The 215,109-nt window shown below is 40.8% G+C and overlaps 3 protein-coding genes and 1 long non-coding RNA gene across 21 annotated transcripts; all 4 read right to left on the bottom strand.

Annotated features, from left to right (window-relative positions):
* Window positions 1–39,666: 39,666 nt before the first annotated feature.
* LOC132221025 (uncharacterized) lies at window positions 39,667–46,279 on the bottom strand. 3 transcript variants are annotated; one of them, XR_009449906.1, is made up of 3 exons: window positions 43,923–46,279; window positions 41,319–41,424; window positions 39,667–40,443 (listed from the first exon to the last, which is right to left on the bottom strand). It is a non-coding gene; the product is annotated as an uncharacterized LOC132221025 (long non-coding RNA). The 3 variants fall into 3 exon arrangements; XR_009449907.1 differs by lacking the exon at window positions 43,923–46,279 and adding an exon at window positions 42,036–43,913; XR_009449905.1 differs by lacking the exon at window positions 43,923–46,279 and having other exon boundaries at window positions 41,319–42,029.
* Window positions 46,280–49,601: 3,322 nt separating this feature from the next.
* CD55 (CD55 molecule (Cromer blood group)) lies at window positions 49,602–145,217 on the bottom strand. 7 transcript variants are annotated; one of them, XM_059674940.1, is made up of 9 exons: window positions 145,085–145,217; window positions 69,772–69,981; window positions 68,637–68,825; window positions 66,827–67,018; window positions 64,487–64,586; window positions 63,097–63,182; window positions 54,113–54,514; window positions 53,555–53,620; window positions 49,602–50,775 (listed from the first exon to the last, which is right to left on the bottom strand). In XM_059674940.1, exons 1-9 carry the CDS (start codon window positions 145,167–145,169, stop codon window positions 50,420–50,422), a joined length of 1,686 nt encoding a protein of 561 aa, XP_059530923.1. In that variant the 5' UTR covers window positions 145,170–145,217; the 3' UTR covers window positions 49,602–50,419. The 7 variants fall into 7 exon arrangements, with proteins under 7 accessions (XP_059530923.1, XP_059530924.1, XP_059530917.1 ...); XM_059674941.1 differs by having other exon boundaries at window positions 54,368–54,514; XM_059674934.1 differs by having other exon boundaries at window positions 53,555–54,514.
* A 4,994-nt stretch (window positions 145,218–150,211) lies between these two features.
* On the bottom strand, window positions 150,212–189,192 carry C4BPA (complement component 4 binding protein alpha). 8 transcript variants are annotated; one of them, XM_059674817.1, is made up of 12 exons: window positions 188,990–189,192; window positions 182,049–182,218; window positions 180,912–181,098; window positions 180,424–180,519; window positions 177,078–177,163; window positions 176,707–176,901; window positions 174,651–174,833; window positions 170,356–170,556; window positions 169,343–169,537; window positions 166,968–167,135; window positions 165,799–165,974; window positions 164,864–165,287 (listed from the first exon to the last, which is right to left on the bottom strand). In XM_059674817.1, exons 2-12 carry the CDS (start codon window positions 182,209–182,211, stop codon window positions 165,114–165,116), a joined length of 1,824 nt encoding a protein of 607 aa, XP_059530800.1. In that variant the 5' UTR covers window positions 182,212–182,218; window positions 188,990–189,192; the 3' UTR covers window positions 164,864–165,113. The 8 variants fall into 8 exon arrangements, with proteins under 8 accessions (XP_059530795.1, XP_059530796.1, XP_059530797.1 ...); XM_059674815.1 differs by having other exon boundaries at window positions 182,049–182,215; XM_059674816.1 differs by lacking the exon at window positions 188,990–189,192 and adding an exon at window positions 186,308–186,452 and having other exon boundaries at window positions 182,049–182,215.
* Window positions 189,193–194,259: 5,067 nt separating this feature from the next.
* On the bottom strand, window positions 194,260–201,084 carry C4BPB (complement component 4 binding protein beta). 3 transcript variants are annotated; one of them, XM_059673308.1, is made up of 7 exons: window positions 200,786–201,084; window positions 200,127–200,328; window positions 199,417–199,587; window positions 197,821–197,997; window positions 196,681–196,774; window positions 195,138–195,264; window positions 194,260–194,470 (listed from the first exon to the last, which is right to left on the bottom strand). In XM_059673308.1, the coding sequence occupies exons 2-7, from the start codon at window positions 200,182–200,184 to the stop codon at window positions 194,327–194,329; spliced, it is 771 nt and encodes a 256-aa protein (XP_059529291.1). In that variant the 5' UTR covers window positions 200,185–200,328; window positions 200,786–201,084; the 3' UTR covers window positions 194,260–194,326. The 3 variants fall into 3 exon arrangements, with proteins under 3 accessions (XP_059529291.1, XP_059529289.1, XP_059529290.1); XM_059673306.1 differs by having other exon boundaries at window positions 199,417–199,590; window positions 200,786–201,083; XM_059673307.1 differs by lacking the exon at window positions 200,786–201,084 and adding an exon at window positions 200,510–200,693 and having other exon boundaries at window positions 199,417–199,590.
* Window positions 201,085–215,109: the final 14,025 nt, after the last annotated feature.

Genomic DNA, 215,109 nt, shown 5'->3' with positions numbered 1-215,109 from the left:
GATCAAGCCCACAACCCAGGCATGTGCCTTGACAGGGAATTGAACCGTGACCTCCTGGTTTATAGGTTGACACTCAACCACTGAGCCATGTCAGCCAAGCTATGGTATTGTTTCCTTAATTTGTCTTCATGGTAATTTGTTAGTTTATAGAAATGCAACAGATTTTTGTGTATGACCTTGTATCTTGAAACTTTACTGAATTTATTCTAATAATTTTTTGTTAGAGTTTTTAGGGTTTCTATATATAATACCATGTTGTCTGCAAATAGACACAGTTTTACTTCTTTCTTCTTGGTTTGTATGCCTTTTATATATTTTCCTTGACTGACTTGGATGTGTCTTCTCTCTCTTTCTCTCCCTCTTCATCTTTGACTAATTAATTAATCTGGCAGAACTTCCAGTACTAACTTGAATAAAGTGGCAAGAGTGGGCATTCTTTTCTTGTTCCTGATCTTAAAGGTAAAGACCAGGAACACCTGTGGACTTGTCACATATGGCCTTGTTATGTTGAGCTACATTCCCTCTCTACCCAGTTTGTTAAGTTTTATTATGAATGGATGTTGGATTTTGTCAGATGCTGTTTTTACATCTATTCAGATGATCATATAGTTTTTATCCTTCATTTTATTAATGTGGTATTTCGCATTGATTTGTGAATGTTAAACTATCCTTACATCCCTGCAATAAATATCACTTAGTCATGATATATATTATCTTTTTAATGTATTGTTGAATTTCATTTGCTAATGTTTTATTAAAAATTTTTAAATATAATGGGAGATATTGGCCTGCAATGTACTTCTCTTATAGCATCCTCCTCCGGTTCTCATCTGAGGGTAATACTGGCCTTTTAAAATGAGTTTGGAAGTATTGCCTCCTCTTCTGTTCTGGAAGAATTTGAAAAGACTTGGTATTAATTTTTCTTTAAATATTTCACAGAATTCACCAGTGAAGCCATGTGATCCTAGACTTTTCTAGATTGGGAGGGTTTTGATTATTGATTCAATATCCTTACCAGTAATTGGTCTATTAAGACTTAATTTTTCTTCATAATTCAATCTTGATAGGTTGTATGTTTCTAGGAATTTATTTCTTGTAGGTTGCCCAATTTGTTGGTATATAATTATTCATAGTAGTCTCTCATGGTCCTTTGCATTTATTTGGTATAAGTTGTAATGTCTCCTTTACAACTTACCTATAATTTTATTTATTTGAGTCCTTTATTTCTTGGTATATCTAGCTAAGGTTTGTAATTTTTTTATCTTTTGAAAAAACAGGTCTTAGTTTCACTGATCTTTTCTATTGTCTTTTTAGCCTATATTTCTGTTCTAATTTCTGTTATTTCCTTCATTATTCTAACTTTGGGCTTTGTTCTTTTTCTAGTTCCTTGAGGTATAAAGTTTGACAGATTTTTTTTCTTGATGTGGGTATTTATTGCTATGCACTTGCCTCTCAGAATTGCTTTAGCTGCATTCTATAAGTTTTGGTGTGTGGTATTTCCATTTTCACTTGTCTCAAGATTTATTTTTATTTTGATATGTTTGATCCACTGATGGTTCAGTGGCATGTTGTTTAATCTCTACATAGCTAAGAAATTTTCAGTTTTTGTTCTTGTAATTATTTTCTAGTTCATATCATTGTGGTCAGAAAAGATGTTTGAAATGGTTTCAATTTTAATAAATTTGTTAATACTTGTTTTGTGGCCTAACATATACTAGAGGATGTATTGTGTGCACTTGAAAAAAAATATGTATTTTGCTGCTGCTCTATGGAATTTTCTTTAAATGTGATTTACCCACCACCATTACACCATTAGAGTATTCTGAATTTAACTATATGTTTATTTTTACCAGTGAGATTATACTTTCATATGTTCTCCTGTTACTAATTTGCACCCTTTTACTTGAACTTAAAGAAGTTCCTTTAACATTTTTTTTGTAAGACTGGTCTTATGGTGATGAATTACTTCAGCTTTTGCTTGTCCAGAAATCTCTATCTCTCTTTCAATTATCAAGGACAACTTTGTGAGGTTTGATCCTGCAACTGAGGTACGTGCCCTTGACTGGAATCGAACCTGGGACCCTTCAGTCGTGGGCTGACACTCTAACTACTGAGCAAAACTGGCTAGTGCTCCCATTTATTCATTCATTTATCTATATCAACATGGACTCAATTTATCAATATAGTCTTTATTCAATGGCTCATTATTTATTTATTTATTTATTTATTTATTTTAAATATATTTTATTGATTTTTTACAGAGAGGAAGGGAGAGAGATAGAGAGTTAGAAACATCGATGAGAGAGAAACATCGATCAGCTGCCTCCTGCACATCTCCCACTGGGGATGTGCCTGCAACCCAGGTACATGCCCTTGACCGGAATCGAACCTGGGACCTTTCAGTCCGCAAGCCGACGCTCTATCCACTGAGCCAAACCGGTTTCAGCGACTCATAATTTATTACTATCATTATTTATTTTGGTGCTCAGCTTGCCCCCACTTTTGCCAGTGGGATCCCTCAAATTAGCTCCTGTGTCATATTGACCAGTACCCCCTCATTCTTTGAGCTTTTCTTTCTGGCAACACAACTTGTCCCATACTCACCTTGCATTTTTCCATATATGGAATGGAACTTGCCATTTCTCCAAAGAGGGCTGGTTTCTTTTAGCAAAGAATAGTATTTGAAAACCAAGATCTTGATGCTAAGTGTGCTTATTGCTATTGGAGTATCATTGCTTCTACCCCCTCTGAGAAAGCAGTTCTGGTAAATAGGTATGTATACCTATTCTATATCTATTTAAACCTTTTTATATCTATAGTAGAGGCCCGATGCATGAAATTCATGCAAGGGGTTTGGCCCTCGCAGCCACAGAGGTTTGCCTCGGCCCTTGCAGCCCTGGCTTTGTCTGGAAGGTCATCTGGAAGGTCATTCTGCATATTATACTTTTATTATTATAGATTTATATCTAAGTCGTGGATTTCATATCAATTCTTCACATTCCAGTCCATTACCATAGATAACATAAACTTCCCTCCTTCCATCTTTGCAACTCCCTTCTCCCACAGTGAGATGCCTAGTTCCCATTATCTACAATGTATGAACTTGTTTGCACAATCCCAGAATACACAGAAAGTTTTGGAATCGCTAATCCGCACTATGGTGGAAAGCAGCCCTAGGTCATGGATGGGATCCTTGTGCTAGCACACTGTACAGCGATTGCCATCGTACAAACGGGGCTAACACATATGCTAACACATGGTTTTGGGTGGTCACAGGGTATGGGACCTGAACTTCCTGGCATGTTGCCGAGAACACACATGTACAGGGAGTGTCTGGGCATGGTAGAGACCCCCCAGATAGCTACCAGAGAAGAAAATCATTTTCCATGAGACTTCATTTTTCCCAACTCAAATAGTGTTTTAGGAAATCTGTCATGACACTAATCCTGTCATGACATGGATATGGAGTTGAAAAAGCTTCAATGTTTATACTATCTAATTAAATTAACTGGAACGTGGGTCTCTTGAATACAATAAAATATCTGTGTGTTTTTGTGTTTTTTTTTAAAAAAAGGAAAATCAATTCCTAGAGATTTACTGGGGAAAATCTGGTTCATTTAAAAAGCAGAAGAGGAAGTGCTCTCTCTGGGGGATTTCCATATTGGCTTTGGGGAGTGGAATGTGCGTCCTCAACAGTGAAAGAAGCTTATTCAGAGGTCACATAAGAAGCAATGTTGTTCTCCTCTTGGAAAGCAGAATTAATGTAATATCAGATCTAGCGGAATCTGTGTCCAGGTCATGTCTAGGACAATTTTCCCCCACTCTTACACCAATTGATTATTTCAGTGAGTGACCAGTTTAGAACCAGCACCCTGTATTGCAAATTACCTCGGTATAGTTCTATCACATAATGTCAATGAATGAATTGTCCAGGAAAATGGTCAAATATCGGGTTGCAATGCTGAACCTTGAGACCAGGTGGTGGTGCTAGTGGTGACAATGGTGTGTGATGATCAGGAGGCTAGGGGAGGGGGACATTTACAGGGGCTTTCCAGGCTACCTAGCTTTTCACAGACATTTCATCAGCATTTATATTTTCTTCCTTTGAAGTCAGGGCAAAAGAGGTTTTGCTGCCATTTGGACCTACCTTCCTACAAAACTCATGGATTTGCATGTCAGATTTTACTGCATTGAACCTATTTCAGATTCTGTGTTTGAAAACGTACAGTTTCCAGAGATGCAGAATACTCAGAATGCCCCCCTGACCACCACTGGGAATGAGACTGACTGCTGTCATCTGTGGCATTGCGTCTTTGCCTCCTGCGGTGGCCTGTTTAAGAAGAGCAGTGAGGAGCCAGTAAGTAGTGGAAGAGGGTATCTCTTCACTCTCCTTCCAGACTTCTCCACCCTTTCTTAGTGGCTCCTTTATTTCTTCCTTGGGTTTACCCAAATTTTAAACAAAGATCTTTGGTTTCAAGAAGATAAGGATTAGTCATGACTCTGTCTTTATTCCTATTCCTCCTTGACACGTGGAGAAGTCCTGTAGCTCATCTTCCTTGCTGACAGTTCACTGTTAAAAGAATGTTAACAAACTAATTCACTAATGACATTAAATTAAATTCCAAACACTTGAGACATAATTTCATTAAAAAGAAAGCACGTTCCCTAATTTAATCATCAATCAAGTAATTTTTTTAAAGTTTTTCACTGAAAATTTGAAGATTGAGGAAAGACAGTGCCAAATTATACAGATTATAATTAAAATATAGATATGTGATTTTATGTATGTGTGTGTGTGTGAGTGTGTATCCAAAGAAGAATAAAGTGAGATTTTTTTAAATATACATATTTAAATATATATATATATTGATTTCAGAGAGGAAGCGAGAGAGATAGAAACATTAATGATGAGAGAGAATTAGGCTGTTTCCTACAGGACCCCCACTGGGGATTGAACTCAAAACCAGGCAGAATCAAACTGGTGACCACTTGGTTCCTGGGTCAATACTCAACCGCTGAGCCACATTCAGATTGGCAAAAGTGGGATTTTTAAAAAGACATTTTTAAAGACCAAGAGCATGTTATTTCTTTTTGTTACTCTATTTCATACAATTTTACTTATTTTTTCTTTTTAAAATTTTTGTTGAATTTATTGGTGTGACCTTGATTAATAAAATTATACAGGTTTCAAGTGTGCAACTCTATATAACACATCATCGGTATATTGCATCATGCATTCATCACCCGAAATCAAGTCCTTCTTCCATCATTATTTATCTCCAAGAGTAAATTTTCATAAGTTGAAATTCAGTTTTTGTATTAAGAGGAATTTGAAAGAATTATTCTCAACATTAGAAACAAAACGAAGAATAATCAAGTGAAGTAGTTTTGAATTTCATTAAAATCTACAAGCTGTAAAATATGTAATTCATATGACAAATAGTACACCTAATCCAGTGAAAAAGTCAACTTGCTCATGATAATACTAATGATATGCATAAAAAATTAATAAGCTTATTAAAACAATTTTAACAGCTCTATGAAAGCTCTAAATCACTGTGCTCACTATGAAGACATAGGATTTAAAGCTTAAAATAAAAGCAATTTCTTTAAAATCAAAAGCAATAAAAAACCCACCGGCAATACATATAATAAAAATTTTATTTTATAAGCATTTCCAAAGATCCCTCTTTAAACTTTCTAGATCATTGGGCAACACCACACAATTTGAGATTGGGCTATTTTTTATATATATTTGGTAGAAGTAGATCAATGATAGTTAATATTTGCAAATATCACAAGTAAATGAAAAAGGCAAAGTTCATTAAGGATCTACAACTTTCATGTGCATATACAATCTCACTATTGATTTCAATTAACAGGGAGCAAAGATATACAAAATCAACAGTGACAGCAGATAAGAAACTTAGACAATCTATTATCTCCCAAACTGTAAAGCTCCAAGAAAGTCTGTAACTCTTGCCAGCGAACATATGATTTTAAGTGATAATTAATAACTATTTCATGTTCCATTGTAATATATAGCAAATAAAAGTTTCCTTCCTTCGGAAGTTTAAGAAAGCAGTTCATGCATCAAAGTTCAATAATGCATGAAACTATGAATGAACCACTGTATCTAAACATATCCTCTGTTCCTGTTAATAACCATTTATCTTTTAATACCATGAATTACAGATAAGAATTCCCCAGTATTTGTAAGTCATACATCTAAAAATTTACTTCTCTGAAACAGCTTGTATAAGAAGTGCAATAAGTAATATGTGAACTTGGTCAGAGTGAGTAGACATGCAGTTTTTCTTCCAGGGATTTTTTTGTTTTACAAGCTATTACCGCTTCTTTGGCTGGTGATTTTGCAAGCTTAACAGCAGTAATGAAGATTTCTTGACATACTTTGTACCCCTAGCCATAGCCTCTAGAACAGGATCCCCTTCAGGCAGAAGGAACCCTGTGCTGGGGAGCTGGACTTGAACTGGACTCTAGTGTAGCTACTTCAGCTCTGGGCAGAGCAAACTGCAAAATCACCCTCAGAGGCTCTTGTGAAGGCCTCAGTAAAAGGTTTTGTTGTTTATTTATCCTTTCGATTGCTTTAATTCTGAATTACTCCCCATGGCATCACTTCCTCCTTGTGCCTTTAACATTAATTTCTTCAACTGTTAACAATTCAATCGTCAGTAAAGTTTGTCACGCTTCTCCCATTGTTCTTCACTTAAATCTGTTTGGAAAATGAAGACGTTTCTACTGCGTCAGAAGTCAGTTTCCCAGTTTCAACATGTAATAATAATACATCACACAGTTTCTTCTTTACGTAACATCTTTTTTTTTTTCATGGCAAACCTGTTTGCAGTTCTTTTCCTCGTTTTAATATTCTATGTCTTTATTTACTACGTTATAAACGATTTTTGCCAGTATTAACATTTACAGAGAAGTCTCCCCTACTGACCACGAGCACTCAAATTTGTTTCTGGGGCAACCCAAATCAAGATAGGACTCAATGGCCCAGCCAGTATGTCTCAGTGGTTGATTGTCAACCCACAAACCAGGAGGTCAGGGTTCGATTCCAGGTCAGGGCATGTGACCAGGTTGCAGGCTCGAACCCCAGTAGGGGGTGTGCAGGAAGCAGCCTATTGATGATTTTCTCTCATCATTAATGTTTCTATCTCTTCCTTGTCCTTCCTCTCTCTGAAATCAATAAAAACATTTTTTTTATTTTTAAAATATATTTTATTGATTTTTTACAGAGAGGAAAGGAGAGTGATAGAGAGTTAGAAACATCGATGAGAGAGAAACATCGATGAGAGAGAAACATCGATCAGCTGCCTCCTGCACACCCCTACTGGAGATGTGCCCGCAACCAAGGTACATGCTCTTGACCAGAATCGAACCTGGGACCCTTCAGTCCGCAGGCCAACGCTCTATCCAGTGAGCCAAACCGGCTAGGGCTAAAAACATTTTTTTTAAAAAAAGGAGCCAATGAAAGAAGCAGGTGAAGGGTAATTTAAAAACCTGAAACATTAAGACTTAGAGAAGCATTTTTAAAAATATATATTTTATTGATTTTTTTACAGAGAGGAAGGGAGAGGGATAGAGAGTCAGAAACATCGATGAGCGAGAAACATTGACCAGCTGCCTCCTGCACACTCACTACTGGGGATGTGCCCACAGCCAAGGCACATGCCCTTGACCAGAATCAAACCTGGGACCCTTGAGTCTGCAGGCCAATGCTCTATCCACTGAGCCAAACCGGTTAGGGCGAGAATCATTTTTAAAAAGAAGCTATCCTTAGTCATGTCCAAGTTGCAAAGGATTTTCATGATGGAATCAAATACCCCAAAACTTCTGCTCAAGGTCTAACTATGGTAGGATTCTGGGAAGAAAAAGAGGGAAGACTTCTCTTGGCAAAATTGAAAATGCACACAAACCTCTTATGATGCTAACACTCTCTGTTTTTTGGAAGTTGCCATTTATCCAGCACAAAACCCAAGTTCCAGATCTTGCCATTTTTTGAAGCATTCTATTTATATAACATTCTATCCTATATAATAAAAGGGTAATATGCAAGTTGTCCCTAACAGCCAAATGACCTGGAATGACTGGTGGCTACGATGCACACTGACCACCAGGGGGGCAGACGCTCAATACAGGAGCTGCCTCCTGGTGGTCAGTGCACTCCCACGGTGGGAGCTCTGCTCAGCCACAAGCCGGGCTGAAGGCTGCAAGCACAGAGGTAATGGTGGGAGCCTCTCCCACCTCCTCAGCAGCACTAAGGATATCTGACTGCCAGCTTAGGCCCGATCCCCCGGGAAGTGGGACTAAGTCAGCAGGTGGACATCCCCTGAGAGGACCTGGACTACGAGCGGGTGCAGGCCGGGCTGAGGGACCTCCTGAGTGCACGAATTTTCATGCACTGGGTCTCTAGTTTAGTATATAAATGATATCGTGTAGGTCCTAATCTAGAGACCCTAGGTTAAATTTCCATCCCAATTTGGAATTGGGGAGTCAACTTTTTTGTCCCAGGAAGTGTCATCTGGTTCATTTTCTAATTCTATAGTGTAAAATAATTTCACTAAAAATTTTAATTTTGATAAGATCATTATAATTGCAGTACATGTTTTCCTTTAGTATTTCCTTTCATGGATCTCCATTCTTCCTCAAGATTTTATGGTGTGGTAACTATATTTTATTCCTTCTATAGGCCCCTGAAATTTACATTTTATATGGTTCTCAATTTGGGCAAAAGAGTCAATTAACTGTTTAAAACAAATGTGTATTATTTGAAAGTTTTATTTAAAAATTAAGCCCTTAAGCCACTCTTCTTAAGACAACAGCTACATATATTCTGTGATCTTTTAAAATCTTTATGCAAATGCAAAATAATTTTTCTATAGTTACATAGTAATAGTTTATATTTTAAAGCTACTTTATTGTTTAAAATTACATTCATATCAATTATTTAGTTTAGTTTTACAACCCTGTGATATACTACTTTTTCACTTATCCTAGGCCTTAAGTTTTTTTCATGTATTTCTAAAATCTCCATATGTATCACTTTAATATCCATATTAATATGCTACTAAACATATTCCAAAATTTACTTGACCATTTACCCAACTTAACTATTACTCCAGACTCCTATCCAAAAAGATTGAATGACAGGTAGTTTATAGCATTTCTATAAAGTCTTACTTTACAATACCTGGTTGTGAAACAGCACACAAATCCCACAGACCAGCTTAAAACTGGTTCTTCTCCCTAAAGCGGAGAGGTGATTAATACAACCTTTGACTTATTTTACAGGGACGGTCCTGCGCAGGTGCGACCCCTGTCCTCCAGCTGCACCGGAACCAAAGTCTCGCTCCTCCCCCACGGAACCCAAAAGATGGGGCCTGCCCGGAGCATGAACACCAGAACCCTTGCAGGAGCAAAAGCTCTGTTTCCAGGGAGACCCAGTGCTGAAGCCTCTGACCATAAAGGTCAAGTTCCAAACTCTCCCGTCAAACTTGTCTCGCCTGGGCTTCTGTGTGCTTTTTGCTCCTAACTCCTTAAAACCTTCTGATTGTTCGCCATCGGGGAATTCAGGCTGTAAGCGATACAGATTCTCGTTCTCCTTGCTTAGCTCTGCAAATGAAGCCACTCTACTCTCTTCACTGCAAAACTCGGTGTTCAGTGTTCGGCTCTGCAGGTTCCAGGCGATGAACTCTTTTGTTCAGTAACAGTTGTTCTCCAATTTGATAGGTGGACCAAAATCCTAATTTTCTTCTAGAATATTCCCTAACATTCCCTTGTAGACCCTAATTTATTTGAGAATTTCTCTACCATTTAACTCATTTTGATTTTTTTTAAAAAAAATTTCTTTATTGATTTCAGAGAGGAAGGGAGAGGGAGAGCGATAGAAACATCAATGATGAGAGAGAATCATTGATCGGCTGCCTCCTGCACGCCCCATACGAGGAATCAAGCCCACAACCCGGGCATGTGTGCTTGGCCGGAATCGAACCTGGGACCCATCAGTCCGCAAGCCAACGCTCTATCCACTGAGCCAAACCAGCTAGGGCTCATTTTGAATTTTAAAATTGTTCTAGGACTTTACTTCAGGGCCAAGGTTATTAAGTCCATTATTTCTATCTAGGCGTCTTCTCCTCATCTCCGGCCCCTCAAGGAATCCACTTTGTGTTGAATGCATTGGAATCTCTTGCTTTGCAGGATTGTCCTCTTTCTGCACTGTTTCTGGTTCTCTTTCTACGTCTTCTATCTATTTCTTATATAAATCGTATCTCATAAATCCTAATCCAGAGACCCTAGGTAAATTTCCATCCCAATAACCTAAATTTAGTCTCCAGTTCTTTTCCTTTGTTCTTGAATCACCGCTGTTATTGATTCTCCTACCATAGTCATGCTACACATACACCTTCTACATGCAGAGCAAATCACCACCCGGTTATCACTGTCAGCAGGGAGTGCAGTGAGTGTTAATTACATCTCCCTTCACAATTGCCTGCCTCCATTCATATGGGGGCTAATTTTACTAATAGTGGTATCTGGGGTAGAGGCTCTTGGACTTTCTTTGCCTACATGCCCGAGACTGGAGTTTCAGATTCCAGTCTCTCAGTTCCATCAGTGTCTACTTTGGTCAAGTCGCATTACTTCTCCAGGCCTTTGAAATTTATGCTCTTGAGAGCCGTGTTAGCTCTCATGTTTTATGATTTTTAAGTCACTTCACTAGCACGTTTAAGGCTGATCTTAAAACAGGCCTACGGCCTCATCTGTAGAAACTCTGCCATTATCACAGCTTTATCAGTTCAGCTGTCCTTGCTCTATGGAAACAAATGATTGTCGGGGGGCCCAGTGATGCCTGTTCGAGTACAGCGAAGTGGAAACAGAATCCAGGAGTAGATAACAGATGTTGCAGAAACAACTCCTGAGAGTTACTGGCTTCTGTTCATGCTGACTAAAGGACATCTGTGCTTTGTGAAACCTTCCATCATAGCAATTTTCTTTCTAATACGTATTTTTTTTAATGAGACAGTACAATTGGCTATTTGGACAAAAGGTCCTTTGCTCCCTTTGGAAAATCCCTGTACTAGACAGAGAAAGACCGGTGCTTTCTGCAGGATAGCAAAGGAGTATTATATTTGACCCCAGAGCATCCATAAAATCTAACAAACATCAGTGTTCTTAATTTGTCTCGTAGAATAATTAGACAATAAATGACCGAGCGTTGTTTTTTTTGTTTCTTCATTCTTCTAAATTCTCTTTCAGGTCATATATTTAGGATATTCTTATACTAAATAACAAATCAATAAATATAAATTATCTTAACCTCATTGACTACTTCATGAGACCATTTGGCCAACAGCATCATCTTTTGTATGCATTTGGGATTTTGACATTTAGAGTTGGAATAGGCTTTTAGAAATAATACGATTCAGTGCTTTCCCAACATGGCCGGTCATCTCAATGACCAAAGAGCATGTTGAAGATATAGATTCCTGTGCTACATCCTAAATTAAGTCCAAATAACTTAGAAGCCCCAGGTGAAGGATCTAGAATTTTTGTTTTTAATGATCTCCCAGGTTATTATTTTGATGTTGTTAGCTTGGCACCAATACTTATACCATTATCTTCACTGTTGCTAACAGCCCAGTTTGCTTATGCTCACTAAAGTATGGTGGGGAAAACTGACCTCAACATCATGCAGAGTTCAGTGAAGATAAGAATGAGATTATCATTTTCCTTTTCCTGAACACTATACTTATGTTCATGTTTTCCAAAACAACAGCAGTGATTTAGAATGTTCTATCACCTTATTGGCTAATATTGAGATAATTTAATACTGAATGATTTCCACACATGCTGCTCTTAAGCCATGTTAGTTCCCGTGCTGAACTTAAGCATTTGAACATTTGAAGATTGTTTAAATAATTAAGTACCAGCATTTATAGTTACATTTTTAATATTTCTTTATGTTAGATTTGACCTAAAGTTTTCCTATGTCGGTATTATTTTGGATCCTTCTCTTTTCAATAAGCTCTGGCTATTCATTTATATTCATATCAACCACAAATTCCATACACCCGCCATCAATAATTGTTCCAAGTCACTGAGAGGACCAAAGTCAGGCTTCTATTTAAGGTGAATTATCAATTGCAAAGAATAATTATTTTGTGAGGATTTAAGTAAAATTAACTGAAGCACTAACTCATAGGTCTTGCACGTGCTTCACAGTAGTGTTTTACAGTCACTGAACTATGTTTCTAAACATATGGACTTCAAAAGGGTTTCATTGCCTCTACCTGGAGTTGGTGAGTCTTACTACTGTTTCTTCCTCTAGCTATTTTGTGGTGATTTGACTTACATAACTAACCTCACTTCCTCCCTTCCCCCAGTAGGTTTTAATCTTAAACTGTCGTCAGAGTTCCCATGGGAAATAGGAAACAAGGTACATTGCACTTCTTTTCGATTCTTCTTTTTCTGGTCCTTCTTAGGTGAGAGAGTGTTTGTTGTGACAACAGCAACTTTGAAAGTTGGTTTTAAGTCTCTGATTGTTTTTGTTGTTGTTGTTGTTGTTAAAGAATAAGCTAATATTAGGAATGGTCATATAATTTGAAGTAATCATATGATTTGAAGCCACTTTTTAAAATTTTTTTGAAACTTTCTTTTTTGTGTCACTTAAAGATATAGCTTATACAAAGTTAGTTTTAGAGCTCTTGTAGAAATCTGAAGATATCATCCCCAATCTGAAGTTGTCTCTATCCTATCATAAATCACTCTCTTTTTTTCTCTTCTTTGTATTCCTTTGGCTATTTTAGTAGTTTTCTGCATCATCTTTAATAAGTCTTCTACAACTTTCCAGTTATCTCTTTTTTCAGCCTTCAAAAATCATATATGGAGGAGGATATTTAAAAAGAACAGTTTGAAATTAATATCACAAATAATTATACTATTTCATAGTAAAGTCAATCTATCATAGTTATTATATAATGTTACAATAAAGTTATAATTTTATTGTACTCTTATGATAGAGAAATTGTGATATAGCCCTTGCTCCTTTTTTTTTTTAAAAAAAAAGACAATCAGAAGTTAAATAATGGAATATCTTAATATTTTAAAATTACTTAAAATCCATAAATTTGGCTCCATGAAATGTACATTTTGACTTCATTTGTTTATAGTTTGTGGTCCCTTTTTCAAGCATTCCCACTATTCCCACTGCTTCCTTTTAGATGACTAGTTCCAAGGTTTGTATTGAGGAGTTGAAAAATCAGAGGCAGAATTCTTCCCCATCTCTCAGGCCAGTGGTTCAATGTTGTCATCCCTGGTGAATAGTCAGAATTACTTGGGAAGCCTGTATATATTCCCATCCTCCACCTGAGAACTACTTAATCTACTGGTTAACTGTGGGCAGCCTGGGAATTCATAAATTTAAAAAGCTCCACAGGTGATTCTGGTGATCAGCCAAGGTTGTAGAACTGGTAGGTGGTTAAAAGAAATTTGAATGCCATTGAAAGGAAGTATGCAATCTAAATATAAAATTGTACAGTTGCTAGTTTAAAATATGTAAATAGAGTCTATGAGAATGGATTCAGAGACTGCACATGAACATTTATCCCTAGTGAATTTATTTTTTTAAAATAATATAAACTGCCCTAACCGGTTTGGCCCAGTGGATAGAGCATCGACCTGAAGACTGAAAAGGTCCCAGGTTTGATTCCGGTCAAGAGCATATACCTTGGTTGCGGGCACAGCCCCAGTAGGAGGTGTGTAGGAGGCAGCTGATCGATGTTCCTAACTCTCTATCCCTCTCCCATCCTCTCTTTAAAAAAAAAAAAAATCAATAAAATATGTTGTTATTTAAAATAATATAAACTGATAAAATGATAATTGTCTATATATTGACTTTAAGAGCAAGGTTAAAATTTAGCATAGTTTCAAGTAGGTATTTTAAACAAACCACTTCCTTGGTAACACTCTAGGCCAGTGATGGGGAACCTATGACATGCGTGTCAGAGGGGACACGCGAATTCATTCTTTTGGTTGATTTTTCTTTGTTAAATGGCATTTAAATATATAAAATAAATATCAAAAATATAAATCTTTGTTTTACTGTGGTTGCAAATATCAAAAAATTTCTATATGTGACACGGCACCAGAGTTAAGTTAGGGTTTTTCAAAATGCTGACACGCCGAGCTCAAAAGGTTCGCCATCACTGCTCTAGGCCTTGTTATGTCATAATATTGCACAACTTCCAAAATCACTAATTCAGCATCCTGCTCTCTGTTTATTATCTCCTTTATTTTCAACTTACTTATTCAACTACTCACTCTTGACCTTTGTTTGACTCTATTAGGAACTTCTACTTAATCTTTAACAAAATTATACAATTTTATTAAAGGTGTACAATTCTACAACACATTACCTGTACACTGTATTATATGTTCACCACCCCAAGTCAAGTCTCCTATCACCACCCCAATATATTCAATATAAAGGAAAACAATAAAAAAATTTTTAAAGAAAATAAACTTCTACCATTCTTGACTTTTGTTTGACCAAATTAGGACCTTGTGTAGCCCCTCCACTTCACTCTTTCTTCAGTTCCTTAATCTAGACACTATAATCTACAAATTCAATAGCACTTCTACCAATAACATGAGCCTCCTTTGCCTCTCTATTTCCTTATAGAGGCCTGGTGCATGAATTTGTGCACCAGTGGGTCCCGGGGCCTGGCCTGTGGGATCGGGCTGAAAATGGCTCTCCGATATCCCCTGAGGGGCCCAGATTGCGAGAGGGTGCAGACCAGGCCGAAGGACCCCTCTGGTGCACAATCGGGGCTGGGGAGGGATGCGGGAGGTTGGCCAGGTGGGAAGGGACCGTGGGAGGGCTCTGGGGTGTGTCCAGCCCATCTCGCTCAGTCCTGATCAGCCGGACCCCAGCAGCAAGCTAACCTACTGGTCAGACTGTCTGCTCCCTGGTGGTCAGTGCACATCATAGCAACTGGTCGACCAGTCAACTCTCTGCCCCCTGGTGGTCAGAGCAAGTCATAGCAAGCAGTTGAGTGGCCTTAGCATATCATTAGCATATTACACTTTGATTGGTTGAACGGCCAACCGGATGACCGGACACTTAGCATATTAGGCTTTTATTATATAGGATTAGAGACCCAGTGCATGAAATTTGTGCATAGGGGAGAAGTGGCCTGGGCCTCCCTCTGCAGGGCGATGGCGGGGCCCCTCAACCAATGGCATTGCACCTGACTTGGCTGGCCTGGCACCAGTGCGTGTTATAGTGTGGTCATCTGGAAGGTTGTCCGGACGGTTGTTCTGCTGTTCAGTTGTTTGGCTGATTTGCATATTACGCTTTTATATTATACTAGAGGCCTAGTGCACAAAATTTGTGCACTTGGGGGGTCTCTCAGCCCAGCCTGTGCCCTCTCGCAGTCCAGGAGTTCTCGGGGAATATCCGACTGGTGGCAGTTGGACATCCTTAGCGCTGCCGCAGAGGCGGGAGAGGCTCCCGCCACCGCTGTTGCACTCGTCAGCCATCAGCCTGGCTTCTGGCTGAGTGTTGCTCCCCCTGTGGGAGTGCACTGAGCACCAAGGGGCAGCTCCTGCATTGAGCATCTGTCCCCTGGTGGTCAGTGTGCATCATAGCGACTGATCATTCCATCGTCTGGCCGAAACCGGCTCTTTGTCATTACCTGAGGGGTCCGGGATTGCAAGAGGGCACAGGCCAGGCCGAGGGACCCCTCTGGTGCACGATTGGGACCGGGGAGGGATGTGGGAGGTTGGCCAGCCAGGGAGGGATCTCAGGAGGGCTCCAGAGCATGTCCGGCCCTGTTGCTGAGTCCCAATCGGCTGGACCCCAGCAGCAAACTAACCTACTGGTTGAAGCGCCTGCCCCCTGGTGGTCAGTGCATGTCATAGAGACTGGTTGACTGACTGCCCCCTGGTGGTCAGTGCATGTCATAGCAACTAGTCAATCAATCAACTGTCTGCCCTCTGGTGGTCAGTGCACGTCATAGCAAGCAGTTGAGAGGCCTTAGCATATCATTAGCATATTACGCTTTGATTCAGGGGTCCTCAAACTATGGCCCGCGGGCCACATGCAAATACAAATACTGTATTTGTTCCCGTTTTGTTTTTTTTACTTCAAAATAAGATATGTGCAGTGCGCATAGGCATTTGTTCATAGTTTTTTTTTTTAAACTATAGTCCGGCCCTCCAATGGTCTGAGGGACAATGAACTGGCCCCCCTGTTTAAAAAGTTTGAGGACCCCTGCTTTGATTGGTTGAACAGCTGACTGAACGACTGGACACTTAGCATATTAGGCTTGTATTATATAGGATAGGATTACAAGTGTTTAGAAAACTCCAAATCTGATCAACTCTATTTTTCTGCTCCCCCTGCACCTTCTTATTCTTCAATTGCAGGTTGCACTGGTAGATAAATTCAGTAACCAATATCAAATGTCTATTCCACCTCGCAAAGCAACTTTACAGTTTTTTTCTTCTTAATTCACTTTCTCAGTAATAACTTTGAACCTTCTTTATACTCCATATTCTTCCAAGCATATTGCCCTCATTCCTGCCTCCTTACCTTATTCTTTTTTAAAAATTGAATTTATTGGTTAACATTGATTCGCCATCAGAGATACATTTGAATTTCCTTCTATCAATTCTATGAACCTCCTCTATCTTCTGCTTCTTCCCTCCTGTCTCTAATCCTATTTAAAGTTAATCTTTTCACCTGAGTCTTGGATTCTACTCTTCTCTAATATTTCAAAAATATTACATTATCAAAGAGTTCTTCTCTTTTCTGCATATCTAAATGCTACCTAACATTGGATCATTCAAAAATATGCTAAAAAATATTTTGAAGCCAAGATATAGAAGCAATATAGGCATCCATTGATAGATGACTGGGTAAATATAAACAATGAAATATTATTCAGCTATTAATAAAATGAAACCTTGCCAATTGCAATAACATGGTGGACCTAAAGGGTTTTATGCTAATTGAAATAAATAATATAGAAAAAGACAAATACCATATAATGTCACTTCCATGTGATATCCAAAAACAAAATAAATATGCAAAACAGAAACAATCTCACAGATACAGAGAATAAACTAATGGTTGCCAAATGGGAGGAGGTTGAATGGATGGACAAAAAAAGTGAAAGGGATTAAGAAGTGCAATTGTCAGTTATAAAAATAGTCACAGATATATAAAGAATTACATGGGGAATTTAGTCAATAATATTATAATAAATATGTATGATGCCAGATGATACTAGACTTAACAGGGTGATTGCTTTGTAAAGTATATAAAAATCTATTCACCATGTTGCACAGCTGAAATTAGTATAAAATTGTATGTTGAGTATAATTAAAAATATTTAAATGACCTAAAAATTAAACATTATTTTTAAAAATTTAAATGGTAAATAAAATTTTAAAACAATTTTCCAACCTCTGATATTTAGACCCTTTCTAGCTAACACCCCACTTTCCATCTTTCTCCTTACTTTCAGAGCTAAACATTTAAAAATTTTAAAAGAATGATAGGTTCCCTATTCTGTTTAACAGCTTTTGCTAATGTTCAATTTACTTTAATTCGGCCTCTGCTCCTCTCACTTGGATTAACACCTTTATATTGCCATACCCAATGGACATTTTTCAGTTCTTGGTAGAATTTGACATTGTTACCCACACATTCCTTCTTGAAATAGTTTGTTTTGCTGGCTTCCATGAATATTATTATGTACTGGTTTTCTATCTAACTCCCTGGCTGCTCTTCCTTTCTGTCATTAAAATTTTTGTTGTTGTTGTTGCAGATTCATCCTCCTCCACTTATTAATTAAATGATGGAGTTTCTCAAGACTCAAGCCTGGCCTGTCTCTCTTCACATTCTATTATATCTCCTCAGGCAAATACATTTATTACAAATATACATACATGACTTTTAAAAATTGTAAATCTATCTCACACCTCTTTTCTAAGCCTAGACCTTATATATCTTATTTCACATCTCTGAGAGGATGCTTCAGTTTCAACATGTCAGATCCCAAACTCCCTCCAAAGTTAGTTCTCTCCAATGCTTCTAATCTCATTGACTCCCATGGACCAGAAACAAACCTGTGTCCAGTGCCATAATTTACAATTTTCAGACACCACACTCTTCACACTCCAATATTCAATCCATCTTTAAAATCTATTCTGTATTCTAAACATCTCTTCTACCCATACACACATTCCATATCTTCTGCTACCATATTTTGTTACCACCATCTCTAACCTGAAATAATGTACTAGTCTTTACATTAATTTCCCTTCAATTCTTGTGCCTTACCCATTCTAGTCCATGTTGACAACATACTAAGTAACTTCTTTAAAATGTTTTCACCAAATTGATAAAATTTGGGGTCATTCTTTCTTCAAACTTTGTTTTTCTTTTCATCTCGAAGAAATCGAATTATTACACGTATATTCGTTGACTTAAAGTTATCTCACAGCCCAAAGACGCTCTGCCCTTCCCTTTCTCTGTGTGTCTTATTTGGATAGTTTTCATTGCTATGTCTTCAAGTTTACTAATCGTTTCTTCTGCAACATCTAATATACTGTTAATCTTATCCACTATGTTTTTCATTTTACATATTTTAGTTTTAACTTCCAGCAGTTCAGATTATGTCTGTTTATACCTGTCATGCTTTTCATCATTTTTTAGAACATATGAAATGGGGTCATAACAACTGTTTTACTGTACTTTTCTGCTCATTCTATCACAGAACGTAGGGTCTCAGCTCAAGCCAAGGACCCCTTATCCAGAGTAACAGAGCAGAAAAGGGGAGCCCACGTAGCATGGGGTGGTGGGAATCAGTGGGGATTTGGTCCACCTGGGAGACTCCCACCGCATCATCCCAGGCAAAGAGCGATTTTTTTGTTACAACACCAGCCTAGGAAGTTGACTCTGGTCTGGGCCTGCAGGAAGGGCCACGCGCCAGTACTTGGGGCTGTGGAGGGGTCTGCTCGGTATGCCCAGCAGTGACTTTGAGGGGCCCTCTATTCTCTGTCAGGGCCTTGGGTAAAGCACGGGTCAGAGGCTTAGAACGTGTGGCTTGGGAAAGAGGATCGATCTTGCACACCTCTAGCCCACCTCCCACCCAGCGACTAAACTGCTGGGTTTGCCCCATCCTGCTGGGATCCGAGGCAAAGAGAAATGGCGCTGGGCTGGAAATTTGCACTCCTACTGTTCAGTTTGATGGTGTGGGGGAGGGGGAACAGAAGGGCGGATGTTTGGCCTGGTAGGAGCCTGGTCAGAGGCCCACCCAGCTGAGGCCAGCCACAAGGAGAGATTAGAGTGCCAAGCAGGGTTCATTTTTGCTGTTGATCCCCACCCACTTCCTTTGGGGCCAGGGTTAGGCACATGCTGGGCCCAGGGCCTGCATCACGGGGAAGCAGATCTGATCTCTCCAGTGAGCTCAGCCCGTGCAGCCCTGGGAAGAAGAGGAAGTGTGTCCACCCCACTCCTACAAATTAGGGGCATCACCCCCAATGGGAGTCTCTTTAAATCACCCCAGCCAGGTCCTGGATACTCCTGCTGAGTGCAGTTTTGTGGGGAAAGGGGAGAGCAGCTCACAGAGGGGACACTCCACTTTTTTTTTTTATGTTTTCTATTTCCATTTTTATTTTCTCTTTTTCCTTTCATAGTTCTCTTTTCTTATTCTGTTTTTCCTTTTTTATTCTTTATTCCTATTTTTTCCTATTCTACTTTTATTATTTACTATTGTTACTCTTTAAAATTATTTTAATTTAAATTTTTATTATTTTTCTTTTCTATCTTTCCTTGTATATTCTTTCTTTCCATGTGTTTTTTCTTCTCTAATCCTTTTTGCATCTTTTATTAATTTTTGTGTGTCTCTTTTTTCTCCTTATGCATTGTTGTTGTTGTTTCTGTTTTTGTTGGTTGTGGTGGTTTTTATATTTCCTTTTGTTTTTGGTGTGATCCTGTTTTGTCTAGTTTTGTCCTGTCAGTACCTGTACAACAGTTTGCACAATGTGGCCAGGGTTGAGCCACACTGTCAGTCAACTCAAGAACTGGGCCCACCCATGATCGGGACAACAGCAACCAAAACTCCACTATACCAGGAGGGCCCACATAACCCACATAAGGGACATTCCTACAGCACCCAGCTCAGGAGATCAAAGAGATAAACTGATGAACAAAATAGGACCAGAGGCATGGATACATGGAACAGATTGACAGATCTAAGAGAGGAGGGGAGTGGGAAGAGACTGGAAGAGATTAACTAAAGAACAGATAGTCATATATTCATAGCCCATGGACACAGATAATAATGTAAGAAAGGCCTAGTGGGGCTGGGGGTTGGGGGGTGGTTGGGGGGGAGAAACAGGTGGGAGAGTGGTGGGCATATGTAATAGTATCAACAATAAAAAAAAAGAGAAGAACAAACTAATAGTCTAAAACAATATAAGAAAATTCTTTAGTCACAGCAAAGATTTGTCTTTGAGTTTTCTGGAAACAGAACCATTAAGTTTCGCCTAGAACCCTTGACAAGAACATTTGGAAACCCTGTAACTGAATGCAACCTTGATATGAAAAATGCATTATTTGGACACTACAATATGCTGTGTGGCTGTCCTAAAATTCACTGCCACATGAACAATATTTTTTCTCATGCTCCTGCTTCTGTAGGTTGATGGCAGTTTGGCTGATTTAGGATGGACTCAACTGGGTGACTCTGCTTTAGAAGGAGGAAGCTGGGCTAGGTTATAGGTGAACTCAAGGTTATAGGTGAACTCAAGGTTATAGGTGAACTCAAGCCTATTCCCTATTTTTTCCCCAGGGCCTAGTCTAAAGGTCAGTGGCTGTCTTCATGCCTGTTTATCAAAGGGCAGTAGGGCAAATGCAGACGCATATTTAAGTTTTTTGATTGTGTCAAATGTGTTAAAGTTTCAGTGGCCAAAGCAAGTCATTTGGCCAAGGCCAACATCAATGGTGGGAGAGGAAGGGTAAGGGGATGTAAACTTATCTCCTGTGGGACGGCAGTGAATATTTACTACATTATTACAGGTCAAATAATTTCACTTTTAGGAATCTATCCTAGAGAAATAATCAGAAGTGCATGCAAAGTTACTAATCTCTGCATTTGTAGTCAGATGAAAACAAACCAAACATGCAAACATCTAAAAGCATGGATAGTTAAGTAGAGTAGGATATATGAAGGAACTATTATACAGAAATGTACGAAACATAATAAGGAAAACATGGGGAAATTTAAAAAGCAGCATGAAAGAGGAAGACAAATTATCAGTTATAAAATGAAATTTCCCAGTGACTGCTTCAGCATTTTAGAAGAATGACAACATTCTTCACAGGGAAAAGCTACTCTTTTGTTTGTGAAAGATGAAGGGGCGTCTCTGGCTCTGAAAAAAGGCCATAGGCCAGTCTAGATAAGGAGGGGTTTAGAAAAATCAGGAGGCAAATTTCTCATCATATCACAAGTTCTCAGTGTTTGCATTGGTAGCCTGAAAGATAGAATGCTCGAGACCCTGAGCAAGAAAGAGAAAAGAAGCAAAAAGAAGGTCAACCATAGGGCAGTAGGCCAGGCACTAGGGAAACCTTGCTTTTGAAATGAAAAATAAACATCTAGTTACATAAGAATACTTGATATTCATTTTTAACTTTTCACCATATATTATTACGTGGTGCTTTTAATTAGAAGAAGAGGAGCATGACAAATACTCAAAATCTGTTAACACTTGAATAAAAAGGCAATTATTCCTCGACCCATCAGTTGCAGAACTGAGGCCCAATCAGTTTACTTGTTGGTTGGATTTATACATTGTACCTGCAGGTTAGTGAATCTGAGCAACAGTGACACTAGCTATTTCTTTTTCAGTTATTTTCCTGCTATTGCTAAACCTTTATAGCAAATACCTTTATTTTAAAATCCAGCAGCAACGTGGGTTTGGTGTTTTGGAGAATATAGGAGTGGGAGCTAGGCAATAAGAGGAACTGATAAGCAGGTGAGGGGGCGGGCGCGGGCGGGGGCGGGGGGGGGGGGAGGGGAGGAGTCAGATGACCAAAGGTGAACCAGAGCAATGACATCCAATAGTACATTCTGCAATAAGGTAGCCATATGTGCTTTTGAATATTTTCAGTGTGGCTAGTTTGACTGGGGACTTGAATTTCAATTTTACTTAAATATTATTAATTTAAACCTAAATAGCCACATATGGCTATTATGTTGGACAGCACCGAGCATCTAGATAAAACCAGAAACAGTGGGTGAAAAGTGATCAAAAGAATAGGTAAGTAGGTTGTCTGTTATTCAGAATTTTCAGAACTAGCAGAAAAGGCACTTGATATCTGGAAGTCACATAAAATAGAAGCTTAAAATAGTTTATTTAGTTATTTCAGAAAGGGAAACTCTAAAATATTGAAAGGTAACATGTATAAACTTAAAGTTTAAAGTACATTTCTGTGTTCAGAGAAAAGGCTGGAAGGATATATTCAAAATGTTAAGTTTAGGTGGTGTGATTATAAATATTTTTCTTTCTTTTTTTTTTTTTTTTAAATATATTTTATTGATTTTTTACAGAGTGGAAGGGAGAGAGATAGAGAGTTAGAAACATCGATGGGAGAGAAACATCGATCAGCTGCCTCCTGCACACCTCCTACTGGGGATGTGCCCGCAACCAAGGTACATGCCCTTGACCGGAATCGAACCTGGGACCTTTCAGTCCGCAGGCCGACGCTCTATCCACTGAGCCAAACCGGTTTCGGCTAAATATTTTTCCTTATCTTTACTGCACTTCTCAAATTTTCTCCATGAGCATGCATACGTTTTTATTTTACATCTAATTGTTTACTTGTCTTGATGATATTTTAAAGTATTAATTCTGCCCTCCTCCTAAAATTTCTCCATTTCCTTCCCCTGTTCAATGGACCAGGTAACTTACTGTGACCCTGGGCTTCCTGGTTTCTGGGAAAGTATGTGGTTGGCAGAAAAGCAGAAGTTATCTGCAAGATTTCCGGTCTTTTGTTTGAGGATGTAAAGATGTGCAAAATTATTAAGAGAAATTGGGGGGTTTCAACAAACAGAAAGGGGAATAAAACTTACTCCCAGAGAGCAAAATGATTTTAGGGATTGAGAGAGGGGTCTGTGCGTTTCAGACTACAGGCCACCAGGATGGGCTTTCTGGTAGACCTGGGGTCTTACATAACCTCAGAGGGAAATGTGTAGGGAGTAGAACTACAAACCGTGGGATTCTCTGCCTTACAAGAATGTCCCTTGTCTCAAGGGGGTGAGAGAAAGATGCTAACCATGAAGGTGTCAGACAGCAGCAAAGAACATTTCAGTGAAAATCTGTGTGGACCAAAGGGCCCAACACCACTTCTTGCATTTCATTACAGTCCTGGTGTAGGTGTGAAAGGCACAGGAAGGAATGAAAAGAAATTTCCTGCCAGCTGGTCAGGAAGGATTTGAAAATTATATTGACTTAAGTAGTTTAAAAAAAGAACATAGCCCAGCCAGTGTGGCTTAGTGGTTGAGCATTGACCCATGACACATGCCCAGGTTGTGGGCTCAAGCCCCAGTAGAGGGGGTGTAGTAGGCAGCCAATGGATGATTCTCTCTCATCATTGATGTTTCTATCTCTCTCTCCCTCCCTCTCCTTCTAATATCAGTAAAAATATATTTTTTAAAAGAAGAAGAATGTGAAGAAAATGGAACCCTGTCCACTATACCAAAAGGTGGCTGGGTTCAATTCCCTGTCATGCCACATACCCAGGTTGTGGATTTGATTCCCAGTTGGGGTGTGTGTGAGAGGCAACTGATCAATGTTTCTCTCTCACATTGATTTTATTCTCTCTCTCTTCTTCTCCCTTCCTTTCTCTAAAATCAACTTAAAATATTTCAAAAAAAGAGAGAAAAGAATGAAAATAGAACCCTTATGCATTGCTGATTGGAAGGTAAAATGGTGCAGCCACAGTGGAAAGTTTAGTGGTTCCTCATAAAGTTAAACAAGGAATTATACAATCCAGCAATTCTACTTCTAGGTATAGACCCAAAAGAATTAAAAGCACAAACTCCAATAGATACTTGTGTGGACAAAAAAAGGGCCACATGGTAACCTGAAGGTCTGTGTGGATGGAGGCCTTGCAGTCAAGAGACCTAAAATAACCACAAAGGATGGTCTGAAATTAAAAACCTCTCATTAAAAAGCAGTTTGTAGTGGGTAGTCATGTGCTAGGCCAGTATCTTCCTTGACAAAGATCAACTTTGATCTTTATTGAGTCTATTGTCTTTTTGCATCTAAGATAACATACCTGTGAAAAGTCAGGGTAACTTGTAACTTCCCTTTTTCTGACCCCTGGGAGCACAACCAAATGGGCCTGGGCCCCAGGATGGAGACCACAAACTCCTTAATTGTTATTGTTATCATGTTAATTGTTGACTGTTAACTATCCTATAGCCTCTTAAGTAGAAGAAGTATTTGTCTATCATTTTACTTTTTATCCAATCCCAGAGGTTTCCCTACTTTGCATTCTCCCACCTCCCTAATCTATCACCAATGGAGTTCATGTAACCCACTTACATCTCCTCCTTTGATTGTAATGTACAAAACAAGGTGAAGAACTGCCATTCTGGAGCATTATCCCAATATGTGGAGATTCTGCTTCCTGGCAATTGTCCATAGTTTGGCTCAAATAAAGTCACAAAAATTCTTTACAGGTTTGAATGTTTTTTATATTAACACTTGTGCACTAATACTCACTGAAGCACTATTTACAATAGCCAAAATGGGGAAACAATAGCCAAATGTCCATCAACGAGGTAGTGGTAGAACGGTCCCAGGTGTTATTGGTAATTGGACCTCGGTTCGGCAACCTCACTACTTCAGTTTGGCAAAGAAAGGATTCAGAGCCAAGGAAATCAAATCGAAGGAGAAAGTTTCTTTAGGAAGCCACAGAAATAGAAAGTGAGTCAGCTAGGTTGTGTCAGTTCAGGAAACAAGTTACAGCAAGCATGTCAACCCCAAAGGCTAACACGAACCAAATAAACAAGGTTTAAGTTTATGTGGGCTGCAAAAAAAATCAAAAAGCTTCAATTTTCATAGAAATGGAGATTTATTTCAATAGAGACCATGCTAAATACAAAGGGCTGAAATAAATGACTAATCGTTAACATAAAATAATAGAGCATTTTAATAATTAATATTTTTTCTTGAACATTAATTTACCAGACACTGAATAACTGCACAAATTAATAAGCGTAATGCAAATAAACCTATTTTTCTTGTTCTCTGAAAGCGAAATATTTCCTGTTGCCCACACCAAACAAGTCAGTCCAAGACTAATGACGGGGCAATTGGCTGCTAAAATATTCGCTGCTGGTATTAGTGGAGAGAAATGGTGCGCCTGTGCACAAGGCGCGTAAGGGACATGAATGCAACATGATTATAGTCATCAGTGAACGCTGTAATTCATTACTAGTAATTATGTATAACAAGATATTGTAAAAATTAAGTTATAAAAATTTTATTAAAACGTTTCTTACGTACCGTTATATTGGCTGGGCCGCAAAAATATTCGTTGTGGGCTGCGAGTTTGACATGCTTGAATTACAGAGGCAAAAGAAGGTCCCATGGAGCTTAGGAGAAAGAAAGGCAAAGTTATACACCGAGAGAAAGGAGAGGAAGAAAGGCATGAGGGAGAAAGAGAGAGTGAAAGAGAGAGAGAGAGAGAGAGAGAGAGAGAGAGAGATAGAGAGATCTTGAAATCGATCCTGTGTGCACCTGGAGAGAAGAGAGTGGGGAAGGGAGGTGGGAAGGGCAGGTGTGCTAAAGAGACAGAGAGAATGCTTGCTGGGTCTTCATCTTAAAGCAGTGGTTCTCAACCTTCTGGCCCTTTAAATACAGTTTCTCATGTTGTGACCCAACCATAAAATTATTTTCGTGGCTACTTCATAACTGTAATGTTGCTACTGTTATGAATCGTAATGTAAATATCTGATATGCAGGATGGTCTTTAGGGCCTAAGACTTAGGCGACCCCTGTGAAAGGGTCGTTTGACTGCTAAAGGGGTCCCAACCCACAGGTTGAGAACCGCTGTCTTAAAAGCTTTTATCTGGAGGTCTCTGGGGGAGGATCTCAATAGAATGTTCATCAGCTTTCCAGCTGTATCTTTTCAGGGTCGAGGTCTCTACTGGTTGGTTGGTGCCAGGACAGGGGGGTCATTAGTCATTGCAGCTGGTCCTGATGTCAGCCATGGGGTCACTGCTGCTGACCTTGCTGCTTTTTCTGGACCTGGAGCTGAAACTCAATTGAATCTCTAGGCCTTAATGCTTAAGGCAGTGGTAGTGCAAGGGCTTATATGGGAGTAGAATGAGGCTATTCTCTAGCCCCTTGCTCCTCCTCTAAGGGGGTCAACTACACGACCAGCAAAATGCCAGGGGAGGAAAGGTCAGGGGAGGGTCAGAACCACATGACCAATGATATGAAAGCTCAGGGAGGTCTAAACCATGTGACCAGTAATATGCTAGAGGAGGAAAAATTCACCCTGGGGGTGAGGTTCCACCCTACAATTGTTCCACCCTACAGCTTCTGCCACTTCAGACTTCCTGAACTCTGATCTTCATCGCTCAGCATTTTTGAGAGGGCGTTCCTCTCTCTGTTATGATCCAAAACATGTCTCCACCAGAAGCCAGAGCAAGTGTAGGAGCCATCTAATTCGTTTTCCTCTCTCGGGAATCATGGTCCTACTTCAGCTGTTATTTAATGTCTGAAAACAACTGCTCTCTGTATGTAATCCAATTTACTTGTGTTTTATGGTAGCAGGACAAGCCTGGTACTAGTTGTGCTGTCTGGCCAGATACGGAAGTGTAAATTACTAAATATTTTTTTTAATTTTTAGAATTTGCTTTGTTCTTTTTTAATCAGCTCTAGTCCTTTTAGTTATGTGTTGTTCTTGTCTTATGACTTCTACTCCTCACTTCTCTTTGAACACTGTAAATATTCCTAATTGATGGCATGTTCATATTTTTCTATTATCTGTTTTCTTTAGATGTGATTTCTCTAGTTCATTGTACCTTATTTCTCTGTCTCTTCCCTAGTTCTCTGTCTCCTCTTGGGGGTTATACATTTTTACTAGGAACTCTTCTTCAGTGGGAGTTGTTTCCACAGGAATTAAGTCAGTGGTTCTCAACCTTGGCTGCACATTAGAATCACCTGGGAATCTTTTTAAAATCCTGATTTCTGGGCCTCATCCTCCGGAAATTCTGTTTCTTTGTTATGGGGTGGGGCCACATTAGTAACAAAGAAATAGAATTTCCGGAGGATGAGGCCCGGAAATCAGGATTTTAAAAAGATTCCCGGGTGATTCTAATGTGCAGCCAAGGTTGAGAACCACTGAATTAAGTGGCCTGGTCTGGAAGGTCCCCCTGTCGTGGGCCATGAGTTTGGCTATTGTATTGGACAGCACCGGGCATCCAGATAAAACCAGAAACAGTGGGTGAAAAATGATCAAAAGAAGGTACCAAGGCCACAAGAGTTTCAGTTTGATTAGTTCTGGTTTTTTGCATGTCTTCATGCAAATTCATACAACACATTGAGCAAGGTTTGAGGTGGGTTTCCTATGTCAGATTTCTTGCCTTTTTGCTGCCTCCCTGGCTTAGAGGGCAGGGTATTCTAGTTTCCACTGTACGGACTGGCTCTCACATTTATGAAAGGGCCCATTTCTAGGGGCTGATGTTGCCTGGGACTCTGAGCTCAAGTCCCAACCCTGGTTCCCATAGGAAGCTCCTCTGTAGGTCACTGGGTTTAGCTCTTGCTCACTACATTGATTTTGAATATTGTACTCATTTCTCCTACCTGGGGATTTCCATTCTTAATGTCAAGCTCAGTTGTGTATTTTTAAAAATTAATTTGGATTTATCGTATTATTTTGTGTTGGGAAGGGGAACTTCCAAAGTCAGTATAGTCTACTGTGTTGACTTGACGTATGTGTAGTAACAAGAGGTGCATCACATTGCTTCTCAAGGCACACATTTTTTTTCTGAATCACAGATTGTCTTTAACTTTTAATGAATGTATTATTTATCCCATGCTTTGTTCCACAAAAGAATTTTAGGTGCTAGTGTATGAATTTATGATCTCCTTATTTGATTATAAGGTACGTCAATAAGGCATGGAGCATGTTATTTTAATTTGTGTACTCCAGGACTTCTGAAGCAACACCAGCTTAATATGGTATTAAATAAGGGTCTGTTGAAAAGAACACAAGGGAGCTTTCTAAAATTTTCCTAAGAACTGGTATTTACTAAGTTCAAATTCTTTAAAATACAACTTAAGACAACATTTCCCTGTTTTTATTTGATTTCAAGACAACTGTTAAATATTGAAGTATGCAAAGAATCTCTCAACTAGTAGCTACTTTAAATCCCCCCACCCCGCTATTAATCTGATAGGAAAATACAGCATTAGGAAAATCTCAATAAGCAATACTTTCTGTAAGAAGCCGTGTTCCAATGAGCTAAAGTGGAAAATGACAAGTTAGAGCCAATCCTTTGAAATTGTTTCATTGATCATAATTCAGATAAACAAAAATGTATAGGGAAATATATAATGAGCTTTAGCAAACAGCATAAGAAACAAAGCCCTGTGAATAGGAGTAGGGGGATCAGGAAGGAGTGAGTGGTGGCATTCTTGGGAGCCTGTTATTGGGCTACCCAGGGGCAGGCTCAGGATCTGGAGCCAGAGCAGAGTGGGATGCAGGGGGCAGGGGCCCCTTCTGTAAGGAGGAGGTGACAGCTGTAGGAGCTCTGAGCACTCTCCACACTTGTTGATTGTCGCTCCACCAAGGGCAGTGGACTGAAAGGGCCTCTGGTTGACCTCCCAGCTGGAGACTTCAGGAGGGCTGGAAGCACCCCATTTCTCCTCACTTTAAGAAAATCCCTAGAGACGCTTAGCTGGAAATTTATGCAACTGGATGGCCTCAGCCTTCCCGAAAGGAGGAGGAACTTCTTGCTTTCTGCCAAGGAATGGATCATTTGGAACACTTGAGGCTCTGAATAGTCAGAGGATTGTCCTAAGGAGGGGACACAGAGAATGAGGGACGTATGACACTCATTTGAAAAACTTGGGGGGCACAGCAGGGGAATAATTTATTTGGGGACCTGATTTCTACATCAGGATCTCAGGAAACCTCTGTGCAGAAAGTTCCAGGGTCGCTGGAGGGGCAAGTAGTAAGGGGTGAGGGCAGGTTTGGGAGTGAGGTGGTCTCAGCACTGAGCAGAACAGACTTGGTGGGTCTTGCTGCCAAGTTGAGGACAGAGGCAACGTTCCATCCGATGGGCAAGTCCTCCTTCAGAGAGGGAGTGTCAAAGGGCCCGTAAGGATAAAACTCAATGCTTTTTAAGAAGCTAAATGCACCCAAAATAGCTGTAATTTCCATGGAATTTTAAAATCTCAGTAGGGTTTACTAAGAAAGGAAAAGCAGCAATAATGACTGCTCTCCAGAGAGAGATAAAGCTGAGTCAATCCTTTCGGCACTTGTAAAACAGATTAGCTATGCTGGCAAACAAAATGTTAACCCAAAAGAAAGAAGGGATTCTCTCTTGGAAAAACATATGCCAAGTTTGCTTCAGTTACTTTTTCAGCAGGGATTGCTCATAGAATCAACTCATTCTAGCACCAGGGACTTTGGAAGTGAAGGTCAGCAATTCATTTCTAGCTTTTGATTAAATTGTAGTAGAATCAGCACTAATGCTGGAAGAAACCTTTGAGATTCTTCACTTGAACTCATTCAGTTCTCAGGAGAGGATATGAAGGTCCTGAGGGTATTAAGGTATTATACCTGAGGGTATAAAAGTCAGGGACAGCTACGGCTGGAATCTGATTTCCTGACACCCATGGGGCCTGATGTCCGTTCAAGATACAACTCAAAAGTCCCGGGCAGGAGAACATGCTCAGAGTTGGCCTGTCTGTGAAAAGCAATTAAGATAATATTGACCTGGGTTGGGAAGTCACTTGTCCAGACATAAGGGAACCTTTCCAGGGGCAGGAGAAACGACTGTCGGGCTGTACTTTATATTTATAAGCTGTGATAGGGAGGAAGAAGGTCTGGGTACTCTTTAGGCCTTATGTCTGTACTAAAATAAAAATCTGTGATTAGTTTTGAGTGTGCCTGATTACCAGCACAAGTGATTTCAATCCCCTCATTCTTAGTCATACTGATACCATTGTAATGAGCTGGTTAGTAATACTAGGAAAGGAGCAAAAGGAAGGCCAGGCATTGTAGGCCTGTCATTTGGGCAGCTTTACCAGGAATCTGCTGTAACTTTACCCTCCCCAGGGAACCACAGGTCCATTCCCTGCTGAGCTGGTGGAAGGGACTAGACCAGCGGTTCTCACCTGTGGGTTGTGACCCCTTTCACAGGGGTCGCCTAAGACCATCCTGCATATCAGATATTTACATGACGATTCATAACAGTAGAAACATTACAGTGATGAAGTAGCAACGAAAATAATTTTATGGTTGGGTCACAACATGAGGAACTGTATTTAAAGGGCCAGAAGGTTGAGAACCACTGGACTAGACAAAGGGGAGATGGGCACATGTGCAGTGAAGTTGGGGTGATACAGGAAAGGTGCCTGTCAGTCAAACCTGGGAACAGAGATTATTGGCCAGAATAAATGGGCCCCACTGCAAGTCAATGGAAATGTGGGGATACATAATCACCCAGACAAAGGAGTTTGTTCTCTTGGCTCTTGTGTGGCTCTCTTGCATTCACCCATGTTTCCTCCATAGCCATGTGGTCCTAGAGGCCACATGGGACCCCACATGCAATGGATTGATACACTGCCACTGGGAACACAAACTAAGCCAGCCTGATGCTGGATTGGACTGTGCCCCAGCATGGAACAGAAACTGGGCAACGGCTTTTTTTGTTTTTTTTAAATATATTTTTATTGATATCAGAGAGGAAGTGAGAGGGAGAGAGAGATAGAAACATCAATGATGAGATAGAATCATTGATTGGCTGCCTCCTGCACGTCTCCTACTAGGGATGGAGCCCACAACCCCAGCACGTGCCCTTGACTGGGATTGAACCCAGAATCCTTTAGTTCCCAGGCCAACGCTCTATCCACTGAGCCAAACTGGCTAGGGCTGGGCAATGGCTTTAATCCTACCTCTGCTGAAGTCACAGCTACACTTTCCCTGGAACAGAGGGAAATGGACTCTTAGGAACTCAGGGATTTAACTCCACCCAAATAAATGCACTCATTCTCCCTTGCAAGTCTCAGAACATTATTTTTCTCATGACATTGCAAGAATCCCACTTCCCCACCTCCCACCCCATCCCCAACCCTCGGGCAACTGGTGGGGAAAGGGAGAACTCCCCCCCAGTAATAATACCAGCTGACCAGGAAGACTGGCCTTGAGATGACAGCTTTGGGGTTCACATCCCATTGGGTTTTGAGTGCGCCTGGTTACCGGCACAAGTGATTTCAATCCCCTCGTTTTTAGTCCTACTGATGCCATTGTAATGAGCTAGGTTAAGTGGTGTACATGGGATGATGGTGATGGAGGGCAGGAAGCAGAAATTAAGAGAAACTGAGGTGCCCATTCAGTAGCTCTTTCACATGGAGTATATGGTCAGGATCTGCTATTCCACAAATATGTGCAGAAGATTTCTGAGGCACCCAAGAATTAGTGGGCTTCCAAGTGGGTTTGGAATCTACTTGTTCAGACGTTACAGAACCTTGTCAGGAACGGAAACATGTAAGTGCCGGGAGCCGGTCCATCCTTGCTGTTTCAAGGGACCTGGCATATATGGCATACGGTTCTTAATATGTTTGCTCACCTTCTTGGCGCTGTGTTTTAACCAAGGTCACCTCTCCGAGAAAGGTTGAATCCCCAGGTAGGGATTTTCCCCTGAAGTTAGGGAGGGAATAAAACCCCTCAACTAATGCCAGGCGGGTAATTAATCCCTTTAACTACGAACAATCATGCTTAAACTACATAATCTTTTCTCCCTGGAATGGAGATAAGAAACGCCCTAACCTTTGTAATAGAGATTGATAGGATTGAATCAACTGGTATAAATACAGATGTAACAAGACAGAAAGACTCAGAACTTAGAACAGAATCAAGAAGACAGAACCTACACGGAGCCTGGAGACAGAAGAACTTCGCTGGAGAGAGCATGCCGGAGGATCCTGGAGAGGGACTGGCCTCAGAGCCTAGAGACAGAGCCTAGCGGGAGAACATGGCAAGGGATCCTGGACTGAACCTGACTACAGAGATTGGCAGGAGAACCTGACTGGAACCTGGACACAACCTGACTGGAGAGCCTGGACAGAACCTGGCTGGAGAACCTATCGAGGGAACATGGCTACAGAACCTCGCTGGAAATCCGAAGCGGAACCTCTCTGGAGATCCAGACCAGAACTTGGCTGGAGATCCGGGCTAGAGATCCTGGCTAGGCTGCTGATCAACTGAACACTATCTCCATGTCATTCCTTCTTCGCCGACTCCGTCCACACCTTTGGGGACCTCTGGACCTGCTGGGGTTGGACCCCGGCATGTAAGACCTTTTATCTCTGAACTCCATTCCTGTTGTCTCATGGTTTTACATAAGTCACAGCTCCTTTGATGGAACTAGAGTGAATAGAAAAGTGAAGTGTAGGAAGAGAAAAAAAACAGAAAAAGAAAAAGAACCTGATACCACTCTACTTTATTGTTGGTCTCTGCCTCTCCCAGGCACACTTCTTGCAGAGTGCCTTATGTATGCAATCAACAAATACAGACACTTAGCTTGTTTTCTTTTTTCCTTTATTATAGACAAATGTTTGTTGAACTATATAGTATCTTCTCCTGGACATTCTCCTAATTTATGGCAGAAGGCTTACCTTAGCAATAATTCACCCACTAGTGTTTTAAGAAGATGGCTGTAGAAAAAGACTGGGGAGGTAGAAAAATATATATTTGCATAAATTGTATGTCTTTGAAGTTTCCCAAATTTATGGATACTTTTTTTTAATTTTGATGGTCAGTTTAATTCAGCCTAAAGTATATGCTTTTATGAAGTAGTTTTTGATCTTACTACCCCACATACTTCTCACATTCAGGGAACTTATTGCTATCTTTATTATGTAATTTTATAATAACTTAAGTTTCTATTGGATGTGAGTATTTATACAAATAGTAGTTCACTTATCATAATTGCATATGGGGAAGGTCTTATAAAAAGCACTGGATTTGGAATCAGGGCATCTAAGATAAATGTTCATCTCTGCCATGTACCTGCTTATTGGGGTTGGGTGAATTGTAAGATCTCTTTGCACCACATTTCTTCATCATAAGACAGATATATAAGACATGTATCCTCTGGCAAAGTTGTGGGAAGGGGTAAGAAGGCCATGTGTATAAAGGAAGTTCAGGTCTAGACAGAGCTGATAAAATGTCCAAATAGTCAATTGACTTCATCACATAAATAAGAACTGGAAGCACCTTTAAGATGTTTTTAAATTAGAATTTTAAATTTTACATTGAAAGATCTTGTTAATATTTCAAAACCTTGACACTACTAATTTAAATGGAGACAAGCAAAATTTAAATACAGTTACCATGTATCAGCAAATATTATTTCCTCCCTGTGCGACAGCAAGATAAATTGTGGAGACCCTGATGACATGTACCAGTAACAACCACAGTAATTCCTGTTTATACAGTGCTTCAGATGTTTCAGTGTGACGGTGACTTTACTTACTGTACAAATACTTGAAATATATTTCCACCACTAGATGGAGACACAATCATAACTGGTCAAAGTTCACTTGCCTGTTTAAAAGAAGGGGAAAACAAGCAACTCACCCTCCAGTAATTGCATATGGGACAATATGTGTACATTAGCAATACGTTCTGATAAATCTGCCAATCTGATGGATCAAAATTAACTTATAATTTATATTTGAATAAATTTGAATACCTTTGATTTTGAACCTCTTCATATTTTTATTGACTACATGCAATATTCCCTCTGTAATTGCCTATTTGTATTGTTTATCCAATTTCCTATTTATCTGTTTGTTTTCAATGTGTAGAAAGAAATCATTTTATAATAGGTATTAACGTGTGTCTACTATATTGGTTGTAAATATTTTTTCTCTGATTTACATTTATAGTGACTTGCCATTTATAATTTGTTATTGATTTTTAGAGAAAGAGCAGGAAGGGGAGAGAGAGAGAACATCAATTTGTTGCTCCACCAATTTATGCATTCACTGGCTGTTTCTTGTATGTGCCCTGACCAGGATCCAACCTACAACCTTGGACTAGGGGAAAAATGCTCTAGCCAACTGAACTCCAGGACATGCTATCTATAGTTTTTAATATGATCAAATATTTTATAGTTTGGGGGATTCTTGTATTGTTTATTTAATTGTTATTATCAACTCTTATTATATAAATACTCATGTCAAAATAAAATAATACATGTATAGTTAAAGTTTAGATATTTAATCCACCTGGGTTTTAGTTATGTAAATGGTATGATGGGGCAATATTTTTTCTCCCAGAACAATATGCATTTATGCTGGTCTCATTTTTAAAACTCTGCATTCTACAGAATTGACATGTCACATTCATTCAGAATTAAGTTTGCAGTCCAGCCAGCATGGCTCAGTGGTTGAGCATTGACCTATGAGCCAGGAAGTCATGGTTCGATTCCCGGTCAGGGCACTTGCCTGGGTTGTGGGCTCAGTCCCCAGTGCAGGGGAGTGCAGGAGGCAGTCTACCAATGATTCTTTTTCATCATTGATGTTTCTATCTCTCTCTCTTCTTCTCCCTCTATGAAATCAATAAAAAAATATTTTTTTAAAAAATTAAGTTTGCATATAGTATTGGGCTATATCTGTATTTGTACATTTCACTCTATTGATTTACCTATTATGAAATGTATATTAGTACCTTTTATGATAACTTAATTTTATCATTTGACAAACCTTATCCTATATAATGAAAGGGTAATATGAAAATTGTCCCCTGGACCAGGAGTTCAGCCAGAGTTCGCCCAGGGGTGGGGCCGGCCGGCCAACCTCCCATGTCCCCTCCCCCCAGCCAGCCTGGCCCAAGTGGGGCAGGCCGGCTGGACCCCCCCCGTGCTCAAATTCGTGCACCAGGCCTCTAGTTTTAAATAATCAGATAAAGATATGAAACAATGGCTACTGTGAAAGTTACAGTAACTGTCAAATAGAGCCTAGCTCCTTCAATCCCAGTGGTGAAGATAAACCATTTCACTTGTTCCCCTTTTGGAAGCATCATAAATCATAAATCTAGATAATTTCTAATTTTCCTGAAACTTAAGGACAACACAGTGCTTTTTGTTTCAACAACTTTTCCACAATGAATACTTCTACTGTCTTGATTTGAGCTTATTTTTTCCTACAGTAAGTAATTCTATTTTCTTAGCCAGTAGTGTGGCATACTGTCCATTACAAGCCACCTAACTTAGTGAAAGCCCATTGTCTCCGAGTGGGACTTTCAGGAGGGGAAAGCCTGCGTTAACTGCTTAACTACAGGCCAGCCTGGGTACCATGTATTTCCTGCCACCTCTCCTACAGAGCCCCTCAGAACCGTATGACATAAAAGTCACCCTCCGGCCCTGGCCGATTTGGCTCGGTGGATAGAGCATCGGCCTGCGGACTAAAGGGTCCCAGGTTCGATTCCGGTCAAGGGCATGTACCTTGGTTGTGGGCATATCCCCAGTAGGGGGTGTGCAGGAGGCAGCTGATCAATGTTTCTCTCTCATCGATGTTTCTAACTCTCTATCCTTCTTCCTTCCTCTCTGTAAAAAATCAATAATATACATTTTTTTTAAAAGTCACCCTCCGGACTTAGCCCCTGAAAGTATGAGTTTCTGGTTGGTTGCTGTAATAATGTGAGTCCCTGTTATGATATTTAAATTCATATTTAAATTCATGATATTTAAATATATATGTCTTATCAAAGATTTAAAAAAATACTTGTTTTATTTTTAAGGAAGAGCTTTGAAATTTTCTTTTTCCCTCCCGCAATTATTCAAAAGGTGAAGTAAAACCCATAGCTTTGTTGGACTTTTTATTCAAGCAAGAGAATTCCGAGTCCTTGACTCTTAAATGAACGCCTGCTTGGAGATTGAATGATTGAGCTGAGGTGGGGGTGTTAGGCTGACAAGCAGGAAGGTTACCGTCCATCCGTCCATCCCTGGCTCAGAGGGAGGGCTGCTGCCATCTGCTGTCGCTGAGGTCCCACTCAGAGGATCCAGATTCTTTTTCTTTCATGACATGAGGGAGTCTGCAAGCCTTCCAACTTCAGGAAGGATCCCTAACCTAGCGCTTCTGCTTTGATCGCTCACCCTGCGGGATCTGACCAAAGGCAGGCAGGAGGTTCTTTTGTGGTGGGTGAAATGAGGGCCCAGCAGAGGGAGGCTTGGTTTTGCAATGTGAGAGGAGCAACTTCACAGAACCTCTGCGAGCCCCATTCTTTCCTCAGGAACAGCACTGCCCCCTGGAGGGCACATACGCAGTGTGACCTCCCCAAGCTCACTCAGGGCCGTGATGGGCACTTCCCTGCACAACAGTCTCTGCAAGGCAGCCCCCCACGGCTTGGATCAGAGTGGCCTGTCTCTTTCCGTTCTCTACTTCGGACAAAAAGGACAGCCATAACCTCCCCTCTGCCCACGCATGTGATGAGATTCTGCCACTGAAGGTGATCAGTTGTTCTCTCTCCCTGAATGAAAGCCCATGAATTAAAAGGTAGGAAATGGAAAGTCCAAGTAAAAGCCAAGAGCCCTAAATAGGGGCTCTCGCCTTCCAGAAGCATTTTGGGTTCAGGACCTGCATACTTCCCTCAAAGTGAAATGGGCACTGAAGATAACCCCAATATATTCTGAATATAACTCGGTTTCTATGGACGGCAATTTGATCAAGACAAGTTTATGCACCTACTTCTTTGCTAGAAAGATAATAATGTCTTTAGTGTGCAATGGAATTCCCACTGTATTAATATAAAAAGACCACCAACTGCTACATACATCTGGGAGGAGTCTCTAATATACTCCATAAACAGGTTAAAATATCAAGATAGCATCCCTAACATTTGAAAGGTGCTATCTCTGAGATAAAAACAATAAAGCAGCACTAATAACACCTCCCTAGATTCAGAGGAAATGGAAGTGCAGCCCTGGCTGGTGTGGCTCAGTTGGTTGAGCATCGTCCCATAGTAGCTGGCACATGGTCAGGGCACATGCCTAGGTTGCAGGTTCCATCCTGGTTGGGGTGTGTAACAGGAGGCAACGGATGGATGGTTCTCTGTCACATCGATGTTTCTCTCTCTCTCTTTCTCTCTCTCTCTCTCTCCCCTGTCCCTTCCTCTCTCTCTAAAATAAATAAAAACATATTTAAAAAGAAAGGAAATAGATGAACATGTCTTACGGTAATTATGTTTACAAAGACAACTGTTATTCATACAGGATAAAGACATGAATGGTCAGAGGACCAAGTCTGAACATGTTTCTCTGTCTGAAAGTGTTGCTTTCCAAATAAACGTACTGATTTATTAAATTGTGTTATAACATCATTGGCTAAAACTAATAGTGCACTCTAATAAGAGGAGAAATAAAATACATACACATGCCTGGGAAGACAAATCTAAATTGTGAATGAAAATGTTTTTCTGCTCTAGTCTAAACACTTTCTATCCTTTAAGACGTTTTGGATGAGGAAAAGCGAAATCTGTGGTTTGAAGTCCTCAGCATCCTTGTTGAACTACAACATAGAGGAACAGAATATGTTAAATAGCAACAGCCCAATAATTAATAGTCATGAAAAGGCCCAAGGAATAAAACAAACACAGGAGGCATGGAGCCTGAACTGTTTTCTGTAGTAACAAGAACACATGAAAACATATAAACGCTTACAGAAAAACTTGTACATGAATGTCTGTAGCAGCATTATTCATAACAGCCAAAATGTGGAAACAACCCAAATGTCCCTCAACATCAAGACGGTGAATGGATAAACAAAGTGTGGTATATACATACAGGAGATTATTACTCAGCCATAAAAATGAATACAGTACTAATACAGGCCCCAAATTAGATGAACCTCAAAAACATTATGCTAAGCACAAGAAGCCAATAAAACTTCCATATGTTAAAACAAAAACATATAAATGCAGATAAAGAACTTTAGAACTATGCCTTATTTTGTTTACTTATATTTAACTTAAGGATCACATAGTGTATTATGGACGACAACTTAGTGTAAGCACGCTACAAATATTGACATTCTACTGTAATTTTTGTAGACTAAGAAACAGAGAGGTTAAATATCTTGCACAAAATGACAGTGCTAAAGATCTCAGTATGCTCGCAGTTTAAAAAATTAATATATAAAGCGTACCTTTAAAGTGTAAAGTGAACTTACCAATTGTTCTATAAACTAACAATACGGTGAATACTATATTTGGCCATAGTATTAACTCAAAAATGCCGTAGCAAAATATCATAGACTGCGTGGCTTAAACAACGGAAATCAGAAGCCCCCAATCAGAGTGTCAGCATGGTCAGCTTCTTGTGAGAGCTCTCTGGCTTGTAGGTGGCTGCCTTCTCACTGTGTCCTCACATGGTAGAGAGGGAGAGACGGAAGGGAGAAGGAAAGAGAGGGAAATAGAAGGGGGGTTGAGAGAGAGTAGGCAGAGCAGGCCCTCCTAGTTAACAAATGAATTAGGTGGATATGTACCTATTCATGGTACTTTTAGGAGAGTTAAAAAATGAATTACCTAATATTAGAAACTATTAGCAAATTATTGTTAAGTCTTGTTACTTGTACTGATTGTGGTTAGGTAAAAAAAGAAATCTGTATTGTTAGAAACACATACTGAAGTATTTACAGTGAAATGCCATGGTGCATATGGAAGTTAGTTTAAAATACTTCAACAACAAAGCAGATGATGTAATGTGACAAATAATTATTGTTAAATTTAGTTATGTGCATATTCTAGTCTATTCCATAACTTAAAATGTAAGATGACAAGAATATATTAAGAATCTAGAAAATTAATTCGATTGCCTTTAGGTAAATCAGTAACAAGTAGTATAATACTCTGAGAGGATTATGACATGCTTAAGAAACTACAATATAGTATAATTTAAAAGCAACCAAAAACGTTTCACCAAGCATTTAGGATAAGCAAAAGGATATCATTGTAAACTACTTATGGGAGGCAGAAAGGGAATATCTTATTTAGAGATAAATTATTTATATTTAAGAAAGTAAATTTCAAATACTACATGAGACCAAAAAAAATATGATCAATTATTTATTTCATTTAGGGAAAATAAATTTTTCTTTACATATCCTTTTGAACGTCTTTTGTTATACATGTAAATCCAGTGTGTTCACTAATATAAATAAATAATCTTAATATCACAAAAATACGATGTATAATTTAGAATCATTTCAGAAATATAGAACCTTTTTTATGTTAATCTTATAATATTTCTGGATACTTTTAAAGACATTAAGTTAATAAAAAGACACCTTTCATCCTTTCACCCTTTCCCAGGATCCTTTTACAAAAAAAAAAAAAAAGACTGTCCGAAGAATAAAATTAAAATTGTCACTAATCCATCTTAAAAGTAAGGAGCTAAATTCTTGTTAATTATGTGTACTTATGTGGCAAAGAAATAATTATTTCTTCCTTCTATGCTTCTTCTTTGCCACCAACTAAATCCAAGAAACTTGACACTGAGTCATTAACATGTTTTTCATTTAAAACATTTGCCAACCCATTCAAACTCATTTTAGTGGAATAAGGAAAGATAAAAACGCCTTAGAGTCAAGAAGGGTCACTTTATAATGTGGTTCATCTCTCTTTGGCAATTTTCCTCAAGAGACTGGGCAATATTTTTTTCATTTGTTTTCAATATCCAATTAATGTATTTAATTTTGTACATATTTTTTGTAAGTAAAAATAACATTACAAATCTAATGGGAAAAATAACATTTCCTTTTCTTCATGCTCACAAATCTCTACACTTTTAGAAACGTAATCACTCTCAGTCTTGTGAGTTGTCCTATTTTCAAGAGGCTTAGAAATGTTGAGAATGCGATTCCAGGACAGAGTCTTTTCTTCTAGCTTTATTGACATTCTTATGCACATGAGAGACACTGATAATGTGCAAGATGAAGAACACTACTGCATATATTGTGTCCATGCTTCCAGAAACGTATAAAAACTAGAATATTCTGTGTACTTGTATGCACTTTCTTCTTATCTCTTCTTTGGCTAAGTCAGGTAGCCAATGGCTACCAGCATCATAAGCAAAACTGTCAATGTCATAAATGTGTGTCCTGAAAGTTAAAAATAAAAAGTTAAAATCAAAGTAATTTGACTTATTGGTGATAAACATGCAATGTTAAGTTATGATATGATAAAGCATGAAGAAGAATTAATTGGCTAATTTGGGGTGTCAAACAATGCAAAATTATACAGTGTAGACAACCTCAGCCACTGTGGAGCTAGAGTATAGTAACTATGGCAACATCAACTAAAATAGTTTCTGAGATTAGCTGGTCAATTGAGATACTTTCAGATTAAAAGTCAATGAGAACCCCTTGACTACTACATGTGAAATAGAGGAAAGTTTCATCCAAGAAAAAGACACCTAGAAAGTTTCACAGATATGTTAACATGAAGTTATTTTTGTGTAACCATTTCCTGTGACAACATAAAAGAGATATCTTATAAGATCCATAAATAGGACTTATAAAATATACCGTACATCAAATTTTAATATTTCCTAAACACTGGAGACTCTGAAAGCCACCAAGCAAAAAAAGAGAAACAAATACAATATAAGCCAATCATCTCATGATACAAATAGTTAGAATAAAGGCATTCTTATTTGTAGACCTAATGTATCAACCTTTTGTTTTTCCCCCCCAAAATATTTATGTCATTGCTAGCATCAAATCATTACAATACACTGAGTGCAAAACACAGAATGAGATGATGAGCATATTGCAGAAGTGTCAAGAACTGATGACATGTCATACTAATGAGAGATTCAATGTTAGTAATGTTAGTCAATCCTTCACAAAAAGAGAAAGTTCCGACAATAATAGAGGTGAAAGCCTCTATTATCTTTGAACAGCATCAGACACACCCTGAGACAACAGTGTTGATGGACATTTTGCAAGAAATGTGATTTTATAGAACTAGGTACCTTTTATAATTTACCAGAAGGCCATACTTCTGAGTCATCACCAGTCTCTGTTAAATTATGAAACATAACATTGAGTGCTTTGTTGTTCTCCTGGATGTAATAAGAGCTGAATAGTAGAGAGGGAAAACACTAATTGAATTATATAATTCTAACCTGAATCAAAAAGTAGTACCAGCAGTTGCTTACAGCCACATCCTTTTGAGCTCGAATTTATCATACAAACCCAACACTTCTAAAAGTGTTGGGTCGAACTACCTTTTCACAGGGGTCGCCTAAGACCATCGGAAAATCTTTCATAGGCAAACACAGAGATCATCAGGTAAAGGTCCACTAGCACCTTCAGACTCATGAACTCTTTGCCCTGTCCTCATGAAGATCCAATTTTTAATTAAATAGGTATGAAAGTTTTAAAAGTGATATGAATTAGGAGAATAACCAGGAATGAATAAAGTTAGCTCTTACTCTCAACAGCTTTTACTTCTCCAATAAGGCAAGTAGAGTGTTATTATAGGGCACATTAAAAAAAAAAAAGGCAAATTCTTTCTTAGGGGTTTTTGCCTGAATTTCCTCTTATTTGGAAATAGAGAAATTAGGGAAACAAATATTCCCTCCTTCTGTGGTTCAACACTTTTCATCCAATCAAAAATATCATGGCCGATTACTTTGCCAAAGTAAAGAAACTGATGACAGCTAAGAGCTAGCAACTTGTAAACTCACCACTTTCCACCTATCTCGTCTGCAGAGCCCCAAAGCACTGGCTCTGGAAGGTAAACTGGGAATGCTCTCCAGCGGTTCTCAACCTGTGGGTCGCAACCCCTCTGGGGGTCGAACGACCCTTTCACGGGGGTCGCCTAAGACCATCAGAAAACACATATATAATTACATATTGTTTTTGTGATCAATCACTATGCTTTAATTATGTTCCATTTGTAACAATGAAAATACACCCTGCATAGCAGATATTTACATTACGATTCATACCAGTAGCAAAATGACAGTTATGAAGTAGCAACGAAAATAATTTTATGGTTGGGGGTCACCACAACATGAGGAACTGTATTAAAGGGTCGCAGCAATAGGAAGGTTGAGAACCACTGCAACCCAACAGAAGAGATGGAACAAATGTAAGGAAGAGCATAAGGTGGGTGGTTTACTTTTTTTCCAGAGTAGTTTTGCTGGGGCATCTGCATGATCAACTATTTTAACGACTTAGACTTGTTTTGGGCTGGGCTTTAAAGCCCATTCTTAAAAAGTTCCTGCAAAATTTGAAGAGAACGCTGTATTTTACGACATGTAGTATTATAGCCTCAAGACCACTTTATTAACAGGAAAATCTATTTTAAAAATCCAGGACCTAATGGTCTAGTATTTGGCTAAAATACTGAACAATTTAGTGATTTAAAGAATGTTCATACTTATAATAGGCTTATAATAGGCTTAACTATACTACTTAACAATATTTGTTAATTTCAGGAGAAAGGAAAGTGTTAAGTGGGGCAAAAAGTAGATAGCTCACATCCGTCAAAGAATTAAGATGGGCAATTTAGTAACAGCGTAAATATAGTTGTTCTTAATTAATTAATGAAAATGGAGCCATTAGGGAAGTATAGAAATGACTCAAGAGTTTATATGAACTCCATAATTAGTTTTCTGAACAATAAAATCTACAAGATAACAGAAGAGGGTCAATTTATTTATTTATTTATTTATTTTTATGTTTTTAAGGTGTCATGCGTGTTTATAAGGATGAATGCGATAAAAGCCTTCTGTTTCTCAGACATGCCTTTGTGCATGATGTTTCCTCTGCCCAGAGGGCCAGAAGAGGGTCAATTTAAGTAATCTTCTGTTTGTCCGCAGAAAATGCCAGAGCCAACCATGGCAATAGACTTAATATATGAATGTTCAAGGCAGATCAGATGTTTCAAATCAGACTGTTTTTTCCCCTATGTGTTACTATTTTACCATCTGAAGGCCTCCTATATGCCAAGTGATGGTCTAACTTCTTTACAGGTGGAAACTCATTTGATCCTTACTACAATCCCATAAGGTATGTTTTCTATTTCTTCCATTTTACAGATGAGAAAACTGAGGCACGGAGAGGTTAAGTTGCTTACAGTGACACGGCGCATGAACAGTAGACACACAGGATGGAACCACGCAGTCAGATGCCAGAGCCTGTCCTCTTTGGCTAGACTGGCATGCATCAATAAATGCAACTCAAAGACAGGCCTAATTACAGGCGATTTAACAATATGTTAGAGGTTGGCTTTTTTGCCCCTAGATTTCTTTGGTTTTGTGCAACACACATATGCTACCATAAATTATACTAAGGGTAAATTGATTAATAGACTGCAAAGTGAGACTTTGGCTTTCAAACCATTTTCCTTTGAAATGTTGTTAATGTTTTTCAATATATTGAGACATTTTTTAAAAAGACACGAAGTCTGCTTATGCAAGGTAGGGATTCTAGACAAAAGGGATAAAGAGATAGCATGTCTAAAAAGACAATTAAGTGAGGAAAATTATCTATTCATGATAAAATATCAAGTTTTACCGGAAAGAAGCAAAGAGCAAATGTTTTAAGCCATCAGAATTTCTGCTCACCCTGATCTTCTATAGTCCCCGAAAATTTTGGTTAGACTTATGATAGCAATTATTACTGCACCAACAGTAAGTCCTTGAGAGGGGAAAAATATGGTAACACAGTTAATAGACACATAAGCAATTATATATACAGTGTAATTTCATAAGGATAATATGAGGCAAATTAAAGAAAATATAGAAGACAGAAATTATGGTTTTGCATATGGCTTCTGTATGTCACAAATTTGAGAGTAAAAATTGCATATTATTTACCCTTTGTTCTGTTTTCTTTCAAAGAAAAAAGAAATAAAATATTAAAAATAAAGTATTATAATGATGAAATAAAATTAGTTTGATAGGTTTGAGAAGATTAAGTATTTTAACCCTATCATGCTTAACTTAAATGATTTGACCATTGATCTTTCATATATGCATTTCCTCCCCACTCCACCCTCCAATGTCCTTGAACTCTACTCTTCTGATCTGTACTACAAAGGAAACTAGAGATGATACTAGAAAAGCAAACTGAAGCTAATGTATCTAATGAGTGTATCTGGTTCCACATCAGCTATATATAGATATCACACAATTGCACTGCCATGTGGACAAATTATTTAAAAAACAAACAAAACAAAAGAAACAACAGCTATTTCCAGCACAGGTAAGTTTGTATAGTACTTTACTCAGTCAATTGCTTTAACTTATGCCCTAGCACTATATCATTTTCATAAAATAAATCATGGCTCCTCAACATTTTTTGAGGGTTTTTTCCCCCCCTTCACCGCATTTCATTAACCCCATTATTTTCAAATGTAACAAAAACCTCCATTTTCAATTTGAATGATAAATGAATATAGAAATTTAAGAGTGATCCAAAATAGCTAGATGATGGAAGTAAAAGCCTATTTCTAGAACTCGAATTAGTACATATATGTAATTCTTGAAGAAATTATGTGAAGGTTGATGGCTTAACAAAAAACTAGAGCAAAATACAGAAGTTTGAGAAACAAATATACATAAATGATTGCTTCATAAATTGACAATGGAGTATTATCTCACAAATTAGAAAGAAGAAAAAAAATTTAAGTATAATGTCAATAATTTATGATGTTAAAATCTACTTGGTACTTACAGAAAACTATCCCAAAGGTGAATCCGAATCAATTTAATATTTATGCAACTTGGGATAAATGAAACTATGGATTATTAATAAAATTATGATTGTGATTCCAGTGTTCCTAGTCATTAATTGAAGAGCTCTGAGGTAGAAAAATTACCTAACTTTAAAAATGACTTTCTCCCAGAAAAGGTAGTGTTTCAGTAATGTCCCTGGAAGTAGAAATATTTTTACACTGTTTAAAATGTTGCAAAGCAGTTTGCCACCTGTTATCTCATTTGATCAGCTCCAATAACTAGCACAGCGCTTGGAAAAGAGTAGAAAGTGCTTATAAATATTTATTAAATTGTATAAAATGACATTATTTTTTGCAGATGAACAAATGGAAGCAATATACAGAGTATCATCTTTAGTTTTGAAAAATCCAAATCAGAATTCTACCTACAAGATCTTGTATTAATGAAATGATACTAGTCTCCTTTTCTGAAGAAATATGGGTTCACCCAGTCACTTCAAAAGGTCCAACTTACATCTAATAAAGTAGAAATGTATTCCTTATGCTCTAAAATATAAGAAAGTTGTAGATAGATTCAGTTCTTGCTTTTAATCTCATTTTATGTAACAGAATAAAGGGACTGAAATTGTGGAAAAGTGAAGTCACACTGGAAAGAGACTTTTGCAGAAGAGAAAAGAATATGCTTCAGTAAACCTTAAATTTTCAGATTTATAAGTCAGGTTTCAACACACCTTACTCAGCAACATCTTGCTATTATCACTGGATTTTCTGTGCGTCTGTATTTCTTCAAAAATGTTAAGAAAAATCCATACACTTTCCTTTCCAGACCAAAAAGATCACTGAAAAGTTATATGATTATCTGACTTCTTAAGTTTGAATAACAAGTAGATAATTGAAGTCACTTTATAATGGGATTTAAGTTTGTCATGCGTAAAAAGGTGTAAAGACACAATAAAAAGGGAACCCTAGTACACTGCTGGTGGGAATGCAGACTGGTGCAGCCACTGTGGAAAACAGTATGGAGTTTTCTCCAAAAATTAACAATGGAACTCTACTTTGACCCAGTGATCCCACTCCTAGGAATATAGCCTATGAAACCAGAAACACCAATCAGAAAGAATATATATACACCTATGTTCATAGCAGCACTACTTACAATAGCTAATATCAGGAAATAGCTCAAGTGCCCATAAGTAGATGAGTGGATAAACAAGCTGTGGTACATCTACACAATGGAATACTATCTACACTAATAAAAGAGAAAAATGGTAATTGGCGTACGGCGCTACCCTTTTCATCGGCTAATCAGGGCTATATGCAAATTAACTGCCAACTAAGATGGCAGTTAAAAGATGGCGGCTAATTTGCATATGTAGGCACAATGCAGGGAAGCGAAAGGGAAAGCAGGAAGAAGCCCCCTGCCACTGACAGTGATCGGAAACCCAGGGGGGAGCTAAGAGCTGAGGGGCAGGGCAAAGGCAGCCCTAGGGCCATGATCGGAGAATCAGGCGCCTTTGCCGCCTTGGCCAGTGATAGCAGGAAGTAGGGGTGGAGCCAGCAATGGGAGCTGGGTACAGTCGAAGCTGGCAGTCCCGGGAGCTAGGGTTCCCTTGCCTGGGCCTAAAGCGGAGCCCACTATCGCGGGGCCGCTGCAGCTGCGGGTCCCCACTGCCCGTGCCGGACGCCTAGGCCAGAGGCGTTAGACCTGGGAAGGGGCAGAGCCTGCAACCACGGGGAGCTGGGGGTCCCCTGCCCAGGCCTAATGCCTCGGCAAGAGGCATTAGGCCTGGGCAGGGGCAGAGCGGGAGATCGCGGGGAGCTGGGAGTCCCCTGCCCAGGCCTAATGCCTTGGCCAGAGGCGTTAGGCCTGGGCAGGGGCAGAGCCTGCAACCGCGGGGAGCTGGGGGTCCCCTGCCCAGGCCTAATGCCTCGGCCAGAGGTGTTAGGCCTGGGCAGGGGCAGAGCGGGAGATCGCGGGAGCTGGGAGTCCCCTGCCCAGGCCTAATGCCTCGGCCAGAGGCGTTAGGCCTGGGCAGGGGCAGAGCCTGCAACCGCGGGGAGCTGGGGATCCCCTGCCCAGGCCTGACACCTCTGCCGGAGGCCTCAGGCCTGGTCAAGGGGCCGATCCGGTGATTGGTGATAGGAGGGTGATGAGGGTCAACTCCTCTGGCTGAGGCATCAGGCCTGGGTGGGGGGCGGAGCCGGGGATTGGTGGGATATGATGGTCCCCTTGCCCAGGCCTGAAGCCTGGGTCAGAGGTGTCAGGCTTGGGCGGGGGGTGGAGCAAGCAATTAGAGGGAGATGGGGGTCTCCTGCCCAGGCATGATTCCTGGGCCAGAGGCCTCAGGCCTGGGCGGGGGTCAGAGCCAGTGATCGGGGGAAATGGGGGTCCCCTGTCCAAGCCTGACACCTCTGGCGGAGGCGTCAGGCCTGGGCAAGGGGCCGATCAGGCGATCGGAGGGTGATGGGGGTCTACGCCTCTGGCCGAGGCATCAGGCCTGGGCAAGGGGCAGAGCCAGCAATCGGAGCGGTCTGGGGGTCCCCTGCCCAGGCCTGACGCCTGGGCCAGAGGCATCAGGCCTGGGCTGGGGGCAGAACCAGTGATGGGGGGAAATGAGGGTCCCCTGCCCAGGCCTCTATCAGAGGCGTCAGGCCTGGGCAAGGGGCCGATCCTGCGAATGGAGGGTGATGGGGGTCAACGCTTGAGAGCTCCCAGTATGTGAGAGGGGGCAGGCTGGGCTGAGGGACACTCCCCCCCCACACACACACACACACACCCAGTGCACGAATTTCGTGCACCAGGCCCCTAGTCCTATATAATAAAACCCTAATATGCAATCGATTGAACGGCAGAACAACCAGTCACTATGATGTGCACTGACCACCAGGGGGCGGATGCTTAATGCAGGAGCTGTCCCTTGGTGGTCAGTGCACTCCCACAGGGGGAGCTCCGCTCAGCCAGAAGCCAGGCTCACGGCTGGTGAGCACAGTGGTAATGGTGGAAGCCTCTCCCACCTCCGCGGCAGTGCTAAGGACTCCTTGGGGGAGTGGGTCTCAGCCAGCAGGTGGACATCCCCCAAGGGTTCCTGAGAGAACACAGGCTGGGTTGAGGGGACACCCCCTGCAACACACACACACCAGTGCACAAATCTCGTGCACTGAGCCTCTAGTACAGCTATAAAATGCAAAAGGTTAGGAACAAAGAGAGAATCTTAAAAGCAGCAAGAGAAAAGCAGTTAGTTATCTACAAGGTCACTCCTATGATACTGTCAGCTGATTACTCAACAGAAACTTTAAGGCCAAAAGATATTGGCAAGAAATATTCTAAGTGATGAAAAGCAAGGACCTACTGATAAGATTACGCTACCCAGTAAAGTAACCATTTAGAATTGAAGGATATATAATGAGTTTCCCAAACAAGAAAAAGCTAAAGGAGTTCCCCACCACCAAACCCATATTACAAGAAATCTTAAAGGGTTTTCTTTAAGAAGAAAAAAGATAAAAATATAAAGACTAAAATGGCAATAAATACATATCTATCAACAATTACTTTAAATGCAAATGGTTTAAATGCTCCAATAAAAGACATATGAATGCTGAATGAATAACAAAACAAGATCCTTATGATGCAGACAGACTGAAAGTAAAGGGATAGAAAAAATATTTTATAAAAATGGAAACAAACAAAAAATCTGGGGTAGCAATAATTATATTAGGCAAAATAGATTTTAAAACATAGGCTATATAACAAAAAAAAAACAAAGAAAGACCCAGTAATTCCATGTCTGGATATTTATCCAAAGAAACCCAAAATACTAAATGAAGAAGACATATACATCCCTGTGTTCATTACAGCATTATTTACAATAACCAAGATGTGTAAGCAAACTAAGTGTCCATCAATAGATGAATAACTAAAGAAGTGGGATATGACTTAGCCATATAAAAGAATGAAATCTTGCCATTGTGCTGAGTGAAATAAATCAAATGAAGATGAATGCCATATGATTTCACTTATATATAGAATCTAAAAAAAGACCCAACTAAACAAATGAACAAGCAGAAGAGAAACAGACTCATAGATACAGAGAACATTTTGATAGTTGCCAGATGGGAGGGGGAGGGTTTGGAGAAATGGATAAAAAGGTGAAGTGACTGAATAGTATAAATTGGTAGTTACAGAATAGTCAGTAAAGTCAATAATATTGTAATAACTATGCATGTTGTCAGATGAGTACTAGATTTATCAAGGTGATAACTTAGTAAGTTATATAATATCTAATTACTGGTTGTATACCTGAAACTAATATAATATTATATGTCAACTGCAATTGAAAAATAAGAAAACAGTGATTTAAAAAAAAATGCCACTCTAATAAAAAAGAATTTTCAGGTCTATATTTTACAAGTATAGAATCACAAATAAAAATATTACTATATGTCTGATTTAAAAGAGAAGAAATTCCTCTTTATTTTTGAGGATAATTTAGAATTACAACTAACTCTAAAAAAAGCTTTCTGGAAAATCACATAATATATATTTTAAGAATTTCAAGAGAAAATAATAAGCATTTCAAATCTTTATTGAACAATAGTGAGCAGGTGAAAAATACCTCATCTATTAAACACATCACTGTTGTCAACATGAAATCATAAAATATTCATTTATAATACATTTTATTTCTATTTAAAATATAAAATGAACAAATTGAATTCTGACAGAATCTTTTAAAACAAATCTTTTAGTTTTAAACTTTAGGAGACATTTATTCAAAATATAAAAGAACTGTCATAAATAATTTTTTTAAAAACAATTTCACAATACCTGTTTTCAGCTTTATAGTCCCTTGGCTAATTCATACATACATAAGACAGAAGACTCCAGATTATTAGGACATAATTTTAAAATATACACTTTTTTATAAGAGTGTATTTTCTATTGAATGTTACTTATCAATATGCAAATTTAACTATTGCTTCTTAAACATTTCTCTTAGTATCTTTGGAAGTTTATTAATCTTATTGTTAATATATAACATTAAATAATATATTTATGGATAAAATAAAGGACTGGACCAAATGCAAAAATAAATTGCAACACAGTTGTTTTTGGCCTCATGACTAAAGCAACAGAATATTTTTAAAAAAATAATTTTGCTTTCAATCACTCATAGAGAAGGGAAAAGAAAGAACATATAATCAAAGGTAGCACTCTTTGTTTTATTTAAGGGTAAGACAGAAATCTAGAAATGGTCAAGAAGTAATTTCTTGAAGGAGTCAGTGGAGGGGAAAGGGGACATACGTAATACTTTCAACAATAAAGATTAAAAAAAAACAAGAAGTCATCTCTGATTAATTGTAAAATACTTGAGGATAGAACCTGTATTAATAACTATATTTTCTTGTCATTCTTCGGCCCCTAGAATTAAAACAATAGGCATATAATAATCCTTGATTGCGCGGCCCAATGATTTGACGTTTTCCTAATATTACTTTGGAACAAGAACATGGTTGGGAAGAGTACTTAGAAACATACCAAACACTTAATGGTGTCCACGAAACATAATCACGAAATACATTTACCTGTTTTCTCTTTGGCATCCATGAACACAGCCTTTTAACAGTATACCTACGACAGTTATAACACAATATTCTCTTCCAGAAACATCGGTACCTACAGTGATGACAATTTCTTTGAACTGTCAAGGAGTCAGACTTACCAGTTGCAATGATGGTATTCCCTAAAGAAGAAGAAAATTTAAAAAAATTACTAAATTCATTTATTTGCTACAAATTTCATATATATATAAACTATACTTGAAAGTTCAAAAGTAACTCAGATTTCCACAACTAAAAGAAATAATTATAAATAAATTTACGAAAACAATTACACATTATGAACAATCAAATAAAATACACACCAGTGCCTATATCTATTCATCAAGTTAACATTATAAACAGTAAACATGATAAAGAGTTACTGAATACCGAAACAAACACCGTGTAAATTTGGTCATATGATTTGATGACAAGAAACAAGTTCAAAAGCTTAAATAGTAACTACTGATCTGATCCTATGATCAAGAAACTACCAGAAACTGAAGTTTTTTTTCAGCAGATGTTATCAAAACTTAAATGACTATATCACTTTATTATTTAAACCTTTCAATGAATATGAGTGAGTCATTGCAAAAATTACTTTCAAATAAATACATTTGTAATAATTAATACATTGCTCTCTTCAATCAATGGTCTGGGAGAACTGGACGTCACATGCAAAAGAATGAAACTGGATTATAGTTTGTCCCCATGTTCAAAAATTAATTTAAAATGGATCACATACCTAAATATAAGATCTGAACCAATAAATTACATAGAAGAAAACATAGGTACCAAACTTATGGACCGTGGTCATAGAGAACATTTTATGAACTTGACCCCAAAGGCTATGGAAGTAAATGTAAAAATAAATGAATGGGACTACGTTAAACTAAAAAGCTTCTGCACAGGGAAAAAAAAAAAAAAGACAACAAAACAAAGAGGTAGCCAACCAAATGGGAGATATTTGCAAACACTAACTCCAACAAAGTTTTAATATCTAAGATATATTAAAAAAAAAACACTCATAAAACTCAACACCAAACAAAAAAACAACCCAATTAATAAATGGGCAGGGGATCTGAATGGACACCTCTTCCAAGAAAACATACAAACAGCCAACGATATATGAAAATATGTTCAACTTCACTAGCAATTAGAGAAATGAAAATCAAAATTACAATGAGATGCCACCTCACACCTTTTAGAATGGCTATTACCAACAAGATAAGTAATAACAAGTGCTGGAGAGGTTGTGGAGAAAGGGAACCCTCATTCACTGCTGGTGGGAATGTATACTGGTACAGACACTATGGAAAACAGTATGGAAGTTCCTCAAAAAATTAAGACCAGAGCTGCCATATGACCCAGCAATCCTTCTCCTAGGTATATACCCAAAAAACTCGAAAACATGTATGCATCCCTATATTATTGCAATGTTATTCACCGTAGGCAAATCATAGAGATAGCCAATGTGTCCTGTGATAGAGGATTGAATAAAGAACATCTGGTACATATACACAATGGAACACTACTCAGCCATAAAAAAATGAAATACTGCCATTTGTGATGACATGCATGAATCTTGAGAATATTGTGCTAAGTGAAATAAGTCAGGCAGAAGAACTAAGAACCATATGATTTCACTCATATGTGGGATATAAATCTGAAACTCATGAACACAAACAGCAGTGTAGTGGTTGCCAGATCAAAGGGTGTGGGGTGGGGTGAAGGGAGCCTAATGTATGATGATGGTGCATGATTTGACTTTGGGTAGTGGGTACACAGTGCAATATACAGATCGTGTAACAGAAATCCACACCTGAAACCTATATGATCCTATTAAGCAATGTCACCTCAATAAATTCAATTTTTTTAAAAAAGTTATTAAGCCACACATGTATGTTTTCTGCATGGGTGTTGACTTCAATAAAAATGTTAAAATAATGTTTTTGAAAATTATCTCTTGGCTCAGTTATATTGAGATTTTCCAAGGAACAACATAAAATAAAACAAAATAGGTATCCCTATTGGAGAAGAATGCATATAAAAAATGGCTGTACAGCCCTAACCAGTTTGGCTCAGGGGATAGAGCATTGGCCTGTGGACTGAAAGGTTCCAGGTTCGATTCCGGTCAAGGGCATGTACCTTGGTTGCGGGCACATGCCCAGAGTGGATGTGCAGGAGGCAGCTGATGGATGTTTCTAACTCTCTATCCCTATCCCTTTCTCTCTGTAAAAATCAATAAAATATATATTTTTAAAAAATGGCTGTACATTAGGCAAGACGTGGGACAAGAAGACATCCTAGTGATCTGAAGCAGCATTAATCAGTAAAATGGGTTTCATGTATTCACTCAACAGGTAGTTCTAAAGTCTATAGCACATTCTACTTCAAGTGCCTTTATTTAAAGAGCCCTGCATTATTATGAACTAATTCAAAGAACTGTGTTTTCAATTACTTAGAAGACACTGTTGAGCTGCTTTACCAAATTAGCAACTCTAGGGAATCTGGAGAGAGCTTTTAGCATGCTTGAGGGACGGGTCTCTGTCAATGAACCAGACCCAGAAATCAACTTTAAGGATGGCATCTATTTGGTTCGAGGAAGAGTCTTGAAAAATTCAACGACTTCCTAACGCTAATCTAGAAAACAGAATTTCTTCACCAACCTTAACTTAGCATCGTTTTTATGGGGGCACACCTTTTTTTCTATATCATTGCAAAATGTTTCCTTTTTTAAAGATTTGCCCTAACCACAATCCAACTCTGCCTCGGAAGAAAGTCCAAAACATGAGTATGAAAACAACTCTGACTACAACAGATCCCAGATTATTTAATTACGTAATCCTGGTCAAGTTGACATTTGCCACCATAGCACTTTAGATCCATATATATTCTGGAACCAGAGCAGTGTCAGCTCACCTGTTGTAAGGAGTCCACTTCCTTTCGAGGTGCTTGGTGTCGTGAAATCAGCTTGATTCGGTGTGGCTGCAATATGAGCAGATGTCAATCTTTGTGTGGTATGGAGACCCTTAGTCATTGGGGCATGTACCGTAGTGAATTTTTGTGTTACTGGGAGACTCTGTGTATAGGAAGCTTTTGCTGTGGTGAAGCTCTGGGGTTTTGGTGTGGCTCGTGTAGCAGAAGAATTTGTCATGAGAGTCTGGACTGTTAGTTGGGTCTCTGTAGATAGAACATTTGAGACAGGAGATAGTTTGGCTATTGTGGCTGAATCATTGGCTGTGAGAGGTTTCTGAGAAGTTGGTGGGGCATCCATAGCTAGAACAGTCAAGTTGGGTTTCTGAGGAATTAGTAGGGCTTTTGTAGTTGAAGAATTTCTTGTAGTGAGATTCTGAAGAGTTGGTGGGGACTTTGTAGCTGGAACATTTACTGTGGTGGGTTTCTGAGGAATTGATGGGGCTTCTGTAGCTGGAACATTTATGATGGTGTGTTTTTGAGGAGTTGATGGGGACTCTGTACCTGGAACATTTACTGTGGTGGGTTTTTGAAGAGCTGGTGGGGGCTTTGTAGCTGGAACATTTACTGTGGTGGGTTTTTGAAGAGCTGGTGGGGGCTTTGTAGCTGGAACATTTACTGTGGTGGGTTTTTGAAGAGCTGGTGGGGGCTTTGTAGCTGGAACATTTACTGTGGTGGGTTTTTGAAGAGCTGATGGGGGCTTGGTAGCTGGAACCTTTACTGTGGTGGGTTTCGGAGGAGTTGACGGGGACTCTGTACCTGGAACATTTACTGTGGTGGATTTTTGAAGAGCTGGTAGGGGCTCGGTAGCTGGAACCTTTACTGTGGTGGGTTTCTGATGTGATGATGGGGCTTTGGTGCCTTGAGCATCCGTCGTGGCGGGTTTCTGAGGAGTTGTAGGAATTTCTGTGGAGGAAAAATGTTTTTAACACATTAGCAAAATAATGCTCTGAAGATTTAGGAACCCATTGCTAACTCAATGACTCTTCTCTTTCTCGCCCCACAAACACCTAACCATGACATTTAGTCATCCAAGTCTCGTGTATTTCCCAAGGATGTAAAATGCTACACTGTTTTTGCTTCCACATAAATTATACCGATAGGCAATAAATACACCAAAGTAGTACTGCGATACCGAAACTGTTCTCTGTGTGAAGAAAGGAAACAGAAGTCCGAGTCAGCAGTGATCTCATTCTGTGACACACCCCAAATAAAGATATTTTCTCTCTTGCATCGTCTTCCTTTGCTCATGCCAAGACCAAAGAATAGCAGGGTGCAAACATTGGACCAATAGAGATGATCACAACAGAGATAATTGCAGAGTTCTGTTTTCTGCAGCTTGCAGGATATGGTAGTGACCTTGGAAACGTCTCTCGTTTCACTTCTTTTTTAAAGACATAAAGTCAGAATAAAATAACTCCCCCTTTTTTCTCTTCTTGTACTGGCTACCAACTTTACACACATCAGATTAGCTCCTCTTTGGCTTTTAGGTGAGCTAACATGTCTAAAGCACAACTTCAGTTAAGATCTTATTCTGAGAATCACAAATAACAACGTAGTAAAATTTTAGGTCTTCAGGACCATTTAACTGTGTTTTCTTTTAAATATAATTTTTGATAGTATTACAGATATCGCCTATTTTCTCACCCTGTTTCCCCCTCCTCCCTACCCTTCCCTCCCCCCAGGTCTTTACCACTCTATGCCTGTGTCCATGGGCTATGCATATACCTACATAAGTTTTTGGTTTATCTCTTCTTGTCCCGCTAACCCCACATGGAGGTATGTTAATCTGTCCCAAGCTTCCCTGCTCCCAGTCTTATTTTGTTGGCCAATTCCTTTTGTTCATTAGATTCCACAAATAAGTGAGCTCATGTGATATGTGTTTTTCTCCATTTGGCTTATTTCACTTAGCATAATATTTTCCAGATTGTGTATGCAAAAGCCCTCTTAAGGCGGAACTGAATTGTGCTTAGGCCTGTTTTCACTGCATCCTAGAGACCAAGTTTTCTAATCCCTCTGAACTTCGGTTTCCTCGCATATAAAATGAGAGTAAAAACAGAGCAGACTGTGTCACCTTACTGTAAGGGATAAGGGAAATAATTTGGGTGAGTTATTTCACACAGTCTGTCCCTGAAGCCACGTGTTACATCATCCAGCACTACTACTGCCAACAGCATCGGCACACATCCTGCTCTAGGCGCTCAGATGTTGTGTCATGTATTTCTACATCCTTTACCGACCGCATAGGATGCTATTTCAGGGGTGGGGAACCTCGTGCCTGCAGGCCGTATAAGGCTCAGGAAATTATTTGGTCTGGTCCTGCCAAAGCCTTAGGGGTGAGTTAATTAAGTGTTTGACCAAATATAGCAGGCTAATTTTAAAGTTGATAATTTTGTGTGGCCCATGAATGATGTTATCAATATCCAAATGGCCCTTGGCAGTCAAAGTTCCCCCAGGGATAACAAGTAAAATACATTAGCAGGTAACACGGCTCTTGGCAGGCACTCAGAAAATGATAGGTTTTATTATTAGGGTAAGTAAAGTTTTCATATGGACTTTTCGTCTAAAGGCCAACATCTATACAATTTATTTTGTTCTTCCAAGATCTCATTTTGGATCCAAAGGACTTTGTAGTATTGCAGTTTAAATTTCCTGGAAGTTACTTTTCTAGTTATCTTTTTATTTGATTGTCTAATTTAATTCCACTGGAGTCAGAAAGCATGCTCTGAGTAATTTCAATCTTCTTAAATGCATGGTGTTTTAGAGCCCAGCGTATTGTCAATGTTCCATGTATATTTAAAAACAACACTTAGGGGGTTCAATACGCTTATCTGTTATTTTTAAAGTTTAATTGTTGGTCGTGTCTTCTATATTCTGATTTTTGGTTACCTACTGAGAGAAAGATGTGGAATTCTCAAACTATAATTGTGTGGATTTGTCTCTTTTTCTTTCTGCCCATCTCTGCTATATAGAGATTGAAGCTATTTTTCCAAGGGCACATAGATTTCAGATTGTGATCTATTCCTGTTGAACTGATCTCTTTATGGTGATTAACTGTTTTATTATAAAGTATACTTGGATACTAATAGAGTTATACAGCTTTTTATTTTCTGGTAATTGTTTGCATAGCATATTTTTTCCATCCTTTCAACTATTCAGTATTCTTATCATTAAATTGTGGCTCTTATAAATAGCAAATAGTTCAATTTTACTTTATTAATCTAGTCTGACAATATTAGTCAAATCACAATGTAATTAACTGATACAATTAGGTTTAGATCAAACATATTACTATCAATATTCTATTCCATCCATTTATTTTATGTTTCCCTTTTTAAATTGATTTTTTAGAAAGAAAGAGAAGGAGAGAGAGAGAAACATAGATTTGTTGTTGCACTTATTAATGCATTCATTGGTTGATTTGTGTATGTACCCTGACTGGGGATCAAACCTGCAACCTTGGTGTATCTGGATGATGCTCTAATCAACTGAGCTACGTGGCCAGGACTTATTTTATGTTTCCTTTTGTCACTCCTTTGTTCTTATTGCTTTTTGGATTAAGTATTCCTTATAATTCCTCTGTTAGTTTGTAATTTTTATATTCTTTTATTATTATTTTCAAGACAACCCTAGAGATTACAGTATTATACTATAAGTCAATTATGCAGATGAACTCTTTTACCACTTTTCAGGACTGCTTAAACCTGGGAACCTTTAAATTGAAGTTACCCCTTCTTGTCTTTTGGTTTATTGCTACCGCATGTCTGTATTCTACATACAATTCAAACCCCACAAGATGCTGCATTTATCCTTTCAGTATTCATTTACCCTTGTCATTGTTCTTCATATTCTCTAGTATTTTCATGTTTTACATTTTTTTGTGACTCCGTGCTTTTATTATTTGTTTGAGTTTCCAACTACTCTTGAAATTTATATGGAATCACAAAAGACCCCAAATAACCAAAGAAATTTTGAGAAAGAACAAGGTGGGAGGTATCACACTCTCTGATATAAAACTATACTATAAATCTATAATAACCATACAATATCTTCTGGCCTATAAAGTGATGGAATAAAATGGAGAGCCCAGAAGTAAATCCTCATTAATACGGTGAATTAATTTACAAAAAGGAGGCAAGGATATACAATTGGTTAAAGACAGTCTGTTCATTTTGTATAGGTCCAGAGACATAGACGCGTGGAACAGAGTGTTAAATCTCAGAGGGAAGGCAGGGGAGGGTGGGTGGATGGGCAAAGATCAACCAAAGAACTTGTATGCATATATGCATAGCCCATGGACAGACAATAGGATGGTGAGGGCCTGGGGAGAGGGACAGGGTGGGCTAGAAGAGGTCAATAGGGGAAAAAAGGGGGGCATCTGTCATACTTTCAATAAAGATTAAAACTAAATAAAAGTAAAGGCAGTCTGTTCAATAGTGCTATAGGGAAACCTGAACAGATACATGCAAAAAATAATAATAAAACTGCACCACTTTCTTACACCATATACAAAAATAAACTCAAGATGGATTAAAGATTTATGTGTAAGACTTGAAACTGCAAGACTTATAGAACAAAACGTAAGCAGTGAACTTTTTGACACCGTTCTTAACAATATTTTTTTGGATATGTCTCCTTAGGCAAGGGAAATAAAACAAAACAATAAAGCAAATATGACTACATCAAACTAAAATGTTGCACACACAGCAAAGGAAACCATCGACAAAATCAACAGACAACCCATTGAATGGGAGAAGATACCAGCAATTGATACATCCAATAAGGGTTTAATATTCAAAATTCATTATAAACTCATACAACCTAACACCAAAAAACCAAACAATCCAATTACATAATAGGAAAAGGACCTAGATAGAAACTTCTCCAAAGAGAACATACAGATCGCCAACATACATGTAAAATGATGCTCAACATCACTGTTCATCAGAAAAATACAAATTAAAACCACAATGAGATGTTGTCTCACAATGGTCAGAATGGCTATCATCACTAAATCAACAAATAACAAGTGCTGGGGGGAAAAAAGTGCTGGAGAAGAGTGGAAAAAAGGGAACCCTTGTGCACTGTTGGTAGGATTGTAAATAAATTAGTGCAGCAACTTTGGAAAACAGTATGGAGATTCATCAAACCATTAAAAATAGATCTGTCGTATGATCCAGCAATTCCATTTTTGAATATTTATCTGAAGAAAAATAAAACATTAATTTGAAAAGGTATATGCAACTCTATGTTTATTGCATCATAACTAGTAATGGCCAAGATATAGAAGCAACCTAGGTGTCCATTAATAGGTGAATGGATGAAGAAGATGTGATGTGTGTGTGTGTGTGTGTGTGTGTGTGTGTGTGTGAATATTATTTAGCCATAAAAAAACGAAATCTTGCCATTTGCAACAGCATGGATGGACCTACATTATGCTAAGTAAATAAAAGACAAATGCCCTATGATTTCACTTATATGTGGAATCTGAAAAATAAAACAAGACAAATGAATAAACAAAACAGAAACAAACCAATAGATATAGAGAACAAAATGATGGTTGCCAAAAAAGGGGGGGAGGTAGGGATGGGGATAATTTTAAAATTAAAAAAAAATAGCAATAGCAAATTTAAGCTAATTTGCTAAAAACATGGGGCATATATGTATGTATATAAATGTATATGTGTATATATTTTCATATATGTAAGTATATAAAATTTCCTTTTTAAAACCCTCTGAAAATCTGATGAAAAATTGTGCTCCCCAGAAAAATGCAAATATGCTTATGTACAACAATTCTTTCTCAGGGAGTGCATAGAATCTCTGAACCCATACGTGGACCAGACAGTAAAAATATAGCAGAGTAAACTGATTAGCTTTGCATTCAGGCCACTCCATTTTCCTTGGCCAATTCTTACTTTACAATAAAATAAATGAGTTGTCTCCAATTAGGAAGAAGCCTTTGTAGTGCCTAATCTGCTATGGAAAGTCTATATTGATAAGAGTTCTGTTGCCTTTGAATTATTCCATTGCTAATTTCTGGTGGCTCTGGAAAAAAAAAATTATTCGGAAAAACTTTCATGTATTTTAACTAATAAAACATAGCTGTATTTTTATGATACGTAAGACAAAAATATGTTAAGTATTTTATTTAAAAAGATGAAAACCTACCATTTTTCTAAATTTAGCATTATCAGTGAGGGATGCTTACACATACCTGTTAAGTAATAGGTAGTATATTTAGAGTTTGGGATACAAATGCTATAAAACGTGAATGCTAAGTTATAGTCATGTGTAGGTTAACAATGGAGATAAGATCTGAGAAAGGCGTTGTTGTGCAGTTTCGTCATGGTGGGAGCATCAGAGTGCACTTACACAAACCTAGATGGGCTAGCCTACTGCACACCCAGGCTCCATTATAATCCTACTAAAGGCCTGGTGCACAAAATTCATGCACTTGGGGGTCCCTCAGCCCGGCCTGCACCCTCTCACAATCCGGGACCCCTCAGATAGGCCTGGCCTGAGATCAGGGCCTATCAGGGCTTTCTTGACCCCCACCCCCACTCCAAACACCCCACTGCAGGCAGCTGGCCCCACCCCCGCTGCTGCCACTGCTTGCCATCTGTGCAGCGCTGCTCGCCCTCCCCTGCCACCGGTGGCCTCCCTCTGCAGGCGACAGGCTGGGGTGCGATGGCTTGGCTGGCCTGGGTCTCCCTCTTTCTTTGCTGGGGGAGCGAGGCCAGCCCTGCAAGGGGCCGTCTGCCTACCTGATTGCCCCTAACCGCTCACCTGCCTACCTAATCATCCCTAACCACTTGCCTGCCTACCTGATCACTCCTAACTGCTTGCTGGGGAGTGGGGCCAGCCCTGCAAGGGGCTGTCTGCCTACCTGATTGTGCCTAACCACTGGCCTGCCTACCTGATCTCCCCTAGCTGCTGGCCTGCCTACCTGATCTCCTCTAACCACTCTGTCTTCCTGTCTGATCACTCCTAACCACCTGCTTGGGGGTGGGGCCAGCCCAGTGAGGGGCCATCTGACTACCTGATCACCCCTAACCACCTGCCTGCCTACCTGATTGTCCCTAACCACTGGTCTGCCTACTTGATCACTCCTAACCTAACCACTCTGCCTGCCTGCCTGATTGCCCCTAACCACTTGCTTGGGGGTGGGGCCAGCCCTGCAAGGAGCTGTGGTGGTCTGGTCTCTGGTCTTCTGGTCGTGACACCTCTGGCCTTTTATTATATAGGATGAAACCACCATTGTAAATGCAATCCATCATTGCCTGGAATGTCATTATGCAGCACAGGACTGTAATAAGATTTAGAACACATGTGTAAAACAAAAATTACAATTAAGTTTGCACACGTTATCCATCAAATAGGTTCTGGAAAAAGCATAGGAGTTCAGGGGCCATAAAAACAGGACAGAGACCTTAGGAAGTAAATGGAACTTGAGTTTAAACCTAGGATGCACCCTTATTCTAAAACAGAACTGAGAAAAGGACATTGCTGTCATTCCCTGGGGAAATGATATCAACTGAAAGACACTGGGTATTCAACTAGCATACTTGGGAAATAGGAATAGGTCATTGGGATAGACGAAAAGATCATAAATGTGCCACTTTGATTTTGACATTTAGGATACAAATCTTTAAGCATGTACTGACTGATAGCCTTTTATTTAAAGCAAACCTTATCAAGCAGCTGAGTGCGTAAAACATTTACAAGCAGAATTACTCTAGTTACATAATAAACAGAGGCCTACCCCTGGAAGATGCCCCCAAAAAGGTTCAGTGATTCCACATTCTGTAGAGCCATGATGTTGTTCCTCTCTTTTATTTAAGCAGGAAAGTAATGTGATCCCATGTATACATCAAATTATTACACCAAATGTCCATATGTACCCAGAGAATGCTAACAGCTTTCTAAATTACTTTTAGGCCATTAATCAAAGCAAGGAGCAAATCGGAGTAATCTTGATTTACACTAGGCTAGGGTATGTGATGATTACCATATCACCATCAGTTCAGTTCACACATTTTTTTTGAGCACCTAATACACACCAGGCATTGTCCTGCATCTAGAGGTACAAAACAGAATAGGATATTGTTCCTATGTCTTCAAATATAGCAGGGAAAGAGATTTAAAGACGTCATTTCAATACAAAATGGTGAGGGTTAACACAAAAGCATGCACAGTGGTGTGGAAAGAGAGAAGGAGAGTTAACCAGCTTGGAAGGTCAGACAAAGCTTCTAGAAAGACAATCAGAGCAGACCCATACTAAGAAGGAAAAACAAAAACCCAATCAATCAAGCAAAGAAGGAACATATCAGGCAGAGTTAGCAGCACAAGGAATGATGTGGGGACATGAAGAGCATGAGGTACACAGAAAACTACTGTAGTCTGTGTGGGTAGAGCATAAAGTATGAGGGCCTGACATGAGCATGGATAAGTAGGTAGACCATGCCCAGCCTGTACATTATACCAAGAAGTTTGAACTTTGTAAGTGATGAGGAGACACTAATAAGCTATGTTGGGGAGCACATAAGACTTGGTTGGAAAGTCTGTAAGGAGGACGTTCCCTTACAGAGAAAAGGGAAGCATGCTGAAGGCGGCTTGTTTATGGCACACCTAATTATTCCTTAACCTTTCCAAACAAGTCTGTGCATGTGCAGACCCCCGGGTGTTTACAGGAATCTTTATGCTTAATCTTTGGGTGTCCTTGCTTAAAGGACACTGCAAACACATGTGTTCTCCCAAGATTACCTACACTACTGATTGTATGTAAAAGATAAACTTCATCTCAAACTGCTGTCACAATAAAAGCCTGACCAGGCAGGCGATCGAGGCTGTCTGGTTCCTTTAGCCAGGCAGTCCCTTAGCCTTCTCTTTCACAGCAATCCTGTGTCAGAGGAATCATTCATCCATTGCTCGGGGTCTGCTGGTCAGCCCCATCAAGCTATCCGAAGGAAAGACAAGTCATGGTGGTGTTTCAGATGGATAACTCTGGGTAGAGTATAGATGAAACAGTCATAGAGTACAAGAATGAAGGCTGGAGGCCATTGCAATCAGTATCATCTTTGAACTCAGGCAAGTGGAACTCCTGCCCTAGCTCCCACACTTTAAAAGGTGGTGCTTGGCCCTCCTCTGGGAGTGCCTCTCTCCAGTAGATGGGGGATTTTCAGGGCTGACGGGATGAATCCATTGAGGGCTCCTCCCCCACCCTATTTTGTCTGACTGGTTGGAGAAATGGCAAGATAATAAATGACCAACCACAACACAAACTTTAGTTTGTTTTTAATGCTTTATCTCCAAAGGTAATAAATTAAGGAGAATTACAGATAAAAGTCTTTAAATTAGCTCAGACACACATTAGAAAGTGAGGGTACTATAGATATACACTGTGAATAATTCTTAATGAACAGAAAGTAATTTGTCATTGATAATTTAGGCCCACAACGTGAGTGCTTAGATTCTTTCAGTCTTACCTTGGCACTCTGGAAATGGATCAGCCCAAGCCATATCCTTTCCTTTATAATAACAGAAAGTAGAATTTTCACCAACTAATTTGTACCTAAATAATGAGAGGACAAGAAAAGTTGAGTTCTCTTAAATTCTCCAGAATATCATCTAAAAATATTCACTATACCAGTAGATGGAGACAAAACAATAGTTGATAAAAGTTCGTATGGTAGTTTAAAGAAACAGAAAAAAATTAAATTAAAAAAAGTGACATCCAAAGGATAAACAATTATAAGACATGCAAAACATTTCTTATTTGGGTGGAGCACATTTCAGAAAATATTAAAGTATTTTAAAACATCTTAAAATTATATAGATGCTTGAATATTTTCTATTTCTGAGTTCTCAAAGATCAAAACGGGCTTCATAGAATAATAGAATACACTTATACTTAAGGGTTCAAAGTAACCCCAGATTTGATATTAATGATCTAAATATCTGTGTTTAGCATAGGACATAAGTGATACTGATATTATTTTATAAAAATGGACATACACACAGAGTAAAATATCATAATTCAATTTGCAGATATTAAATGAGAAAATGAATATAAAGTTTTCAGCGGTATCTTAGACACTTATAATATTCAGTGAGCGAGTCCCTTTCTCTAAATAGAGAACTTATAAAAAACCTTGGTCAGATGATATTGTAACACTAGAAGTACATGTTTTTAACCTAAGATATTTTGTAAGATTCTTTGCATGTAAAAAACGTATTAACATGATCTCACTCATTTGTGGAATATAATGAACAACATAAACTGACAAACAAAAACAGAGACAGAGAAGCATTGCTCAGACCTCAGAGGGAAGGTAGGGGAGGGTGGGGGTAAGGGGGAGAGATCAACCAAAGGACTTGTATGCACGCATATAAGCCTAACCAATGGACACAGACACGAGGAGGGGTGAAGGCATGAGTGAGGGGGTGGGAGGATTATGGGGGAATAAGAACACATATGTAATACCTTAATCAATAAAGAAAAACAAATAAATAAATACATGCTAAAAACATATGCAAATTTATTATTTAGGTAAATTAAAGACTGGTTTCATTTAAATCTTGCATTTAATTTCTGCAAGTAATTTCCTTTACCAATGACATTTAAATTTTTATAATGAATCACATGTACCGAAACCTAAGAATTTAGAGAATTTGGTGGTATAAAACATCTTCCTTTCTTAGCCCATTTTACTAAATTTAACTGTGATAAGCTTATGAGGAAAACCTTTGAGCAGAGGGATTTTTTTATTGCTACTAGCTTGTGAACACTGTCCATACTTCTAAAAATCTCCATCTTAAATTCTAATTTGTTTTTTCATTTGTTAAATATAGAATGGTTAGTATGCAAAAACTCACCCTGGGTTACATGAGAAGTAGATGTCTGAGGCAAATAATATGTCAGTTGGTATAATGATATGACCATTTTCTATTTGTCCAGGATCAGAACATGATCTTTCTAGAAGGCAGTAGAAATTTTTTTTTAAGTTATTAGGCACATCTATGCAAATTCATCATCTGAACCACTGGTAATCTCTTATCCTGAGTCTGTTTAAATCCTACAGTCATTTTATAAGTTTCAATAAAGCAGCCTATTTAGGAATATATACTTCTTTCATTTCATTTATGGTAATCTTAAACTAATTAAATGTGAAATCTGTGCATCAATTAATATTCCTATCTCTCTCAAGTATTTAGTTTGCCTAATTATAATAAAACTAGAGGCCCGGTGCACAAAAATTTGTGCGCTCGGGGGGTAGGGGGGTCCCTCAGCCCGGCCTGTGCACTCTCACAGTCTGGGACCCCTCGGGAGATAACCACCTGCTGGCTTAGGCCTGCTCCCGGGTGGCAGAGGGCAGGCCCAATCCCTAGGTGCAGCCCCTGGTCGGGCTCAGAGCAGGGCTGATTGGGGAGTTGGGGCGCCGCCCCTGTCATGCACAGAGCAGGGCGGATTGGGAGGTTGCAATGCCACCCACAGTCACGCTCAGGGTAGGGCCGATTGGGGGGTTGGGGCACCGCCCCCTGTCACACTCAAGGCAGGGTGGATGGGGAGGTTGCGGTGCCACCCTGTCACTCACAGAGCAGGGCCCATCAGGGGGTTTGGGGCTCTGTACCCTGTCACGCACAGAGCAGGGCTGATCAGGGGGTTGGGGAGCTCCCCCCATCACGCACAGACCAGGGCCGATCAGAGGGTTGGGGCGCTGCCCCCTGTCACGCACAGAGCAGGGCCCATCAGGGGTTTGGGGCACCGCCCCCTGTCACACGCAGAGCAGGGCGGATCAGGGGGTTGGGGCGCCGCACCCTGTCACACTCAGGGCAGGGCCGATGGGGAGGTTATGGCTCTACCCCGTCACACACAGAGCAGGGCCCGTGTGGGGGGGGGGCAGGGGTTGGGGCGCCGCACCCTGTCACACACAGAGCAGGGCCGATCAGGGGGTTGGAGCACCGCACCCTGTCACACAGAGCCGCAGGGCGATCAGGGGGTTGGGGAGCTCCCCCCTATCAGGCACAGAGCAGGGCTGATCAGTGGGTTGGGGCGCCTTCCCCTGTCACGAACAGAGCAGGGCCGATAGGGAGGTGTGGCCCCGCCCCCTGTCACACACAGAGCCGCAGTGCGATCAGGGGGTTTGGGCGCTGCCCCCTGTCACGCTGATCCCGGTGCCGGGAGGCCTCTCGGCTCCACTGATCCCGGTGCTGAGAGGCATATTACCCTTTTACTATATAGAATAGAGGCCTGGTGCATGGGTGGGGGCCGGCTGGTTTGTCCTGAAGGGTGTCCTGGATCAGGGTGGGGGTCCCCACTGGGGTGCCTGGCCAGCCTGGATGAGGGGATGATGGCTGTTTGCAGCTGGTCACACACCCTTCAGGGTGGGGGTCACCACTGGGGTGCCTGGCTAGTCTGGGTGAGGGGCTGAGGGCTGTTTTCAGGCTGACGGAAGCTCCCAACTGCTCCTTTTTTTCTTTTTTTTTCTTTTTTTATTCTGGGCCAGCTTTAGCTCTGGCTCCAGCTCTGAGGCCTCTGCTGCTGAAAGGAGGTATCTGGTTTGTTTCGTTCTATAATCGAAACAATGTATAACTCCAGCTCTGAAAGCAGGTTTCTGGGGTTTTGTTTAGCTTCTATATTTGTTACAATGTTTCTTAAACTGCAAGCTCAGAGGCTGGCAAGGCAGGTGGGGAACGTTGGAGTCCTCCGTCACTGAAGCAAGCAAGCCTCATGTTAGTTTCAAGCTGCCTGGCTGTCGGCCGCCATCTTGGCTGGCAGTTAATTTGCATATCTCGCTGATTAGCCAATGGGAAGGGTAGCGGTCGTATGCCAATTACCATGTTTCTCTTTTATTAGATAGGACTAGAGGTCAGGTACATGAAAATCGTGCAGGGGTACGGTCCCTAGGCCTGGCTGGCGATCAGGGCTGATCAGGGCTTTCCGGCTGCTGGCCAGGGCCTTCCTTCATTCTGCACCACCCCCTGGTGGTCAGCGCACATCATAGCAAGCGAGTGAACTCCTGGTCTCCAGGTCAAACTCCCAAGGGGACACTTTGCATATTAACCTTTTATAGATGACTCTAATCATTCTTTTTTTTTTTTTTTAATCATTCCAAATAATAATATGTACACACAGACTTCCAGCATGAATAAAGGATTAAATACTATTTTCCCAAATACCATACAAGTAAGAATATTCTTTAAAATTATACTCACTATAGCAAAATACTTCTGGTGTGCTCCACGTATAATTCTGAAGGCAAGTTACTTGCGCTGATACGGAATGGTTCCTTTCGTAGCCCGGATTACAATCATATTCCACAACGAAACCCGCTGGGCGATAACTCACTGGGATAAAAATATCTTTCATAACTCCATAACGTACCTTGGGTGGAAGACTACAGGTACCTAAAAGTATTACCAAACCAACAACAACAAAGAGTAATATCACTTTATTTTATAATCTATATTTAATTATTAGAATTATCTGGTCTTTATATCACCTCCCTTTGCATACTTCTTTGCACATATTTGGCACTTAACTATATTAATATCAATAGGGCATTTATAGGGCATCAAGCATATTCAAATGTATGCTTTTGTTTCCTAATGACTAAAGGCCTGTGAAGTAGATGTCACTAGGCCCACAATTTGAAGACTATAACCTGTTTAAGTTGCATGGCGCAGTTCTGGCACTGAGTCAATAAATGCAGGTTGCCTTGCCCTGCCTGCCCCATGTAGCACAGGGGTAGATGAAAACCAATATTCCCACACTCCTGGGCTAATGTCCTGGACAAGGGCAACAATAGTAACAATAACAGCTAATATTTGTGGGATACTTCTAAACGTTTCCTGCAAGCAAACTCATTCAATCCCACAGCAACCTACTGAGGCAAGGATCAGAGGAGCCAATGTGTACATTCAAGTATTTACAAACTTGAACCAGCTGGGCAAACATGACTTTATGGAGGCATGGGACAGTTGGATTTATTGTCAAAATACTCAAGTTTGAACCCGGGCTCTTCTGCATAAGAGCTGCTGATCTCAAGAGAGTTAACTTCTCAGGACGTTTTCTCAACTGTAAAATGAGGATGTGTGCCTACTCACCTGGAGGAGAAAATAAAGTAACATAGGTGGTGGAGTTATAAACTCTAACAGGATACATGTGCAAAGGCTTATGTCCTTCAACCTACTGCCTTCTATCACAGATAAGTTTTTTAAAAAGTCAAAGCCCATTAAAAAAAAATACTTGTGGTGGCAGTTTCTATGTGTATGTAGCTTCCAACGCTCCAAACTTGTTCAAAGGCAGGAATCAAATCTTATCTTTATACCTTCTTGTATATGTCAAAACTACTATTGGGCCATCCATAGGTTTTGAGGTACAGATAGTGACATTGTAAAAGTGGCACCCCAGTGTTGTACTTGGGAAGTCCTTCTTTAGGAAATCAAATTTCAAACAGAGCACCCATACTATGTGTCTCAATGCAATTACCCAACATGTCCATATTTAATTTATTCCCTAAACAACAACAGGAACTATTGGTTATTTTCTGTTAGTCAGTTCAGGAGATACCGTGTGGGGAGCAGGAGGGGGTTGTTAATGAAGAAGCAGGATCTATTCCTGGAAGTAATACCATTAACCAGCTGGAGTGTGAAGTGCTAACAGGTATATCCTGGGGTGTAACAATGCCAGAAAAGTATCAATTGCCAGTCCCTGGGAAGAGGGATATAGTTCACCTTAAGAGGATACATTCCATTCCCATAACTTTTCAAAAATATGCTTTTATTGATTTTTAAAATATTTTTAGAGAGAGGAGGAGGGAGAGAGAGAAACACCAATGAGAGAGAAACAAATGGAATGAGCTGCTTCCTGCACATCCCCTACTGGCACTGAGCCCGCAACCCTGGCATGTGGCCTCGCTGTGAATCCAACCAGCTACCTCTTGGTGCATGGGAGGAAGCGCCAACAACTGAGCCACACCGGCCAGGGCCCCCTCCCTCTTCTAAAAAGAAAGGAAGAACTTACGATTACAAAATGGTTCCAGCTTCGTCCATTCACCGTTCGGAAGGCAGTGTTTTCCGCTCTGCATTCCCTTAATTTTCACATAACCGGGATTGCAATAGTATCCTACTATGAATCCCTCAGGAAAAGTTGTAAGACTTTCCAATTCTGGTGTAGCATTGGGTACATCATCGGCGGGGATACCACAGTCACCTAGAGATGAAAAAACTGCAACTAAAAAAAGACCACTTTTCAATTGATAGCAACATTCCCTTCCCCGCGCAAAGGGAAGCAGCCGTGGCTTTTGATACACACGTAGCATTTCGATCCGGTGCCGACTGACGACATCCCAACAACTTGCTGGGCTTCCAATCTTGACGATGAATTCAAGGCTAAAATAAGTCGAGAATAAACCCCTCCTCTCCGTTATGTTTGGAAGTGGTTTAGTATTTCTCTCCACTTAGATACGGTTGCTAGGCGCACAATAAAGACTGGGTCCCGGTTGGAACCTTACACCTGGAGATGTGAAGCTCCAGCTCCAGGTGCTGCACATCCCTGGACTCTGGTTGGGGCCCGCGTGGTCGGTTATGTGGCCTCCCACCCTGAAGAGATGTTGGGGGGTTGACAATCCCTCCAGCCCAGCCCTGCCTTTCTGCTTCCCAGTGTTGGCTGCTCTGCAAACTCAGAGGGTGCTTCCTCAGCCATCCACGCCTCACTCCTAAAGTCACTCCTACAGCCGTGCAGTTGGGGTCCCGCACAGCAAGACCCCTAAAACTAACTTTTAAAATATATATATATATATATTTCATTAGCTTTTTTACAGAGAGGAAGGGAGAGGGATAGAGAGTTAGAAACATTGATCAGCTGCCTCCTGCACACCGCCTACTGGGGATGTGCCCTCAACTAAGGTACATGCTCTTGGCCGGAATCGAACCTGGACCCTTCAGTCCGCAGGCCAACGCTCTATCCACTGAGCCAAACCGGTTAGGGCGGGGACTCTCATCTTTAAAGGTAGGGGTGTCAGGGGACCATTACCGACGCCCACACCCTTCACCTTCCCGGGGCCCCAGACTTCGCGGTTGTCATGGAGACTGACCCAGCCCCTCCCACTCAGGCTAAGGGCTCACCCCGCTGGGCTGGGTCCCCGGCCCCCACTCACCCCGCGCCGCGTGTGGACACAACAGCAACAGCAGCAGCGGCAGCAGCGACAGGGTCAGCCAGCCGGGGGGCCGCAGCACTGCGGGGGCGCCCCTCCGGGCGGGACGCATGGCGCGGCGACGGGGACCCAGCGCCCGCACTCGGCAGCCTCCACAAAGAGATCCAGCGGGCTCCCGCGTCCAGCTGTGGGTAGCTGCGGAGCGCAGTTGTCCTGCAAATCAATTTAAATTAGCGCCCTGGGTGGTTCCAGGGCTCTGAATCACCAAAGGGTGGGGCAAAGAGCGGCTGGAGACGGGGGTTTGCCCGGGGCAGGTGCTGGGCGGAGCCAGGGCGGGGGCGCTGGCGTCACTGGCCCCTTGGGGACCCTTGACTGTGGACCAGGGGTCCTGGGCCCTGAGACCAGGTCTCTGAAGCCGGGCGCTGGGACTTTCCCCCTTTGCTCGGGTGGGGCCTGCGACGAGCTGCCATCCGGAAAAGTAAAGATCTGCTTTCTAGGTAAACAAAAATATTGGAGGGAACAGAGGAGAGGGGTGTGTTTTAAGCGGCCAGGCTTGGCGCCCCAGGAACCTGATCAGAGGACCTTAGGCGCCCTGGTGCTGCAAAGCTGAGCGGCAGGCGCGCGCGGTGCTGATTCCGAGGCTTGGAGCTGAGGAGGAGGTCCCCCGCCCAAGGGACGTGGTTCCTGCTACTAGGGGGCCTGTCAGGTGCCAACAAGAGCGCAGGAGAGACAAGGGCGCGGCGCGTAGTCTTCCAGGGCGCTTGGCAATTGGAAAACAGCAAGTGTGAAAGGAAGTAAGAAGCAGGTGGAGCAACACAGCGGGGAGGGACTGTTGCTCAGCCCAGGTTTGGGCGGAACCGCTTTCCTGCCAGCGCTTCCCTTATTTCCCAGGAGCACCCGGGCTGGTGAATTCCACTTTGGGACTCCTCTAATCTGACTGCAGGGAGAAATTCTGCGGAAACCAAGCGCCAGGAAGCGACATGATAGGGCGGTGGATTTTAAAAGGAAGGTTTGCTAGAAGGTCTTACATCTATGTCTGGGGCTGGCCACACACTGGAATGAATCACAGGAAAAGCTTCTTCTTCTTTTTTTTTTTTTTTTTTTTTTTTTTAATCCAAATGTTCCAGCTGCACCTCAGCTGGGTTACATGAGAATGGCTGGGGCATCAGGATTAATTAAAGTGGTTCTGGTAAGTAATGCCACTGTGCAGCGGGTGGAGAACACCGATTGAGGTGGTACAAGCCATAGTACAGAGCCACTCAGCCCAGCACTGTGCCTGTCAAGCACTAAAGGACATCGGTGGAAAGGCCAGATGCTCACATTCATGGACAGTAACCTCAAGAACTTGTTTCCCTTTAGTAATTTACCTGAGTCTGGTTAGCAGAGTCCTAGCCCCGCTTTCCCGTGTGTGCCTCAAACACCTTACCTGGGTAATAAACTCCCAGGCTTGGAATTATGCCTTAGTCCCTGGGCCATGCATCCTGTCGTGATATTCTTTCTGAGATGCTTCTTGGTAGTTCTTGGTGGGTTAGTACGAGCTTTATGAAGAGGAAAACAGCACTTTCCAACAGGAGCGTGTTTCTCGGACGCATGCATACTTACTCTGAACAGAACCCTGGGTCACCCAGTGCTGGAACTGATCCGTTAGGGATTCCAGGAAAGGAACTCCTGTAATCGTTCATAAAAGCCTGTCAGTATTAAACATGCTAGCGTATAGAAGTTGGCTTTTAAAATCATCTAGTGTGACTCTCACATTTTATATTAAGCCACCTTACTTTTACTTTCATATCCTATATAATAAAAGCCTAATATGCAAATTGCCCAGGAGGTGGGGCCAGCCGGCCAACGGCGGGAAGGGAGACCCTGGCCAGCAGCAGCCGGGGCAAGGGAGGCCCCGGCTGGCATCCAGCAACCGCTAGGGACCCTACCCGTGCACAAATTTCGTGCACTGGGCCTCTAGTTTGATATAAAAACACTACGTTTATCAGGGCCCAGCTGTGTTTTAGAAGTGATACCAGTGCTTCATTTATTCTCCCTAAGAGCCTCCCAGGACGTTACCTACCAGACCCTTTGGCCAGGCCATTGTGGGCAGAGGGTCTTTGTTTCTGTCTGAGCTCATGGAATTGGCCTGAAAGGCAAGGAAGCATCATGACAAGGAGCTGAAGGTCAAGATCAGTCAGAAGCTGTCAGAAGACTTAGCTTTAGAGATATGTATTTATGAAGCGAATGGAATAGCTGTTTTTTATTAACCCAGAAAAGGAAAAACAATGAGCTTTGCAAAGTGTCAAAAAAATTATCTCTGTCACCCAGCAACACTGAATGCTCTAAGCATTCACTTTGCAGAACACATGGTTCTTGATAATACATTGAAAAAAAAGGAACTTTTACAAGAAATAACTGGGTGGACTCTTAGTAACACTTACAGCCACCCCCAAAATTTCAACATTCTGAGGGCAAAAAAAAAAAAGAGAAATCCACTCTTCATTGACTCAGTTCAGAAAAAGCTTCTAAGATGAAAATGTATGCATTATTAAGAAACATTAAATATACAAATTTGTAACTTACTAAGGATTATTTTATATTAATGACCTCAAATTGTTGTGGTTTTAATCACTTCATATACATTTTACCTTTTCACCAACACAACTTCACGAACTGGGAATAATTGCCCACATGTCATAGACGAGGAAACAAGCTGAGAAGTTAATTAACCAAAATCTGAGCGGCTCATTAAGTGACCAGGCCAGAATCTAAATCCAATTTGTTTGATTCCAAACCTGTACTTACCTCTTTTACTCTACCACACTGCATTCTTTTTACTACAGTCATTCAGCAAAGGTATCTTCTACATGGAGGACACTGAATGAGGTATTTTGGGAGGTTGCTTTGGGAACCAAGTTCCTTCTGCTGTCAACAGTACGTAGACCTGAGTCTTCATACTTAATCTACCAAAAGCCAGCTGTGAGTTCTAAGCCCAGCCACCCTATCCCACAGGGTTTCATTTCCACATGGGTTAAGAAAGAGTTTAGAACTAAAATCATCTCTGTAGAGCTTTCCAATTCCAAAATGATAAATTTAGGTTAAAAAAAATTAATAATAGAGAATTGGTCTATGCTTTTGGCAGGAAATAGTTAACACCGCTTTCGCCCCTGTCTCAGGACCTATACAGTGACCACACCAAAGGCTTTTAATAAATTGGAGATCATCTAGTATTCAGAAGCACAGTAAGGAAGGGCCAATACTTGCATTCAGGAATCTCTAATTGTGATATATAAGAAATTGTGGTTTGTAAGAAATGTATATTGAGTCATCCAGATCATCTAAATATATTTCTTATCTATATTTGGTTTTTGTCCACAATTCCTGGCTCCCAACTCTCAGGAACTCTTGGAATTTTCTAAGCGTTGAGACTGAAAAAGTTGTTTTCTTAAAAAAATATTTTACGTATATTTTTATTTATTTCAGAGAGAGAGAGAGAAACATCAATGATGAGAGAGAATCATTGACCACTGCTTCCTGCATGCCCCACACTGGGGATTGAGTCTACCACCCAGGCATGTGCCCTGACTGGGAATCAAACCATGACCTCCTGGTTCATAGTTCAACACTCAAGCCCTGAGCCATGCCCGCCAGGCCTGCAAAAGTTGTTTTTTGTTATGTTAAATGAGGTGACTTTTAGACTTCACAAAGGAATGGGGCTGGTTGCCAATGGAACCAACCATGTGATTAGAGGGTTAGAATTTTAAGTCCCACCTGGACCTCCAGGAAAGAGAGGTTAGAGGTTAAATTAATTACCAATGGCAATTATTTAATCAATCAGAACTGCAGTGAAGCCAACATAAAAACTCAAGAGGATTGGGTTCGGGAAGGTTCAGGTTTGGTGAACGTGTATTGGTGCCAGGAAAGTGGTACAGTGGAGAGGGCATGGAAGCTCTACCCCCTCTGCCCTATACTTTATGCATCTCTTCCTTCTGGCTGTTCCTGAGTTATATCCCCTTATAATCAACCAGTGATCTAATAACTAACAGGTTTCTCTGAGTTCTGTGACCCAATCTAGCAAATGAATAGAACCCACAGACGGAGTTGTGGGAACCTCTGACTTATGTCCAGTTGATTAGAAGCATGGGTAACAACCTGCAGTTGGCACTCGCAAGTGGAGGGGTGAAAGGACAAAGCAGAAACATACTCCCCTCCCTCTCCCCTATCTTGCCTTGTAGGGCTGGGCCCTCAGCCCAAGCCCCCTCCTTTTCTGAGTGACCACAAGAATGCTGGTATTGACCTAACTTCCCCAACCACCACCTGAGTGGACCAATGAAGCTCCAGGAATGCAGCTAAGGTCCTGATAAGGCTATAGTGGGGGACGGCCCAAGCCTCAGAATGTGCTGGTCACTTCCTGACCTTTGTGCTGTAAGACCCTGATGAAAAACCCTGACCTAAATGACCAATCTCTGTAACCCACGTCACCCCCTAAGCCCACCCAAATATAACCTTTGTTCTCCTGGGATACGCTCTCTCGCCTTACCGCTGCGTCGGACAAAGGCTGGGAGCCAAACCTAGGTTTGATTAATAAGATTAATAAAGACTCCTTGCTTTTGCATCGGAAGAGGCTCCCTGGTGGTGGATTATTGGGGACCCCGAACTCTGGGCATAACAGGGGTTTGTTGGAACCTCCAATCTGTTGGTCAGAAGCACAGAAGCCCGGGCTTGCTGCTGTCATCTGAAGTGTTTGTGTCTGGAGGGAAGGTCAGTCTTATAGAACTGAATCCTGAACCGGTGAATTTCGATGCTATCTTTGTCTCTAGGTAGATAGTGTCAGAATGGAAGTGACTTCTTGGATACCCTGCTGGTGTGCAAAAATTGTTAGTGTGTGTGTGTGGGGGGGGGCGTTCTTGTAGGACGAAATTCTTAACCTGGGTGTTACCATGCTATCTCAGGCAAATAGTGTCAGAGTGCTCAGCACCCGCTTCCCCATGCAGAAATTGGGTCAGGGAATTTACTTTAATAAATTCTACCAGGGAGGTTTTAATTGATAAATGTTATAGAAATGCCTCAACCAATGTAGTGTGCGTGTGTGGGTGTTCAGAAAAGAGAGAAAGAAACCTGGCCAATTAGGGTGGAACAGGCTAATTCATGGTCTAGTGGCCTGGCTAAATAATGACAAATATGTCAATGCCATAGGGAGAATAGGAAAAGAAATAAGAATGTTATGGCAAAGCTTTGGGGTGAGGAAAATGTCAGTGGATTTCAGGAAAGGTCAGGGATTACCTTAGGCTGAGCAGGGGGATTTAACATGAGCGATGGAAGAGGAGGCTGCCAGAGAGGCTGTCAAGATATCTGAGAGAGCCTTCCACACAATGCAGTTTCCATCACTGAGAAGCACTGGGGGGCTGATGAAGATTTTAGCAGAAAGTAAAAGATTATGTGTGTGTTGCGTGCAAGATGCTGCATAGAGAGAGGCCCTGCAAGCAAAGACCCAGAAATGCCTTTAATTTTAGTTTTAAAATGAACAAATCTGTATGAAGGAAACAGCCTTGTTAGACACAACTATTATAGCCATTTGTGTTCCATGCCTGTTTTTATCCAAGAAATTTGGGTGGAAGAACCTACAGAATTTGGTGACTGATTAGATAAGGAACAAGAAAAAAAGCGGTAAAGATGACTCAGAGTTTTGGGGTGTGTGAGACTAGGGGCCCTATTTTGAAATGTAGGAAGAAATAACAAACGTGGCTGTGTGGTTGTTGTTGATTTAAAATGCCTTAGCAGGGCGTCTGTGTGGAGATGCACAGCATGAGATGGAAATGTTGGAGGAGACACAGCTGAAAGCGAGGTAACCAAGGGAAAGAGTTAAACAGAAACTCCAAGAGGCCCAAGGGGTGAGCCCTGGGGGCCCCCAAATTAGACTAGAATGAAGGGGAAGGAGAAGGTGGTAGAAAGAGAAGAGGATAATGTGATTTCCTGTAAGTCCATGGATACAGAACTGTGAACCAAATAGTATCACCCACCAGGTAGGTGAGGTGCCTGGTGTTTAGGAAAACTGTGCAACCAGCCCCCACCACATGGCTTGTGAGGGGTGAGCTGGGGCTTGGATCGTAGCCTCTCTGTTACACCGTCTGACATCACCTCCTCCCCCCATCAGACCCAGTACCTTGCCTCTATGCTTTCCAAGTCCTGCGTGTGCCTGTCTGTCCCTCAGTCTAAGGAATCAGTCTCTTTCATATTTGCAATCATCACTCCGTCAAACATCATTCTCAGTGAATCTAAAAGTGGCCAGGAAAAGCAAAAACATTTTATTGAGGAATTTGTCATGCAGCTGCCAAGGAGAGCAATTGTGTTTTGCAGAATAAGTGGCTTGTTTTCTAAAAATAAATGAAAACCAATGAGCAAACTTTTATTTCTTTTTTTCAATTACAATTGACATCCTATATTATATTAGTTTCAGTTGTTTAGCATACTGGTTAGACATTTATGTGATTGGCAACGTGGCCTCCTATTTCTTATAAAGGAAGCTTATTCTCCAGGAACTCACTAATCCAGGCATACACTGAGCATAGCATGTCTTTCTTTCTGTCACTAGATGAACGTTTAGCAATACCTAGCCAAAGTGGCCTAGCACCACGTGCCAGTGTAACCTGACACGATGGCTTCTGCCCTGTCTCTAGCTTCCCTGTGTTCCTAAGGAAAGGCTCAGCAGCACGTGGAAGTGTGATGCTTGACTCACGTGAATGAGAATTGCTTTGCCAAACCTGAATATTCTGAGACAACAGTGAAGTTTCACCTAAGAAGAGGCAGAGGCAGGGGCCGGGGCCAGAAAAGTTGTGATGTGTGTGTGTGTGTGTGTGTGTGTGTGTGTGTGTGTATGTGAGTGCTGTATGTGTGTGGTGTATGTATGAATATGTGTGTGTGACTGTGTGTGTGAGTATATGTGAGTATGTATATGTATGTGTATATTAGTGTGTGACCATGTGAGTGTGTGTAGGTGAGTGTGTTTGTGTGTGTGAGAGAGAGACAAAGAGAGTGAGAAAGAGAGAGAGAGGAATGGGAGACAGCTTAGCACAGAGACAGTGAGAGGGTTTGGGAGTCAAACTGACTTAGGCTCACATGCTTTTCCATTGCTCCCTTACTTTCTGTGCAGCCTGATCATCAACTGCTCTGTGTCATTAGTTCCACATTTATAAAACAGGTCTGATCATGTTACCTACCTCATAGTTTTGTGGAGGATATATGACAGTAATGGCGAACCTTTTGAGCTCGGCATGTCAGCATTTTGAAAAACCCTAACTTAACTCTGGTGCCGTGTCACATATAGAAATTTTTTGATATTTGCAACCATAGTAAAACAAAGACTTACATTTTTGATATTTATTTTATATATTTAAATGCCATTTAACAAACAAAAAAATCAACCAAAAAATGGGTTCGCATGTCACCTCTGACAAGTGTGTCATAGGTTCGCCATCACAGATATATGAGATAATGCATGTAAAGCATTTGGTATGTTGCTTGACCCATAGCAAATATCCTATCTAATAAAAGAGAAACATGGTAATTAGCGTACGACCGTTACCCTTCCCATTGGCTAATCAGGGCGATATGCAAATTAACTGCCAGCCAAGATGGCGGCCGGCAGCCAGGCAGCTGGAAGCTAACATGAGGCTTGCTTGCTTCAGTGACAGAGGACTCCAACGTTCCCCGCCTGCCGCTGCCAGCCTCTGAGCTGCAACTCTAAACAACTATGTTACAAATATAGAAGCTAAGCAAAACCCCAGAAACCTGCTTTAGTCGCTGGGCTTCAGCCAGCAGGATTGCAGCATTGTTTCAAATACAGAAGGCAAACAAAGGCCAGAAACCTGCTTTCAGCAGCGGAGGCCTAAGAGCTGGAGTCTCAGAGCTAAAGCTGGCCCAGAATTTAAAAAAAAAAAGAAAAAAAGGAGCAGTTGGGAGCTTCAGTCACCTGCCAGCCTGAAAACAGCCCTCAGCTCCTCACCCAGACTGGCCAGGCACCCTAGTGGGGACCCCCACTCTGAAGGGTGTGTGACCAGCTGCAAACAGCCATCATCCCCTCACCCAGGCTGGCCAGGCACCCCAGCGGGGACCCCCACCCTGATCCAGGACACCCTTCAGGGCAAACCAGCCGGCCCCCACCCGTGTACCAGGCCTCTATTCTATATAGTAAAAGTGTAATATGCCTCCCAGCACCAGGATCAGCGGAGCCATGAGGCCTCCTGGCACCAGGATAAGTGTGACAGGGGGCAGCGCCCAAACCCCCTGATCACCCTGCGGCTCTGTGTGTGACAGGGGCAGCGCCCCAACTCCCCAATCAGCCCTGCTCTGAGCCCGACCAGGGGCTGCACCTAGGGATTGGGCCTGCCCTCTGCCACCCGGGAGCAGGCCTAAGCCAGCAGGTCGTTATCTCCCGAGGGGTCCCAGACTGCAAGAGGGCACAGGCCGGGCTGAGGGATCCCTCCTTCCCCCCGAGTGCACAAATTTTTGTGCACCAGGCCTCTAGTCTATATATATAAAGCCTAAGCGACCAGATTGACTGGTTGTTATAACGTGCACTGACCACCAGGGGGAAGACGCTCAACCCAGGAGCTGCCCCCTGGTGGTCAGTGCGCTCCCACAGCCAACCTACCCAGGCTGGCCAACCTCCTGTAGTCCCTCCCCTGGCCAGCAGTCCCTGATCGCCTGATCAGGGCTGAGCTCTGGGCTGGGACAGGGAATTGGGGGTGGGTGGCAGTGGGTGCAGCCCCTTTCCCAAGGGGGCCAATGGCTGGCTTCCTCCTCAGGACTGGTGGCCAGCCTCCCATGCCCCATCTCTCCCCCCAGCCAGCAGGCCCCGATTGGCCTGCCGCCTGCCCACCACGGTGATGGTGCAGTGGCAAGAGAAGGAGGAGGGGGGAGGAGGATAACCGTGTGGTGGCAGGGCACCAATGATGATGGCATTGGCATCCGGCATCTGTTCCTTCTGCACCCAGCCTGGGGACTGTCACCTCCTTTCTGGCCCGGTCCTGATTGGCCTGGACCTGATCAGCCCTGATCACTGGCCAGGCCTATGGACCCCACCCATGCACCAATTTCATGCATTGGGCCTCTAGTTCAATAAATATTAGAAATAATTGATGGTAATGACTGACATGAATGAATCATTCATATGCCAGGACTTGCCTACTTTTCATGTCATCTATATAAGAGGACATGCCATGTCATGGAATCTGGAAAAAAATCTATAAAAGAAATATAAAGTATCCAAAGGAGATGCTAATAGTGTTGAGATAATTCAGTATTCTTTCCCCACCCATTAGAATTTGGTTGTATTTTTTTTGGCAAAAATTAGGTCATTTACAAAGATTCAGATTTTTTAAACCTTGGTCGTCTTCCCTACCTCCACTGTAGTCCCATCTGGATTCTGTTGGCCTTGATTTATGATATTGCTAATGAAGAAGCAGTTTTATAATCTGAGCTCATTAGAATTACACAAGGGTGAAGAAGGAGAAAGAAATTTCATTTAAGGATCACATACCATGTGCTACTCTTAGTTTGAGACCTAACATTACAGCAATGGCATGAATAACGTTTTATTACATCCATTTTCACATGATGAAACAGAGAGTCAGAGGAGAAAATAATTGGACCAAAGCATACAGATTTGGAAAAGCCAAAATTTGAACCCAAGTCTGAGTACATCTGAGATTATACTCCTTCTACTACATGTGTTACCTTGGTGCATAAATAAAGCTAAATGTTTCCTTGATATTTCTCAGAAGTATGACTTAGTGGGTAAATATTTTCCTGCCACTTTTCTTTCCGTTGCCAAATAAATGATTTACCTAAATGTTGAGCATCTCCATAGGGTAAATTGCACTTTATCATATAAATCTAAATAGTCTGTTATAAAAAAGGCAATTTACCTTAAACAAGCAGTAACTACAATTAACACATTGCGACCAAAAGTTTTATTGCTAGCTTTACCCCGTGGCCCGATAAGTTTCTATTGAACGAGTACAAAAAACGTTTTACGTAAATGTTAAAGGCACGCTTTAAAATTAAATACCCATTGCATGTTGAAGTTCTTTATTACATGTTCTTACAAGCTAATATCTGTTTAAAGTATGATACTTTGTAAAACACTGTGTAATGTGAAGTGAGAATTCTCGTGATCCATCTGCAATGTGTTGCTACTCTTTCCTCCAGGTCCCCATCTATGTACCCTTTCTTCTGTGATAGCCCTTCTTTCCCTCCTATGCATCAATCCTTGTGTTTCCATAGCACTTATCATCTCTATGCTGGTACTTTCTTAGTCCATTCCACCATGTATGGTCTAATTGCAACATAAGTCTCCATCTCAGGGATTGAATTTATTAAGGGTGACTCCCCGGTCCAATACCACGCCCACAGTAGACACTGAATAAATGTTTGTTAAACTGGATTCACCAGTCTATCTTCTTTATGATCATGGAATTCATTAACCTATTCAATAAATACTACAGGTATATTAAACAAGTGACTGAAAACATCATTTCAACCTTTGCCATTTCTCTCTCTTAATTCATAGTTTAGGTAAACCTTCGCTGACATCTATGCCATATTAGAACTTTGATAAGTAGGAAAGAGAGGAAAGAATATTCCAGAATAAAAGACATATATAGTATGATTTTGAGGTTATCTGGGAAATAGATGGAAGTGAGCTCACTTTCGTATTCATTATCTTCCTCTCTACTTCAAACCTGCTTAACCTCAAAGAATGGTCTTCTTATTTATCCACACCTAGGTACCTCTCCACCTATTGCTTCCATTACTTGAAGAAATACAATGAAAGAAGATATTGGAATGGAAAACATAAGCACAGGAAAAAATGCTAGACATCATTATTCATCAGGGATATGCACATCAAAAGCACAATAAGATACTACTAACCACACATTCAATGACTAAAGTCTTAGAAGACTAAAAAAAAAAAAAAAAAAAAAAAAAAAAAAAAAAAAAAAAAAAAATCCAGGCATTGGTGAGGATATAGAATTGGATATAGATCTCTCTTACATTGCTTGTGAGAATGTAAAGCTACAGTCACTTTGGAAAAATACTCCAGTCACTTATTATAAAGTTAAATAGATACTTTATAATCCAACAATTCCATGTCTAAGTATTGACCCAAGGAACAAATTAGTGACATACACAACATGGACACACGGACACATCTCTATAATATGCTGAGCCAGAGAAGCTAGATACATACATCCATACTAATCATTCCACTTATATGACACTCTAGATTCCCAATTTACAGTGATGGAAATCAAATTAGTGACTGTGGAGAGTGGGGAATGCAAAGGGTAGGAGGACTGACCGCAAAAGGGAAACAGGAAACTTTTGGCGACAACAGAAGTGTCCTCTATATTGATTGGCACGGTGGTTACATGGTGTCTACATTTGTCAAAATCCATCAAACCGACTACCTGAAATTTTCCATTGTTTTATGCAAACTACACCTTAATAAAGTTGATTTAAAACCATAAAATGAGATCAGCAGCTTCAGTTCTGACGTCAGTGGGCTTTAGCCACAGAAAACCAAGCAGGTCATTGGGTCAATGATAGCGCAATCAAATACACCGTTTTTCTCTTTTTGTCCCCCATTTTAGTAATCAGTTTTAAGTAGAGTTAACCTGGCTTGGGAAATAATCTTAGTACATGGAACAGCATTAGTGGGCTTTACTGACTTTCAAAAAACTGAGCTGTTATGTGTGTGAGAAAATTGGCAACGTGACAAAGACAATTATAAAAGCATGTCGGATAGACTGTTTGTTTAATTTGATAGTCTAGCCCTGGTTGTTTACCCTAATGGGAGAGGCATAGCATCAAATCAGGCAGCTCACCGTTACCAGGATACTCATGGCAACTTCCCACCAGATGAGCACCAAGAAGATTCCATTATCCATCCAGTTTTGAGCCCCACCTGCTATATCTGCTCCATCTGAGGAGCTGGTGATATGATCTCAGAGCTAGTGAGGAGCGTTTCTGGCTCTCCTGCAATATTCTCTCCCCTGCTCAGAGAATCCCCATCAATCTGGTGCCAGGATAATGTGAAGGACAGAAGTGATGACAGCAACAATTTAGATATGTGTCGGACTTCATTGCTCTGGGGTGTAACCCTCAGATCCACTCTGTGAAGTAGGTGTTAGGACTTTCAAAAATTACTTAACTAGGCCCAAAGCATACATCTGGGAACCATCAGAGTGAAACAAACCCAATTCATCGACTGCCGACTTTGTGCTTTGACACCACTCACACTTCCCAGTCAACTGCCAAGTCCATAGCGGACCCCTCCGGACACCATGTTCTAAAGGGCCCCGTGTATCTGGTCTGCTCACTCCAAGCGCCAGAATTTTCACTCTGAGTCTCAATGGGTATTACCTGGCTCAGATATCTTTTTAATATTGTCTACTGTTGCCATTGATTCAGAATTTTAAAACAACAACATGATGAATTAAGAGAACAGTTATACTGATGCTTTGTTCATTTCTGCAGTTAAATAGAAATACATATAATTAGACTTAATGCAATATAACAACATAAATATAGAGACAACTGGGCTGTGCGGCTGATGTTAATTATCAAACCTGACTTGTGCCTCCTTAGATGTTTTTTATGTCATGTGATTTCCCATGTGTCATTATCAGCTGTCCCTCAGGGCAGCAGGGTGGTTAAACAACCGTCTTCTTTTTTTCCTTTTCTTCACTAAGGTTTTGCAGATGAACTATCTCATCCAACTTTTTAAAAGGTTATGTTTAAACTGAATACTTATTTCATATATTTCATATTCTTTTCTGTTTTTTTGAAGATTTATTTCTGGAAAAATAGCCCAAGGAGATAATCCACAATTCAGGAAAAGGATTTAAGCAAAAATATATTACATTCATGTAAAAAGAAAATTTATAATGTATTAATATCCAACTATCTCTGGTTAGATAATATACTCATATTACTAAATGCTATGCAATTATTAAAAGTCATGTGTACAAATAAATTTACTATAGAATATGAAGTATTTTATTAATATCTTAATTATTCAAGCAAGATGAAAACTGTAATTTCTATACATAAGATAATAATCAACCTATGTATTAACATGGGAACAAAGTTGTACATAAAAGAGATGGAAAAAATAAACCAAAATGTCAACTAAATCTAGGGTGGATTGAAGTTAGCTTACTTTTTCTTCTTCCTATTTTTACTCATTTCCCATACAGAGCAAAAATACTATTTATTCTAGAGCTCTTTATTTCATTTTAAAAGGAATTCTATTAGCTGACTCTGTTCATAATTGCTAAATATTTGATTATTCTGGGTTATCTAGTGATTTAAACTTACTTAAAAAAAACACAGATATTTTACTTGAACTTCTTGCAATTTAATTCCATTTTAATCACATCTGTTTCATCTTTTCTACATTGAACATCTTTCTTCTTGGTAGAGAAGACAAAATCCAACCTTTCTTTTCATGTCTCAGTGATTCTTCCCACCCAGAGCTCAGCCCTTTCTTCCCACTCTCACTCATCCCAGTCTAGATCCTACTAACTCTCATCGAGGCTGTCCCCACAGCTCTTACCTGCTCTTCCCACCTCGTCTTCTCCTGTCAACTGATTACATGTACAATATCCAGAATAAGCTCCCACATGCTCAACAATCACTTACTGTTTCCACCGGATAAACCAGTCTTCTTACTCTGCCATCAAGGCCCTTTATCATTTCACATTAACTCTTCCCTGCCTTCCTCTCACTGGTCGTATTTGTGGATGAACACAATTTGCTATGCCCGGGGAAACTTGCCTTCCTGCTGACCTCTGGCATATAGTTTATCTTGACTCACTCGAAAGGAAACCCCTCCCCACGTAGCATGGTCCAAGTTCATTAGTCCTCCCTTAGCTGAGGTTTCTCTTTCCACAGTTTTAGTTACACCCGATCAACTCAAAACGATTAAATGGAAAATTCCAGAAATAAACAAGTCATCGGTTTTAAATTGGCCACCATTTTGAGTGGCATGATGAAACCCCATGGCATTCTGCTTCCTTTGCCCAGGATGTGAGTCACCTTTGTCCAGGGTATCCCCACTGTCTACACTACTCACCGTTCAGTCACTTAAGAGCCGTCTTAGTCAAGCGAGGTATCAAGCAAGATGAAAATTACAAATTCTATACATAAGATAATAATAATCTGACCATGCATTAACCTGGAAACAAAGTTAAAAGAGATAGAAAGAATAAACCATCTCTTGCTTAGACTTTGGAGGTATCGCAGGGTCTGTGTTTTAGTAACTCTTACAAATAACCTAATGCTACCTCACAATGCCTACATCATTCACCTCTATTTACCTCATCCCATAGGCGTTGTGTCACTTCACATCATCACAAGAGCAAGGGTGAGTACAGTACAGGGAGGGATTTTGAGGGAGACCACATTTACATAACTTTCATTGCAGCATATGGTTATAATGATCCTATTTTATTATTCGTTGTTTTTAATCTCTTGCTGTGCTTCATTTATAAATTAAACTTTATTGCATAAGGAAAAAACATAAGACATGTAGAGTTTCCTCTGGGGGCTGCATGCTCTCCACCACTCCGCTGTCTTTCATCAACTTCTATCCCACTTATGTGTGTTTTTTCAACGAAGATCATTTTTCAAAGTAGCAGGGAAAAAATTAAATGGAAAAACATTTTCATTTGTGTCTGCTTCATCTCAGGCCTTTCAGACTGAGCATTGGAGCTCCATGCCCTCTAAGATCTGCTTTCATGGCCGTGGGGAAAACGTAGACACTGACTTTCAAATTATACTTTCAGCCTGAACTCTCTGCAGAGTTCCAGACTCACATAACCATCCACTTAGCAGAGACCAATTCTGGGAGTTCTCAGAGCCATCGCAAATCCATCCTATAAAAGCGATATATTCATCTCCCTCCCTAACCAGTACTGTAATCTCTTCTTCTTCCCCCTCCAACCAAAATTCCATCTCCTCCAGTGTTTCTAATCATAATTAATGGCACTATAAGACACCAAGTACGTTTGGGTCAGATCCTTGAGGTCATTCTAGAATTTCTCTACTTATCTCTCATTTTCAACATACATTTCACTCATCAAGTCTGATGAATTCTACCTTCTAAACATCTCCTATTTTCTTTCTTTTTTCTTTACCACAAGTTTTTTTCTTTCGTAATCATCTTTTAAACGATCTTCTAGTCTTGAGTTTCCTGTACTCTATTCTCAATTCCTGTTGCATCTAAAAATATTTCTTCCAAATCCTATTGAACCTTGACTTTCTATAGAATAAAATCTGAACTCCTTAGCGTAACATTCAAGACTCTTGAGGATCTGCTCCCTTTATACCTTCCCATTGATATCTCTTGCTTCTTGCCTCCACGCACCCTATGTTAAAGCCTGGCTCAGCTACCTATTCTTTCCTACGTGCTATGTTCTTTTTCTGCAACTACTAGGCCCTTTACCTAAGAGCCTCTTACTCTAATGCAGGTGAACTACTGTCAGCTTCCTGAAGTCCTCTGTAGCCCCCCCACATAGACATTCATAACCCTTTGTAGAGTATTCTATTACAGCCCTTCACAAAGATCTGTCATCATTTGTTAATTCACTCCAGTGATGGCGAACCTATGACATGCGTGTCAGAGGTGACAGGCGAACTCATTTTTTGGGTTGATTTTTCTTTGTTCAATGGCATGTAAATATATAAAATACATATCAAAAATATAAGTCTTTGTTTTACTATGGTTGCAAATATCAAAAAATTTCTATATGTGACACGGCACCAGAGTTAAGTTAGGGTTTTTCAAAATGCTGGCACGCCGAGCTCAAAAGGTTCGCCATCGCCGCACTAGACCATGGCCTCTCAATGACAGGAATAGGAGTGAATCAGCTTTCTGTTTACCTAGCAGTGCATGACACAAAAGATATAGTCAATACACAGGAATAAGTTGGTAAGTGAAGCTGTCAAGGGGAGTGACTTGGTTCAACTCTCTTCCTTTTGATTAGCCCTGTTCCAGGGGTCGGTATGCAGTAACTCTCATCTCATGGGCTTTTAATAATAAAACCTCAGGTCACTTAACTGTAGATCTGTCATTAAAGGTCTCTCAATCCTTCCTAGAAATTGTTTCACAAGGATCTGGGTATGGCACATTATATACTCTGTCATAGTATATTACAGAGCTGTACCAGCAAGTAAGCTTTTCTACCAGGTACAGAGCCGAACAAGGCAGAGCCTAAAGCTATGATAAACTAAGGGGCAGAAAACACGACTTAAAGAAAATATACAAACAAATAACATGTTATTTGCAAGATGTTCATTCTTTTTCTATTTATTTATTTATTATATATTTTTATTGATTTCAGAGAGGAAGAGAGAGGGAGAGAGAGAAACATCAATGATGAGAGAGAATCATTGGTCAGCTGCCTCCCGCATGTCCCCTACTGGGGATCGAGCCAGCAACTCGGGCATGTGCCCTTGACTGGAATTGAACCTGGAACTCCTCAGCCTGCAGGCCAACACTCTATCCACTGAGCCAAACCAGCTAGGGCTCATTTCCTACTTAAAAGTTTGTAAAAGAAACTTTGCAAGTAGCACGCCAGCCTCCCTGAGTCTGTGGTTTCTATTAGAAAATGATATGTTTGTTCCACGATGGTGATTTCTCCCACCCTCTTACTGAAAAATGTCCCTGCCCTTGTGGAGATGGTTCTATTTAGCAATACTATTCCAGGCCTTCTGCTTCTGTCAACTACTGGCCTCTCCTCACCACCGCTCTTGGTTCATTGAAGACTTGGCATCCTCACTTCTTTTCCATCCTCCCATGTTTGTTACTCTAGACATTTATTTCCAGTGACTTCTCTACGTTAGCCAGGCATTTCCATAGACACACCCTGGAACTTGTCATCACTTGGAATTGCTCCTGCTCTGAAAATACTTTAATACAGGGGTTCTCAACCTGTGGGTCGCGACCCCTTTGGCGGTCCAATGACCCTTTCACAGGGGTCGCCTGAGACCATCCTGCATATCAGATATTTACATTACAATTCATAACAGTAGCAACATTACAATTATAAAGTAACAACAAAAATAATTTTATGGTGGGGTCACAACATGAGGAACTGTATTTAAAGGGCCAGAAGGTTGAGAACCACTGCCTTAATACCTCAGACTCTGAACATAACCTTTAATCAGTTACTTTCGATCTGCTCTTCTGTGTCCTCACTGAGACCTCCAATTTACAGATTCCTCCACTTCTATCTCTCCTTTAGCTCCAGTTTGTCTTCATTTCTTCCTTTCCTGATTGATATTCTGTGGATCATCACTTCTTCCCTTTTTCTTTCTTAAAAATATATATATATATTATTGATTTTTTAGAGAGAGTGGAAGGGAGAGAAATAGAGAGAGAAACATTGATGAGAGAGAAACATCATCGACCAGCTGCCTCCTGCACGCCCCCCTCAGGGGATAGAGCCCACAACCCAGGCATGTGCCCTGACTGTGAATTGAACCGGTGGCCTCTTGGTTTCTGGCTTGACGCTCAACCGCTGAGCTACAACAGCTGGGCCCCTTTTTCTTTCTAATGCCTTTACTTTCTTACCCTGTTATTCTTCCATTTTACCTGCAGGGCCAAATATCAAAGCTCCCTTGTCACCCATCTCTAAACCTTCAGAGGATCTCCGGGAGAAAATACGACAATAGGACGGACACTAAGCCATCTGGACTGAACTGTCACGACTGCCTATTTTCCTCATCAACTCTGCCAGTCCCTCTCACCTATTTCACACTTCTCCACTTTTCTCAAACATCTAGCCCTCCCCCCCAACACATCTTTCCCTGACTTTCTGTAGGGAATTTTCCTTTCTCATTAGCAGATGTAAGGCATCAGCCTCCCCCACAAACACTCTTCCAGGTTCACCCCACCCATGTTTTAGGGGGAGGAAGGCGTTGTCCCCCGAGTCCTGGAAGCTGCTTCTCTGCATCGTCTGCTTCTCGTAACCTCTGCCGACTCCACCAAGGAAAAGACTCTTTGCTGCCGGCCACTGCCTGGAACACGTGCACGAAGCCTCCTCAAAACCAAGCTGGGTTTCAGCAGAGGGGTGAGTGTGGGGAAGGCCCGCCACTGTTTTTAACGTCTCCATCCGCTTGATTCTTGTATCACTATCATATAAAGCTGTCCTGACACATTGCATTTTTTTCTGAAGAGTTGGTAAGAGATCCTATTTTGGCCCTGGCTGGTGTGGCTCAGTTGGTGGAGTGTCCTGCTGCGCACAGAAAGGTCACTGGTTTGATTCCCAGTGGGGCCACATGTCCAGGTTGTGGGTTTGGTCCCCAGGGGAATGCATATGGGAGGCAACTGGTAAGTGTTTCTCCCTCAAAACAATGTTTCTCTCTCTCTCCCTCTTGCTCCCTCTCTCTAAAGTAAATAAAAACATATTAAAAAAGGAGATCCTATTGCAGCCGTGGGCAAACTACGGCCCGTGGGCCGAATCCGGCCCGTTTGAAATGAATAAAACCAAAAAAAAAAAAAAAAAAGACCGTACCCTTTTATGTAATGATGTTTACTTTGAATTTATATTAGTTCACACAAACACTCCATCCATGCTTTTGTTCCGGCCCTCCGGTCCAGTTTAAGAAACCATTGTGGCCCTCGAGTCAAAAAGTTTGCCCACCCCTGTCCTATTGTGTAAGGAGAGATTGAAAAGACAAACAAACAACAAAAATTCTTGGTTAAACATCATTGCAACCATAGCCCAAGAGAAAAGAAAAAGGTCAAATTATTCACAAAAAAGACCCCATTTAATAGCATTGACCTTGCCCTGGAGGGCTACAGATCAGTCCTACTTCAGAGATCTTCGCTTCTTCAAATGGCAGAATGTGAATATTCACCCAATTTAAGAAGTACCCTTGGGGGTTGTTCTGGCTGGGGATCCACCCTCCCTCCCCCACTCCAGTCTGCAGGTGTGGAAATGACCAGAAGCAATGACCAGGTCCAGCAGGGAAATGACATGTCTGTTTTGCTCTCTTTAAATTCTAAGACCTGTCATGGAGCTTGAGATATGGTAAGATTTCAATAAATATAGGAAGCAATAGAAGAGAGAAAAAAGGAAGAAGATAGATATAAACAAAGATCATCTTGATGTGGATCTTGCATAAGCTGTACATTGGGTAATTTTAATTTTCTTCTGACGAACACAGGCCATCTTTGACTTCATCTCTTTTTCCTTAGCCTCTCATCTAGTCCCTTTGGACTTTAACCTTTAATCAGTAATGCCCATTTACCCTTCTCTGGACGTTCTGGATCCACTTATAATGAGCTAAATAAATGCGGATCATGCCATGTATCCGTCATCGTTGCTGAGTGCTGTGTTCCTGACACTTCCCCATAAACCTATATTTAATAGCAAGTTAATACATGTTTTAGCAACAGGAACCAAGTTAATGTTACGATCCCTCATCATGTATGTGGGCTACTCCCTCCCTATTATCATATACAAATGCATCCTCAATAACACAGCTTAACATTTTGAGAGGTAGCAAGTTTTACCCATCTCTTCCAATAGGTAAGCTAAGAGGGGAGGGGGAGGAGGAGTTGGCAACAGAGTCACAGATGATAATCGAAGCCTCAGCTTTTGACTCCGACTGCTTGCTCTGAGTGAACCCCAAAAACTCCCTCCGCGGCCCCCTAAAACCCGCGCAAAAATAACCAACTTTTAACTCAGAGGAAGCAACTCGGCCCAGCTCTGGAAGACGGAGGCCCAGGGAATCACCTTCTTTGAAGGATTTGCCTTCGGGACTTTGGACTTTTCAACATCTCTATTCTCTGATTTTTTAAAAAATGTTTCCTGCCCCCATTTGTCTCTTTAGGCCTCATTTCCACACATGGCCCTAGGTGTGTTTGCTACACGTGGCAACAATTAATGTGACACCGTTTTCGCCTCCTCAGTAGGGGAGATTTTTAAAGGTAATAGATAAATATGTAAAGTTATCGCTTCTTGGCCTTTTGGCTAAGATCAAGTGTAAATATGTCAAGTTGACATTCAAGTTCGGCTTGCTGTTATGAAAGGGTGCTGTTTGATTTGTTGGGGAACACCCTAGACAGTCTAATTTGAATCAAGGAGTTTCTCGGGTGTGGCAGATCTTAGACTAGGTTTTACTGTCCCTCAGTTATTTACTTTTAATATAAATGTAATTTATCCATTTAAAAAAGTTAGTCATTTCACCTTAATAATGTAATAGGGATTTATTATTATTATTATCATTATTATTATTATTACACTGTTGCATTGCAAATCAGCGAGCTGGACAAGATGCCTTAAAAAGCCAATTAGTTAGGTGTCATCTTTATTGCGTGCAGGTTCAGAGCAGATTACCTCTGTCAAATTCTGAACACCCAAAGGAGGAAGCATTCTTTATATTCCTTAGGTCCTTGTGTCAGTTATTTTTACAGACAATTTGTAACCTTGAGTACATATCATATCTAACCAACACCTGTCATATCTATACAAACAACTTTGTAACCTTGAGAACATATCTATATAGACACCTGTAACCTTGGATGAACAAACACTTGGCATGAGAATATGGGAATTGTTACCAGTATCAGTGTATCAGCCCCTTTAGATGGCTAGCTTGCAAGGTCAGACAGTTAAGTTTATCTTTTCTATTATTCAGGCGAAAAACAACGTTATTTTATAGTCTAAAAATAACAGAGTTGACCTACAGAATAAGAGGCGAAGACTAACAGAGGAGTTCAGACAGCAGTTTTTCCAAAGGAGGCACCGCTATGCTTCAATACATCTTGACAGATTTATGAAATAAAAGCAGTCGGAACCAAATAACAGAGATGCCATAGTTATTGCAAAGTCAGTGCCCGCTAAACCTTGCTGGCACTATGTAGGCCTCTGTGGAAGTCTCTGTAACCAGGCAAACATGACATTGCTATGGCATTGTCTCTTGGAACAAAATAAGGCCCCGAGGTCTTTGGGGAGCCGAGGCCACTTTGGACTTCAGATGAAATTGGAGTCGAAAGAAGTCAACCACACAGTAAACCAGAGGCATAGTGCATGTTCGTATATGCACAGAGACACCCACAAATATAACTACTTGGTTTCCACTTATACTCTAAGTGTGTAATTAGCCCTTCTGCTGTGGTGTCTATTTTCTCCTCTGACACAAGAGTAGAACTTCAGCTTGATTGATTTTGAAAAGCAAGATTATTTATTTTAGTAAAGTAGTAGAGTAAACAACTACAAAGGAAGTAAGACCAAGAGGTGACAAGCTCTGCTTCTCTTGGCGTGGAGGAAAGCTTGCGTGCGTGCGGAGGAGACTGAGAGAGACTTGAATAAACATCAGTAAGTTCCTAGGAACTGAGTGTGTAAGTACAACAGAGTGAAAGCACTTTGATGTCTAAAGACGGACATTGTTATGGAGGCGTGAGCACACATGGGCCGGGCCATTGAGATGGAGATTTGAAGCCAATGTGAAAACGATGCCAGTAGGAAAGCAAGAAGGATATTTCTGCACAGGTGGAGTTTTCGTTTTCCTTTGAAGCAAGGTGTTCTGCTTTCTACCAACTTCTGGCTTTGGTAGAATGCCCTGGGCTGAGAAACAGAAAATGTGAGTTCTGGTATCAAATCTCATAATAATGAGTAGGGTTACTTTAGGAAAGTCAGAGAATTAAAGAATTGCAGCCTAGAAGGAAACTTTAGAATTTTCTTAATCCATCACTTTATTTTACAGCAGCTACAATGGAGCTGGGACCTGTCTATGCTTCCATTTTTCCACTCTGTCAATTGCATTCGTCATGTCCCTGCCTCCGTCACAGAATCGTAATGAGGGTCAAATGAAATAGGAGGTTTGAACGTGGCTTACCTCTATGATCTTTATTTCCTAGATTCCTACACTATTTGCTATTATTCTTACTATTTCATTTTTTGTCACCTAGGGTTATTACACTGCATTGCCTACCTTTGGTCTTACCTTGATTTTGAAGGTTAACTATATAGTATATATTAGGTAAATAAATATCTGGAAACATTTTATTTTGGGGGTATATATTAATCCCTGAAATTCACTATGTGGTTACTGTGCACTGGACACTGGGCTGATGTATACAACAATCTTTAGAAGTGGGTAGCACTTTTGACCCTCCTTTTCTATCGAAGGAGACAGACCAGAGAGGTTAAGCTGCTGCCCAAGAATTCAAAATTTAGAAGGAATGGAAGAGGAAACAGACTCAAATTTCTCTGGCTCCAATGCCCTTACTCCTTCCATACAAATGGCTTGGTTAAGTTAAAAGTGTTTTGGAAATGTTACACCTGATGATGGCTATCATTGTACTTGTTCCCGGGGACCTAGGAGGCAAGTGCAGTAAAAATCAGGAAGAAGCAAAGAAAAAATAATCCTTTTGATGTTATTGAAACCAACTGTGAGAGAATGTGAACAACTATCCATAGGTCTCATACTTCCAAGAATACTGCACAGGAAATTTCATTCCACCTTAATCACCCCACCCCCTTTCCTCAGCCTAGCTACTGGATATTTCTGTATGTTCTACATACAGAATGTTCTACAGTATGTTCTCTGGCTCCTTTCTTCATGTTCAAATGAGACATGAATGTTTTAAAAACTTACTACATCCCTTAAATTTAATCATTGCCTAAGTGTCTTCCATTTTCTACTCTCCAGATCCTCTTAATTCTCTCTCTCACTCTAGCAGGGCAGGGCATTGGGCTCAGACAGGGGACTGGCTCTCAAAGCTTGACTCCATAATGAATGGAAAGCTACAAGCCATGCCCTTGGGAGCACTTGAACCCTGCTCTCGGCAGCTTCATTGCTTTCATGAGGTACTGGCCACCAAGGATACCTGGCATTAAAAACAGCTGCGGTTTTAAGTGGCAAATCCTCCAGGAAAAATCTATGTTTATACTTTTCTTGGATTTTTTTCTACAACTTTAACACCTTTTTAGCTGCTACCCTTTAAAATTACACCTTGTGGGGAAAAAGGCAAATTTCAGCTGAAGAAAGCTGTAAAGAATAAATAATCTGAGTAGATGACATCTCAACCCCCTATGCTTTTAATCCATTCAGTACTTACTGTTTCTCTACGTGGTGCAAAGCTTTGAAGAAGGAACTTTGAATTGATGAGGATACGAATTCCCAAGTGGACTGCTAGATGTACATCGCCTGCACAGCTACATCTGGACTTGCCCAGGCTTCCCATTCTCCCAGTCGCTATTTTCTTTTTCTTCTCTCTGTCCTATACAAACACTGACCACTTTTGAATCTGTTGGGCAGGAAGCAATCAAAGTTTTATCATAGGAAGGTCTGAAGAGGCAAGACTTATGCTGGAACATAAGGCTTTACATCCTATCTAATAATAGACAAACATGGTAATTGACCGTACCTTCGCTATGCCTCCCATTGGCTAATCAGCATGGTATGCAAATTAACCACCAACAAAGATGGCGGTTAATTTGCATATGTAGGCTCCAAGTGGTGGAGTGAAGCCTGACGGCCCGGGGTGGTGGAGCAGCGAGGCCTGATGGCCCCAGGATTGGCAGAGCAGCAAGGCCACACGGCCCCGGCGCCCTGGGGAGCAGCGAGGCATCATGGCTCTGGCGCCAGGAGGAGCATAGAGGCCTCACGGCCCCGGGTTGGCCAAACAGCGAATCCTGAGGGCTCCAGGGCTGCTCTGGCCGGAGCCCAGCCAGAGTGAAGGCCTAGGTCCTGGGTGCCAGAGGAAAACCGGTGCCAGCAGCCAGGGGAAGGGAAGGCCTATTGCATGAATCTCTTTGTGCAACAAGCCTCTAGTTATGATATAAATATAGCCCTGACCCCTTTGCTTATATTAACTTGAGTTTTCTTTTTTTTTTTGTTCCTTTTTTTTTTTTTTATTGCTTAAAGTATTACAAAGGGTATTACATATGTATCCATTTTATCCCCCCGCCCTAGACAGTCCCCTAGCCTCCCCTATCACCCAGTGTCTTATGTCCATTGGTTATGCTTATATGCATGCATACAAGTCCTTTAGTTGATCTCTTACCCCCCTACCTCCTGCCCCCCAACCCTCCCCGGCCTTCCCGCTGCAGTTTGACACTCTGTTTGAGGCAGCTCTGCCTCTGTATCTATTATTGTTCAAAAGTTTATAATGGTCTCTATTGTCCATGAATGAGTGAGATCATGTGGTATTCTTCCTTTATTGACTGGCTTATTTCACTTAGCATAATGCTCTCCAGTTCCATCCATGACGTTGCAAATGGTAAGAGTTCCTTCCTTTTTAGAGCAGCATAGTATTCCATCATGTAGATGTACCACAGTTTTCTAATCCATTCATCTACTGATGGGCACTTAGGCTTTTTCCAGGTCTTAGCTATGGTGAATTGTGCTGCTATGAACATAGGGGTGCATATATCCTTTCTGATTGGTGTTTCTGGTTTCTTGGGATATATTCCTAGAAGTGGGATCACAGGGTCAAATGGGAGTTCCATTTTCAGTTTTTTAAGGAAACTCCATACTGTCTTCCATAGTGGCTGCACCAGTCTGCATTCCTACCAGCAGTGCACAAGTGTTCCTTTTTCTCCACATCCCCTCCAGCACTTGTCGTTTGTTGATTTGTTGATGATAGCCAGTCTGACAGGTGTGAGATGGTACCTCATTGCTGTTTTGATTTGCATCTCTCGGATGATTAGTGACTTTGAGCATGTTTTCATATGTCTCTTGGCTTTCTGAATGTCCTCTTTTGAAAGGTGTCTATTTAGGTCCTTTGTCCATTTTTTGATTGGATTGTTTATCTTCCTTTTGTTAAGTTGTATGAGTTCCCTATAAATTTTGGAGATTAGGCCCTTATCAGATATGTCATTGGCAAATATGTTTTCCCACACAGTGGGTTTTCTCGTTGTTTTGTTGATGATTTCTTTTGCTGTGCAGAAGCTTTTTATTTTGATGTAGTCCCATTTGTTCATTTTTTCTTTAGTTTCAAGTGCCCTAGGAGCTGTATCAGTGAAGAAATTGCCTCGGCATATGTCTGAGATTTTCTTGCCTTTGGATTCTTCTAGAATTTTTATGGTATCCTGTCATACATTTAAGTCCTTTATCCATTTTGAGTTTATTTTTGTGTATGGTGTAAGTTGGTGGTCTAGTTTCATTTTCTTGCATATATCTGTCCAATTTTCCCAACACCATTTATTGAAGAGACTATCTTGGCTCCATTGTATGTTCTTGCCTCCTTTGTCAAATATTAATTGAGCATATTGGTTCGGGCCGATTTCTGGGCTCTCTATTCTATTCCATTGATCTATATGCCTATTCTTGTGCCAGTACCAGGCAGTTTTGAGAACAGTGGCTTTGTAATACAACTTGATATCTGGTATTGAGATCCCACCTACTTTGTTCTTTTTCAGGATTGCTGCAGCTATTCGGGGTCTTCTTTTATTCCAGATGAATTTTTGGAAAGTTCGTTCTAGATCTCTTAAGTATGCTGTTGGTATTTTAATGGGAAGTGCGTTGAATTTATAGATTGCTTTGGGTAGTATGGACATTTTAATGATGTTGATTCTACCAATCCATGAACACGGTATGTTCTTCCATCTGTTTATGTCTTCCTCTATGTCTTTTTTCAACGTCCTGTAGTTTTCTGAGTAGAGGTCTTTTACCTCTTTAGTTAAGTTTATTCCTAGGTAGCTTAATTTTTTTGGTGCAATGGTAAACGGGATTGTTTTTATAATCTCTCTTTCTGAAAGTTCACTATTGGTGTATAGAAATGCCTCAGATTTCTTGGGGTTAATTTTGTATCCTGCTACATTGCCAAATTCATGTATTAAGTCTAGTAGCTTTTTGATGGAATCTCTAGGGTTTTGTATGTATAATATCATGTCGTCTGCAAATAAGGACAGTTTTACTTCCTCTTTTCCAATTTGGATGCCTTTTATTTCTTCTTCTTGCCGAATTGCAATGGCTAACACTTCCAGTACTATGTTGAACAGGAGTGGTGAGAGGGGGCATCCCTGTCTTGTTCCTGTTCTTAGGGGAAATGGTGTTAGTTTTTGTCCATTGAGTATGATGTTGGCTGTGGGCCTGTCATATATGGCTTTTATTATGTTGAGGTATGATCCTTCTACTCCCACCTTGCTGAGAGTTTTTATCAAAAATGGGTGTTGAATTTTGACAAATGCTTTTTCTGCATCAATTGATATGACCATGTGGTTTTTTTCTTTCAATTTGTTTATGTGATGTATCACGTTTATTGATTTGCGGATATTGTACCATCCTTGCATCCCTGGGATAAATCCTACTTGGTCATGGTGTATGATCTTTCTGATGTACTGCTGGATCCGATTTGCTAAGATTTTGTTGAGGATTTTGGCATCTATGTTCATGAGGGATATTGGCCTGTAATTCTCTTTCATTGTGTTGTCTTTACCTGGTTTTGGTATTAGGGTGATGCTGGCTTCATAGAATGAGCTTGGAAGTGTTCCTTCCTCTTGAATTTTTTGTAGTAGTCTGAGGAGGATAGGTTTTAGTTCTTCCTTGAATGTTTGGTAAAACTCCCCTGTGAAGCCGTCTGGTCCTGGGCTTTTGTTTGATGGAAGCTTTTTGATGACTGCTTCAATTTCTTCCATAGTTATTGGCCTGTTGAGATTTTTAGATTCTTCCTGATTGAGTTTTGGAATGTTGTATTTTTCTAGGAATTTGTCCATTTCCTCCAGGTTGTCTAGTTTGTTGGAGTAAAGCTGTCCATAGTATTTTTTAACAATCATTTGTATTTCTGTGGGGTCTGTTGTTATTTCGCATCTATCGTTTCTGATTTTATTTATTTGGGTCCTCTCTCTCTGCTTCTTGGTGAGTCTGGCTAGAGGTTTGTCAATCTTGTTTATCCTTTCAAAGAACCAGCTTTTGGTTTCATTGATTTTCTGTATTGTTTTTTTGGTCTCTATGTCATTTATTTCTGCTCTAATCTTTATTATCTCCTTCCTTCTGCTCACTCTGGGGTTTTCTTGTTGCTCTCTTTCTAATTCTTTGAGTTGTAGAGTTAGATGATTTACTAACATTTTTTCTTGTTTTTTGAGATAGGCCTGTAGAGCTATAAACTTCCCTCTCAGGACTGCTTTCATTGTGTCCCATAGGTTTTGGATTGTTGTGTTTTCATTGTCATTAGTTTCCAGGATGTTTTTAATTTCTTCTTTGATCTCATTGGTAACCCAATCAATATTTAATAACATGCTATTCAGCTTCCAGGTGTTTGAGTATTTTGGGTTGTTTTTATTGTAGTTTATTTCTAGTATTATGCCATCGTGGTCTGCGAAGATGCTTTTTATGATTTCAATCTTCTTGAATTTGGGGATACTTTGCTTGTGACCCAATATGTGGTCTATTTTTGAAGATGTACCATGAGCACCTGAGAAGAACGTATATTCCCTGGCTTTGGGGTGAAGTGTTCTGAAGATGTCTATTAAGTCCATCTGATCTAGTGAGTCATTTAGGATTGCTGTATCTTTGCTGATTGTTTGTCTATAGGACTTATCCAGTGCTGTCAAACTTGAGTTTTCTTGAGAAAGCTAATATTTATGCTTTACAAGACCCATTTTTAAAATAAATAAATAAACATATATATGGATATAGATATAAATGTAGATATAGGTATAGATTAGATATAGATAATAGATATTGATATTTTTGGCACTCTTCAATTTGGAACTTACCTTGGAACTTGCCATTGACCAATCCTCACTATTCTAGACACAAAAATCTTGAGCACTTAAGGCTATCAAAATCTAGATTAGGACATGGTAAGCTACCTTCTCACTTTTCACAAAACATGGGCTTTCTAGAAGATTAATTATTCCTCTGCATCTTTGTTAGTCAGAATTACCTCTAAAAAAGAGAAAATAATTAGTGTCAAATCACACATTGCATACTAATATAGATTTTATATGATTGCCATTAATAAATTCTAAGGGAAAATTGGGAAGTAATAATCAATGTATACAAATGTTCAGTTATGAAAGATTAATAAGTCCTAGAGATTTACTGTACAGCATAGTGACTATAGTTAACAATTATGTATTACATACATAAAATTTTGCTTAGAGGGTAGTTCTTATGTCTGTGATCTTATCACACACACACACACACACACACACGCATGCACAAACAAAATAGTAAATTAAAAGGATGAAAGGAAGATTTTGGAGGTAATAGATGTGTTTATGGTACAGATTGTGGTGATGGTTTCATGGTTATATACTATTTCCAAAGTCACCAAGTTGTATACATTAAATATGTACAGCTTTTTGTATGTCAATCATACCTCAATAAAGTGATAAAAACTATTTTATTGGGATAAAATCTCACATACAAAATTATTACAACAAAGTCTTTTAAAAAAATCTTCATATGGGAGAGAGAAACTTCAATGTGAGAGAGAAACATCAATATGCACTCACCCCAAAGGGGATTGAAACTATGACCTGGGTATATGTCTTAACTGGGAATCAAACTCACCACTTTTTGGTGTATAGGATGATACCCCAACCAACTAAGCCACACCAGCCAAGGCTACATCAAAGTCTTTTGATAGAAATTTCCATATTTACTTCCAAAAAACTTGTACTAGCATGCAATCCTTAAAGAAAAAATTCAGTTTACTATACTCTCAAAGTTCAGTTCAATAATGACATCTGCATTACTCATATATGAGGCACTTTAACTGGAAGGCACTCCTGTGTTTCCATGATTCTCTGACAATAGGCTTGCTATCAGAGTTGAGAATTTACCTTATCTCATTTCATATTTAAGATCACAGTTAGGTTCCCAGTCAGGGCACACACCTTGGTTGCTGGCTAGATCCCCAGTGTGGGGTGTGCAGGAGGCAGGTAATCAATGATTCACTCTCATCATTGATGTTTCTACCTCTCTCTCCCTCTACCTTCCTCTCTGAAATCAATAAAAATATATTTAAAAAATACAGTCCTTGACTTTAAACTACTTCCTCTCCAGTAGGGCAGTATATTTGTCTTCCATGTATTAGTTATATAGCTAATACAAAACAGAAAGTAATAAGAGCCATATTTACAAAGAGTTTAATGAGAAAACAGAACACATTTGATGAGATGGAGAGATCTAATATCAATTACTTTGTCTTTTTTTTGCATTAAAAGGAGTAAAATTCTAGAGATAGAGCTTTGGGACCTTAAGATTCTGTTATATAAGTCTCTGGCAGAAATATAGAAATTGGGGATTTCTTTAAAGCATTGTATATGATGGAATGAAATCTTATAATTATCCTTATTATCATTTCCACTAGTATAAATACTTTCCATAGTGTTTCAGGTAGAATGAATACACAAATCAATTCTCCATTTTGCAAATATAGTTGATCTATATATTTTAAGGTCTTTCCTTTTTCCTATATTTAATAGAGATGAAACTGATTCTTGTGGTGGAGTTAAACAAAAGGAACGAGTGAGCCTTTGGCCTACTAGGACTCTGGCTGTGTGTATGTACAGTGGGGGGAAAAAGGAAGAAAGAAAGATGTTCTGGTTTTATATTAGTGCCATACACTTGTTGCCCTGTTACTCCCAGGGATCTATTCAATGTGGTAGCTGTTAGCCACATGTAGCTGTTTAAATTTACTTTAAAATTAATGATAATTAAATAAAATTTGAAATTTAGTTCCTTAGTCACACTAGTCATATTTCAACTCCTCAACAGTCCATGTGGCCAGTGGCTACTGCCAACCATAAAAATAAAGTCGACTAGGCATTCCATTGCCAAAAAATTATTTATTCAGGAAAAAGAAGGGATTGCAATCTACTGCATGTAGATATAACAAGTCACATGCACAAACTCAAGCCAAGAAAAAAAAAAACAGTAAGACCCTTATGTAGATGGAAGGAGGAAGTTAAGAGGAGGGGCTGTTACACCATAAAGCTCTGTTGAAACCATAAAAAGTTCTTTCTGTAGGGCTTTCATGACCGGCATATGGCATGATAGCTCCTCCCATAGGCCCTCTCAATTCCTGTCTTGGTTAAGGTCTCTGTTATAAATTTCAACAGTGCTATACTGGATGGTGCACGTATAGAACATTCTGTCATTGTAGTTAGTTCTACTGGACAGTGCTGATGTAGAGTGTGAGGTCGTTCTGTAAGCTCACAATCTGGGAGAAACTCACTGTTTTTCTCTCCTCATACTCGCACTTCTGACACCAGATGTATGGGTTTTTACACCAAGCAATTCTATCACTAACTGCCTGGAGTCAGTGCAGACTCCACAGGCTAAGGGCTCTATCTCAAAAGACAAAGCCCTTCTTCAGATGGCAATTGCCATTAGTGGTTCCCCAGTTACCCACAACTTCTAACTGACATAGCTACAAATCTGAGGTTCCTATCATCCTCTTCCTGGGTCTTATAATTTACTAGGCAACTCACAGAACCCTGGAAACGGTTTACTTACTATTACTGACTTATTACAAAGAGTACACATGAACAGCCACTTGAAGAAATACATAAGGCAAGGACTGTGAATCTCCCAAGCGCAGGAGTTCAGGAATTTTTATAGAGACTTCATCATGTAGGCTTGATTGACTATTAACTCAATTTGCAACCACCTCTTCTCCCCTGGTCGGCAAACTGCGGCTCGCGAGCCACATGCGGCTCTTTGTCCCCTTGAATGTGGCTCTTCCTAAGCCCTAATTAAGTTAATAACAATGTACCTACCTATATAGTTTAAGTTTAAAAAATTTGCCTCTCAAAAGAAATTTCAATCATTGTACTGTTGATATTTGGCTCTGTTGACTAATGAGTTTGCCGACTACTCGAATGGGAGGTGGGGCTAAAAGTTACAAGTTTCTAATCATGGCTTGGTCTTTCTGGTAACCAGTCGTCATTCAGGAGCCCACTCAGAGTCACCTCACTAGAACGAGAGATCCTCCTATAACCCAGGAATTTACAAGGAATTTAGGAGCTCTATGTGAGATGCTCCTATCACTCAGGAAATTACGAGGGTTTGAAGAGTTCTCTGTCAGAAATGAGAGCCCCAGACCAATATTAACAGAAACCAAGGGAAGGGAAATATTGCTTATTACTTCATAAGTAATATTACTTCATACTCATGAATACTGGCTGTGCAGATGGCCAGTATTTAGAGAGCTTTAAATTAGAGATGAGGGGCCCAGCTTGCTAGGAATGAAGGAAGGGAACATGGTTCTTCTGTTTTCTAAGATATAGTTAACAACATTCTTCGAGCATTGACTATTTTCAGAGCATTTTCTGTAAAATGCGATCTAAAATAAAGGCAAAGAAGAGAAACTCTGGACGTTAAGATTTCTAAATCTGTGAACATTTTGGCTATAGATGGAATGATTACGTGTCCCCATGTACCTCCGTGACCCCAGTTTATTCCTGTTTTCTCGGTGCATAGTTATTATGAGTTTGCAATTTTACTCTCAAAAGTGTCCCAACTGGGATGACAAACTGTGTGGTAACCCTACTTACAGTCCCGTTTCCTCCTTCCCATGGAAACTTTGTCGAGAGCCCAAAATAAAGCCCTGTACGCACTGAATTCCCGAAACCAGCTTTGTCCGGGTCACTCATGGGTCTGTGTTCTTACAGACAAGAAAATTATTCCCTATGTATTTACTTACTTACGTGTCAGTATTTACTTGTCAAATACTTGTGGCCAAGTCCCACGTGGGATACTTGGACTCACATTGTTCTCTTACTTAAGGATGAACAATCAGAGCGAATACTGTTTAAGTAGAGTGGAGGACTATATTCGTGACGTAAGAAGACATAAGCTACATCGAATGTTTGCATATATTTATTTTCTGCATCAACAGATTTCAGTGAGTGTGAGGAGGAAAAAGAGGCTTGACATATTTTCTTCTAGAGAGAAAATATGACATAAATGTGAAGCATTTTTCATTTCAGCCAGTTTGAACTTCTGAACTTTGTTTAACTTCTTAAATATGCCAGTCTCTCTCCCACTTCCTAGCCTTTGCTTATGCTGTTCCTTTGTTCTTTAAGTCTCAGCATGAGTATCATCTGTCAGGGAAGTTGTCCCTGGTTCCTTGAATCAGGTAAGTGATCTCATGGTCTCTATATCACATCAAAGCACCAAGCTTTGATTTCCTATTGACTTGTCAAAATCCCCCTTGGGACATTAAGCTCAGTGAGAATAAAAGCCCCGTGTATTTTATTTGCTTTATATCCCAGTCCTAGAACACATGCCACAGTTATATTTAAGGAATGAATGAATAAATGAGCAAACCTGTGTGTAAGGGTTTGTACCTGAAGATGTAGAGCCAAGGAAGACATATACGGTTCCTATCCCAAGGGAGCACACAGTCAAGGCCACACTGGAATAACTATAATCAAGGCAAAATAAGTGCTATAGAAGTGGTACAGGGAAGTGTGTAGGAATTCAAAGAGAAATGACCACACATCAGAGACCAGAAAAGACTTCTTGAAAGTGGGGGCATTTGAGATAGGCCTTAAAGCAAGGCTAGAACTTCAAGAGGCAGAGATAATTAATATGCAGTTACCAGTCAATGAATTATGGCCATATTGTGTATAGAAAGATTGTTTTAGGCCAGTGATGGCGAACCTATGACACGCGTGTCAGAGGTGACACGCGAACTCATTTTTTTGGTTGATTTTTCTTTGTTAAGTGGCATTTAAATATATAAAATAAATATCAAAATATAAGTCTTTGTTTTACCATGGTTGCAAATATCAGAAAATTTCTCTATGTGACACGGCACCAGAGTTAAGTTAGGGTTTTTCAAAATGCTGACACACCGAGCTCGAAAGGTTCGCCATCACTGTTTTAGGCACTAAGTCAGTGAGAAGACAAATAAGACAGGAGTCCTGCCTTCATGGGGCCAGTGATCTAATTGGGAGGCATAGACATACTCAAGGCTGTGGTACAAGGCAAATGTGGTCCATGCTAAGGCTAACAGTGTAAACAGAGTGCGGTAGGAACTCGGGGGTGGGGGGGTGGGGTGTGATGTGGGGAAGGCAGGGACAGAGAAGAGGGATGAACTCTGAGTGGGCCTGTCTCCTCCATAAGGGTGGAGAACGGTTGAGCAAAGCCCTGCAGCTGTGGCTTTTAATGAACTTCTTGGAACTTGCCTTTGTTTCTCTCATTGCTTAGCAACTCTCACTCTGGCTCATGAGATGGTCACCGCTGGGAACAGTTTTTTCTAAAGGCCAGACTATAAATCCCCCAATTACACACAGACCACACCTGTAAAGCTTTCCTCCAGATAATTGCCTGTTTGGGCAATGACCTTGGCCATGTGAAGAGTATTTCAACCAAAATTGTATCTTCCCTCTAAGTTTGCCTCCCCTCATGGCTTAGGCGCTGGACTCTTTCAACTTCAGTAACTCCCAGAGATATTTTGAGCTGGTTTCTTCCAAAGGGAGCTATGGCTGGTAGAATGTTCTTCAGTGAGGTCTATTTATTTCCCTTTCCCCCCTGGACTCTCACTTTGGGAATTACAGGCTGTGCTGTTCTGCAGAGTCCCAGTGGTGGAGTGCCTAAGCCATCCGGCTGCCTCTGCCCTTGGGGTGCTCCAGGCTTGGTTGCTCAGCAGCAGCCTGAGGGGCAGAGAAGCAGGGTTTTTTTGTCTTCAATTAACCTGAAGCTCATACATGGAGTCTAACTTCTGCCATAGACTTAAATGGACCACATCTGTGAGTGTGCAGGGGGATTAGGACATCATGTCAAGTGCAACTGCTGACATCACAAATGTGAGGATATCCTGAGTCATCAGCACGATGGTATCTAGTGAATGACATACTACAGACCATGGAAAGCTATAAAGTATTAAGATGTCATTATTAGCTAACAGCTTCTAAAAAGTGTTTGGATGTCCAAGGCCTATAAACTGTTCTGTGGTTTATAGAATCCTCCTCCCCCAGTATTCCTGGAAAAATGAGAAAGTTGGCAATGAATTCATTTTTTCTTTGGAGGGGGTGTCTTCTAGAGAGAAGAAACATGGTCAAATTGTCAGTTGATTTAGGACTACAGCATGCTATACTGTGATGATATCATCTTTAAATGCCCAAACTCAACCAGCTCTGATAAAGAAGAGAAATGCCACTAGTTTACACAAACATCGGGTGACAGCCATTTATTCATGCTGTCCACCTCAAATTGCTTTGGGACTTCTCCCCATTCCACAACTAGGTGTGTGCTACGCAATTAAATGTTGTTCCCAAATCTGGAAGCATTATTTTATGAGAGCTGGGACAAACTACGGACACCAAAGATACTAAGACATCATTTTCTTGTTAATTTAAGCATAGCTGATGCAGAGCCAAAATACCAAATATTCCAGAGTAGAAACAGCAGCCCTTTCCTGTTTCTGGCATCCCTGAATGCGACCAGCCCACCCAAAGACAGCTGTGCTGTGCAAGACCTTTGTCATTTGTAAACCAGAGGAATCTGCGGGAAAGACATCTTTCCTGTCAAAAATCAAAAACAGTATGTATATCTGTGCCTTTTATAGCTAATTCATGGGGAGGGCTTGGTTTTTTATTTATAGATCTTTAAAAACAAATGCACTAATATTGAAAAAGAGAATGAGTAAGAATAAGGACTCCGTAAGAGGGAATTTAAAGAAAGACACACACACACACATTGTGCCTATATGAATGCTTTTGGAACTACTTTTTGGAATCAGCAGGCTTGCTGCCAGAAAGTGAAAGCTGAGAATCTGGTCACTATTGACTCTAAGCCACAAAGAAACTACTGGCCAAGTGCCACATCCTCCTAGTTCCCTGATGCAGAAAACATTTTCCCTCAAGTGGAAACATCGTACTGTGTGTGTGAGAAATCCCTTACCACAGTTTAGAGTGCAAAGCTCTGGGAAAGAGCCATGCCACTTTCAACCGGGCAGCTCACAGTGGCTCAGTCTACGCTAAACCTGGCGAGTTCTGGGGACACTCACGTCTCTGGGACCTGGCGATAATGCAGGGTGAGGCAAAAGTCGGTTTGTTTATAGTTGTTCATGTGGAAAATAATACAAGAAGTAATAATGCAAGAATGAACTCCGTGTTTCACAAACTCACAACTAGAAACCTATTTTGCCCCACCCTGTCTTACAGGAAAGAAATATTTGTTGCGGGGAAAGGTGGGGAGACCCATCTATATGTTGCATAAGGGAAAGTGCTTATAAAGTGTACTGTGCTAGAAGCATATCATACCCATCAGAATAACTCAAACTTGAGTTCTTCCCTGAGGTCGGAGGTGGTTTTATTTATTAGAGCAGAGATAAGGTGGTTTTATTTATTAGAGCAGAGAAAAGGTAGAAGAACATAAAAAACACAAGCACAGGTAAGAATTAAGAATCTTCTGAGACCATGGCCTACATCATTGTTTTCGGAGTAAGAGATGCTGCACTTGATAGGCATTTCCTGTCAGAGAAGCCATCATTCCCTTCAGTGTGCCGGGCCAGCATGGCCAAGGGCAAAGCTGAGTGGGGGCGGCTGAAAGGCTTAGAAAAGACAGACAAGAGGATGAAAGCTGGGTCTCGGTGGCTTCCCTGAGAGACAGCGATGATGCCCACAAGCCGTGTCTTTATTTTATAGCTGATGCCACGAGGCAAAGTAAGGGCGTGGTCAAGATGTTTACAACATTCTCGTGGGTTTCAATCCTACTCAACTACATGCACCTGAACTCTATCAGGCCTACATCACTCAGGCACGTGGGGCCACATGTTCGGACCCTAGGTTCACGCTTACAACTACAGCTGTGGGCTATAATTGTGCTGGGAGGGCTCTGCCCTCCAAGCTGGGACTTGCACGTGGCCATGAGAGGACTGTGCCCTTTCATTAGTCCAAGGCTTGAACCTGTCCAAACACTGTAATGGCTCCCCACATTTCAGATTCTTTTGCTGCTCTGTCTACATCCTTGGGATTCCTGTGCCCACCACATTTTGAAACCTTATGTAGTTAACATGCTACTCTTCGGCATATTTCCTTTCAACATCTGAAGAACACGGGTGTGGGCAGCATCATATGAAATAGGTTCCTTTTAAGAATGGAGAGGAATGTCTGATTTTAATTTCCAACTATGGAAAGAGACACTGTGGGGTTTCTTAAAATGCCTTCGGCTGAGCTCCAGGAAGAGTTGGATGAGTCAGAGATGGAAAAGGTCTAGCTGTATGTATATATATATATATATATATATATATATATATATATATATATATATATACATTCTCAGAATCATAAAGACAGGGTTTTGCTTTGTTCTATATCTTCCTCAGAAGAAAAAACACAACCATTTTTCTCCTGAGGTTTGAGCATCAACACAACTTAGTAAATGTAAAAAAAAAAAAAAATCATGTCAGATATTTTGTCAATAGGATTGTCAGTTATAGGTCAATAGGAGTATCGACTCTTCCACCAATCCTATTGACCCATAGGACTACCCTGTGGCTCCTATTCCATCATTAGTTGATCTAATGTGGGTCTTGCAAATTACAGTATTCAAAATTCTTAGGCATGCTCAATGGAAAGAGACAATTAGTAAGTATATAGTTCGTGACCAAAATTCCACCTTCCCCACAAAGTCTTCCAGCTAAAGTTGTCTCTCTTGGCCCGAATTCCTATACACGGCACTGATATTTAACCAGAACAGCTCAGACCTCCCACTTAGTTTTTCTGCTACAGATGTCTTGTCTCTCTAAGTGGTTCTTGGGTTGTGAGAGGGAGGAGGCCTTCAGTTTCTCCTTTACTTCTTAGTCACACTTGCTTCAATAAGCTTATATCAAGTCCTCATTAAATGCTTGCTTAATTAATGAACAATTCTTCCTCCCTTCTTCTTGTCTATCAGTCCCATTAGACTAAACCGATTCCCTCAACATTGGACACTCTAGAGTCCAACTAGTCAACTGTTTTTGTGTTTCTGGCTATTAACCTTCACAAGTCTGACTGCAGTCAAATCAAACCGGCATCATCTGGGAAGGACCAGCCAGTGATAGTCTTAACACTGGCCACTCAGTTTGCTCTTGACACTCTCGTTCCTCACCCTAGCAACAGCCTTCAGACGGAAGGAGGGAACAGAACTTACCAGTATTTTCCAACTACAGTGTCATTGCAAACAAATTAAAACAGTCGTATGACATTACCTACATTATGATTAAAATTGGGATTAAAAGCTTTGTTCAATAATACTCTTTCTACATCATTCTGATGGAAATCTTTAAGGTCATTCCCACTTACAAACTGAAAAGAAATCTGATTGTTTTAAAAATGACTATGAGGAATTCTAAGCAGACCAAACAAACATGGGTAAAGTGTGTACATGCCTGATGTACTCCTTGTCCCACATCCCACCCTCAATGCCATGGCTTTCTCCACCACAAATTGGCCGGTTCTCTAATATCATTCCTGACATCAGAAAAAACTTCTGTTCCAGTCAAATGGAGCTCGGCAACTTTTCCTCTGTGAGCAGAATATCCTTTTAAGAGGATGCAGAAAAAGAGCAGCAGTTAACACAAATACATTGTGCATGTCAGAAATTCAAGCGTTAGCCCAATCCAGATGAACACACACATTTACATTTTATTTAAGATAAGCAACGGCTGACCACAGTTTTCATGAGGCCAGTTCTAACTGTAGTAAATGTCTGTTGCAGAAATAAGTCGTCAAATGTTATTACACAAAGCATTTAGTTGTTTTATCTTTAAAGGGAGAGGTTACCGCCCCTAGCTGTTTGGTATGCAGTATCCTGGCATGAAAGCAGCTAAAGGTCTGCAATAAATCTCCCTGCAACTATAACACTTTTACTTAGAGGGCTGGGTTTGCCTGGGAAGGAGCAGCTCCCCCCCCCGCCCCCCACCCCCGTGTGTAAAGGAAATGCAGCATTTCTAAGCTTTCATTTCGTTAGGGCAGTGGTTGGCAAACTGCGGCTCGCGAGCCACATGCAGCTCTTTGGCCCCTTCAGTGTGGCTCTTCCACAAAATACCGACTTCTGCGCATGGGCCACGAAGTTTCAATCGCACTGTACATGCGTGCCCGCACGTGGTATCTTGTGGAAGAGCCACACTCAAGGGGCCAAAGAGCCGCATGTGGCTCGTGAGCCGCAGTTTGCCGACCACTGTGTTAGGGGATCTTCAAATGGGCCCAGCATGTAGCCAAGCGGCTCTCTGCTCCTCCCAATCCACCTTCTGCTCCAGGCGGCCGGTCACATTTGGGTTGTTTTTGCCACTCCTGGTTGAAGTCTGTGCCTTTTCATTTTGGACAAAATGTGGACACAGACTCACTTCTTTGCTTCCCCCCTTAGCATGGCTAAGACAGTTTGGGCTTTTCCCAGAAGCTTTTCTAAATAGCAAAACACAAAGAGGAAAGGAACATAAAACATATAAATACATGAAAACTGTGTCATATAAAATACAGTTTCTAACTTTGGATGTGCCGGTGTGCCCCCAGGGCTTACAGACCTTGTCCTGTTTTATACCCTCTCCGAGATGGATTTACTTAACCCTAAATGGAAGGCACAAATTCTACCAAGAAGGGAGGAAAAAGCTCTTCCGATCCTCGTAGGGCCCATGGCTGGATCTAAAAATTAAATGGACAAAGACAGATTAACAGGAGAAAAGCATGGAAACTTTATTAAATTTTTACATGTACATGGGAGCCTTCACACGAGTATGCAGACCCAAAGAAGTGACAGAGTGGAACACTTTTATGCCTTTTAGACAAAGAGACAATACATTTGTGAAGAATTGACAAGACAAAGGAGTTTGGGCCAGTAAAGGTGAAGTGACAAGGTTTGTTTATACCGCCTTCTCAACCCCCAATTCCCTGTCTCCAGTGATAAGGACGATTCAGGAGGGAACCTTTCACACGGGAGATTTATTTGCTCCTTTCAGGGGGAAAATGTGAGGGCAGAGGGCAGAGTGACCTTCCTGATTCTACTGTTTTCTCAAACTCCATTCAGTGAAGACATTCAATATGCCAATGTGCCATAGTTTAGGGTAGCAGGACCCCATCATGCCTGCGTTCTGACTTCCAAAGTTTCAGCTCAACTTCCTATGGAGGAAATCATCTGAACATCTTGAATCTCCTAGACATCTCAACTACATTGTGGTCAACACATATCTAGACAAGTGATTGCTGCCAGGAGCAACACTACTCTTTGTGTGAGATTTCTCCACCCCCATACACCAGAAGATGCCTTTACTTTAGAGGTTTAATAATATAAAATACATAAACAATTCATTAGCACACTATTCCCATGTCGATACAATGACAATGGGTGAGGAGATGGGGGCCGCTCCGGAGAATCAGAATAAACTACCCTCCACCCTAAATTAACATTGGAAACTATCAAGTTTTTTCTTACTCTGTAGCTCATCGGTGAGCTTATGCCATTAGAGTGATTTTTAAAAATACATATCTCTTTACTGATTTTAGAGAGGAAGGGAGAGGGAGAGAGAGATGGAAACATTAATGATGAGAGAGAATCATTGATCGGCTGCCTCCTGCACGCCCCCTACTGGGGATCGAGCCCTCAACCCTGGCATGTGCCTTTGACCAGAATGGAACCCGGGACCCTTCAGTCTGCAACCTGATGCTCTACCCACTGAGCCAAACCAGCAAGGGCTAGAGTGCTTATTGAAGCAAAGAGGCTTGATGACTTTTCTATCACTATACTTTTTATATAAAATGACTACTGCTGATCTATTCGTGTAAGATCTCCATCACGAAAATCTTTCCTTTTTTCTGTTCTTGTGAGATCAGTTTGCCCAAACCAACACAGAATCCTGAATTTATTTGATAAGGTTGGTTGAGCCTTTGCAAGGATAAGACATGTGGAGTCAAAAGAAACCGGACTTACAATGGGCAGGTTCAAGTTCCCCAGCCAGAGGATTTATATTTATCATTATGAAGAGTATTTGTCATTCCAAGTTCACTCTAACAGAATGACAAATGTCAGGAAGCTAATGAGTAGGAAAAGGAACCTGCCGAATTATGGCAAGAACATCCTCTTCTTTAAAAACAACTGTGAATGAGCTGGGATCAAAGGCTTCACTTCTCATGTCTGAAGCCTGAAAAAAAACAGATCTGACCTGTTGATCCCATAGAGTTCATAACATGAATTCAGACAGAACAAAGTGTTTTTTATTCATTGGAAAAGGAAACAGCTCTATTGAATATCTAATCCAATTCAGGAGTGTTTATTTGGAATAAACTATGCCTGCATGCATAAATCTGTTAACTAGGGATCTTCCTGCCACCCACCTCAAACCCCCTTAACCAATAGGATTCGCTCTAGCTTTTCTTCCCTGAACTAGTACCAAATTTCATTCTCAGCCTCCTATTTAAGCCTTCAGTTTCCTGCATTTATAATATTTACTCCTACCACTTAAAAAAAATAAACTATCACTCCTGCTTTTCCTTCAACCCTGCTCTCCAGCATCAGACTTTGCTACCAGGCCTGTCCCACAGCTGACCTTGTTGAACAGGTTCATTTTCATTTCCTCTTATCTTAACAGAAACCCTGTAATCTTCCTGATACTTATGCCCAACTGCCTTTCCTTATGAAATCCCCACCTTCCACTCCCACTTGTTTCATGATGAAAAAAAGTTATATCCTGTTGTGCCGGTCAGCCCATCAAACTTTTTTATTAACTCTTTCCAACTCTTTTTTTTTTTTAATATGTTCTTATTGATTTTAGAGAGAGAGGAAGGGAGGAGAGAGAAATATCAATGTGAGAGTAAAACATTGATCTGTTGCCTCCTATACACACCCCCACCAGGACAAACCCACCACCTGGGTTGGTGCCCTGACTGGGAATCAAACTGGTGATCTTTTGGTGCATGGGAAGGCACTCAACCAACTGAGCCACACCGGCCAGGGCTAGTCTTTCCGACTCTTCATCTTCACATTAACTTACCTCCAAAATGTAAATGCACTGCACATATGGCTTTTATTGATGAAATTTGCTCTCCCATTTTTCTTCTCTCTCCAGATTCCTGCTATTAGCATTCATTTCATGGACAGACCCTTTTGAAATATCTCCTAAGGGTCAGGTTTATTGGGCAGGTGTACTTGTGTCTTCTGTGTTGATCTCTTTGACACCTTTATGTCCCAATTCCTGTTTCTCCAGCTCAGCTGATCTTCCTCAACTCTGCCCTTCCCCCTAGCATGTCCACACTATGACCCTAATTATCTCAAAACTCCTGAACTTCATATCCATGTTGAACCATTCCCTCCCTTCTTTCTATGTTTACCCACACATGTTCCATTTTTCCATAACCATTGAACAAACTCTTGACTGTCACCAGAATCCCTGGTATCTCAGTCTTTTTCCTCCACTTAATCTGTTAGAGTTACACAATTCCTAATTTAACTTTAAATCTAGGGATTTCAATAGTTCCCTGTATTCCACCCATTCACTTATTTTTCCAAAAAATGTGTACGTTGAGCACTCACTAAGTGCTAAATGCTGAGATAGGAAAGTGTTGGGTGTATTTAGGGAAAGGCCATAGGGGCAGGAGCAAGCAGGAAAGGGGCTCCCAATAAAGTTGGAGAGTTAGATAGGATTCTGATCATACGAAATCTTGTCAATCATATTATGAATTTGGAATTTGGAACTGGTTCTAGGTGCAGTGGAAAGTCATTAGAGGTTTTAAGCAGCAGATTATGAGCTGATCTGGTAAGATCCAGGACAACAATCTGCATATGGTAAGTACCCTATGGCACTGGTGGGCAATAAATGGGATGACAGCTGCCACCAGACCTGACCAGGAGGAATGGCTCTGCCTACGCCTGGGAGTGGAATTGTGCCTTTGTGGAGGACAGATGTCAGATGTGCAGGAGCAGTTTCACATGCAGCTGAACCACGAGACAAAGGTTGCCACCTGCCTCAGCCTCCACTGAAGAAAGACAAATTCGTTTCTTAATTCTAATATTTTTTTTGGTGGAGTCTTTAGGGTTTTCTGTGTACAGTATCATGTCATCTGGGAATAAAGACAATTTTACTTCCTCCTTTCCAATTTGAATGCCTTCGACTTTTTCTTCTTGTCTGGTCTCTGGCTAGGACTTCCAGTAGTAGAGTAAGAGTGGTGAAAGCGGCCAAAACCGGTTTGGCTCAGTGGATAGAGCGTCAGCCTGCGGACTGAAAGGTCCCAGGTTCGATTCCGGTCCAGGGCATGTACCTGGGTTGCGGGCACATCCCCAGTAAGAGATGTGCAGGAGGCAGCTGATCGATGTTTCTAACTCTCTATCTTTCTCCCTTCCTCTCTGTAAAAAATCAATAAAATATATTTAAAAAAAAAAAAGAGTGGTGAAAGTGGACATCCCTGTCTTGTTTCTGTTTTTTTTTTTAAATATATTTTATTGATTTTTTACAGAGAGGAAGGGAGAGAGATAGAGAGTTAGAAACATTGATGAGAGAGAAACATCAATCAGCTGCCTCCTGCGCATCTCCCACTGGGGATGTGCCCGCAACCCCGGGACCCTTCGGTCCGCAGGCCGACGCTCTATCCACTGAGCCAAACCGGTTTCGGCCTGTTTCTGTTTTTAAGGGAAACACTTTTAGTCTTTGCCCATTGAGTATGATGTCAGCTGTAGGTTTGTCACATATGGCCTCTATTATGTTGAGATACGCTCCCTCTCTTCCTGCGTTGCTGAGTTTTAATAAAAAATGGGCATTGGATTTTGTCGAATGCTTTTTCTGCATCTATAATATGATCATGTGATTTTTGTCTTTCACTTTGTTTATGCAATGTATCACACTTATTGATTTGTGAATATTGCACCACCCTTAGATCCCTGAATAAATTTCACTTGGTCATGATCTTTTTAATATATTGCTGGATCCAATTTGCTAATATTTTGTTGAGGATTTTAGCATCTATGCTCATCAGGGATGTTGGCCTGTCATTTTCTTTCTTTGTAGTTTCTTTATCTCATTTTGGAATTAGGATAATGCAGGCCTCAAAAAAAGAGCTTGGAAGTGTTCTTGGATTTTTTGAAGTAGTTTGAGGAAGATATCTATTATTTCTCCTTTGAAAGTTTGGTAAAACTCACCTGTGAATTCATCTGATCCAGGACTTTTGTTTACTGGGAGTTATTTTTTTTTTTATCATTACTGCTTCTATTTATCAGTTGTTATCAGCCTATTCAGGTTTTCTGATCCTTCCTGATTCAGTTTTGGAAGACGGTATTTTTCTAGGAATTTGTCCATTTTGTCCATCTTGTTGGCATATAATTGTTCACAGTATTCTTTGAATTTCTGTGGTGTCAATTGTTACTTCACCTCTTTTATTTCTGATTTTACTTATTTGGGTATTATTTCTTTGTTTCTTGGTGACTGTGGCTAAAGGTTCATCAATCTTGTTTATCTTTTCAAAGAACCAGCTCTTGATTCCATTGATCTTTTGTATTGTTTTTTTAGTTTCTGTTATTTATTTCCACTCTAATCTTTATTTCCTTCCTTCTAATTTCTCTGGGTTTTTCTTGTTCTCTTTCTAATTATTTTATTTGTAGGGTTAGATTGTTTATTTGAGCTTTGTCTTATTTCTTGAGGTAGGCCGGTAATGCTATGAACTTCCCTCTCAGAATTGCTTTTATTGTATCCCATAGATTTTGAGTTGTTGTGTGTTCATTTTCATTTGTTTACAATTCCAGGTTTTTCTATTTCTCCCTTGATTTCATTGTTAATCCATTCATTGCTTAATAAAATGCTAGTAAGTCTTCATGTGTTTGAATGTTTTTGAGTTTTTTATTGTAGTTGATTTCTGGTTTCAGGACATTTTGACTTGAGAAGATGCTTGATATAATTTCAATCTTCTTGAATTTGTTAAGGCTTATTGTGTGTCCTAACCTATGGCTTATCTTTGAGAATGATCCATGTGCACTTGAGAAGAATGTATATTCTGCTGCTTTGGGATGAAATGTTCTGTAAACATCAATTAGATCCAACTGATCTAGTGTGTCATTTAAGGCCACTGTTTCTTTATTGATTTTTTGTCTGGAAGAGTTATCCAGTGATGTCAGTGTGATGTTAAACTCCTCTACTATGACTGTATTGCTATCTATGTCTCCCTTAAAGTCCATCAAGAGATTTTTTATATATTTACGTGCTCCTAAATATATGCATTTGGTGCATATGTGTTACCAAGGGTTATATTTTCTTGTGGGATTGGTCCCTTCATTATTATGTAGGGATATTCTTTGTCTCCTGTATGGCCTTTGTTTTGAAATCTATTTTGTCAGATATGAGGATTGCTACCCCAGCTTTTTCTTTTCTTTTTCTTTTTTTGTTTCCATTTACATGGAATATTTTTCCATCCTTTCACTTTCCGTCTGTGTGAATCTTCTGTTCTAAGGTGGGTCTCCTGTAGACAGGATATGTACAGGTCATGTTTTCTTACCCATTCCACTGACCTGTGTCTTTTGATTGGAACACGTAGTCCATTTACAACTAAGGTTGTTATTGATAAGTACTTATTTGTTGCCATTTTTATTTTTACATACCTTTGTTCGCTTTTTTCTAATTTTCTTCTTAAAGCAGTCCTTTCAGCATTTCTGGCAATGCTGGTTTGGTGGTCATGTACTCCTTTAGCCTTTTTCTTTCTTTTTTTGGTCTGGGAAGCTATTTCTTTTGCCTTCAATTTTAAATGATAGCTTTGCTGGATAGAGTAATCTTGGTCTCAGTTTCTTGCTTTTCATTACTTTGTCTACTTTATGCAACTCCCTTCTAGCCTGAAGTGTTTCTATTGAGAAATAAACTGATAGTCTAATGGGAGTTCCCTTGCCCGTAACTTTCTGTTTCTCTCTCTTACTGCTCTTAAGATTCTTTGACTTTAACATTTGTCATTTTAATTATGTTTAATCTTTAGGTTCATCTTGACTGGGACCCTGTGTTTCCTGAACTTGTGTGACTTTTTCCTTCACCAAGTTAGGGACATTTTTGTCATTATTTCTTCAAACGGGTTCTCTATTCCTTGCTCAGATTCTACTCCTGCTGGTATCCTATGATTTGACTGTTGTCATGCTTCATGTTGTCCCAAAGCTCCCTCTGGGAGCAGGATGTTTGTTAGGTTCTGTGTGGATGACCACTAATTTCTTCTATCTTCCCTGTCAGACAGGACACTAAAAATACAGTCTTTTGCAATCAACCCAAGAACTCATATTACTCATAAAAGATAGAAATTGTGTAAGAAGTGTTACAATGACTTTAAATTACTCTCCCATACAAATTCTAAAGTTTGGGATAGGGGCAGCTCTGGGAGGGCTGGGAGGAAGGGCTGCAAAAATCAGGGCCCATGAGAAGAAAACTTCGCCAACAGAATCTCTGGTAATTAGCCCTCAAGGGCTGCCACCCCCTGGAGGGGTAGGCTTGATCCTTAATGGGTAGCACACTTTCCCAGGGCAGTAAAAAGGCTATAGCCACAAACTAAACTTATTAGTCTCGTTTGATAGGTTCAGAGCAAAATACCTGAGCCTTCCCCTTTGGAGGACCTAGACTCTAGGTCCTAGAGCAGTGATGGCGAACCTATGACACGGGTGTCAGAGGTGACACGCGAACTCATTTTTTGGTTGATTTTTCTTTGTTAAATGGCATTTAAATATATAAAATAAATATCAAAAATATAAATCTTTGTTTTACTATGGTTGCAAATATCAAAAAATTTCTCTATGTGACACGGCACCAGAGTTAAGTTAGGGTTTTTCAAAATGCTGACACACTGAGCTCAAAAGGTTCACCATCACTGGTCTAGAGCAACGATCAACCAGTCCAGTGATGGAATTTCAGGTGCCAGGAGCCAGAAGCTAAGGCATAGAGTCCTAATCTCCAGGGGGGCAGGGATCTCATTATTAGAGACCATACAGGGAGTGGGTGGCAGTCAATAGCTGTGTGACCAAGGGGCTCAGGAACACCTGATTTATGCCTGGCCAAATGCACCCCGCCTCCCCTGTCATCACTCTATCCCCATCCGTACTCCCTTGGCCTGGCTTCCTAACTGGGAAATATGTCAGGAAATTATCCCAGTTAGGGCCAGGCCCCTCACTCCCTTGAGTTCCATATCTCCAGGCACATCCTTCTCACTCAGCACCCTTTCCAATGGGCATCCTTATGATTCCTCAGAACTGCGCCACCTGAAGAATTAAAAATTCAGATATGCCATTCTGTGGCCAGACCCTCTGTCTTTCCAGTGTGTCCATTCTTAATAGTCTGCCATTGAACATGTTTTTTTCAACAACACTGTCCAGCAGTCCTTCTTTTCCATTGTTCTTTCTCTTCCCAACTGAAAGTCAGTGGTACCCCATTTCAATCTTCATCAATATCCCAAACTGTTTTTGCTCCTTTGTCCTTTCATCACATCCATCTAACAAAACCAAAACCAAACATGAAATGAGTCAGGGCTCAGCTGTTGCATGCCAACAGAGCTCTGGAAAAAAAACAAAAACATACAATTAAATAGATTGATGTCACTATAAAGTTATGGTTACCGCTTTCACCTGGGCCCTCCACTCTGACGCCAGAAATTCCCTCTTTAACAAGCTTGCTCTTATACTTTCTATGACGCCCATCCTCCTATGTATGGTCATTTTCTCTCAGCCAAACTCTGACCCTCTTTATCAGGATTCTTGTGTTATTCTCCCTCATCAACCTCTTCAATGCCATCTCTCTCTGTCCACTGTAGCCCTTTTATCCCTTCACCTGATATCCTGCTCCCAGCTACTGTCTTCCCTCTGCCTTGACTTTCTTTAGCGGCCGAATACAATTTTTGTCAGTCTTTACATTGATATTAGTGTTTTCAAATATTCTTACATAGATAAAAATTGTGATTTGCTATATTACATATAAAAATATGTTCAGGTTACATAAAAACATGTACATTCACCCATTCTTTTGAATGCTGCTTTTAATTTTAATGTCTTTTTAATATCCACTGCTCTAGCTTTGGTGCCTAAAACAGTGTCTGGGGCATAGGCACTCTATGAGTATTTGGTGAATGAATGAATAAATTCTACTGTTGTAACCACATCATATTTGAATCCAGTCCCTATGAACATTTGGGTTGTCTTCAGTTTATTGCTATTACAGATCATTTTGGCCTGAACTGCTCTAGACAAGGCCATGCCTTCCCTGTTGAATCCTCTGGTCCTTACAACCTCCAGAGTCTCTCTGCCAGTGTTCCTGTATCCATGTTTATTAAAATGCTCTCTGCTTCCTGTGTGATCCGCCGAGAAATTGCCCTTGATTGGCATTCACAAGAAACTCAAAAGGAATGAGCACATATAATAGTAGAACTTTGGCTGGAAATTGCTGTCAGGCACATAGCAGAATCGTGCTTCTCTGCTCCTTTTAGAATTCCCTTAAAGTGCCAGTACACTGTGAAGTCTTGAAGAGCCTGTGTGTGATTGTCATGTTCCTTCCACTGCAGCAGAGGCTTCTGCATGGGACCCAGAGCAGAGCCCACCCCATCCTTGCTAACCCACGATGGGCATGTAGTGTTAACAAGTGAAAAACCTTTCTTCTTTAATTCCCTGAGACTCGGGGATTGTTTGCTCTGGAAGCAAACCTAGCTCCTCCCAACTAATACACACTGGGAAGGGCCATCTTGAGCGCCGAGAGCTTCTGAAGGCATCCTGTGGGCTCGCGGCTCATTTCCTTCCCTGGACGGGGCTGGCCACGCTGATCCCCTTCCGGAGGCCATGCTCCAGATACATGACCTTTGTGAGTTCGGTTCACATCCTCCTCTGCCTGACTTTTTCTGATGAAGTATTTTCTCTACCCATTACTACCTTTCTCCAAAAAATGTATTCACAATTCTCTCTCAAAGAAGTAGGAAGACGACACAATATAGTAATTATTTTGAGACATATTCTTATCCCCATTGTCACCCTCACCCTGGACCACCTTTCTCCCAGGGCATTGCCTGGAACAACCCTGAAACCCCTCTTGTTTCCTGCCTCCTTGCTTGACCTGATTTGCTGGGACCATGAGAAACACTTGTATGGTCACTTGGGTCACTTCTATCACACCCATCACAGAGGAAAGAGGCTCCATGGGTGTGAGGCTCGGTAGCAGCATTGGGAGAACAAGCCTTTCGTCACACTTCCTTTCTACCCTCACTCGGGTCCTAGTCAGGGTTTACCCATGTCTCTAGAAAGAATGCATTGGGTGCATACCCATCCCAGTCTCTTCCTCCACGGCCTCTGTGATTTTTGCTTGTGTAGCCTACCACAAACACCACATAAACCACCACAACAAAATGACAAAAAGTGAGTTCTTTCATGTGCCACAGCCTTGATCAATTCTTTGTAAGTTGAATCTGCCCCACGTATAATGAGCCCAGGAAGGTGCCTGGGGTTGATAACTTGACAGAACGGCCACCTCTCTGCGCCTTAGCTTAACAAACTGCAATCAAATTACAAGGGTGTTTGGATTGTTTTTGCTGCAGAACAATCTTAAAATTCAGTTGCCTAAACAGCTATCTATAAACAAGGATTCTTCTGGGTGGTCTTTCTGGTATGGTTCAGGCTCAGCCTATCTCTGTTAGACTATGGCATGTGTCTGTGTCAGTTGATGAGCTGGCCGAGGACTGGCGAGTCCCGATGGCCTCACTCACATGTCTGGCAACTAGCTGGCTATCAGCTGGGACAAAGAAGAGCATCTATCTTTCATCCCCCTACAGGTTAGTCTAGATTTATTCACATGATGGTGGTCACAGAGTTCCAAGAACAAGTCCTAATACCCAAAGAGATGTACAAGGCTTCATATTTGCCATTTTTTCCCATGACCAAAGCAAATCACAAGGCAGCTTAAACTCAAGGAATGAATGAAGAAAGACTCTACCTTTATGGAGAGGTCTGATTAAGAATGTGGACACATCTGTAGAAGTATCCTAGGCTGTTTCTGGCCATCTGCCATTAGAGGGTAGTCTCCAACTCAGGCCTCAAGCTTCCTCTGAATAGCTTTCCGATTATACATGGTGAAATCACTCAGTTTACTAATCCCAGTCCTTCCACACCCTTCAGAAGCCCGTGTCACTCCTGCGTCATCTCTGGTTCTCCACTTTAGCACTGTTATCTGTAGCACTAAACAGCTGTTCTATATGGCTTGGGATAAAAGTCTAGTATTTTCATATATCATATAGGAATGATTTCAAGTCAGACACTCAAGATTTAAAATTTTGGTAATTCATCATTTCTATGTGCATTTTCAAGAGCTGGAGAGCTGAGAGCCCTAAGTTATTCTGATTTCTATTACGTCTTCACTTCAAGCACTGACATTCCTGCAGTATTTCATATCTTACCCATAGATAAATAAATCCTCCTATCTTGTACCTAGCATTGCATTCTTTGCAAAGTTTTCCTTATGCCTTCCTGATTTCTAAGGCATAAAAATGTCAAAAACACCCCTAAATCATGAAACCGTGAGCATATCTTTTAATATTTGTTGACACTTGCATTGTAGAAGATCTAGAATTGAATTCTATCATATGGTAGCCATTAGCCAAATGTGGTTATTGAACACTTGAAGTGTGGCTAGGTTAACTTCAGACGTGTGTAAGTAATAAAATACATGCTATATCTTGAAGACAGAAAGAAAACACTGTTAATTATCACATCAGTAACTTTTATATTGACTACATGTTGAAATGAGAATTTTTTGCAAACTTGGGTTAAATAAAATATGTTATTAAAATGTATTTTACTTGTTTATTTTTACTTTTTTAATGTAACTGCTTGAAAATTACCTGGTTTATGTTTTGGCTCTCAGAATTTAATCTAGCAATTTACGGAAAAGAAGTGAAAAATGTTCAAATATCAGACAAATTATATTTTAGTATAGTTGAGAACAAAGAACATTTTTAAAGATAAAGAAGGTTATTACACAATGAGAAAGGGATCAATTCATCAATAAGACATACAAATTCTAACTATGTGTGCCCCTAATAAAAGAACTTCAAAATACATGTAGCAAAAACTGACATAAAGCATGGAACAGACTGTGGTATCTCAGAGGGAAGGTAGGTGGGTAGGTGGGTGGGTGGGTAAGAAGAGATCAACCAAAAAACTAGGTTACTTACATAACCTATGACAATAGGGTGGTGGAGGCCTGGGGCAGAGGGCAGGGGCGGGCTATAAGGGGGTCAATGGGAGAAAAAAGGGGACACATGTAATACTTTCAATAATAAGGATATTTTAAAAACTGAAAGCAGAAAAAAAATAGACAAATTCACAATTATAGCTGGAAATTTTGATACTTCTCTCAATAATTGATAGAACAAGTAGACAGAAAACCAGCAGGTATAGAATTTATGGGAACATTACTAACAACCAACTTGATCTAATTGACATTTGTAGGAAATGTCACTCAATAGCAGCAAAAACACATTTTTTTTTCAAGTTCAAATTGAACATTTGGCAAGATACCACATTCTCAGCTATGAAACATGCATCTATAAGTTTCTGAAAGGATTCACATTATATACAATATCATGTCTGTTCACACTGCTATTGTTAGACATCTGTAAAAGAGGGTTATTTGAAAAATCCTCCAAATACTTGGAAATTAAATAACATACTTCTAAATAGACCATGGCTTTAAGAAAACATCAGAAAAGAAATTAAGAAGTATTTTGTACTGCCTGGAAGTGTGGTTCAATGGTTGAGCATCCACCAATGAACCAGGAGGTTCGATTCCCAGTTAGGGCACATACCCTGGTTGTAGGCTCGATCCCCAATAGGGGGCGTGCAGGAGGCGAGCCGATCATCAGTGTTGCTATCTCTCCCATCCCCTCTCTCTAAAAATAAAAATTAAAAGTTAAAAAAACAAAAAAGAAATAAACAGGTTCAGTGGGTAAAGACTGACTTTTGTCAGCAAAGATTCTAGCCTACAACATGATTACCTGCCATAAATTGCTTTTAGTTAAAAAGTTTTAATACCAGACCATCTTTTGTGGTTACTTGAGATCTGAGTTTTCAAGGCCGCCAGGCAGGCCTTCCCTGAGCTTGTCAGGTTAGCATGTGGCCCCTTTTCACCCACCATATGGATAAAACAAGGTTGGCCATGAGTTGATAATTGTTGGAGCTGAGCGATGAGAACATGAAGTTTTGTGTATATTTGAAATTATTCAAAAGGGAAAAAAGAAATCATATCACCAAATAAAAAATAACCACCTGTAATACATATTCATTCATATAAAACATCATGAAAAACTCCAGCCACAACTTCCCCATGGAGCCCCGCAGGTACTGTCAAACCTTTTCAGTATTGATTAACTTAAGGAAATTTTTTAACAAAGTGCAAAAATAAAACTTTATGTTTAGAAATGCTTTAGGGTTTACAAAGGACTCATATACATAATTCATAAATGTAGACTGTAGTTAATTTTCTCAGAATTATTGATAATAAGGACAATTTAACATTTGCTTTACAGATGGTAAAATTATAATAACCGATTAGAAAAAAAATATCGCTGGGGGTAATAAGTTCATTTCAAAAAATATAGGAATGTTAAGCATTTGTGAATTTAGATTTATATATAAGAAAGTGAAGTTATTTGTAATTCATTCTTATCTTTTTATTAGAGCATAGCCCCAGAAATTTATCCAAAACAACCTTATTTTTTCTAGTAATTATATAGGCCTAAAAATTTTAAAACCATTTGAAAAAATTTGGAATCTATAATAATAAAAGCATAATATACTAATCAGACTGGACGACCTTCCAGACGAAGCTGGGGCTGCGAGGGAAGCCCGGGTCCCGGGTACCAGAGGGAAGCTGGTGCCAGCAGTCGGGGGAAAGGAAGGCCTACTCTTGCCTGAATTTCATGCATAAGACCTCTAGTTTATTAATAAAATGGGAATTAATAATTTATTATACCATTGATAAAGCAATTTGTTAATTGTTAATAAAAATTAACAGCAATAAAACAAGTTATTATGCCTTTTACAAAGTGGTATAAATTTTTGTAATTCAACCATATTTTTAAATTTTCTAATATGGAATGAATACATTTGCAATTGATTGATCTAAACCACCTCTCCATTAACTGAGCACTTCATTCTTGCTTTCCTGGGACCCTGAGTATCAGCAACTACCTTACTCACCATGTGGGCTGGCCGGACCCCCAAGGAGGCGCAGAACTGGAGAGCTGCTCCCTGATACAGGCCCCATGAGCTAAACTGGAGTTACAGCAAATTCCTAGGGAAAAGTCTGCATCAAGGCTGAGCTCTTGAGCTAGGAAGAAGCTGAGGGGAAGAGGGCAGAATTAGAGCTCCTGGAATTATCTGAGTCAAAAGACACAGGAAACTTCAATTCCAGTGTTAAGGCCCAGTGCCAGGAGCACACAGCCTCTGGGGGTATTTAGAAGTGTAATCCCAATGTTGTTTTTTTTCGTGGTAAGAATGGAAATTGCTTTCTAGAAATGTAAATGATTCATTTTTGAGTAATAAGACAAAGGATGGAATAAAATAACACTCTGGTTCTCAGTAGGCGGGCTCAACAAACCTCAAAGGAAGTCTAGTGGAGTTAGGAAATTAGTGTGAAAGAAAGTCATTTCTGAGAAGCATTTCCTATTAGGAAAAGTTGTGACTTCAGTTATGAGTTTGGACTGCCAATAGCGGCATGAAATTAAAACATAAACAACAAAACAAAAAATGATGAAGGAAGTTAAATTTCCTTCCCCAAGTTCTAAAGCCTAGTGAGGAGAGAGAAGCATACAGAGACTCAGGAAAAAATGGCCCAGCCCAGCTGGCATGGCTCAGTGGTTGAGCATCAACCTAGGAACCAGGAGGCCATGGTTCAATTCCCAGTCAGGGCACATGCCCAGGTTGTGGGCTCATCCCCAGTGTGGGGCGTGCAGGAGGCAGCCAATCAATGATTCTCTCTCATCATTGATGTTTCTCTCTCTCTCTCTCCCTCTCCCTTCCTCTCTGAAATCAAATATATATATATATATATATATTAAATGGTGAGACAGTATGATTGGGACACTCCTTTGGATATTCCTGATTTACTTAAGACACCTGATGAATTACACTTGGGTGCCATTCTAATCTGTTAGAAAAGGGAATGGTGGTGCCTGCCCCACTGAAAAGCATGCACCAGACAGTGAGGTGGTTGGGAGTGGTGAACCAGGAAGAGAGGAAGGTTTTGTAAGAACTTGAGAGTATTTGGAATGTGTTAGATCAGCCAAATGACACATCCAGTCGGAATTATGTCTCTGATAAAAGCAGCAAGACAAGTGTTTACATGCATATTTTTTACCTTTCATGGGAAGTAATACTTGAAGATATGCTGATGTTGATTAAGACAATTTAGGGGAAACGGTCCTGAAAATAACCTACCTACTGAGTTCAAACTCCAAAGTGCTTAGCTCTTACCAAAGATAACTGGATAAATGATGACGTAATACTGATTGCAGCACAATTAAATTTCAACCTTCCTGGAGAGAAAGGAAAGCAAATAAATACACCATGAATTTGTCTGACTTCAGAAAGAGAATCTAAGACAATACTGAGTATTAGAAAAAACAAGCAATTTAAACATTCACTAAAAGACTGTTTTTAATTATTCCTTCCAAGTATAAATCACTCTCCATAAATGCTTCCATTTAATCTTACAATAATCCTATGATTTTTTGTATCCCCTTCTCAAACACGGTTAAGTAACACTTGCCCAAAGACTTGTAATCAATACGTAGCTGAGCCAGGATCTGAACCAGATATGTACTCTCCACTATAAACATAGTGTGAATAATTGTCCTAGAAAAATAGATAACTAGATCATGAAATGGAAGATAAGAAAATGGGGGAAAGAGCTAGAAAGAAGAAGCACTAACTCCCTCCTCCAAGTCATGAAAGGAAATAATCAAGAGCTACTGAATGAATGGATATTGACATTGATCTTATTCAATTCTATACAGTTTTATCACAGACGCAGGACGGTGTATCCACCACCAGTGAAGACACAGAACAGTTCCATAACCACAAGGATCCCTCGTGTTGCCCTTTTATAACCACAGCACCTCTGTCCTGGCCATCGCCCCATCCCTAACCCCTGGCAACCACTAGTCTGGCTTCCATTTCAAAAGTTTTAGATAAATGGAATAATACAGTATGGAATCTTTGGGGATTAGTTGGATTTTTTTTTTTCATTCAGCATAATTCCTTTAATATCCATTCAAGTTTTTGTATGTGTCAATAGTCTGTTCAACTGCTAGTAGTTTTCCACTGTATGAATGCACCACAGTATTTTAACTACTCACCTTGAGGTGGCATCTACACTGTTTCTGTGGGTTTTTTAAAATTAGAATCATTGAATGTGTTTTTTTTAATTATTGATTGATTTGAGAGAGAGAGAGAGAGAGAGAGAGAGAGAGAGAGAGAGAGACTTGTTCCACTTATTTATGCATTCATTGGTTGTTTCTTGTATGTGCCTTGACTGGGGATCGAACCTACAAACTTGTATTGGGATGACACTCTAACCAACTCAACTACCCAACCAGGGCTGGCTATGTCTAGTTTTTAACTAGTACGAATAGAGGTGATAAGAACATTCATGTACAGGTTTTTGTGTGAACATAAGTTAAACAAAGGGATGCAATTGGTGGGGCATGTGGGAGTTGCATATTTAGGTTTTTAAGAAACTATCATATTGTTTTCAGACAGGCGGACCATTTTACATTCCTACCAGCAATGTCAAATGACTCAGTTTGTCCGCACCCTAGCCAGCATTTGGTATTAGCATTTTTTACTTTGGCCATTCTACTAGGCATCTAGTGGTATCTTGTTACCTTAATTTGCATTTTCCTAATGGCTAAGGATGCTAAACATCTTTTCATATGTTTATTTTCCATTGACATATACTTTTCAGTAAAATATCTATTTGTGACTTTTGCCTGGTTCCTAATGGGATTGTTTGCTTTCCTGTTGAGTTTTGGGCTGTTTATCTATTTCAGATAGTAGTCTTTAGTCAGATACATGGTTTGAAAGTATTTTCTTCCAGATGGTAGTTTGTCTTTCATCCTCTTCATGTCATATTTTGCAGAGCAAAAGTTTTTAATTCTGAGGATGTCTAACATCATTTTTTCCTTTTACAAATGATGCTTTTGGTTTCAAGTCTAGAAACTCTTTGCCGAGCCATATATTCCAAGGTTTTTCTCATATATTTTTCTAAAAGTGCTATAGTTTTACACTTTACATTTACATCTCAGATCCCATAAAATTCTCCTGTGCTTTTTAAAAAGGTTTTTGCATTTCATGTTTTACATTTCAGTCCGGGTCTCATTTTGAGTTAATTTTTTCGATAAGATGTGAAATTTAAATTAAGATTCATGTTTGCCTGCAATGTCCAGCTGCTCTAGCACTATTTGTCAGAGGGTCTCGGTTTTCTTTATTGATTTGCTTTTGTCAAATGTCAGCGTGTAGAACTGGGCCAATGTTGTAAGGCGACGCTCAGAAGGGAGCACAAGTTTCCAGAAGTTCCCTGAGGCTTTTCCTAAGATAAAAGTCATCTCAGCAGTGTATCTCCCCATTGTGATGATTCTGAAGTCCGGAAACTTGACCCCTGTCTAACCTGGAGAGTATGCCTGCTCTCTCAGCTCTTTATCCACCCTTGATGACTTCCTTCTTTTGTTTTTTTGGTTAATCCTCACCCGAGGATATTTTTCCATTGATTTTTTTAGAGAGAGTGGAAGGGAGGGGGACAGACACGGAGAGAAAAACAATGTGAGAGAGAAACATCTATTGGTTGCCTCCTGCATGCACTCTGATCGGGGCTGGGAATTGAGCCTGCAACCAGAGGTACATGCCCTTGACCAGAATTGAACCCAGGACCCTTCAGTCCTCCAGCCAACGCTCTATACACTGAACCAAACCAGCTAGGACATGATAACTTCCTTCTTTACTTCTATATCTTTCATATAAGCAAAGGATTTGATTTACCCAAATATCTGATCTCACCAATCTGAGTTTCCTCTTGACATTTGTCAATACTGTGAATACTATCATTGAGTAGAGTAGTGGTAACACTGGGACTGAGGCAAAGTCCCCACACCCATTATGTCTAAATATCTGTGAGGAAAATATTGGGACAATGAAGGGGAGAGGTACGATATGGCCAAGCCCAGGTTATCTCACCAGCCATAGTTTGAGATACCCAAAGCTTGAGATGTATAATTGGAGATAGACCTTACCAATGGGACATAGGAACTATACTCTGAACTCCCAAGGATCTGCTGTAATAGAATAATCTGGAGACTAACAACAAACTCTATTACCCTAGTTATTGTTCGCTGCACTGCTGAAAATCAGTGAGCCACCCCAGGGAGCCAAAACAACACAGATAACATTTCTGGATATGGGATTTAGCCACAGTGTCCCACGAAACTGGTGGGATAGTAACCTTAGGGATATCACGTACAGCTGTAAAAGGGCAAAAAAAGTGGCCGCCAATAAAAACTTCGACAAGATCGTACTGTGAGGAAAATGGCAGTTTCTATGGCATCTGAATGCATTATTGGTAGGAATACTCTAAGCCAGTGGTTCTCAACCTTCCTAATGCCGTGACCCTTTAATACAGTTCCTCATGTTGTGGTGACCCCCAACCATAAAATTATTTTCGTGGCTACTTCATAACTGTAATTTTGCTACTGTTATGATTTGTAATGTAAATATCTGATATCCAGGATGTATTTTTCATTGTTACAAATTGAACATAATTAAAGCATAGTGATTAATCACAAAAACAATATATAATTATATATGTGTTTTCCGATGGTCTTAGGAGACCCCTGTGAAAGGGTCGTTCGACCCCCAAAGGGGTCACGACCCACAGGTTGAGAACCGCTGTCTAAGCAAATAAAAAAAGACTGCCATTACCTCCCAGATCACAAGGGTACAGAAGACATACCTTCTTTCCAATATTTTATTTAATTTTTAAAATTTTATTCTTCAATTACAGTTTGTACTCAACACTTTTTTTTGTGTTAGTCTCGGGCATATAACACAGCAGATAGACATTCATATAGGTTGCAACGTGTTCCCTCTGATAATTCAAATGCCCACCTGGTAACTATAGTTATTACAGTATTGTTAACTATATTCCCTATCCTTTTTCTTACATTACCATGTTTTACTTAATTTTTATTAAGATATAATATGAATACAAGAAAGGTATAATATCTTAACTATAGAGCTAGTTGACTTTTCACACACTGAATCGAACCCATGAAACACCACCCAGATGAAGAAACAGCCCTAACTGGTTTGGCTCAGTGGATAGAGCGTCAGCCTGTGGACCCAAGGGTCCCAGGTTCGATTCCGGTCAAGGGCATGTACCTTGGTTGCGGGCACATCCCCAATAGGGGGTGTGCAGGAGGCAGCTGATCAATGTTTCTCTCTAATTGATCTTTCTAACTCTCTATCCCTCTCCCTTCCTCTCTGTAAAAAAAAACAATAAAATATATATTTAAAAAAAAAAGGAAACAAACATTATCAGAGTCTTCATAGCCCTCCTCAGGCCCCCTTTCTAAGAGGGACTGCTATTCTGACATTGTTCACTATGGCTTGCTTTTGCCTGATTTTGTAGATTAAACAAATGAAATAATCGTATGCACTATTCTGTTTTGAAATTCATTCCACAACAGCCTAAGTGTCCATCAGTAGATGAATGGATTAGAAAACTGTGGTACATCTACACGATGGAATACTATGCTGCTGTAAAAAGGAAGGAACTCTTACCATTTGCAACGTCATGGATGGAACTGGAGAGCATTATGCTAAGTGAAATAAGCCAGTCAATAAAGGAAAAATACCACATGATCTCACTCATTCATGGACAATAGAGACCATTATAAACTTTTGAACAATAATAGATACAGAGGCAGAGCTGCCTCAAACAGATTGTCAAACTGCAGCGGGAAGGCCGGGGAGGGTTGGGGGGCAGGAGGTAGGGGGGTAAGAGATCAACTAAAGGACTTGTATGCATGCATATAAGCATAACCAATGGACATAAGACACTGGGTGATAGGGGAGGCTAGGGGACTGTCTAGGGCGGGGGGATAAAAAAAAAAAGAAAGAAATTCATTCCACTGTTTTGGTATATTTCACCCTGTGACATACCCCAATTAATGTATCCCCTCTACCACCCATGAGCATTTGGGTAGTTTCTAGTCTGGGACTATTGCAGATACGGCTGCTGCAAACATTCTACTGCAGGTCCATTGTGGGAGTGGGACAGGTGTGTGCACTCCTGAGGGGTAATACCTAGGGTGAAATTACAAGGGATCATAGAGTAAGCACATGCCCAGCTTTTGTAGTTACTGCTAACAAACTTGCCAAGACAGGTGGATGAATTTTATATTTTCACCAACAATTTTTCAGAGTTCTGATTACAATATATTCTTGCTAATACTTGATATGTTATTATCTTAGCAATTCTTCTGTAGTTGCAGTGAAACTGCACTGTGCTTTTTTTTCTAATATACTTGTTCATGTATTGCTGTTAGCAACAAGTCCAAGTTACTTTCTCAGAACATAACAACTGTAGCTGTACTTGAAATTCTGTGTGGAAGAGACAGCCTAATCCCTCGTGTGTTTGTGAGTGGCCTTTGTGTGTGTTTGTGTGTGTTTCCTTGACCTGCTTTAACTCTTATGGGAATCAACAGCCACTTCAGATATACAACCATTTATTTCTCTTCAACTTCTTTCTTTTAAGAAACAAAATCCACTTGCAGTTGCTTTACTTGTTTTTGGGAACTTTGGTGCAATATAGTACACTAAAACATTGTTCTTTAGCTGTATGCATGAATCTCTATAAGGGGAAATATTTCACTAGTTTAGATTAAGACCTTTCACATTAAAGGGTTTTTTTCATATTATTTTTACAGTTTATTCAGTTTATTTAAACTAAAAACAAAAAAAATAGTTCACGCATTTCTCCCCCTGCCCCACACTTAACATAATATCCTTGAGGTCCATCCATGCTGTGGTCCAACAAAAAACTGTGATATTAATTATAATTTCCCTGATAATTATATTTTCATATGTGTATAGGACAGTTGAATATCTTTTTTTTATGACCTTCCAGGTCTTTTGCTCATTCTTTTAGTGGGTTGATTATATTTTTCTTATTGATTTGTAGGAGTTCTTTATATACAGGGGGTCCGCCCAAAGAATGTATACACACTTTCATAGCTGAGAGCTCAATTTTGAAAGTGAAAGGTATTTTTTAATATTTTTTCTATTGATTTCAGAAGGAAGGGAGAGGGCGAGAGATAGAAACATCAATGATGAGAATCATTGATTGGCTACTTCCTGCACACCCCCTACTGGGGATTGAGCCAACAACCCAGGCATGTGCCCTTGACCGAGAATCAAACCTTGACCTCCTGGTTCATAGGTCAACGCTCAACCACTGAGCCACACTGGCCCAGCGAAAGTGAAATGTATGTTAATAAACACTGCCTTTATAATTATTCGAAGTGTGTGTATACATTTGGGGGGATACTCTATACTTTGGTTAGAAGTCCTTGATTGGGCATCGTTATTACAAATGTCACTTCCTAGGCTGCAGCTTGCTTTCTCATTCCTTTAATGGCGTCTGTATTAGACACAGAGGTTTATTTTCTCACAGTTCCGGAGACTGGAAGTCCGATATCAAAGTGTTATCAGGGTTAGTTTCTAATGAGGGCGAGGAGGGAGAACCTGCTTCAGGTCCCTCCTGGTCTTACAGATGTCCACTCTTTTGCTGTATTTGCACATGATCATCCCTTTACATGCACATGTGTCCTCATATAAGGACACCCATCATATTGGATTAGGGCCCACACTAAATACACGACTTTAACTTAATCACATGTTAAGGACATTATCTCCAAATACACTTCAATTCTGAGATACTAGAGTATCTCTGATTTGAACGTCTGAATTTGGGTATGCAATTAAGTGGCTTTTTCTCTCTTTTTTTGAGATACAATTGATATACCAAAAAATTTACCATTTTTATTTTTTTACATATATTTTATTGATTTTTTACAGAGAGGAAGGGAGAGGGATAGAGTTAGAAACATTGATGAAAGAGAAACATCGATCAGCTGCCTCCTGCACACCCCCTACTGGGGATGTACCTGCAACCAAGGTACATGCCCTTGACTAGAATCGAACCTGGGATCCTTGAGTCCACAGGCCGACGTTCTATCCACTGAGCCAAACCAGTTAGGGCCAAAATTTACCATTTTTAAATGTACAATTCATAAGGTTGTGCAACTGTCACCACTATCTAATTTCAGATCATTTTCATAATCCCAAAAAGAAACACCTTATCCTTCAGCAATCACTCTTCCCTCTCCCTCCACATCTACTTTGTGTGCCTATAGGTTTGCCTGTTCTGGATTTTTCATATAAATTAAATCATCCAATAAGTGGTTTTGTGGTCTGGCTTCTTTTACATAGCATAATGTTTTTCAAAGTTCATCCATGCTGTAGCATGTGTCAGCACTTCATTGCTTTTCATGACTGAATAATATTCCATTGTATGGATATACCACACTTGTTTATTTATCAATTGGGTGGTTTCCACTTTGGGGCTGTCATGAGTAATGCTGCTGTGAACATTTGTGTATACGTGTTTGTATGAATATCATGGGACTATCACTAGGTGTGACTTGCTAGATCATATGGTAACTCTAATATTTTTAAGAACTGATGTATTTTTTCACAGCAACTAAGACATTTTACATTACTATCAGCAATATATGAGTGTTCCAGTTCCTCCAAATCCTCCCCTTTTAGAACTACCAGTATATATAGTCATCCTAGTGGGTGGGAAGTGTTACGTCATTGTGGTTTGGATTTGTGTCTCCCTAATGACTAATGAGACTGAGTAAATGTGCTTTTAGCCATTTCTACATCTTCTTTTGAAACCTTAATGATGTCTTTAAATAAATAGAAATTATTATTTTAATTTTGGACAATTTATAACATTTTTTACAGCATGCTTCTTATGCTGTTTATATACTAAAGATTTGCTTAACTCAAGATCATAAAGGTATTTTTCTATGTGTGCTATTTATTTATTTTAAATATATTTTTATTGATTTCAGAGAGGAAGGGTGAGGGAAAGTGATAGAAACAACAATGATGAGAGAGAATCATTGACTGGCTGCCTCCTGCATGCCCCCTACTGGGGATCAAGCCTGCAACCCGGGCATGTGCCCTTAACTGGAATCAAACCCTAGACCAGTGGTTCTCAACCTTCCTAATGCCGCGACCCTTTAATACAGTTCTTCATGTTGTGGTGACCCCAATTTCATTGTTACAAATTGAACATAATTAAAGCATAGTGATTAATCACAAAAGCAATATGTAATTATATATGTGTTTTCCGGTGGTCTTAGGCAACCCCCGTGAAAGGGTTGTTTGACCCCCAAAGGGGTCGTGACCCACAGGTTGAGAACCGCTGCCCTAGACTCTTCAGTCCACAGGCCAACATTCTATTCACTGAGCCAAACCAGATAGGGCTGTTATTTATTTTTACCTTTCACGTGTAAATCTATAATCCACTTTGTACTTCACTGCAGTAGAAATATGGTAGGGTGTCAGACAAATTTTTCCATGTAGCTCTCCAGTTGACCCAGGAAATATGCATGTAATAAATACTTGCCTACCACACTGAAGTGTCAAATTTGTCACAATTAAGGTAAATATATTAAGATACACATAAATATGTCTCAATTCTGTATTCATCCATATAGCCAGCTTGATTCTATTGGTACCAACACAACACTGCCTTTATTAATATAGCGTTCTAATCATTCTTGAAATCTAGTAGTGTTAGTCCTTCAGCTCTGTTCTGTTTCAAGATTATCTTGGCTGTTCTTGACCCTTTTCATGGCCCTGGGACTCTCTGGTTAAGCCCAGAAAAGGAACATACTACATGATTTTGGTTTGTGATACCATAGAAGAAATTGCATTCAGCAGGAAGTTTAAAATGTGACCTTTGTGCCAAGTTTTAGCTCATAGAACTTCATATAGGCCTTTATGAAATGATTATTGAACACTTACTTTGAACAAACCCCACAAATGAAATGGTAAGTGTAGTTAGTTCTGCCTTCAATGGGTAATGGTCACAGATAATCAATAAAATCTAAGTGCTATATATGATTCAATGTAAAAATAATAGTATGTAGGTAAAGGCTGGCAGATGAAAAGGGCAGTGAAATTGAACATAAACTTACAAGCACTCACTTCTTAATTTTACATAGCACATACAAGTAGTAGAAGCTCAAGAGAAAAGTCTAAGGTAGATAGATCAATAAAGAGGATTGCTGGGGTTCTTGTCCCAGCATCAAGAAGGGTTCAGGAATCTGGAGAAGGCTGTGCGTAGGTGTTAAATAGGAATCCAGAGGCTAATAAAGAGTCTAGAGACGAAATATAATTTTGAAAGGCATTGGGGGTCAGAGGAGCTTAGCTAAAGGAGCTAAGGTCTTAAGTCTAAGCAGCAGTTCTCAACCTGTGGGTTGCAACCCCTGAAAATCCATCCTGCATATCAGATATTTACCTTACGATTCATAACAGTAGCAAAATTACAGTGATGAAGTAGCAACGAAAATAATTTTATGGTTGGGGGTCACCACAACATGAGGAACTGTACGAAAGGGTCGCGGCATTAGGAAGGTTGAGAACCACTGTAAGGCCTTAGGTTCTCTCGCTGTCCCCAGGACCCCATACTTTTTATTAACACAATTTGTCCTGAGGCAAGGGAGAGATACACACTTCAAAGGTTATACAGAAACACTGGCAGAATGGGGGAATTAGCCTACGGCTGTTCAGGTGTTTGGCCATAGGAGGCAATAACATGTAGATTAAGACGCCTTTTAGCTGTCTGGCAGCCAAGAATCAATTTAATGTATCCTATTCAGGTTTGGGGAAATGCCTTCAGCCGTTCCCAGATGCAGCCCTGCTGTCATGCTGGAATTGGTCTCCCACAGAGGATATTACCACTGAATGGCTGAACATCAACCTATGAATCAGAAGGTAATGGTTCGATTTGATTCCCGGTCAGGGCACGGTGCAGGCTCGCAGCCCGTGCTGGAGGCAGCCGATCCATGATTCTCTGTCATCATTGATGTTTCTAACTCTTTCTCCCTCTCCCTGCCTCTCTGAAATCAATAAAAATATTTTTTTAAATAAAGAGGAGATTACAGAAACCTTCTCAGGAGGCATTGAGCACCTACAAAAAAGACTGCAGATACATGTTCATTTCAAACTAAAACAAACACGCAAATAGTTAAATCTTCTTGCTGCCTATCATGCTAAAAGAAGCTGACCATTAGAGAGGCATCACTCATACATACAGAGATATCAGTTAATATTTTGGAGTTTCATTTCTTCATATGAGCAGAAAGCAAGTAATATCCCCCCAAAAGCCACCTTATAATTAATATTTTCAGAGACAGAAAAATGTGGCATTGTATTCATGAAAAAAGAACAAGATCTTACTTAAAAGTAATGTATACAGAATAAGAACTAGCTATTGAAATTTTTTAAAAAAGATAAATTTTAAACTTCAATAACAATCTTAAAATACGAAGTCAGGAAAATTTCCTAGAAAGTAGAACACTAAGAACAAAGTACGGAAAGTAGGACAGAAATAACATTTATTGAAAGATCAGACGGAGGCCTAAAACCAGGACTACAGGCTTTATTAGAGGAGAAGCACCTGCCAGGCTGCCTCACAAGGGGAAGACAGCAACACGTGCAGGGGTGGGCACGCCTTTTGAGGGGCAGAATGGGAAGGGGTGGGGGGCTTAGTGTACTAGGCGCACACTGATTGGTGGCTTACTACATTGTCCATATAGGACAAGGGCTTAGGGTATTTGGCAGGTGTTGATTGGTGGTCCAATGTATAGTCCATATAAGGTACCTGGTTAGTCACACAGGTATTTCTGGGCTGCAGGTTACGTCACACCCCGCCCACGAGTTGGGGGAAGGGAGGATCTATCATTTATAACAATATTTTACTAAAGGAGTACCAGGGGGTGGGAAAAAAAATAAAGTGAAAACAAAAAATTCTAAAATGTTTCCCTGATCTAAAGAACATGTTTCCATATCTAAAAGTCCCAGCAAGGACCTGGGTCAATGCATTAAAAGCAGGGGTCCTCAAACTTTTTAAACAGGGGGCCAGTTCACTGTCCCTCAGGCCGTTGCAGGGCCAGACTATAGTTTAAAAAAAAAAACTATGAACAAATTCCTATGCACACAGTTGTGGCAAAAACACCCAGCGGGCCGGATAAATGTTTTCGGCGGGCCGCATGTGGCCCGCGGGCCGTAGTTTGAGGACCCCTGATCAAAAGCATTCTAAAACAAGGCCACATTAATAAAGAGAAGGTACTAAAATATCTCAGACTGAGAGGGAAAAAATGATGAACAACATTGTATCAAGGATTGGAATATCATGGACTAGTCCATAGCAGCACAGGAAGGCACACAGCAATGGAGAAATATCATCAAAATTCTGAGAGAACCCACACTTCTACATACAACCTATCCATCAATTAACTGTAAGGGTAAGAAAAATAGATGTTTTAAGACATTTAAGGACTCAAAAGTACATTTCCCAGGCACACTGTCTTAGGCATCTTCTGAAGGATCTGTTCCAGCAAAAATGAGAAAATTAAAACAAAGACTTAGAATCAAAGAAATAAGGAGAACAGCAAAGAAAAGACCTAAGATATGAAACAGCTAACCCTGACCAGGTGGCTTAGTTGACTGGAGTGCCTTGCCATACTCAGAAAGGTTGCAGGTTCGATTTCCAGGCAGGGCACATACCTAGCTTGTGCTTCCATCTCTGGTTGGGGCACCTATGGGAGGCAACTGGTCCATGTTTCTCTCTCACATCAATGTTTCCCTCTCGATGTTTCTCTCTCCTCCCTTTCTCTCTAAAAATAATAATAAATAATAATATAAATAAGCAGCTCATTTCAGAGCCACTGAATAGAAAGGGTCTGGGAATGAGTCTCCAGGAACTAGATGGGAGTGTATAGAATTGAAACAGCATCTGATAGGTCTGACCACTAGGATATAGATTACTAGACTATGACAGATCTATGGGAGCATGTAGCAGGAATCAGCAACGGGAACTTAGAAAACTAAACCAAAAGACAAGATCAACTATTAATTCCATACAAATTAAAGAGTTGTAAGTAAATAAACACATAGATCATTGCTTGTCTTACCTTGGCTTGACTTCCTTAGTCATAATAATGTAAACACTGAATATTAACCAAGGAGTGGGATGTAACTACTCTGTGAGGAAAGATGGCAAAGACCTAAACTCTATTCTCTCTTACTAGTACTAAGTTAATACTGTGCCGCGCCAGCACAGCCAGGTTCGGTGAGCCTGAGTGGGGGCAGTCAAGGATGGAGAAAGACAGACAGGAGAAGAAAGCTGAGTCTGGGTGGGACGCTGCCCTCTCTAATGGAGAAACAGCGCCATGGCCTGCAAGCCAAGTCTTTATTTTATAGCCAGATTCCACCAGGCAAAGTAAGGGCGTGGTTACAATGTTCTCGTGGGTTTCAAATCTACTCAATTACATGCACCTGATCAAGCTTTGTTTACTTGCTGCGCCTCCCGCAGCCCATATCACTCAGCCATGTGGGACCACAGGTTCGGACCATAAGGTCAAGCTGTGGCTATAATTGTGCTGGGACTTGCACGTGGCTTTGCCACGAGAGGATTCTGCCCTCTCATTAGTCCCAGGCTTGAGCCTGTCCAAACGCTGTAGCCGCTCTCCACAAATACATAATGCTTAAAATAATATATGCAGAATGAGAATATTATTTAGAAATATATAGATAAATGTCATAAGAGCCAAAGGAGTTGAAAATGATTATTGGGGGGGGAGGGGCGGGGGGGAGGAGGATAAAACCAAAGGATAAGATTAAATGAGTTGGAACACTAGAGTTTTCATTGTAAGTCTTCTTGGATTATTTTATTTTTAAATTATTTTATGTATTGCTTTAATAAAATAGTAAATTGTTAAAAATAAAGTTGCATAAATAGTACAGGTTTAAATATATTACTTAAAGCCATGAAAATAAGTAAGCAATAAAAGAAAAATAAATAAATGAGACTGACCAATAGAGAGAGAGAGAGAGAGTGGGGAGAGGGCAGGGCAGGAGCTAGAGAGATAATTTTATAGCAAGAAATTAAAATACATGGCTTCGAGCTAAAAAGTCAAGTGATATAGTGTGTGTTTCCTCTTCAGCGGGGCTAAGCTAATCAGCAGGAGCTGTAGGACTGAGGCACAAAGAGAGGAATTTTATTTTTATTTTTTACCACCCTCTTTGAATTATTGCGTGCACATACACGTATTAGTTTTATCATTGTAATTATGTGAAATTAATTTAGGGGGGAAAAAGTGACATAATTCACATCCCTGCGAGAATGTCTCCACACTGCCCCCCACAGAGACTTGAGGGTGAGGAAATACAGAAAGACTCATATTTCAGAGATTCCTCTAGATCTCCACAGCGTGGTGCTCAAACCTAATGGATGGTCCTTTGTTTATTTGAGTATATTCGTAAGTTTTTGGATATAAATCCCTGAGACTAGGGAAAGACCAAGAGCTAAAATCTTTTCCCTAATGAAGGGAAATGGCTTCCTGGGATAGTGGGAGCAAGAATGGATCACATGTGTCAAGGAGAGACTTGAGGGGGAAAGTGGCAGATCAGACCAGCCGGGAGACTGGCAGGGTCATGCAGAGAAAGCCAGCCAGATGATATTCCTGATGGCAGCGGAAGCCAATGGTCTTTTCCGATTAGTTATGTCACACGCATTGTGGAAGTCCAGTGTTGTAGCAGCCTCATACCCCTCTGTTAACTCTAAGCTTTAGTAAAAGTCAGCTATGCAGCTTTCTTTCTTTTTTAAAAAATCTTTTTATTGATTTTTAGAAAGAAAGGAGAAAAACAGACATATCAATGAGAGAGAAACATCATCAATCAGCTGCCTTCTGCCTGCCCCCTAGTGGGGATTAAGCCGGCAAACCGGACATGTACCCTGACCAGGAATCTAACCCTGACCTCTTGGATCCTAGGTCCACGCTCAACCATTGAGCCACACTGCCGGGGCTACACAGCTTTCTTGTATAACTGTTATTTTGCAGAAATCAAGGAAAGAGGCGATGTTCTCCATTATTAATCAAGAGGCGGTGGCGAACCGGAGGTAGCCAGAGTAAGAAACATGAGTAGAATGAGATTTCAAAGGAGCCCCAAAACTGGAAGAAATGGTGACTGTTGGAAATATAAGGCGCCCAAGAATATCCAGAGATATAAGAGGGACTCATGAAGTCAGCGCCGCCCAGCCCCTCACATCCCTTTTACCATTTCTGTGCACTCCTGTGCCGGCTTCTCTGTGCTTTGGTTTCTAAAGGCCATGCCTTCTACTCTCTTGGCTGCTGGACAGCTCTGTCCCCACATAGAGAGAGCTGGGTGTCAGCCCCCGGAGTGGCCATTTACCAATTACTGACGGGTACAGCGGAATGAAAGCCCAGTTTCTTTGCCTGGAATTGGGACAGAGCTCAAGCACATTCCTAGCTGAGAGTTCCCTTTGGGACAAGGCTAAGCCATTCTCTTTGCCTGATCACCTTCCTAGGATCCTTCCCTGCCTTCCCCGCTCTCCCTACCTCCTTTCCCATTTCTTAATAAATTGCTTGTACACGAATCCTCTTCCCAGTGTCTGCTTCTGGGGAATCTGACTTAAAAGAGACACGAAAGCCATTTTAATAGACATATTTCCGAAGTGGTTAGATGCAATTGGAAGACTTGGGCATGCCCAACAGGAATGTTTGGGTGGAACATAGATCAGGCCTTCAAAGGCTTTCAAGCTAGTGATTCTTGAATGGAAGGAAAGTTGTGCAAAACCAAGTGAAGCTAAAAATATAAAGAGGGATTGTCAAGGGCGGGGGGAAAAAGGAGACATATGTAATACCCTTTGTAATACTTTAAGCAATAAAACTTAAAAAAAAAGAAGCTTCAATAAACATTTTCAAGGTCAAAAAAATATATAGAAAGAGGAAGTGAGAAGTTGTTCCAGAGAAATACTGGTGATCAAATAGGGAGAGAAAGGAGAAGGCGTGGAGGAAGATGTGATATTTGACCTGCGCATTGAAGAATGAGTAGGAAGTGAAGATGCAGGGTAAAGACACCTCAGACAAGGCACAAACATGTATTTTTGAGGACCACATGTACCCTGAAATATGGTAAGAGGGAAAAGGGCAAAAATCAGAGAAACATCAGAGCATGATTCATAGAGGACCCTAGTTTTGCATTACACAGGAATTAAAGTGGAAACAAAGACACTGAATTTTTGACAGCTGATTATTTATTTCTGCCGTTCCACCAAATCCAGGAAAACAGAGCTTAATATGAGCTAAGATACAAATGATCAATAGTTCTACATTATCAGTGTCACTAAGATTCTTCTAAAACAGATGTTTGTTTTTCCCCCCAGTAAATAATACTTAAGGTACAGTAGACTTGCTAATAAAAAATGTACCTAATGCTTTACTGGGGGGTGATGAGTGAGGGGAAAGCGACGTACTGATTTATTTTTATTTTTTATTTTTATTGATTAAGGTATTACAAATGTGTCTTTATACCCCCATTGTCCCCTCATCCCCTCAGTCCTGCCCCCGCCCTCACCCCCTGTTGTCTGCGTCCATCTCTTATGCTTATATGCATGCATACAAGTCCTTTGGTTGATCTCTCCCCCTTACCCTCACCCTCCCCTACCTTTCCTCTGAGGTTTGAGAGTCTGATCGATGCGTCCTGTCTCTAGGTCTGTTTTTGTTCATCGTTTATGTTGTACTGATTTCTAATGGGTGTTCCTCTTCAAGTCTTACTCTTGCTTGAGTCGTTTAATCTCCAGAGACAGTTTGTACACCTCCAGGGCCATTTTCACGTCCGTGGGGCTTGGGAGACACTGCATGAGTTTGCTGCCTTCTACCACTTGTTCACAGCCATTATGGACTTCCTAAAAGAGAGAAAAAGGATGGATTTTGAGAGAATTTCTCTCCAAACTGTTGGAAGTAGAAGATTCCTTCAGGATGCCTCACTGATGACAACAAAAGTGGAGTATCAGGACCCTCGCAGGATGGATGGAAGAAATCCAAGATATGAGGACGTAAATCAGAGAATGATTCCAGACCAATGTGGCAGGGGAGGAACAGTGCTGCCGAAGACACTCGGGGCACCTCTTCAGGGACCACCGAAGGGATGGTGTTGATGGCGATGCAAAAGCATAGCACTTACAGTAGAAAATACAGGGCTGGTCCCAGGTTATCTGGGTCTTTGGAACCCTGTCCTCCTATCTAGGGGCCTAGGTTTTCTTGCTATTAAATGAGAGAATTAGAACTTGAGAGAGTTAGGACTTGCCTTAATGAGCTCATCAAGGGCTTTGAGGGTGAAATTGCTGATTCCAAAAGTGATATAAACAACTCAGAAACGATTCCTGACAAAAGTCAGAGCTCATCAGTGTTGATTGGGACAAAGCTCTGGAGAATGTGATAAAGCTCCCTGATGTGTGTGCCACTTACCCACTCACACTTGGGCACCTCTGGGTACCAGGTCCTGTTTTCAGAGCAGGTGATGTTCTGAGAGTTGACCACACCGTAGCCAGAGTCACACTGGATGGTGACATTTTCAGACTCAATAAACAGACCTTTATCCTCAGACAGCTTCCCATTTTCTACCTCTGGTTTCAGACACAGCGCTGTTGTTCATGAAACACAATTTTGATCGTCTTGTGATTCTCAGAATAAGATCTTACAATAGTAGAGAATACTGAGGGGTGAATAACACCGATAATAAATTATACCTGCATGATGTGAGTTGTTTTGACCTCTATTTATTGTATTACTGTAACAGTAAAAAATAAAAATAACTTACATTCTACTATCAACATAAAACATTATTATTATCTCCATTTTGCTAGAGAGGAAAATTAGGTGCAGATAGTTTATGTGACTTGTCTAAGGTTGCATAGCTTTTCGGTAGCATGATTATGATACAAACCTAGGTACTGTGGTCCTAGAATCTGAGTTTTCAAAGCAGCTATATCTCAAAACCTTACTTTTTACATGATCCTAAGACTATAATTTTAAGTTGCATATTCTTAATATCTCTTTGCACTGAATGGAAATAATGGAGAGACATTAGTCCCTTGAGTTGTTTTTTATAGTGTGGTATTTTTTTAAAGGCACACCTAACCTTTGTGGTCAACCAGGAACCTCCTATGAAGTCAACTTCGCTGTGAGAATATGGTTGCAGAAACAAAAGCATACATGCAGCACTGCAGAGCAGTGTGGAAACTATGGTTCATTTAATACGTGGTGCAGGGTTCATGGAGTATTCATTGAGGAAAAACAAACTTTGACTTTTAATTTCCACCATAAGCCCATAGAAATTCCAGGTGGGTTGGGGGGTATCAATGTGAAAGATAAAACAATAGGAGACTATATTTCTGTGAACCCTGTTGTAGACAAATATTTATTAAACAGTACACAAAAAGCTCTAACATCAAGAAAAAGATTGATAAATTGAGCCAAATTGGAATGTAGAACTTCTGTTTATCAAAACTAGAACACATACACACTACTGGTGGAAATATAAATCGTTGCAACCATCTCTGAACAAAAGTCAGTATCAACTACTAAAAATGAATATGTGCATACTCTATGAAACAGTAATTCTACTCCTAAATTTATTCCCAACAGAAATGTTGGCATATTTGTACCAAGAGACATGCACAAGAATGTTCATAAGAGCATTATTCATAGTAGCCTAAAACATAAAAAATTCAAACTTGTATAAGATACATAAAATGGGGTATATTCATCCAAAAGAATATTATACAACAATGAAAATGAATAGCTCTCATTACAAGTAAGAACATAGGTGATTTTCCAAAACATAATGGTGAGGAAAGAAGCCAGGCACAATAGAGTACATACATGATTTTCTTATTTTATTTTATTTTTTAATTTTGTTTTATTGCTTAAAGTATTACAAAGAGTATTACATATGTCTCCTTTTTTTTTCTCCCCTTGACCTTCCCCAGGCCTCCCCTACCCCCCAGTGTCTTGTGCATGATTTTCTTTATATCAAGTTTAAAAGTTGGCAAAAATTAACCCATGCTGTTAGACTAGTGACCTTCTGTAGGTAGCGAATGGGAGAGGACATGTGGAACACTTCTGAGTGTTGGCAACAGTAGTGTTTCTTGACCTGAGTTATAGTTTCATCGGTTGGTTCAGGCTCACTTCATGATACTGGTTGCCCTATATACCTAAGATTTGTGCACAATTCTATAGCATGTTATATTTAATTAAAACTTTTATTAAAACAAAGCAAAAAGGTGGCCTTATAGAAAACGTACTTCTGAAAACATACATCTTGGTTCACAGTTTTAAAATATTGTACTATATGCATGCATTAATATTAACTACATGAAGTGAATAAATAAACAGAATACAAATTTCTAAGTGCTGCCTCTGGCTGGGAGGAGACTCTAGGTTTCACGGTGGTTCTACCTTAACAAGAGCCATCAATAAAGTTGAAATTACCTTTACACTGAGGGGCTGGAGATGACCATTGTGAACTTCTGCAGGTCACTTGGGGGTCTCCAACCAGAACATATCCTTTATCACATTCATAGTGCACCACAGTCGTAAAGGAGAAAAATGAACTTATGTCATGATGGAATCCATGGGCAATACCAGGAGGTATTCTGCAATCTTGAATGGTGATACAGAAAGGTGAAAGAGAATGAGCTAGAGTTTGATTAACAATTCAGATTGAGATACTCCTCTCATGAGATAGAACTAAGTCATTAAGTCATACTACTGAGGTGTGTTTCATTTCCTTAACAAAATTAAGAGAAAGGATTTGTTAATCCTTGACCACTGTGTTAATCATTTCATATACTATTATGTTATATCATTTACTCCTCACATTAACTCTTCGACGCAGTATTATCATCATGCCCATTCTAAAGAAAAGGAAACACAACCTTAAAGGGGTGAAATATTCTACATAAGTGCCAGTGATTAATAAAATTTTGGGATTAGAACAGCAGTTTCTTGTTACTTCAATGTCAAGTAATACACCATACTTGAAAAATCAGTGGCTCAGAACCAGTTAAATTAACTTTTTAAGCATAATACTTGGGGAAGTGTTTTATAACGCTTTTGATATCCGGTGAATACTACCTCTACCCCCAGATAATGCAGATGAGAAAAGGGTTGTGAGAAAGCCTGGTATGTCTTCTTTCAGCAGTTCTGATGATGACAGCAAAAGACAGATTTCTGTGCTGTAGGATTGGTCTTTTTCCTCACATTATTCAGAACAAAGGGTAAGTACCTTCCATGGACTAGAACTAGGCTGCATTGAAAGGACAACCAGGTGGAGTCCTCCTCAGGTCTATCCAAAAAGGACCACCTCAGGTGCAAGGAAGGCCTCAGTTAAAAAAAAGCTCTGGGAGTCACCAGAAATCTAGGAGATAGGAACAGGGAAGCTATCAACCAGACTGGGAGGTGGTTTTGACCGTTCCCCAGGAATTGCAGTTGGCAGATCCTCAGTGATGATAAAGCACCCACAAAATCAAACAAACTCACAGGAGACAGAGCAAGCTTTAAACACCCGAGAGGCCAAGATTCAGCTCAAGTCAAGCACTGCTTCCCTACGTCTGCCCTTCCAAAGCTAAACTCTGGGAAGTTCAGCAATTCCAAGGTAAACTCTGTTTAATCCACCTGTGTGTAAGTCAACAGCTCCCATGTACCCTCAGATTAAGTACCTTCTAAGAAATGTAAAAAAGCAGCTCTTGCCCTGGCCAGTTTGGCTCAGTTGATTGAAGTGTCATCCCAAACACCAAAAGGTCACAGGTTCTATTCCAGGCCGGGGCACATACCCAGAATGTGGGTTCCATCTCAGTTGGGGCACGTGCACGAAACAAAAGATCAATGTTTACCTCTCCCTCTCCTTTCTTCTCTCTCTAAAGTCAATAAAATAATGTCCTTGGGTGAGGATTAAAAAATAGTTCTTAATTTTCATGAATAACATATGTATAGAGTTCTGTACGAGGCTCTTCAGGCAATATTAAGAGCCATACTTTCAATATATGCCGGGGTCCAACCCCAGCAGGTCCAGGGGTCCCCAAAGGTGTGGACGGAGTCGGCGAAGAAGGAACGATACAGAGATAGCGTTCAGTTGATCATCATAGCCGGGTTCGCTTGTCAGGGTCTCCAGCCAGGTTCTGTACAGGTACTCTAGTCAGGTTCAGTGTCCAGGTTCCAGTCAGGTTCTCCTGCCAATCTCTGTAGTCAGGTTCAGTCCAGGATCCCTTGCCATGTTCTCCCGCTAGGCTCTGTCTCTAGGCTCCGAGGCCAGTCCCTCTCCAGGATCCTCCAGCATGCTCTCTCCAGTGAAGTTCTTCTGTCTCTAGAGAATGTTCTGTGTAGGTTCTGTGCCTAGGCTCTGTCTCTCTTGGTCCTGTCTTCCAAGCCCTGTGTCCTTAGTTCTGTGTTCTGAGTTCTGTGTCTTCTTACAACTGTATTTATACCAGTTGATTCAATCCTATCAATCTCTATTACAAAGGTTAGGGCGTTTCTTATCTCCATTCCAGGGAGAAAAGATTATGTAGCTTAAGCATGATTGTTCGTAGTTAAAGGGATTAATTACCCGCCTGGCACTTAGTTGAGGGGTTTTATTCTCTCCCTAACTTCAGGGGAAAATCCCTACCTGGGGATTCAACCTTTCTCCGAGAGGTGACCTTGGTTAAAACACAGCGCCAAGAAGGTGAGCAAACATATTAAGAACCGTATGCCATATATGCCAGGTCCCTTGAAACAGCAAGGATGGACCGGCTCCCGGCAAATATACTTAGATAAGATAGAGCCATTTAAATAGCTACACTACAACACCAGTCACACAAGTGCTAGGAGAGTAGGACAACAAATGAGTTCTACCGGAAAAGGTTGACAGAATTGAGGACTAGAGTATCAGGGAAAGATGTCCAGGAATGACTTGGAGATACATGAAGGATGGGTAGAAGCGAGTAGCTGATAAGATAGCAGAGGCAGATCAATACAGAGGCAATGAGCAAAGTCTCTGGCCTCAGAAGGTTGTTACTATAAAGAAAAGGGGAGGCAGAATCAGAAAGGGAGATTTCAGGTCAAAGTTGACAGACATTAAATGCCGTTTCATAGGATTAAGGCCATTGATAATGGAAGATTTCAGGAAACCGGAGGAAAAGAGACAGGCAAACAGACACATGAAGAAATAATCGAAAGATGTTGACCAACTTAATAAGGTTTTCTTCTGTTACCTCAGACTCTAAGAGAGGAGAACTCAGAGACAACTTGGAGGCCTGAACTTCCCCTGGGCAGAATGTTCTTCTAGAACCTAATCATAGTGCTACTCCTCAGTAATGTTAAGGTGTTTGAGGGAAAAATCACCTTCCAGGGAGAAATTCTTCCTTAATAAACACATGCTTCCCCCCCCCCCGCCCCCCTCCCCCCGCTCTCAGTGATGGGGAAGGCATGGCTTCCACACTGTCAAATCAAGCTGCTGGCTCACATGAGAACATTCAACTATTATTTTAGTTTCAGAATTTTCCCTCAAAGCAATATCAAATCCTACATTTTTTCTGCCATGATAGCCATTTTCAGGGAATATGCATAGAGATATCTTTATTATGAAAATGAATTCTCTTAGATTAAAAAAAATTCTAGCACAAGAGAAAAATATTTTGCTTAAAGGACATTTCCATTTAGATCATATAACAACAGATCTTCAAAAGTTCTAGTAAGTTCTCTCAAACTCTTTTACTTCTTCATTTATAAAAACTTTTCTACATTTCAATAACAATGTCTTAAATTTATGTAATGGTTTATAATTCTCTAAGTGTCCTAAATTTTACTCTAGAAAAGTTACTGTTAGTGATAATGGACAATATTTTGCTTTTCTGATAGAATTCCCCCCCCCCCCACTCCAATGAATCACTAACTAAGATTGTAGATGGCATAATTAACTTAGTTAGAAGGTATTTTAAACATTTTGGAGCATTGAAATATAAGAAATTGATTTCAAAATTAAAGATTATTCCTTGCTAAAGCAGCCCCAAAGAATTTTTATATATTAACACAATTATTCTAGCCACCAATTGACTACATTTGATGAACTGTGGTTTGGTATTTTTCTTTATATCTTAGAGAAACTACCTCCTTTCCCCAATAACCACTGTACTCACCACACAGGCCTGAAGGGCACAGCAGTAGGGTCAAGACCCCCAGGAGGTAAAGGGCTGGGAGAATGCTCTGCAACTTGGGGGGCATGGTGCAGAGTCTCAGGTGCCACACTGGGCTTAGCGTTCTAAGACACCTTGAATAAAAATGAAGAAATGCTCTGTAAGTAAGCGTGAAAATGGTGCCTAGCCAAGGAACTCGGCCTTGGCAAGGGCCCAGCACTGTGTCACCAAAAAGGGAGGGGCAGTGGGAGTGACTAGGAGACCAGGTGCTGAGCTCAGATCTGTCAGGGTGAGCTGATAAGGTTTGGGAAGAAGAGTGTGGAGCTTGATGCAAGAGCCCGGTGGGGTTCTGTACATATTTACTATTGTAACCCCAAGACTTCATTGCTGTTGGGATGGTAACGGTAATGAGTTTCTTTCTGGACATATGATTCCTCTCTGAGTAAACAAGGCAAAAGGTACCAGGATTGCAGATCCTGATGCACAGGGTATGTGGTGGGCTCTCCAGGAATTACAAGGCAGAGTATAAAAGAAAGGAAAATATCTGAGAAACAGTCCTTGTCCAGGAAAGTGGTTTCTTCAATTTGGACTATGAATTGCTCATAGAACAAAGTTTTTTAATGTAGAAATTTAAATTTCTTTCTAGTAGCCTATGGTCTACCAAGAACACACTAATATGAGTCTGTGAGAAAATACTCAAGAATCTAGTCCAAACAATAATTATTCTTTAATACTTCAATGGGAGCCTCTTTACTTCCTGGGTTTGCTGATATACATGAAACACCAAAAGACTCACTCTATGAAACCGTTCTGGTGTGGGAACTATGCTAGTCTGTTTCTGCAGCTGAGAAGCATGCACTGAAAGGTAAATGGTTAGAGATGATCAATTAAGGAGAAAGGAAGGCTCAGTGTCACTTTTCAACTGACTGGATGATACTGGATGCGGAGGAAGCCCAGCGCTTTGTCTCTGAGCAGTAAGAGACACGTGAATGGAAGGCACATTTGTTCTGCTTCGTGAATTGGTAACCCCAAGACTAAGTGTCTCTTAACCATCGAAGACTGCCTGACTGTTCATCCAGATTATTGCCTAACTTGTCTCCTTAACTGGGACAGATGAGACTACCAACCTGGATTCCATATCTTGCCCACCAGCTGTGGATATCTGTGCTTAGATAGTTGCCTCAAACAAAAGAGTAAGCTCTGGAAATTGTCCTAAAGGGATCTTCACTACTCAGCTGAGCTGAAATGACTACCACGTACCCATAGGAACCAAAATGCTTCTCTCTCAAACATAAATGAGAAGAATTACCAAATAGAACTGAGTGAAACTCTTTGGAATGCTGAGGAAAGCACAAATAAATGTCAACTTCCTAGAGATCAAGGAAAACAAAGCCACCAAATGGCTACTTCCTTTAGAAAGAGGAATCACAATAAAGAGAAGTGATTTAAAAGATTAACCAGAAGCCTGGTTTAATCTTTCAGCAGGTAGGGTACCAGAACTTTATATAAATTATCATAATTAATCTTCAAAAAACCCTATGACATAGTTTTTACCTTCCTCATTGCATAAATGAGGAAACCAGTTTAGATAGAAAAAGTAACCTGCCCTCAAACCTCATAGATAGTTAGAAGCTACCAGGTAGGTCAAATTCTGAGCCCAAGACTGATTTGATAATACAGGCTTTTTCTTTATGCCAAAATAATTTCCACTTTTTGGGCAATATTGGCTTCCTGTAAGGACAATGAGTCAGCCATTTGGGAGTAAATCAACACTGTTGGGCCTTCCCCGATGGCATGTCCACCAACAGAAGCTATTGGTGATGTAGTTAATGGCATAGATTGTGACCTTCTCCAGAGAATGTGCTGAAATAGCAGGAGCCTCCTCATCCTAATACTTTGGAAGTTCTACCCCAGCCCACAGGAGCAACCAATGCCCAACTAATATTGGGACACAAAAGCCCTGATTCCTTGCCTTAAGTCTGGACAATTCTGTGTGCTGAGCTGGCACGGCCATGGGTGAACCTGAGAGGGGCGGTCAAGGATTAAGAAAAGACAGACAAGAGAAGGGTCTGGGTGGGACGCTGCCCTCTCTGATGGAGAGACAGCATCACGGGCTGCAAGCCGAGTCTTTATTTTGTAGCCAGATTCCACCAGGCAAGTAAGGGTGTGGTTACAACAGTCTCATGGATTTTGAATCTACTCAATTACATGCACCTGATCAAGCTTTGTTTACTTGCTGTACCTCCCGTAGCATATATCAGTCAGCCACAGGGGACCACAAGTTTGGACCATAAGGTTAAGCTTACAACTACAGCCTTTGGCTATAATTATGCTGGGACTTGCACATGGCTTTGCCATGAGAGGATCCTGCCCTCTCAGTCCCAGGCTTGAACCTGTCCAAATGCTGTAGCTGCTCTCCACTTTCTGTGAGGCAATGTGTACTCTAGAGCTCTCCATGGATCAAGTGAAGAACCCATCCTTGAGAACACATCCTTGCTCAGTTTCTTTGCTCCCCTATCGTGCTACTTCATTGCCTTACAGTTTTGGGTGTGTGTGTGTGTGTGTGTGTGTGTGTGTGTGTGTGTGTGTGTGTGTTTCCTGAGGAGCACACTATCAAATCTGGAGAAACTGACTGAAGACAGTTTGTACCACAAGTGGACCTCAAAGGCAAACTCTAAGAATCGGATTCTAGACTTTGATCACCACCAGCCAACTGGCAATCACTGGTCATGGGTGAATATTGATAGTCCTGTTTGCTGTAGCATTGCAACTATGAACATTTTCACCTGGTAAGTGCCATGGGATGTAGATGGAAGGAGTTGCATTGGCTTGGGCAATACCTCAGACACTTGAGAGGGGCAGTGGAAATGGCAAAAATGGTTGTGAAACTGGGTGGCTGAGTGCCATTAATACAGACTCAGTGCCACTTAGCTGAAAAATGAAAGATCAAGGCAACCAATCACAATTCAAATCCAATTGTGAAAGCCAGAAAGCCTCCTTGTCAATATTTAAAGGAAGCTTGTCTCAGGTAGCTGGGAGGCTAAACTAAAGGCCATACTCAGGATATAATCTTAAAAGGCCAACAAATTATCCATCAAGTATTTGGATAAAGACACTTTCAAATATGCAGGAACTCAATATTTTACTTTCTATGAGGAAATACATCAAGAAAGAGGAGAACATGAATTCAAAAACCAAAGGCAGACAGAACAGAAAAGCAAGTACACAGACAGGAAAACCTCCACTGCATGCCCAAGTGTGTGTCAGACACTGTCAAATGCCTGTCTGTTATGGGTTGGCTCAGCAAGATAGACCACCGACTCAGAATTTAAATTTAAGAGCCTTTATTAAGCTGGCCAGCTGACCACAGCGCCTATCTCCCCCTCTGGGAGCTTCGGAGCATGTGGCAGAGATCAAGGGTGCAGTATGATCCTTTATAGCAAAACAGTGTTAGAAAAAAATACAAAGCATTCCATTAGCTGTTCCTTAGAAGTTCACAGAAAGTTCATAAGCACAAAGGGGGGGTAAACAGAGTCACACCTGGCTGGAGCATATCAGAACACATTGTTTTTCTAAGACAATCTAGCAATTTTTCTTCTATGGTTCCTAACCCTGACACAATCCTCCATACGTCAGTCCCCCCTCCCAGCACATTCAATTTTTCATGTCCCATTTCCTCCCCTTAGCATATTCTGTAACATTCTGTAACCCTTCCATGCCGCAGTCCCTCACCCTAGCACACTGTCAAGATGACTGGGGCCCTCTCACTTTGGCACACTCTGGACCACTTCCAGCCCCAGGGTCTGCTTTCTCTGTCCATATCTCCACCCTGGAGGTTACTTCACACAGTCCCTTAGGTGCCATTGGGCACCATTGTCAGCGTGGTCAGGAGCATGCCTAGCTGGTCTGCAGTGGGGGGCAGATGTCCTGAGAGCAAGACCTATTGGCTAATTACCCAAGGTCTTCATTCTCCAGAGGACAAATCATAGTTGGGTTCCACACACATTCAGAGGGCAGTCAGCATAACTGAGCTCCTGTCAGCAACAGCAATAATAATCACCTCAGACCTACTCCCTCTTTAGACTGCCCTCACTTCTTCATCTTACTCCCCACCCACTTGCAGAGCTTTCTGGGGCCACCTCTCAGGGAAAATAGGTACCCACATGACCTTGCCTCAATGAAACTCAAAATAAACATGAAACAAAAGGAATTCCTCATAGCAAGAGCAGGTAATGGCATTCAACACCAAGGATAGATACCTCCCAGTTAGGGGGTTTCCCTAACAGTCCAAGCCCCTCTATGAGACCTGTAATATACTGAAAGCATGCTCTACATTGCCTCTTCAGAGTATGTTTGGGAAAATTAAACAAAAGAGGCCAATGTTAACCATAAGGTACTGTGTACTAGGGAAAGACAAGAGAGCCAGTGGAGCTGAGATATGAGTGAGAACACAAGTCCACATGCAGGACCCATACAATAAAAGGAATGTAGTAACTTTATGTAAAAACATTGTTGGGTTTGTATATGGACCTCACTGCAGAGGATGCAAGGTTGAAGTAGGTGGTGAGTGAAAGTGAATAGAACCTCCAAAATACCTCGAGATATAAAAGCGATTCGCATGGGGTGTCTCCTTGAGTGTTGGATAGTTGCTCAAGGCCTTTTACTTGTCTATTAAAGAAAATGAGAACCAGATCAGATGGAGGACTTGCGAATGCACAGGGGCTGCCACGTGGGCTTCACCTTCACCGAGCGTTCAGAGTTTGATCTCTGAGGATGACAGAAGTGGGTCAGACACATGTAAATGCCCTTCATATCAAGTCCAGAGGCAGCCTTAGCAAGTCAGAGAGCAAGCACTTGGGGGTTTAGAAAGGGTGCAACTCTCTGCCAATAGGAGAGAGTGGACAAGACTTTTGGGATGTGTTGACATTTAATGTAAATACTGAGGACCTGGTGATTTGCACATGGGGAACATGGAGTGAGGTAAACCAGGAAAATATAACTGATGCGAACCCAAGTCCACAAGCAAGACCCATATAATACAATTAATGTAGTAACTTCATAAAAATACATTTTGGGGTCTGTATATGGACCACATTTCACAGAGCTTCAATGACCACAAAGACAAAAATGTACTCTATAAGTAAATTTTTAATGGAAAATGTGCAATTTGTGTCCAAAAAAGCAAAAATGTGAGCCACAAGATTATCAACAATTCTATAATCTCAGAGCACTAGCAAAATAAAAAAAAATTAGCATTTTTTAGGTATTCATTACAATGCAAAAGAATGGCAGAGTTGCTAAATTAAGTGATCCATATTGAATGGAAGGCAGCAGCGCACCTTCTGGGAAAAAAGAGTGGTGACTATGGAATGGATTTCTTTGCCTTGTCCCTCTGCTGTTCCAGGAGTTCAATTTCCAAAGACAATTTATACAGATCCAGGGCCATCTTCACATCCTCCACGCTAGGGAGACACTGCATGAGTTTTCTAGCTGCTATCACTTGCTCACAGCCTGTAGGGAACACCTAAAAGAGATACAGGTGGTGAGTGGTTGGGAGGCTTCTCTGAGATCCTGACAATGCAGCACAGAAGGTCAGGTCCAAGACCACCCCCAGCATTGACGGGAGAGCAGGACAACCAGGAGACCCCAGGCCCCACTGTAGTCTTCCCCAGAGGAATATAGATCTTCCTGAGACAGCCTGCCAGAAGGCCTCTGTGGAGACAGAAGCTACTTCAGCTACCCATCCAGACATGGAACACAGTGTGTTATACAGTCTAGAAAAGGAAATGTAGGAGTACTCCCAGGTCTCTGAGGACCTCCTTTCACATGGCTCGGCATTCCCTATTCTCAAGTGAGAGTAGGAAAACCTGCCATCCTAACGTGTGCTCCAAGGGAAAGCAAGAGAGTCCTTTTGAATGACTGAGGAATGAGTCCTGGCCAGTCAGGTCTGGCCTCTGCTGGCTGCGACAGTGCTTTGGGGAGGCACCATTTTTAGGGATTGAAAGCACAGGGAGTTCCTTGAATTGTGCCACTTACCCACTCACACTTGGGTACCTCTGGGTACCAGGTCCTGTCCTCCAAGCAGGTGATGTTTTGGGAACCAACCATAGCATAGCCAGAGTCACACTGGATAGTGACAGTTTCAGTTTCAACAAACTGATCCTTATCCACAAGCAGATTCCCATGTTCTATCTCTGGTGTTGGACATACAGCTACAAGGAAAGCACAGGTAAGCAATCTGTAAGTCTAAGAAAAGAAGACATGATCACAGGCTAAGATTATTAAAATGAACTGCATGTAGGTGCTGCTCATTGTCTTATGCATTTTTTTCTTTTGAGAGCAATAATATTAGCTCCCATGTTAATTGAACATTGGCTCATATGATTCTTCAAGGCTCACCATTTTATGTGATTATCTCATAGAAGTCTCACTCCTCTCTATAAAGTGAGCACTGTTATTATTCCCATTTAAATAAGAAAAAAATGAGATAGAGAGAGGTTAAGCAACTTGTTGAAGACGTAGCATCTTTAAATTACATGACAGGGTATAAAAAAGGCACATGACCCCAGACTCAGCCATCAAAGCAACAGTCCCTTCCATTGTGATCCCTACAGAACACTGGGGATACAATGTTATCTCTTGCCCATTGTCCTCTTGTGAGCAAAAGAACCAATGGTGACAAAAAATTCCTTGAGTTGTTGATGGCAAAGTACACTAAACCTGTATTATGCAAACAGCAACCCTGACCTTGACCCCTCCCACCCGCACATCACTTTCCAAACTGGGAATCGCACACCACAGGCCTCCAGCATTGGCAGGTGGTGCCCTACACTGCATGAGGCTCACTTCCTGGTGTTTGGAATCAGCCCCTGAGAGCCTACCTTCATGCCAGAGCAAGTTTCCATGAAAATGTTGCTCCAGGCCACAAGAAAATGTACCGCCTGTGGACTATTTCCAGAGATATACAAGAAAGTGGAACAGGGGCTGCCTCAAGGAGGCTGAGTTTTGTAACTGGGAGAAGGAATAGGGGAGATAATGTTTCTGTATACCCCCTGTACTTTTGTTTGCTTTGGGTGCCATTTGGATATAGTAATTATTTAAAATAAATAAATCCTATGTTTTTGTTCTGCCTCTGGCTGGACAGAAAGGTTATTCTCAATCCCTGCATGAGAGTTCCTCCCACTTATCCGTGGGCTGGAGTTACCTTTGCATTGAGGAGGTGGACCAGACCAGCGTGCAGAACTGCAGTAGAGTATGGGATTTCCAACCAGAATATATCCTCTGTCACATTCATATTTAGCCTCATTAGGTGAGAATGTGTGTGTAGTTAGTTTAGGACGTCCGTGGTCAATGACAGGAGGATAATAGCAACCTTGTTGGGAAGACATAAAGTGAGAGAGCTTGAGCTTATAGGACATAAACAACACCACATCCCAGAAACTGTGTGCTTTCTGTAGGCTCTATCCTGTCCTGCCATCTTCTCTGCCCAAGGGATCACTTAGCCAAACCCAAGTACCTGTGCTGCCCTCCCGTACCCTCAGGATGAAGAGCCTTGATGGCACCCTAATAGATCACATGGTGGTCATTTCTAGAGTCTTCAGAAGTATAATCTGAATAAACAACATTGGTAGTTGGTCCATTCTCCATATTGGGTCATTGACCTGTATGGTAACAGCAATCACATGCACACAGGCCAAGTAGAAACTATTGATCTGCCCCAGTCTCCTTCCCCTTAAAACAAGGAAAGTCAGTTTAAAATATATATCATATTAACCAATGTCACTCCATAAATTTACTTTAAATAGATACATATATGTGTAGAGGGGAAGGGAGAAATTAGTGCCACTCTTAAAGAACTAAAGATGCAGAAGTGGTCATTGTCATCATATCTCTATTTATTTCCCTAGTCTATCTACTACAAAAATTAGAATTCTGGACAATTACAGTAGACTATGGAACACTCAACATTTTAGCCCCTACTGCAGACCCTGTACCAGATATGGTAACTTTGCATTAATATGTCTTCAGGGAAATGAGGCCACTGTTTTAGCAAAGGCCTTCTTTCCCACCCTATCAAAAAAGATCAGAAACAATCTGCACACACATGAAAAGGTCAAGATCATACATTTGCAATTTTACCCTTGTCCTATTGTCCTATTAAAACTCACCTGCCCCTTTCATAATAGTTTGAAGTTATCATGAGCATCTGAACATATAAAGAATATCACATTAATCCAGTATATCAGTGGCATCATATTAATTCTACTGAATGAGCAAGAAGACACTATCATGATGTGAGATAATAGAAAAAAAAAACATATATATAGGTCTCAGCCCTAAGTTTCTAAGATAGAGATCCTGAAACCCTTGCAATTTCCTTTATGATTAGAGCACTAAAAACATCTTTTATTCTAATGAGGTGACTCTGGGTGAGCTCCTGGGAGGCGCTAGTCACCAGAAGGACCAAACCATGATTAGAAGTTTGGAATCTTCCCCTCTTCCAGAGAGACCCTGGAAACCGAATTAATACTTGATCATGCCTACATGAGGAAGCCTCCATAAAATTCCAAGAGTAGGGAGTTCAGAGAGCTTCCAGATGCGTTAACACATCCACCCACCGGGAGGGTGAAGAACCACAACTCCTTGGGCACAGAAGCTCCATGTTTGGGACCCTCCCAGACTTTGCCCCATGTATTTCTTCATCTGGCTGTTCATTCATCTCCTTTATCATATCTGTTAATAAACTGGTAAATGTAAGTATTTTCCTGCATTCTGTGAGCCACTTTAACAAAATAATCAAACTCAAGGAGGGGATTCACAGAACCTCTGATTTGCAGCCAAGTTGGACAGAAGTTGGGGGTCATCTAGGGGCCTGCCTATTCCTTGTGACTGCCATTCGAAGTGGGGTGGGCCCTGACTTGTGGGAGTGAGCCCTTAACCTGTGGGATCTGACACTACCTCCAGGTAGACAGTGTTACGAATGAATTAAATTGTAGGACACCCAGTTGGTGTCATTAGAATTGTGTGATGTGGGAAAACCAGCCACAGAGGTGGTGACCAGAAGTGTGGTCAGTGTTCCATGTGAGTAGTAAAGAAGACATGGGAGAAACACAAGATGGGAACCACTGGTTTTTACAATTCATATGATGATCTTCCAGAGGATAGAAGGTAACAATTCAGGGATTTGCCACACCGGTGAATTGTTAGATGTCAAGGGTTCAGGGCATGCTAGGCTATCCCATCTAAACTCAAGTCGAATTATTGTAAATGGTACAATGTGCCACAAGGAAGGAATCACAATGCTTAGCATGACTTTTCAGATTCTAACGGCAGCATATTCCATACTTGGAAATACGATTCAAACCCATATGGTAGTGACAGAAAAGACTGTCAGGTTTGAATAGGGCCCAAGTTAGGAGAGGGCTCTGTGGCAAGTCCAGTCTCAGTGCAATCCTCTCTGTTGCTTGGCCCTAAGACCCTGCAGAGCCTAGTGTACTGAGGTGCCTACAGTAGAAAAAGATGCAAATGTCAATGGGACAATCACACCATAGGCCCTTGAAATACTGAATCAGAGCCATGCACTGCAGCAGAGAATTTGGTATGTTTTGAAATAGAATTCCTGGCAGGTTACTTAGTCTTGATCGTGACAGCTCTTGACCTTGGGTCATCATGTGACCATGCAGCCCGAATCACTCATTATGAGCTGAGTCTGTCAGACCCATAAAGTTATAAGGTCAGGCAGGCAACTATCTGTTATAAGATGAAAGTGGTGCATCTGGGATTCAGCATGAGCAAGACCAGATGGCACAAGCAAGTTGCACAAATAAGGAGCCCACATCTTGCTTATACCCATTCACTGTGGCACTAGTGCCTCTCTCTTAGCTCACACTTATGGCTATATGGGGTATCCATTGCAAGCAAGCTTACCCAACAGAGGAAAGCTTGACCCTGGCTCACAGAAGAATATTAGTGATATGTGTGTACAAGCTAAACTGGATGGAAGCTGCATAGAGCCCAATCAGGGTGGTCTCCAAGGTCAGTAGTAAGGGGAAATATTTCTGATAGGCAGAGATTTAGGTGATAAAACTGCTCATTCTATTTCTTTTAAAAAAGAAGTGGCTTAATGGTAGAATAAATTGGGGTCTGTGGCCTGGAATGAATGGCTTGTCTGTCATAGCCCCTTAAGGACAGAGATTGAAAGATTGGCACAGGATATCTGGGGTAGGAGCAAGTGACTGGACATGTGGGAGTGGCCAGGAAGTGTCAAGTTTTTATTTTGCATGTTAACACCAGCCATGCACCCTCAATTTAAGAGGCATTAAACAAATAAGTAAAAAATAATGCCTCAGCCAGCTGAAGTCAGCCATCCTCTGTCACAAGCCCCAGCAGAGCTGTCACAGAGGAAAAGGATAAAGTGGTCGAGGTGAATGGATGAAGGACAAGCATCAGCCCAACAGCATGGACTCCTACTTACCCAGAAGCAGCAATGCTAAGTCCCTGATATCATCCCTTGAGACAACCTAAAAGCCACTTGGTTGATGACTATGTTGGATTCCCCTTCCACTTGAAGGGACAGCTATTTATTCTGACAGAAGTAGACAACTATTCCAGGTGTGGGTTTTCCTCTCCTGCCTACAGGATTTCAGTCAGCACTGTTATCTGAGGGATCACAGAGTGTTTAAACAATTGTCAGAGGCCCCAACTACATGCCACCTACAACAAAAGAGGTATGATATTGGGGTGCAACCCTGAAATGCATTCCTTATGTTACAAATGGCGTCACCCAGAACCTGCAGACCTGTTAGGACATTGGGATGGCCTGTCAAAGGCTTAGCTCAAGAGCCAGTTAAGATAATGGGAGTTTACAATAATGGGGCTTTACAATATTACTTATAGTAACTTTAAGAACACGGTATTCACTTTAAATCAAAGATCAACCTTTATATGGTACTGGGTTCCCAATAAAAAAAATAGAGTCCATGAGCCTAGGAACCAAGAGATGGAAGCATGAGTGGCCCCATTTATATTTATATTCACTCAAAGTGAACTTTTGGGGAAAATGTGCTTCTAATCCCTGAAATCTGTGACCTGCAGATAGAAAAGCGTTGGTAGGCAAAGTGGAAACACTCAACTAAGGGAGATAAGATTCCCATTGATTTCTCAACTGTGACTGATACCTGGTCACTCTGAAAGCTCCTTTGGGCTCCTTCTTTCAGAAGGAAAGGCAAAGAATCACTGTTCAAGGAGCAGTGATTATTCCTGGTCATAACAGATAGGGTTATGGAAAAACAGCGGGAGACGGAGGATTGTGTTTGGTACTTAAGTGCTGTTGGTGAGGGAGAGGTAGGCATTTCCCACTGAGAGACAGGCTGAAGAAGGGCTTACAGGCAGCAGAAGAATGGAAGCAAGTTCAAAAAGATTTAGAGTCTTGTTCTGCGGGTTAAGGACTATGGACCAGAAACACTGAAAGAGAAGAGAATAAATACCAAGAAACAGAACACCATAGTTCAGAAGTCTAGCTGATCTATTAGATGTGGTCTAATTTCACTGATTCAGGAAAGGAAACCAGGAAGGTCAAGAAAATGGGAGCAATCATTGGGGAGAAAATAGTATTTTGGACTGGAGACAGTGCTATTAAACAAATGTACGCATTCTAAGAATCATGCAGAGCACAGAAATTCTTTTTACCTAATTTGAACCCTTCCGTTAATAATCACCAATACTTTGGTGATTATTGATATGAAGAAACTTCTAAAATAATATAATTGCATAAGCTCTTACTCTCTTCACATGTTGGTGTTTCAGGACTCCAGGTGCCATCTCCTTGGCATGAAGCTTCAGAGTTAAGTTGCCCATCACATGAATATGAAATCGAGTCTCCATAGAAATATTCACACTTATTGGCCAAACCTCTTCTCTGCTGTCTTTGCAGAATAATTTTTCCATGCTTCAGCTGTGGTACTGGACAACAAACCTCTAAAAAATAAAAAGTGAGGCTAATAAAAAGTGAGGTTAGTAGCATCAGCATGAGGAGGCTCCCTATGGCTAATAATCTCATTTCCACCTTGAGAAGAGTTCGCCTCAGAAGAGAGGTTGAGGAAACAGACAAGGGTCCCCGAGACACCTTGAATCCTCGCTCCCTGTCCCTGATTTGCTAAAGTAGTTCAATCCAGTCACTTCCTTCCAATTTAATAATTGCATTAGGGGCCTCCAAAATGAGAAGCTTGATTAAACCTGGATGAAAATGTAAATTTTCAAAGTTATTCAAGAGCAATGACAAGTAACACTTATCTCCTTATGGCTTCACTAGGGTCACATCATTATTAAGCTTTCTAATAACTTATACTTCCCAAATCGCAGAAGGAAAGATGTTCTCAAAAGTTTATTTTGGCTTCCAGTCAAGATGGTGGCATCAGTAAATGTAGTACTTGCCTCCTCTCACAACCACATCAAAATTACACCTAACCAGAACAACCATCATTCAAAACAACCACAATGTGTCTGAATGGAAGTTCTACAACTAGGAAATTAAAGAGGAAGCCACATCGATACTGGTAGGAAGGGCAAAGATGTGAAATGAGCTGGTCCCACACCCACACATGGCAAATAAAACTCGGGAGAGCTCTTCAAACTCCAAGCCCTTGATGGTCTCCTCGGGCAATAGCAGTCATCCTGTTGAATTAATATAATCATAAATTTAACTTGAGGAACACAATTATACCTGAGCAACAAGATGCTATCATGATGTGAGGTAATAGAAATATATATATGTATATATATATATATAACTTTAAAAATATATAACTTTAACAAATTAATCAAACCCTAGGGGGAGGTCCAAAGAACCTCTGATTTGTAGCCTATTTGGACAGAAGTTGGGGGTACTCTGGGGACCTACTCCTTATGACTGGAATCGAATTGGGGTGGGACCAGTCTTCTGGGAGTGAGCCCTTAACCTGTGGGATCTGACACTCCTCCAGGGAGACAGTGCTATGAATTTATTAAAATTTAGGACACCCAGTTGGTGTCATGAGAATTGTGTGATAACATTCTGTTTAATTCACCTGTGTACAAATCAAGAGCTTCCATATAACCTCAGATTAAGTACCTTCTGAGAAATATAAAAAATAGCTCTTGCCCTGGCTGGTGTGGTTTAGTGTGTTGAAGCATCATCCCAGACACCAAAATGTCACAGGTTTGATTCCAGATCAGGGTACACACCCAAATTGTGAGTTTGATCCCTAGTTAGGGTGCATGCAGGAAGCAACAGGTCAATGTTTCCCTCTTCCTCTCCCTTCCTCTCTCTCTCAAATCAATAAAGTCTTATCCTTAGGTGAGAGATAAAAAAAAAACAGCTCTTAATTTTCATGAATAACATATGTATGGAGTTCTGTACTAGGCTCTTCAGGTAATATTAAGAGCCATACTTGCAATATACTTAGATAAGATAGAGCCATTTAAATAGTTACACTACAACACCAGTCACACAAATGCTAGGAGAGTAGGACAACAAATGAGATCTACCGGAAAAGGTTGACAGAACTGAGGCCTGGAGTATCAGGGAAAGATGTCCAGAAATGACTTGGAGATACACGAAGGATGGGTAGAAGCGAGTAGCTGATAAGATAGCAGAGGCAGATCAATATGGAGGCAATGAGCAAAGTCTCTGGCCTCAGAAGGTTGTTACTATAAAGAAAAGGGGAGGCAGAATCAGAAAGGGAGATTTCAGGTCAAAGTTGACAGAAATTAAATGCCATTTCAAAGGGTTGAGGCCATCGATAATGGAAGATTTCAGGAAACAGGAGGAAAAGAGACAGGGAAACAGACACATGAAGAAATAATCGAAAGATGTTGACCAACTTCATAAGGTTTTCTTCTGTTACCTCAGACTCCAAGAGAGGAGAACTCAGAGACAACCTGGAGGCCTGAACTTCCCCTGGGCAGAATGTTCTTCATGCTGTACTGACTCTAGAACAGCCGTGGGCAAACTACAGCCCATGGGCCGGATCCTGCCCGTGTGAAATGAATAAAACTATTGAAAAAAAGACCGTACCCTTTTATGTCATGATGTTTACTTTGAATTGATATTAGTTCACACAAACACTCCATCCATGCTTTTGTTCCGGCCCTCCGGTCCAGTTTAAGAACCCATTGTGGCCCTCGAGTCAAAAAGTTTGCCCACCCCTGCTCTAGAACCTAATCGTAGTGCTGCTCCTCAGTAATGTTCAGGTGTTTGAGGGGAAAATCACCTTCCAGCGAGAAATTCTTCCTTAATAAACACATGCTTTCCCCCCACCTCTCTCAGTGATGGACAAGGCATGTCTTCCCCACTTTCAAATCAAGCTGCTGGCTCACATGAGAACATTCAACTATTACTTTAGATCAGGATTTTCCCTCAAAGAAATATCAAATCCTACATTTTTTATGCCGTGATAGCCATTTTCAGGGAATATGCATAGAAATATCTTCATAATGAAGATGAATTCTCTCAAGTAAAAAAAAAAAAAATTCTAGCACAAGAGAAAAATATTTTGCTTAAAGGACATTTCCATTGAGATAATATAACAACAAGTTAATTTTCATAACAACAAATCTTTGAACAGTTCTGGTTAAGTTCTTTTAAACTTTTATTTCTCCTTCATTGGTAAAAAAATTTTCTCCACTTTAATAACGATGCCTTATATTTATATAATTTTTATAGTTCTCCAAGTGCCCTACCTTTTACTCCAGAAATTCTAAGTATTTGTGATAAAAGACAATATTTTTCCTTTACTGATGAAATTCCCTCCCCTCAATGAATCACTAACTAAGACTGTAGAGGGCATAATTAACTTAGTTAGAAGGTAAATATATTGTGAACATTTTGGAGCATTGAAATATAAAAAATTGATTTGAAAATTAAAGATTATTCCTTGCTATAGCAGCCTCACGAGAATTTTTACATATCAACACAATTATTCTAGACATAATAACTGCCTCTATCTAGAAGAATTTCTTTTATATTTTAAAATTCTTCATTTTATTTATAACATAGTTTTCTTACTCTTTCAAAAAGCTTATAAATTGCCACCACTTGACTACATTTGATGAACTGTTGTTTGGTATTTTTCTTTATATCTTAGAGAAACTATCTCCTTTCCCCGAATAACCACTGTACTCACCACACAGGCCTGAGGGGCACAGCAGTAGGGTCAAGACCCCCAGGAGGTACAAGGCTGGGAGAATGCTCTGCAACTTGGGGGGCATGGTGCAGAGTCTCAGAGGTACCACACTGGGCTCAGCGCTCTTAGACACCTCGAATCAAAATGAAGAAATGCTCTGTAAGTAACCGTGAAAATGTTGCCTAAACTAAGGAACTTGGCCTTGGCAAAGGCCCAGCCCTGTGTCCCCAAAAAGGGAGGGGCATGGGGAATGACTAGGAGACCAGGTGCTGAGCTCAGCTCTGTCAGGGTGAGCTGGAAAGTTTTGGGAAGAAGAGTGTGGAGCTTGATGCAAGAGCCCGGTGGGGTTCTGTACATATTTACTATTGTAACCCCAAGACTTCATCGCTGTTGGGATGGTAACGGTAATGAGTTTCTTTCTGGACATATGATTCCTCCCTGAGTAAACAAAGGCAAAGGCACCAGGATTGCAGGTCCTGATGCACAGGGTATGTGGTGGGCTCTCCAGGAATTGCAAGGCAGAGTATGAAAGAAAGGAAAATATCTGAGAAACAGTCCTTGTCCAACAAATTACTGTCTTTAATTTGGGGTTTGAATTGCTCATAGAATAAAGTTTTTTAATGTAGAAATTTAAATTTCTTTCTAGTTAGCCTACGGTCTAGGCCAGTGATGGCGAACCTATGACACACATGTCAGAGGTGACACGCAAACTCATTTTTTTGGTTGATTTTTCTTTGTTAAATGGCATTTAAATATATAAATATCAAAAATATAAGTCCATTTTTTACTATGGTTGCAAATAACAAAAAATTTCTATATGTGACACGGAACCAGAGTTAAGTTAGGGTTTTTCAAAATGCTGACACGCCGAGCTGAAAAGGCGCGCCATCACTGGTCTAGGCAGAAGAGTCTAATATGAGTGTGTGGAAAAATACTCAAGAATCCATTCTAAACAATCATATATATTCAGCAACTGCTATGGCAGAACAGCCGGGCGACCAGACACAGGGTCACTATGAAGCACACTGACAACTAGGGGCAGTCCCTCAATGTAGGAGCTGCCCCCTGGTGTTCAGGGCGATCCCACAGTGGGAGCACTGCTCAGTCAGAAGCTGGGCCCATGGCTGGTGAGTGCAGCAGTGGTGGTGGGAGCCTCTCCCGTCCCCCAGCAGAACTAAGGAGCTGTGAGCCAATGGGTAAGGAGACAGCATACTAAGGAGTGAACAGGCAGGTGGTTAGGAGCAAGCAGGTGGGCAGATAGGAGCAAGGGGTCCTGGACTGTGGGAGGGCACAGGCTGGGCTGAAGGACACCCCCCACCCCAAAGACAAATTTCATGCACCAGGCCTCTAGTTCTTCTTATAATACTTCAATGGGAGCCTCTTTACTTCCTGGGTTTGCTGATATACATGAAACACCAAATGACTCACTCTATGAAACCGTTCTGGTGTGGGAACTATGCTAGTCCGTGTCTGCACCTGAGAAGCATGCACTGAAAGGTAAATGCTGGAGATGATCAATTAAGGAGAAAGGAAGATTCAGTGTGAATTTTCAACTGTCTGGATGATGCTGGATGCGGAGGAAGCCCAGCGCTTTGTCTCTGAGCAGTAAGAGACAAGTGAATGGAAGGCGCATTTGTCCTGCTTCATGAATTGGTAACCCCAAGACTCAGTGTCTCTTAACCATTGAAGACTGCCTGACTGTTCATCCAGATTATTGACTGACTTGTCTTCTTAAGTGGGACAGATGAGAATACCAACCTGGATTCCATATGGTGCCCACCCGCTGTGGATATCTGTGCTTAGATAGTTGCCTCAAACAAAAGAGTAAGCTCTGGAAATTGTCCTAAAGGGATCTTCACTACTCAGCTGAACTGGAATGAATACCATGTACCCATAGGAACCAAAATGCTTCTCTCTCAAAAATAAATGAGAAGAATTACCAAATACAACTGAGGGAAACTCTTTGGAATGCTGAGGAAAGCACAAATAAATGTCAACTTCCTAGAGATCAAGGAAAACAAAGCCACCAAATGGCTACTTCCTTTAGAAAGAGGAATCACAATAAAGAGAAGTGATTTAAAAGATTAACCAGAAACCTGCTTTTAAACTTTCAGCATGTAGGGTACCTGAACTTTATATAAATTATCATAATTAATCTTCAAAAACCCTACTGTGGTCGGCAAACTGAGGCTCGCGAGCCACATGCGGCTCTTTGGCCCCTTGAGTGTGGCTCTTCCTAAGCCTTAGGAGTACCCTAATTAATTTAATAACAATGTACCTACCTATATTGTTTAAGTTTAAAAAAATTTGGCTCTCAAAAGAAATTTCAATCATTGTGCTGTTTATATTTGGCTCTGTTGACTAATGAGTTTGCCAGCCACTGCCCTAGGTCACAGGTTCTAACTTCCTCATTGCATAAATGAGGAAACTGGTTAATATAGAAAAAGTAACCTGCCCTCAAACATCTTAGTTAGTGTGTGTGTGTGTGTGTGTGTGTGTGTGTGTGTGTGTGTGTGTTTCCTGATGAGCACACTATCAAAAATTTAGATACATCTACATCCATTCTGGAGAAACTGACTGAAGACAGTTTGTACCACAAGTGGACCTCAAAGGCAAACTCTAAGAATGGAATTCTAGACTTGGATCACCCACCAGCCAACTGGCAATCACTGGTCATGGGTGAATATTGACAGTGCTGGCTTGCTGTAGCATTGCAGCTATGAACATTTTCACCTGGTAAGTGCCATGGGATGTAGATGGAAGGAGGTGCATTGGCTTGTGCCGTACCTCGGACACTTGAGAGGGGCAGTGGAAATGGCAATAATGGTTGTGAAACTGGGTGACTGGGTACCATTAATACAGACTCAGTGCCCCTTAGCTGAAAAAATGAAAGATCAAGGCAACCAATCACAATTCAAAGCCAACTGTGAAAGCCAGAAGGCGTCCTTGTCAATATTTAAAGGAAGCTTGTCTCAGGTAGCTGGGAGGCTAAACTAAATGCCAAACTCAGGACATAATCATAAAAGTTCAACAAATTATCCATCAAGTATTTGGATAAAAATACTTTCAAATATGCAGGAACTCAGTATTTTACTTTCTATTAGGAAATACATCGAGAAAAAGGAGAACATGAATTCAAAAACCAAAGGCAGACAGAACAGGAAAGCAAGTACACAGACAGGGAAACCTCCACTGCATGTCCAAGTGTGTGGCAGACACTGGCAAATTCCTGTCAAGATCACTAGGGCCCTCTCACTTTGGCACACTCTGGACCACTTCCAACCCCAGGGACTGCTTTCTCTGTCCATATCTCTACCCTGGAGGTTACTTCACACAGTCCCTTAGGTGCCATTGGGCACCAGTGTCAGCATGGTCAGGAGCATGCCTAGCTGGTCTGCAGTGGGGGGCAGATGTCCTGAGAGCAAGAACTATTGGCTAATTACCCAAGGTCTTCATTCTCCAGAGGACAAATCATAGTTGGGTTCCACACACATTCAGAGGGCAGTCAGCATAACTGAGCTCCTGTCAGCAACAGCAATAATAATCACCTCAGACCTACTCCCTCTTTAAACTGGCATCCCTTCTTCATCTTACTACCCACCCACTCGCCAAGCCTTCTGGGGCCACCTCTCAGGGAAAATAGGTACCCACAAATCCTTGCTTCAAGGGAAACTCGAAATAAACATGAAGCAAAAGGAATTCCTCATAGCAAGAGCAGGTAATGGCATTCAACACCAAGGATAGATACCTCCCAGTAAGGGGGTTTCCCTAACAGTCCAAGCCCCTCTGTGAGATCTGTAGTTTACTGAAAGCATGCTCTACACCATTGCCTCTTCAGAGTATGTTTGGGAAAATTAAACAAAAGAGGCCAATGTTAACCATAAGGTACTGTGTACTAGGGAAAGACAAGAGAGCCAGTGGAGCAGAAATATGAGTGAGAACACAAGTCCACATGCAAGACCCATACAAAACAATGAATGTAGTGACTTTATGTAAAAACATTGTTGGGTTTGTATATGGACCTCACTGCAGAGGATGCAAGGTTGGAGGGAGTGGTGAGTGGAAGTGAATAGAGTCTCCGAAATACCTCGAGATATAAAAGCGATTCGCTTGGGGTGTCTCCTTGAGTGTGGGATAGTTGCTCAAGGCTTTTTATTTGTCTATTAAAGAAAATGAGAACCAGATCAGATGGAGGACTTGCGAATGCACAGGGGGCTGCCACGTGGGTTTCACATTCACCGAGCTTTCAGAGTTTGATCTCTGAGGATGAAAGAAGTGGGTCAGACACAACATAAATGCCTTTGTATAAAACCAAAGTCAAGAGGCAGCCTTAGCAAGTCAGAGACGAAGCACTTGGGAGTTTAGAAAGGGCACAAATCTCTGCTAATAGGAGAGAGTGGACAAGACTTTTGGGGCGTGTTGACATTTAATGTAAATACTGAGGACCTGGTGATTTGCGCATGGGGAACATGCAGTAAAGGAATCCAGGGAAATATAACTGACGGGAACCCAAGTCTATAAGCAAGACCCATACAATACAATTAATGTAAATTATGTAAATACATTTTGGGGTTTGTATATGGACCTCATTTCACAGAGTCTCAATGACCACAAAGACAAAAATTGTATAAGTAAATTTTTAATGGAAAAATGTGCACTTTGTGTCCAAAAAAAGCAAAAATGTGAGCCACAAGATTATCAGCAATTCTATAATATCAGAGCACTAGCAAAAAAAAAAAAAAAAAAGAAAGGCCAATTACCATTTTTAGGTATTCATTACAATGCAAAAGAATGGCAGAGTTGCTAAACTAAAGTGACCCATATTGAGTGGAAGGGAGCAGGGCACCATTTCATGCCTCTTCCGGGAAAAATCAGATGGGTGACTCCTGAGTGGATTTCTTCGCCTTGTCCTTCTGCTGTTCCAGGAGTTCAATCTCCAAAGACAATTTATACAGCTCCAGGGCCATCTTCACATCCTCCACGTTAGGGAGACACTGCATGAGTCCTCTGCCTGCTATCACTTGCTCACAGCCTGCAGGGACCACCTAAAAGAGATACAGGTGGTGAGTGGTTGGGAGGCTTCTCTGAGATCCTGACAATGCAGGACAGAAGGTCAGGTCCAAGACCACCCCCAGGTTGACGGGAGAGCAGGACAACCAGGAGACCCGGGCCCCACTGTAGTCTTCCCCAGAGGAATATAGATCTTCCTGAGACAGCCTGCCAGAAGGCCTCTGTGGAGACAGAAGCTACTTCAGCTACCCATCCAGACATGGAACACAGTGTGCTATACAGTCTAGAAAAGGAAATGTAGGAGTACTCCCAGGTCTCTGAGGACCTCCTCTCCTTAAGTGGCTCGGCGTTCCCTGTTCTCAAGTGAGAGAAGGAAAACCTGCCATCCTAATGTGTGCTCCAAGGGAAAACAAGAGAGTCCTTTTGAATGACTGAGGAATGAGTCCGGGCCAGTCAGATCTGGCCTCTGCTGGCTGCGACAGTGCTTTGGGGAGGCACCATTTTTAGGGTTTGAAGGCACAGGGTTCCTTGAATTGTGCCACTTACCCACTCACACTTGGGTACCTCTGGGTACCAGGTCCTGTCCTCCAAGCAGGTGATGTTTTGGGGACCGACGATAGCATAGCCAGAGTCACACTGGATGGTGACATTTTCAGTTTCAACAAACTGATCCTTATCCACAAGCAGATTCCCATGTTCTATCTCTGGTGTTGGACATACAGCTACAACGAAAGAACAGTTAAGCAATCTGTAAGTCTAAGAAAAGAAGACATGATCACAGGCTAGGATTATTAAAATGAACTGCATGTAGGTGCTGCTCATTGTCTTATGCATTTTTTTCTTTTGAGAGCAATAATATTAGCTCCCATGTTAATTGAGCATTGGCTCATATGATTCTTCAGGGCTCACCATTTTATGTGATTATCTCATTGAAGTCTCACTCCTCGCTATAAAGTGAGCACTGTTATTATTCCCATTTAAATAAGAAAAAATAAGATAGAGAGAAGTTAAGAAACTGTTGAAGACATAGCATCTTTAAATTCCATGACAGGGTATAAAAAAGGCACATGACCCCAGACTCAGCCATTAAAGCAACAGTCCCTCCCATTGTGATCCCTACAAAACACTGGGGATAAAATATTCTCTCTTGCCCATTGTCCTCTTGTGAGCAAAAGAACCAATGGTGACAAAAATTTCCTGGAGTTGTTGGTGGCAAAACACACTAAACCTGTATCATGCAAACAGCAAACCTGATCTTGATGCCTCCCACCCTCACATCAGTTTGCAAACTGGGAATCGCACACGACAGGCCTCCAGCATTGGCAGGTGGTGCCCTACACTGCATGAGGCTCACTTCCTGGTGTTTGGAATCAGCCCCTGAGAGCCTACATTCATGCCAGAGCAAGTTTCCATGAAAATTTTGCTCCAGGCCACAAGAAAATGTACCGCCTGTAGATGATTTCCAGAGATATACAAGAAAGAAGGAATAGGGGATGCATCAAGGAGGCTGAGTTTTGTAACTGGGAGAAAGGAATAGGGGAGATTAATGTTTCTGTATACCCCCTGTACTTTTGTTTGCTTTGGGTGCCACTTGGATATAGTAATTATTTAAAATAAATAAATCCTATGTTTTTGTTCTGCCTCTGGCTGGACAGAAAGGTTATTCTCAATCCCTGCATGAGAGCTCCTCCCACTTATCCGTGGGCTGGAGTTACCTTTGCATTGAGGAGGTGGACCAGACCAGCGTGAAGAACTGCAGTAGAGTATGGGATTTCCAACCAGAGTGTATCCTCTGTCACATTCATATTTAGCCTCGTTAGCTGAGAATGTGTGTGTAGTTAGTTTAGGATGTCCGTGGTCAATGACAGGAGGATAATAGCAACCTTGTTGGGAAGACATAAAGTGAGAGAGCTTGAGCTTATAGGACATAAACAACACCACATCCCAGAAACTGTGTGCTTTCTGTAGGCTCTGTCCTGTCCTGCCATCTTCTCTGCCCAAGGGATCACTTAGCCAAACCCAAGTACCTGTGCTGCCCTCCCGTACCCTCAGGATGAAGAACCATGATGGCACCCTAGTGGGTCCATTCTCCATATTGTGTCATTGACCTGTGGGGTAACAGCAATCACATGCAGGAAGGCCAAGTAGAAACTATTGATCTGTCCCAGGCCCCTCCCTCTTATAGCAAGGAACATTAATTTAAAATATATATCATATTTACCATCACTCTATAAATTTACTTTAAAATAAAGTAAGGAAGAAACTAGTGCCACTCTAAAGTTGCAGAAGTGGTTATTCTCATCATCTCTATTTATTTCCCCAGTCAGTTGACTACAATAATTAGAATTCTGGACAATTACAGTAGACTGTTGAACACTCAACATTTTAGCCCCTACTACAGACCGTGTACCAGATATGGTAACTTTGCTTTAATATGTCTGCAGGGAAATGAGGCCACTGTTTTAGCAAAGGCCTTCTTTCCCACCCTATCAGAAAAGAAGATCAGAAACAATCTGCACACACATGAAAGGGTCAATATCATACATTTGCCATTTTACCCTTGTCCTATGAAAACTCACCTGCCCCTCTCATAAGAGCCTGAAGTTACATGCGCATCTGAACATATAAAGAATATCACAGTAATCCAGTATATCAGTGGCATCATATTAATTCTATTGAATGAGCAAGAAGATGCTAGCATGATGTGTGATAATAGTGAAAAAAATACATATATATATATTCCCTCAATTTCTGGGACTAAGATCCTGAAACCCTTGCAATTTCCTTTTTGATAAGAGCACTGGGAGCATCTTTTATTCTAATGAGGGGACACTGGGTGAGCTCCTGGGAGGCGCTAGTCACCAGAAGGACCAAACCATGATTAGAAGTTTGGAATCTTCCCCTCTTCCAGAGAGACCCTGGAAACCGAATTAATACTTTATCGTGCTTACATAAGGAAGCCTCCATAAAATTCCAAGAGTAGGGAGTTCAGAGAGCTTCCAGATGCGTGAACACATCCACCCACCGGGAGGGTGAAGAACCACAACTCCATGGGCACAGAAGCTCCATGTTTGGGACCCTCCCAGACTTTGCCCCATGTATTTCTTCAACTGGCTTGGCTATTCATTCATCTCCTATATCGTAGCTGTTAAAGGCTCAGTTGAAATGTCAGTTGAGAGACAGTACTTTACAATAATGGGGCTTTACAATATTACTTACAGTAACTTTAAGAACACAGAATTCACTTTAAATCAAATATCAACCTTTATATGGTATTGGCTTCCCAATTTAAAAAAAGAGTCCATGAGCCTAGGCACTAAGAGATGGAAGCATGAGTGGCCCCATTTATATTCACTCTAAGTGAACTTTTGGGGAAAATGTGCTTCTAATCCCTGAACTCTGTGTCCTGCAGATAGAAAAGGGCTGGTAGGCAAAGTGGAAACACTTCAACTAAGGAGATAAGATTCCCATTGATTTCTCAACTGTGACTGATACCTGGTCACTCTGAAAGCTCCTTTGGACTCCTTCTCTCTGAAGGAAAAGCAAAGAATCACTATTCAGGTAGCCATGATTATTCCTGCTCATCAACAGATAGGGTTATGGAAAAACAGCGGGAGACGGAGGATTGTGTTTGGTACTTAAGTGCTGTTGGTGAGGGAGAGGTAGGCATTTCCCACTGAGAGACAGGCTGAAGAAGGGCTTAGAGGCAGCAGAAGAACGGAAGCAAGTTCAAATAGATTTAGATTCTTGTTCTGCAGGTTAAGGACTATGGACCAGAAACACTGAAAGAGAAGAGAATAAATACCAAGAAACAGAACACCATAGTTCAGAAGTCTAGCTGATCTATTAGATGTGGCCTAATTTCACCGCTTCAGGAAAGGAAACCAGGAAGGTCAAGAAAATGGGAGCAATCATTGGGCAGAAAAGAGAAATTTGAAATGCAGACAGTGCTATTAATCAAATGTATCCATTCTAAGAATCATGCAGAGCACAGAAATTCTTTTTACCTAATTTGAACCCTTCCTTTAATAATCACCAATGCTTTGATATGAAGAAACTTCTAAAATAACGTAATTCCATAAGCTCTTACTCTCTCCACATGTTGGTGTTTCAGGACTCCAGGTGCCATCTCCTTGGCATGAAGCTTCAGCGTTACGTCTCCCAGCACATGAATATGAAATAGAGTCTCCATAGAAATAGTCACACTTATTGGCCAAACCTCTCCTCTGTTGTTTTCGAGGAATGATTTTGCCATTCTTCAGCTCTGGTACTGGACAGCAAACCTCTGAAAAATAAAAAGTGAGGCTAATAAAAAGTGAGGTTAGTGAAATCACCATGAGGAGGCTCCTATGGCTAATAACCTCATTTCCACCTTGAGAAGAGTTCGCCTCAGAAGAGAGGTTGGGGAAACAGACAAGGGTCCCCAAGACACCTTGAGTCCTCGCTCCCTGTCCCTGATTTGCTAAAGTAGTTCAATCCAGTCACTTCCTTCCAATTTAATAATTGCATTAGGGGCCTCCAAAATGAGAAGCTTGATTAAACCTGGATGAAAATGTAAATTTTTAAAATTATTCAAGAGCAATGACAAATAACATTTATCTCCTTATGGCTTCACTAGGGTCACATCATTATTAAGCTTTCTAATAACTTATACTTCCCAAAATGCAGAAGGAAGAATGTTCTCAAAAGCTTATATTGGCTTCCAGTCAAGATGGTAGCATAAGTAAATGTAGTACTTGCCTCCTCTCATAACCACATCAAAATTGCAACTAAACAGAACAACCATCATTCAAAACAACCACAGTGTGGCTGAATGGAAGTTCTACAACTAGGAAATTAAAGAGGAAGCCACCACGATACTGGTAGGAAGGCCAGAAATGTGTAATGAGCTGGTCCCACACCCACATGTGGCAAATAATACTCGGGAGAGTTCTTCAAACTCCAAGCCCTTGATGGTCTCTTCTGGCAATAGCAGTCATCCTGTTGAATTAATCTAATCATAAATTTAACTTGAGGAACACAACTATATTCATTTAAGGCAGAAAATCCTAGAATATGCTGGACATTTTAACATACTAAAGTATTTTAAAAACAGAAACTCACCCTCACATTCTTCATATGGGGTCCACTCCAAATTTTTCTGACAAGTCACAGTCATAGGCTTATTTCTGGCGGTTTTATAGCCAGGATGACAGCGGTACCTCAACACAGTCCCAACTTCATACAGTTCGTCTTTTGTTGGTAGGCGGTGGTTATATGTTTCCCAGTGAGCGTGTGGGATATCTGATAAGTTAGTACAACTATCTGCTCATAAAAGAAGAATAAGGGAAAAGGAGAGTTAGTAGAGATGAGCCTTTCCTATCAAAGGGTGCCATGGGTTCATTCAGCCCTTAACCAGCCTGCCATGGCTGGTGAATCAGCCACACCAACATACACACATAGACATGTGCCCAAATGGACATGTGCACAACACCAGAGACGTTCCTACTAAACATATTACCAAATGGTTCCTGTGTGTCCATGCCAACCACCCAAATGTCAACTCTCCTTCCTCCTCATTGTACTTCTGAAAGTTTAGTCTCTGAATTAAAGTACGAGACTTGCTAGGTAGATGTGGCTGGAGAACTGTCCCAGATTAATCTAAGTTTCTTATCTCCTGACTTATTGGAAAAAAATAAACAATTCATTCCCCTCATTCAGCTGACAGAAACTGATTCATCAAAGGGCTGATCAAGAGCATAAATACTCCAAGCATCATTTGAGCTGGGACTTTGTCTTGTCCTCTTTGCTCTTTCCTGATTCTACTGGTTTATATCATACTAGAGGCCTGGTGCACGAAATTCGTGCACTCAGGGCAGGGGGCGGGGTCCTCAGCCCGGCCTGTGCCCTCTTGCTGTTGGACATCCTTAGTGCTGCCATGGAGGCTGGAGAGGCTACCGCCACCACCGCTGCGCTTGCCAGCCGTGAGCCTGGTTTCTGTCTGAGTGGTGCTTCCCCCGTGGGAGTGCACTGACAACCCAGGGACAGCTTCTTCATTGAGCATCTGCTCCCTGGTGGTCCGTGCATGTCATAGCGACCGGTTGTTCTGCCATCCGGCCAAAACTGGCTCTCCAACATCCCCCTAGGGGTCCTAGATTGAGAGAGGATGCAGACTAGGCCAAGGAACCCTACTGGTGCACGGCCGGGGCCAGAGAGGGATGTGGGAGATTGGCCAGCCCGGGAGGGACTGCGGGAGGGCTCCAGGGAGTGTCTGGCCTGTCTTGCTCAGTCCCGATTGGCCAGACCCCACAGCAAGCTAACCTACCAGTCGGAGCATTTGCCCCCTGGTGGTCAGTGCACATCACAGTGAGCAGTTGCGTGGCCTTAACATATCATTAGCATATTATGCTTTGATTGGTTGAACGGCCAATTGGATGACCAGACACTTAGTATATTAGGCTTTTATTATATAGGATGAAAATATAATACAAACATCTGCCAAGTTAGATATTTATTACATTTTATCTTCAGATATTTTTTATAACAAAATGCGGAGACAAAGAAACAGGACAAAATTGTCAATGGAAGATATAGAGTTCAGAACCACACTTTTAAGGTCTCTCAAGAACTGTTTAGAAGCCGCCGATAAACTTAATGAGATCTACAAGAAAACTAATGAGACCCTCGATGTTATGTTGGGGAACCAACTAGAAATTAAGCATACACGGACTGAAATAACGAATATTATACAGACTCCCGACAGCAGACCAGAGGAGCGCAAGAATTAAGTCAATGATTTGAAATGCGAGGAAGCAAAAAACACCCAACCGGAAAAGCAAAATGAAAAAAGAATCCAAAAATGCGAGGATAGTGTAAGGAACCTCTGGGACAGCTTCAAGCGTACCAACATCAGAACTATCGGGGTGCCAGAAGATGAGAGAGAGCAAGATATTGAAAACCTATTTGAAGAAATAATGACAGAAAACTTCCCCCACCTGGTGAAAGAAATGGACTTACAGGTCCAAGAAGTGCGGAGAACCCCAAACAAAAGGAATCCAAAGAGGACCACACCAAGACACATCATAATTAAAATGCCAAGAGCAAAAGATAAAGAGAGAATCTTAAAAACAGCAAGAGAAAGAAACTCAGTTACCTACAAGGGAATACCCATACGACTGTCAGCTGATTTCTCAACAGAAACTTTGCAGGCCAGAAGGGAGTGGCAAGAAATATTCAAAGTGATGAATACCAAGAACCAACAACCAAGATTACTTTATCCAGCAAAGCTATCATTCAGAATTGAAGGTCAGATAAAGAGATTCACAGATAAGGAAAAGCTAAAGGAGTTCATCACAACCAAACCAGTATTATATGAAATGCTGAAAGGTATCCTTTAAGAAGAGGAAGAGGAAGAAAAAGGTAAAGATACAAATTATGAACAACAAATATGCATCTATCAACAAGTGAATCTAAGAATCAAGTGAATAAATAATCTGATGAACAGAATGAACTGGTGATTATAGTAGAATCAGGGACATAGAAAGGGAATGGACTGACTATTCTTGGGGGGGAAAGGGGTGTGGGAGATGCGGAAAGAGACTGGACAAAAATCGTGCACCTATGGATGAGGACAGTGGGTGGGGAGTGAGGGCGGAGGGTGGGGCGGGAACTGGGAGGAGGGGAGATATGGGAGGGGGGGGAAGAGGAACAAATGTAATAATCTGAACAATAAAGATTTAATTTAAAAAAAATAAAAAATAAAAATAAATAAATAAAAAATATCTTCAGATATTTTAACTTATATGTAGGTTAAAGTTCTTTTGTAACATTTTTACTGAGATTAAGTCATATGACACAAAATTCACCCATTTTAAATACACAATCCTGCCCTAGCTGGTTTGGCTCAGTGGATAGAGCATTGGCCTGTGGACTGAAGGATTCCAGGTTCGATTCCAGTCAAGGGCACATGCCTGGGTTGTGGGCTCAAACCCCAGTGGGGAGTGTGCAGGAGGCAGACAATCAATGATTCTCTCTCATCACTGATGTTTCTATCTCTCTCTCCCTCTCCTTTCCTCTCTAAAATCAATAAAAATATATAAAAAATAAAATAAAACACACAATCCAATGATTTCAGTATAATCACAGAGCTGTGAATTCACTATCCAACTTTAGGATATTCTGATCATCCCCAAAAGGAACTCTCTACTCATTAATAGTCTCTCCCTATTCCCATCTCCCCCCAGGCTTTGGGAGTCACTAATATACTTTATCCATGGATTTGCCTATTCTGGACTTTTCAAATAAATGGAATTATGTAATATGTGGGGGGTTTTGTAACTGGTTTCTTTCACTTAGCATAATGTTTTCACGTTTCCTCTATGTTATGGCATATGTCAGTACTTCATTTATTTCCATTGCCAAATGACATTCCACTGCATAAATATAGCACTTTTTGTTTATCCTTTTTTCAGTAGTCAGGCATTGGGGTGCTTAGCAATGATAAACAATGTTGATGTGAACATTAACATAAGATGTGTGTGTGTGGGCATCTGTTTCATTCCCCTTGGGTTAGATAAAAGGGCAATTGTTGGGTAACTGAAACTTTTGAGGAAACTGCCAAAACTCTGTTCCAGAATGACTGCACCATTTTACATGCCCACCAGCAGTGGATGAGGCTTCCAAAGTTTCCACATCCTCACCAACATTTGTGACTGTTTATCTTTTTTATGATGGCCATACTGTCAGGTGTAAGGTGGTATCTTACTGATGCTAGATGACCACCTTACAAGACATAGTAAAGGGACTTCTTCAGGCTGAAAGCAAGCGACATCAGTTAGTAATTTGAAACTTTGAACCTATTTATAATAACCGCCTTGAGCTTCTTTTCTGCTAAGCCCAACATTTGGACCCCCTCAAAGGCAATTTTCATCATCATCTTTCCTATCTCTTTGCATTTCTGATAACTTTTGTTGAAGACGGAATCCTATATAATAAAAGGCTAATATGCAAAAAGACTGAATGGCGGAACTACCGGTTGCTATGACGTGCACTGACCACCAGGGGGCAGACACTCAAAACACAAGAGCTGCCCCCTGGTGGTCAGTGCACTCCCACAGGGGGAGCGCCATTCAGCCAGAAGCCAGATCCATAGCCCAGTGTCTGCAGTGTTAATGTCTCCCCTCAGGGAGTGTCACCCTGCATAACTGCCCGTGGCCGTTTTCTGTGATGTTAAGTGATCTTGCACAGTGTGTTGTCATACATCTTTTTTCCCATGAGGAAAAAATAAAGAAAAGTATTGATCTAAATTTTAAATTCTTACTGTGATGCAAGTGGGCTTGGGCATACGAATATGCCCTCACCAACATTTCTGGGTAACTTTAGATGCCAAACATTAAAGTTCTTTTGTGGTCCGTACTCACAGATCTCACAGGTGGGAAGAGGAGGATTCCAGTTGTTATCAGCTCCACAACGAACTAAATTGCTGCCTTTGATGGTAAAACCTTTATTGCACTCAATAGTGACAGAGTCTTTGTAAGTATAGGAGTGTCTAAATCCTAAGACGATCCTTCCATGGTTAACATATGGATGAGGACAGGTGATTTCTTAAAAAAAAAAAAAATGTAGCATAAGAAAAGATAGTGGATTATAATAGAGAAATGGCAATAAGAATATTACTGCTATTGCTAATCCAATTCCAAGTATTGGAAAAAGCCTGATACAGTGCATATCAAGCAGCTACAAGGAAAACATTTTTAAAAGCACATAAATGTATATCTTTTTTCAACGTTTAAAGACCTCAGGAAAATGAGGTCTCTGGATCACTTCACTTCCTCATTTATCTCAAGAAAAACTAGTCATATCTGACCCAGAGAAACACATTCCCTAAGTCCCCAAATCTTCCCCTTATAATGACCTACCTTCCTGGATGATTTTGGGGGTGGGTCAGTGGCCAACGGTGATTATTATGACATGCACGATGATGAGGCAGCCAAGGAAGGTATCAGACATCTGCACCCTCACAAGCAAAGAACAAACTGCCCTCATCGCCCTCCCCCCCCTCACCCCAGCAGTCAGTCAAGTCCTGCCACCTTATTTCCTCGGCAATCCCTTAACTTCTTTCCAGGCCCACTGCCATGGCTACAGTTGAAGCCATTTTCACTTCTTGGTTGGATGGTGCCTATGGGTTAAATTGTGTCCTACTTCAAATTGTCGGCCATTCTGTAGCCAGTTACCTTTCTGAAATGCAACACATTTCAATGTCTCTCCATCACCTTCGCCCTGAACTCCTGAGAGAACCACACAAGGCCCTTCATAGCCTGGCCCTGCTAACTTTCCAGCCTCAGTATCTGTCAGTATCAGGGGCGATAATGATCACCCGGCAGTCTAGACCCCGGGCATGTTTGCAGTATGGTGCCCTCACAGACCCTGGTTTGATGGTGTCCTGTGGGGAGTCAGAATAGTAAATGATAGTGTGCGGGCCCTGAGTAGCTGAGGAAGATGAGCAGACGAGTCGTACCACAATGTAGCTTTCAGCTCCATTACTGCTCGCTTTGCCCTGTTGACCTGCTGGTGGTTAGTGGGTTTAGCTTGCCCTGTAGGCATATATGGTTGACATTCCAAGCGCTAACCAAAATTTCCAGCTCAGATTCCTGAACAGATAAAAGATGACATTCTCAACTTCCCTTAGGTAGAGTCTACTCTACACAGTACTAGTTTTGGACTAAAGCAGCGGTTCTCAACGTGTGGGTCGAGACCCCTTTGGGGGATCGAAAGACCCTTTCACAGGGGTCGCCTAAGACCATCGGAAAACACATATATAATTACATAATGTTTTTGTGATTAATCACTATGCTTTAATTATGTTCAATTTATAACAATGAGAATACATCCTGAATATCAGATATTTACATTATGATTCATACCAGTAGCAAAATTACAGTTATGAAGTAGCAACAAAAATAATTTTACGGTTGGGGGTCACCACAGCATGAGGAACTATATTAAAGGGTCGCAGCATTAGGAAGGTTGAGAACCACTGGACTGAAGGCTGCAATGTCAAGGGATATGTGGTTACTTCCAGGCCAAAGCTCGTAAAAGCCAGGTCACAATTTGCTTTTCTCTCTTCCTCTTCTGAAGACACTGTGAGAGGGCCTGTAGATATCGAGGTGTCACCTGGAATGCGGAGCTGGTTGCTAAACTAGACACCTTGAGTGTCTCCTCGACATGCAGTAGACTCAGTGTGCGTGAGAAGCAACCTACTGTGCAAAGCCAATGAGATATTGGTGCTGTTTGTGACTACGTAATGGCACAGCATGCCTCAGTATCGGTTGACCAAATAAATACATGGCTTTCATCATTGCAAGAAGCAGTTTGTCTTTGCATCATTTCATTTCCCCAAAAACATTCATCTTCCTTGCTCTTGGAAACAAGAGAGAAAAATTCAAAGGATAAGCCAGCAATTCAACCACGACTTACTTTTACAAGTCGGAGGGCTGGGGCTCCAGACACCTTTTGTTTTATTCTCCACTTTGCAGGAAATGGAAGCTTCACCCACCAAGGAGAAGCTGGGGTTACAACTGTAGGTGACAGAGGAGCCGTATGGGTAGGACTCTTCACGCCAACCATTGTGCTTCCCGTGGCTGATGGCTGGAGGGGGCTCACATTGGGCAACTGGGATGAGTACGTGAAGAAGAAGAAAGAATTAGGGGGGGTATCTTTCCACATCGCACATTCATGACACAAATTCTCACGGGTGGTACAAAAAAGCAGCCAACGTGCACAGGAGTTCTATTACCGAACACAGTAGAAGTGTATAGTTAAATGAGAAAAAAAAAGTCTTTACTTACTTACACATTCTGGAAAACTATGACTCCAGCCAACTGTTCTATCTTGGAGCTCACAATAACTAGTGGTTGGGCCTATTAAGACATACCTGAATAAAATAGGATAAAAGATTTTAATGGAATTGTCCCTACCCCAAATTAAATTACATAAAAGCGTCCAAACGAATAGAATGGTTACTCCATATTAAAAAATGAAGAAACAAGGTTTTCTCAGAGAACCCTTCCCACTGAGCACTCCAGTCAGTAAAATTTCACCACTGTGGGGAGATGTGAGGTTTCTCTTATTCTGAAATGTATAATTGAACATCAACTAGATGTCAGTCACGGAGTTCACCCAGGGTTCAAGCACGACTATATCGGGGGGAAAAAAAATACAACTCATTTGAGTGTGTTATGCAGCTTGGATGAGAGTACCAGCTAGATTACTGGCTCCAAACTCTCCTGGTTTACAGTTTCCTCTTGTCTTCCGGAAGCTTGGCCTCTCCCAAGCACCAAAAACTCCACGTTCACATGCCCCATTGTGATGCTCTTGATGATTTCTAAGCTTTCTGCCCTCTACGCATTATAGTAACAGAAAAAACAAAGGTTTGTTTGTATGATTTCAAGTTGTACTATTATCAACGAATAGCCTACAATATGATTGAACACTAGCATAAATGATACCTTCAACAATTTAAGAGCCCCTAGAGTATATTTAATAAGAACTTTAAAAAAATAAACAGTTTTTAAGAAAATGAATCTTTTAATAAGATAAAATATAGTGAGAATTAAGGGTGTCTTTATTTTTAAGTTTCTTTCAAATGCAGTGTTTCCAACCTGGTCAGGAACATAGTGAAATGTACTGTTTCTGGTTATTTCAATAGGAACACATCAATGTTCCAACAGCACCATAGTGCTGAATTTTTCCTTTTCCTTCTTTTTTTTTAAATTATATTTTTACTGAGAGGAAGGGAAAGGGAGAGAGAGAGAGAAACATCAATGATGAGAGAGAATCATTAATCAGCTGCCTCCTATGCACCCACTACTGGGGATCAAGCCTGCAACCTGGTCCTGTGCCCTACCAGGAATTGAATGAACCGTGACCTCGTGGTTCATAGGTCGATGCTCAACCACTGAGCCACACCAACTGGGCTCTCTTTCTTTCTTAGCAGCTTTTCACAATAAGAGAAATAGGATAAACATGAGAAAATCTAACAAAATGAAACAATAATAACAAAAAAATTAGAGAAAAAAATGTGAGATATAGATGATTAGCAAAGGAGAATCAACGTATACTTAATTGGAGAACCTGAAGAAGAAACAAAAAAAACCCCCACAAAATAGCTATTTTAAATGTGTTTCAAGTAAAAATTACAAAAGTAGAATAATATTTTAACCCACATTTTAAAATTGTATATCGCATAGCAACAAAAATTAAACACAATGGTTTGGATGAAAATAACTAAGAGGAGGATTATTAGATTTCAAAGATAAAAAGTAATATCTCTGGATGGCCAAAAAAAGACCAAGTTACATTTAAGAATAAGAAATCCAGATAGGGCCCTAGCTTGTTTGGCTCAGTGGATAGAGTGTCGGCCTGCAGACTGAAGGGTCCTGGGTTCGATTCCAGTCAAAGGCACATGCTCAAGTTGCAGGCTCAGTCCCCAGTAGGGGGCGAGCAGGAGGCAGCCTATCACTGATTTTCTCTCATCATTGATATTTCTATCTCTCTCTCCTTCTCCCTTCCTCCCTGATATCAATAAAAACATATATATATATATACACACACACACACAGGTAGGCAGCAGAGGTCTGTACATCAATGTCCACTAAAAAAAAAATATGTGGCAATATCTATAGGATAGTCAAGAAAAGAAATTATCAGCCAAGGGACTTTAAAATTTAAAAAATATATATTTTATTGATTTCAGAGGGGAAGTGAGAATCATTGATTGGCTGACTCCTGCACACCCTACTGGGGATGTAGCTTGCAACCCAGACATGTGCCCTGGGAATCGAACCTTGATCTCCTGGGTCATAGGTCAACATTTAATCACTGACCCACACCAGTCAGTCTCAGCCAAGCACTTTATATCTGGCCATGTTCTCTTTTAAGTATCAAGGCCTCAGACAGTATTGAACCTACAAGAACTTAACAATTTTCACTTGGAGCTTTTCTTTTAGGAAGTCACCAGAAGCCAAACTATAGCCAGCCACACACTGACACAGGAAATTTCAGCAAAAGCAAAACCACAAAACAACTGGCAGTGAGCACTGCACTTGCAGATCTAGAACAAAAACAAAAGTGGGGTGGCTGAATGAAATATAAATGTCATGTGCTCTGACAGTGCCGAAATAATGTAACAAGTAACAGGAGATGGAAAACAGAGCCGGCTTTCTTGTTTCCTCATCTGCAGGAGTTGGGAGTGAAATCAAGTTACAGACATATATGAGTATGTAACAGTAATGTTAACTATACATGCTGAGGTCATACAAATGACATAAATCTACTGGCAGAAAAGATAGAGTAGGGTGGAGACAGGAGGAGAGAATACAGTGCCAAATAGTTTGTAAGTAGATACATACATCTCTTAAACATATAAAAATGTGCTCAACCTCGCTCATAGTAAGAGAAATATACATTGACACTATAGTGAGATTTTTTTTTTACCTTTTAAATTGGAAAAATTTCCAAAAATTGACAAGTTTTCAAAAGTTTGGCAACACACTTAGTTGGAAAGTGTAGGGAGAGATGGACATGAGCATATTCTGTAAAACCATGTAACCCCAAGAGAGAACAACTTGTAATATCTTTCCAATTTTCAAATATAAGTATTCTTTGACCAAGAAATCCCACTCTGGAAAATTACCCTGTAGATATGACTTCATATGTACAAAATGATAGATGTACAAGGTAAATGTAACAGAGTACTGTTCAGAATGGCAAAGGATTAAAAAGACCCCTGGATCCATCAAAGGGAGTATTAATCCAACCTATATCTCACAATAAAATTTTATGTAGTTGTAAAAAATTATTAACAAGGAACCTTTCTATGCACAAACATGGAAATGTCTCCTGTATGTATCAATAAAGAAAGATAAAGCCGGATTTGAAAATTACATTCGTGATTGAAAAGGTACAAAATAAAAACATTAGCTTGTATTTGTAAAAGTAAACGCTAGAAAGATGCATAGAAAACTCATCAAACTAGATGCCTGTTGAAGGACAGGAGGAATGGGTGGCTGGTGATAGAGTAAAAGCACGAATTCTGTGTGTACTTTTTTTTATATCATTTTTACTTCTGAAATCTATAAACACATCAGCTATTAATTGTTTTAAAGTGTTGTTTCTAGATGGCCTCACACTCACCCTTCTAAACAGTTGAATTCTATATGTGATCCAAAAGAGTAATCTGGCTTCAAGATCACTTCCCCATTACGTAATTCTCCTGGGTTGCTGCATTTTCTCTCTGAGAGAAAGGTTAAAATCAGGATTAGGGATGTCAAGTTCTCATAGATATGACATTAGAAAAGAAGGCTGATTGATTAGCTTTGAACTCTGTTTCCAGAAAGACCAGAGATTCAGATTCAAACTTATTTCAGATCCTGACTCACTGAATATTTACTTTTCAATGCAACTAGGTAGCTCCTAATTTTTCTGTTTCACTTACTTGTTTGTGGGCTTGCTCTGTTTTTCACAAAGTGGCAACGTGTATATGGCAATCAGCCACTGACAAACGGTGGTTTCTCAATGACAAAGAGTTCTTATTTGCATTCAGAAAGCTTAGTTCCTGAGATAACTTTGCAAAAAAAAAAAAAAAAAGGAAAAAGCACGAATAAGAAAATAAATGTTCATACTTACTGATACAGAAGGTTTCGTGCTGCCAACTGCCTCCTTCACAGGTAACATAAGCACCTTTGGAACTGGTCCTAAAGTAGCCAGGGCGGCAGCTGTATGTCAGACGAGTTTTCTCTTTGTAGCTTGTCTCATCCAACTCTTTCATTGGAAAAGCAAAGTGTAAACTGGGTGGAGGACCACAGTCGCCTGGACACCAAAATGACAAAGAGCGCCATAAGTTATACACAGCATCTTGGTGTTTTCAGTAATAGGATTTTCAGAGCAAGAGCCATTCTTTTCTCTTCTAATCAAGAAAAATAATTTTTGGTATCTCTATTGCTCAATGAATCCAGTGACTGGTCAGTAATACATGTCTGTTGATGAATAATAATGACAAAAGGTAGACATTTTTCATCTTTCCTCTATTGCGTGTGAGATAATTTATTTTTTAAAGATGGCAGATACAATTTCACCAGTCCATCAGATTTTTCATCTCTGCTGACTCAGCTGCATCTGTGCAAACTCAAAAAGCCCCTGCAATTTTCCGCCACAGAAACGTAGTATTTCGTTAAAAATAACTTTCTATAACATTGGTTGCCTCAGGGAAGAGAAACTGGGTGACTGGGAGATGAATAAGAATAATGTTTTTAATGTGTACTGTGTTTTGTACCTTTTGGACTTTGAATGATACGAAGGCAGAAACATGAAGCCCTTGAAATACAAAAATATTAATCTTGCTTTCCTAGCAAGAATCAAGTACAGAACTGATTTACTTATTAGGAGTCCTAGTGGCCCCCCCCCTCCACTCTGGATAAACCCACTGGCAGTGAAAATTGTCCAGTCAAGCTGATCCCTCAGACAGATTTGTCTCAAGCCATGGGTGGGAGACAGATTGGGAAATTCCTGAAGGAGAAATCTAGCCAGAAGTGTCTAGAAAAATGCCTCTTTCATGGGTAAAGCAAATTCCCCTAAATTCCAAGTCATTCCAAATCCCCTTAAAATTCCAAATTTCAGATAAATCCAAAATCCTGGTCCAACAAACCCTTGGTTGCTGAAGACGGATTTCTGGTGAAGGCTTAGTCATCTCTTTGTTAGTCTTGTGAACAAGTGGATGAACTTGAATGTTTATGGCCAATCTAAACTTGTCCATGACTCACCAAGGACAGTAGCCAATAGAGCCGCCACCAAGGCCATTCGGAACAGAGTCGAATCAGACACTCTCCACAGCCTAGAGAAGGGCCAGGCTGTCATTTTCCCCTTTCTATCCAGGGTCTCATCTGGAGCTCTTGGAGGGTACATGCTCTGAGGCGTCGCCACCATTTTTCTGCTGAAAGAACTCAGTTTAATAAACAGTCGTTGAATGCTTACTTGTTACAAAGCACTAGGGTACATGCTATGGGATCCATGTCCTCAAGAAAATTACAACCGAGGCTGGAAGAGAAGACGTGCACAAATGTTACAACACAAGACAGTGAGCGTTAGCTTCTGGGGTAGGGAGTATTAAGAAGACAGATTAACTCCAATGGGAGAGATAGGAGGTGGCTGTAGCTGAGTTAGGTATGCTTTAAAAATTACAGAATGGATGCAGGGCAATTGGGGACCAGTAGATAGTATCTCAATGTGGCTAGAAAATAGTGTCTGAGATGGGGAGATAGTCGTTAAGGAAGGGGAAACTTAAAGGTGTGCCTGAAAGGGATATAAAGGCCAAGTTAGGGATTCATGGACACTACTGTTTGAGGGATAAAGAGCCTTTTTGTTTGTTGGTTGGTTTGGGGTTTGTTTGCTTTAAAGCTAAGGAGTGACATCATTGTGCCTTAAGAAGATCACTATGGCAGATGTGTACATAAGGGATTCAACAGAGAGAAGAAACAGGGAGGTTGATGGAGGGGGCAGCAGAGGTGAAAGAGAGTATATGGGGGATAAATGGTGATGGGAAAAATAATAAAATAAAATATAATATAATTTTAAAATGACATAAAAAAAGAAGGCTATTACAATTGACCAGGTGAGCCACAGAGATGATCTGACTGAGGAAATGGCAGAGGATTTAGAGAAAAGGGAACAAATATAAAACAAAACAAAAGGGCTGGAAAACGATGAGATAGAGAAAAGGAGTTGGATCGCTATGTATAGTCTTGGGAATTCCTCATAACAACTGTTAACTGAAAAAATACACCATCAAGCAATTTGCAGTTTTGAAAAAGTGGCTCTATATCTGTCTGTCTGTCTATCTATCTATCTATCTATCTATCTATCTATCTATGTTTGTGTGTGTGTATATATATATATGTGTGTATATATATATATACATATATATATATATATATATAAAGATTTTAAAATATCTTTGCCAATATGTTGGCAAAATAGAATATCTATATCTATATCTATATAGAGAGAAATCTATATATGTAGATATGTAAAGACATGTGCTTTCATTATTTATTTAAAGACTTGTTTAAAGCAGAGTCATGAAGGATATTTTTGTCTTCATCACCATTTTCTTTCCCTTGGGAGGAAAAAACACGCAATATATCTTAAATTTGCATTAAAAATAGTCGTTGTCCTTAAAGGAATATACAAAGTTCACTCTCAATGAAATATTAAATTTTTTTGAATAGTCATTCTTTTTTAATTTAAATTCATTGAGGTGACCTTGGTTAAAAAGCTTATATAGGTTTCAAGTGTACATTTCTATGACATATGATCGGCACATTGCACTGTGTACCCCCACACACAAAGTCAAATCATCTTCCGTCACCAGAAATGTTGAATTTTATCTTTAATTCTGACATTTCTGTTAGATCCAGATGAGTCTGCACTCCCATGTGTCCATAATTCATACTAAGCACATCTTCATTTTGATGAAGGGTATCACCTCAGTATTTCCCTTGAAGTTTCTGTCCCACACTATGGGGGGGGGCAGTTTATAGTGGCCCTTCACACTTGTGGAGGGGACTAATTTCATGAGTAATGACCCATAGAATCTTGTCTTTTCAAAATTCAATTCTGATGAAGCCATTCCTCCCCCAGTTGTCAGACGTGGGCAAATCCAGCCCATCTGTGCACATCCTATCCGATGAACTCTGTATACGGCTGGTAGGACAATTCTGCCTCCCAAAATAAATTCAACAAAATGAACAATTTATCAAATGATTTCCTTACAAAAAGTGTGTTTACAGAATATGTATCGAATGAATTGAGGTTTTCTTAAAAGGTTGGGAGGAAGCAGAACCCACATTTTGGGATTTCACACACCACCTTTCTATGTGTTTCCGCCCCCCCCCCCCACACACACACACAACCACCCTCACACACACACTTTCCTAGTGCATCCCTTCCCATCTCAAGTCTGTCCTCTTTCTGTTCTAGCAATCCAATGAGACTGAGGACAGTTGAGGTTTAGGCAAGTTCCACATAGTATAAACCAGTCGACTAAGTCGTGAAATTTATAAAATATGGTAAATTTTCTCCTGGGCAATAAAAAGTGTTATGAACTATAAAAAAAATATAGCAATATGCATCTTTAATTTTTGATAAGGCAGTCTATTTGGCATGTTTATGGACATCTGTGAAATTGAAAAGATTTTTAAATATCTTTGCCAATATGTTGGCAAAATAGAATTTTACTATAAAAAATCAGGATCATAGAATAAAGTGAAAATTTCCCATATGAATTGTTGCAGTTGTCATCATTGTATAGTCACAAGAAAAATATATACATTGACTATATTCATAAAAGCACATCCTAAGATTAAAGACATACCTTCAGAAAATTGAAAAATATTATATTTAAAATGCTGCTACAAAGAACATATTCATTAAATATTCTTAAAAAAATATATTAATAATTATTGAATATATCCAAAATGAATGCTTTTAAAGACAATGTTAAGTAAACTGATCATTTGATAAGTTCAATATATTGACTTCAGGGAACTGGTCCTTCAGGAATTGCCATTCAGTTCATTGGCTTCTGGTGACTAATCCTCTGTAGTTTGGTGGGAGTCCCATGTTCCAGCTGCCAGGGGCAACCGGGATCAGCAGATGGCTGTCACCAGGGGACTCTAAGCCCCAGCACAGAGGAAAGCCCGCTGGGCCCGGCCAGAAGCCCTTGGTTGGGTTTTCACTGAGACCCAGTGCCACCCTCAGAGCAGAGACCCTGGCCCTCACAGGGGCCTTCTCCCCTCACCCTTCACTGTTTTCCTGGGAGGGACTCATCTACTCCCACGACTTTAAGCATCATCCATGAATCCCTCACAGTCCTCTGGGCCCAACTAGCTCCTGTAGGTACAAAACCTTACATGCACCATAAACTCAATTGTTAGTAAACATGTTATTCTACCCTGTTACTTCCATGGAAATGTTGAGCCATTCAGGCCCGCCTCCTGTATTCCTGTTGCTAACTAGTGGAATGCCAGTGCTCAGCCTGAAAAAAGTCGTGAAAGAAATCTCAGCAAAAGAAGGAGGAAATCTTTTCCCTGCAGCTGCAGAAAGCAGTTATCTGCATCATGAAACTGATCTGGCAAACGGTGTGTGTTTTTTTTCTAACAAAGGGGTTGTTACTGGACTTTAGAGATTGTAGCTTTGCCAATTGAACTTAACCTTTAACCCTGTAAAAGTCTATGATTCTGACTGGTTATCTCAGCAAATTTTGGGGGGGATAATACCTAAATTAACACTTGTTTTTGAAAAGTGTAACCATTTGTCAGTTTTCTTTGCAAATCCAGAAATAAATTACTATGCTTTCCTCTTCACTTGTAATTCTAAAAGCTAAAACTTTTGACTCTTGAATTTTTTTAAAAAATATATTTTATTGATTTTTCACAGAGAGGAAGGGAGAGAGATCAAGAGAGTTAGAAACATCGATGAGAGAGAAACATCGATCAGCTGCCTCTTGCACATCCCCCACCGGGGATGTGCCCGCAACCCAGGTACATGCCCTTGACCGGAATCGAACCCGGGACCTCTCAGTCCGCAGGCCGACGCTCTATCCACTGAGCCAAACCGGTTTTGGCAGACTCTTGAATTTTTAAATTTCAGCTTGACTGAGGTGTAAGGGGCTAATCGTAAGTTCCTTAAAGTGTATCTCACAATGACTGACATACAGATGTACTGCCAAGGGATCGCCCCTCCCCACTCTCTAGTTAATTAAGACATGCATCACCTCTCATACTTTCCTTTTACTTTTTTGGCAAGAACATTTAAGTTCTACTCTCTTAGCAAATTTTAATTATACAGTACAATATTATCCACTGTAGTCACCACGTTTTACATTAGAACCTCAAACCATTTTCATCTTATGGCTGAAAGTTTATACCCTTTTACTAGCTTCTCCTTATTTCTCCCATTCCTATCCCACCCCCAGACCTAGCAACCTTTTGTTAGATTTCATATTTAAGGGAAAAAAACAAACCTTTTAAAAATGTAAGTTCTAATTTCCAAGGTTCAGATCAGTATTTCCAACTGCTTCATTTCTATCTCCCAGGTACCTTGAATCCAACAGATCCCAAACTAAATGGTCTTTCCTCCTTTGAATACTGCTTGACCTCTGTGCTTTCTGTTTCGGCTAAAGTAATAAATAATCTCCTCCTAGCCACCCCCACCAGAAACCTGAGCCATCCTAGCCTCCTCTCTCTTGGCCCCTTTTCATATTCAGAGTCACTCTCTTCTCCACCCCACTTCCATATCCAGGGTGCAGTTCTCATAATTTCCTTCTCCCTACCCTAGACCACTTCAAAAGCCTCCAAACATGTGTAAGCCAGCTTCCTCGTTGCTGTGGTTATAATCCTAAAAAGCAACCTACTTAAAAACTCTCATGGGTCCCAATTCCTTAGGCTCCCCCTTGCTCTGCTTCTGCTCACTTGGAACACCATGCTTCAACCTCATGAAAGTGCTTACCTTTCCCAAGCACACCCTGGAATGATTTTTAAACAGCTTCAATCATTTGTAAAGAATATCTCTTGTGCATGAATGCTCTTACCTCCAACCTTGAGATCATGTCACTTCCTTGATGAAGTGCCCAACACCACCAAGAACTATCAGTTTCTTTTATGCTCCTCTAGTACATTTCTGATACCTTAATTGCAACACCACATTGTATTGTGTCTATTCACTTCTGCCTCCTGAAATAGACTGTAAGTCTCTTCAAGACAAAGAAGTTATTTATTCAACCTTTTTGTTGTTGTTTAATCCTCACCCAAGGATATTTTTCCCATTGGTTTTTAGAAAGAGTTGAAGGGAGGGGGAGAGATAGAGAGAAACGTCAATGTGAGAGAGACACTTCGACTGGTTGCCTCCCACATGAGCCCTAACGAGGGCCAGGGAATCGAACCTGCAACCGAGGCACATGCCCTTGACCAGAATCGAACCTGGGACCATTCAGTCCACATGACAACGCTCTAACCACTGAGAAAAACCGGCTAGGGCTTCAGGTATCTTTGTAAGGAGCCCAACCTACTATTGTACATGGCATATAATAGTGATCCAATAAATGGGAAATAAATAAAACTCAATTCGGTTTTATCTTCTTAAGAGCGATTGACTGCCTTACTGAGGACCAAATGAAATAATGTGTGAGAAGAGCTTTGAAGAGATGACACAGTGATCTGACTTCCCTTACTCGTTCTCAGTTGGCCAGGTGCAGTATTTGCGGTTCCCCATCCTGTTCTTTGTGGTGCCTCAGCAGAACCTGCACAGAACTCAGCAGACCACAGAGTATGGAGGTAGAGGTTAGGGCTGAGCTTGAGTCCCAGCAGTACCATCATCTAACTTTGTGATCTTGTAGCAACTACAGCAGCTCCTTGAATCTGTTTCTCATCGCGAAAACAATGACATTAAACTTAAATCAGCTTTCTATTGTCTACAAAGTGCAGATTTTTGTAACTGCCCACTGAACGGCTAAGACTTCCCTAGCATATGCCCTCAGATGTCAATGACATCATCGCCTTTTAAATTCTTATGGAAATGAAACCAACTCAAGAGCCATCATCAACATGGTGGGTCTCTTACAAAAAGTACTGTCCAATACAGTACACTTTGAGAGGCACTGGGAAAATCCTCAGCCCCGAGATTTCTTCTTCCATAAAGATTACTTTCAAGTTAATGTATTCATTGTATCTAAACTCCTCCTTTTAAAATTCAGATACCTTTATAAAGAGTGATATTTTCTACAGTCTCAATTGTTGTGTCTCCTTGCTTATGCCTGCATTCTCAGTCACATCACTTTGAGATTCCAGAGAGAACTTGTTTCACACTTTCCCTCATATCATAGAATTTCTATCTATATCTATCAGTTCCTTCCTTCTGTGTTCATATTATATTCAAATGTATGTCTACACTTATTATAAACCTTCTTTGATGCTACTTTTTCTTCTGGATACTCTACTTTTTATTCTCCTTGTACTACTATAGAGAGAGACAAAGCAGGAGTTGACAAAAAGAAAAGTGGGTGAAGAATTAAAATGAGGACCAGAATGGTACTATGTCGTGCCCAAGCAGGAAGAGAATTTCAAGAAGAAATGATAATCATCATTGCAAGTGAGGGAGAGATAGGAGGTGAAGATGACCACGGCTTCTAGCTTCAAAAACTAACTGGAAACTGACTAATATCCTCCTTGTTATCCGTTATAAAGGTCTTGACTGTCCATGGTGAAGGAGATATGGAGGGGCTAATAAAATCTCCAAAGGGAATCGCATTCATTTTCAGAATGCAGACTATGAAAACCAGGTCTTCTTTGAACCCCTTTGGGAAGTCTGGCTTACCTCTTGCTTCAACTCTCCTACATAGATGGTTAAAAAAAAAAAAGCGACAAACGAACACACTCAACTATTAGATATAATAACAAGAGCAACATCCTACCTCTTCTCTACTTCAGTTTATTTTGAGTATGTATCTATTATTCCCCCATTTATAATTAAAAATTGAGGCTCAGAAGGGATTAAAAGTACTCTTCAAGTCCTGTAACACCCTAATGCATTACTCCCGAAAAGGTTTCTGCTGAAAACACCCCAAGTGTTTATCTCTGTCTCATCCTTCTAATCTTGCACTCCTCAACCACCAGCCTTTTCCCCAAGACACCCAAAGTAATCCACTGACCTGCAAGTAGCTGAGGAAGCAGTAGAAGACTCTATTATGGTGCCTGGAGCAGTTTCTTAAGGAAGAAAACTGCCTTGATCTCTAATAGTCCTAGTTCATCCTCAGATAAGAGTTTACCAGAATTTCCTGAACCTGTCTAGTCATTGGTCTCCCAAAAGTCCCGGAATTACAGCCATGTGGTTGACTGATTGGGGACGGCTGAATAGAGATAGATGACCAGACTCTTTATTGGCCCAGTGAATGATTAACAGCAAAAACACAGCACCAGTGTTTACCTAATCTCCTTCCTCTTTACTAGCCCTCATTCTTGATAACATGTCGCAATCATTTTTCTCCTTGCCAACCATTTCCCCTAAATGAAAATGTAATATGAATTTGATGCCAGAAGTCTTTTTCTCTATTCATAAACACATGAGGTTATGAAAGATTCAATTTTGCTAGCCTGGGATCCTTGGCTACAATAGGGTTCAGATTAAGTTCACAAACATGATCCACTTTCCATGATGCTACGTTCAGCAGGCTTTCCTGGAACACCATGACCTATAGATGACCTTGACCTGTGTTTGTCACCTCAAGAAAACAGAAAAAAGGTGGGGCGTTTCACACATTTATTGAGTTCCTGATTGGTGGCACGTTGCTTGCAACATTATTAGTACTCAGTAAATGTTAGCTACTACCGACCCCACTACTACTAAATGCTGGGCACTAAATGACCTCCAGAAGTTAGTCTATCATTAGGTGCTGCTCAGAAGAATGCAATGAATGGCCAGCCATGTTTATTATCACATGATCTACGACGGATCCCAAACTCTAACATTATCTAATCAAGTTATTAATCCTCAAGATTAAAGTTTGTACGCTCAGGAGATTGCTATTAAAAAGCAAGTCTTCCTGACAACTTTGCTTTTTCTGTAATAAACACAAAAGCCTCTTAAATTTTTCAGAGAAGAAGGAATAGAATCACAGCAGACATTTTGACAGAAGATATGACATGTGGGCTGAGCTTTGAATGAAAAATGGAAATTATTAGATTAAAATGAGGCAGGTATTAGAGGTAAAAAGCACATGGGTCAAGTGACAAGGTGAAAATGATTTGAAGATTTGACAAGAGCGAGCATAAAGGAGGATTCCGCATTGTACAGTTTTGAGAGCTAAGTTAGAGGAAATATTACCTTAAAATTGGGTCTTGAAAATACCATTTTCCAATCTATTGGAGTTCTTTATTTTCCAGAGTTACTGTTTTACATTTTTCTCTCCAGATCACTAAATTGTCTTATTCTCAGCAGATGACCTTGTGTCCTACTTCACAAAAAAAAGAAAATCATTCTACAGTAGCTTCTCCCCACCTCAAGTTCTCTCTCCTATTCACTCCTATTTCAGAAGATATTTGTTTATTCTTTTCCCTATTTTCTTTTTTAAATTTAAATTCTTTATTGTTTAAAGTACTACATATGTCTTCCTTTCCCCCCATTGACCTCTCCCCAACCACTCCCACCCCCCAGCACATGTCCTCACCCCCATACTGTCTGTGTCCTTTGGTTATGCTTATATGCATGCATACAAGTCCTTCGGTTGATCTCTTAACGCCGCCATTTTCCCTATTTTCTTGATTTAAGAGAGAAATAGAGAGAGAGAGAGGGAGAGAGAGTGATATATATCTATTTGTTGTTCTACTTATTAATACATTCATTGGTTGATTTTTGTATGTGCCCTGATTGGGGATCAAACCCAAAACCTTGGCATATCGGGACAACTGAGCTGCTGGCCAGGGCCTTCCTTATTCTCAGTGTGTCTTCCATCCTGAAATATTGCCTTAATCTTGCTGAAACCTTAAATTATATTCCGTTGTGAGATGCTGAACTTCTCAAAAAAGGCTCCCACATTTCCTCCCTACCCTTTCTCATAATCAGTCCACAGCCCTCCTTTGTGGCCTTCCCATCTGGATTCTTCCCACCATTTCTGAAGACCTCTTTGAGACATGACCTTTTCTCCAAACCCAAAATTTATTGAATTTATCTCCTTTGATTTCTCAGTAGCCTGGAACACTGCTGATTATCTCCTTTCTGAAACTGTTCTCTGGGCTTCCATTCACCTAGACCAGAGGTCGGCAAACTCATTAGTCAACAGGGCCAAATATCAACAGTACAGCGATTGAAACTTCTTTGAGAGCCAAATTTTTTAAACTTAAACTATATAGTAGGTACATTGTTATTAACTTAATTAGGGTACTCCTAAGGCTTAGGAAGAGCCACACTCAAGGGGCCAAAGAGCCGCATGTGGCTCGCGACCCTCAGTTTGCCGACCATGGACCTCGACTTTCCTGACGCTCCAATCTTACTAATTGTTCTTCCTTGATTACTGTTACCCCCACTTCCTCCTTCTCATCTCTAAATATAGATACATCCCAGGTTCTTCTTTTAAATTTTTTTTTCTTTACATCTTTAATTATCTTGCTTACTCTCGTGGCTTTAACTATTCCCTATAAGAGAACTATTCTCTAACTACATCTTTATCTCTGATTACTCTTCTAAACGCACTCATGTTGCCTATTGGACATCTTTTTTTAAAAAAATATATTTTATTGATTTTCCACAGAGAAGAAACATCGATGAGAGAGAAACACCGATCAGCTGCCTCCTGCACACTCCCTGCTGGGGATGTGCCCGCAACCAAGGTACACGCCCTTGACCAGAATCGAACCTGGGACCCTTGAGTCCGCAGGCTGACGCTCTATCCACTGAGCCAAACTGGTTAGGGCACCTATTGGACATCTTACAAGTACTTTATACTCAGCACATCCAAAGGGGAACTTCTCATTTCCTTCCCAGAAGCCTTACCTCTGACCCCAACATTAATCTAGGCTCCCAGGAATACTATTTCAGACTCACCTTCAAATTCTTCTCTCCCTCATCCTCCAATGTTCAATCAGTTGACATATTATTTTTATTGGATTTTGCAATGTCTCTCTTATCTGCTGTTTCTTTTCTATTTCTACTGCCATCAAACCAGTTCAGGTCATCATTGTCGCTCATGGGGACTATTGTAGTAGATTCTCTCAGTTCTTTTGCTATTTCCACCGATAGTACCTACAGTCTGTGTTCTGTTCTCATCACTTCCTTGCTTGAAAGTCTTCCATTTGTACTCGCTGCCTACCAAATAATTTTAAAATCTCCAACACACCTTTTAAAGCCCTCTATAAACTCACTGTAATGGTTCTTTCCAGTTTTTTTCTGTCACCACTTCCCATGCTTTATCCAGGCCAGTTCAGACAATGTGCTAGTCCCCAAACAGGCCCTATCTTTCCTGCCTCTGCAAAGCACCTCTTAAAAATTATTATTTAGCCCTGGCCAGTGTTTCTCAGTGGTTAGAGTGTCACCCAGCACACCAAAGGGTGATGGATTTGATTCCTGGTTAAGGCCACATTGCTGGGATGCAGGATCAATCCCCTGGCCAGTCGGGTGCATGTGAGAAGGGAGGCAACCAATCTCACATTGATGCTTCTCTCTCTCTTTCTCTCTCTCTCCCACTCTCTCTTTCACCCCCCTCACTCCCTTCCACTCTCTCTAAAAATCAATGGGAACAAATTATTATTTTAAAAGTTAACACCTGTAATTTCATCTTTTAAGACAACTGTTTTCATCTGTACCTATTATTGCCTGGTCCTTTTCTACAAGAATAAAGTTTTTAATCAATGCAATCATAATGTCTTGTCTTTCTGTATTTTATTTCAAGATTATATTTTTAAGATTTTCTGTTCATAATCTATATATATAAAAGCCTAAGCAACAGTTACAACCGGTCGACCGGTCACTATGACACACATTGACCAACAGGGGGCAGATGCTCAATGCAGGAGCTGCCCCCTGGTGGTCAGTGTGCTCCCACAGCCAACCTCCTGCAGCCAGCCAACCTCCCTCGGTCCCTTCCCCCGGCTGGCCCCAGTTGGCCCCTATCGGGACTGGGCGAGACAGCCCCGATCACCAGCAAGTGGAGGGGCCCCACCCGTTCACAAATTCATGCACTGGGCCTCTAGTTGTCACTATAAAAGGTTGCATTACATTTGATGTGCCCTAACTTATTGAACATTTCTCTAAGATTGGACATTTCAAATGCTCACAAGGTCTTACTAATGCAGACAATACAGGTAATAACATAAAAAATAGCTTCAAATTAAAAATCATTTTGCTCAAGTTCGATTAACTCTACAAGTGGACTTACTTGGTTAAAAAAGCTCAGGCTCTCTTATTACATTTCTCAAATTATTTTTCCACTTGGAATGTCTCCTCCCTAATCTTTGTCTCTAACTTTTACTCATTTTTAAAGGCTCAAATAACTATGACATCTTCCTGGACAATTTTCCTGCCTCTAACTCTTCCCAGATGGACATCATGCTCCTCACATGTGAGCTCCCATAGCACACTGTTCTGTGAAAAGTGCCTATTTTATTCTAACCATCCTGAATTAAGACATGTACATCCATGTCTTGTGTCTATTCAGAGACTGTGGGCTACTCGAGAGTCTATCTCTTTTTCTTCTTAACTTCGCATAGAGATTTTCCATTATTTCAAGCTCTCTTGTGTATTTTGATTGTATTTTACTCAGATTTCCTATGTGTCTTAAACAGAGGGCAGAGTGGGAGATGGAAGAAGCTTGTGCTATCAGCTCAGTAAAACATCTTGACGGGAAAACCTTGGGATTCTTGCGTCTTCTGCCCTAAAAAAATAAAAGAATATATTCGCTTGTGTTGCACCATCTCAAATTTGCCATGCAGGATGGGTTTCATCCAAAAGGCCATGAGCAATCTTACTGCAGAAGATTTGGAAACCTGGTTTCATAAATAGGATATAGGGGCAAAACCCAGGAGAGAGTTTGGGTCCTACTTCTACTTTTTCCTCAATGGCTCATTTTAAGATATAATTGTTTTGAGCCTATTTCCCAAAATAAAAGGTTAATTTTTACCTCATAATTTTGGTTTACTTGAGGCTAATTTTGGCTGCAGCCTTCCTGTCTCATATTCATATGAGGCACACTCTTAGCTATGATCTGAGCTTTTGATTTTCCTGGCATACAGGAAATCAAACCCTTTTCTCCCCATTAATGTGTTGCTAATTTTTGTCTTAAACAGACAACCATCACACTTGGTCTTTCCACATTCAAACACACACACACACACACACACACACACACACACAGACACGGCCCATCATACAACGGCAGTTGATTACTATGAAGTTGCTTTCCAGTCCAATGAGAGAAAAATCTGAAACCAATTTCAGAACGAAGAGGAAACTTTATTTATAGGTATATTGACATTACCCAATCAACTCAGCTACAATGTCAGGGCGATATTGTTGCCTCCAACTCAGCTTTCTTTGTTTCCAGAGAATGTTTTAGCTCCTCCATTGTTGAGCCATTTTCCTTTAATCTTTGCATAAAGTTCTCTACGGCTTTGCAAAGTTCCTCACTCTCTTGAAAGGCAAGCTGGAGAAAGAAAAATGTTTGTAAATGACAAGAACAGAGAGGCAGCTTGATATTCTGAAGATAATGAGTAGTGCCTAGGTCCGTGAATGGGGGCTCAGAACCAGGCGAATTTACACAGGGATGTGGATCTTAAACATGATGCTCAAATACACTTACTATGATCCCAGTAGTAAACATAAACTAAAAGAGGAGTCTCAGTGAAAGTTGATTTGTCACCCTAGCCAGTTTAGCTCAGTGGATAGTGTTGGTCTGCAGGCTGAAGGGTCCCGGGTTCGATTCCAGTTAAGGGCATATACCCGAGTTGCAGGCTCAATCCCTAGTAAGGGGTGAGCAGGAGGCAGCCGATCAATCATTGATGTTTTTCTCTTTCTCCCCCTTCCTCTCTGAAATCAATAAAGATATGATAGACATGAGTTTATGTACCTTGCTCTATAAAGTACACAAGCCAATGAGTCCTACTAACAGCACCTCGTCGGGTGGCAAATGGGAACTACCATACATAAAAATGTGAGGTAATAGTTTATGCGCCCCATTCTACAATCAGGTCAAGGCCAACCCATTCAAAAACATCCCAAATGGATCAGCTATTTACTAAGCAAGTACTAGGAGCAATGCCAGGCCCTGAAGATCCAGCTGCGAACAAGACCAACAAGAGCCTACTGCTCACCAGTGCCTTCTCGTGTGCAGTCTGTGGAGCTGGTTTGGGAGCTTCTGGGATCAATTCACAGACCGGAGGTGCTCCGTTCCATTCCCCATCAATGCACTGCTGCTCTTGTGTGCCCACTAAGCGGTATCTGCACAGAAATTAGAATGGCCACAATGCTTAGCCTTTCCACCTTCTGAGCTGGACAACGAAGGCTGGTTTTGTGTTGCTATATTTCGGTATTTCTTACTGTGATAGAACCCACCTCTCGGCCCTGGATCCATAAGGCATGTTGAAGTTCTCTCAGTATTACAGGGTGGTACTAAAGTAAAACTGCTTCCCGGGGTGTGGAGAGCCCAACTGATGAGTCAACCCATAAAACAGGGAGAAGTGAGAAATTCTGAGTATGTGCATTTATACATACAGTTTTTGGATGGGGAGGGGGAGGGAAGAACTTTAAATAAGTTCTAGGCTCTAAAAAGGAGTAGAAAGCTAGAGAGAGCCTTCAAATACATCTTAGTGAACTGGCTGAAAAGAAGCTGCAGCTTCTAATCAGAAAGTGACGTGAGAGTTGACTGCAGTCTGTTGGAGGTACATAATGAGATTGAAATGCTAGTGAGGGCACATAACCCTGAGTCAATAAGAATGAGGCAAGAGAAAGAAAAAGCTAGGCAATCTGTAAGGTGGGTGACCAGGCAGTCTAAGTTAAGGCTAGACTTTAACAAGGGTATTTTAAGGACCTATATTCTAAATCTTTCTATTTCTGCAGTTCCATGTGTTCTGTGGTTCTTTGAGGGTTTTTTCTGAGGGTCCTTAGGAAAAAATATACATTTATAATATCTATTTTGTCTTACTTAACAGAAAAAAAATTAGGATAAATAGGAAGGTGAATCTGTCTTCTAGGGATTGGGTGGAGCTGGGAGTCGACTAAGGCAGCTCTCAAAATTAGAATGAGCTCAGGATCCTGAGCAGTAGGAAATCAGGGGACTGGTTTGAGACAGACTGGGTGTGGAAAGCAGCTACAGCATTTAGACAGGTTCAAGCCTCGGACTAATGAGAGGGCACGGTCCTCTCGTGGCAAAGCCACCTGCAAGTCCCAGCACAATTCTAGCCAGAGGCTATATGTAGTTATAAGCTTGACCTTATGGTCCAAACCTGTAGCCCCACGTGGCTGAGTGCAGGTGCATGTAATTGAGTAGATTTGAAATCCATGAGAATGTTGTAACCACGCCCTTACTTTACCTCATGGAATCTGGCTATAAAATTAAGACTTGGCTTGAAGGCTGTGGCACTGTCGCTAGCTCTCCATCAGAGAGGACAGCGTCCCACCCAGACCCAGCTTTCCTCTCTTGTCTGTCTTTTCTCAGTCCTCCACTGCCCCCTCTCAGGCTCACCAAACCTAGCTGTGCTGGTACAGCACATATGGTGCCCAACATAAGGCTAAGTATGGGGAACAGGGGCCTGTTCCCCCATGGCCATGCTGGCTTGGCACAACTGGGTCATTCCCAAAAAGAATGCTACTACTCAATGGGCAAGATCTTGTATTTGAAAGGCTGCATCCTCTTACCTGTCTTCACAGTGATAAGTAATGGTAGATCCTGAGTTGAAATTTTTTCCTTCATAATAGCCATGAGCTGGGTTCCCAGGAGGGCCACAGTCTCCTGAGGGGCAGGAGATAGGAGAGACAGTTTTGAAGTTCAGTTATACTCAATTAACAACACCCCCTACGTGTAATTGTCTATGCCAGCACCTACTATCTTCATAGCAGCACATGTGGCATCTAGGGACATGTATGTTCTCCAGTCATTTCCTTCTCCTCAAAATCATATCTGTCCATGGGAAAGACCCCCTCCCAGGGCTCATCTTGAGTCATTAGCGATTTGAGAGTACTTTTCTGATTGGCAGGAGCTCAAGGAAAGGAAGGTGAAGTGGTAGAGATGCTAATTGTCAATATACAAGAAAAGAAAATTTAGCCCACAAACAGAAGTCGAAGAAGTAATTCTCTGAAACAGGAAATCAATAGTGTGAGCTCAAATGGAGGCTGACATCCCCCAAGGGACAGAGTTATACAATGAGAGCTTCATAAAAAATTTAAAAAAATGGAGAACAGAGCTTAGATCATTGAGGATGAGAATTGTGGAAACAGAGCTGGAGGAGGTACTGGATGCTGTGAGTTTTAGTTCTGGCTCTTCCAGTAACCACGTGGCACTAAAGAAGACATTTCATCCCTCTTGGCTTTCTTCCTAACCTATACGATGAGCAGGTGAAGTGATATTATGCTTTCAGCTCTGAGATTAAGTCTAAAACTGTTGATCAAGATTAAAGGCTAAATCAAGAATAACTACATAGGTGTATATTTACTGAAACATCAAGTTCTTCAACACATATAGCTGAGTAAAAACAGCAAGACATCGAAGAGTATGTATAATATAATATAATTTTTGTAAAACACCATCATATACAAACATATATGAACAACAATGAGAAAAGAAAAAAGCGCTGTTCACTGAATGCTGCTCATTTCACGGGAATACACCACCGGAGCGGAGGCCCTGCTCCGTGAGCTCCCCGTGTTTCTGGGCTGTCTGTTAGATCCGAATCCCGCCCCAGATACACAAGAGAGGAAATCAGGGATGTGGCGGCGAATGCCCCGCTGCCAGTGTTGATCAACATCTTTGGGATTTGCATTTGTTTCCACTGTACTCACTGCTTTTGCAGGTGGGAAAGGGAGGCACCCAGGTGTGGTCCTCGCGGCACTGGCTCCAATTGCCGCCTTTGAGGATGTAGTGCTCATCGCATGTAAACGTGATTGTGTCTCTCGCTTTCACCGGCCACCGGAAACTGAACTTGCCATTCAGCAGCACAGGGTCGGGACAGTGGCCCACTGAAGAAGAAAACAGGCGGTGATCTGAAAGGGCCAGGATGAAACCCACCACAGCGAACACTAGACCTCCTGGCGCTTCGTTGAGAAAACAAGAAATTAGAGCTAAAACTGCACTTTCTTCCTAGGGACCATGATACCAAGTGGTATCAACCAGGGTGAGAAAAGACTGGACTGGCCCGAGTGTCCCTCTGGTCATTGTCACTCCTGTGCAGGACTAAGAGTGAAAAGGTCTTCTTGGTCGTGCACAAGAATGACAATGGGCGCTTGAACTTACTAAAAATAGTTAAGCATCTAACTGGAAATTACCAATAGCAAGCTCATCGTCCTGTTATGTGAAGCATTGCTCAAAATTCTTGAGCCTATGTTTGAGGCAAGTGTTTCCTTCTTATTTATCCAGCCAAATATATATGTGTACTTATCATTTTTTACTTCATTTTGGTTTTTTAGGCATAAAAACAGGAGAGAGCCCTGGCTGGTTTGGCTCAGTGGGATAGCGCATTGACCTGCAGACTGAAGGGTCCCGGGTTCGATTCTGGTCAAGGGCACATGCTCAGGTTGCGGGCTCAATCCCCAGTGGGGGTTGTACAAGAGGCAGCCAATCAATGATTCTCTCTCATCATTGATATTTCTATCTTTCTCCTTCCCCCTTCCTCTCTGATATCAATAAAAATATATTTTAAAAAAACAGGAGAGAATGCAGAAATGTGAATTTGGTCATATGAATAAAAGGTAAACAAGCTGGTGTTCTTTACTCTGGGAATAAAGGAGAATCGATCCAACTATTCCTAAAAGTAGTAATAACAAAGAGAATACGGACTACTTCTTCTCCATCTCTAATGACACCACAAATGAGTTTTGTGAACTTGAGCAAGTCACGTGGATCTCAGTTATCACGTTTATAAATTGACGACATACATTTTTCTCAGTTCAAAGTTATAGGATGAAGGACGTAAAATGATACGATAGATTTACCTCCAACTAATAATAATGCAGAGCAGAATTGTAGGTGGAAAAAAGATCAGTCATGTGCTGATACTTGTTGAAGCTGGGTGATACGTAACCACGCCTTCATTTTACTCACCCATCTTTTGTATACGTTTAAAATCTTCATAATATAAAAACTGCAAATCAGTATGATATTAAACATATCACAATCCCCACCCTCTCCCCTCCCCCCCTAAAAAAGTCATTTTACTATTCGATGGAAATTCTTTCCTTCTTGGAGGGGTGGTTGAGTCTATTCATAGCTGATTACGTACCGTCTAAAAGAAGTTCCGCCACTAGAGTGCTTTAAAAATGGACTCCTTAGAAGTTGGAATTTTTGCCTGACAAAGTTTTAACGTGAACTCCTGGAGGTAGAATGTGAAAGAATACAGTGGGATGACAAGATGGACAAAGAAGCAGAAAGATCAAACTTACAGCGGCACCTGGGGGTACCGGCATTCCACTCCTTGGAGGCGTTGCAAAACAAGGTGCTCTCCCCTACCAGGTGGTAGCCCTGGATACAAACATAGGTCCCCAGAACGTGTCCTTCCGCCTCCTTGGCAACAAATATGCTGTTGTCCACCGGGGGAAGCTCCGGACAGCTCTCTGCTGGAGGGAAAAGGAAACCGATCCACTGGCACCTCAGGGGCTGTGAGGTAGCCCTCGTTCGATCCCCGCACCTGACTCTTTTTGCTGGATTATTGATTCTTATCCCTTGTACTCTTCCATGTTCGGGTACATCCACATCCCTCCCTACCCTGCGATTCCCAAAGTTTTGTTTTCGAAAGGGTAACCGGAATTTCACTCAAATTCAGCCATAAGTTATCCACTCCTAAAGGAGCAATTCCCTTCCCAACAGGCACTCCTGCAGTTTGTATAAGACCAGTGAAGATTTTGAAACGGATACTGTTTTTGCTCCTAGAACAGAAGGGGAAAGCAACCAGGTAGCCCCCCACTTACAGAGCAGACTATTTACTAAGCCCCTATGGAGCACAGAGAACTCAGCCAAGTAACCTGAGATTTTTCAAGGCGACAAATACATTTCATTGATTTCAATTTCATTAAAATCCTAGACAGAATGCCTCCCAACCCACAGACTGAGAATCAAGTGCCTTGAAAACTGAGCGTAAGAAAAGCATACGTACCATCTGAGCCAGAAATCAGCCACACAACCACAAGATAGCACACAAACCGAAAAAACATCTTGTGATCAATTGCTTGACTCAGGCCGAAGTTAACTCAGCCTGAACATCTGGTTTGGATCAAAACAGGTCTTCTAGCACCGCTAAAGGTCAGACCGTCCAAACACCTCCCTCCTAGAGAACGGGTTGTATTGATTCTTCTTCCCTGGAAAGAATGCAAAAAGAAAAAAAGAAAGAAAGAAATTGTAACAGGAAATGAAGAACAGCTGTATGAAGTTGCTACAGAGAGGACTTTGCAAAAACATAACGGGGTGGGAAAAGAACTGCCACTTTTAAAACTCAGTTTCAGAAATTGCTTAGGTTCTGTTCATGCAAATCCAGCTGACCGGCCCCTTTGAAGTGCAGGCTTCTCCTTCCGTGACAGACGTGGGCGACAGGGTCTTGCCATGACCTTCACTTCTGTCAATATTTGCCATTGTTTAAAGTCCACCTTCTGCAACTCCCTCCAGCGTTGCTGGCGGAGAAAAGGGTGGCAATCTCTGATGCTTTTCCCGGTAAAACCCAACTCTGGGCACTACCTCATCTCCTTTCTCAAATACCAGCTCTCTCCAGGCTGTGAGCACACTGAAGACTGAACGCCCAGGGAAGTCAACTACCCTTACCTGTCTCTGATCTTCCCGATTTATGGCTTCCCAGCAAGGAGCTGGTCCTGGTGGATGCCAAACCTGAGAAGAACTCCAAAGTCCTGTATGTAAACTAGCTTTGGGCTCTCATAGCTCCTTGTTCGTGACTGTTACAGCAACTAGCTGGTTGTCCATGCTCCGTGGTAAAATACCTACCCAATTTTAGGTTTAAAAAAAAATAGTACAAAAAATTGTAATAAATATAAAGTCTAAGGGACACAGTGAGGCCTCAAATTTGATTCTCTTCTCCACCAATTTGCATTAGTTTGAAATGACTTGTTCATATCTTTCTCCCGCATTAACTGTTAACGACTCCAGGACAGGGAGCGTGCCTCATTGGTCTGTTCCCTCCCTTCCTCTGCACTCCAGAATGCAAAGCAGAATTGTCTGCCAAGTGAATGGAAAGCAATGCAGACTCGATGAGAAGAACAGCCATGCAGAAACTTGACCACAGCCTCTCAAATCCACCCTGATCATTTATCATTTATCACTTAATGTATACTTACTGCCTTTATAGGTTTTCCATAGCTTATCTTTGGTCAACTGATATGTGAGTTGCTAGAGAGTAAACACCTTTTAAAGTTGTTTTCCATAGTTAATAACATCCATAATGCTTATTAGTAAATAAGCATTAAAGGCTCTTCTAGACCTTTGGACATCAAGAGCAATTTAATCTAATCTATATTGTTTCCTGGAGAACTAGGGCAATAGGTCAGGTGCAGAATTGTATTGAGACTGGTTTGATTGCTTTACAAAGAATGGGCAGGCAGTAATTAGTGGAAGAGATCAGGTGAATGGGGAAGGGTAGGAAAACAAAAGCCAGCCATGCCTAGGCTAGGGGGAGGGTTGTGGGGAGTTCAACAAGGGGCGTACATGATGTGGTGTGTGTGTGTGTGTATGTGTGTGTAAGATTTTGAGAGAACTGGAGATAGTTTTAAGAAGTTCTACGCTATGTTATAAATGCATTCACTTTGGCCTTTGTCAAATCCATTCTCAAAATATTCAATTTGCTTCTCCAATTCGTTTTTTAAAAAATATATTTTATTGATTTTTTACAGAGAGGAAGGGAGAGGGATAGAGAGTTAGAAACATCCATGAGAGAGAAACATCAATCAGCTGCCTCCTGCACACCCCCCACTGGGGATGTGCCCGAAACCAAGGTACATGCCCTTGACCAGAATCAAACCTGGGACCCCTCAGTCCACAGGCCGATGCTCCAGTCACTGAGCCAAACTGGTCAGGGCTCTCCAATTAGTTTTTGTATATTGACTTGGTATGTAAATATAAATTGAGTATGCGTCAGAGATTTTACTCAACTCAATGAATGAGGGGCCATTAAGATGCGATACCTAGTTCAAAGAAGAATTTGAGGAACAGAGATTAATGTAGTCAGTCAGGCAAAGGCATTCTGAAATCACTTTCCCAGTAGATGCAAAGCTGGTTAACATTAGACAGGGCAACACACTAATATTTGGAATCAGCTTTTCTAACTGATGAAAATGAATTTACTGGACAAAATCCACTTGCTTTGCTGTGATCAGAATCATGTGTATTGTTCTCAGAAAAGAATCACTTGCATTCTTATTTTTTATAAATTGACTTCTACTTTTTATAGTTAGTAGCAAATGAAACAGAATTACACATCCCTGTGCAATTTCTGGGGAAATGGTAATCCCCAGAGAGGGTCTGCTAGACCATACTTAGTAATCCACTGAAAACTTTCTCCAGGGATCTCTTTTGCCTAGTTCCAAGTTCTGAGTAATTTTTCTTAACATACCATATGTTCAACTTCTTAAGGCACAAATATTTCACAGTGCCTAATGTATATTGTGTTTGTACAACAAATAATTTTAAAAAGTGGAAGAAAATTTTGTCTACTCCCACATAGGCATAAAATAGAGCATTGTCATGGGAAATAATTGCAAATAATTCTCCATCTAAATGGTTTACTTCTGATTCAGAATTATTAGGACTTCAGAAAGGTCCTATATTGCTTATAATATTGTTTTACTAATATTTCTCCACGAAGTATAAAATTATTTCTACCAAGTGGGCTATCGAGACTATAAATGCCCTCACAAAGTTAAGGTCAGGTTTTGCTTGACAAATAAACTAGAAGAAATCTTTCCTTCTAAAGCTATTTAGATTTTGCAATTACATATAAGGGGTTATAGAGTTATATGTTTTATTATGTGTCCAAGGTCAGATAAATTAATAAATAAGCATTACAGGCTCTTCTAGACCTTTGAACATCAAGAGCAATTTAATCTAATCTATATTGTTTCCTGGAGAACTAGGGCAATAGGTCAGGTGCAGAATTGTATTGAGACTGGTTTGATTGCTTTACAAAGAATGGTCCGGCAGTAATTAGTGGAAGAGATCAGGTGAATGGGGAAGGGTAGGAAAACAAAAGCCAGCCATGCCTAGGCTAGGGGGAGGGTTGTGGGGAGTTCAACAAGGGGCGTACATGCTGTGGTGTGTGTGTGTGTGTGTGTGTGTGTGTGTGTGTGTGTGTGTGACTTTGAGAGAATTGGGAGATGGTTTTAAGAAGCTCTACGCTATGTTATGAATGCATTCACTTTGCCTTTGTCAAATCAATTCACAAAATATTCAAATTGCTTCTCCAATTAGTTTTTGTATATTCACTTGGTATTTCTTGAATGCCTCACCAAGAAAAACCTGGGACAGAAAAGTAGCCTGTATGCAGATTATATGAGAATAAAACTAACATAAATTTTCAAAAAGTCTCAATGTTCACGAAATATTGTAGAGTTTGCTTTGGTTGTGAGTCAAGACAGCCACGCACTATGGCAAGATCAGACTTGATGAATGAAAAGTACTCTCTCTTTAAGTGATGGCAGCATAACTACAAAGACTACTGCTCACCATGTTATCCGGACTTGCTGAAAAGTCCCTGCTACCAGATAGCTAACCCTTACCAATATCCATTTCATCCTTCTTCTTTAGTATTTAAACCCCATATTTATTCCTGGCACAAGACCACCTGAAATTAAAAAAAAAATCCCAGCCTGTCTTGCCTTGGACAAAACTTTGGCCAATGGGTTGTGAGCATAAATGTTATATGCAACACCTAGAAAATACCCTTAACAGAAGTTGGTGTGCCCTTTTTGTTCCTTCCTGCTGACTGGAATATAGCATAGACCCAGTTCCTGCAGTTTGAGTAGGTATATTGTACGAGAGGTAGAATCTAACACGCTTTGAGGATGGTGAGTTAACATGTCAGAAGGACTTGGGTCCTTGATGGTTGCGGGAGCTCCAGTCTAGTCTCAGACTGCTAATCTCCAAAGTTCACTGTAGGTGACTGTAACCTTCCGTCACACAGAAGGTGTTAGTACTTCGGGTTTGCTGACACCTTCCACTGAAAACAACTTCCATCTGAAACACGGATGAATGCAGAAAATAAGGGTCAAACCATGGACTGATTAAAATGATCCAGAAATTTAAATGTGGAAAAGAATGTTTAATAGGCCTTATTAAATCATGCGTAGAGAGTGCTTCCCATCCCATGCATAAATTCTAAAAAGGCAATGGAATGGATGAGAGAGGAGAGATCTTAGGAAGCGAAAACTGCATGTAAACAATAATGTAAGCAGATCACTGATGAAGAAAACCCAAGTGGATCAAAAAGGTATTTCCTGAAAGTGGGCAGGATGGTCGGTGAAGGGCGTTACACTGTTCGAGGCTAGGCCTCATTAGATTTGGAATGCTGCTTCCCAAGGGTCCCTCTGTTTCCCTTAATTGCAAGGATAAAATCTGACCTGGCTTCACGGGTAAGGTATTGCATACAACCAGAAAGGACATTTAAATGCCTTTGGGAATTCAGGAGGGAGTTATGCCCATAATGATTAAAGTAATATAGCTGGTTTGGGCTTAATGAGAATCAAAGAAGACAGTGCTTTGAAGTTTTTAAGAAAAAGAAAGCATTGCCCTGGCTGGATGCTCAGTTGTCTGAAGGCTAAAATTACACCAAAAAGTTGTGGGTTCGATTCCTGGTCCGGGCACATACCTAGGTTGCCGGTTCCATCCCCATTGAGATGTGGTCTGGAGGCAATCAATTGATGTTTCTCTGTTTCTCTTTGTCTCTCCTTTTCTCTCTCTTTATGTCTGTCTCCTTAAAAATCAATAAAAATATATCTTCGAGTGATTTAAAAAAAAATTACTCTCCATGATTACAACCTACTCAAATTCTTAAATATTCCACAATGTCCAGTAAAAACAAATAAGTAAGCATTTCCTAATTTCATATATTCTCCTTCTCTGCTTAAAAGAGTATCAAATGGATGTCTCAATTTTTTTTTTCATGTCAAAGAAAGGGAGATGGTGTGTGTGTGTGTGTGTGTGTGTGAGAGAGAGAGAGAGAGAGAGAGTGGTATGTGTTATCTAGCTCCTGGTGTCCCACCCTGATGCCCAGGGATGGGTTTGAGGAGGTCCTGACCTCCATAAATGGAATGCAGAACTTACACATGTCTACTTTTTTCTGAGGAGAGACCTTGGCTGTTGTCAAAATTTCAAGACATAGAATGTAGGTTGGATACATTGAGACCATGGTAATAGGTGATAGCCCAACTGCCACAGGAAGTGCCAATAAGGTTGTCACCAACCAGGACAAGCTAATGAGCCTGAAGGTTGACTCTTCTCACATTGAGCCCTCAGTGAAAACCCTGGAGAGGTTTACGACATGATGTAATAATTAAGGCTACAGAAATCAAGCAAATAATGACCATCATTGGGGCACTCACTGAACAGTCATTTTCTAATCCTGGTATATTTGTTGTTTCCAGCTATATTTAAAAATAGTGGTTAGCATGTTGTGTTTGTTGAGCCTTCACTGTTACAAACCTTATGGTTTGCCTTGTTCTGAGGTATGGGCTTTGACAAAAACTCAATCAGTGTGGAGGTGAGCCACTCAAAAAGGGTGTTCATTCACCTACTTGGGAAACAGGGTTAATGAAGCCAGACCCTCCCTGCCTTCTACAAAGATTGGATTGGTTGGTGAATAAAACACCTGCAAAGGTGCTTAGAGATCTACGGAAATTACACCCTTAACACCCTCATTATTGTTACTCCTCCCGATATGTTGCTAAAGCTGAGTACATTTAGCAATACTTATAAATTATTGTCTCTCAATTGCACTTGGAGAACTGATAAGTCGTTCTCATCCTATCAGACGCCTTGGACTAGAGAACTTGCAATTGTCCTACTGTTACTATGAACATTCCACTTTATCTCTATTGCTACTGCCACTAATGAGAGTGTCCAGTGTCCCTTTATCATAAGCATTTACATAACTATTGCCTAATAACGGTTTTGGTCAAGGCTACTTATGAGGAAAGGCATCCCCAGTAGGGAGGGGTGAGTTACAGAACTGCTGTTCACTTTTTCCTTTCCAATCATAAACTCTAGAAAGAGGACAGGGACTTCTTGTTAGCTATGGCATGGCAAGGCAACCAATAGGTGATCATTAAATATCTGTTGAATAAATTAATAAAGCTTTAGAATGCCGATAATGCATGACCGTAACGATCCCACTCCCACTGGTATCATTTTGAAAAGCTAATGAACTTGATAAAGACAGGAGTCACCAGTTAAAACCATCAGTTGGAAATATATACACAATCTAGTAATTTGAGGATAATTTTAAAGAAGCTAGTTTCAAACACATTTTGCACGGTTGTTAATATTCTGTGTATGTGTAATGTATCCAATGTTATCTTCTTTTGTGTGCGATTTCAAAAATTGCACTTTTAGTTAAAAATAACTTTTATTGTATTTATTACAAAAGCAATACATATTACATATTTCAGCGTGATTTTATTGATCGAGGAGATCAACTTTTGTGCAGAGAAATGCATCTCTTGATTTATAGATAAAAATTTATGAGCAAAACAGTATTCAAAGAAATCCGCTGTGCTTTAACATAGTTATTAGCCTTTTACAGAAGACATATATCTATATTCTGGAAATTTAATTTAAGGTAATACTATGAACAATAGACTTGAATGCTCCAACGACCTCAATTTCTACCAAAAAAAAAAAAATGACAACAAAAATGACCGTACATTCTGATTAAATACATGCAAACACTACTATGGAGACTTGAAAAAATACCTTACATGGATGAATAAATAACTAAATAACAAATTATCTGATCATCTAAAGACAGTGTATATAGATGCAGAGACACCTGCATTCCAAGAACACAGCCAGTACAGTAGAGCATGCTCCAGGCAGCGAGATGAGAATCACCTGCTACAGAGCAGAGTCAGGAGCCTCTCTGAAGGCAGCTTCGTGCATATAAAAGCAGCTCCCGGGTGCTGGATGCTGAACTGCCTGCAGCCCAGCTCATCGCATCTTCGGTAACAGCCCCGTATCAACCACAGTATAAAAGAACCATTTGAAAAAAGCTACATTTCATTACTTTTCTGGCTACTCACCCTCTTGCCCAGCAAGTGGGCATCTGAGTGAAAAGGAATAAAAAATGTAACAGCTTAAAAACTTACCATTCTTGAAAGAAAAGGAAAAAAAAGCAATGATTTTGAGTGTAAGATATAATAATATCCTTTGGAGCTATCATCCTCTTTCAGGGAGTGACATGAATATCTACAGAGACATGTTTGCATATCTGATCATCACTGATCTAGGGGATAATTATCTGGCTTATGTTTAAGGGAAACCAGCTGACTAAGGGCTTGGTTCCCCTGCACCTCCAATATTTTACATGAGACAGACTAAAACAGAGACAGCTAGCTAAGAGGCAGGCGTCAGAACACCAGCTGCTCTTAAAGTCACAGCCACAGCTTTCTTCAGAGACCATGTCTTGGTGACAAACCCCAAAGAAGGGTACCTGTTTTGAAATCAAAAGAACTCCCCGGTAGAGTTGATTCCCAAGGAGTCTTCTTTACCTCTTCGTGTGATGGAAAGGGCACCCTGCTTTTCTCTTCCGCCCTCATTCCCAGTCACCACGGAGAACACTGGCCTCTTCAGCCCTGAGAGGCACGCAGCATCAGGTCGAAAACACAGCAGCTACAGAGGAGAGCCTAGAAGACAGGCACCCGTTTGGGGGAGTCTTGCAGTCAGATCCTGCCCTTGAGGGGCCTGGAACCAGCACAACTTCTCTCTAAAGGAAAAGGTTGCTGTGGACACCTCTCTCCCATCACCACGGAGAGACAGTTCAGGGACTGCATTACTCACATACCCTTCATTCACCTGGTGAATTTGTCTGTTTGCAATGTGAAATAAGGAATGCTAACCTATGTAAATTGTACTCCAATCCTGCTCACCTGGAAAGGTTGGGAGACCAGCTCATACAGCACAGAGAAGACTTACTGGGGTTCAGCCCTCTCACCTGGAAACAATTAAATGTGAGAGGTGTATTTGTACCTTAGACAAAAAATAGCCAGCTAGAGACAGTCACAGGTAGGGTGCTAGATACCGAAAAAGAGCGAGATTGGCCAACTTGGACCAAACATGGCAAAGAGATCATAAAAAAAAAAAAAAAAAAAAAAATGAACCGGTTCAGGCTGTTAATATTTGGAGGCACAAAGAAAGTTAAGTTTTTCAGTGTAACTGATATTCCCATTCGGCATGAGGGGGAGAAATGTGGTGATGCTTTTCCAGGCCCCATTTTGGTGGTGCCAAATGTCCAATCCCCACTTCACTTCTCAGTCAAGCCCTGGTGGTGCTGACATCCAAGTTTTCCAGCAGATCCGAATCCCCCAAGGAGGTCTGGCCTCAGCTTCCGTATCAGGAGAGCGCTGGGAGGGAGGCCGGAGAGGAGCGTCTAGGCACAGCCAGCGAGGTCTTTGCCTAGGAGCCAGAGAGGAAGAGAAACAAAGCAATTACACCACCACCGAACTGGCAAGTCAAGGAAAGTAGAGCAGAATCCCTCCACTGCTTCCCCTCGCCCACACCCCATCTGCACACAGACATGCGCACAGACACTGGTGTGCTTGCACACACCCTTCTACTCCTGGGGGTCAGGCAGACCCCAGTGGCACAGTCATGGGCCTCTTTCCCAAGGAAAACAGACTCTCCTTGCGCCACCAGGCAGTCCTTTGACACCTGGGCCATAAGCTACATACCCAAGAAATGAGGCAGAAGCTGTAGGTAAAAGGAGAGTCTCTAGGCTCCACCAGCCAAAAGAGCATGCCAAGAGGGTGACATTGCCGTCGGGGGCTACTTGGCTTCTGAGGAGGGTCTCTACCATCATAGTTATGCCAGCCCATTCTGAAATCGACTGATGACTTCAGAGCAGAAATCAACCTCTTCCCATAAACCGGGATTTAACGTGTTAACTTGGGAGAAATCCTTCCCTTTAGAACAGTGTTTCTCAAATGTTAAGTGTGCATGTGAATCACTAGGTAGTCCTGTTAAGACGGAGATTCTGATTCGGTAAACCTGGGATGGGGCCCGAGAGCCTGCAGGTCTAATGAGCTCCCAGGCGCTGTTAGAGTAACAGGAGTAAGGCAGTGGTTCTCAACCTTGGAAACGGAATTTCCGGAGGATGGGGCCCAGAAATCAGGATTTTAAAGATTCCCAGGTGATTCTAATGTGCAGCCAAGGTTGAGAACCACTGGAGTAAGGCATGGCAATGGTGAGACAATTCACCTGGATTTTCCCGTCCCAGAAGCTAAATGCTGGTTTATCCCACTGGCTGTCACCTCTTTAGAAACAGGCAGGCGATATTTTAGAAGGAACAGCCCACTAAATTCTAAGAGATCTTTAAGGTTTTTCTTTACAATAAATAGTGAGTTACATGTTTGTTAATGTAACAGGTAATTCTTGTAGAGGTCATTCTCAAAAAGTACACACAACTCCTGCAGAAGTTCATGTGTCTTTCATGTCCTTCCCATCTTCCCCAGAAGGTGGTGGAAGAGAGCCATGCCTACACCAAGGACTCCAGTCACTGGGAACTGGCTTTGGCTGGTCTGGGGTTCAATCACTGGGCAGCCTGAGGCAAAGCTTGGGGTAGGGTGGTGGGGGAGAAGGGATGGCATGGGTAGAAAACACAGCCCAAAATACAAAACAAAAAACCCAGGAGCCTTCTGATAGGTTCAAGTTACTCAACAATTTTATTTACCCATTCCGCACACACACAAAACACATTTCAAATACAGTTATACACACCTTCTGTGGATCTGAGTGGCATATTTTGATATCAATGTCACCAGATTAAATCAGAATGCTGTTAAAGACTTACATTCCTTCTTTCAACAGAGCTGTGCCTAGGAAATCAGCAGGATAATTCTATTGCTTGGGTTCCCAATTCAGTCCATTCCTATTCAACCCAGTAGTACTCAGCCCATTCCCAACCCGGGCACAGTTGGTGATCAGTCCTTTGCTTTTGCCATAGCAAAACCATTACCGTGTCAGAATAAGTTGATCTAGTTACTTCAACACAATAAAAAAAATGTACAAAAGCAATTCAGACACAAAAACATTGAATAGTAAATATTGGTCATAGATCCCCAATGAAAGGCTTACTAAAAAGAATACTTTGCCACCTCTTAAAATCAATTTGAATGCAAAATTACCTTTGCATCTTTATTTATTAGGTCATGAGTAAGTGCCAAATGCATGGCAGACTAAAATCACCACATTATCCAATGGAGTGCTACATTCTATAACAGAGAAGCTGTGGACACAGGAGGTTCAGACACAGGTGGTAAGAGTGAAATCTGCCTAGAAGTTGGGGAATGAATGAAATGACTTCAAGTAGAATAACCATTTCAGGCTTTGAGCAGACATTTCCTTAGCTGAGTTTACAAAATGTCATACAAGCGATACACAACCTTCATTTTCTAAAAATGACGAAATCTGGCTGCTACTCTAAAAGCAATGTCTATTAAAAATCATAATTTACAGAACTTCCCCCTAAAGAACACATGTGGAGTGTTTACTTCCTTTCTTTGTAGGACACATGCAATAGACAGAGAACTACAACAATATACGACCAACTGGTACAGTAACAAAACAGTCAGACTGTCAGCTTACATATCCTAGTACAGTCAGTCAGCACATAGACCCTACTAGAGTCTGTCAGTCAGCATCCAGACCTACTAGAGTCTGTCAGTCACAGACCCTACTAGTGTCTGTCAGTCAGCATACAAACCCTAATAGAGTCTGTCAGTCAACATACAGACCCTATCAGAGTCAGTCAGTCGGCATACGGATCCTACTAATGTCTGTCAGTCAGCACACAGACCCCACTAGAGTCTGTCAGTCAGCATACAAATCCTTTCAGAGTCCGTCAGTGAGTCAGGACATAGCTACTGCTACATACAGTCTTCTGGACACTATGAATCTCAATTAAATTCCTGGACATACTTCTGGTGTCTATGTCACCTCTATAGGAAGCAAGAGATCAATCCTGCTAAACCTGACTCAATTGTTATGTAACTTTTTAAATTAAAATATTTTAAAACACAAACATGTCAAAATGCACACTGGAACACCTGGGTAAATTTATCAGATTTCTTGAAAACAAACACAACCTGGCTTCTGAGCTTAGCAAAAGACAATGAACTATGCGTAAGAGATAGTTCTCTCAATTTTTAGACATTCCCCACCCCACCCCCGCCTTGTGCTTTCACTACCCCAAGCACCCATAGTTTCTCTGGAACTCGGAACTCCTGCTCACAGAAATGCCGTTTAAGATGGATTTATTCCAAACAGCTATTCCATGGCTCTTCAAAATGCCAGGACCTCTGAAGACCAAGTAGGTTCCAAAGAGGAACAGCAAGAGACTCATAGGAAACACTCACCTGTTCAGCCTAGGAAAACAAGCACCGTATCCCTAACTCTTAACTTCTTGGGGGAAAAGAAAACAAAATAAAAACAAAAACTAGAGATGATAAGACTACCTAGCACAACATTTTAAGAGTTTTAAAATATTTTCCTATTCTGCTTTCCAATTGAATGTAAAACAATCCCCTTATCAAAACAAAATCAAGACAATGCAGATAAGTAACAGCTAAATTCAAATCTGAGGATTAAAGTCTGTCACAGAATTCCTCCTTCAGCTTTAAAGCAGTAATAATAATAATAAAAAAATAGAACTCAATGGCAACTGCAACCGAAAAATGGGGTTGGGGAGGAGTGTAGAAAAATTGAATATAGTGCTTTCCCAATTTTCTACCAATAGATGCTAAATCCTTCACCTATTACTCCTATAACAAAACTGAAAGGCTCAGCAAAAAATGCTCGAGTCCGCCCTTTCTTCATAGAATTTGTAATACAGACATAATCATAGTAATGTGGATATACGACCAATACACAATCAAGTAACGAGAGGAGGACAAGAAAAAAAAAGATAGGAAGTAGGACTTCTCTGAAATTTGTAGCTCACCCCGCTGGCAGGGCTCAGTGGTTAAGTGTCGACCTATGAACCAGGAGATCATGGTTGATTCCTGGTCAAGGCACATGCCTGGACTGTGGGCTCGATCCCCAGTGGGGGGGCGTGCAGGAAGCAGCCAATCAATGATTCTCATATTGATGTTTCCTCTCTCTCTCCCTCTCCTTTCTTCTCTGAAATAAATAAAAATATATATTTTTTAAAAATGAAATAAATAAAATAAAATTTGTAGCTCTAGTTCATCCTATGTCCTCCTGGCTTCCTCCTGCTGAACCTTCTCTGGAGAAATCTTGCTCTAAAAACGGAAGAATGCTGAAGCCCTTGCTGTGGTCAAGTTCTAATTTCTTGGGTCCGATCTGAGAAGACTAAGACCACATCAGCATCCTCTTCTGGGGGAAGCAAACTAGCACAGGGGGTAGTGCAGGGAAGTCATCCCCATGAACATCTCCGAGACCTGTGGCTAATGCTGGGGCTCCTAACAAGGTAACATAATGCTAGTTGTTAGACACTCCTCTCGCTAGGAGTATGTACAGCCCAAATCCCAAGTCTTTGGAGCAAAATGCTCCTTCGCATTCATTAGCTCTGAATTACTCTCACAGCACAGCGGGAGAAAAGGTGGAGTGAATGTTCATTTGGGCTAAAGATACCACCAGTCAAGCAAAGTAGAGGAGACAACCTCCTAAAAGTGCCACACATACCTCATAGACCACACCTCATTCTCCCAATGGGGCAGGGAGGTGGGGAAGAGGCATTCCCACCTCCCACCTTGGTCAGTCTCATGGTCAAGGACAAGAGAAAGGTCAGAAGTTATCTGTACTCCACTTTAGTGTCCACACCTACAGACTCAGGGTTGCTGTTTCACAAATGCTCATTTATTATAAATTATATGCCCTGTCTCTAATATAACCTTCTTCAAGGCAAGCACCTTTTCTTCTACTTCTATGTATTCCTCCACCCTCCATTCCACCCAGCCCAAAGCCCCACAAACTGAGAACTAAGTACACATTATGCAAATGGCTGAGCAGGAAGAGCAGGTAATTCCAAGCAGAATCTAGGCAAGCAGCCTGTGATGTCCTATTCAAGATAGAAGAATAAAGGACTCTGATGATAATCTTTCTCAACCTACAGGTTTTATCTCATTGCCTATCTCCAGGTGCTTAAAATTCCTAGCTAACAGCCAAGGACACTTATTTACATAGTGATTTGTTCCTGCAATGTAAGTGGTTAAAGGTGGGAGTAGGACCATCTAGGTCCTAGATCCTAGAATAACTCTAAAACACAGCAGCCTGCTTTGGGGGGCATCACTTCACTTAGTACTGTGGCCTGCTCATCTTGCTCCGTGAGAGATGCAGAATCTCTAGGTTGCTGCGTTGTCTGAGGAACTCTGTCCCAGTATTCCTTTACCCAACTTCACAGAACGGAGCTCCAACCTGGAGAACGCACCAGAACCCACAGGGAAGCTATTTAACCACAGGCACGTGCAGACCCCAACCCTACAGATTCTGAGTGAACACTGAGCCGAAAGCAGAGCCGGGCATGTGTACATTTCCAAAGTGCTAACGGGGGTTCTCAGGATGATTCCTGGATAAGAGCCTTGACGAAAGGCCTTCAGTCACCCAAACCCCGTGGCCAACAGCTACTATGCTCTTGCCGGCTACTTCCAAAGGACAAACTGATCAACTTTAAGATGGGGAGTCATCTCTCTCTTTAAAAATCTCTTGAGAACTCTAGACTTGCTTCTTGGAAAAAATGCCCACGTATTCATGTTTTACATACAAATTCGGGGGGAGAAGCATGCATCATAAGTCACCAAGGGGCTAAGAATCCCTGCTGTAAACCTTTTCTGTGTAACCCTACAGAAAAAATAAAGTGACAGAACGGAATAGGGAAATAAATATAAGCAGCGAAGAGCTAGACCCCGCAGGGTCCCGAAGCCCGCTCGAGATGTTTCAACTTAAAAGGGAGTGCTTTGCTTCGAAAATAATAAGCAGCTGGGTGAACTCTTCTCTGCCTTTTGACTTGAGCAATTCAAACATCAGTGGTGACTCCTGAGTCAGTGATTACTGTCCTTCTAAACGGCCCCAGAGGTCACTGGCTGGCAGTGGCTGGCAAAGAGGCTGGGAGCCACTGGAGAACACTGGCCGGCCCTGCGACAGCCCTGCAGCAGCAGGGGACCGCCCTCCTCTCCTAACCCTCACCCCGCAGCTGCCATAAGACCTATGCCTGGCTCCTGAAAAATGCAAACCAAGCTACTCCCCCCTTTCTCAGAGGCAGCTCTCCCCAGGGCAGCAAAGCCTTGAGACTATTTCTCATGAAAGGAGGCAAGAACTCTCCCCCTACATCCACTTACTAGCTCCAGAGCATCTGTGGATGTTCTAGAGCCTAGGCCAGTGGTTCTCAACTTCCTAATGCCGCGACCCTTTCATACAGTTCCTCATGTTGTGGTGACCCCCAATTTCATCGTTACAAATTAAACATAATGAAAGCATAGTGATCAATCACAAAAACAATATGTAATTATATATGTGTTTTCCGATGGTCTTAGGCGACCCCTGTGAAAGGGTCTTTCGACCCCCAAGGGGTTGCGACCCACAGGTTGAGAACCGCTGGCCTAGGCGGACCCTTGCAAGACCCGGCTTGAGAGAACGGGAGCAGGAGAAAGAAAGGCTCCCCAGGTCCATGTCCATCTGGGCCCCCTGCAGAGAGAATTTCTCTTGCTGACCTTCCCATCCCCCCTAGTCAGACACTACAGTGACAATGACATGCATCACACTGGACAATCCAATGGGGAGATGAGGGAGGGGAGAAAGCAGGCAGGTAAGCACGGTGAGTAAAGCACACTCAGAACAGACAAAGGTAAAGGGGAAAGTGGGCTTCTGTGTCCCCCTCCACCCCACCCCCAACTTGCTAACATCAGTCACTTTAGACA

Source organism: Myotis daubentonii, chromosome 18 (assembly GCF_963259705.1).
Source record: "Myotis daubentonii chromosome 18, mMyoDau2.1, whole genome shotgun sequence".
NCBI classification, from domain to species: Eukaryota; Metazoa; Chordata; class Mammalia; order Chiroptera; family Vespertilionidae; genus Myotis; species Myotis daubentonii.
This window is presented reverse-complemented; position numbering and strand designations above follow the sequence as displayed.

Bases quoted from the DNA above. Each gene is read 5' to 3' on its own strand.
- C4BPA (XM_059674817.1), bottom strand. From the start codon at position 182,211: ATGGTGGCGACGCCTCAGAGCATGTACCCTCCAAGAGCTCCAGATGAG. The intron at 180,520-180,911 runs GTATGAACATTT...TCTCTCAGAGAG, and splicing joins GAAACCTTCTGTATCAGTAA to AAAATGCAGCAACCCAGGAG. The intron at 165,975-166,967 runs GTAACTCCAGCC...CTTTCGTTGTAG, and splicing joins TCCACCTCCTCAATGCAAAG to CTGTATGTCCAACACCAGAG.
- C4BPB (XM_059673306.1), bottom strand. From the start codon at position 200,184: ATGTTTTTTCGGTTTGTGTGCTATCTTGTGGTTGTGTGGCTGATTTCT. The intron at 195,265-196,680 runs GTAAGAGGATGC...ATTTCTGTGCAG, and splicing joins ACTTATCACTGTGAAGACAG to ATACCGCTTAGTGGGCACAC. The intron at 194,471-195,137 runs GTGAGCAGTAGG...TTCTTTCTCCAG, and splicing joins CTGCACACGAGAAGGCACTG to CTTGCCTTTCAAGAGAGTGA.
- CD55 (XM_059674934.1), bottom strand. From the start codon at position 145,169: ATGCCCCCCAAGTTGCAGAGCATTCTCCCAGCCCTTTACCTCCTGGGG. The intron at 69,982-145,084 runs GTGAGTACAGTG...ATTGATTTGCAG, and splicing joins GTGCCCTTCAGGCCTGTGTG to GACAACTGCGCTCCGCAGCT. The intron at 64,587-66,826 runs GTGAGTATAATT...ACTGCCTTCTAG, and splicing joins ACCAGAAGTATTTTGCTATA to AAAGATCATGTTCTGATCCT.